The sequence below is a fragment of the Thamnophis elegans genome, chromosome 4, assembly GCF_009769535.1.
Source record: "Thamnophis elegans isolate rThaEle1 chromosome 4, rThaEle1.pri, whole genome shotgun sequence".
Taxonomy (NCBI): Eukaryota; Metazoa; Chordata; class Lepidosauria; order Squamata; family Colubridae; genus Thamnophis; species Thamnophis elegans.
In genome coordinates this window covers 45,911,575-46,199,932 of record NC_045544.1, presented here as the reverse complement: position 1 = coordinate 46,199,932, position 288,358 = coordinate 45,911,575, and the positions used below count along the sequence as shown (strand labels likewise).

Genomic DNA, 288,358 nt, shown 5'->3' with positions numbered 1-288,358 from the left:
GTAACTTTTCCTTCACTTCCCCATAAGCCAAGATAGTTCCTCCACGTTTGCCTTTATTTCAATGTATTGGAAATAAATTTATCTTAAGGTTTCAACCCCAGCCCCCCTTCCCCGCCCACCCCCAACTTTCTCTTTTTAATACAAATTAAGCACTGCCTACCCCACATAAAGGCCATAGTAATTCAATTGTATTTCATTCGTTGTGAAGTCTGGCTCAAGATGGGAAGTTTAGGCCAACTTGCCAACATATCTGTGTAGTGAGGAGTAAGGAGAAATCTTCAAAGCACTAAGAACACCCCCCTCCCTTGATTTCAAAGTATAAGTGACTCAGGAAAAGGATATAATGTTTGTCATGGGGATTAGACCCCTGCTGGTTCTGTTACATGTGAGCACATTAAACATTGCCAGAATGCAGCAGAAACACTTCTGCATCTCTGCAGCTGAACTGAATTCCAACTATCAATAGCATGTGCCTGTACACGGGTGTGAGAGCACACACACACACACACACACACACACACACACACACACACACACTGACCCTAATAAGAACAAATTTAACAAACTTTGTGGATGTATCTGTTACAATGAGAATGTCATCACAATTTCTCATGAGATTTGGGAGTATTTGATGGGTGCTCAAAATTTCATAAAGCAAAGGAGAAATGTCTTGACTTGACTTCCACGTCAAAACCCAGCAGAACAAAATCTAGCTTTCAGCATAGGAACAGTTGAAGAATCTCAGTCACTGCATAGAAAGGGCTACTTTTTAAGAGTCCCCACATAAATAAGACATGAAGCCTTCAATCTTCATTCTTTAATCCCACAGTATTCATTGGGGTTTAGTCTTGGAGAAAACAGAGAAACATAGAATTTTAATGTTATTCTGACCATGTGTGCAAAAACGTGGTTGCAAATCTAGATGCATTTATTAGAGGATAAATACGATTGTACTTAATAGGACTTCTGAATTTGCACATTTAGCATAGTACTGCTCGTGTTTCTCTCTGTGTGCATACATGCATGCATACTACACATTGTCGTGGCAATGCTTGTGTTTTTTTTTTCCTCCAATCTCATTTGCAGCATAATCCTTGAATATTAACTTATTAACTGGTGTGTGTTAGAGACATTTCAGAGACAACATGGACCAAAGTTAACAATTCTGTGTTAAAGAGAAAAAGTGAGTGTATTTCAAAAAGAGTAAGTGGGTGACATTAATGCAGTGTTATCAGGACTTTCTGCAATAATAGCAATTTTATAGTTCACAAAATGTAATAGATTGTACCACCACATCATAGCAACTTTCTCCTGTGTGCTACAGTTGTAATATAATATCACCACCAAATAATTTGTTATATTATAGTGTTTTGTTTCCATTTAGTTGAGCCTGCCAACAGTTCCGCTCTTCTGAAAACCTATTGTTCATACTCCCACTCCCTTATTTGGTGCCATCCAGATACGTTGGACCACAACTCCCGTAACACTTGAGCATGCTAACTGGGGTTACTGGCAGTTGGAATTTAGCACATTTGGAAGGCATTTGGTTGGGAGAACCTGGCCTGAGATCTAATTAAAGAGAAATGGGAGGAGGAGAAAATGCTACCCTTTAGTAACTGCAGCTTTAAAAACTTAATTAAAAAAGGCAAGGGGGAGGGGAGAAAGAAAGAAAAGGAAAGAAAGAAAGAGAAAGAAAGAAAAAGAAAAAGAAAGAAAGCACTGTCCACCTCTTAAGGTGCTGAAAAGCAAAGCCAGCGCTCAGTTCCTTTTCTCTCTCTTGGTGGCATTTGAAAGTGTAAAGTTTTGAATACCAATTGCTTGAACTGGACATATGTGAATCTCTTCTAATCCTACTAATCCTGTCCCTGAGTGTTTCTTTGTACTGGAGGCAACACACATAGATCTAAGTTAAAGTGGCCATAATCTTGGAAATGTGGAAAAATGTCCCAGGGTGAGAGCCGGGAGCCGCAATGGCTGCTTAACAGAGGGGACCTCTTGGAAAAAGTATTGTCTGGGAGGGGTGAGGGGAGGGCAGGAGGGAATAAGATGACATGAAGCAGCAGCTCTCACCTTTTCTGAGCTGCTGGGAGAAAAGCAAACCCACCCAGCAGGAAAGCTCCCTTGCAAACAACCATTGCACACTTGACCAAACCCACAGAACGGAGACAAAATTCTGGACGCTGGGAAACTCACTCACTGGCTGCTTTCAACTGTGTGAGCCCAGCAGGCCAGGCGCTAATGTGCTGCTTTCATTATCTGGGGGAGGGGGGCGCCCCTCCCACTCACAAGCTCTGTTTCTGAATGGCAACAACTTGGTGGATAGAATTTGCCTCAATCCTCTTTTTCTCATACACATCCAGAGAAGGGATAATTTCCACAATGGGTTTTATCCACAGGCTAAATCTGGGTTTAAAACACCACCTGCCACCATTGGAGAGTTGTTACCATGTGCTGTGTTCAAATAGGCTATGTTATCATTTAAACATGTTCACACAACATGTTAAGAAAGAGGCTGAGTTTCCTTAACACCCTGTTTGAGTATGTTTTGTAAATCCAGCCAGTTTTGCCTCAGGGAGCCAGAAGACTCAGAATTTTAGCTGCCTTTTTGTTGGCTGATTCTGCTGTGCCCGTGGAATGCCACCGTGGAAAACTCAAGGCCTCTGCTTTCTCATTTGGCCCAATGGCTGTGGGGAGGAGCTGAGGGCAGGAGCTATTGGAGCTTATGGCCCATCTCCAAGACAAAATATCTACATTTCTACTCATCCTTATAGTTAAATGCCATTTTTCAGCAATAAGTCCTTTTCACAAGGTCAATTGATTGATTGTGTGCCATCAAGTTGATATCAGCTCTTAGCAACAGTGTACAGAGATTTGTTTCAGGATGATCTGTCTCTAACCTGGCCCTTCAGGTTTTTCAATTGTGCTTCTATTGCAACTATGATGAAGTTCACCCACCTTGCTGCTGTTTGTCCTCTTCTCTTTCTTTCCACCTTTCCCAGCATTATGAACTCCTCAAGGGAGAGAAACCTTACCAGAACTTACCTAAAGAATAACAAACTGAGCCAGGTGATATGTACTTCAAGTAAGAATTATTTTCTCTTCTTGGCAGTTTCCATCATTTGTTTAACTAGATTACTTTATTATGTTCTTTTCACTCTTCTTCTAAGTTAGAATGAACTTCTAAGTTCATTCTTAACTTCTTTGATTTCATTCCACTGTTCCTCTAAATGAGATCTAGAATTTCAAATAATTTGCTATTTCTGCTTGGAAAAGGGTGGGTGTAAGTTGAAGATCTTATCATGGAAACCAACTAATGTTGTTCTTCTACTTTAGTTTGACTTGGAATTTGGGCCTGAACAGATTATGAACTATTTGGCCCTTGTTTATCTGTTTGCTGTTTCAACTGAAGTCTACCATTGGCTTGGGCAAAAATATAGCCAATTTGATTTACAGTGTATGTGCTGCTGCATCTGGTGATGTCCAGATCATTTGGAAGATGAAAAGGGACCAATATCTTCATCCTCAACCTTCATTCCACTTTACTGGGCAAGCATGCAATGAATGCCACTTTATTATGTAGTTGGAGAAATTAAAATCTGCATAGTAGTTGAGTAAGACATGGGGGGGGGGGAACCAGGAAACATCAAGATTAAAATCTAGTTGATAATAGATAATCAACTTTTAGAGATGCATCTGAATCCTTACAAATTCTTACTTTCAATCCTCCTGAGTTTATGGAACTTATATTTTAGTTTAGATGACATAATTATAATATTATACATTTATTTAATAATAGTTTATTTAATTTATATATCACCTGACTCTCAATGAAGAGTCAGTTAAACAAAACATGTCTTGGATCATATCTTCATCTTTGTCTGGAACACCACCTAATTACATACCATTGAGATCCAGTGTATATCCTTGGCTTCTTTGCAAATACATGTTGATAATGTCAAGGTGAGTTAATCCAAAAATAACATAAAGTAGATGAAATATATTTCAGGAAAAATGAGTTGCTTTTAATTAAGCAAAGAATGACCCCCAATAAATCAAAAAGCAGGGTAGTGATATGGTTTCTTTATTACTGCTTTGTTTATTTTGATGTGTTAAAACTGAAAGAATCATCAGGTTGCAGAATCTAATGAACTCCAAGATCAAAAAATATCTTGCTAATTATTAAGTTAATGAGGGCAAGTTCATAGACACAATTAAGTTAGACATTATCCATTTCAAAGTATCTCAAAATGAAACATAAACTTGACTTTATTGCTGCAATGGTTTCTTAACATATTATAAAAAGGTGCCCCATATATAACATCTAATGCTAATAATATGGAAATGAACTCACAAATCAATCTTCTACAACTTACAAGGCTTCCTCTTTTAATCTTGTATATATCAGTGTGACATCATGGTATTAATGCTTCCTTAATTGGCGGATATACAGGTAAAAACCTTTAATGTAGCAAAGCCACTTTGCTCTTCAAGCTTAAGAAGAATCAATAATGAGTTGGGGAACTGATAGACATGAGGCTCAAACAAGGTAGACAATGGTGCAGTAATTAAGATGCTGGACTGAGATCAAGGAGACCCAAGTTGAAGTTCATCTGCATCCTTGGCAAGTTGCTATCACTCACCTTATAGTTTCCAAAACTCTGTTATAGAAAGCTGGATTGTTATTAAATGGCATAAGTGAGACAGAAAGCAGAGGCTGTTTCATGGTTGAAGTCTATATTCTTGCAGCTCAGATGTGGTAACTTTGTTTCGATTAAATCCACAAGGAAATCCTTTGTATGACGAAAAGTAGGTGGAGAGGGCAAGAGCAAAGTCAGGATATCTAAGAAATATTCCTTTTCCAGAGTTTCCTGTTATCTTGAAAAACCTGTACGTTGATCAAATGCCCTAGGCAAAATGAACAACAGAAAAGGCAAACTTACTTCTTCCCTTGCACCAATCCACCCATATTAATGTTAATTAATAGCTAGTGAAATTTATTGATGAACCTAAGGTGGTTGCATCATTAACTGTCAAGATCTGCATCCTCCATATATTTCTCTGGCCCTCTCTACAATAGGAACCTGTGGCCTACTCCAGCTGCCCTATTGTCTAATACTTTCATTAAGGAGCAAGGCAACCTACTTGAATTGAAACATCATTGAATACGGGACAGAAATTCCATTGGCTGCTCTTGTGGATGGCTTATGTTAGTATTTATTTATTGAACATTTATAGGCCGCCCTTTTCCCTGAGGGGACTCAGGGCGGCTTACAACAATGAGGGAAGGGAGTGCAAGACAGGAGTGTTAATCCAGGGGTCCTCAAACTTTTAAACAGGGGGCTGATTCACGGTCCCTCAGATTGTTGGAGGGCTGGACCCGCTGGGAGGACGTGGCTAGGTGGTCATGTGACTGGGTGGGCATGGCCAATTTAGCAGTCCATTTTGCCATTGTCCTTGCTGTACTTGCCCCTCTCCTACTCCACCACTGGCCCTGGGTCACATGGCTGTGAAAAACATCCTGAAAGGCTATTTTTAAAGCATTTGTAAAGTGCTTTTAAAGACTTAAAACATTACTTTGCAAGCTGGCAGCTGATTTTCAAGCCAGCAGCACCCTCTCCCCTATTCACCCACTGGCCCTGGATCATGTGGCTGCACTGGTAAGATCATCCCACAGTCAGCTGGCCCTCCCCCACACCCTTCGGCCTTACCTTCGGCAGCAGTGGTGTGATCAGAAGTGCCGCTCAACCAGTGAAATAACTAACCAGAAGTGCAGCTGGAGTGGATGCTCACTGGAAGATAAGTCCAACGGTGAGGAGTGGGGCAAGGGGCAGGGCTGAATCCCACAACTCCATGGGCCAAATACTTTGCATTGGCGGGCCATATCCGGAATGGGCCATAGTTTGAGGATTAATGTGTTAAGCCCCGGAAGGAGGAAATGCAGCTTTCCTGGTCTTATTAGATCTCTCCAATGTATAGCCATAGATAAAGTAGTTTCACAAAAGCAGTAGATTTGTTGGAAAGAAATACGATCTCTACAAAATTAGAATTCACTGACTTAGAACTGAATTAATCCCACCAGCCTCTCTGAAGAATTGAAGTTTTGTATTTGTATTTTGTATTTTAACTTTGTTTTTTTTAATAAAATAAAAATGGAATTAAAAAAACACACCATAATACTGGGACAGTTTATGGAAGCCACCTTTGAAGAGCAGCTTCAATTTGGAGCAGAATACAGCAACCTAAATGTTGTAGGTTAAAGTCACCATTGCTGTGACCCATGTAACTGGTATTGCATTCGTTTGCTGTTATCTACAAGCCAGTCCTCAAGTAGAATCTGAGTTGCCTATGTGATCCACTCAGCCAGGGATGGTTCAGATCCCTGTCTTGGGATGTTAAAAGGAAATTAAATGGCAGCTTTGTCTCTATGGAATCAAAGAGGGTGCTCTATTCTGATTCTGATTCAGATGGCTCCCACACTTTTAGCATTTAGGAAGGCAGTGATTTTCCATTAAGTGTTTGGGGCTTCAGTTGTTACCCTTGCAAGGCTGCTTGGAATTATGGTTTAATTGTTTTTTTTTAATGATTTTTAGCTGTATTTTTTATATGAGCCATTCAATGCTTGCTGAATTGAGGCAGGATACAAACCATGTGAGCACATTAATATAAATAAATAACATCTTTAAAATGTCTTTTTTTTCAGAGAAGCTGATAGAGAAATAGCAGAGATGTTTTATTAATTGAAACTTGCTTCCTTTGCTACTAATTAGCCTTCGTTATTATTTATTTAGGTGCTGAGTTTGTGTTTAGTGCTTTACAAGACAAATAAAAGACACCTGCCTTGAAATCATTTTAAAAAACAAACAAACTTATTTTAGTGCTTTTATTGCTTTACACTAAAGCCCCATCTTAATAAGGGTTGAAGTCAGAACTGAAATGTTATCACAGAATTATAAAGCTTTGGGTTTAGAGACAAATATACAGGGCAGAATGAAAAGGAAGGAATCCATGGCTGTGCTTATCCTTAAGTGATTTATATAAAGAACAAGCTGATTGGCAGGAATTACCACTGCAAAGCAGGGCAAATATGAAATTAAAAATTAAATAATAATAATACCATCCTATTAGAAAGACAGGATAAACCAAACAACACAAGATTTTTATATATTGTCTAAGTAGAGATCACATCTGTGGCACATGGAATTCCTTGTAGAATCATTGAAGGTGCCTTAGGGAATAAAAAAAAAATCTTAATGCCAAGGTCTTATCAAGTCCCAATCAACATAATCTACTCACGTTTAACTGCTTTATGACTGGCATCATTACATTTTATACTTGCCCTGGACATTATTTCTCCCAAGTGCATTATCTGCCATTGGCTTAAATGTGTTCAAATTAATAGAGCGTGTTGGGGTGTGTGTGTGTGTGTGTGTGTGTGTGTGTGTGTGTATGTATGTATGTATGTATGTATGTATGTATGTATGTATGTATTTATGGACTTAAACTGCTGCACATTTGAATTAAAGAGCCACAGAAAATCAAAAAGGGGGAAATGGCATCAAGTAGTTGCTTTGCAGCCACAATTCTAGTTTGCTGCTATCCCAAAGATCATCATCTAGGGAGCCTGAGTTCTTAGAGCACAGACACAGCTAAAGAACAGGACATCCTATAATGAAATCATCCTACATTGCAGCCTCACCCAGAAGTTTTCTTCTATCTGGGCTTTCCTTTCTCCTTTCTCCTTTCTCCTCTCCTCCCCCTTCTGTTCCCTTCCCTTTCCCTGTCCCTCCCCTCCCCTTTTTCTTAACCCCCTTTTTTCTTCACCCTATGGGTCATGTGTCCATTTTATCTTTATAATAAACCTGTGAATTAGATTAAGAACCAAAGAAACTGGTTCAAAGCTATCAATGGCTTTGCATGGCCAAATGTAATTTTTCAGTTCATTTCCCCAAGCCCAGTTCCAACAAGCTACACTGGCAGACCCCATTGGCACTGACTGAAGATACTAACAAGCTGCATTAACCTGGATATCATCCTGGGTTGGAGGCTTTAGTGACACCTCTTCAATAAAGGTGATCAAGCAGTTGTAGAATTTCCCACATGAGCAGAGCTGTATGCATAGAACTCTGAAACAGAAATCACACATTTTAAGGTCCCCACATTTTAAGATGATGTATTGTGCATTAGGGCTTTCCATGCTCTAAAAATCATTCAGAAAATATACTGTACCTTGGATCTTATCATATTTCTATGCTATGCCTTACAGCAGTATACAAATCTTTTCAATCTCACTCAGAAGCCTAGAAAATATAGTGCCTGCTTTCATGAATAACCGAGAGATCCTATACTCACATAAAGTCTGCTCGTGTCTTCCAAATCATTTCTGAAGCATGCACACCTCTATTAAATCTAAGTCAAATAAATCTACAACTCTCAGGGAGATATAAACTGGTTCTACTCTCAAAGTAAATCACAAATTACATGGTTCCTGTGATGATTATCTGTATGTGTATGCATATGTGTATGAATTTGTAAATAATTTAGAATGAATGAGCTGGAAGGGATCTTGGAGGTCTTCTAGTCCAGCCCCTTGTTCATGCAAGATAATCTATACAGTTTCAGATAAGTGGCTGACTAGACTCTTCTTAAACTGGTGGAGAGCCCACAATATGAAGGCAAGCTCTTCCACTGGTTAATTGTCCTCAATGCTAGTAAATTTCTCCTTCATTCCAGGTTGCTTCTCTCTTTGATTAGTTGCCAATCTGTGTTTCTTGTCCTGCCCTCTGGTGCTTTGGAGAATAATTTGACCCCCCTCTTCTTTGTGGCAGCCCCTCAAGTACTAGAATACTAGGTTTAGGTTTATTGGATTTATATGCCACCCTTCTCCCAAGGACTCAGGGCGGCGTACAACATAAAATAAAACACATATTACAAAAATTAAAAGGGACATTAAATAAAGTATCCAAAAAAAAACCAATTGACATTTACAATAAAAATTTAAAAATTGAATTAAAATTAACAACCAAATTAATCCTATATTTTATTCTATTCAGGCCATGCCAGCTTGCTGAAAAAGCCAACTTTTTAGGGCACGTTGGAAGGACCGGAGGTCGGGGATTATGTGAAGCTCCGGGGGCAGCTCATTCCAGAGGAATACTGCTATCATGTCACTCCTAATTCTTCTTTTCTTTAGGCTGGTCATACCCAGTTCCTGCAACTGTTCTTCATATTGTCTTTGTCTCCAAGCCCTTAATCATCTTAGTTGACCTTCTTTGCACTTCCCACCCACCAAAGTCTCAACATCTTTTTTGAAATGTAGTGACCAAAACTGGATGTAGTATTCCAGGTGTGGTCTTACTAAAGGCAAAGGTTCCTCTTGCACATATGTGCTAGTTGTTCCCAACTCTAGGGGGTGGTGCTCAACTCTGTTTCAAAGCCGAATAGCCAGGACTGTCCAAAAATGTCTCCGTGGTCATGTGGCTGATATGACTAAATGCTGAAGGCACATGGAATGCTGTTACCTTCCCATCAAAAGTGGTTCCTATTTTTTCTACTTGCATTTTTTACATGCTTTCGAACTGCTAGGTTGGCAGAAGCTGGGACAAGTAACAGGAGCTCACTCCGTTAGGTAGCACTAGGGATTCGAACCGCCGAACTGCCGACCTTTCTGATCAGCAAGCTCAGTGTCTTAGCCACTGAGCCACCCCATCCCCATTAAGTAAGTGGTCTTACTAAAATAAATTACTAAAATACTTACATAAAATGATACTAATACTTCATGTGATCTTGATTCTATGCCTCTGTTTGTACAACACAAGATTGTATTAGCTTTTTTGACTGCTGCTGTACACTGCTGGTATATGTGTATGTGTATGTGTATGTGTATATGTATATGATCTATATGTATATGTATAGTTAGTATTTTACAGCATTTACAACAAGCAATAATAATGCATTATCAATGTTTATTAAATATCATCATGGCCCTTTAGAAATAAACTGTCTAATTTACGTATATTAATAACTTACTTTTCCATCAAATTCAACAAGGACCACCTATTCTGGGCTAATTATCACCCGTATATTTATTTGTTTGAAAAGACTTTCAAGGCTTGCTTCCCGCAATCCTTTCATTAAAAGTTAAATTTAGCATTCAGGTATTGCCACGTCCTTAGTACAGAAAATCAAATACACACCACTGAATAAGTAATTTTGTTTCTGTACGCAAACTAATTTCATGCTATTAGTAGCAAGTGCCACTAAGGATTAGCAATCTACGAACAGCAAATAAAATTAATTACTCCTTAGAAGCTGACTTTCAACACTGCTAGTCTAACTTGCCAAGCTTTATGATCAGTAGCTTTGAAAAAAAAAAGTTTTTCATTCAGGCAAAGAAAAAATAGTGGTCATCATCTTCTTCCATGCATCAATTAGATGCACTATTGTCAGGTACTTACTCAAAGGATTTACTAAATAAACAAAGGTATCAAATTATTGGGAGTGTTATCATTAATTTCAGAATAACTTGCAGTGCAATCCTGATTGTATCACACTGAATCTGTGTACTTCAACTGGTAAAATTTAAAAAATATGTGTTTGTATTTCCTCATGTGTGCAAATATGTGTGAGAGAGAGGAGAGGGAGAAGGAGGGAGGGAGGGAGAGAGAGAGAGAGAGATTGTTTAATGAATAGTTGGGGGCAAGAGAATGTTTATTTATTTGTTTGCTCAACTTAGAAGCCAGTCTAACCACAGACTCCAGGATTGTAGTTAATGGGAACCACTGTCCCAATGCCAAGACAAGGTTTTATGTTAACAGTTTTATCAGTTAGTTAAATTAAGAATATGTCTATAGATTTTGAGGAGGGAGGAAACTGACAAATGATTTCAGAATATTTACATAACGCATGACACAACAATAAATATATTCCATTCCTACTCACACTGTGAAGAATTATACCAATTTCTCACTATAACATTCAGTCCATGTGAATGTGAATCCTTTCAAAACTATATCACTCAGTGGTACTGGCAAAGCAGGAAAGGAAAGGATGTAGTGAAAGACAAATCTTCAACTGATATCTTGAATCTTCAGTGATGGTTGACAAATATCCAAGTATAAAAACAAAGACCACTCTTTTGAAGACAGCAAAGTCCATATTCCGGACAGAGAAGACTAATGGTTTGAAAGAGGGGTAAAAGAAGTCATATATATTAAAACTGAACACCTCTCCTCAATAGAGGAGGGATGGATATGAAAACATGTATCTCCTGTCTATAGCACAGTCCTTTTAGCAGTCCCAAGGTGGTTCCACAGCCATTTGCACTCTGATTTGGGTGACCCAGATAAATCCCAAGAAGCCTCAATGACTCTCAGAGAGAGTGCTAATGATCAGATGATTGCCAGGAATATAAATCCTTCCATTCCTCACCATTCAGTCAGAACTGAAGATGCTTCATGGATGAGAAGTCTTCAAGATTAAAAAAAAACACAGAAAGTCCAGTTGTTTTTTGAAAAAGCATCTTTGGGAAAACCAGAGAATCTCCATAGTCACAGGAAGAAATCTTCCTCCCCCAATTCACTGTTCTCCAGATGCTTTGAGCTACAATTCTCCTCAGATATAGCCAGCAATGCTATTGACAAAATTTAATAAAAATGTGTAGTTGTAAATAGGTGAGTGGGTAGGTTAGGAATAGAACAACTGAGGAAATGCATCTAATCTCAGTTGAGTTTGAATTACAGTGTTTTCTCGAAAATATGACCTACCTAGAAAACAAGTAGTGGGTTCTTAACTGGTTTACTACCAGTTCGCTGCCTGCACAATTGAACGAAAACTAGTCAGAAAAAAAGGAAAACCGCTGAGGAGCAGCAATCCAAGCTGCTGGGCTTTAGAAGCTGGAATAAAGGTAAATATAACCCTTTATATTTACGGGTGGGGCCATTTAAAAAAAAAGAGAACCAGTTCGCTCTCTGTTTGAAGGCAGCACTACTAGTTCAGGAGAACCGATGCAAACCAGTAGAAACCCACCTCTCCCCTAGCCCAATTTTCATGCCTGTGTCTAACATAAGCCCTAGCCCCAAAATAAACCCTAGTTAAGCCCCACCCACCATCAGGTTGTATGAGATGGGTGAGGCCCAGGCATGAAAATCAAGCTAGAGTGAAGGTGGGGGGTGGAACTGCCTTGTTCATCCTGCACCCGCTGACCTTATGACCGCCACAGTCAGGCCTCCCACTACCCAATACCTGTCGTGCTGCTGCCCAACTTCTTCTGCAGCCACTTGTGGCCAGATGCCACATGGCGCATCAAGCCAGTGCCACCACTCATGGCAGGACACCACATGGCTCATCATGCCGGTGCTGCCGCTCATGGCAGAACGCTGTGAGGCTCATCATGCCAGTACTCATGCATGCAATCAGCACACCTTAATACACAGGCTCCTGCCGCAAGCAGCAGCACCGGCCTAAGAAGCCTCACAGCATCTCACCACCAGCGGCTGCAGAGGTTGAGCAGTGGTGCAACAGGTGTCAGGGCATGGGAGGCATGGCTGTGGTGGTCCTAAGGTAAGCAGGTAAGATATCCCCTGAAAATAAGGCCTGGTGCTTATTTTGGGACTGAAAAAAAAATAAGACCGGGTCTTATTTTCTGGGAAACATGTATTTAGTCCATCAAATTTGCAAAGGAAAAGATTTGATATGGTAAGAAGATATTCTGAATCTTGTCAGATGGTCTGGAACTGCTATTTTGGATTTACAGTAGCAGATATAGATCTTTGCAGTGTTGGCTCCTTATAAGCTGCCATTTGTGTGCTTCCACTTTTGTTGATACACACATCACTGGTGAGCTAAATTGCTACTATTTTATATATGTTCTTCCATGACCCCACAAAGCTGTATAATATTTTGAGAAGTGGTAGGTGATAGCTTCTTAAACAGTCAGGGAAGGAAAGGCTTTGATGTGCTCATGTAAAACAGCTGCTGAGGCCGCATGTGGCCCACCTGGATCTAGGCCCATGATGGCGAAGCTATGACACATGTGCCCAAAATGGCACCCGAAGCCATGTCGCCCGGCACGTGGGGCCTTGCCTGTTTGTTTTCTAGGTTTCTAGCATACATGCACATGTGACAATGAGCTGTCCTTTGCGCGTGTGGCAATGCCTAAAACCAATGTGTGCATATGCAACTCAGCTCCATCAGAGAACCATCCAAAGAAAAAGATGCTTCTAGTAATGGATGGAATCCCAGTGCACCACCTCTTCTCCTTGCTTATGTGAGTTGCTTCTTTACAATATCACATGCTATAAAGCATTTTTGAGATTAAACCAAGTCACACTGCAGGTAACTAATGCTATATCTTCCTATGGAACAAATAATGATAATGATAGATGCTGTCATAATACTTCATCACATTTAAGGAGGAAGTTGAAGAGAAATAAGACAAAGATAGGATCTTAGATTCTTTGAGCTTGGTGGTTTTTTCTTGCAGATGTTTCATTACCAAACTAGGTAACATCATCAGTGCAGTCATGATGTTACCTAGTTTAGTATAAAACATCTGCAAGAAAACCACCAAATTCAGAGAGAACTCAAGGACCCCACAGTGTTGTAACTCTGAGCTTCAAATATTCTCTTCTAAAGATAGCTTTATTAGTTTCCTAACTTGAGCCAATTTGTTTTAACTCTTTTTATACCATTCTATGTAGGTTAGGAATGTTTATTCTATATATCTGAAAAAAATAGGACAGCAAGATGAAGTGTAGATTCGCCAAACTTTGACAGCCCAGAAATATATTATAAGAAAACACAAAATTTTTATTTGCATTTATTAAGAAGCACTGTTAATTCCTGACTGTCAATTCAAAATGTGTCCTTTTTTTAAGGACAGAAAATGACCCATATTCACATGTATTGAAAAACAACACAGGAGTTAACATGAGATACTTACTATTTGACTGTAATCTGTGAGTGTACTCCAGTAACAAAAGTCACATTAGCAATTACTGTCTGTAAAAGTTCATGTGCTTCATTCTTAAAACCCTGTAATGAATCTTGTGGTCCTAACCAGCCATGCTGTTTATGCATCATTAAACTTCCACTTCTGTCACCAAATTACATTTCCCATCTATGTTCATAATTAGCACTTGAGAAACTTCTGTTATTCAGGGACTTTGTTCAGTCCTGTGGAAGCCTGACTTTTAAAACTTTTAGAAAATATCTGGAGTCTCTTCTGTTTTCATCGGACACAATTTTTTGCTTTTCATCAAGCTAAAGTTCTTACAAATGCCAAAAATCTAGGTCCAAAAGCGAATGAAAAATCCTGTTGTGGTTTTTACAGGACAAGCTTATGTGCTAGAGATATTACATCATAACTCTTGTTGTTGTTTCCAGAATTTTTGGATCCGACCTTGCTCATCCGAAAAATGGAATTTTATTTAAACACCAATAAAATCAAGTGATTATTTTCCACTGAATTATAATGATCACAAATGACAATTGTCACTGAGTTCCCAGGTTGCCTAAAGTGAAAAGTGCAGATTCCTATTTTGTTAGAGTAACTTGATTTCCTAAGTATGTATTAGATACTGTAAACATGCCTACTGATCAGCTAACTAATTCACAAATGCAACATATACATATAATGTTCTGATGGATTTTTTTTAATTTTAGAAATCTTCATTCTCCCACACTGATAAATGGAAAATGAAGTAGTGTATATTGGCCTATGACCTAAACGATAGTTATAGGAAACAGTGAAATCTACAGAAGGTATTTCATGGCCATGTATTTATCAAAAGTTGTAAATCAAATATATTCTCATATTGAATCTTGCAGTTACCCTTGTTTACAGTGAATGAATGTTGAGCAAAAAGCAACAGTGGATGACATGATTTAAGGAATTGATTGCTTACTTGTAAATGTAAGCCTTGATCCCCCATAGTTGATTACATTGATCAATAAATGTTATTGACATAAACAACATTTACTGATTTAACAAATAATACATATGTTTTATAAATGGCTGCCAACCCAACTAATATTAATGAAAAGCATTCCATTAGGAAATAGCAATAATAGCAATAGCAGTAGACTTATATACCGCTTCATAGGGCTTTCAGCCCTCTCTAAGCGGTTTACAGAGAGTCAGCATATTGCCCCCAACAATCCGGGTCCTCATTTTACCCACCTCGGAAGGATGGAAGGCTGAGTTAACCCTGAGCCGGTGAGATTTGAACCGCTGAACTGCTGATCTAGCAGTAGCCTGCAGTGCTGCATTTAACCACTGCGCCACCTCAGGAAAATGTCTGCAGTTTAAGGCTGCTCACTTCTATGTACATTTTCTTGAGAGTAAGTCCAACTGAACACAGACTTTACTTCTATGTGTACATAGAATTACTGTATATGATACTATTTCACATTATGATTTTAGGTTTGAAAATTCATCTAAAATGTGACCTTTCTCTTTCACTTCTTTTCTCTTCTCATTTAAATGGTTTGAAAATATAGACAATAGGCTTTATTATTCCTTAAGAGTTCATATATTTTAGGCATCAGAAAACCAACTAAAACTAGAATTAACATTCTAGACCAAAGGGCACAAAAATTAACAGGACATATAGTAGTAGATGGTTCCTCATTCACATTACAGTTTACAGGTTTGTACAGAAACCTATCAGACATGATCACACTTCAGTTGTATTTCACATATCAATCAAATTCATAGAGAGATTTTTGTGTTACCCCTGCTGATTTCACAATAAGAAATAAAGTGCTTAATTGTACCTGGACCATATGATTTCATTGAGAAACGCGTGTGTATGTTTGTGTGTGTGTGTGTGTGTGTGTGTGTGTGTGTGTGTGTACATATTTAGAGGGAGGAATAGTGTGTGCATGTATATACATATATTTTGTGTGTTTTTGTGTGTGTGTGTGTGTGTGTGTGTGTGTGTGTGTGTGTTTGAATACAAAATCTACACTGGACAGACAGCATGTTATACATTGCCATCCAAAACTTTATATCATATCAAACTTCATGCTTAGCATTATTCAATAAGGCATAAGTTATTCTGTGCTTCCGTTGTTCAATGTTCACATAATCTACTGCATTTGATTCCAAAATCTCCTCCTCTTTTTTTGTATCTCATAGAATCAGCAACTGATTTTCTCTAAAAGTTTTTTAAAAAACACACCACCTCTGTTCGCCTCCATGTTTCCCTCACAGGAAATTTAAAACAGCTGGTGTAAAACTGCATCTCTCAGGCTAGTTTTAGGTTTAAACTGGATTCAACAGCGAGATTTAGCGCCGAGGGCAGGGCGGTCGGTTCGGCTTCCTTCCCAGTTCTCCTCCACCTGGCCTCAGGCGCATATTACCCGCAGGTAAGCGGAGAGGAGAGGCGTCCCAGGAGCGGCACCGCAGATGGGAAACGCAAGTCCCTTTCCAGCCAAGTTCCCTCGCTTGCTTCTGAGGACAACGCTGGAAGCCCTGAGAGGAGAGTCTTGGTCGGTATCGGCCCCCGTAGGCCAGGCAGGCCACCGACCAACGGGTTATAAGGATGCTGCGAGAGAGCGCCTTTGGCCCCGTTTTCTTCCCGGAAGTCGAAAGGCCAGATTTAAGAGGCTCGCCCCAACTTTTAAAAGGAGGAGAGGAAGAGGAAGAGGAGGAGGAGGAGGCAGGAGAGGAGGGGGAGGAAAAGGAAGAGGAAAAAGTAGTATTAGGTTCCTACCGTCCCTGTCCTAATGTCCCTTTTTATTCGTATCCTTTTCATGTATTCAAAACCTTGTTTATACTTTTATCTATTGTCTTATATAAATATGCTGGACAAATAAATAAAATTAAAATTAAATAAATGAAGAAGAGGAAAAAGAAGCGATCCTGCCTACTAGTAAAGGCAAGCCGCTTCAGGACGATTCCCGCCGAGTGGGAGGGCGCTCTCTACTACAGACGTCCCTTCCCACAGGATCCAGACCAAGCGCGCCTGTCTTGGTAAACAGCGGGGAAGGCTGCTCGCCGAGCGGGCGGGAGGACTGTGTGTGTGTGTGTGTGTGTGCTCTCTCTCTCTCTCTCTCTCTCTCTCCCTCCCTCCCTCCCTCCCTCCCCCTCCCTCCCTCCCTCCCTCCCTCCCTCCCTCACACAAACACACAGACCTACCTACCTACCTACCTACTATGGGCAACCTTTGGAGCGAGAAACCCACCGCAAGGATGAGCTGCGCAGAAAGAGCCAAACGCTCCCTTTAGGGCAGGAATTGGAGCCACACAGTCTGCGGTGGGAGCACTTTCTCCGGGGCAGGTTGTGGAACTCTGCTTTCGGACGGCTTCATTGGTGGGACCCGTGACAAAAGCAATGACAATAGTACTTACACTTATATACCGCTTCACGGTGCTTTTGCAGCCTAAGCGATTTTACAGAGTCAGCATATTGCCCCCAACAATTTGGGTCCTCATTTTACCCACCTCGGAAGGATGGAAGGCGGAGTCAACCTTGAGCCTGGTGAGATTCGAACTGCCAAATTGCTGGCAGCCGGCAGTCAGCAGGAGTAGCCCGCAGTACTTCATTCTAAAATGAATCCCACTTGCTTCCCCCCCCCCTTTTCATTGAAAAGACGCGAAGCATTTGTCCCGCACAGTTTGGCGACACTGGAAACGCGGGCGGAAAGTAAGGCGCCGAAGGCGTCGCGCCAAGCAACTGACGATCGGGGAGGATGCGTGTGACGAATTGCTGGCTTTCTGCAGGAGAAAAAAGGGCGCAGAGGAGAGATCCCGGGCATTTGTTTTTCCCTTAGGATCGGCTGACATGCCTTTGCAGTCCGGGGACCGACAAGGGGGGCAATCCCATTGAGATCGATAGGTCCTTCTGACGCAACAAGGCTTCCCCTTTCACTCTCTCCTGTTTCTTACTCTTTCCTGGTCCCGAAAAGGTAATAAAGAAATTGTCCTTAAGCGAGGTGAGGCAACAGCGCCAAATAGCATACATGCCCCCCCCCCCCCACTCTGGCCTACTGATTTCTTTTCGGGCGATCTGTTGAGGTTTGTTTGAGGGAGGGCTGCTGCAAAACGATCTACCGCCTGGAGGGTCAGAGGTTTAAAGTCCACTCATTTGGATTTTGGGTTAAGGAAATTATTTTGACCTCAGCCTAACTCCTGATTTTTTTTTGATAGGGTCCGAGAGGTTCCTTCAGATCAACTTGACCATATTTAACACACACACACACACATACACACACACACTAACAAAGCCTTTACCTACCGATTTCTGCAGTAGTGCCAATTCTAGGCTTAAGCCTTAGGGGTGTGGTAGCTAGTTTTCGGGGTAAAGTAGGTTTACGTGGAAACCCACGTTAGCTTTCACTCAGCAGTTGCTTATTTAGCAGGCAGTGGCACAGAGCCTCTCAGTCATGGGAGGATGAGAGGGAAAACACATAACACTCCCCCCACTTTCCACAAGGAGAATGGAAGGCTGGTCCCATCAGAGGATGACCAGAGCCTGGGATAGGTCTTCAAGCTGCTCCTTTGGATCTTCTGGTATGAAATATAGACAACCCTCTTCTTCTTCTTCTTCTTCTTCTTCTTCTTCTTCTTCTTCTTCTTCTTCTTCTTCTTCTTCTTCTTCTTCCACTTCTACTACTACTACTACTACTACTACTACTACTACTACTACTACCAACAACAAACAACAACAAAACCCTGGTGCTTCATAGGTTTAGACTGGCAGAATACAGAGCTACAATCTGGGTACCTTTAATGAGAATATACATCTGCTCACTCAGTTCTCCCTCTCCCTCCCTCCCTCCCTCCCTCCCTCTCTCTTGCTTTAATCAAAAGTCCTTCTTCATTACTGAAGTAAAGCACTCTCCAACCAGCCACAAAACAATGCCAGCATCCAATTTGCTGTCCTCACTGTCAATCTTGATCCTGCCTTTATTGCCTCTGTTTCAAGCCACAGCCAAATGGCATGCCCTAATTTGTGAACATGCCAAGCATTATAAGCACATTAACTAGTTGGAGGTTGGTGGGGTTTTTTTTTCCTGGCTTCACTGCACTTCTTTCAGCAACTATTCATCTGGGTGACACAGCAGGGGAAATTTGTCTATCTTTTTTAGGCTATTTGTTCCCCTTGAGAAATGCCACCTTGGGCTTTAAAGTAATAAGAAGTTAAAGTAATAAGAAATAAAGAAGGGAGAAAAATCAGAGCAGCGATAGGTCCAAACAGAAGGGAGAAAGAACCTCCTAACTGTGCAACCAGCCAGTCCTAGAGTCTGAAATGGAACACCTTTTGAGAAATCACTCTTTTCCCTTCATAGAAAGTAAATGAAACTGACAAAAATAGGGAAAGTGGCAAATAAGCAACAGGGACAGTTATCTCTGGATAGTTCAATGGGGGAAAGGTTGGATAGCTGTATCTTAAGGTAAAATTACATCAGAATACTATTACAGTGGTGGAAAACACCCTCTCTTTTTCACCAAATAAAAATTGTGAAACCTTCCCTTTTTAGAAATCCAGAAAAAAGTTGGTACCACAAAAAGGGAGGAGGCAGATATGTAAGAAAGAAACTCGGGAAACCAAGTTAAATGGAGAGAAATGGCAAATTATAATTGTGCCAATTAAATGAAGAAGACAATTAAGTGGAGTGTAGAAATAGAGGAAGAGGGGAAGACATGGGTGCTTTGCACAGTGCAATCCTAAACCCAGGCCGGCCAAAGAGGGTCTATCAAAACCCAGAAGCCCACCTGCTCCCATTGCTTTAGCCTGCCATTTTTAATTTATTCATAGTGAGAGCATAGGGGATTTTTGGCTTTGGAATGCAAACAGGGAAAAAGAGAACATTTTCATCAGTACCTACTATGGTAAATCTCTTCCAAGATTTTGAATCTATCTTGAATTCTGGTAGGTCATTTTGGGTTGGTTGGTTTTGGTGTAAATGGATGGGTTGCTGGAGAGGAGAATGTGCACATATCACAAAGGGAAGACAACATTGCTACAATGTAGTCCAGTCTCACTACTTTCTTCATTGACTTATTGGAACACTAATAGTTGCTCAGGCTGAAGCCGGAGCTCAGGGGCTCATCCTGAAGACTTAATCCCAAATTTTTCCACTAAAATAGCTAGAAGAGGAAGAGACGGTTACCTGTCTCTCTCCCCGCCCCCAACTTCCCCTCCCAGCCTGATTTTTTTTTTAGCGAGGTCGCTAGAAAGAGCCTGATTTCTCTAGCCAGAAGAAAAAAGAAAGAAAGAAAAGCAATTGTTCCGTTGGGCAATGGGGCCAAGCCTTCCATCTGGGATAAATTATCCCCTGCCGTTTCCTTCTTCCAGCGGTCCAAGTCCTGAACCAAATGAAGGACCGACTTTATTCCTTTCATTTTAAACTAAGGGAGGGGGGAATCTTTCGGTTTAAGTTAAGGCAAACTCGGGGGCACGAAAACTGCTGGTCACGCACGCCTAGGGGCTGTCGAACACCTTTCAGGTAAAGAGAGAGGAAGCAGGGGTGGGGAATTAAGAACCCCCAAAAGCCGCTTGCCTAGAAATTGACTCCAAGCCAGGTATCTTCTGGCCTTGGGGAACGGCGGTGGTCTGCAAAACGCCGAATCCCCTGCATGTTCGGCCGTTGAACCAACTCGCTCCAGATCCAGCTTCTTCCAAACCCTCAGGATCGCCCTTGTCGACGGGACCAGCGCTCCAGCTCTTCCCTCCCCTCCCCCTCCCTTTGTGACTATCCTAAATAGCAAGCTCTTTTGACTCCGAGTAAGATCTAGGCGCGGTTCCCCCCCTCTCTCCCCTCCCTCTCCCTCCCTCTCTGTCTCTCTCTCTCCCTCCCTCCCCCTCTCTGTCTCTCTCTGCCCTACTACCAGCACCAATCTCTTGATTTGCAATTCGCAGGTAGAGAGGGTTCGCTATTCCCCAAATCGAACTAACTTCTCCGATCTTGTTTACAATCTGATAAAATATTTCCACCATCCTTCCCCCCACCCCAAAAAATGACTTTTAGTTGTGCTGCTGGGACAATTCCCCTGATGTCCCAGTGTAACTGGGTTGTCCGGGAAATGGAAGGGTTGCTAAGAAGTTGTGTGGTCAGAGAACCTAATCGAAGTCTGGCCTGTTTAAGGGAATTCTAGGACCGCGGGCTAGAGACAATGGCCAAGCAGCCCCTTCGTATTGTTGGCACCAAACCCACAGCATGGAGCTGATCGGAAGTCCAGCTCGAATAGAGGGTGAGCCTGTGTGTATTTTGCTGTTTTCGGAAAGTAACATTCATTAGCACCTGATTCCTGGCTTCAGCAACCGTGCAACCACTAGGAGACACCTAATGTCTCAGTGCGCAAGTCTGTTCAACGTGCTGCGCTCTAAACTAAGGGGTATCTTTCCTGCGCTCTTCCTTTCCCTCATTTCACCCCAAATTCGTGAGTTCCCAGGATCCCAGACATAAGAATGCAGCTGAAATGAAGTCCAGACAGAAGTGCTCGAGAAAGATCTTTGCAAGTGCTTGGCAAATATATCCGGGCTGGGTGCTAAGTTTCCACTCCTAAAAATATCTGCAAGATAATAGAATATCTGAGACCCTCCTTTTCTCAAGCAAAGCTCTACTACAGAGCCGTCACCTTCACTGCTCCTGACCCATCCGACTCGGATGAAGAATCCTGACGTTCATAGATAGACCGCTTCTAGCCTGATTGCCGAGTTAAAGTATTAGTTTAGCCAATATAAATTAACTGAATGGCCTGCCTTTCACTACGTGCACCATCTGGGAAAACCTCCTTGGGGTTAACACCTCGCAAGTTCAGCCTGCTAACTCCTTAACTGGTCTAGTTAAGCAGTTTTGTGTGATCACGACCTGAGAGCAGAGCCTCAGACTGAGTCACCCCGCTACTCTCTGTGTTGCCTTGCTTCTCCCCAGCGGTTGCGTGGAGACATTGCTGAGATAAAGCCTAAAAGTCTTGCATTACTCCCATGACTCTACCTTCAATCTGTGATTCTGCGCATCCTCCTTGGATAGCAATGCATCATCAAAAACATTGACTGTGTTCATAGAACCTGCTAAAACAGGGCATTTGATTAGATTTCTCTCTCCCTCCCACCAATATACTATGGCTTTAACTTGATGGTCAGATTTATCACAAGCTAGGATTTAACCTAACTTGTTACCTAATTCGAATTCACCCAGAGGGTGTTTTTTTCCCCAAATAAACCTACCTAGGACTAAATTGAAAGATTAACCGAGTTTATTCGGAAGGAGTTTTAGTGCTCCAGTTCAACTTTACATCTTATTTAGTGGAAAGTCAAAGTCGGACGGTTAAACAAGGGGTTCGGTAGGCACTTCCCGATAGTAGACCAAGAGTTTGGATGTAAACAACTTGGATTAACTTTCGAGGAAAAACGTTTAGAACCGGGATGACTATTTTGTGTTTTTAAACTGCAGTATCAAGTTTTAGGCAAAAGAGAGGTGAAATCGCTAAGGGGGTAAAATATTTAACGAAGTGAGAGTCCGTCTCCCCCCCCCCCCCGCTTGATCAAGGCGCTCATGCATCTGTATATACATAATCTTGTCCAGAGAGAATTCCCTTTTTATATAATTGATTAGCATTTCACCCAATGGAAGACACCATTTTGCCACCGGCCATTTAGGAAACAAGCGAGGGGGAGGACGCTGAAACATTTGCTTTCTGATTGTTTTTCTCACGCTTGTTCACTGATCCGAAAACCTATTTATTTGGAAACGAATCGGACCTCAGTCAGCAGCGTGTTACTACTGAGTCATTAAGGCGTGCACACCTCGACTCACGGAACTGCGCAGTCCTGAACGCGTCGCTCCAAACAGTAACACGAGATCAAATGATTAGAATAGAATAGAATTCTTTATTGGCCAAGTGTGATTGGACACACAAGGAATTTGTCTTTGGTGCATATACTCTCAGTGTGACATAAAAGAAAAGATACATCCGTCGCGAATCATAAGGTAGAACACTTAATGATAGTCATAGGGTACAAACTTACTTCCAAATAAGTGAGCCTGCGAAAGTGGCCGAAGTCATTCTGCCGGAATCCACCGATCGCGCTAGCTTTAAGTATGGAACTGTCAAGGTTTCGCTTAACATCCTAACTAGAAAGAACGGGGTTTATCCGCTCCGTTTCAGAGACCGAGTTTTTTTTTTAAAAAAGGACAGAGCGTAGATCAAGAAAGATGCAAAGAAATTCCCACATAGAAAATTTCCGACGGAATGGGAGGAAACTGGCTACTTTAAAAAAGTATTCCACCCAGAAACGCTTTTTAAAAAAAGGAAACCAACTTCGGGAAATGCAGCTGCATTTCTTCCCACACGGCCAGTTCACGCCTTTATTTATCGCTTCCCGATACGCAAGGGAGGGGCACGCGTAGCATATGGTTAAAAAGAGGCTTTGGAAAAAGCTGGTTAAATTTAGCGGTAGAACATGGGAGACGGATGGGGGGAAAGAAAAATTATGCGAAAAAAGAGTTATTCAAGAAAAACGGCCTACCTATATCAGAATATTGTCAACCCAAACAACCCTGTTATTATTATTTTTATTTTTTAAAACCTGCTACAATCTGCTACAAATAATTGCTCTGAAGCCTGCCTGCCTTGGAAAAATCCCTGGAGGCAACTTCGTTCGGTTCAGCGGGAAAGCGCTTGGGCTACTCCGACCGGAGCGAATCGAGACAAGGGCTTCAATCCCTAAGAATTTTCAAGGCTACTTAGTGAGATAAAAGAGGGGCGTGGGGGGGGGTGGACCAGTCCCTCATCATTGATAGCAGCAACCGTTTACCTTTCAGCAAATCTAGCTGGGGTTTGGGAGGTGAAAACGGACTCCACGAAATTTCTCAGGATCATTCTGGGATGCCCAAGGCCTGGAGGGGAATTTTGCCAACCCAAGTCTCTGCTCGCCAGTCCTAAGCAGCGGGTCTTCTACAACTCGGCAGTGTTTTCTCCGAAGCGAAGTTGCCGAGGACAGCAAACCCAATGGAAGCCTCCAGCAGCTTCGGCCAGTGGCCAGACCAGCAGAATTGTCCGAATAGAGCTGGCGGGGTTGAGCTTGGCGAAGCTGAACCCCGTTCCTTTGGGCGGGGGACGCGACGCCTTTCTGCCCAGGGAGGCTTCGGCCTTCCGGATTCCCTTTCCGAAACCCAGACGGTCCAGTTAGCCCGAGGGGTGGACATCAAAGCATCTCCCGGCGGCGTCGGGGAAGCAAGACAGCGGGTAAAGCTTTGACTGTCAATCTGGGGCGGGGCTTCGGCGAGTCCCCGCGGGGCAGGCGGCGGAAGGGACCCGGGCGGCCCCACAATGTCCGCGAATGGGGGTCCTAGATAAATCAGAGGAGCACCGCCCCAAAGAACGACGCGTCATCGCAAGGAGCCCCTCCGCCAGAGGAGGACTCCTTTTGTCTCCAGACCGCTCGCAACCCTATAAAAGCCCCTCGCCTTCGGTGGCGAGCTTAGATCAAGCCCAGGCGCGTCCGGCCGTCGGTCGGGTCTCCCGGAGAGGGAGAGGGAGAGGGAGGGCTGCAGCATCCTCGGCCGACCGGCTCCCTTTTCGGACTCCTCTTTCCTGGGCAGAGGTGCGAAGTGCACTGCGGCGGCTGCCTTGGGTGGCTCTCCTTCTCCGAGCAGGGAAGCCTCTCCCGTCCCGCCTGCCTCCTCCCCAGCCCAGACCATGAATTCTGACTCCAGCTCCGTCTCCAGCCGAGCTTCCTCTCCGGACATGGAAGAGGTGTACCTGAGGGACCACCACCACCACCACCACCACCACCACCACTCGGTGTCTTCCACCCAGAACGAAGTGGGGCAGAAGGGCTCGGGCGAAAGCCTCTCCCGAAGCGGCGCCAAAGGCTCGGCGGGCGAGAGCAGCAAGTACAAGATCAAGAAGCAGCTCTCGGAGCAGGACCTCCAGCAGCTGCGGCTGAAGATCAACGGGCGGGAGCGGAAGCGCATGCACGACCTCAACCTGGCCATGGACGGGCTCCGCGAGGTGATGCCCTACGCCCACGGGCCGTCGGTGCGGAAGCTCTCCAAGATCGCCACGCTCCTCCTGGCCCGCAACTATATCCTGATGCTCACCAGCTCGCTGGAAGAGATGAAGAGGCTGGTGGGAGAGATTTACGGCGGCCACCACGCGGCCTTCCACTGCGGGACTGTGGCTCACGCCGCCGGCCACCCGGCCCACGCCGCCGGCGCCGTCCACCCCATCCTGGGCGCCGCCCTGGCGCCTCCCAGCAGCGCTTCCCTGCCCGGGCTCGGCGCGCTCCGGCCGCCCCATTCCTTGCTCAAGACGCCGCCCGCCCCGCCCGCCCTTCAGCTCACCGGAGGAGGCGGCGGCGGCGGCGGCGGGGGCTTCCAGCACTGGGCCGGCCTGCCTTGTCCCTGCAGCATCTGCCAGGTGCCCCCGCCCCCGCATCTGGCCTCCCTGCCCACCCCCACGGCCGGCCTGGCTCGCCTCTCCACGGAAGCCAAGGACTTGCTGAAGTGAGCGGCCGGCAGGCGGAACTGGGCAGGTCCGGCGCCCAAGACCAGCCGATTGGGAGGGGTGAGCGGAATCCGAGAAGCTCATCCTCCGTCCCCCGGGGGTGGTGGTGGGGAATCTCGTGTGCATGCCTCGTCGTCTCCTCTTTCCCCAAACCGCCTCCGTCCTCTTCTCGCCCCGCTTTCCCGCCTTCCTCCCTGTCGGCCTGGTCCCCAGCAAGTCCGTTCGCGCGGCAAAGCGGGCTGGCATCCAGCCTACAAGGGTAGAGGGGGAGCCCAACAAGACTTTGCAAAGGTAACAGTTGGACTAGATGGGTGTGTATGTGTGCGAAATTCGCCTTTCTTTGCCCGGGAGGTTAGCCTACCGACCAGTTTGGGTTGGGACGAGCACAGGCGGGGGGGGGGGGGGGGGAGAGGAACCAGCCTGAAGCCGCCCGTGAAGAATAGCGGGGAATTGAGAAACTTAATTGCTTCCTCAGCCTTTCGGACTTGAACTTGTTCCCAGCTGTAAAACTCGCGACGCCCGCCTTTTGCGGCGCTCTTCTCCACGCTTTTGGGTGGCCGAGGTTTTTCAAGTTTTTCCTCTGGATGTGAATTCCTTTCCTACGTCTGGCTGGGGTGGTGGGTTGTGGGAGGCACAGGTCTTATCCGCGCAAAGGTTTTAAACCACTACAAACTTTCCCGGGAGTCAGTCAACCGCGGAGCAGCTTACTTGGGAGACTCACTTCGGAGGAAGCGGGTCGGTTGCCGGCAGTTGGCCCACCGGAGCTCTACAGGTTGCAGCGTCAGAGGGGCGGCGGGGGAGGGAAAGTTTAATTCCAAGCAAGTAGCCAAAGCTCAGCCTGTTCGTTGCACCTGTTTCAACGGAGAGAAATCCTAAGCGAGCTGTTCGGCTCTGCTGTTGATTGACATTCACGGTCAATTTAATCGCTTTGAAGATTCCTAGAGTTTCTGGGCAGCAAACACGCCGACCTGAGAAAAAATTGGGGGTTAGAAGCAGCTTTGAAAAAATAAGAAGCGGGCGAATATTCTTTCCCCGGCAAAACATTTAACCGAGGGTTTTTTTTTGGGGGGGGGGTATTTAAATTTTAGGTGTCTTTGATTCTCCTTCGTTGCCCCTGATGTACCACCATCCCCTTTCGAGGTAGTTCTGGAGTTCACTCTCTTTTGTGACTGGTTTGATCTGAACGAAGGATTTTGCAACTCGGCCGACGACGGTAGCAACCGGTTTGGGGCCGAACCTGGTTACCTGCATGCTGCGATGGGTCGAAACTCTGAACTCCCTTAAATGTCCCCCTCATCTGGGCCGCTCGTTCCTAGGGAACGCCTCTCGCTGTCCCAAATCTCCGTTGTTGTGCTACGCCGGGTAATTTTTTTCTTGGAACAAGGAAAGTGAATGGAAAACTAGAAGAAGAAGAAGAAGAAGAAAACCTTCCTGAATTCGGAGGGGGGAAAACCACGCGCCAGAACGGCTCCCCCCTCTACACCCCCACCCCCACCCCCATTCCTTTTCACCCTCTGCATGCAAGCTCGGATTAGAAACTCTTTGGTTGCCCTTGATTTCCGTTTCTCCTTCTGGGCGCTTGCTTGAAACTGTTTTGTTAGGGTCTCACAGACAATGACGGTCTCTTTATTTTTTATATATTCTTGAGAACTATCGATATATTTATTATTACCGAACCAGTGTTTCTGGATGAAATTTCAAATTAAAACATTAAAAAAGCAAAGAAACGCAGGTGTTAAAGTTTTGAGTATATTTTCCTCCTCTTCTCCCCCTCTTTTTCCTGACCTGAAATAACTTGTAGGGAGGGGTGGGACGAGGGAAGGGGTGGGATGAAGTTGATATGATTGGTATGAGAACCCGTGAAACACAAGGGTGGGGGGAAGAGGGCTAAACTTGCAAAGGGTGGACTAGTTTCAAGTGTTCTAAAATAAGTCCTCTTGCTTCTAAGGAAATATGGGAAAGATTTGATTATCTAACCTATTGGTTGGGTTCAATGTGGGTGAAGAAAGTTGAGATTCCAAAAGCGCTTATTTTAAAGCAGAAAGTTACATTTTATCTTTAAAAAGACGCACCAATGTTTCAATCTTTAAAATCATCAAATCTTTTTCTTTAAAAAAAAGATACCCAACAGAATATATTTGCAAATTATTTCAACTGAATCCGGGAACCCGAAAATTTCAGGTTTAGAAATGAGCAATAAAATTACTAACTACCCCACACACATGCATTATTATTATTTGAAAGTCTTTCCTTTTGAAAACCCGAATTAAATTCCTAACACCCATAAAATGACTTCAGCGCCTCTGCACAATGGTCAGACCTGCTTAAAAACAAATCCAAACAAACGCTCGTGAGCAAAGGGAAGGCAATAAATCTCTGGCTGTCCAATCCCTCCCCCCCCCCAAAAAAAAGGCTGTGGCAAAAAGCAATGGGTACGAAATAGTGTATTCGGAACCTCGCTCAATGTAAATCTTGAATCGTTTTATTGGTATTGTAATATTAACTTAAATACTTAAACCCATTTCAGTGTTCCTGGTCTTTACACTACTAATATCTCCAAAACAAGTAAAATAAAAAAAATTAAAAACCCCAAAGCTACATTCTGCGAGGTTGTTCTAATTTAAATTTAGCTTTTAGAAGATTCTCTGAAATATTCCTCCCACCCACCCATCCCGATCACTTCCCCTTTCCCCAGGAATAGTCACCCTTTTCAATACTGTGTTGGTGGTGGTGGTTGTTGACGTCTACAGCTCTCGATTAGGAAGGATTGAAAACGAAAATCCTGGGGATGGAAATCAGTTGAATGGGTTCCTGTCAACCGAAACCGAATGTTGTGCTTGAGCCTCTTTCTGCAGCCCCCAAAGTCTGCTGTCATTCTGCAGAGAACTTCGCTCCCCCTACAAACACTCCAAAAACCCTCCCCACCTCCACGTTTTGCTAAGGAGGCTTATTCTAAATCCCTACTTGCTTCTGTTGTTTGCCCGTGGAAATACAGCAAAGCAAAACGAGGAACTGCTAATCCTTAGAAATGGTGTACACTCAATTGTGTAAACTCATTTCAGAAGCTTATATTCTGGGATAATTCTTGAGGGTTTCCCACCCACCCACCGCCGCTGCCGCCGCCCAAAAGAAAAGTAAGAGTTTGCGCCGACAAACGTAGAATTTGGTTAAATTGATATTACAAAGATACCGTTGTAGGTTTTTCAAGGCCAAGCTGGAATTACTGAAACTACAAGAAAAGAAAAGATAAAGGGGGTGGGGTTGTTTATTAGATTGGGGCATTGCGATCAGCTGTTCGTTGCTTGTTTGTCAGTCATCCAAGCGCCCCGGTTCTACCCGAAGAGGTGGGCTTTCTCAGAGAGGAGTCTGTAGTATGTAATAGGGAGAGCGAAACCAATTGGGTCCTTGCTTTTTCCAAGCGCTTCCCAGGATAAAAATGGTAAAAGGTACAGTGTTGACATGACAAAAAAAAAAGAGAAACGTTGACTTCCCCAAATCTCCACTGGAAAGATTGAAACAGGGATGCCTTTTGATGTTCAAACTCTCCCATTTGCAGTAAAATGAAACTAAGCAATTCGTTTGGACCGTGGGTTGCACTAGAGAAAAAATATCATTTTCTTTCTTCTTCATCTCTTCTTATCACTCCTTTCAAAAAGAAAAAAAAGGTGTCAGAAGGAGAAAAGAGAGAAAACTGAATCATACCACATACGTGGTTGATATACATGTCCTTGTGTATTTATGGAGAAAAAAAACCTCATTGGTTTTCTTTGGGATTTATTTCAGCAGCTTCCTGTTTAGAATCAGCTAATTTGATGGTTATGCTTCAATGATGGTTTGCCTTTTGTTTATCTACAAACTGCCCTGTGATTCCCCACTCGCTCCCTTCGAAAGGCTGGCCACAAATACCAGATAAATAAATGCGTTTGGAATGGCTTTCACTTCCTTGGCCACTGCAAGGGAGGGGGGGGGGATAGCTAACTTTTACCCGCTCCCGACAGCGCCTCCTTCCTTCCTGCAGACAGAACGGTGGGTGGGGGCGCACCGAGGAGGTCCTGATCCAAACCACTTAATGCCTATCAGTCAATCAATCCATTTATGTACACAGGACCTTTGTGCGTGAATCAAAAGGAAGGGGGGAGAGGGAGGTGTGGTGTGTGAGAGAGAGGGGGGAGGGAAGGAGAGAGATAGTTTAATGGGTAGTTGCGGGGGGGGGGGAAGGAGAGTATTTATTTGTTTGCTTAGACTTAGAAGCCAGCCTAACCACAGACTCCAGGATTGTAGTTAATGGGAACCACTGTCCCAATATCAAGACAAAGTTTTTTACATTACATTTATTGGTTGGTTGGTTAGTTAGTTAAATTAACAGTATGTCTACATTTTGAGGAGAGAAGAGACTGACAAATGATTTCAGAATATCTCCATATTGCACGAGACGACAAAGAGAGAGGGAGGGAGGGAGAGAGAGAATGAATTTCCGAGAAGGTGAAGGAAGGACAGAGAAATCGGGTTTGGAAAGTTTTCCCTTCCCCCTTCCTTTCTGCCGCCTCTCCAAAATGTAATCCCCAAACATTTCGGTTCCTCCACAGCCGCTTCCCGGCTGCGATCTTCGAGAGGTGTCTCTTCTCCCGGAGCATGAAAGTTATTTTGCCCAAGGAGATTTATTCTCAGACTCTAACGCTGCAGTCTAGTTGCACCGCAGTAAACGCCGCGCAGGAATAAGAAGCGAAAACATTTACAGTGAAACAGGAGAAGGCGAAGATGATGGACAAGCTTCGGTCCATCCGGGACCGGATGTGCAAGGATTTGCATCTTCAGCAACTAACCCGGACTTCGGAGGAGACACACGTCGGGCTGCAATTCTCAATTGTCCTCCCAGTACACAACACCGGAAAAATAACTGTGTTAGTTTGGAAGGAAGGGGAGGAGGAAAGACACGCCTCCCCCACTCCACCCCCAGTTTCAGGGTCAAGCACCCATTTCCCGACGACCATTACACAGCTCAGAACCGGGGCCCGAAAGGGAGAAAGGGGGGGAGTCGCCCCGAGGGTTGTTGTGGACGGCAAACGCAACAAGTGACGCCAAGCCAAAATGTGATACCAAATCATGCACCAATGAATTAGTTGGATCGCTTGTCCAACTAATAAGAGCAGTAAATAATGCCTTTCCAAGCACGGGTGTTGTTGTTTTTTTAGGTTGGGGAGGGGTGTCTGAAAGGCATCCGGCTTGCATGGATGGATCGTTCCGAAAAAGGTGAGTTTCGCGACTTCAGTCCTCCAAGAGTACGTCCCTCCAACCCTGATCCTTGACGTCCGAACCCGCCAGCAAACCGCGCTTGCTATTTGTCTGGCCTGACTACCGATAGGAATCCTCTCGCCGGCTTATCGATCCCTACTTCCAACCATGGTCGTGGTGTAAAAGAGGGAGCCACGCGGATCCGTGAGGAATGGGACAGTGTGTGTGTGTGTGTGTGTGTGTGTGTGTGTGGTGTGTGTGTGTTTGTGTGTTTGTCAGCACCACAGTCGGGGCCCCTTTCACCCCCCTCCTTACCTGGGCTTCTTTGCAGAAAGAGCCGGGTGCTATATTTTAGCCAAGATCCCCGCGCCCCTGAACCAGCACCCCAGTCTTATCCGCCTTTGCTTTCCAGGGGCTGGGAGCCACTTCGGTCTACTGATTAAAGCAGAGGTCTTCAAACTTGGCAACTTTAAGACTTCAACTCCCAGAATTCTCCAGCCAGGTCTGCTGGCTGGAGAATTCTGGGAGTTGAAGTCCACAAGTCTTAAAGTTGCCAAATTTGGGGACCCTGGATTAAGGCATCAGAAACCGGGAGAATTGTGAGTTACCTAGTCCTACCTCGGCCATGAAAGCCAGTTGGGTTACTTTAGGCCAACCACCCGCTCTCACTCTAACTCACCTCACAGGGTTGTTGTAAGGAAAAATAGGAGGAGGAAAAAAGAACGTTAGGCATGTTCGCCAGCTCTTTCCCCTCTGTTTCCTTTCGGAAAAACTGGACTCCGACACTCCCCTGATGCGAGGAGGTGAACGCGATCTTTCCAGCGAATTGTTGTTCAGTTCTAGCATATTTACGACGCCCAAATTCACTGAACCAGCAGGAGGGTTCAGCAGACACGAGCCGGGGGCCCTTAAGTAAGCAGGCCGCCACCGCCACCCCCAACTGTCTGAAGAAGAGCATAGACATGAGGCAAAGAGCATCCTCCCCGAGCGCCAGGATACTATGCAACCGCCACTAACCTATTTCAGGGTGGAAGGGGTACCCTAATACTGCCCGCCCAGCGCTGTAAAATAGGCCATATTTCTATTGGCGAGGTCGACTGAGCTCCAGAGAGAAAGTCTACGGGGATTCTCAATCACCCAGGTCCTGGTTGTCCCAAAGGTGTTTTTTCAAGAGGCAACTGGACTTTTCTTTGAAGACTCTTCTTTCTGCAGAGAGAAAGCCTTTTCTGCGTTACTTAACCCTGCCCCCTCCCTCCCTCCCTCCTTCCCCCTCCCTCCCCTCTCCTCTCTCAATTCACCCGAGAATCTGGTAAGTCAGCGGGCTTTGCAGGGGGTCTGTTTCCAAACACTAACATGATCGGACGTTCACAAACTTGGGGCCAAACCTATTGGATAAAGCCTGAACTCTTTTTCCAGGCTGAAGGTACTGTAGATTCAGTCCAGCCAGTCTCTCTCTACACCTGAGGACTTCCTGCACTTTACTTTTCAGAGAGGACTAGAGTCGCTTTGCCATTGTCTTCCCTTACGATCTTTTCTGCCGTTTTTTTTTCCTGTCAAGTCGAGATGTCTTGGTGGTCCGAGTTCTAGCAGCCAGGTCTGCTTAGCTTTTTCAGGGTGGCTGCCTCCTCTTGGTAAATAGGCATGGAAGAGCCTTGCCTTCTTCCTTCCTTTTGTCAGAAAGGATCCCCACCCCCCAGCAGTTCAAATCCAGGCAAGTCCTTAGTTACGTCCACAACTGAGCCCAACATGTGTGTTGCTAAGTAAGACAAGTGATGAGTGAGCTTTGCCCCATTTTTACAACTTTTCTTGCCGCTTTTGTTAAGTGAATCAAGGCAGTTGTGAAGTTAGTAACATGGTTGTTAACTGATTCTGGTTCCCCCATTGTCCGAAGGCTACCAAAGGGGATCACGTGACACACACACACACACACACACACACACACCAGGACACTGCAGCCATCATAAATACGAACCAGTTGCCAAGCATCCGAATGCAAACCACATGACCATGGGGACGCTGCAATGGTCGTAAGTGTGAAAAATGGTCTTGAGTCACTTTTTTTTCCAGTGCCGTTGTAACGGCCACTAAACGAAATGTTGTAAATGAAGGACTACCTGCGCTGCTAAGTCCCACTGTACCAGGGATTATTCAGAGATGGTGCCCTTTGCCTTGGCTGGGTGGGATTCTGAGTCACACTACAGCCACTAATCCCCCTCCCTGCCATCCCATCCCGTTGGACGGGGGAGGGCAGAGCCAACCTGAGGGGAGGGGAAAAGGTCTTTGCATCTTGTACGCACCTTTATCTTTATATCGCTCAAATCCTGCCCGACCTTTAATAGAATTTCAACCCACGCCTTCGAACAATAGGCACTTTTGCCCCCTGCGGGGGATTTTGCCACAAGGGACTTTCTCCTAACCACTTCAAACATTTCTCAACCAACGGTGTAGGCGACCTACTATAACCCGCCTCCCGTACCGATATCGTTCAATAAGGGAGTCTACGCTGCCTTCGGGGCCAGACCTGTACGGCGAGGGTCTTCTGCTTCTACCAGCCCCACTCGACCCCAGGCGTCTCTTTTGTGAATCACTCCTCTCTTCGAAGAACTCTCGGAGGCGAGCCACCCCTCCCTCCGCTTCCAAGGAACCAGGATCTCCTCTGCTTTGCATTGGCTTGTATTTTGAAGAACCCTGCCCCGCCCCCCCATACCGCGAAGTTTCTCCTAGCCCGCTGGGCCGAGCTTCCCTCCGCAGAGCCTTCTGCATTGGAAGACTGTCAACTGCTGGAGGTGCGCGTCTCGGAGCCCCGAGTCGTTCCTGAGGCACCGACGCGTCGCGGGTGGTGACCAGGTTTTTTTCTGTAGGCTTCCCCGATGGGGTCAAGGGCGTGGAACGAGTTCAGAGAATCTAGTTCCGAGTTGGCCCTTGAAAGAAAGAAAGAAAGAAAGAAGGAAGGAAGGAAGGAAGGAAGGAAGGAAGGAAGGAAGGAAGGAAGGAAGGAAGGAAGGAAAGAAAGACTCCCACCCAATTGATTTCTCTTTTCAGCGAATTCCCACCCTGATCTATGAGGAGAAACCGTAGGGCAAAAATAAAAGCATCCCGGTTTAAGACAAGACATCTGTATGGGCGCTAGAGTGGGCTCTTTGTTTTAAAGCATCCCATTTTCTCCAAAGCAAAGCACAAATTATTAGGTGCTCTCCTTAAAACCAGCCACCTCCAGTGAATTATGAGAGGGTCAAACACGTCTCAATCTTTCATTTCATCTCTCAGTAATTTTCGAATTTCTCTATTTGACAGCCTCTGCCAAGTTAAAATGCTTAGTGAATATTCTGGAATTCTACAATATACATCAATTCATTAACTAAAGGGACTTGGTTCTCACAATTAAGATTTAAAATAATCACGTTTAGCCTGGTATGCAAGAGTCATCACTTGTTTACTTGCTATTATGAGGGGTTTACAATCACAGCCCAAGAGCAATTTGATTACTACTCCCGTCATCCTCAGCAACCCCCTTTTTTCCTGCCTTGCCCCCAAATTTTGATTCTGGTTTTTTGAGCTGTGCTTAGCCTACTTTCTGGAAAGAGTTTGTATTTGTTCTCTAACTGGATTCTAAGTCAGGTGAGCAAAGATTTTAGCTTTTTTGCCCCAGAGTTTTAATTTTGTTTTGTTTTATGCTATTTTGTTCATTTTAACTTTGTTTGTGTGTTACAAGAACACAAAAACAAGCAAGTTGTTTGGTTTTTACATACAGCACTCTCAGTGCTCTATGCATAAAAACACCTGGTATATACATTGATAAACAATCAAAATATCATTGTCTGAAAGCCTCCATTATTCAGAAAAATAATTGTGAATTATTTATCTGTTCCTGACAGGCAAGAAAATAAAAAAAGGAAGGGGAGGTCACTGACACTGTATTTATTTTATTGCATTTATATCCTGTACTTAACCTAGGAATTCAACGCAAGCTACATGCAAAGGAGGGAGAGCTAAACAGTGTGACTGGCCCAATGTCACCTGAGCATTGTGGACAAAGGTGATTTAAATCTATGTCTCCCAAGTGCTCAGACACAACGCTACACCATCTGTTTTTTGTTTGTTTGTTTCTTTCTTTCTTTCCTGGTATAACTAACTAACTTAGTTAGGTCTGGCTAACTTAGTTTAGCTCTGGTCTGTCAGATTAGTTAGATCTGTCACCCTAGAAGATTATGGAATTAGAACAAATGCTAATTCCCTATGGAATTAAAATATTCACGCTGTGGATGAATTTCAACATAAAACTGTACCAAATGAGCCACAAGTCTATGGCACAGTTATTTGAATGCTCGGGAGCATCAATGTGTTTGCAGATGGTACCTGCTTGTCTCCTGCCCCACTTGGCATTTTGCTCTTTAAAAGAGTCTTTTAATTTAAAACGGGGAGTTGGAAGCTGCCATGTAGAAAAGGAGAGAGCAGACCCCAGTTTGACATAGATGTCCCCCGATACAGAATCTCTGTAAATTTTCTAGAAAACAAAAAGGATGACAAACCGTTGCCCAGCGTTACACAAGGAAGTGTTGCCTATCAGCCTACAAAGAATAAGGAATGGCAGGGTGGATGAAAACATTTGTGGGAGAGCTAGAAAGGATGTTGGAGATGAATTCATCAGTATTGACTGACCACAACTATCCTGACAACCATTCGGTGAATAAAATGTTCTTCCCATGCTGATAGCATCCACAGTGTGCTCTTAGCAAACATGCCAATTGGCCAAAAACATTTGCCTGGTCCTGGACAAAAGATTTCTATTATATGGTTGATTATTTGGATTTTTGCTTTTAATGGACACGCTTTTATATGTTTGGATGTGCTTGTAGAAAATTTGGAGGGGAGGGTGATGATAGAGGGGAATATTGTATTTCCCTATTATAAATAAAGTAGATCAGCAGGAAGTAATCAGATCGTTTTAGTGTCTGAATTGGTCTTCATCAATTTAATTGGAGTCAATAGGATTCTGAAAATCAGAAGGCATAGTAATTATCATACAAATATTGTTACATAGTACCACTGCAACTTACCTGGGTATAAGTTTAAATTATGTAAATTATTCCCTGATTATCTAGAGCAGAGTTTCTCAACCTTGACAAAAGTGATTATAGACTTCAACTCCAAGAATTCCCTTCTGAGAGTTGAAGTCCTCACATCATCAAGGTGCAACATCTGAGAATCACTGATCTAAAGCTAGGTTTAAGTCTAGCCACCTCCAAATACACTACTTCTGTATCTCCAGTGACTTTTATAGTGGAAAGATTGAAAGTCATCCTCCCTCAATTACCTTCCAGAGTGATCTAATCCAGCACGTGACTCTGGATCCAATAGGATTAATCATCCAAGGTCAGTGTTGGGCAACTGTCCATCTGTGTGTGAGCTACAGATGACTTTGGGGCTCTTCTTTTGTGGCCTTTGAACTCTCTCGTGTTCATGCCACTGACATCCACTTGGAAAAGTTTTTCATAGGCAGAATTTATCTGTCTGTCTGTCCATCCATCCATCCATCCATCCATCCATCCATCTATCTATCTATCCATCCATCCATCCACATATATATTCATACCCACTGCCTGTCTGTCTATTCATCCATCCACATATTCATACATACTTTATCATCTATCTGTCTGTCTGTCTGTCTGTCTGTCTGCCTGCCTGCCTATCCATCTAGCTCCATCTATCCATCCATCCACATTTATATTCTCTCTCTCTCTCTCTCTCTCTCTCTCTCTCACACACACACACACACACACACACACACACACACACACACACACACACATCTGCCTCTCATGGGGAAACTAGTTGAAACCATAGTCTCTTCAGTGGTGACTCCCATCTCTGCACTATCTCCATCAGCCCTTACTTTCCCCATGGTCCAAAAGTCTTCGTAACTTATTGGATGCTTAGGAAGTTGGCGTACATTTTTTCAGTGGAAGAGAAGGAAAAGTCCTTAAATGAAGCTGCAGAACTGATACAGAATATGGATAGTCTGATCCATGTTCACTCAGAAAAGTAAGCTACCGTTAAGTGTAATTTCCTCTTACATGCACATGCATTAAAGTGCATTTTTTATTTTTATTTGCATATTTGATTTATACTTTGCTTCAATTTCTCATGCTGGTCTTTAATTATGGCTCTCGCTTTTCTGTTTACCCAGCATACTGACATCAACTTCCACCCAGTTTGTTTGGACTCTACACATAACAAAAGTATTTGACTTGAGCAACAATTAGAGGCTTCCCCACTTAGAAATAATAATACATCTCACGCGGCCCAGGATAAATGCCTTCTAAATTGGCCAGACTGAACACAGGAACACCACAAGACTGGGGGAGTCAAGCACTGTGCCTAGTTCCTTGCTCCAAAGCTGGTTATAAAGAATCCTTCTGATCAGGACATAAATCTTTCCTCCCCTGCCACTAGCCTAGTCTTTCCAAAGGAGTTGAAAAATGTTCCCGAGTCCTCAAAGGACACACCTGTTATCTGAAACAGTTTTAACCAGCTTGTTAAGCCAGCTTTGACACATCAAAGAGCCCAGACAATGGACACAGGCTTTAACAATAGCTTTGCCTCCAGCAAAAGCCGCCATCAAAGCCAGGCTTGTGCCATTGGTATTATGGCCTCCAATTGAAAATAAATTTTACTTGAATAAGTACCTCCGCCTGATCAGAGGCTCTGCCGCCACCGAAACAAAAGCAGTTGGGGATAAGTTATTGACTTCACTGACAGCCTGAATGGACTTCATTATGCCAGCCCACTCTTGGTAAATGTGTCAGGTCTTAAACTGAATTAGGTGGCAGGTGCAGGAACCATTTTGCTGCCCCCCTTGAGACAGCAGAGGGCCGGTCATCACCTGATTCTACAGACAAATGTTTAGATTTCACTCCCTCCTCCCTTTCTCTCCCCCCCTCCGACCCACCCAACGGCATCACCATAAGTGAAAGCATATTTAAATCATAAGGCTTCCCTGTTTCACTCTCCCATCTTGCCTGTCATTGGCCTGTAATGTTCCCACCGGCAAGGCGCACAAACCCTCTGGGCCACACAATGTGTTTTCTCCTGCCTTGAGCCTAGATGACAAGGGGAGTTGTGGGTTTGTCTCTGTTTTGGGTCACTTGAAGCTGTCATTTTCCAGACTTGATGCCCCACTTCTGTCTGAGGCAATGGGAGTCCCTTCAGGAAGTGAAAATGGTCCCCTTGTGATTCTTTTTCCAAGCCATATGGACACAGGACACTCACATTCAACCAAGTATTCAAAGACCACAAACCTGCAGAGGTCTGTAAAAAGAACAAAGGACCCATTTTCGGTATGTCTTTAGGTAGGTAGGTAGGTAGGTAGGTAGGTAGGTAGGTAGGTAGACTGACTGACTGACTGACTGACTGACTGACTGACTGACTGAATGAATGAATGAATGAATGAATGAATGAATGAATGAATGAATGAATGAATGAATTCTTTATTGCCCAAGTGTGGTTGGACACACAAGGAATTTGTCTTTGGTGCATGTGCTCTCAGTGTACATAAAAAGACAAGATACGTTCATCACTTTGCTTATGCCTTCTGATATCATATTTTCTCCCGTTCCTCCATTTGAGAAAGTTTGCAAAAATTAAGTCCTTTCCCAATATGTGAAAAAGTGGGCCTTGAAGTTGCTAAAAAATAAACACTTCTAAAACTCTGTTGATACCAGTGTTAGAAATCAACAAACTGCCTACTGAATTCAGTGGGGCTGCAAAGATTCTCACTGGCTAGGTATTACCCATCATTTGAAACTGGTGAATTGGTTCTAGACAATCCTACTGCTTCAGAATAACTCTTTAATCATTCCAATTCATAAGATTTGTTTGTCTGTTGTGTTGGAGGTCCTTCTCCACAATGAGATGTGTGGTCCCATTGCACAAGGGCAACCACCAATCCCTTCAAGCAAAACACGCATGACTTTTTAGTTCACTCATTACAGTAGCAGCATACAGGAAAAAACCCTCACAAGAGGAAATGTGTGCAGGAATGGCATGGAGTACTTCCAGAAGGGAAAGAGTTACTTGAAATAGAAAACCATTCTATTTAAAGGAATTTAAATAGAATTTATGTTTATAAAAGGAGAGGAATTCAGGTGAGGCAATTGCATACCCCCTCATTTCTATTAAGGGATAATTACATAATCAGGACAGGGAGCTAAATAGAAATAATTGGGGGGGGGAGGAAGGAGAGAGAGAAAGAGAGAGGGGGGAGGGGAGGGAAAGGGAAGGGAAGGAAGGTAGGTAGGTAGTTCTGAGCCTGAAGATCCCACCTGTAGTCATGTGCAGAACTAAGGAAAAAACCTGCATTACTTCTCAGCTACCTTTTGCCTGCATATTTTATTTGCCAGCAGTCTCCTTAACAGTCTGCCAGGACCTACAAAAATAATGCAAGATCAGCTGAACTTCAGACACTTTGGATGCCAGCTCTCATTACTTAATCATAAGACACAGGATTATTAAGACTCGAAAGCAAAGAGAGTGAATTTTTCTGGTGAGAGAGTGGGAGGAAGGGAGAGATGGCATATGTCATTGGCGATGTGCCTTCTTTAAGCTAATGAGCAAGAAAGATACCCTTCCTGCCAAACATGAGATATGCCCTTTATGGAACAAAAATTGCTTGGATGACACTCGTTGTCATTTTAAGTGTCCATTTTCTTAGGATAATAGCTCACGCAGTAACACAAACTTTTCATATTCTTTTATTTTCATCAAGATTCCAAAATAGAAGCATGAGCTAGGCTATTTGTTTTGTTTTTTTTAACAAATAAGCCTTCACATTCTACAAATAATATCAGATAATTTTCTCCATCTAGTCTACTCAAGTAACCTAGAGTTCAAAATGGGCTTGCATTATCAGGGAGTAAGGAAAATATCTTGTTTCTTTAAAAAGGTGGACTTCAAGATGACCTCAGGGTTGGTTCTGTCTTTGAAACATGACAACAATCTAGCCAAACTGCAGTAAATTTACCTCCTCTTGCTTTCAAGAGCAAAGTGAAGCATATGCTTAAATTCTCCTACTTCAGGCAATGGGACTTAAAATATTTACTCTACTTAAAAATTCATCATTAATGCTAGGGCTGTACTCAAATATCTATTAGTCAATGAATAATAGCAGTATGCTGATTAATCAAGCAATAAAATCTATATGAAACTGCATATTATAAAAAAACACTTTTAAGGAAAATAAGGTCTAATTAACTTGCTTTTAGACCTTATGGTGTTATAAGGCACCAACTGAGAAGAAAGGAAGGCCGGCTGCTCACAATTTTTGGAAACCATTGTATTTACAATAATTAACCATTGCATTTTTCTTCAAACTTTTTTAAAAAAAGACAAAAGCATCTTGTTGCAGTGCTATGAAACCTGATCCACAGACTACATACATTATTTTAACCCATCTCAAATTGTTTTAGTCTCTTAATCTTAATACAGAGGACTCTTTATTCAGTATGATCTATTCTGGTTGTTTAATTTTATTCTATTACACTGAATGTCACAGATATGGTTTACAAGTAAGGGCATTTTGAATTTATTACCTTACTAATTTATTTAAATCAATGTTGCACTCCTAAAAGAAAAATTTGGATTTATCTCTACCAGTAGTAGTATATTTCATTAGTGCCCAAGAAATGGCTCCCACAGACAGTTTTGTAGTAGAAGAAATGTAATGATAAGGTTCCACAAAGAGACAAATCAAGTTATGGTAGAATGTAAAATAAGAGGAGGAAGAGGGATTTTAAGAGTGTTATGTAAATATAGAACCGGGTTTTGCTCGAACGCCATCCTGAAAATACATCAGTTTGAATAAAATATGAAAACACAACGGAAAGAGGAGAAAGGAGAGGGAAAGAAGAAAGGGTAAAGGAGAGGAAGGAGGGAGGGGTAGCAAGGGTAGGAGAGAGGGTAGGAAGGGAAGGAAGAGGGTAGGAGTAGGGGAGAGGAAAGGGAAGAAGAAGAAAGGAGAGGAGGAAAGAAGATAGTAAAGAAGAAGGGAGGAGAGGAGAAAGAGAGAGGGAAGCAGTAGGGTTGTTGTAATAGATGGATGTATGTGATGGCAGGTAAGCAATCTCAAATATATTATTATATCTTTAGGGGAAGAATAGAATTATAAATGTTAAAGGATAATGTATAACACTAATAATATCTATGAGAAATGTATGTGAAATGTATGTATGTATGAGTTAAGAAAAATTTAAAAAAATTTAAAAAGTTATGGTAGAATCAAATAATTACAAACAAATTAATTGGGGGATTTTATTTGTACCATACAGCACATAATCCATAATTCCACACTAGCTGTGGTCAAGCATGTGGTGATTTCCACCAGTTTTGCAAGGGACATGTCTCCTTGGTAGAGATGGCTCTGGGCAAGGCTGAAATAAAATCAGATCAGTGAGAGAGAGGAAGCCACCTCAAAAAATTAATCATTTTGTTTAACTTCAAGAAGAGGGACAGGAAGGTAGAAATTGCTTTACATTCAAAGGCTATAAGCAAACAAGGAGAACATAGTTTATTCAGGTACACTGAAAGAGAAAGAAATAAACTCCAGCCACTTTCCACTTCCTATAAGGGAAGTGTGTGTGTGTGTATGTGGGGAGGGGGATTTGACACTCCGCTTGTTTATCAATACTGGCCTTTACATGCTTACAAATAAAACTTAAGATACTTGCATATCTCTCTAAATAAATAGGGGGGGAATCAGAAAGAAGTTTTTATGGGTTGGGTGATCGTGTCCTGAAAAACCAAGCCTGCCCCTCCCTCAATACCCCTGCTAAATTCAGACCCATGGGGAAGACTTTGCTTTGCGGGGGGGGGGATCAGAGAATGCAAGAGCTGGAACACAACTATAAATGCTGGCAACTATCTTGGGCAGATGCATTGCAGCCACATGGCAGGAAGAATAATGGCTAGAAATCTGTTAACTCCATGGGCCAGTAAGGAAAAGGTTAATGTTTAATCCTTGGGTCTAACATATGGAGTTTGATTTCTTGTATTCTGAAACGGGCCTCTCTTCCCACATAAGATTTCTTTCTTGAGTGAAATAAAGCATATTTGCCAGGTGTCTCAAATCCTTGGCACTTTTGTTGATGGTTACATCAGTAAATGCAGATTTGAGTTTTTGGAAGAACGAAGATGAAAATTGTGCCTGACCTGAAGCCTGACAGAAAAATACTCAGGTTGCTGCCAGTGAAGTATTTGCTGTATTACTCTCTATTTTTTTTCCAGATTCAAGACTCTTCAAAATCTGAGGAAGAAAGAAAGACATTTTGTTTGCCAAAACCAGATGTCAAAAGCCATGAAAAATGTGAGGTGTTTGGTTGTTTAGAAATATCACTATGTTAGCAGTGAGGTATCTGTGCAGAATTACCCTTTCTGATTTATGCTGGGTTAACAAAAAAAATAATCTTAACAACGATGGATGTATAGATATTGATTGATTTTGTTATAAAATAACAAAACATGTTAACATGTGAAAACAACTGCTTTGTTACCTTATTAGCATTTGAGATTTTCTCTGGCTCAGAGTTTATTTTTTCATGGTGGAAGAGAAAGTTTCAATTCATCATCCCATTCCATGCGGATGTCATTCACAAAGATCTACTGTAGAACTAAGTATCTTCATTCTAAAAGAAGAGCAAAGGGTCCTGTAATGCGCACTCTCTCTCTTCCTCCCTCCCTCCCTCCCTCCCTCCCTCCCTCCCTCTCTCTCTCTCCTCTCCCCAGGCACAGATGTATGCAACCTTCAAAAACAATGTGAGTTTATTCTTTAAGGCTATCTGTGCACTGCTGTGTGTCTGTCAACATAGGCAAAATCATTTCTTACACTGCTATTGCTTGCTGGATATGTTCTTTCGCCACCCCCACCTCACAAACTTGAGCAGATGGTGTTTCATAGTTGGTCACAAATGGCTGTCAGTGCGTTTGTCTGTCTGCCAGTAACCTGTAGTTTGGGGACTCCCTTGGAGAGTGTACCAGCGCTGAGTCTGCTGATAGCAGCCATCCAAGGAAATGATCCATCCTTTCTTGTCAGGCACAAAATTAGCCATCTCAGTTTCAAACTGTTGGCGAGGGGGATATGAAAGAAATGAGGATACTGCCAAACGAGCTGATGGGGTTTTTTGAGCTCTCGTTGTGTGACTTTAACACAGATTGCATTAAAAACAGCTATTAGAACGGCAATGTTGAAATGGATGTAAAGGCATTCTCTCTCCCGATCCCTGATTCCAAGCTAAACTCAATCTGAATTTGGAATTAGGATTTTGTCCTACAACTATTCCCACAATTTGCCACATGATACATCCTTGCCTATCCAGCCTTTTTCCTTACCTTTTTCTCTGTGCAGCTTAGCCTACATATACTTAGCTCGTGTTAACCTTTAGTGACATTGCTCAGCAGAAGGGGAAAGGGATCTTGAGCCAAGAAACATCCCATCGCTCCCATCATTTTCACTTTTGGCTTCAGATCTACAACTAGAAGGCAACCTGCCAACCTTGCCGTCCTCAGCAACTGAGACTGAGACCTTTTATCAGCACTTGCAAGAAGAAGAAATGGAGCGGAACAAACAAATGCAGATCAGCAGCCTTCTAATCATGCAAGAAGGTAAACCAACCAATCCTCAGATACTTATTCTGCACTCAACCCTGCTGAACAGAACCAGCTTTATTTTTAAGCAAACAGGCCCAGTATTGCACTGTAAATAATTTTGCAGGCATAGTAGCTGCGATATTGAATGTAGAATCTATCGTTTTACATTTCTTGCTTCGCTTTGCCAATATAATATGCCACATATTCCAAGACAGGTTGAACATACTTAAGCCCATTTCAAAACAGCACAGTGCAATTATGCACACCTTGTCATAGGTCCTATTGAATCCCATTGGCTTATTTTGATATACATGATCTTCAGGGGTCTATTTAACTCTGTGTTGAATTGTGGCCAATATGTGCAATTTTTCTTCCAATTTATCCATCTGTACACCCACATTGAACAGTGTTTATTTTACCATTTCTTTTTTTAAAAATCTTATGTGAGAATAAAACTATGAAAATTACCTGGATAGAAAAATATGCACAATCCATGTTTTTCATTTCTCTCTTTAATGCACCGGTATAAGCATTCTCACAGTCAGTGCATGCTGGACCTTCCTAGAACTGTCTGAACTCTGGCATTTCGGTTGTCTGCAGTTTATCAGTCTAGGTCTGGCCCATGAGCAATGCACAGCTGGAGCATGCTCCAAATTAATCAAAGAAATTTAAATAGATTTCATTGCAACCATTAGTACATATATTAAAGGTTACAAACTGGCTATACTGGGTTTTTGGGTCATCACCACTACTTTGCTGTCTTATGCAGTGTAATGTACTTTTCTGAAGTTCCTTCTAATTCTAATTATTAGAAATCATTATTATAAAATATTGCAACTGAATCATATTATTCCATGTTGGAGATCTTGTTCTACTACAAGTGCTGGATTATGTCTTCCATCACTCCAAGCAGCATAATTGTTACAGCCTAATAAAGCTGGAGGGACCAAGGTAGGAAAAGCCATTCTCCGGTCCTATAAAATTATTGTCCCTTTGTTTTGATTTTAAAATCCTGAGTTTACTCAACTTCTATTAGATAGATTTTGTGTAATAATCATAGATTCTCAGGAAGCCACAATGAGCGAGTTGAAAGGAACAAATTCATCAAGGGAACTGAACATTTTCAAGTCCCTGAAAGATTGTGTATTGCTTAAATAAAAGAAATCATATTTTAATGAATTGTAACAGAAAGCAATCTCTTTTTTATGCCTCTTAGTCCTCTAAAGAACATTGTTGCTACATTGCACTGATTCCTTAAAATGGAAGTTGTAAATATGACACAAAATAAATTGTAGACTCAAACTAATGCGAGTTCCATAGTTAACCCACTCAACTTCATCATGAGATGAAACTGAATGAAAAAGGTTTAAATGACAAGATCTATTGGAAGAGGATTTAATGAGTCTTTCATTGTGTCTTTCTCCTTGATATATCGGTGAAAATCAATAAGGACTTGAACCTTACGGAGGCTAAAATTTGAGTAGCAATCACTATTGATTCCTATTAAACAAGTGCTTGTATATTTATTAAAATGTTAACAACAAATTAATAATAAACAGTACATAAAAACCTAAAGAAACCCCACTAATTAAAAACAAATCCCTTGGATTATATTCCTACAAAATTATTTTATTAATGGAAGTAATTACTGTTTCCATTATTACAATTTTGGAAACTTTTCATTGGACATATTACCTGATTCTTCTTATCCTCCCTTGCTGGTTCAGGTTAAGGTTCACACCCATTTTAGAATTACCGTATGAAATCAAGTATTTTTTATGTAATGCTTCAAAGCAAAATGAAACATTTAACATTTTTTTGGGACTAAAGATTTTTCCTTGGGTTTTTCCATGTCACTCCAAACTTCACCATCAGATTTTTGCTTATTTTGTTCCTGAAAATATTGAAACATGTTGCAAGAGCTATTGTGGAAAATTATTTTGTAGGTTTGTTTTTCATTACATTCTGGCAGCTGCTACACAGGAGATGACATTGAATCATTTATGGTTCTCCTCAAATTTTTATATTCCTCCAGCTTAAAGCTCTAGCTCTTGCAGTTTTCTCAGATCCTTATTTATATTAATATAGTTGTCTTGTTCTCTCCAGGGCTTTGCCTAGTGAGAAGTTCTAAGGATCATAATCTAGGAAACATCTAGTCAGCTTGGTTCTTTTCCTGTGAATTGCTAGTCAGATTCTTGATTTTCCTCTAGGGAAGAGATTGCTGGTTCTAGCTGAGTGCAGAATTTATAATCTCTAGCAGTAGGCTGACTCCCTCCTCCCTCTACCCCGGGGGTGGTTCTGGCAGGCACTACTTCCTGTTCACTCACGTGTGCACATGCTTGATGCGTGCTGTGCACGCATGCACAGTGCAATGAAAATTGTTCTGCGCATGTGCAGAACTCAAAAACAAGATGGCGGCACCTATAGTGCCACCTGGAGAACCAGTTCAGGGGCCTGGCAGGCCTGGGTTGCTGCCAGTTCCAGCGACCCAGGCCACCAAACCACTACCAGTTTGGCCGAACCAGGCCTAACCGGTAGGAACCCACCACTGCTCTACCCCACTGGCCCATGTATCACTGCAGTCTGGGAATGAGGCTGGTTGAGTAAAGCTTGGCCAACTGGAGATGGAGGAGAATAGCCAAGTAAGTTGACTGTTGCTTAATTTAATTATCATCCCTCTGCTTAATAGGCAAAACGTCTGCTTTCATCTCTTCACCACTTTCTGCTGTTACTTAAAGGACATAGAGTCACATGTAGTCTTCATAGACTTTCCATATAGCTCATAGACTGTTCAAGCTGCTTTGTTGCTAAATTTCTCATGTTTCTGATAAATTGGAAGGCATCTGATGGATCTTTCCTGAGATCCTCTTCACCAGATATGCTGTGCCAAGCAGAGGTTTTGTGGGATGGGTAAAACATAAGTCCTTTTCAATCAAAAAATAGAATTACACTGGCTGATTTCTTCCCAGAGCCTTACTAAAATGAATAGCACAAATTTTTAAAAACCTGTTCAGGCAAGCTCTATCTTTTGCTAACCATATCCTCTGCTGATACATTTCAAATCCATTACACGGCCCCTACATGACTACAATTATACATGCATAGGATTCCCTCCATAGGGATAGAAATCCCGGTCCATCTGTGTTTCCATACTTAGATACTCAGATAAGCACTTTCAGATGGATCCCAAATATAACAGAATTTGTGATTGGCATCTCCAGAGCGGCCCAAAACTTGTTTTTCTTCTTTAAAAGAAACACCACATCACTATAGCTAAAGGTCCTCCGAGAGCAATAAAGTGAGCTTTGTTTGATCCAATTCATATCTTCTTAATGCGTGGCTGGAGCGTTAATTAGTAGAACCTTTAATCTCAGTAAAACACTGGCTCAAGTAAGGAAAAAAAGACTCATAAAAACACTTGATTCTAAACTGATTATGTCTTAAGGATCAAGCAACATGTAACTAGTTCAGACCAAATTTGAATTCTTACTTCAGGCACTTTTGGCTTTTTTATTGATTTCCTTAGTCACATTTCTGTATCATCCATCACCAAAATGGTTTCTGGACCGCTCCCACTTCACACCACTAAAGAAAACTAGAACAAAAGAATATATTAATAAAACAAAAATGAATAAACAGTATCTGAATTTTAAAAATTCCCCCAGTGAAATCAAAAGACCAACCACAAAAAACAAACAAAAATTAATGGCAGAAAAGGTAAGTGTTAAAACTTTGACAGGGCAGACAAGGAGAGGGACTGATTTTAGATAACTTGGTGGTCCCAAAATCTTTTCGGCTTTGGATATTAGTATGACTATTTTGGGTATGAACCAGAAAATGGTCTGAAAATCAGTGAAGATGACAGAGCACTAATTTCTTTGTCCCAAAGGTGCTTTTTCAAGAGCAACCTCACTTTCTGATTTTCCTTTGAAGACATTTTGCTTCTCAAGAAGCTTCTTTAGCTCTAACTGGATGGTGGGGATGGTCAGAGCTGAAGAAGCTTCTTGGATGAGAAGCAAAACATCTTCAAAGAAAAAACAGAAAGTTGCCTCTTGAAAAAGCACCTTTGGGACAACCATGACCTGGTTGGGTGAGAATCTCTATATACATTTAAATCTTTCCTTATTTACCAAATTTATAGGCCACCCAACTCAAAGCAATTTTTGGAAGCATATGTGATAAAAACAATCCACAGAATGCCAAAATTAAAAAGACAATAACCCAAAGTAGTATGGAAGAGAATAACTGTAACTAAACTAAGGAATACCTGTATGTGTGACAATAACTCAAAGCATTCCAGTCAATAGGACTGGTTGGTTTAAAAAAAATGACCTTGTCAATTTGTAATCCGCAATTAAGATATCATTCTGAAAAGACTGAATATGAAATGAATCAAGAGACAGACTTCTCATCTGGTGGGAGGCTTCCCTTTAACTCTTCAGAGGAAAGTATCAAATGGTATACAGTTGGTTAGGAACTCAGAGAGGATGATTGCTTTACAACAGTTCAGATGAACCCGAATGCAATCAAGTGGATGAATTTGGATTCCTCTTTCTCAGAAGATTTGGGGAGAATCTATGGCTAGAAAATGAGTTCTGTGGGAGTTCCTTGCTGCCTGATAGGAGAGATGATACCAGAGATTAGTTAACCGTATGGGCTGAGTCCCAGGGGAGGTCTGTGAAATGAATCAGATTAAACAAAATTGATAATGTGAATACTTAATCAAACAGACAAAGGTAGTCTGCACAGCTAATTAGGGGCAAATAGAGCGTCCCTCTTGTACCTCATTTAACTGACAAATTGTGCAGACAGTATTAATGGGAGTCTGTTTAGCAAAGAGAAGCCTGTACAGTTGACAGCTTGGCAAAATGTGGTTTCTGTAACACCACATGATGCTTATGGAAATTAGCCTGGTGCAGCTGAGCTCCTCGTAGTTAAGGTCTGACCAAACTATAGGTCAAATAGACCTTTTGGTTTTCTTTCTTTCTTTCTTTCTTTCTTTCTTTCTTTCTTTCTTTCTTTCTTTCTTTCTTTCTTTCTTTCTTTCTTTCTCTCTCTCTCCCTCCCTCCCTCCCTCCCTCCCTCCCCCCTCCCCCCTCTCTCTCTTCTGAATATTTATTCAGTTTCTGAAGAAATCTTCCACATCTAGTGAGCTTACTCTACATACTCTCTGTGGCGTGTTTTCCAAATTGCGGAAGGCTGCCAATTCAGTTCTTCCTTTCTTCAGTATACTTTTTCTATGCATCTGAATTTGATGGAATCTGAGGTAGCTTATTTTAAGCTCAAACCCATTCTCAGCTCCAGATCTTGTGTTGATTTCCATGATACAGAAATTTTGAGGCCTAGAGGCCCCATGTGCCTAATCTCCTTGAGTGACATTCTTTCTTTCAACGTACCTGTCTACCTGTCGTTGCAGCAGTTACAAGGTGACTTAGTGTTATTGCTTCGTTGCATAGTCCAGCATATTTTTCAGCATGAGGAAAGTGCAGCATGGGGAAACTGTCACAAATTCTGGGTGAATAGGTGCATTAGGTCATCCGTTATCTCCCTAAGTTAGCTTTTGAAAAAGAAATCCATATGATGCAGGCAGGATCTGAATGTCACTCCCTGTTAATTTAGATGTCCTGGGAATTATAAAGCAGGTCATTTAATGATTATCCCAGAACAAAAGAGCATTTACTGTAGATCAGTCATAGACAATATATATTTTGCAGAGGTTTTAAGAGTTCAGACCTCATCCATTCAGATCTGAAGAGCACCAACTTGCTTATCTTTAATTTAATTTAAATTGGTACCAAAGACTTGATCGAGAAATCAAGATATTATTTTTCATAACTTTTCTTAAAATTTTACACTGTTCTAGTGGAAGGACTCTGACACAACTTCTCAGAGAGCAGCAATGCACGTGACCTATTTAACAGATGGATCAGTCTCATTGTGATATGTTTCCATATCTCTGTTGGGATCCTGGGATCCAAGAAAAGAAGCACTAACAGGAAACATGAAGCCTTTTAAGTTTGCAAGAAAAAGAATTCAAGAGAAGGAATTCATAGGGGGTAGAGGGAATCTAGGATTTAAACAAGTCAAGGTAAATGACCTTCCCATTTTATATTATTGGTTAAAACAATTTCAATATCTTTCGGGTCCAATTCAGACATTCATTTCCTTCTTACAATCTACAAGCAGCATATGTTCTAAATAAAATCACTCTTATTATAAGTAGAGTAGGCATGGTTGATGCTCAGCTTTGTGGAGATCAGTTACAATCAGGGATGAGCCCAAGAAGGGGATAAAGTAGCAGCACCTTGTTATTCAATTTATTATTGTACTTTCAGTTGAGAGATGCTTATAAGTTGTTCTCAGGTCCTGCCCTAATGCAGCCAGCAGTAGATATGATATATCTTCATTCGGGGAAGAAGGAATCATTAGTTAATATGCCTTATTTGACAAAAAAATGTCTTGAGCAGGCCCTAATCAAGATTTACACAGTCTAAAAACGAAAATGTGAAGTACAGGTAGTCCACAACCTATGACCACAACTGAGCCTCAAATTTCTGTTGTTAAGCAAGACATTTGTTAAGTGAGTTTTGCCCCATTTTTTAACCTTTTTTGTCACAGTTGTTAAGCAAATCACCGCAGTTGTTAAATTAGTAACATGATTGTTAAGTGAATCTGCCCTTCCCCATTGACTCTGCTTGACAGAAGGTCAGAAAAGGGGATCCCATGATCCCAGAACACTGCAACCATCATAAATTATGAGTCAATTGCCAAATGTCTGAATTTTGATCACATAACCAAGGGGATGCTGCATTAATCGTAAGTGTGAAAAACGGTCATAAGTCTCTTTTTTCAGTGCCATTGTAACTTTGAACAGTCAATAAGTGAGCCATTGTAAGTCAAAGTCTACCTGTACTGAGTCTACTGGCCTTCAACTCATGCATTTTCTTTAGACTTCAAATAATTCATTTTGTTGGTTGGGCAATCTTAGAAAAGTACAGGGAGTGGAAGAGAGCAGAATCTGACTATATTGATCAATACTGGAACGCTTGCCTCAGTTTCCCAATATCAGTCAGCATTTTCTGACTGACTAGCCTTTCCTGAGGGGACGTGGTGGTTCAGTGGCTACTGAGCTTGTCGATCAGAAAGGTCAGCAGTTCAGCGGTTCGAATCCCTAGTGCCTCGTAATGGAGTGAGCGCCCGTTACTAGTCCCAGCTTCTGCCAACCTAGCAGTTTGAAAGCATGTAAAAATGCAACTACCTTTGATGAGAAGCAGGGGTGGATTCCTACCAGTTCAGCTCGGTTCGGCTGAACCGGTAGTGGCATGCCAGCCTGCGTCGCAGAACCGGCAGCGACCCAGGCTGGCCATGCCTCCGAACTGATTCCCCGGTCACCACAGTCTCCGCCCCATCTTGTTTTTTAGTTCTGCACATGTGCAGAACAATTTCTATTGAACTATGCATGCACGTGCAGTGTGCACCCAGCATGCCCATAAGTGAACTGTCAATAACACTGGCTAGAACCCACCCCTGGTGGGAAGATAACAGTGTTCTGTGTGCCTTTGGCATTTAGTTATGCCGGCCACATGACCATGGAGACGTCTTCGGACAGCACTGGCTCTTCGGCTTTTAAATGGAGACCGCCCCCTAGAGTTAGGAACGACTAGCACATATGTGCGAGGGGAACCTTTATCTTTTAGCCTTTCCTGATTCGTTTCGTTCTGGTGTTTTGGGGAGGGGACAGAGGAAACAAAACAAAAATCCCAAGCATTTCATAAATTTGTCTCTAATTGAAACTGAACAATGTCTGGAGACAGTTTCAACAGAGCTGTTTGAGATAATTGATAAAGCTTCCATTTTATTGTTGAGGATCATTTTCTGTTGGAAGCTGCACAGTTGATTGCCCTGAAAGTCTCTAAGATTTCCTTGTGGAAATCTAACGAAACCTGGAAATTGCAAGAGTAAATTAGCCAGCCTCCCAAAGCAGAAGTGACAGCTCAAGTGGACGGGTGGAAGAGACTGCTGCACACTCACACCAATTGACCAGACTGATCATATGGACTAATCACAACAGATCCGGTGAAATAATGGACAGCAGATGTTGTTGCTTTGTAGACGGTCTCCCTTTGGGGATCAGCTACTAAAGGAAAGCAAAAGCATGATTGTGTCATATATTTTAATAAAACAGGGTTATCCAGCACTGTGGTGGAAAGGGCCTGCCTTGCATTCTCAATTTATTTCATTGTGATTTCTACTTCCTCTGTCAAGTGAGCTCTGAAGACAAGTCTAATAAGCAATAAAAATAAACAAGCATTACCTTTCAGAGTGCTACTGAAGTGTGTTAATTTTGATAGATAATTCATTGCCTCATTGGGTACAAATATGCTAAGTGAAAATGAATTATAACTTTTTAAAAACCTCTTGAAGAACTGGGTTGTTTTATTCATGCAGGCTGTTTCATCCCTAGTGACTACACAATGTCACACCCAGTCACCAGTGAATCTAGATAAACCTTTTCTTTATTATTGTCATATTGAGATAGTAATACCTGGGTGACACCAGAAGATGCAATAAATCACTGTGCAGTACTGTCTTCAATATAGAACAGCTGCACCTGATTTCCCCTTCCAGTGATGGGTTTTCAGAGGTAAACAATGGGTTTTCTTTAACTTTCTAAATCAGATTACATACAGTTCAACACCTTTTTGCACATAGCCAGCAAATGTTGAAATCTATGGGGCATACCTTAACTTCAGTTTTTGAAAGGACCATGCATGGTCCTTTTGCCAAATGTAGTCATCATACAAAGAGAGAATAGGAATAGAAATAGAAATGGCACAACAGGGAAGTATTAGAAAGTTCAGTCAGAAGAATCCACATCATTTCTCTATCTATTACAATGGATACTATGGAAGTCCATGGGAGAAATATTTTGATTAACTTGATATTTACCGATTAGCACAGAGACTATATTCTAATACACACAGATAGATTCTTTTCATGGAAACTCCTTTCATAACACTTCTTATAGACATAATGCTATGCTGTAGTATACTGCTTGGGATACGGTGGCTCAATGGTTAAGCTGAGCTTGTTGATCAGAAAGGTTGGCAGATCGGTGGCTCGAATCCCTAGCGCCGCATAACGGCGTGAGCTCCCGTTACTTGTCCCAGCTTCTGCCAACCTAGCAGTTCAAAAGCATGTAAAAATGCAAGTAGAAAAATAGGAACCACCTTTGGTGGGAAGGTAACATCATTCCATGCACCTTCAGCATTTAGTCATGCCGGCCACATAACCATGGAGATGTCTTCAGACAGCTCTTGCTCTACAGCTTTGAAACGGAGATGAGCACTGCCCCCTAGAGTTGGGAACTACTAGCACATATGCACAAGGGTAACCTTTAACATTAGACCTGGTGCATAATGTAGCATTGGGATTGGCAAGCATTTGGGGATCCAAGCTCATATACTGGCACCGAAAATAAAGTAACAGAAATGCAATAATTTGAGGAAGTATAGTCATCCTTTGGGGATCTAACTAGCATTAAGACTAAACCTCTTAGAGGGATCTGGACACTGGGAAATTCTTGGGGGAGATGCCAATCAGCTCAAAAGTGATTAGATGGTGCTTGGAGAATTATTGTTATTTAAACATCTACAATGTCATTATTGGATTATACTGGTAATTATAGTGTATTTGCACAAATCAGGCTATCTCTCTAATAGACCATAACTGAAATATTGAAGGCAGAACCAATAATATCTAGGGATAACCGGTGCCTTATGACCTCTTTGTATTGTAGTTGTAACACGTTGCACTACCACTACCTCCACTTTTCATTAAGATGGGTACCTGAGCTGTAGTCATGCAGTGGTTAGAGTGCAGTACTGCAGGCTACTTCTGCTGACTGCCAGCTGACTGCAATTTGGCAGTTCAATTCTCACCAGGCTCAAGGTTGACTCAGCCTTCCATCCTTCTGAGTGGGTAAAATGAGGACCCAGATTGTTATGGGAAATATGCTGACTCTGTAAACCACTTAGAGAGGGCTGTAAAGCACTGTGAAATGGTATATAAGTCTAAATGCTTTTGCTACCTGAAATAGTCATGAGAATGATGGAAGTACTTATTCTAAACTCTACTGTCATGATACAATGGTTAGAGCAAAATAGGATAATTGGGGATGGGAGAGAGGTCAGTTTTTTTTTAATAGCAATAGCAGTGGACTTATATACCGCTTCATAGGCCTTTCAGGCCTCTCTAAGCGGTTTACAGAGAGTCAGCATATTGCCCCCAACAATCTGGGTCCTCATTTTACCCACCTCGGAAGGATGGAAGGCTGAGTCAACCCTGAGCCGGTGAGATTTGAACCGCTGACCTGCTGATCTAGCAGTAGCCTGCAGTGCTGCATTTAACCACTGCGCCACCTTGGCTTAACATACATACAGTTAACATACATACAGTAGACACTGGAAGGGTTTATATACTGAGTTCTTTGCAGTTGCCCTTGCCAAGTCTTGTCTAATTACAAGTCCTATCATTCATTGCCATCATGATCATTGACATAATCCAACACATTTGGAGGGACCAGAAATCTGGGATACTTCATTAATAATTTGGACTTTGAAAAACACCTCATTTCTCCCCTTTGAAGTTTTACCTGCAGATTTTAGATGTATAAGTGCAACAACAGTCTTTATAGAATACTCACACGCATACAAACATGCCCACATATGCACCAGAGATACACTTACTTACTTACACTTGCTATTTTAAATCAAAGCCTTTACAAAGCCAAGATTTTAGAACTGTTAGCGACACTTAGTTGGCAAGCAAATATAATTTCCCCACTTAATGCTATTTGTGTTGTTTCTGCTAAACAGTTCTTGAAATGATCTTTCCTCTCATTCATTCTTATGTCTTGTCTTGAAAACATATGGTGTTAAAAATAAAACATTGGGGATTGTTGCTTCATTATCTGTTCTCATCCTGAATTGGTTCATATTTTCTACAATAAATCAAAAACATGAAATTTAAAGAGATAGATAGAAGAGAGAGAGATGATAGATAGATAGATAGATGATAGAAAGATAGGAGAGAGAGAGATGTAGATAGAGATGATAGATGGATGGATAGATAGATGATAGATAATAAATAAAGAGATGTAGATAGAGAAATCAAAAACATGAAATTTAAAGAGATAGATAGATAGATAGATAGATAGATAGATAGATAGATAGATAGATAGATAGATAGATGATAGATAGATAGATAGATACTGTAGATGTACATAGATTTTTGAAAGTTATTTTATGGAGTATGCAAAAATGTGGATGAGGATTTGGCAGCTCTTAATAGTGACAGAATTCCACTTCCTTAAACCGTATTTCTTGACTCTTAGCCTTTGGCCAAGCCGTTATCAATTCTATGGCATTGCTCCATCTGTCTTTATTCCTGCAACTCTGAAGTCCAAAAAGAAAATTATTTTCACATTAGCAACTCATTAAAGGGCCCCAAATCAGTAGGTCCAATCACTGCTGGAGCCAAAGGCATTGGTTTTTTACACATCTAAATGCCTGTTTGTGGGCATTGTTAGAATAGCCAGTCCTGGCCTGGGGGACCTTCTGTCATGCACATGGTTAAGTGGGAAGGGTGGAGCTGTGTCATAGTCATCCATCACTATCCATCAGTGTCATCACCACCTGCAGAGATTCTGGGACATATAGCTAGTCAGTCAATCTGTCAGCTTCACTGTCCTGGCTCTTTGTCAGAGAGGAAAGAGAGGAAGCATGCACATGTATTCTGTGCACAAACATGAACACAGGTATTTGAGATGTAGATCTACCAGCAAAATTCTAATCCAAGATTCTGCCTTATGAGTCATTTCTTTGTCTGTCTTATTTTTGTTCTAATGTCCCTTCAAAATTCCTGTAACTGAATATCAGACTAGTGTATAAATAATCATAAATAAAAGGATTAGTATTATATATAACCATAGATTGTTTGATAAGCCATAACAGAATGAGTATAACCATGATTTGTAACTATGGTCACACATCCATTTTTTGTAACCTTGGCTTGTGCAGCCAAGCCATGTGTAGGCATGGTTCATTAAATAAGTGATAGCAAGATTCCCATAGCACAGTGGTGGGGAACGATGGGCCTTTTATGACTTATGGATTCTACTCCCAGAATTCCCGAGTCAGCCATGCTGGTTAGGAATTCTGGGTGTTGAAGTTCACAAGTCATAAAGGGGCCATGGCTCTACCATATCACCTAAACTTCATGTCTTAGTGAAATGGATGCATTCAGCTGCTGTGTTAATAACAGCATCTATTTTCTACAGGGAAAACCATGAAAAATCTTACAATACTTTACAGTCACGTGCATTCATTACAGTAGCTATTGCCTTTCTTGAAGAATAGCTTAGTTTGTTTCTTTGAAAAAGAATATGTTAAATTTTTAGAAAGGTTCAAGTGCCTTGGTTATTTTTATGGTAAAATGTGTGCCAACTTATTTAGCTATTATGTGGGAAACGGCTTTCCGTTCCTTATTGTGTGAAAAAAGCAAGGAACAGTTATCATATTCTAAGTCACATTCAGAAGAGTTTAAAGCAGAATTATGAAAATACATTCTTATGTGACAGAATAAGATTTTTACCTTGGAAAGGATCCTAGACTGGTGTGACATAGTGATATTGTGCTTCTAAATGCAATAGTTAGAATACGTCTAGTGAGAAGGAAAGTTTAAGATCTTACATACAAAATAATGGCTAGAGAAATGTTTCCCCTCATAAAATAGCTGCCATGATTTCCAGAGTGTTTTATCAAGGTGTAAAAAGTTGTGGTGATTAATCATAGAATTAATCATAGAATAAAAGGCAAATTCCTTGCTGTGAAGCATGAGGAAGGAGATTGAAATATTGAGTATGGTAATTCCATTATATCATGCCATGTGTTTCCTCCTCCTCCTCTAGATAGTTGCCAAAAATACAAGAAACGTTGGTTTTAAATACTCGAAGACTGAGGTAACTTCAACAGAACTTTATTGCAGGAACACAACATTGGAACAAGACACGAACGGAGGACAGGCCCGCCTGACAGCTATTTATACTTGACAGCTGTCAGGCGGGGAACCAATAAACGGCGCGCAATTCTCCCGCCAGCCGGCAGCTACGTCAGAGCTAATCAGCGACTTCAGGCTCTAGCCGCAGCTGCCGGCTGCATCGGGAGGACGTAACACTCCTTTCTCCCAGATTGTGAATGCGTAATCATCTAGGTATAGAGGTCTTCTGTGCACGAGCTGGGAACACCTAGGCAGAGGAGTGTCCGTCGTCATCGGAGGAGGAGGTCTGTTGTTGTGACGCAGCAGCGATGGAGGCCCGGCCCGCAGACAAGCACGAATGTTCAAAGGTGGGTGTCTGTCCGGGGTGGCAACGGCGGGTGCGTGACGGAGTGGAGCGGGGAAAACGGTTTGAGGCTGATGGGCCACGTTTGACTGCGGCGGGGCAGGCTGAGCGGCCGTCGGGCAGGCAGGCCCAGGCTGTGGTGGTGATGATGATGGAGTGGCCGGCTGGGGCGGCTCCACGGGTGTTGCATGGCGGCGCAGCTGATTTATATGGTGCCGCCATAGTCTTCTGTCGTCGAGCTGGACACTGTAAGAGCAGGGCCCAGTTAGTTCTTGTATGACCCCCGGCAGCCACCTAGGGTCTCCAGAGTAATTTTGCGCAAAGACCCCCTCACCCACCAGGAAAGACCTAGGGGGAGTGGGGAGGGGGAAGGCGGCGGGGGCAAAAGAGGGGTGCAGGCGTCAGCCCATGGTGTGGAGGCGTCAGCCCATGAAGATTTCGGAGGGAATTTACTGGAGACCTGGCAGGGGGTGGTGAGTTGGGCCAGGAGGTACGTCCGGAGGCGGGCTGGCCAGGGCAGGTGGGAGAGACAGGCAAGGCCCTCTTTGGCCGAGCGCATGGTGTGCTCCGCCATGCCATTACCCGCATGGTGGTAAGGTGCCACCAGGGCATGGCAAATGCCCAGGCTGGAGAGATACGAGTGGAAGGGGGCAGAGGTGAATTGAGGACCGTTGTCAGAGACGACGACGTCCGGGATGCCATGGGTCGTAAAAAGGGCATCTATAATTTGGATGGTGGCACCGGACATGGTGGACTGCATGGGGACGATCTCGACCCATTTAGAAAGCATGTCCACCACGAGGAGGAAGGTGCGGCCGGCAATGGGGCCGAAAAAGTCGAGGTGGAGGCAGCTCCATGGTGCAGAGGGGATGTACCAGTCCCAGGGTGGGGCGGAGGGTGGGGCCGAATGGACGGCCTGGCAGGTGGGCACCGCTGTATCCAGGCAGCAATGTCGGCATCCATGGAGGGCCACCAGACATAGCTGCAGCCAAGAGCTTTCATCCGCACTATGCCAGGGTGGACCTCATGGAGGCGGTGGAGCACTTGCTGGCGGAGGGCCGCAGGGACAACTACCCTGGAAACCCCAGAGTAGGCAGTCCTGCAGAATGGACAGTTCATCCCAGCGGCGAAAGAAAGGCAGGAACCCGGCCAGGCGAGTGTCTGCCGACCAGCCCTGGTGGACAGCATCCAGGACTCTATGGAGGAGGGGGTCAGCACAAGAGGCTTGGGCGATGTCGGACGCAGAAAGGGGGAGAGCGAGCTTGTCCATCAGCGCGACAACAGAAATCGCAGGGGCAGGGTCCAAAACAGGAACTGGGAGCAGGCAGCAGCTAAGGGCATCTGCGTGGCCCATCTGTTTGCCGGGGCGGTAGAGGAGAGAGTAGAAATAGGAGGCAAGGAACTCTGACCATCGGCTCATACAGGGCCAGAGGATCAGAGGGGTGGGTTGGTCCCCGGACAGAATGCCCAGAAGGGGCTTGTGATCGGTCAGAAGGGCGGCCGTAAAGGTAGGGATGGAAGCGTTTTACCCCCGCAATGGCTGCTAGGTCCTCCTTGTCCAGCTGGCTGTAATTGTGCTCTGCCTTGGACAAGGTGCGGGAGTAAAAGGCAATTGGGGCTTCTGAGCCATCAGGATACGAGTGGCTCAGGACAGCTCTGACACCGAAAGGGGAGGTGTCACAGGCGAGGAGGAGTGGGAGGCGCTCGTCATATTGGACGAGCATGGGGGCAGCTGTTAAGAGGGATTTGGTAGCTGCGAGTGCATGCGCCTCGTGGTCTGTCCAAATCCAAGGGGCGGAGGAATCCAGTAGGCGGTGAAGAGGCTCCACAATGGAAGCCTTATGGGGAATGAAGATGGCATAGAAGTTAAGGACCCCCAGAAACACCCGTAGCTCCACCTTGGAGGAGGGGGTGGGGGCGGAGACAATGGCTTCAATTTTGGTGGGAGTAGGGTGGATTCCTCTGGAATCTATGAGGTAACCTAAGAATTCTACAGAGGGGACACCCAGCTGACATTTAAAGCGCTTTAAGTGGAGACCAGTGTCTCTAAAGCGTGTCAGCACCGCCCGCAGAGTTTTGACGAGTCCTGATTGATCGGTGGCAGCAATCAGGACATCGTCAAAATAAGGGGCAACCCCCAGGATGCCATGGAGCAACCGCTCCATCAAGCCCTGGAAGATGCCAGGAGCCACACTGATGCCAAATTGCAGCCAGTGGCATTTAAAGGCACCACGGTGTGTCACTATGGTCTGGGCCACAGCAGTGGCCTCGTTCACGGGTACCTTCTGGTAAGCTTGGGCTAGGTCTAACTTTGCAAAGAGTTTGCCCTGGCCCAAGGAGTGCAACACGTGTTGCACGACCGGTACGGAATAGGGGTGAGCTTGCAGGGCCTTGTTGATGATTGTATTGTAGTCCGCGCAGATCCTCAGGGATCGGTCAGACTTCAAAGGCAATACTATAGGGGTTTCCCAAGGGGATTGATCCACGGGCTCTAAAATGCCCTGTGCGATCAACTTATCGAGCTCTGCATCCACCCGAGCCTGGAGGGCAAAGGGAACCTGTCGTGCCTTAAGGCAGATGGGCGCCACCATAGGGTACAGATTTAAGGAGATAGGGGTGCCCTTGTAGCGACCCAAGGCATCAGAAAAGACATCAGAAAATTTGAAGAGAAGGGAATCAAGGGAGGAGGCGAGGCGTAGGGAGTTAATGCCAGCAATAGAGAGGCCAAAGCCTCAGAACCAGTCGAGCCCTAGAAGGGAAGCGAGGGGGTTGTGGACCACCAAGAGGGGCAAGGGACCCTTAAACTTCCCATGTTGGACAGGGAAGGTGCCACAACCCAGGATGGGGATAGGGTTCCCCTGGTAGTCCCTCAAGTGACAGGTGGCGGGGGACAGCTGGCTAGGCTGAAGACACGGCATCAAGGCCTTGAGAGTGTCCCAGGACATGATCGAGCGGGCTGAGCCAGTGTCCAGTTCCATCATGCATGGGCAGCCGGTGAGTAAGACGCGGAGATGCATCTTATCCCGGCCCCCTAAAGAAGAGGCAGCAGAGTCGGGCAGCCACTCAGGACATGGAGTTTCCGGGTCAGAGACGGCGTAGCACCCCAGGCGGGTGGCTGAAGAGACCAAAGCAGGTAGGCAGCCAGCAGCAGGATGATGATGATGAGGAGGAAGCCTCGAGGCACGAGAGTCTCCAGGAACCCAGCTGCAGACGGCCGCAATGTGGCCCTTCTTCCCGCACTTGCGACATAGGGCCGAATGGAAGTGGCAAGAGGCTCTCGAGTGGCGGCCGCCACAGCTGAGGCATGCACCGCCATCCCGAATGGCCAGAGTCTTGAGGTGGTCAACTGAGGAATCGAAGTCAGCACAGAAATCGTCGGACGCCACCTGGCAGTGGACAGCGGAGTGCGGCAGTGATGGCAGAGTGGACGCAGGGAACCTCCGAACATACGGAGTGGAGTGGCCATCTCGTAGGCACGGGCTTTGTCCACTGTGATCTTCATGGACAGCTCGGTGCAGAACAGGATACGGCAATGAAGGTTGATGTCGAAGACGCCATAGATGAACTGCTCCAGGAGGGCGTCTTCCAAATCCACATAATTTACAGTGGATTGCGGCAGCCCTCAAAGCAGCCACATACTGGCTGATGGATTGGCCCTTGAGCTGGATACACTGCCTGAAGAACTGCCGGCGGACGTAGCAGGACGGAGTAGGCTCATAGTGAAGCTTGAGCCTGGCCATCAAAATGTCAAGGGGCATGGTATGCACCGGCGTCGGTGCTGAAAGAGCCCTGGCGGTGGCAAACATTTCAGGGCTGCAGTAGTGGAAGAAGGTGCCCCTTTTCCTTCCCTCAGGCAAGTCCGTCAAGTCGTGGGCTTGAAGGAAAACCTCAAAGCACTCAAGGAACGCGTCCCACAATTCCGCCTCAGGGCAGAACGCGGCGAAGACAGAAGCTGGAGCCATGGCAGAGACATAGATGGGGTCTGTGTCGCTCATCCTCATTGCCAGTTTTAAATAATCGAAGACTGAGGTAACTTCAACAGAACTTTATTGCAGGAACACCACATTAGAACAAGACACGAATGGAGGACAGGCCCGCCTGACAGCTATTTATACTTGACAGCTATCAGGCGGGGAACCAATCAATGGCACACAATTCTCCCGCCGGCCGGCAGCCGCATCAGAGCCAATCATCGACTTCAGGCTCTAGCCGCGGCTGCCGGCTGCATCAGGAGGACGTAACAATTGGCTATTTCTAAACATTCAAAACCCGGAATAAATCATTGCAAACAATACAATGTAATTAGGGAAAAGTATGAAAGTAATATAAAATCGAGTTTCCCAGTGCAAAGCTAACACTTAAAATCAAACCAAAGTGAACTTTAAATATATGCTATATTCTATAAACACATACTATATGTTGTCTATGATGTTAGTGGTTACCCTATTTTAAATAAGATTCTGCATGGTGGAGAGATTGGTTAGAAATGATTAAAGTATCCTCCCTCTAAGGAAAGGCTAAACATTTTGGATTGTTTTAAGATAACTTACTTAAAATGTTGGAGATTTGGGGAAATTGATAGTTTCTCCTCCTCCTCCTCAATGGATTAGAGCAAGGGTCCTCAAACCTTTTAAACAGGGGGCCAATTCACGGTCTCTCAGACTGTTGGGGGGGAGGACTAGGTGGGGGTGTGTGGCTAGGTGGTCATGTGACAGGGTGAGTGTGGCTAGGTGGTCATGTGACCGGGGGGCATGGCCAATTTAGCAGTCCATTAAACAATACACACAAATGAAACTTATTTGTTATGCTCCTGGGGGTGGAAAGCAGGTTAGTGAAGGGATGTGGCTGCCTTGAGGGGGGGGGGAGGTCCATCTCTCTCTCTCTCTCTCTCTCTCTCTCTCTCTCTCTCTCTCTCTCTCTCCCTCCCTCCCTCCCTCCCTCCCTCCCTCCCTCCCTCCCTCTGGAGGCTGGGGAGGCCAAAAACAGGTCCATTTTTGGCCTCATCACCCTTTCTGCCACCCAAAAACAGGCTCGTCTTTGGCCTCCTGATGCCTTCACACATACCATTTTTGGCTTCCTCAGCCTCCAGAAACGCTCTGCCATCCAAAAATAGGCCCATTTTTTGGCTCCTCGGCCTCCAGAAGGTGAGTGGGGGCCGGTGAGTAGGTATGGCGATGTGAATGGGGCAGCCTTGTGGTCCCTCACAGATTGGATTAATGGCTTCAGCAGGCCGTATCTGGCCCCTGGGTCATAGTTTGAGAACCCCTGGATTAGAGCATTTTTCTCAATCCTGGGATTTTTAGATGTGTTAGATTTTATTTCCCATTCCCCTGCTGATATTGGCTATTTGATAATCAGGCTGAGGAAAAAATTCAAGATCACCTAGTGAAGCTCATAACTGCGGGAACAGCTAAATTTCCCCAATCTTAGACCTACATTCTAACCACTACATTTCACTGGCTTTCCTTGTGAAAGATGGCTTAGATATCCATACACCCATTAAGCACAGGTAAACCTGGCCATCAAGCCTTTGCCAGGCAAGGAAACCATTTCTCTTCTCACAGAATTGTGTCAAAATTGGCAAACAGCACAAAGCAACTTTAACTCCCCAAAAGTACCAGGAATAAACTGCACAAATTCCAAAATGTTGGGCAGGTTTTCCCTCTGGGAACTAATGCACACCTTCCATAGCTTTTCAATTAACAATTTGATTTGTCAACACAAAAGAGGTTCTCCCAGGAAATGTGCGTTTACAATTGACCTTCTTCCTCCAGGGCCATTTAGCATTCAGAAAATACATCTGACTGTGCTTATGGTCCATGGAGATCCACAAGGTGCTTGCAGCTGGTACAGATACCTCATTAGAAATTCATTTTTTTCCTGTCATAATAACAAAGTGCAGAGCAGCGTTGGTAATCTAGTTTCGTATGGGAAAATGCACAAAAGGGGACAGCTGAAAGAAGCTGTGCCTTTCTCCTGTATTTTTTTCCCCTTTAGTCTGTTAGAATCATCTTCAAAAGAAGCAGCTTCGTTCCACCCCTTTACCCCCCACCCCAACTTTTCAGAGGCTGAATTTTATTGAATTGCATTATATATACCTACTGCACCAAAACTGGCTTCTGCGGAGCCAACTTATCCATTCGCTCCTGGTTTGTTTGCTTCCTATTCGAGAGGTGAGAACCGAGACTCTGGAAGTTGTGGGACTGATGTGTTGTTCTTATTGGATTATAACAATGTCAAACGGTTTTACTAGCAAACTGAATGACTGAGTAACTGTCAAAATGTATGTGGACCAATTTAGCTCTCCATTTCACAGTTGGAAGGGAAGGTGGGAGAGAATAGCTGCCAGTTCACGCCTCTCCTGCAGGGATGTTTAATCAAATGCGTCATGTTTAAAATGTAAAGACAGAGGAAATGGCTCTGTCAAACCCTTCTTTTGAGGTGGATTGCCATGGCTCATCATGCAAAACAGATCCTATTTATTCCAGTCTTGAACCATCTGAACTTGGGGTCGTCATTTACAAATCTCAGTCATAACTTTGAATATATATCTGTCTCTCAAATATTGGTTTTCTTTTTAAAACAGACTTACTGCAGCTCAGATTGAGCTAAAAAAAAGGGTGCAGCATGATAAAGATAAAACTGATCTTAAATCAAACAAGAAATGTAAGAGCAGAAGAAGGTGCTGATTATATGAATAATTGCTTAGGCATCCACTGTTGATAAAATACCAGGGATCTCATATATTAGATCCTACCAAATCCATGGAAGGAAAGAACAGTTATAAAACCCTTGAGAATGCATAAAATGATCGTTTCAGCATTGACCCGTGCAGTCCAGAAATACATACAACTATATAGGCCAACATTGCAAGACTTAAAAAGACTTAATTTTTCCACGCTGTATAAATCACCCTCTTGAACTCTACAAGATTTAATGCCCTAATTATGGCTATGATTCTGACATAGGAAATGAAAATACCTTGAGAGTCCCTCTGCATTTGTGGGCCTGGAAAAATACTTTTAAAAAAAGCAATGATTTTATAATACATAGACCAAGGCTGGATAACCTATAGACTGTATGTGGCCAAACCATTTTTGGTCCAGGTTTTTGGCTTTTGGTGGTTGGGGTTGGAGTTGGGAGGGAAGTGAAGGTCATTCTTTCTTTATTGAATAATTTATACCCTGTTCGTATTCAGCAGACTCTGAGCAGCTCACATAACAATAATTCTTCATTATCAATTTAAAAATCAGAATGTGAATTAGGTGCAAGAATTGAATTAAAATAGAAACAAATTAATAATTTATTAAGATTAAATTTTTAAAAACGGATAAACAGCTGACTGAAATAAGAAGAATGAAACAGGGACCTTATGTTTTACTGAAGCTACTTTTCAAAAGACCTCTTAACTCATTGCCCATTTTTGAAGAAGTTTAAGGGAAGGCTGGTTGCAAGTAACTTTTTTCAATGCTGTTGTAGCTTCAAAATGTGCTAAATGAATGGTTCTAAGTCAAGGACTATCTATGAGCATATAACTGGAGAGTTAATCAAAATAAGACGTGCTGCCCTTTGCCCATCTCCATCATCTTCTGATGCATTGGAGTTGAATTTTCTAAAGATCACAGAAGTTCTACATAAACATCAAAGGCTTTCTGTTAGAGAATTAAGTCACAATGTAGAGCATCTATGAGAAGGACCAGTGATGGCATATGGACATCACTGTCTTTTGACATGATTCCACTCAGATTAGGGAGTGACCTTCTGAATAGGGCTTCAGTTCGTTGCACATTAGTTACATTAAAATCAACATGAAAAGTTAATCTTGATTTTAATCCTAATGTATTGGGAATTGTAATGGGAATTAAGATTGCAGGATCGTAGTGTCTTCCCTCACTGTGAGTTGATGCCTAATCCACCCATCTTTGAGTGCAGAAAAATGTATCAACCTGAACATTATCAATTCCTATCCTTTCTTATTCATTCTGCTTCAAATCTCTGCATTTGCCTAAATAAATCAAATAGATACTATCCATGTTTCAGTTGTACTTTCATGGTATCAGTATAAGGAAAAGAACATTATTTTAACATGGTTATAGTTAACAGCATAAGGCTGTCCCGTTAATGGACTACCAATGAGAGGAAAGTAATACCTTGCACTTTGTTTGAGATGGGTGGCTATATACATTTGATAAATAAATAAATATCATGAAGACTCATTAGCATAAAATACTTCCCAAAACAAAAATGGATGCCAGGGTATGTTTATGTGAATAATTTGATGATGGTGAGGAAAAGCCCACAGAGTTCAAGAAATCCAAATCCAAACTAACACATCCCTGACTGATGGTTGTTTAATTTCTGCTTTGACATATCCTGCAAAAGAAAGCTTACCACATCTTCAATTTTGTGGTTTAATGGGCAGAATTGGTCTTTTGGGGAAAGCAGTTTTTCCTAAGGTAACCTATGACTTGAGACCATCAACAAAAACAGACAATAAATCTTGGGCCCTTGCATGACTCTTCAGAAACTTAAAAAGTATTATCTTGTCCTCTGTTAATCTTCTCTTCCTAAAATTAAATATTTCTATTTCCTTCAATTTCTCCTTCAATGATTTAGGCATTTTCATCCCACAGTGCAAAACCACCTTATTCCTACTTAAACATGTTGAAAATTGAGTCAGAGTAAGACATAAATAAGCCTTTGAGCTGTGTCAAGTCAGCAAACATTACTCAATGCATAGCAGAAAATGATGGGCAGAGGTTATCTTTTTGATGGACAGGATATAGGTAGAGAACAATGTCACACATTCCTTCCTGATGATCAGTGGTCTCTATTCATATTGGAGCAAGCTGTTCATGCAGTTTGGTTTCCAGTTCCATGATAATCCTGGTTGTCCTTTAGTGAACTTGTTCTTGGTTTCAGATGACACAATGCAATGAAATACATTCCAGCTATGGAGGCTAATCCGATTTTTGACTTTTTTTTTCTCCACATGTACAGCTTATCTACTGATGTTGCCACAATCAAGTAATGAATGCAAATCACACAAGAGGCTGGGAAATCTTTGAAATTATATTCGACTAGATATTCCATTTTTAAATACTGGAAATGGCTATTCAATACAAAGAGATTGCAGTCAGTGTCCACATTTTGAGCATGAGCCGCAACAGTTACTATAGAACTTAGTTCTGAATAAAAACACAGAAAGATGTCATTGATCTATTTAGCCAAATATTGATTATACCTCTTACCAATGTTCCAGTGCTTCAAGGACTCTCCACCTCTCAATTCTATCTAGATGTCCCAAGAATTAAACATGCCACTTTCTGCATTCAAAGCTAATACATTAACTCTGGGTTGTGCTCACCTTAGGTAAGTATCATCTTATGGGAAGCTGGCAGGGAAGATTGCAACTGGTGAACATGTGTCCACAGTTCCCTGCAAAGTTGTAATTTTGAGCTGGGCACCCAAATGCCTGAATCATGATCACATGACCATGGAGGTACTGTCATGGCTCGAATTTTGGAGATTTCTTAAGCTCAGCCATAACTTTGAACAGGTTCTGGATTAATGGATGTAAGATGAGTACTACTTGTAATTAGAAAACCACTTGAAGTTATGAGCAACTGCCATTGCAACTGAGGCAGCCTATAAATTTGAGTGAACTTATCAATCAATTAATCAACAAATGTTCTGAAATCCAAAACTCTCTCCCCACCTTTTTTAATTGTAGCAAATAATTTAATTCATAATTAAATTATCTATATCTGTAGTGTAACTATTTATAATCTAGTTATTGATAACTTAACTATCAAGCTAACTTTATTCTTTACATGAAAAGGGAGAGATATTTATTTCTGGCAGAATAAAATTATTGTGTTTGATTGTCATTCTCTGATGGAAGAAGCAGAGTTTCTTTGTTTTGGGGAATACAGTAATCAGAAAATCAGCCAAAGATTTTTGAGATGTAAAAATTTGGAAGCATTATCTGTGGAATGCCTGCCATTATACTCATGTTACAAGGAAAAATAATAAAAATAAGGAATATTTATATTTAATATTTTTAGTATTGTGTATTAAGTTTTTTATTATTGTTTGCCACCCAAAATTACTGGTGTGAGATAGGTGACATACAAACTGAACAAACAAAGAAACCCACTTTGTAGGGATAAAGACTATTTTACAAAACTGAGGAGAAAGGTGTTTTAATAATTCAACCAATTTATCTTATTCACCTTAGTTTTCAGCAGCAATTCCAAGTTTTGATCAGTGTATTTTGATGCTTTCAAAGATATTCGGCTCACTTTGTAATTGCATCTCATTACAGCAGATCAATGGATATAGAAAACAGCTCTTCTAACACTGATAACAAGATTGTCTTATTTAATTTAATAGAGTACTGCTAGGAAAAAGAGAATGGAAATTTTCCCCTTCCTTAAGTTTGTAGCTAAAGAAATATGTAAAGGAATGAAAGCATTAGTGACCTGGAGGAAAGAAGAGAGATGCCACATAAGAAACTATCAGAGAAGAGGAGCTGGAGCACAGTCACAGAAAGAAACTGCGAAAGGACAGCCCCCCCCCCCCCAATTGATCCACCAGTTAAAAGCAGCAGGAGGACATTTGTACTTTCAGGCTTGCAAAATTGATGTCTGCTCTCCCAGGTAAACCAAATAGGAAACAGGACTAAATGAATTATGGTAATTCTATTTCATTGTAAAGATACAGTAATAGAATCTTGCATATCTGAAAGTAAATGTCTGTGGGGATTCTCAAGTCATCCTGGTCATGGTTGTCTCAAAGGTGCTTTTTCAAAAGGCAACTGGACTTTTTTGTTTTTCCCTTGAAGACATTTCGCTTCTCATTCAATGCTGCTTCTTGGATGAGAAGCGAAACATCTTCAAGGAAAAACAAAGAAAGTCCAGTTGTGTTTTGAAAAAACCCCTTTGAGACAAGTCTGAAAGTTTACATACATACAATAGCAGAATTGGAAAGGACCTTGGAGGTCTTCTAGTCCAACCCCCTGCCTAGGCAGGAAACCCTATACCGTTTCAGACAAATGGCTATCCAACATTTTCTTAAAGACTTCCACCCTTGGGGCATTCACAACTTCTGGAGGCAAGTCGTTCCACTGATTAGTTGTCCTAACTGTCAGGAAATTTCTCCTCAGTTCTAAGTTGATTCCTTGATTAGTTTCCACCCATTGCTTCTTGTTCTACACTCAGGTGCCCTGGAGAATACTTTGACTCCCTCTTCTTTGTGGCAACCCCTGGGATATTCGAAGACTGCTATCATGTCTCCCCAGTCCCTCTTTTCATTAAACTTAACATACCCATTTCCTGCAACCATTCTTCATATGTTTTAGTCTCCAATCCCCTAATCATCTTTGTTGCTCTTCTCTGTATTCTTTCTAGAGTCTCCACATCTTTTCTACATCGTGGCAACCAAACCTGAATGCAGTATTGCAAGTGTGGCCTTACCAAGGCATTATAAAGTGGTATTAACAGTTCATGTAATCTTGATTCTATCCCTCTGTTTATGTAGCCCAAACTGTATTGGCTTTTTTGGCAGCTGCTGCACACTGCTGGCTCATATTTAAATGGTTGTCCACTAGGATTCCAAGATCCCTCTCACAGTTACCACTATTGAGCAAGGTACCACCTTTACTGTACCCCTGCATTTCATTTTTCTTGCCTAAATGTAGAACCTTACTCTTTTCACCATTGAATTTCATTTTATTAGATAGCATCCAATGTTCAAGTTTGTCAAGTTCCCCTGTGTGCTGCTTGGGGAATCCAAACATGGGTTAACTTTGTCCATTAGCCTAGAGACTGAGTTATGCAAATTGGTGACCACGCCTCCTCTGACTGGTAGGGTCAGTTTTTTTTACTCAGTCCAGCCAGACGAGATGTATACCAATTTTCTCTCCACTCTTCTGAGATAAAGTTGCCTTTGTTTGGATTTTTCGAGTGATGTGTGTAAGTGTTTATTATTGCATGTAAGGAGAGGCTGTCTGCTGGTTTTCCTAACCGTTTTGATTCGTGGCAGGCATTGCTGGCTCTTACAGCCACTGCCTTTGGGCTTGGAACTAGCCTGGATCACTTGGGAGGCTTGGCGCTGGGCTTAGCGCCCGTTCTGCCTTATGTGCTTGCCGTTTGGGCTCCGTGATGAGGTTTTTCGCCGATGGCTTGTTACTGCACCTGAAGCCTTTTCCAGCCGCATCGGAGGACCGGGAATTCCTGCCGTTCGCAGCGTGGTTGCTCCGGAGGTACCAGCCACATTCGCCCGCTGTTTGCGGCGCAGTCTGTCTGGCTGCGTCATTGCTGGGAGTGACAGGATCGCTCCAGCGCTGCCGCCGGCATCTCTTCCTGCGGGGGAGTCTCGGACCGGCTTGCCATCTAACGGCCGGTTTGAATATTGGCGCCTGAATTGCGCCCGCCATTTTGGGGCCGTTTCCGACGCATGCGTCCTAGGCCTTTGGGTTGGGGCGTTGGTCTCTTAGCGCCGGGAAGGCTGCTGAGTCATCGCCCCTCCCATTTCCCTCACTTCGAGCTTGTTCGCCTGGTGAGAGGATCGCGCTGCCGCTGCCTTTGTTGACCACGAGGCTGCAGTTCTTACAGTAAACCGGGGCCTTTTTGTATTATTTGAGTCTTTTCACTTCTTAAAGTTACAATGGCCGATCAATCCACCTCAGGGGGTACTGTAGAGTCCTCTACTGAGGCCCAGCATTCTGCCCCAGCGGGGATTAGTTCGAGGCCTGGCAGGGCCGCATCTAGAGCCACTAGCCAGAGGCCCAGGGAGGCATCCGGGGCTCCGGATAAAGGTCATAAAAAGAAAGATAAATCAAAGAACGTTTCTAAGGCTTCTGGGGAAGGTAGAGTTTCTCCTTCCACGCTAGTTTCTCAATGTATTTCACCAGCCCCTATTCCACAACCTGCAGGACACCAGGCCTGGTCTCCTGATCGCCCATTACCCGTTATTTCGGAGGCTGGGGTGGGAGGGTTTGGGATCCAACTTCCCCCAGTTGTTCCTGAAGCCCAGGCTACCTCAGCTTACTTGATGCCACGCGCTGGGCCCTCTGCCACCTTTACTCCCACTGCTGCAAGCCTCAGGCCTATAGAAGGCTATGATCAGGGTTTTTCCCCCAGATCTTTACCAGATGATTTCTGCTGCTATTTCAAGGGGGGTGGATGCTGAATTGATCTGTAGAAACCAGCCCCCTGTGACTACCAGTGCCCCTAGTGGGCCTAGTCTTCAGGTCCCACAGGTGGATCTTCCCGACCTTGCAGCTGGGCCTTCTTCGCCTCTTCCTTCTACTTGCAGCGAGGATTCAGCATTAGTGGAGGAAGGAGAGTTGATTGATAGGGAGTTCTCTGATGATGAGGGTTTGATCTTTGATCAGCCTAACTCCTCGAGCTTATTTCGGCCCACGTTATTCAAGTCATTGTTGTATAAAGCTAAGGCCGCTACCCATATGGGAGACATGGCTTCTAAGGATGGTTCTGCAGTAGGCCTTGATTCCACTGAGCGACTTTTCGCTGAGCCGGTCTCACTGCAGGAGGTGATTCCTTCTTCAAAACTTTTTATGGATCTTATTCAAAAACAATGGGATCAACCGACTGCGGTTACCCCACCAAGCAATGGGGACAGAAAACTGTACACTTCCACTCCTGATTTAGACAGTATTTTGCAGTTCCCGACTGTGGATCCATCAGTAGCGGCTCTGGCCTCCCCGGCTCTCATTCCCTCTGAGATTTCTGAGGGTCTGAAAGCGGAGGATCACAAGGTCGAGACTGTCATTCGTAAGACTCACCAGGCTGCAGCATGGGCCTTGCGCGCTGCGACAGCAGCATCGTTCTTTAATAGAACTTCAGTCCTTTGGCTCAAGCAATTACAGGAAAGGCTAGCCCCTGATGAGGTGCGTCTTCACCAAGATGTCACCAAGATTATGGCTGCCCTGGAATTCTCAGCGGATGCCACTCTTAATGCGGCCAAGTTCGCTTCCCGAGCTGTAGTGTCCAATGTAGCATCCAGGCGCCTGCTGTGGCTTCGCCATTGGCAGGCAGATGTTAAGTCTAAATGGCGCTTAGCTTCCACACCCTTCAAGGGCGGGGCATTGTTTGGGGCTGTTCTTGATCCCATACTCATTGAGACCAGGGACAAACGCAAGGTTCTCCCTTCCACTGGGGGGGCGCAACAACAGGAGGCAGCAGCCGTATGGCAGACGCCAGCCCTTTCGAGGTGGCTACTCAGGATATTCAGCAGCTCCCTTTGTTCCCCACTACAATAGACCGTTCCACCAGACTCAGGATCACGGCCAGGACCGTGCGGGGTCCAGAGATAGGGGGCACCAACAGCATCAGGCGCAATCCCATAATAGGCGGTCCTTTCGTGGATCTGGTAACCGGTCCTTTCGGAGGTACCGGTGACTCCCAAGGCGAGGTACCAGTGGGCGGACGCCTACTGGATTTCGCTCATCAGTGGGAGGAGACCACGTCCGACGCCTGGGCCCTTCAGGTGGTGAGATTGGGCCTCACACTGGAATTTCTCTCCATCCCCCCGAGGCGATTCATCAGGTGCCCAGTTCCCAGATGCTCTGTGAAATGGCCCCTCATGGAGGCCGAAATACATCATCTCTTATCCATCAATGCCATAGAACAGGTTCCCAGAGGGCAGGAAGGCCTAGGGTTTTACTCAATATTATTTCTGGTACCCAAGAACTCAGGGGGATGGCGGGCCATTCTAGATCTGAAAAGACTCAATTGGTACATCAAGTACCAAAGGTTCAAAATGCAGTCCTTAAAGAGCATCTTGGCAGCCATCCGCCAGGGCGATTTGATGACATCAGTCGACATCAAGGAAGCGTACCTCCATGTGCCCATTCACCCGGCACATCGCAAGTTTCTGCGCTTCCAGTTTGCAGACCGGCATTTCCAGTACAGAGCCTTGCCCTTCGGTCTCTCCTCGGCCCCGCGCACCTTTACCAAGCTCCTGGCGGTGGTAGCGGCCTCGCTTCGCTCGGTTCCCATGAGAGTGAATTGTTACTTAGACGACATCTTGGTCCTGTCGCCGTCCTGGGAACAGGCCCTTTGGGATCTTCAAGTAACGATGGACTCCCTGCAGAGGCACAGTTTCATCCTGAACCTTCCCAAGAGTCATCTGCAGCCGACTACATCGCTGCTTCACTTAGGGACCATTATCAATTCTACCATGTGCGAGGTCTTTCTCTCCTTGGAGAGACGTCAGAGCATTCAACGACTAGCGTCCCAGGTGTCAGCTCAGCGGCTTGTGCCCCTGGCCCTACTCTCCCAGCTGTTAGGGAAGATGATTTCATGCATCGACATCATTCCATGGGCCAGATTTGACGCACGACCTCTGCAATTGATCCTGCTCCCTTATCAAAGGTCTCACAGCAGTCATTCACAGCTCAAAGTTCGACTGCCGTCCAAGCCTCTCAGATCCCTTCGGTGGTGGACATCCTCCAAGCTCTTCAAGGGCTGCCTATTCAAGGAGCCGGATCGTATCCAGGTTACGATGGATGCCAGCCTCTTCGGATGGGGCGGCCATGCCTTGAACCGGGTGGCACAGGGCCGTTGGTCAAGTCGAGAGCTGAACAACAGCATCAATTGGCTAGAGCTCCGGGCCATCCGTCTGTCCCTACGGGAGTTCCAGGACATTGTGAGTCACAACCACATACTGATCCTAATGGACAATGTGGCCGCCAAAGCGCATGTCAACCGCCAAGGGGGCACGCACTCCAGGGCTCTCATGTTGGAGGCGGAGAGGTTGCATCATTGGGCGGAGTCCAGACTGTTGTCGCTCCGGGCGGAGCACATCTCGGGTGACTCCAACGTCCAGGCAGATTGGTTGAGCAGAGCCACAGTGGATCATGCGGAGTGGCAACTCCATCTCGATCTCTTCCAGCAACTCTCTCGCCGGTTTGGCAATCCAGTAGTGGACTTGTTCGCACAACCTCGCAACGCTCATCTGCCTCGCTTTTACTCCAGATATGTAACTCCTGGGGCGGAGAGGGTGGATGCCCTGCACAGCCCGTGGCCGGCCGGCCTTCTCTACGCCTTCCCGCCGCTGCCAGTGATTCCGGCAGTTATACAGAAGATACTGATGGAGCAGGCGGAAGTCCTCCTGGTGGCTCCGATGTGGTCTCGGTGCCCCTGGTATGCCGACCTGGTGCACCTGTCGATCTCACGCCCGTGGAGAATTCCAGACGAACAGATCCAGCTCTACCAGGGGGCTCTCATACATCCAAACCCCCAGTTGTTGCAGTTAGCCGTGTGGCACGTGAGCGGGCTCTGCTGATTGAGCTTCATTACTCCAATGAGGTCATCGCCACAATTCAAGCAGCTCGTTGCCCCTCCACCACTTGGATTTACGAGGCTACTTGGCAGGCCTTTTGCAGATGGTGCCGCCGGGCGGGGGCAGACCCCCTCCAGGATTTGGTGCCCCGAGTTTTGGATTTTCTGCAATCGGGTCTCAACAAAGGTTTGGCACCCAATATGCTTCGCAGGCAGGTCACGGCTCTTGCCACGGTGATTGGGGGTGGTCAGGAACGTTCATTGTCTCAACATTCACAAGTCAAGGCTTTCCTGAAGGGGGCGGCCAACATCCGGCCTCCGACCATGCACCACTACCCTACATGGGATTTGACCTTAGTGCTCAGGGCGCTTATGGACTCTCCATTCGAACCTATTACTTCCATCAGTGTCCGACTATTGACTCTTAAGATCGTGTTTTTGGTAGCTATTACATCAGCTAGGCAGGTTTCCAAATTGGCGGCGTTGTCAGTTCAGGCGGACCTCTGTATTTTCCACCCCAACAGAGTCATTCTCCGTTTGGACCCTGCCTTTCTACCGAAAATCAACACGTTATTTCACAGGGCTCAGGAACTTGTCCTCCCGGACTTTTGCCCCAATCCTTCTCATCTGCAGGAGCGCCAATGGCATCACCTGGATGTGCGCAGGGTTCTTCGTCGCTACGTGAAACGCACGGCGTCCTTCAGGCGATCGGAAGCATTTTTTGTGTCCTTTCAGCTATCATCGATGGGGCAGAAGGTTTCTTCCCATACGATAGGTCGCTGGTTGAAGGCGTGCATCGCTCTTGCTTATGACAGTCAATCTCGGCAGGTACCCAGGCGCATCACTCCCCATTCTACCAGGAGTGTGGCTACCACGACAGGCTGGGCCACACAAGCTTCAGTGGAAGAAATCTGCAGGGCGGCGACCTGGTCTACGCCTTCACCGTTCATCCGACACTACAAAGTTGACGTGTATGCCTTGGCTGAGGCCTCCTTTGGGCGGCGTGTGCTGCAACAGGTGCTCCCCCCTGCGGGGGACCCTGGCCAGCCTAGCTCCCGCCCTGGACCTTAATTGCTTTGGCATGTCCCATGCTTGGATTCCCCAAGCAGCACACAGGAGAACGACCGTTGACTTACCTGAACGGTCCTTCTATGTGTGCTGCGAGGGGAATCCAAACCCGCCCGCAGCTTCAGCTGGCCAGGGCCATTGTGACTTTCACCTGATTGACTCTGATATCTGACTTGACTATGACTGTTTGTGACTGGTTGTATCTTTTGGTTGTTGCCATGTTTGTATACCTGTTGGGCTACGGCCTCTATTGTTATTGTTATACATCATTAAATGGCTGACTTCGTACAAAACTGACCCTACCAGTCAGAGGAGGCGTGGTCACCAATTTGCATAACTCAGTCTCTAGGCTAATCGACAAAGTTAATCCATGCTTGGATTCCCCTCGCAGCACACATAGAAGGACCGTTCAGGTAAGTCAACGGTCGATCCTTCTGTATCTTAAGCCTGTCTTCTGGAGTGTTAGCTATTCCTGTCAGCGTGGTGTCATCTGCAAGTTTGATGAGTTCCCCATTTATTCCCTCATCCAAATCATTGATGAAGATGTTGAAGAGTACTGGGCTGAAACAGAACCTTGGGTACTCCACTGCATACTTCCCTCCATGTAGATGCAGTTCCATTGAGGACTACACGTTGAGTGTGTTTGGTCAGCCAGTTATGAATCCATCTGGTGGTGATGCTGTCTATCCCACATTTTTCTACTTTATCTAGTAGTAGGTTATGGTCTACTTTATCAAATGCCTTACTGAAGTCCAAGTAAATTATATCGATGGCATTCCTCTGGTCCACTAATTTTGTCACTTTGTCAAAGAATGCAATAAGATTAGTCTGGCATGATCTGTTTTATCAAACCCATATTGGCTTTTGGCTATTACTTTGTTTACTTCTAGGTGTTCGCTAATTTGTTGCTTGATTATCTTTTCCAGAATATTTCCTGGTATTGAGGTCTGTAGTTTCCTGGATCTATTTTTTCCCTTTTTTGAAGATGGGAACCACATCAGCTCTTTTCCAGTCCCTGGCAGTTCCCTGATGCTCCAGGATCTCTGAAAGATATAGTTCAGTGGTTCTGAGATCTCATCTGCTAGTTCCTTCAGAACCCTGCGGTGTAATCCATCCGGTCCTGGTGATTTGAACTCATCTAGGGTAGACAGGGTAAACTTACCATTTTCTTCCCTATTTCAACTTATGTTCCTAATCTGATTTTTGTGGTGATGTTTTTGATAGGTTGGACTGTTTTTTTCCCTTTGTGTAAAGACAGATGCAAAAAATGAGTGAAATAGTTCTGCTTTCTCCCTGTTGCTTGTCACCTTCTTGCCACTTTCTCCCAGCAATGGACCAATTGTTTCCTTAACTTTTTTCTTGTTTTTAACATGTTGGAAGAACCTTTTTTTCTTTACATTTAAAGAAGTTTAAATTTCCCACCTGCCATTTTAACTGCCTAATCCATTAGGTCCTTTCTCAGTTTCTTTCTCTGTTAAGTGATTGTGGGCTTCGCTAATAGTTTCCTAGCCAGCATTTCATCTTCTCCTTTCTCAAGATCACTAATTCATTTCATTAGTGTTTAAAGTTTACCAATCAGTCTTTCTCTCCTCCTGCAATGTCTTCCTGAGACCAGGTCCAGCAGCAGATATAATTTTTCAGTAATATCTATGAAGCAAAAGAAACAAAGCTTAACAAAAATATTGACAAGGCATTTTGACTTGAACAAGGCAGGAGCTGGCTGATGTACAGATATGATTCAGGCACGGATTGTGAATTCATTTCATTTTTACAATCTACTCAATCTCCCTGCCTGACCTGACTCATCTAGTTACCGCCATAATGGTGACTTTGCACAAGCTGACTGTGATGGGGGATTTCAACAATTGTTCTGAGCCTTCATCATTTACAGCTGGCCCGATTAAATATTTGGCCCTAGACATGTTTTTTTTTCTTACAAGTCATTTGGAGAAGTCACACTCAGCATTACTTTTTGAATCCTTGTTCAACCTATTTAATAAAGATTTCCAGAGCAAATTAGCCAACTACATAACAGTAGTGCAAATGCTTCTGTGGTGGAAATATTCTCTAATATGTTTACAGAAAGCGAGATGAGTTCTGTAGCTTCTTAGAGGATTATTATCTTCTCCAGTGAGCCTAGGAGTTAGAATAGAAATGCTATCACCTTAGTGAATGACTTCTACTCAGAATTAGTCAGGAGAAATATATTCTTCAGGGTTTTGATTGACTTCTTGTCAACCATGGGATTTTTATGGGGAACTTGAGGCCTCAGAACATAATATTGCAGTATTTTCAGTCTTATATGCCTCCTTTCCACAAACTGAAGGGTGGGGGTGGACAGAAATATATTAAAAGTTTTTTGTGTGTGGTCACACTTGTTGCCACTTGAGCTCTGGGGGGTTTTGTCCTCCTTTTTTTTACTTCCCACACCCACTCCCCTGCCAATTGCAAATGTTTTTTTGAAGAACAGACCTTCATATTCATTAAATGTGTGAAATGGTAGAAGCAAAGTGTGAAATGGTAATAGTCTGTTTGTGGCTGATTAATAGAAATTTCTCCTAACAAATATCCAGATCCTTCTGGGGGTCATTGGAATGGAACAGCTGTAAAGTCAGCAGGAGAAGTTTAGATCTTTCCCAATGACAGTCCTGCCAGCTTCAGAATATGTGGGTGCACTCCTGTACACTTTTCAGGAGGGTAGATGATGAGTGGTAATTGATGTGTCAAGTTAACATGATGATTAGTTTCTAAAAGCCTTATGTTGTTAAGGAAAGCTATGATCAAAAATTAATAATTGGACCGCTCTCTCTAAAAGTTCTGTGCTTTATTGCTCAACAGTGTGTGTCAATGTCACTGGAAAAAGTAAAAGATAAAAAACTCTCATGTAGGGTAGGGAAGCATCACTGTCAAGTTATTTTTCTTCCAAATACAACTATGCAAACATACAGACTAAGATGATCTTGGATGTAATCCACAAAAAGTTTATGCCAGAAGAAATGAATTGATCTTTACTTTGCCCATTAGATTAATAGTTAATGGATTAATTCTTTCTCATATGTTTAACTAAAGGTAAAGGTTCCCTTCACACATATGTGCTAGTTATTTCTGACTCTAGGAAGTGTTGCTTATCTCTGTTTCAAAGCTGAAGAGCCAGCACTGTCCAAAGATGACTCTCTGATCATGTGGCCGGCATGATTAAACGCTGAGGGTGCACAAAACACTGTTACCTTCCCACCAAAGGTGGTTCCTATTTTCTACTTGCATTTTTACATGCTTTCGAACTGCTAAGTTGGCAGAAGCTGGGAAAGTATTGGGCGCTCACTCCGTTATGTGGTGCTAGCAACACAAACCACCGAACTGCCAACCTTTCTGATCGACAAGCTCAGCGTCTTAGCCTCTGAGCCACCACGTCCCTCACCTTTAACTAATATCCCTAAAAAACACTGTCTTTCAGAGAGGAATGAAGTAAGGAGTTTTGTTTTGTTGGAAGTGGATAATGTATTTTTGGATCCCCATTTAAAATATTGGGGTTGGGCTTTTTACTCTAGGAAAAAACGTATCGGTTTATCACTATAACACTTTGCAAATGATACCAAGGCAACTTCAAAGCATGCCTTCAAATAGCCATAAGGATTAGGATTAGAATAATAGTGACCAAGCAGTAAGAGACTGGGACAAATGGTATAAGTCATTCACATGCTGGACAACAATAGTAAATGTGTGACAATGATGTATACCAGAAAACAAGGATAACTCTCTCTTGCTATTGTTGGCCAACATTGGGGTAGCCACAACCCAATTTCAGGGTGATGGAACAATTATCCAGGAAGATCGGCAGATCATATTTTCATACAACATACACCACTCACAGTTCCAAGGATAACTTTCTTGCATCACATAATTTTGAAGGGTGTGAAATCGACATGATTAATAATTATAGTTATTAGCCCGTGCACCAGCTGCTCATGGATGGTTTATTCCTTGATTTATGGTGCAGTAAATGCCCGTATCTCCATCTGAGGCAGAACCAAGAGGGTATATAGCTATGGGCACAGTGATCTGTTCCATTGCCAGGAAGTTTGCTTTTTTTTAAAAAAAGAAGAAAAAGTGGACGAAGAACTCATCCTTGTTCAGTCTGGAGGACATTTTCTTTTCATGCCTGTTTTAAACCTGTCCCCTTAGTGTCTAAGCCTTTGAAGTTTGGATTGCAAACACAAGGGACTCTAGTTTTCCCACCCTCTTATGCCTTTTTTCTGTTGCCAGGCTGCAAACAATCACTATACATATTACAGAAGAAACAACGAAGAGTGACAATAGAAGGAGAAAAAAAACACTAATCATTGAGGTGCCAGAAGTGAAACTCTTTGTATCCACAGGGAATTTGTTCCCCCCATTTCTCCCCCCTCCCCTCTGCTTGTCTAACAACACATATATTATATTTACATGGTTGGTGACAAAAGGCAGTAATTTACTGCCCTGTCTAAACATGTTTACTAGAAATAAATCCAATGAATTACAGAACAACTTCAGGACTTTAGACCTTAAGACAGCTCAAAGTGTCTTATTCATATGGTAGATGATTGAAACTTTCGTCATTTAATGTAGAGACCTTTCCTAATGTATAAAATATAATATTTGGCAGGAGTTGGAATAGCCTTATCTAAATCAGATGCATCCTGCATCATCCTTCCCTAATACCCAAAGATTTGATCACTTATTACACATGTATGGATTTGTTTCATTAAATGCGCCTTGCTCAAAGTTATCTGATTATATAATTCTGCATCTGGAGGGCATCTCTCGCTGTGGAGTGCTATGCTATTCTTTTAAAATAAAAATGTGAAAATAAGAATGTCTCTCACAGCCAGTTTACTGAAGTGGTTAAGATACCAGACTCTGAATTCTAGTCCCACCTTAGGAACAAGCCAGCTGGGTGGTTTTGGGCTGGTCATTCTCTCTGCAGTTTCCAGGAATCAACTTTGATTTGAAGGCACAAAAAAACCCCAACAACACTACTGAATCTATCTTTTGAGAATGAATATGCTGAAGCCCTTCGCTATGATTCATTAATAATAATAAAATAACAACAACAACAACAGAGTTGGAAGGTACCTTGAAGGACTCCTAGTCCAACCCGCTGCTCAGGCAGAAAACCCTACACCACTCCAGACAAATGGATATCCAACATATTCTTAAAAACTTCCAGTGTTGGAGCATTCACAACTTCTGCAGGCAAGTTGTTCCATTGATTAATTGTTCTAACTGTCAGGAAATTTCTTTCTAGTTCTAAGTTACTTCTCTCCTTGATTAGTTTCCACCCATTGCTTCTTGTCCTACCCTCAGGTCAGGGATTGGTTCCAGCAGGCACTACTGCTGGTTCACTCATATGTGCGCCATGTGCGCATGGATGCTTTGCGCATGCATGCACAGGGTGATAAAAAATGTTCTGCGCATATGCAGAAGCAAAAAAAAAAGCTGGTGATGCCTACAGCGCCACCCAAAAAACTGGTTTGGAGGTGTGGCAGTGACCCAGGCCGCCAAACCACTACCGGTTTGGCTGAACTGGTAGGAACCTACCACTGCCTCAGGTGGAGAATAGTTTGACTCCCTCTTCTTTGTGGCAGCCCCTGAGATATTGGAACATTGCTATCATATTTCCCCTAGTCCTTCTTTTCATTAAACTAGACATAACCAGTTCCTGCAACCGTTCTTCATATGTTTTAGCCTCTAGTCCCCGAATCATCTTTGTTGCTCTTCTCTGCACTCTTTCTAGAGTCTCCACATCTTTTATGATTTTCATAAAAAGTTTGTTGGTTATGAAGCTGCGATAAAAGCAACAGACATTTCCTAATGTCAGAGTCTAGAGTGGACAATTTCAGTTCAAAGACATTAAACCATACCCTTGTAAAGAATCAACATGTGTGCCCTCTGATTCTAGAGAAAATCTTGTCATAAACTGCAAACATTGACAATAAATCTTCCTTTTTTAGTATTGTTTACTGTAACTGGAAAGGAGAAAGAGTCTAGAGTGAGCAAGTAACCCTTTTGTTGAATTGGATTGGAGTGATAATATTTGTAGTTGTAAAATTTTTATCTGTTCTGTCATTGCTAGTCTTCTATATCTTAAAAATATGGAAGATATTAGTTTTATATTTTTGTTTGATTTGGATTTATTTATATATGCATATAATTATTTTATATTAATTATAATTAAACAAATTATAAAATAAATTATTTTAAATTAATTATAATTAAATAAATTATACATCGAGAAGCCTTATAAATTCAGGAAGGAAGAAAAGAAAGGAAGAAATAGAGGGAGGGAGGGAGGGAAAGAGAAAGGAAGAGAGGAAGTGTCAGCCTCTGCTTTGCTGCTGCTTCGGCTGCCATTGTAATGGGGGGGGGGCATGGTATTTGGGAGGGGAATCATGATGTGCTGGAGGAAGATTCTAGACGCTGACCTGACCATCTCACTGTGCATGTGGAGGAAGGGAGTTTTCCGCCAAGGTTAACTGTCATTCCATCCTGGCATGTATTACTGAAACTGCTTTGGTCGCGCTGATCGATGATCTCTGGCGAGCCAGGGATAGGGGTCACCCCTCTATCCTTGTGCTCCTTGACCTCTCAGCAGCCTTCGATAGCATCGACCATCGTATCCTTCTGCGACGGTTGCGAGAGGTGGGAGTGGGAGGCACCGTCCTCTGGTGGTTCTCCTCCTACCTCTCGGGCAGGTCGCAGTCGGTGTTGGTCGGAGGGCAGAGGTCGACCCCAAGGCCCCTCAACTATGGGGTGCCGCAGGGCTCGGTCCTGTCCCCCCTCCTATTTAACATCTCCATGAAGCCGCTGGGTGAGATCATACGCCGGCACGGGATTAAGTACCACCAATACGCGGACGATACGCAGCTGTATCTGTCCGCCCCGTGCCAACTCAGCGAAGCAGTAGAAGTGATGTGCCAGTGCCTGGAGGCTGTTAGGGTCTGGATGGGAGCAAATAAGTTGGCACTCAATCCAGACAAGACCAAGTGGCTTCTGATGTTCCCTCCCAAAGATTGGCCAACTATTCCATCTCTCAGGCTGGGGGTGTGAAATTATATGCCCCTCAGAGAGGGTCCGCAATTTGGGAGTCCTCCTGGATCCCCAGCTGACTTTAGAACACCATTTGTCGGCTGTGACCAGGGGGACCTTTGCCCAGGTTCACCTGGTGCACCAATTGCGACCCTACCTGGATCAGGAGGCCCTTCAGACAGTCACTCACGCCCTTGTGACCTCAAGACTGGACTACTGTAACACGCTCTACATGGGGCTGCCCTTGAAGAGTGTTCAAAGACTTCAGTTAGTCCAGAATGCAGCCGTGCGAGCGATTGTGGGTGCACCCAGGTACACCCACGTCACACCTATCCACGAGCTGCACTGGCTATCCATTAGTCTCCGGACCCACTTCAAGGTGCTGGTCGTTACCTATAAATCTCTACATGGCATCGGACCTGGGTACCTGAGAGACTGCCTCCTGCCGATTATCTCCCAGAGACCGATTAGATCTCACAGGTTAGGTCTCCTCCGGATTCCATCTGCCAGCCAATGCCGGCTGGCGACTCCCCGGGGGAGAGCCTTCTCTGTTGAAGCTCCAGCCCTCTGGAATGACCTCCCCGTGGAGATCCGGACCCTTACTACCCTCCCGGCCTTCCGCAAAGCCACCAAGTCCTGGCTGCTCCAGCAGGCCGGGGGGCTTGTGAAACATCCAGCCCCACGGAAATTGTGAATGTTGTGTCTTTTTTAAAGTGTTGTCTTTGTCTATTTATCCCCCTTCCCTTGTCTGTTGTGAGCCGCCCGGAGTCCTCCGGGAATGGGCGGCATACAAGACAAATAAAATGAAAATGAAATGAATTGTGATGTCTTTTGAAATTATCTCCCACCTGACAGTTGGGTGCATTATAATTGGACTATGGACTGGGGTGCCAAGGGGAGGGGATTGAATTATACATGATATTCTTTGCTTTCGCGCATAATTAACCAGTTTCAGCTTAGCTTTGCTACTGTTCGTTTATAATTAGTAAAAGTACACTTGATTTCAAACAGATGGAGTTGAGTGGTTTCTTTCCTGATTATTAAATGAAGTCGCATCTGACAATAAGCTGAATCTCAATCGCACCCATCCTGGAGCGAACAACTTCCGAGGGGGGTGCCCTCACAAGAAGAAAAGAAAATGTCTTTGCATGAAAGCGACCAGGAGGAAGAAGTGGGGGCAGCGGCGGGACCATCTGTAACAGAAAGACTGGCCGAACTGAGAGTGGAAAAACCTGCCATCCATCCCAGATGGACTTGGGGTGTGGGACAGAAAGAGGAACCCGAGGAATTACAAGCTGGAGTCACGAGAAGGAGGCCAAAGAAAAAACCAGCGGCTGACTGGAGTGGCACTGGAGAAGAAGACTACAAAATCTCCCACGCCATGAGGCTCCTCGAAGAGGCATGGAGTGAACGTCAAATTCAAGAGAGCGCTGTGGAAAGGGAGCCAACAGAGGAGCTGGAGAAAAGGTACTCAATGCATAGCTTAAGGGAAACTGGAGGGGCCGAAGGGGGATGTGCACAAGAAAACCCAGAACCAGCCTCCCCCCCTGCGGCTAGAGACATTCCAAGAGCAGGGGGGCCCAGGCGACACCGGATGGCTAAGGTCCCACCCTTAAGCATAAAATATGATGGAGACCCCAGAGGCCTCGCATTGTTTATTATTCAGGTCTGGAATTATATGGAAATATATGGGCCTGATTTAGAGACAGATGAAACTAAAGTGAGAATGGTGTTAATGGCCTTGGAGAAGAAAGCAGCCGACTGGATGGTCGGGCTACATAAATGCAATTCCCCTCTCCTGAGGAATTTTGATGAATTTATGGCAGTCATGAGAAGAAGGTTCGATGACCCTTTGACCGATCGTTGCGCTAGGCTGAAATTTACGGCCCTTAAACAGGGAAAGAAAACTGTGCCTGACTATGTGCAGGAATTTCAGGAATTGTCAGCCTATATGAGGGGTGGTCGGAAGAGGCCTTGTTGGATCAATTCACTGACGGCTTGGATAAAGATGTTTACCAGCAATGCATAAACAGACGCCTTCCCCGTCGTTTAGAAACTTGGTATGAAAATGCAGCAGACGTGGAATTGGATTTAGTCAGACTGCATTGCATGAGAGAGGGAGAAGTTGAGAAATCCCCCCCCCAGCACCTCCTAAACCCCCCTGCCCAAGGAGTGAAGGCAGGGGAAGTTTTGCGGGCAAAGCCAAACCCTTCGCTTGTTTCCGCTGTGGAAAGGAGGGGCATCATGCTATGAATTGCCGCATCAAACTGACTCAACCCGCTCCACCCCGCTGGAGGGAGGGGAAACCGGAGAAGATGCCAAGCAAGAGGAGGGAGGCTGCCTTCGCTGCTGAGAATGTTTCTCGATGCTTCGAGCCAGAGGAGGAGGGAGACGGAAGCCCCAGCTCGTCTGACAAATCTGATGATGAGAATTCTCAGTGCTGGGTAAGTTCCCGATCTGGCCCTATGCTTATCCCAATTGAGCTTAGAGTGCCCTCTTCTGGCGCAACAGAGAAACTTTTAGCTCTATTAGATTCTGGGTGTTCCCGTTGCATGATAAGCCCTGAGATGGTGGAGAAACTGGGCTTAAAATTAAAGACTTTAAAAGTCCCTATTGCTTTTTGCCAAATTGATGGTTCTATTGCGGGAGGCGGCCCTGCTCATTTTTCCACTGAACCCATCGAGATGTGGATGGGTACCCACCAGGAATTAATAACTTTTATTGTGGCGCCTGGGATGGACCAGCCCCTTATCTTGGGACTCCCCTGGCTCCGTAGATGGAACCCACAGATTAACTGGAGAGAGGGTTGGTTACGAATTCGAACAACCACACCCCTTGAGGGGAAAGTTGAAACTCCAGGCTCTGAGACTACTACCCCCACACTGGCAGCCAGGGGGCAGGTGAGAATTGAGGGGGAGGACAGAATTCCAAAGGAATATTGGGACCTCAAGGATGTTTTTAGTGAGAAATCTTCTGATAAATTGCCCCCTCACAGACCCACAGATTGCACCATTGATATTTTACCTGGAGTAAAGCTTCCAAAGCCCCAAATATATTCAATGTCCCCTAGAGAGATGGAGAAAATGAGGAAATTCATTCATAAAAACTTGGAAAGGGGTTTCATTGAGCCAGCAAGACCCAAGGTAGCAGCGCCAGTATTGTTCAGAGAAAAGAAAGATGGCTTCCTCAGATTATGTGTGAACTTCAAGAACTTGAACTGCATCTCAGCTCAGAACCTGTACCCATTACCACTGATGAAGGACATGCTGGCCCAACTGGGGAAGGGCCGTATTTTCACTAAGTTGGACATAAGAGAAGTGTACTATAGAGTCAGAATTAAAGAGGAGGACGAATGGAAAACTGCTTTCAACTGCCCCCTTGGTTGTTTCCAATTTCGAGTAATCCCGTTTGACCTGCAGGGGGCACCAGTAGTTTTCATGCAGCTGATTAATGAGGTTTTACATGACCATCTTTACAAAGGAGTTATTGTCTATTTAGATAATATCCTTATTTACACGGAAACATGTGAAGAACACGTGAGGCTTGTTCGCACAGAGCTAAAAATCTCCGGGCGGCTGAACTCTACGCCAAATTATCCAAGTGCGAATTCCATCAGGAGAAGGTTGATTACCTGGGCTATCGCATCTCCCACAGGGGTATTGAAATGGACCCCGCTAAGATCAAGGCAGTCACCTTGATCTTAGCGGGGTCACTGAGTGGGAGGCCCCTCGTATACTTAAGCAATTGCAGAAGTTTATGGGCTTTGCTAATTTCTATCGTCAATTTATTCCCTTCTTTGCTAAGATAGCTCTCCCAATAACTAACCTCCTTAAGTCTAAGGGAGGGGCCAAACCCAAACCTAGCAAGCCGCTGGATTGGACTATGGACTGTCAAGCTGCTTTCGAGAAGTTAAAGCACCTTTTTGCAGAGGAACCAGTTCTCAAACACCTGGACATGGACGAACCTTTTGTAGTCCAAGCTGACGCCAGTGACGTGGCTGTGGGAGCTGTACTACTTCAAGCTAATAGCCAAGGTAAATTACAACCCTGCGCTTACACCTCTCGCAAGCTAACAGAGACAGAGACACATTGGGCCATTTGGGAGAAAGAAGCTTTTGCTGTTCGCTGGGCTCTGTCCACGTGGCACCATTTTCTGGAGGGCACCAAACACCCTTTCGAGGTGTGGACTGACCATAAAAACCTGGAAGCTTTGAGAACGCCCAGGAAACTTTCTCCTAAGCAGATGCGCTGGGCTCAGCATTTCAATAGATTCAATTTTACCTTGAAATACATTCCAGGGGGTAAAAATTTTATGGCTGATGCTTTGTCCAGACTCCCTCAGTACAACTGTTCTAAGATCAGCGTGGTCCAACCTGTCATTCCCGCGAAGAGCCTTGCTGCTCCTGTTGTTATTAGATGTCAAGCAACATCTAAGGTGGAGGTCACTCAGGACTTTCTTTCTAACCTAAAAAAGGCCTTTACTGGAGATGACTGGTTCCAACAGCACATGGATGAATGCACTATGAAGGATGAATTGCCCTGGATTGGGGCGAAATTATATGTTCCTGTGTCCATTAGACCTATTGTTCTCCAACGGGTTCATGACTCCCGGATGGCTGGGCACTTTGGATTCGTCAAGACTCTACACCTCATCAAGTGGCAATTTTGGTGGCCCTCTTTGAAAAAGGACATTGAGACATATGTTGCCAGTTGTCCCATTTTTGCTGCCGCTAAACGCCCTCCGGGAAAGCCGCAGGGATTGCTCCAGGCAGTAGCTCGCCCAGTGGCCCCTTGGAAGGAGATCTCTATGGATTTCATTGTCGAACTTCCTGAGAGTCAGGGACACACTCTTTCATCCCTTGCTCCAAGATCCCTTCTGCTAAATCTCTCGCTAAGATGTTCATCTCTCATGTTTATCGCTTGCATGGGATGCCTGACCACATCATTTTGGACAGGGGTGTTTAGTTCACCTCCCTCTTCTGGAAAGAGTTTCTGAAGCAGATTGGCTCCGCCCAGGGGCTAAGCTCCTCCCACCACCCTTAGACTAATGGGGCTTGTGAAAGGACTAATTCTGTGCTAGAACAATATTTACGTTGTTTCATCAACTACCAGATTCAGCTTAGCTTTGCTACTGTTCGTTTATAATTAGTAAAAGTACACTTGATTTCAAACAGATGGGAGTTGAGTGGTTTCTTTCCTGATTATTAAATGAAGTCGCATCCGACAGGAAGGGCCTTTGGGTAGGATTTCTCCTAGAATCATTGAGTGGTATCAAATCATTTTCAGTTCCTAGCAATTACCCAAGTAGATTTTCCCCCCATGACAATCTCTCAGTATCCTGATCTTCCAGGTAGGTGCGCTTTTTAAATCATCACTATTAGATTTTTTACTCTTTACTATTTTTTACTATTTAGTATTTTTTACTATTAGACTATTTACCTGTAAGTGCTACTATTAAGTGAAAAGGATAGTGATGGCTGAAAGCACCTTCTCATCATGGCATAAACCAGTTTGGTCACTGTCTCGATAAATTCTTTTGTGGTACCACCTGGGAAGCATTTTATTTCTAGGACTCCAGATTGAATTTTTGAATGAACCAAATTTTAGATCTGCAATAATGTTATGCTGACTACCCAACCATGAATTTGCACTGCTGTAAATTAACTGTTTAATGTTTTTTGTTGTTTGTAAGCGTCTCATTAAATATTAATGCTTGAATGACACGTGTTCAAAATATGACATTGACAGACTACTTTTTGCATGAAAATGTATTAATCAACAAGAAACATGTATGATTATTTACACCGACATCTTCTATACATTTGAGAAATGCTGCAGGCTTAGATTAGTACTGCTCATCAGCAAAGATATATTTCCTGATCTATATTGTTTGGTTTTATCCTATCTCCTCTTTTTTTGTTCCTAACACTAAAACTGATTCAAATTTTAATTATTCCAAGACAAAAATAGATCACACAACACATTTCCCCCTCCCATCTCATATTTTCATAGGCAGATTCAGAATGCTTTTGTAAATGTTCGCATAATGAGCTTTTTGCCAATAATGAGAGAAAATCTGTCAGAGAAGTTGCCAGCATGTACCAAACAGATGGTATCATACTTATGTATTTAAAAAGAATTCTAATAAATTAATAAATTTAAAGAAATTGGGTAGATCTACCCCAAATTCTTCATTGAAATGGGCACATGGTGTGGTAAATTTGATGTTTCTGTTGGTCCCCTGTTGACAGATTATAGTTCAATATTTAGCTCTTCATATTGGCCAGATTGGCAAAATTAGTAATACAAACACACTCAGCACCTCGAGTAAACATTGGGCTAGTCAGAAAATATGCTCTCCAGGCAGTAATGCAGGCTTCTAGATAAACCCACAAGAAAAATAGGCATTTGCTGTAGACATAACAATTATGCATTCTTTCAGATCTGGTTTGGATAAAACTGGATTACCACTAGACAGCAGCCAAGAGGTATAGAAAACATTAACTCTTTGCTTTCATTCACTGGTTATCCAGTGGTTGTTCCAGCACATATCTAGTGATGCTTATATACTGTATCTAAAACATTCCATGGGAAATATAGAGGCGGATGTACAAATGCTAGAATTAACAATAGCAATAAAACTTATTTACTTTATAAGTAAAAGTGCTTTATAGCCCTCTCTAAGCAGTTTATAGAGTCAGCCTATTGGCCCCAACAATCTGGGCCCTCATTGTATCGATCTCGGAAGGATGGAAGGCTGAGTCAACCTTCAGCCGGTCAGGATCAAATTCCTGGCAGTGAGCAGTGAGTTAGCCTACAATACTGCACTCTAATCATTGTGCCATCAATTAGAATGTGGGCTGCTTTAAAAAGTAAATTTGTGTCTATTTTTAAACATGTCATGGAATTAATTAAAAATAAAACAAGGCAGAAAACTATTTTTCCAACCTCCCCTCTCTCTTGGTGCTTTTTTTCCTTATATAACCATCCTCAATGGATAGGCATATGCTAATAGTATTCTTTTCTTCTAATGCTCTTTTGTATGATATATTCTGCTGTGCTGCAAGCTTATTGTCATTAGGTGACATGATGTATGCAAGGCCCAAATTATGCATAGATTAATATAGTAGTGTATATAATCAAGATTAAACCAAAATGTATTCCCTGGAACATCAGTTCAGGCTCCAGGGAATAATGGATCTGAATACTGTACTGTATATATAGTGAGACTGTTTGTAAACAGATTCTGGATTTAGTCTTGCTCATCCATTATACAAACCAGAGCACTCATAGGAGAGGGAGACTCTCTCAATAGCAGCCTGACACTTTTAAAAATAGAATGGGGAAGATACATAAGGAAGTTGGTAGATTTATGTTGAGATAGGGAAGAAGAAATATGAAAGAAAATGTGTGGTAGCCCCAATAAGGGTAAGATAAAGTTGCAGTTTGGTGCAAGACTCCTGTTCAATCCCTTTCTGATTTCTGAGTCTAGGAGGCTAGAACACTTCCAACCTTGATCCCAAGTTGGTGTTGCTAAATCACCAAATCAATTTATGATACAATAGTGGTCATTCATGAGATTGTGGTGAGAAAAGAGTTGGATGTTGCATCAGTTAACAAGACCTGGATGTAAAGTTCTATAGTTAGCCCTTGGAGAAGCTATCCAGAAATTATTAGGAAGTAACTTTGGAGAGGGCATCCAGATGTTATTAGGATAATAACAGATGCAGAAGAAGCATGCATTAAACCAAGTGGCAGCAAAGTATTAAAAAGTATTAAAAAGATACTGGCTCCTCCAAACTTCCTGGGGTATCAGTGGAGCAGAATGGAAAACATACACATATTTGCAAGATTTTGTTACTCTAGTCTATTTCAATCAAGCTATCCTTTCAAGTCAGTTTCTCAATCCATCTACTTTAAAAGCCTGAAAGTTCTTAAGGTTTCACCAACCACAACTTTCATGTGATAGTGAAAGTGATGATGCACTTCTGAGAAAGATTTCTGAGATCAATTCTGTGATCTGGAGGTCCACTCCGGAGTCAGGATGTCAATCCCTGTATGTTTTGTTGCTGAAAAAACAGACTGGAGGGCCAGTTCATGTATCAACCACTCTGGAAAAACACTCATCTTGGGACTGATAGATGGGATGGATGGATGGATGGATGGATGGGTGGGTAGGTAGGTAGGTAGGTAGGTAGGTAGGTAGGTAGGTAGATAGATAGATAGATAGATAGATAGATAGATAGATAGATAGATAGATAGATAGATAGATAGATAGATAGATAGATAGATAACCATGCTTCCCTGAAAATAAGACAGGGCTTTATCTTCATTTTACCCACAAAATAAGCACTTGGCCTTATTTTTGGGGAGGACTTATTTTGAGGTGCAGGAGGCAGCGAGTGTAGTTACCTCATGGCTGATGCTGTGTTGCAATATTTTCGGAGAGAGCTTATTATCCGGGGAGGTCTTATTTTCGGGGAAACAGGATGGATGGATGGATGGCAGGCAGGTAGACAGGCAGGCAGATTTGACTTCTCAGTGTGGCCTACAGACGTAACATTTGCTGTGGTCATTTTTTTAAAATACCGACTAGGATCAACCTTTAAAGTTTAATCCAAATCGCCTAACTGCATCCTTCACTAACTTACAACCACACAGTAATTTTTAATGGTGTGCAAAGATGTCTTCATATTGGGATAGAAAAACACAAGCCTCTTTCACAAAGCAATAAAACCAAGGCGAAATTGGAAAAGAGGCAATGATGAACTTCTTTCATACTGTTATAAGAGAGAAAAATAATTGGATCTGTCCCGATTCAGTAGTAACCAGGAGTCAAATTTAATGAAAGGGTGCTGAGATGTTATTAGGTTACAAATCTCTCTAGATATTTAAGAGTAGCTCCACTGAGATCAGTAGGATTTAAATCAGTGTTAAACTAGCTATTTCCTCAGCTTTTTTTTAAAAAAAATCAATTCTTATTCAATTTGGTGGAAAAAGGGAATAAAATTTCAATTAAATATTTATGGCTGGACATTCAGGCATACACATTATTTATGTGACATACCATCTCTCAACCAATCCACCATCTTCCTGGCTCTCCCTCATTTGTGAAAAAGTAACATGGAAGATTTTTGTTCCTTAGAATATAACTGAAATGTAAGAAGCCAGGAGACTGATCACTTACTAGTGGACAAAACATTGGACAAGAACAGACCAAAACTCACAGTGATCACATCACTGAGGTGCAAAGGAAAATTTGACTTCAATGGAAATTCCCAATATTGGGAAATTTGAGTATTGGGGACATGGAAAAGAAAGGGGCATTGCCATAGTAATAATGGATGGATGGGAATGAGAGGGAAAAGGGGCGGGGAAGGATGGATGGATCCAGTGCATAGGAAAAGGCTGGTGCACTTTATATTTTAAAATTAGATTGTTCTGCTTTCTGAATTATATCCAGGATTGGCAGATTGGCTAGGATTGAGTAGGACACACACACACACACACACACACAGACACCCAAACATGCATGTGCGTTTATTACCAGACCCAATCAATCCAATGGATAATTCATTGCTGTTTATGGATTGTAATCTACAATACTGGTCCAAGGCAGATTGGTTTTAAAAAAAAAAAAAACCTTCTGTCTAATAGTCCACAATGTACTACACACCGGAGAAGGGGAGGGGTTAAGGGTTTGTTTATTCATCCAAATGACATTACTTTTTGCTTTTTTAAAATGTACCTTGGATTTTGGAACTAGTGGGGGATTCTATTGCTTTGCAAATGTTTGCAATTAATTATGCGTTTTCTATCTTTCTATCTGATCTGGTCCCATTCGAGCATTGGTTAATCAGGTCCCATGTTCTATTATCCCAAGAGAAAATAGTAGATTCTACAGGCCACAAGAAGAATAAGAGTATCAGAAGAATTCAGCACAGGATTCTGAGAGGTGTAAAATAGATCTCTCTCTCTCTCTCTCTCTCTCTCTCTCTCTCTCTCTCTCTCTCTGTGTGTGTGTGTGTGTGTGTGTGTAGATAAATACCAGGCATAAAATATAGCCATTATGACTTTCCACTTTGTTTAATTCCCTCTTATAAAGGTGGCAGGCTTCATTATACAGTCGCTTGACCCATCAAACCCCACAATTTATAAATTGATTGATAGGCCTGCTACAGGGCTTCCATAACTGAAGAAGAATCTACTCAAAGTTTATTTTACCTGCCATGGATTTCCAGGAAATGAAATATTTTAGAATATTGTTATATCCTACACCTTCAAATGGTAAATTACTAAAAGGTAACTTCATATAATTTTATCTTGCTTTGTCCTACTTTTTCCTAAACCCAAAAGGCCTTTACAATGTAATACGACAGTTGTTCCTTCAGAATTATCAGGGGCGTCAAACCCAGCCTGGATGCGTCATGCACAGGCCATGCCCACTCAGCTCCGCGAAGGGGGAAAACATTGCAAAATGTCATGTGACAGCAACCTGGCAACCATGCTCCAGATCCCTGATCATTTTGATTACTTTCCTTCCAGTTTTTAAGATGCTGCAACTGGAACTCTGCAAAATATTCCAAGTATAGTTGCACCATAATTCTGTATGAGAACATTGTAACACTAAATGTTTTATTTTGTATTATTTCTTCAGTGTTCCCAACATGAAAAATATTAACTTCAGCAAGTTTATGTTTCTGATCTTGCCTTTAATATGCAGCTACCTTGAGGAATTGGTATCCTTGCTTCAACTGTATCCATCCTTTTGGTATAATAATTCTTGGAGTAAAAGATATCAATACTAATCTGAAATTTATATCGATCAAATCAATGATTCATAAATATTTATAGTTCAGCACATGCTGAAATTACAGTGATTACTTACATGTTCCCAATTAAATATACCTAGAATTACATTATTGCAACAGCAGTAATTATATCCAATCTTATTTATATTAACTTATTTGAGACTAAGCCTCATGGAATTCAGTAAGGTAGGATTCTCAGCCTAAATACACAGAGGATTGTGCTGTGACACAGAAGTTTGCTTTATCAAAGTCAGAGGGGCTTACTTGTTGCTAGGCTGGACTGGAAGAGTGCAGTCCTGTTACTGTTAGGAGTCAGGACATCATCAGCCAAGATTAATTATTTTGGATTGCCTCCTAAGTAAGGTGACCAGACATCCCGCTTTTGGCGGGACACACCTGCTTTCCAATGCATTTTCCCGCGTCCCGCCCGCTTTTTTAAAAAGCACGCTTTTTTTGGCGCTAGCAGCTCCCGCCCATCAGCTGCTAGCTTGCTGGGCTGGCTCATCGTTCTGTTCTCTATCCTACCTCCTACCTACAAATTTAAGCCAGCCCAGCCTGCCGCTCACAGATTGGATTGGCCTGGACTCCAGCCAATCAGTGAGCTGGCTGGGATGGAAAACGCGGCGTGCTTAAAGTTTTCCATCCCAACCAGCTCACTGATTGGCTGGAGTCCGCTTAGCATGCCGCATGAGTCCCCCGCCCATCCGTTGCCGCTCGCATGGGCGGGGTAGCGTAGCGAGTGAGCGAGCTTGCCTTTCCAGCTCCACTTCCGGACAAGCTGTGGGAAAACCTCTGCGAAAAGTGCCACCTGGGGCCGCCGCTTCTCCGAACTCAGAGTAAGTGACGGGCGGGGCGAGTGAGGGGGGGGTGGCGGGATCGCCACCCGCTGCACTGCAGCTGACTCACCCCGGGCCGGGCGGGCTGGGAGGCTCTGGGCATCCGGGCGGGAAGAGCACAGAGAAAGGCAGAGCGGCGCTCGACGCGACTCTGCTATTTCTGCTGGAGGAGTCCCTAGATAGGGAAGGCGGGTGGCGAGGCAGAGCAAGGGAGCGCAAATGGCGGATCCCGGGCTCATATGCAGAGGGAGCTCTCCAGGCACAGGAGCGCTGGAAAAGTGCTCCGCTCATGCACCCACCGGGACGGAGCACGCTCGCTCCAGCCCTGCCTGCCGGCACGACTTTGAAGTGTTGGCTTGCCGCTTGCCTTCCACTTCGGCCCGCGCGGAAGGCAATCCAGCCCTTTCAAAGTCATGCCGGCAGTTTAGAACTTGCCCGTCATTCAGCGAAACATATTTCGCTGAATGGCGGCCAAGGGGCACGCTAAAGTGCCGGCATGAGTTTGAAGGGCTGGCTTGCCGCTTGCCTTCCACGTCGGCCCATGCAGAAGGCAATCCAGCCCTTTCAAAGTCATGCCGGCAGTTTAGAACTTGCCCGTCATTCAGCGAAACATATTTCGCTGAATGGCGGCCAAGGGGCACGCTAAAGTGCCGGCATAAGTTTGAAGGGCTGGCTTGCCGCTTGCCTTCCACGTCGGCCCGCGCGGAAGGCAATCCAGCCCTTTCAAAGTCATGCCGGCAGTTTAGAACTTGCCCGTCATTCAGCGAAACATATTTCACTGAATGGTGGCCAAGGGGCACGCTAAAGTGCCGGCATAGGTTTGAAGGGCTGGCTTGCCGCTTGCCTTCCACGTCGGCCCATGCAGAAGGCAATCCAGCCCTTTCAAAGTCATGCCGGCAGTTTAGAACTTGCCCGTCATTCAGCGAAACATGACTTTGAAGTGCTGGCTTGCTTGCCGCGTTTCCCCGGAGCGCTCGGGCTCCTTCTCTGGGCAGAGTTGGAGCCTATCCTCCACCTCCTCCCAACGGAGGGGCGCCCTAAAAAAAAAAAAAAGGAGCCAAGCCGTTCCAAAGATTTGAAGGGAAGCAACCAGATCGCAGCGAGGAGAAGGAGGAGGAAGTAAATACAAGTATAATAAATACAAGTATTTATTATACTTGTATTTATTATACTGTGGATTTGGTCTGCATCAACCTGCCGCCTCCCCTCACCAGGCAAATCGCGGTGAAAACTCTGGGTGAGTCTCCGCGGAGAGCTTGGCGGGCAGCTGGCTGGACTTCTAAGAGGTGGGGGGGAGGAGCGGCAGCTCCTTGAAATGGAAAAAGGCTTGCTTCCCCCTCCCCAATGAGACGCCTTCCACGATAATAGGAGAGGAGAGCTAAGAGAACAGGGCGGGGGTTGGGAGAAGGCATGGGACCGGGCTCGGATTTGCCATTTGAGAGAGAGAGAGAGAGGAAGGGGGAGAACACGAGTGTGTGTATCCCTCCTTCCTTCAGCCCAACACTCTAGCCCGGCTTGGCTCCCGCTTCGTCTCTCCTTCCTCTTCGCTTCTCTGTTCGATTGTTGAAAGTGGGAGCCAAACCGGGTCATTCCTTCCAAGAGGCAAGTTTCCGTTCTCTTAGCTACGTTCTGCCTTGTGATTGCTGTCTCCAGGCTCTCCTCTCCTATTATCATGGAAGGTGTCTCATTTGGGGGAGGGGGGGCAGGCCTTTCTCCATTCAACAGATCCAATATACAGAGTTTTATTTTTTGGCCCTAAAAATATTGTCACTGAGGATGACAGAAATTTCTTCATCATTGCTATTGGCCTCAAGTAGCAAATAATTAAACATGGTTTTTAGTGTACTTAGTTAGCTATCTGCTTTTTAACATTACATGGTATCAGTTTCAAGAATGCATGCAATCCTGAAAATTTGTAACAAACTTGTTGAAGGGCCTATGAAATATTTTCTAGTTTAGTGTAGAATAAGTATTCTTAATAAAAGAAAAAGTCATTTTTATTTAATCAATTGCATTCCTGTTTATAATGGCATTAATTAACTAAACTGGAAATAAATCTATGTTTTGCTAGAGTTTTAAAATTAAAAAACCTTACATTTTGTTGCTATTATTTTAATCAGAGTTTTGCCAAGTGAAATTATATAATGGTTCCTCATGTCTCTGTAATTTTCTAAATCTCATCCAGAAGTACCACAGAATCTGGCATTTTCAGCAGAATGATGCTGATGCTAATAAAACATCCTGATTTTTGGTGAAAGGATGGAAAGAGGAAGGAAGGAGGAAGAGAGATCTAAAGAGCAGAAAGACAGAAGGCAGATAGGCAAGAGGAAGGAAGGAAGGAGAAAGAATGGAAAGGAAGGAAGGCTAGAAGGAAGAAGAGGGAGGGAGGGAGGGAGGGAGGGAGGGAAGGAAGGTGAAAGGAGGAAGGAAGGAAGGGTACTTCCACTTGTAGGCCTGGGACTGAATGCAGGAGGAGTCTCTCCATAGGATCAGCTGCTCCTCTGATCATGGTCTATGAAAATGTTACTGCCTGCCTGATGCAAATTTAGACAGATGGTGCTTTGGGCTGCCCCTCAAATCCCCCCTTTACTCCTCCCCCTGTAGAATTCAGCCCCCTGAGTTTTGCCTTTGAGGGGCATGTGTGGTTATGGCGGATGGCAGAGTCAGCTGGAGGTTGAGAGGGGATTGGGGCTTTTGTCCGCCTGTGGAGTTCTCCCCATGGACAGGATGGGATGTTGGCATGAAAGGGATCCGGGCACAATCTCACCTGTTCCAAGTAAAGTTGCCTTTTGCAATTGGCTACCGGTAATCCTCGACTTACGACCAGGATTGATCCCCCAATTTCTGTTGCTAAGGGAGACGTTTGTTAAATGATTTTTGCCTCATTTTGCGACCTTTTATTGCCACGTTAAGTGAATCATGGTGGTTGTTAAGTCAGGAACATGGCTGTTTAGTGACCAAAATTACAATGGCATTGAAAAAAGTGACTGATGACCATTTTTCACACTTAGCGACCATTTTCACACTTAGCGACCGTTGTGGCATCCTCATGGTTACGCGATCAAAATGTTGATGTTTGGCAACAGATTCGTATTTCTGATGATAGTTTGAAATGGTGACAGTATAAATTATTGCTGGTATAATACTTAACAATGGTTTTTAAGGATTTCTTTTATTTATAGAATACCTTTTTTATTATTTTGGGGGGATTTTTACTTTTAAATTGTTTATAAAATGTATTTACTACAAGAAATGTTCCTTTTTGCAAATGTGATCTTTGCAAATCTTTGTGATGCAATATGTTCAGACCAGGTTTATGTGTCTCAAAGTGGCTGCTATTCTATGGGCAGGCCAGGTTGGTGCAAGGCAGCTTTGCCAGATTTGGTGTGTTTCACCCTCATTGAATTTTATATCGTATAAAGAATGGAAGGAGGAAGGAAGAGAAAAAAGGAGGAAGGGAGTGAGTGAGGAAAGAAGAGGATGGAAGGAGGGAGGAAGGAAGGAAGAGAGGGAAAGAGCAGAAGACAGATAAGGTGAAGGTAGATCAGCAAGAGGAATGAAGGAAGAAGTGAGGAGTCTCGAGGAGGGGAAAAACATTTAGTGACCAAAGTTACAATGGCATTGAAAAAAGTGACTGATGACCATTTTTCACACTTAGCGACCGTTGCGACCATTTTTCACACTTAGCGACCGTTGCGACCATTTTTCACACTTAGCGACCATTGCAGCATCCTCATGGTCACGTGATCAAAATTTGGTTTGGCAACAGATTCGTATTTATGCTGGTTTCAGTGTCCTGGGGTGACCTTTTGACAAAAAAATTTTTTTTTATAAACCCCCCCCCCCCCCCCCCCCCCCGGTCAAGGGTGTCCCTCTTTTCCAATCTGAAAATCTGGTCACCTTACTCCTAAGGCTACTTGGAAGATTCCTACATATGTTAAGTTTTCAGCCTGCCTTCTGACATCTCAACATTAGGCATGACTAATATATTTCAGGACTGGATTTTACAGAGTGTTACGATAATCTGCGGTCAACAACACCATAATGTTGTGTCTATCACAGCAAAAACAGAGTATTAATGGAGCCATTAATCACCATCAAAACTGTATTAAGAGTGAAGGTAGCCAAAAAAAGCTTAACTGACAGCAAGTGGCCATAAACCTGTCCAAAAACTAATTTGATTACCATCATACCAGCATCTGTGCCTCTTATGAGGGTTCATTTTTTGATGAAATTAAGTAGACAAGCCATTCATGCGTATAATAGACATCTAAATCATGGTAAACATGTTCCTGGCAACAGAAGTAGTTAAAGAAAGTGTGAAACTGTTTGGTAGGGTGTGTTTTGTACACATCAAACTGAAGGCATTTTCTCCTTCCTTGCTTCCTCCTACGACAGTTGATTTCCAATAGTTAAAGCTGTATTATGCTCAACCACATTGATGCCAAATATTGCAAGTGAGAAGATTTTTTTTCTGCAGACAAGACTGAAAAGCAAGGGAGTATGACAAGTTACAAGATATGTATTAACAATTTGCTCTTTACCAGTTCTAAATCCACATAAGCAGTCTGTTTTCTTGAAAAGCAGTGGGATCAATTAGGTGCTGGAAGACTATCATATGTGGGCTGCAAGAATCCAAATGATTGCCAGGCAGAAGTAAAATGTTTGAGTGTTGGGTACCCCCCTATGCTATCTATTACTCACAGGGCATTTTCCAGCAGAATATGGTAGCCGTAGAGAGGTAGTGCAGGGGTGATAAGATATAGTTTTCCAGATGTTGAATTCCTACCATCTCTAGCCACTGTGGACAATAGGGATGGATAATTGAAATTGCAATCAAGTAACATCTGGAAGGAAAGGCCTTGGCCAATCTATCATATGGAATGCTGCGGACTGTTTATGAATAGGGTAGTTAGATGATTATATGCTTACTGATAGGCCTCTAGAATAAAGGCTAGGGTTTCCACCAAATTCACTGAATTCCCATTATTGCCAATCTGTTGCACAATAATTCTATCAGATCTATCAATGGCTATATTATGTAGCAATGTAACAATAAAACTTCTGGTTTGGAGCACTGGAATGCTTTGGAGTAGTTGCCTCATTCTTTTTACATAAGTGATCTGAAACGGTTTTGTATCTGCTCCTATCTTAGATTAACCTTTCTTGGCCTGGGGCCGCACCATCTCTAATTTTAGCCATGCTAGTTTGGAATTAGGTTTGCAGAGATTCAGATGTGATGGGAGGTGGAGTCATGAGATGTTTATCTGCTCAAGTCTTTTTTTTAAAAAAAAAATGCACCTCATGTTTTTGCCTTGCAAATTTTTGCAAGGATCATTTTATTGATTATTATGATTTATTTTTTTAACTGAGGAACTCAAAATGGTATACATGGTGTTCCTTCTTCCTATTTTTCCTATAGCAATTTGACATTCAGTTGGGTTGGGCTGATTGACCCAAGCTGCCCCAGGAGTTTCATGGCTAAGAAGGGAGTAGAGCCTGCAAGACTCATTGCAAAACTAAAATCAAAATCTATATAAACACTTTCCTTGTTTATAATTGCCCAACAAAATTAGAAGCAAGTTGGAATAATTTCTACAAATCAGAACTTCTGCAGATCTCTCTAAATGTGGCCCCATAAACTCTATTTTTTTAAAAAAAGTATATGTTTTAAAAAATAATTGGAAATTTTTGTGAACTGCAGCTTCTAAATATGAACGTCACTACTAAACAGGAGTTTCAATGAAACTTTATTTGATTCCTGTGACCTTGGTTTGAATCTTTAATAGCCAAGTGGAAATCATATTCAACTATATTCAACTACATACATACAGTACATGCATACAAGCATGCATACATAGATACATATCCCGGAAGAAGATAACCACTATTTTTATATAAGTCCCAAAAAGATTGACAGAAACACCTTCATGTTAATCAAATAGAGGACTGGGAAATATCTACAGACCCCTTACATCCTGGACATAAATTGTTTCAACTTCTACCCTCAAAGCATTGCTATAGGGCACTACACACCAGAACAACCAGACACAAGGACAGTTTTTTCCCAAATGCCATCACTCTGCTTAACAACGAATTCCCACAACACGCAATAATTTACTAAGAATGTATTACTATTATTCTTATCTTCCTTCCTAGTATCTATCTCTCCTCACTTATGACTATAACCATGTTGCTTGTTTCTTTCACTTTATATTGTTTTTATTTGTTTCCTCAATTTGATAGCTTATTAGTAACCTTGACTATCACTAAGAGTTGCATCTTTTTATTCTTGATGAATATATTTTATTCTCCTTATGTACACTGAGAGCACATGCACCAAAGACAAATTCCTTTTGTGTCCAATCACACTCAGCCAATAATATCTTCATGTTATCACCAGGAGTCAAAATTCATTTAAGATAGTGGCCCACAAGAGACCAGGGACCGGTTCCATGTTTTGGGCATCAGAGACCGGGTTCGTGGGGAGAGGTTTTTCTGTGGACCAGAGGGAGTGTGGTTTCGTGTGCTGCCCATGGATGTGGCTTCACTTGTTCTCGTTGCTTAGTTTCTGGCATGGCGCAGACAGGTGCCAATCCACGGACCAGAAGTTGGGGACCCCTGATTTAAGAAAAACATACTTCATTTAGCTCTTTATTTAATTCTTTAGAGAATTTCACTCATTTTCTATCCATAGAAACTAAACAACATATGAGAGACACATAAATCTACAAACAACACATCTTTCAAGACAGCTTGAGTAACATTTATCTCTGTTACTTTTTATGAATCACAGCAATGTTAACAGTGAACATCTTGCATTTGCTGTAAGCAGTGCCTAAAGCCATGGGAAACTGCCTGCCACTCAAAAGCTGATGTCGTGTCAGCCTCTCCGTCTTACCTGAGTCTGCAGATGGGTTTTTCCCCAGGTGGGTTTAGGCACACGCTCCTCATTAATCATTGCTTAAGTTTCTCTCTGGGGGAAGACCCCAGGTTAGACATCATTTGGAAACAAATTGGGTGAAAAATAGCTCTGACAATAAGGAGCCTTCTCAGAAATCCCTTGTGAAAACAACAGCGGTGTGAAAACAGTCTCTTCCAGGCCTCTAAATGATCTGTCAGTTAGTGGATGACATTATAATCCACTTTTATGCTACGGATAGGAATAAGCCTGCTTTAGCTTTCCTTTAGATTTCTGCATTGATTTTAAAGCTTTAGTAGCAATTTAAAAAATGAAAATCAGAAACAAAAGCACTTAATGGTCCTAACAGAATTCACCACAAGATATTTTTAGGCCATACAGTTTAGAACTATCTATGGCATGTTTTTAAGCCAAAGAAATTGAAAGGATACTGAAGAAGGAATAGCAATATTATTGTGGATGATGATGATTGAAAGTTTAAAGTTTAATAACATTTATATGCCGCCCAATCCCGTAGGACTCCAGGCGGCTAACAATACAAATAAATCAAAAAGAAGAGAAGGAAAGAAAAGATAGATTTAAAAAACACACCATGCACTCCGTTCCAAGTGGGGCTGGACCATATTTTGGGGTCAACAGCCCCAGGCCTGCCAGAACAGCCAGGTTTTAGTGGCTTTACGGAAGGCCGAGAGAGTGGGAAGGGTTGGATCTCTGTGGGTAGATCATTCCACAGGGCCGGGGCAGCTACAGAAAAAGACCTTCCCCGAGTAGTCACCAACTGGCATTGCCTGGTCGACGGTACCCGAAGGAGGCCCAATCTGTGAGATCTTATAGGTTGTTGGGAGGTATGTGGCAGGAGGTGGTCCCATAGGTATCCAGGTCCTAAGCCATGTAGGGCTTTAAAGGTAACGACCAGCACCTTGAAGCGCGTTTGGAGACCGATGGGAAGCCAGTGCAGCTTGCGGAGGATAGGTGTAACATGGGTGTACCTAGGTACACCTAATATCGCTCACGCGGCAGCATTCTGGACCAATTGTAGTCTCCGAACACTCTTCAGGGGCAGCCCCAAGTAAAGCGCATTACAGTAATCAAGCCTAGAGGTGACGAGAGCATGAGTGACCATTGGAAGTGCCTCCCGGTCCAGGTAGGGCCACAACTGGTGCACCAGGCGAACCTGGGCAAAAGCCCCCCTGGTCATAGCCGACAGATGGTATTCTAATGTCAGCTGAGGATCCAGGAGGACACCCAAGTTGCGGACCCTCTCTGAGGGGCGAAGGGTTTCGCCCCCCAGGCTAAGAGATGGAATATCTGGTCCGTTCTTGGGGGGCAACATCAATAGCCACTTGGTCTTGTCTGGATTGAGTGCCAGCTTGTTTACTCCCATCCAGACCCTAACATCCTCCAGGGACTGGCACATCACTTCTACCACTTCGCTGAGTTGGCACGGGGCGGACAGATACAACTTGGTATCGTCCGCATAGTGATGATATTTGATCCCGTGCTGACGAATGATCTCACCCAGCGGCTTCATGTAGATGTTAAATAGGACAGGGGACAGGACCGAGCCCTGAGGCACCCCACATTTTAGGGGCCTAGGGGTCGACCTCTGTCCTCCAACCAACACCGACTGCAACCTATCTGAAAGGTAAGAGGACAACCACCGTAACACGGTGCCTCCCACTCCCACCTCTCCCAGTTGTCGCAGAAGGATACCATGGTCGATGGTATCGAAGGCCGCTGAGAGGTCAAGAAGCACCAGGATAGAGGAATGTCCTCTATCCCTGGCCCGCCAGAGATCATTGGTCAACGCGACCAAAGCAGTTTCAGTGGCGTAACCAGGCCTGAAACCCGACTGAAAGAGATCTAGATAATCAGCTTCATCCAAGGTCCATTGGAGCTGAAAGGCCACCACCTTCTCAACAACCTTCCCTACAAAAGGGAGGTTGGAGACTGGACGGTAGTTGTTAAGAAAAGCTGGATCCAGAGAAGGCTTCTTAAGGAGGGGTCTTACCACCGCGTCTTTAGGGGCAGCGGGAAAGATCCCTCCTGTAGAGAGGTATTAACAATCCTCTGGAGCCAGCCTCGTGACCTCCCTGCTGGTCGAAACCAGCCAGGAGGGACATGGGTCCAGTAAACAGGTGGAGGTTCTTACAGCTCCCATGGCCTTGTCCACTTCCTCAGGAGTAGCAAGCTGGAACTCGCTCCAAGAATTCTGATCAAGGCCCACTCTCGGCATCTCTGCAGGTACTGTCCAAGTGGAGTCCAGGTCCGTCCGAATCTGAGCGACTTTGTCCAATAGAAACTGAACAAATTCCTCGGCTCTTCCCTGCAATGGTTCACCCGCACCCCTCCCTTTCAGGAGGGTGCGGGTTATCCTAAACAGGGCAGCCGGGCCTGATTCTGAGGACGCAATGAGAGCGGAGAAATGCGTACATTTAGCCGCCCGAATCGCCACTAGTCCTAATAAAAGCTCTTAATTGTGTTCAGTCAGATTCGGATTTACTGGCCCTCCAGCGTCGCTCTAGGCATCTCTTTTGGCACTTCATCTCCCGGAGTTCCTCGGTAAACCAAGGGGCTCTCCTGGATCCACTGCCGCGGAGAGGCCGCAAAGGCGCAATCCGATCAAGAGCCCCAGCCGCCGCTCTGTTCCAAGCAGCGACCAAGGACTCCGTCGGACTGTGGGCAAGGGAGTCAGGTATCTCCCCAAGCTCCGTCTGAAATCTCAAAGGATCCATCATGTGCCTGGGACGGAACCATTTAATTGGTTCCACCTCCCTGCAGTGGGGGAGTAGTTTCAAAAAATCAAGCCTCAGTAGGAAGTGATCTGACCATGACAAGGGCAAGGTCTTTATGCCCTTCAATTCCAGATCACATCTCCACTGCCCCGAGAGAAACACAAGGTCAAGATTGTGTCCCGCTGTATGAGTCAGACCTTGAATTACCTGGGTCAAGTCCATGGCTGTCATGGAAGCCATGAACTCCTGCGCCCCATCGGAGCGTTCGCCGAGAGATGGCAGGTTAAAGTCCCCCAGTACTATAAGTCGGGAACTCAACCGCCAAACCGGCTACTGACTCGAGGAGCGAAGGCAGGGCTGTTGTAACGCAGCTGGGAGGTAGGTACGTTAACAACAAGGCCACTTGACCCCCAAGGTCCAGCTTCACCAGCAGGGACTCACACCCAATAGTCTCCGGAGCAGGGATCCCACGAGGTGCTAATGATTTCCGGATGACAACTGCCACTCCCCCACCCCTTTTCTGGTGTCATTTCATTTTTCATTTCATTTCCTTTATTTGTATGCCGCCCTTTTCCCTGGGGGGACTCAGGGCGGCTCACAATTCAAAAAGGGAGGGGGGGAAAGACAAACAGTATTCCAATATGGAAACAATACAACATATTAAAAGAGAGCACAACAGTCACACAATTCGGGTGGGGTTGGAATCTTAACCCCAGGCCAGCCGGGACAGCCAGATCTTCAAAGCGGCACGGAAGGATTGGAGGGTGGTGTCGTGGTTGGTGCAGCACCTGAAACCCTTCTGGGCACATTTCTGAGAGGGGGACTCCTCCCTCATGGCCCAGCCAGGTCTCAGTAATATATGCCAGGTCTGCCCCCTCATCTAATATTAAGTCCTGGATGAGGGGAGCTTTCTGAATCACAGACCTGGCATTTAGCAGCAGCAACCTGAGGCCAGGGCCCTGGCATCTCTTGCCACCTGGTCTTTGGGTTGAGTTTTCGGGGCCGGAATGAGGGATCACTGTAACATAGCGAGCCCTCCTTCCCCGGTAATGGCCCGCCCTGAAACTCCCATCGTACCTGCCTCTCCCAACCATGACCGGGATGCTCCGTCCCGTCCCCGTAGACCCCCCTCTCCTACCACGTCCCCCGTTCTTCCCAGCAGGCCATTCGTATCATACACTCTGGGACGAGAGGCGGGACCAGGCCCCCATCCACTTCTGCTTCTGCACTCAATGGAGGAGGCTCCAGGCCGCACTCTCAATCCCCTCATATATACCAACCAGACATTCTCCGCACACATGCCCCACTAATAATAAAATATTAAAATATACAATAATACAGAATAAAAAAATTAAAAATTTAAGTTTAAAAACACGTGGGAACATTCTCTCAACCATCCATACCTACAGTCACTTCTTCACTCAGCAACAAGATTGGCACCGTTCTGGAACCACCAAGCGGTTGAGCGCAGTTTTTAAATAAATAAAGTTAGTAATAATGTAAGAGAGGAAAGTCTTTGCGCTCAGAAACTTCTCCTCTGTGGGGTCCAGTAGAAAATACAAAGCTCTAAAGTTTGAAGTGGATGGGGGGTTGACACTGGTCGGAGGGGAGGGGGACAAGCTAGCAATAGCAATAGCAACAGCAGTTAGACTTATATACCGCTTCATAGGGCTTTCAGCCCTCTCTAAGCGGTTTACAGAGTCAGCATATCGCCCCCACAGTCTGGGTCCTCATTTCACCCACCTTGGAAGGATGGAAGGCTGAGTCAACCTTGAGCCGGTGAGATTAGAACCACTGAACTTCAGATAACAGTCAGCTGAAGTGGCCTGCAATACTGCACCCTAACCACTGCGCCACCTCGGCCTCTTCCTACCCACGTCCTCTTCGTCCTCCGTTTTCTCTTTCTGTGGAGATTGTAAACACAGGGTGGCATGCAGAACTCTCAGCAAAGGCGGAGGTCTGAGGACTCCATGGCCGAACAGCAGCAGCCGGAATAGCGAGGGGGGGAGCCCTCATGTCCGCGTTGTTAATTAAGGATCGGATGAGAAAGCAGAGGGAAGTAGGTGAGGGGGGGAGGGGTCGTGCCAGAACCCAATTTATGGCGATGGAAAGGCGACAGACGGTTGATCTCACATGTCCAGTTCTCTCCAAAATGGTGGTCTTCGGGGTGGAGGCAAGAGTGGGAAAGGTCGAGGTGAAAGACAGTCAAGGGGCAGCGCCATCTGGAAAAGGCACGCCTGGGAATAATCACGGATGGCAGCAGCAATAACAGCGGAAGCCGGCAAGGCCGGCCACCAAAAGCCGGAATCCCAACAGCCAGACTGTAGTAATGGTGGTCAGAGTCAGAGTCAGAAAGGCCGTGATGGAAGGGGGGGGTGCGCTTGGGTTAGCAGCAGCGACGGCAAGAAGGCCAGTCGCACAAACCCATAGCACAGCACTGTTGGACTCACCAACCCCCCAAGGCGGCAGCAGGGCTCAACGGCATCTTGCCAACGAGAAAGGAGGCCGTAGCGATCAGAGATCAGAAAGATTATCCTTTTTCACTCTGCACTTCTGTCTTCCATGGAATACATATACGTAAAGCCTATTCACTTCAGTGAATTATTTTAAAGCATATTTTAAATACATCCATTGAATGAACCCAGTACATTTCTGCAGCATTTGGCTCAAGTACATTTTAGAAAAGCTTGTTAAATACTCCACTAGCAACCTAACAGGGTAATGCTTTTTAGCAAGTGCATTTGGTGCTGCAAAGTACTTCACTTTGTTGGGTTCTAGCTATGCTTAAATTTTAAATGTTTAGAATTATCTCCATTATGCTTTAATATGACTTACTCCCAGATCATTTTACAGCAAATTTCTGCTGCTATCTGCAGGAACTAAATGGATCTCTAACTGGAACTAATCACTACAATAGTCCAATATTTTAAGCAGTGGAGTTGCCAGAGAAACAACAAACAGTGGAATCTCAGATTGTTTCGTTTCATATTCAGCAGTAGCCAAAATATCTTAATTGAGAGATGAGAGTTGGATCAATTTGCTTCCAAGAGCACATAGGCTGTTTCCTTTTCCAAGGCTTGTAGATCCTTATTTAAATTTAGTTCACCTTGTTCTTGGTTTTTTTGTTATTTTAGTTTTAGCCTAATGCAATGCATCCACCAGTCATAGTGCTTTGTAAACCAGACTGTGGGTTAATCATTTGTGTGAATCATACCACTCTGATCATGCACTGAATTGAAAAGAAAAAAAAATACTTGGCACAATGTAACTCAGCCGATGAATTATTTTGCTGCTAGGACTACATATGAGTTATTTATTCATTCAGATTTTTTAATGTATTCTGATTTCACAATAATAACATCCTCAAAAAAATGTATACATACAGTATATATATATACAGGAAAAATCTTTATTAGCCCAATTAGTCTAGTAAAACTGTTTTAAGTGATTACTTAATTTTGTGCATTTGAAATCTTAAGATTAGTTCATTACAATGTGCTGTAGATGTGGCTTCCTTGAAAATATTTCGGAGGCAATGGATGGAGAATGTTGCAGCTGCTTTGCTTATCATACATACTACTCCACTACTGAAAACGGTGTCGACTAACCATTGAGTGAACAAATAAACCATTTTCAAAGTCTGGCTGTTGACTTATACCTAGAGGTCTTCCACAGCTCAGGAACAGTTTACCCAAAGAATCGTTTCCTTCCATAGAAAGTTACCTGCAATTGTGCTGAAGATGCATCTAACTACAGTCTGAAGTTGTTTTCATCTCCAGATTAGTTGTCCAGGCATTATTTCAAGCTGACTTCATTATGATATTTGTTATTGCACATATTTGCAACACAGTAGGTCAGTAAGGCTTTATTCGGGAATAGGGAAAGCCTATGCAGGGTCTCAATATTCTGTCTCAATATTCCCACCTGTCCAGTAGTCAATCATCCAATTGTTATTATTTCAAAAGTGTAAACTAAGCTGCATGGCTAACTATATATTAATCATCTGACATATAGGGAGCAAAAAATCCAGATCCACCAAATGACAGCAAAGAGGTGCAGAAGGCTCTCTTTGCTGCCACCTAGTGGTTTCCCCCACTTTTGCAACTCAGATATGGGGCGCCTACATACTATATATTCATGATGGCGAACCTATGGCACACGTACCACAGATGGCACACAGAGTCCCCTCTATGGGCACATGAGCCATCAGCACAGTGCATGCATGAGCTCCTCCAGCCAGCCAGCTGGTTTTTTGGTCTCTGCCTTGCATGCTGGGGGACACATGCACAGGATGCACATGCGGGGGGGGTGCACATGCATGCGGGGGGGGCTGGGGGTGCATATGGGGAGCACACATTGCATTATGGGTGCATGTGCACTTTCGGCACTCGGCAACGAAAAGGTTAGCAATCACTGCGATATAGAATTTATGACTGAGCCAGAAAAATTAGGCAAAGGCCAAGGCCAATTTAAAAACTGATTCAAGGAAGATAAGTATATCATCCCAAAGTCCTTATCTACCCAAGGTCTCCTGTGCATCTGTATCATCTTCTGTGTTATTCTTCCATTTTTCTTTCTCAGTGATATTATTTTCAGGTCTAAACTAAATATTCCTAAAAGCTGTTATACAAAGGATTTCTGCAGCATTTATTGTTGACTAAAGACGGGGGCCATACTTGCCTTACTGATTGATAATCAGTTCTAAAACAACAGTTTACTGTGTAGGTATTGCTACTTCAAAATGTATGTGTACTTCTCTTGATATCTCTGATGGAGATAGTCAGATACCCTGGATGCAGAAAGCCTACTTGTCATGCTGAATTAGGGAGACGACGAGGAGGCTGTGTAAAAGTCACTGAGTAAGGGGATTTATCACTTTATTTGACAATCTGCTATTAACTAAACTGGGCATGACACTTCTGGGACCAGGAACCATCAGTTTGACATCAGCTGGTAGAACACAAACCCTTTTCATGACAACATGTATCACCCACCTCATTTAGAAACAAGAACTGAATTTTAAATCTAAGACTCAAATAGAGTGCTGTTGAGGGAAGGTGACTAAAGTTGGTAGGACTGAGAATTTTCTTTTGCAGATGAGGATGGGAAAATGACCTCCCTGGATTGCATAGCAAGGGAATGCATTGGCTGTACAGCTCTGTATGTCTGGTCATTAGGCTTCCTAATGAAGAGAAACAGTTTGCTTAAACTTAATAGACAGCTTCATATTATTTAAATAAGGACAGCAAATGTGTTCCAGTCCTAGACGACATAAAATTAACTCCTTCACAACATTATTAAGAGTGCCCAGAATATGAATATATATATATATATATATATATATATATATATATATATATATATATATATATATATATATATATATATATATATAATTTTTGCTATATTTTCCCCTATTTTTGCAATATATGTCATAGGGGAAGTCTGACTTTTGGCCAGTGAGAATTATTTTGTTTTTTATTAAAGCCATTGCTGAAATGGAGGTAAAAGATATGCATCGGCAGGATTCCCCTGCACTTTTAAACATTTTGAACAGGTATGCATAGGATTCTGATGTGTCATTTGATTTCAAAGCATTCTCAGCGCAGAAATTTAAGTACCCAGAATTGCATGGAACCCACAGTCTCCTTTCACTGCATCCAGTTGATTTTCATTTGCTGAAATTTAAAGTTTCCTTTTTCCTTTTTAAAATCTCTTCATGAAGAAGAGCATGGGAGTTTCAACCACATGGGACTGGGGAGAGTATTTAAGGCTTTCCTTTCTGCATAAGGTGCTTTTGACTAGCATCAACCTTTGCACATATAAAACTTCATGTAAACTGTCCCAAAGGTGTTTTTTTTCAAGAGGCAGCTGGACTTTCTGTTTTTTCTTTGAAGACGTTTTGCTTTTCACCCACGAAGCTTCAGAACTGAAGAAGCTTCTTGGATGAGAAGTGAAACGTCTTCAAAGAAAAACCAGAAAGTCCAGCTGCCTCTTGAAAAATGCACTTTTGGGACAACCATGACTTGGATAACTGAGAATCTCCATAGACATTCATATAAACTGAGCTCAACTCCTGATGTATTTATGGGCACATACATGTAGTTTTCTTAACAACAGTAGAGAAGTGACTTGCATTGCTTTCTTTCAAGATAAGCCATCTAACCTACAGCCTGGATTTCCTTGATAGTTTTACTTACTTTACTTTCTACTAGGCATAATTCTTTGTCGTTTCAGACTCTGAACAAAGTTATCCAAGACTTGCTGAGATGCTCCTGCATATTTACATCTACGAAAAGAAAACACAGGAGGAAACTGCATGTTATGTAGTCAATAACGCAATTTAGACATTTTGTGCTGTTGTTTTATAGCTGTCCCAAAGATGCTTTTTCAGAAGGCAACAACTTTCTTTGTTTTTGCTTGAAGATATTTTCCTTCTTATCCAAGAGGTTTCTTCAGTTCAGAAGAAACTGAACTGAAGAAGCTTTTCAGATGAGAAGTGAAACATCTTTAAGCAAAAACAAAGAAAGTTTAGATGGCTTTTGAAAGAGCACCTATGGGACAACCATGACTTGGATGACTGAGAATCTTCATAGACAATCCAACGTCCCACTCCTTTGCACCCATAATTCAAAACTGAATAAATGTTATCCTAATTAATTTTCTTTATGATACAGCGTCAATCCACTTGTTTTTCATCGGGTTTTTAGCCTTTGTTTATTGAAATGAAGTAATTTGGTAGGATAGACTTAATAGCTGAGGCTTAATCTCCTCCTGACTTATCTGGATATAAGTGCATTGAGCACAATGGGATATACTTTCAATATATATGGGTATGGGATTGTGTTGATCAGAATTTACTTAAGCACTCCTCAAACTCCCTTGCTCTTTGAACAGAGCAGAATTTCTAGCTAATGTAGGCAAGAGGTAGAAGTAGTAGAAGATGATATCCAAACACACCCACAAATCATCAAGTTGGGGAAGGAGAAATAGAAACATTAATGGCTGCTACTATCTAAAAGCAAAATAGTACATTAGATATAATTAAATCAAGTTAAATTTTATGCTCAAAACATTTCTTATATGTGTCAATATTTTGCAGAAATTCTGCACTGAGAACATTGAGTGACAAGCCTGGAGAGTTGCCATTACCATCTCCATTACTCATTCAGAAGTATCACTTTTCTTGCAATGTTGTCAGGCAAGACAAATAGGGAAGGCATGCTGCTTCTAGAATGTTCAGATTCTTCCAAGGGGAAAACACTTTTGCATCTATGTTTTAACATAGCAAGGAAGAACATGGAATAAACCAGAAAAACCGAGGGGAGTGGGGGAGGGAGGAAAAGAAAAGGGAGGGAGGGAAGACAGAGCTCCTTTGTATCTGCATCCAATATGGTTACCTTTGATTCTTCATTCTCCACAGTCAAGGGCTCCCCATGGGTTCTCATCTGTTACCCAGCCGCAGCCGTACCTGCCTGGCTGTGTGAAAGTGGCTTGCTGTCAGCTATGGATGAGGCTAACAGATCACATCTATCTCCCAGGCACTCTGTGAGCTCACAGAGGGCTCCAAAGATCAAAAGTACAAAAGCAGGACTGTATAGCAGGAGGGGGGAGGCCTATTTCTGTATTGTCCATCGCCCATTGTATGGACGCTGGAGGTCAAATCCATCCAGCATTCCTGCTTTGAGCAGATAGGTTCGTGTGTGAGACAAAGTGAAAGAAGGTCAATAGGAGCAGGGGCCAGGAGAAGCAATATTTTGCAGCTTCTGATTTTGGGAAATGACTCTGATGAGCAGCCGCTCACAACCACAATGGAACACAAATAAGACATAGGTCTGTGAGGTACCTTTTTTGAGATCAGTGTCCATACAAGATGAATTTTATTCTGGTAAGAACAATACAGGTTTGGGCTACATATGAAGAACAAAGTGATGTAAAGAAATAAAATGAAACGCTTAATGGCTAACCATGGATACCAGGATAATTTAAAACAACCAACGTAATTAAAATGTGATAATTGTGCTAGCTGTAAAGAAAAAGTACACAGCCCTTTCAAAACTAGCAAAAGAAAAATGGTGGGTGGATCGACATCTAGTGGTTTATGAAAAACTTAGAAGAAATTATCTGAGAAATGCAAACTGTGGTATGCATACTTGATAGCCAGTATGTGTCAGCTAAAACCAGAATTCAAGTTGGTTTGTGATTGCTATTTTTTTAAACAAGATCCTTTTTTCATTTTTAGTACTTGAGTTGAGACATGAGTTCCCTAATTAACTGCACTTTGTTGCTTTTTGCAGGTTCAAAGAATAATCTATGGAAAATGACCCGGTTATTTGGACTAAATAAATTATGGGGGTTTTAATCATGGTGTAATGAGGTAATTTTCCTTTGAATAATATTCACTGAATTCAACAAAGGTTGCCTGATGTATTGTATATTGGTTTTTTAATGTTTCAATTACTTTCTGCAATTTTTTGTGAAGGTCATTGTAGGCAATTTGCTCACACACATACCCTAAACTATGTGCCACATTCAATAGATTTTAATGTGACTTCTATGTTTGGAGTGTCCTTGTTTTCCCTCGTGTTGCCTAGAAATGTCCAAAATTCATCATCAAATGCTTTTCCAATACTTATTGTGCCTCCTTCAAAGTTTTCTTTATTTTTAAAGAAAATGATTTGCCTGAGTATTGTTCCTTCCTCATTCCTCCCATATCTCCAGGTTCCCTTTCCTTTTCTTCCACACAGCTTTCACCTTGTGAAAATAGTTCACTAGGAAAAAAAAAAAAGATTTGCTGTCCCATTCGTTCCGCACTGCCCCATAAAAAGCAAATATTTTCAGGTTGACTGAAAGTTTAACTTTGCTATTTTTTTAAAATTTTAAAGAAAATCCAGCGTGACTGGGCACATGTTGCTACCCATGCCTGTTAACAAATTACTTGGGTTTTTACCCTAAATTAACTGCTGCAGAAATTTCCCCGTGCATGATTTCATTGTAGGAGGATTTCACAGATGAATACCGTATATACTCGAGTATAGGCCGACCCGAATATAAGCCGAGGCACCTAATTTTACCACAAAAAACTGGAAAAGTTATTGACTCGAGTATAAGCCTAGGGTGGGAAATGCAGCAGCTACCGGTAAATTTCAAAAATAAAAATAGATACCAATAATGTTTTTGAATATTTATTTCAAAGAAAAACAGTAAACTAGCGGTGTATTCAATGAAATACTTCACTCACCTCATGATGCTGATGTCCCGCTGTGATGATGATGTCCCGTGCAGCCGCGGGAGCGATGTCCCGCCTCCTATGACACACGGCACAGTGATTCCTATCATTGGATCACTGTACCAGAGGAGGTGGGACATCGCTATGTGGCTGCTTGCCATAACAAGGAGGAGGTGCGACATCGTTGCAGAGCGGCAGGAGGGGGAGGAAGGGGAATCGTAAGACAGCCCTGCATTACATTAGAACGTGAGGAGGGGGGATGGTGCGGTGCGCGCTGCGCGGCAAACTGACACAGAGGGAGGGGAAACTCACAGGGGCACTGGGCCATTCACGAGTGTCACCCAGCGGCATGGCCCCGCCCCTTTTTCTCCTCCATTTCGGGCAAATTTTTCACTGACTCGAGTATAAGCCGAGGCGGCTTTTTTCAGCCCAAAAAGTGGGCTGAAAAACTAGGCTTATACTCGAGTATATACAGTAATCAAATGTTGTTAAACTTTGCAAAGGAGACTTTCATTAACTTGGACCAGATTACCTCAATCTGTAATTTGGTAAAGCATGTACCAGAACTGTGCCCTGCATTTTTGTGTATACAGTGAGAGATATAACAAAAACTAGCAAGCGTCCCACCCAAAAACAATTATGCTCCCTGGAAAACATCCTCTCTATTCTGCATGACTTTGTAGGTTTCCTTTGTTATTCAGTGTCCTGCTTTGTAGAGATCTGTCTATTTTGCCAAGAGAATAACCTAAAAGTGACTATCCTATGATATCTTGCTGTACAAGTCATGGTCCCCAGTGGTGGAATCCTGATGGTTTAACAACTGGTTCGGTGATCGTGCACTCCACACGCACCCACACCTGACAAGCAGTTTTAACAAAACACCTTCCACATTACTTCTGGGGAGTAACACGGCAATCTGCTCTGCTGTGCAAATGAGCTGGGAGGATAGAGGTAAGTAAAGTGCAGGGGTGGGCAGGTGGGCCAACCTGATCATTGGAGAGAAAGGACGTTGGTCTTACCTGAACGTCTATTTTCTGATGGGAGGAGGGAATGGTCACACGTGGGTTTTATCACAGCCTGATTGGTCCAAGGCTGAGAGGAAATCTATAAATACCGGTGCCTGTCCATTGCTGGCCCAGATTCTCGAACATGAACGGTACAACTGAAAAACAAGAAACAACACAACAAACCCCGGGAAACACCCCCCGGGCCCTCCCCTTGGCCCCAACAGACAGAACTCAGGGCGGGTTGTGACCATTCCCTCCTCCCATCAGAAAATAGACGTTCAGGTAAGACCAACGTCCTTTTTCCAGAATGGGAGGAGGGAATGGTCACACGTGGGACATACCCAAGCTAAAGTCCCAGGGAGGGAGAACAGGAACTCTAGGGCCCAAGGGGAGCCTCAGCCGCCACCCCCTGTAGGACCCTATGACCGAAAGATGCGTCCGCCGACGCGAAAGCATCCAGACGATAATGCCGGATGAACGAGGTTGGAGTGGCCCAGGTAGCCGCCCGGCAGATGTCTTCAAACGGGGCCCTCATGGCCCACGCTGCCGAGGTCGCCGCGCTCCTTGTAGAGTGCGCCGTGACGCCTGATGGAACCGGCCGCCCTGAGGCCACTTAGGCCTCCGAGATGGCCTGACGCAGCCAACGGCCGATGGTAGCCGAGGACACCCTCAAACCCAGAGCTCCAGGTAGGAAGGAGACGAACAAGGCCTCAGACTTGCGGAAATCCTTGGTCCGCCGGAGGTAGATCCGCAGGGCACGGCGGACATCCAGACGATGCCAAAGACACTCCCTGTCAGTGGACGGACTCGGGCAGAAGTCGGGCAGGACGATCTCCTGAGCCCTGTGAAAGGGGGTATTTACTTTGGGGACGACTGCCGGGTCAAGGCGAAGGACCACTCTGTCCTGGTGAAAATGACAGAGGTCGTCCTTACAAGACAGGGCGCCCAGCTCGGATATACGCCGGGCGGAAGTGATGGCCACCAGGAAGACCACCTTCAGTGATAAGAAGCGCAAGTGCACCGAGTGGAGAGGTTCAAACGGAGCTCCCGTTAAGGCCTTGAGGACAAGCGGAAGATCCCACGTGGGGAATCTATGAACGGGGGGAGGCCTGAGATTAGCCGCCCCCTTGAGGAACAGCTTGACCAGAGGAGACTGGGAAAGGGAAGAAGACCCCGCCCCCCCCAAGACCGAGGACAGAGCCGCCACTTGGCGTCGCAAGGTGTTTTGCGAGAGCCCATCCTCCAGGCCCTTCTGAAGGAAATCCAAGACGTTGGGAATGGTGGCTCTGTTGGGAGAGATGCCCTTGGGGGAGCACCAGCGGGCGAACGCCGCCCAGGTGGAGTTATAAATGCAGGTCGTCGAGGGGCGACGTGCCACCTCGATGGTGCGAATGACCCCGGAAGATAGATGAGCCCCCCCTAGAAGCCGCCGTTCAAGAGCCAAACGGTCAGCTGAAGCCACTGAGGCTCTGGGTGAATCAGGGCCCCCTGCCGTAAGACCACCTCCCCTTGCGGGATCCTCCACGGGGAAGTCACCGACAGCTGAACCAGGTCTGCAAACCAGGGCCTCCTGGGCCAAAACGGGGCCACCAGAATGACCAAGGCCCCTTCCGTCACCACCTTCCTGACGGTCCCCGGGATGAGTGGAATGGGGGGAAAGGCATAGAGAAGGCCCGGGGGCCACCGGCTCCTGAGGGCATCCGTGCCCTCCACCGAGCTGGATTGGAAACGGGTGAAGAAACGCGGGAGTTGTGTGTTCTCGGGAGACGCAAACAGGTCCACCCGGGGGGACCCGAACCGACGACAGATCTCCCGGAACAGCGACGGGTGGAGTTGCCACTCGCCGTTGTCCAGAGTTGCTCGACTGAGCCAGTCCGCCTGGACGTTGGAGAGTCCCGAGATGTGCTCTGCCACCAGAGACTGTAAGTGTTTCTCCGCCCACGACCCCAATCGCAGAGCCTCCAGCCAGAGGGCTCTCGAGTGGGTCCCGCCCTGACGATTGATGTGCGCCTTGGTGGCCACATTGTCCGTCAGGAGGAGAACGTGGCTCCCTTCCACCGAGGAGCGAAAGTGACTCAGGGCCAGACGTGCGGCCTTCAGTTCCAGCCAATTGATGTTGTGACGGAGGTCCGAGGCCGTCCATCTGCCCTGAGCCATCCGAGAGCCCACCAGGGCCCCCCACCCGAACAGACTCGCGTCCGTGGTGACGATCACCCTGCTCGGCTCCCAGAACAGACACCCCCGCTGGATGGCCGGGGAGAGCCACCACACCAGGGATGCACGGACCCCCGCCGAGATGCGGAGAGTCCGAAGGGAATTGCTCATTCGTCCCCTCTGATAGGGGATAAGCTCCCATTGAAGGGGCCGAAGATGGAGTCTGGCCCACGGGACAATCCCTATGCAAGAGACCATCTTGCCTAATAACTGCGACAGAGAGAGGATGGAAACAGAGCACTTTGTGCGAACGCTCTCCGCCAGCCGACGAAGGCTGACCTGCCTCTCCTGAGACAGACGCACCTCCCCCAACTTGGAATCTATGACTGTCCCCAGATGCAGAATGCGAGTGGAGGGAGTGAGATGGCTCTTTTCGAAGTTTACCGAGAACCCCAGGGCCTGGAGGCTTCGAATGGTAATCCGAAGATCTGAAACGGCCTGAGACAGGGAGCCCGCCTGAAGCAAGACATCGTCTAAATAACATTGGAGGCGGACCGGGACCGATCTCAGATGGGCCGCCAGAGCAGCCAGGACCTTTGTGAAGGTCCTCGGGGCCGAGGCCAGGCCGAAGGGAAGAGCCCTGTACTGGTAATGGTGGGGCCCGTGGGAGAACCTCAAGAACCGGCGATGAGCGGGCAGGATGGGAATGTGAAGATAGGCCTCCGTGAGATCCACGGAGGCCAGGAAATCGCCTTTCCTGATGCCCTGAAGGATGGACTTGAGCGATGACATTTTGAACCGCCTGTAGACCAGAAACCTGTTCAGGCGCTTGAGGTCTAGAATTGCTCTCCAACCCCCCGTGCTCTTCGGGACCACGAAGAGATTTGAGTAGTGGCCCCGGCCCCGTTCCCCTGCGGGAACCGCCTCCACCGCTTGGATTTCGAGGAGGTGGGCGATCGCCTGACTCATCAGGCGGCGGCACTCTCGACTCCGGGATGGAGGGAACGACCGAAAGAGATTTGGAGGAGTGGAGAGAAATTCTAACCTGAACCCGTAACGAACCGTGGCTCGGACCCAGGCATCCAACGTGATGTCGTCCCACCGGTCCGCATAAAGAGCGAGGCGGCCGCCGATGGGATGACTCGGGTTCGAGTCACTTCCCCCTGCGGAAGAAAAGGAGAAAACAAATAGAAACCTATCAAACTACTCTACAGCTTGGACCAGGCTGAGAGAGAATCTGGGCCAGCAATGGACAGGCACCGGTATTTATAGATTTCCTCTCAGCCTTGGACCAATCAGGCTGTGATAAAACCCACGTGTGACCATTCCCTCCTCCCATTCTGGAAAACGGTTTGCTCCCCAGCTGATTGTTGGACCCACCAGTTCACCCAAACCGGTCCGAACCGGCTGAATCCCACCCCTGATGGTCTCTCTTCCCAGGCTGTTATAGTTTCATTCCATCGATGGAGCTTCTGGAAAAAAGCCTAAAATACCAACTGCACTCTTTGCCTTGGGAGACATGAAGAGTTCCTTTTTATGAATACTTACATGGCCTGTCGAAAAGCATAGAATGTCCTTCATCTCTATAGCCATTAACTTGCAAAACAATAACTTCTATTTTTTTTTCATGTTTACGCCTGGTGCCATTCCTCCATGAAAGTCTTGAATGTTGAACTGGTCATGCATGGGATTGCCCCTTTCTGTGAACCCCCCTTTTAGTGTCTCCATCATGCCATTTAATTTTCAAAAGCAAGAAATATTGTAGAGTTGTAAATCTCTTGCATTTCTTTAACCAGGCCATAATCTATCCCATTTTATATGTTCTAGCTTTCAAAAGTGATTTAAGAACAGGGTCAGGCAGACTTCTACACATTTCCTGGCAGGTGGTCAGACAAGAAAATCTGAGTCAATTCAAGGTGGGCTCTGTTTGTTTATCAGTGAGTGTAGTTATTATGGTATTTTTAAAAAAATCCCTGCTTAGGTTTTTGTAATAAACTTCCCTTATCACATATTGCCAATCTTACGGGGAAACTTTCATTTGTCATCATGAATTGCATTCAGTATAAGAGAGAAAAGGTAAATATTGTAAAACAAAGATACTTTCATTTTATTTTCACAACCATGTACTCATTTTGAACTGAAAACACTGCTGTCAAATATTATAAACCATCTACTCACATTGATTTGCATATGTGAACTAAATACTTCTAGACTATCATGACTTGACAATGGAAATGTGAGGCAAGCTTTAATAGAATAATGATATGTACATAATTGATGGTTAAATTGTAGTTTCACTAGGTTGGGAAATAGTTTCTTTACTTTCTGATTTGGAGATGAATTATCTCAAATTACCTCGCAAATTAAGAAAGGGCAGAGTAACAATATAGGTAAAGGTAAAGGTTCCCCTCGCACATATATGCTAGTTATTCCCCACTCTAGAGGGCAGTGCTCATCTCCGTTTGTTTCAAAGCTGAAGAGCCAGCACAGTCCAAAGACGTCTCCGTGGTCATGTGTGTATGACCAGAAGCCAAAGGTGCATGGAGCACTGTTACCTTCCCACCAAAGATGGTTCCTATTTTTCTACTTGCATTTTTACGTGCTTTCAAACTGCTAGCTTGGCAGTAACAATAGGAAGTAATGAACTCAGACAAGGCATTCAAGTTTTAAAAGTTTGCAAGTACATTTCATGCACACATAAACCCATGGTTCATATTTTCAAAGGAAAAAAAATTAGCTAGCAGGCCTGCTCCCTACTTCGTGGACCAGCACATAATGCATTTTAATTTAGAGATTAAAAAATATGGGAGAAACGAGATTGAACTTTAAAATAAATAAAGAGATACAAAGGTAGAGGGGAATTAAGCACTGGGGAAATAGTAGGTCTCGAATGGTTAAAAATCTGACTATTAAAATGATGGGCTTTAAAAATTGAGCTATACACAGCAATTAAAATCTGAAAATCCTCCCACTGGCACTAATATGACTTTTTAAAATGTGATGATTTTTTAAAGAAGTTAGTTGGAAGTGTACTCTCCCTAAATAAAAAAGGCTGACATCTAGACAGAGGAGTAGTGCTTGAGTCAGAAACTACGAAGATAGATAAGGAGTTTGCATCCTACTAGCAGCTTTCCCCAGCTGTCTTGACTATACTGTACATTTACAGGTAGTCCTCAACTTTCGACCACAATCGAGACCAAAATGTATGTTGTTAAGTGAGAAAGTCCCCCTCCATTTTATGACTTTTCTTGCCACCTTTGTTAAATGAATCACTGCACTTGTTAAATTAGTAACACAGTTATTAAGTGAATCTGGCTTCCCCGTTGACTTTGCTTGTCAGAAGGTTGCAAAAATTGATCACATGACTCCAGGACACTGCAACTGTCGTAAATATGAATCAGTTGTCAAGTATCTGAATGTAAATCATGTGACCATGGGGATGGGGCAATGGTTATAAGTGTGAAAAATTGTTATGTCGCTTTTTTCAGTGTTGTTGTAACTTAGAATGGTCACTAAATAAACTGTTGTAAGTCGAGGACTACCTCTACTGTTAAGCAATGCCTTGAATAAACATTTAAAACTTAGAACTGAGGAGAAATTTCCTGACAATTAGAACAATTAATCAGTGGAACAGCTTGCCTCCAGAAGTTCTGAATGCCCCAACACTGGAAGCCTTTAAGAAGATGTTGGATAGCCATTTGTCTGAAACGGTATAGGGTTTCCTGCCTAGGCAGGGGGTTGGACTAGAAGACCTCAAAGATCCCTTCCAACTTTGCTATTGTATTGTATATTTATCCTTTTGTTAAGTGTAAATGTCATTTGTAGAAAGTACTTTTAGGACAGAAGGGAAAGAATAAGAAAAAAAGAGAGGTAACACTTTCTTGTCATAGAGATCTCTTTGGTGCTCTCTTTGTCTTTGTTATTTTGCTTTATTATTTATTATTTGATTTAGTTATGGATTCATGGAAAATGTATGTGTGGCAATATCTTCAAATCATTTCTAGAGAAAGGCTTTGGGTGTTCTCTGGCCTTCCAGAAAGCCCTCATCAAAGAAGCAATTTCAAAGTCTTGGTGCAAGAGGAATCCCCAGAGATGGGAGAAGAGGCAGTAGCCATAGGAGGTAGATATTGTTCTTTTCTGCTGGGTTGTCTTTTCCTCCCCCACCTCTCTCAATGAGAATGCCATGTTGCAAGTATGGTTTTTTTTTTCAACCCAACTAGGTTTAGCATGTGTTTTGGAGGCCTATTGTCAAGTCCTTTTTTCATTTATCAACTCTCCTTTCCTCTCCTCAGAGTTAACTAATAAAATGCTGGTGCAACATTCATTATCCATTCATTGTTATGATTTCATAAGACAATATTTTGTTTGCTTTTTCTTGTTCATTTCTTCTTATTAAATACTAGACTGCTGATAGTTGCTCATTCCCCTTCTATAACTATGCAGATCACCAATATGATCGCCAATGTCCAATGATGGATATGGAAGAAGAAGGAGGAGGAGGAGGAGGAGGAGGAGGAGGAGGAGGAGGAGGAGGAGGAGGAGGAGGAGGAGGAGGAGGAGGAAATTAATTAGAATTAAGTTCTACGACCTGGTCGTTTAACGAAGAGCAGAGAGGAGCTCTGTTTGAAGCATCCTGATCTGAAGCACTATCTCTGAACTATTTTGAGAAGGAACACAGCAATCTTGCTATATGTGCGGTGACATTTAAAACATTATTTATGCAAGCATAAGCTATAAATTTTCCAGGATGCACATTTCTGTCTAATCACAAGATAACTTCAGTGGCATAATCAATGTGACTGAATAAGAATTCTTGTTGGATTCACTAATGACGGTATCAATATTGCTTCTAAATATTTGCCATCAAGTCACTTCAAATGCTTAAAATTAGATTGATTCCTATGTGACCATTACCAAAATAGTTGGCAGATTCAAGAAGGGGAGGAAAAGAGGGGGACTCTTGTCTTACTTTGCTTTAAAACCACTGTTGTCCGCCTACATATATTTACTTTTCCTGGCCTACGGCTGAACCATGAAAATTAAAAAACAAACTGCTATTCAGCGAGTCATGTCAAAGGTGACCGTTGTGCCAGAAGGTTGACTGTGGGGACAAACATTCACCCTGATCAGAAGTCTTCTTCTGCAGTGATGATGTCTCCACAGTTACATACCTGTCTGCAGAAACCTTTAGTTTATCTTGTCTATGTGGGAAGTCCTAGACGATGCCATTAATCTGAGAGATGAGAGGGTTGCTCCTTTGACACCTAAACAAAGGCTAGGACTCTGTAAGAAAAAAAAAACCAAAGCTCCACGCTGAACAGAGTCCTTTTGAACTGCATGATGTTCACAGACCGTCTGCCAAAACAGTCATTATCTTCACATATGAGTGTTGTGCTGTAATGAAAGATGACTCAAGAATGATCCAAGGAATTGATCAAACTCACACTGAATGATAGAATATATGTTTGTTCATACCCTCATATATGGGCTAAATTTAATGGACAAGGATACTTAATCACTTTAAATACATTAAAACCAATTCTTTCATTTTAGCTTTATTTCAGGCAATATTCTTTCCAGGGAGATAAAGATATGGAATGGTTGCCATTTTGTTTTCTTCAGAAAGCCTTACTCCAAGATCTATTTGGGGGTTTTGAAAATTCAGATCGTCTTCCACCATTAAATAATTGCCTTTTATCACTCCTTGGGGGCTGCCAGAGAACAGAGAAGTGAATATTTCCAGAAAATGAACATTTTGACAAAGATAGTGAATCACTCACACAAGATATGACACATGAAAGTCACACGTACACAACAAAAAAGGAATGAATTGATGATATTTATCTCAAGATAAATATTAAATTCCCGAATAACTAAAAATGTTTTTTTTCTCTTGAGCATGCTTCAATTTTTTTCTTCAATTTCTTTGAAAAAAAATTCAAAATCCAAATGAGGAAAAAAAAGCAAAATATTTTTCAAGAAAGCCTCCGAGTTACATTTGGCATCTACTATCTTCTCTTATTGCTACCAATAACCACAACAATTAGCAATATTCAATAACCAAGGCTTCATTTTAACTTGAAAATGAAGGGCTTTGTAGTACATTGGCTATCCCAACTCCTCCTTATGTTGCAAAGACTGCATTGTTCTGGACATGCTCATGGACCAGACCAAACAGGAGAGGATGAAATTCTCTGTGGCAGTACTGTCACCCAAAGCTCTGTTAGAACAACATCTCCCCATATTGTTCCTCTTTTCACTATCTTCAGACAACATTTCTCCTTGTGTCTTTTTCCTTCCAAATGGAACTGCCAATACATTTGTCATCCTTTTGATTTGAATGCTACAGGAGATAATTGCCAAATCTGTTTGCTTTATTGCTCAAATTTGTTTCTCTTATTGGTGAATAATTGACCATGAGGTCTTGAATTAGAATATCTGAAAGACTCAACCACATACACCCAAGAATTTTGTTGATCTGGGTGCATGAATCATCACAACAGGAGCACAAAATATCAACCAGAAATTAGTACTTTCTTCATTATACATAGAGGAATCGAACCTTAAAGAAGGAATGCAAGAACCATTAAATAAAAAACAACCCATCATGCTATTGATATTGATGTATTCTGAATTCAGTCGGAACATGGAATCTCAGATCTGCCATGAAGCTTACAATGTGACTTGGAGCAAATAACCATCGCCAAAAGTATGGTAATTTATAACGTTGTTGTTAAGTAGCTAAAATGCTATACTAAAATCTCAAGGGAAATAGCATAAAACAAATAAACTATATGGAGGAAGTAAATAACCCCCTAGCAATATGCTCTAAGTAATGCCATTAAATTATATAAATTGGAATAAAGATGGAGTCCAACTTCTATAGTACTCAAACTGTATCAGATCAAAAGTACATGTAGTCTTCAGAGTACAATCATTCATTCAGCACCTCTTCAAAATTACCATGTTACTGAACAAATGATACTTACAATCGGTCTCCACAGTTCTGACAGTCACAGCATTCCTGTAATTACACGATTGTGATTTCTAATATTCCCTGCCGGCTTCCCACAAGCAAAGTCAATGGGGAAGCCAGCAGGAAGCTGTGATCAGGTAAGGTCCTCACTTAACAACCTGGATAGCCCTCAGGTTACAAAAACAACTAGGATTGCCAGAATTGCCATTGTTAAGCAATGCAATCACATGATATCACACTTTATAATTGCATCTCTTAGCAACAGAAATTGCTAACCAGAGACTACCTGTAAATTGATTTAACCGCCTTTTTTTTTTAGTTATCCATTCTCTCAGTGAAAAAAAAATGCAAGCAATATGCTGTAATTTATCTATTGTTATAAAGCCCTATGCTTATTTCCCTTGGTATGTCTTCTAAAAAGACTGCAGAGGATTAGAAGCTGTGGCTTTTAGTTACTAAGATATTTGTTCTACTCATTACAGGAAGGATTGACGCATTTTAGGCATGCTGAGTTTCATCAACTTGCTTGTCTTTAGCTCAGGGAACACAGATAACTTCCAGGAGATCTATCATATGATTACAGCCATCCAATGAGAACCTGCAGAAAGGGAAGTAGTTGCCAAAAGAGCAGATGTGTCCAAAGTCTGTACCCGTTAAATTTGTGACCTACTAAAATCACTCAGAGATTTATATCGCTAATTACTGACTTTGTTTCTGATTTAATCACCCTTTGCTTCACCTTTCAAAAAATATGAGCAAGGAGGACTTAATTTCTCATTATGAAGGCTTTAATCTTAAAGATAAAAGAAATACATGTGACATCAGAACTGGAGGGGAGGGAGAATTTTTAAATGAATAATTGGAAATTTGAATGAAAGCTTCCACCGATTATTTGAAATGGTTCATGGAGGTCAAAACGTAGATTTTTTAAAAATACATTTGAACACTAAAAATATGAGCTTTTGAAGATAAAAGGATGCTGATTTTCTCTAGGAGAAGAGCTTGGCAGATAATATTTGCATCCAAGTCCCTTCCCACCAGCCCTTCTACTTGAAATAAGTGGTCCTGCAGCTATCCCATCCTCAAACCATGAAGGATCATGTGAATTATGCACTTGCTCCTTGGTTTGTACCCCAAGACAATCTAACAGCTGATGTAGATGCCAAAATACTAGCATTCTGTGGTAACTTCAGAAAGATCCCAGCAGTACTCAAGGAGCTTCTTTCTGTTTTAAGTAAAGTTTCCAGTTAGTTTTCAGGGGCCGCCCCTTGTGGAGCATCTTACGGTAGTATGTTTGGAAAGTGACAAGGGTTGTGGGAGTGTTCCATGCCTTCCACTCCAGGACCGCTTCTAATTGAGCAAAGATTCCTTCTGCTGTTGAAGAAGAGCAGGATAAAACAAAAGAAAAATGGCTGATCTTTATTTTAATTTATTTTATTTATTTATAAACTTCCTCATTTGCCTTTTCTTAATTAAAAACAATACTAACCCATTAGTTGCATCATTGATAAAACATGAAATCTGAAATAAATTTCCAAATTGTCTTTCAGGGACGTTGATTTTCTCCTTCCGCTCTTCATCTGTCCCTTACCACAGAAGAAGACTAGTGGGATAATGTTTGCCCATTTCTATCCTCATCTCCTGAGATGGCCCTAGCAAGCTGGAGTCCCTGTGGCATTTATTTAAATACTAAATGGTACTTCCTGAGGAAATATGTTGCCAATATCCATAAAATATGTTCTTCGTTGGAACATCTAAAGAAATGTTTGTGACAAGCATATGGCTGAATATTTATACATAGCTGAACACAGGTGGGCTTCAAAAATTTTAGCAAAGGGTTCTCTGCCCGGTTGCTGTTTGGGCATAGCCATGATGGGCGTGGCCTAGTCATCCTCCTGCACCACAGGGGGGGGGCATTTTTGCCCTTCCTAAGCTCCAGAGGCTTTCTTTGAGCCTCAGGGAGGGGGGAAACAGCTCTGGAGACCCTCTGGAAGACCTGTTTTTGCCCTCCCCGAGGCTCTGCCTGAGGGTACTTGGGAGACCGCCTCCTGCCGATTATCTCCTCGAGACCGATTAGATCTCATAGATTAGGCCTCCTCCGAGTGCCATCTGCCAGCCAGTGCTGGCTGGCTACTACGCGGAGGAGAGCCTTTTCAGTGGCAGCTCCGACCCTCTGGAACGATCTCCCCGTGGAGATTCGTACCCTCACCACCCTTCAGACCTTCCGCGCAGCCCTCAAGAACTGGCTATCCCGCCAGGCCTGGGGGTAAAGAGCCAAGGTGGCGCAGTGGTTAAATGCAGCACCGCAGGCTACTGCTAGATCAGCAGTTCAGCGGTTCAAATCTCACCGGCTCAGGGTTGACTCAGCCTTCCATCCTTCCGAGGTGGGTAAAATGAGGACCCAGATTGTTGGGGGCAATATGCTGACTCTCTGTAAACCGCTTAGAGAGGGCTGAAAGCCCTATGAAGCGGTATATAAGTCTACTGCTATTGCTATTGCTATTTGATCCGCCCCCACCCGAATGTTGAATGAATGTTGTTTACTTTTTAATTATGTGTTATGTTATATGTTACTGTCTGTATCCCCCCCCCCCCTATAAGTTGTTAGCCGCCCTGAGTCCCCTCAGGGAAAAGGGCGGCCTATAAATAAACTTATTCAATTCAATTCAATTCAATTCTGCATGCACTCTGCATTTACCTGCATCCAAAACAGGCCGTGTGGGGATTCCGAGGAGGGGAGGGGTGGGGAGGCAGGGCCAGTCAAGAGTGGGATTTAGGGGTTCTCTGAACTTCACAGAATCTTAGCTAGAGGTTCTCCCAAACCCCTGCAAACCCCTAGCAGCCACCCCTGGCTGAATACCATTTTAGTAAGCCAATTTCATCAGAAATTTTAACATGCACTGTTAATTCATTCCTGTAAATGCATTCCTCTCCACTATACCACAAATCAGAATATATACTGTATATATATGTGTGTGTGTGTGTGTGTATCTATATCTATATCTATCTATATCTATCTATCTATCTACCTACCTACCTACCTACATCTATCTATCTATCTATCTATCTATCTATCTATCTATCTATCTATCTATCTATCTATCTATCATCTACCTACCTACCTACCTACCTACCTACCTACCTACCATCAGAATCTTATTTAAGTGAAAAGTTGTTTTAAATTATGCTTGAAAACATTTTAGAATAAATATTTGTAATTAAATGCCATTAGTGTATTTTAAAAAAATTATGTGTTACAGATTATATTGATTCCCCCCCCCACACACACTAATTTGTCAACAATAGTCCAAAGACAATATCTACATCAGCACTTTTCAGAATCTGTAATTTCCCCAAGGAAACTTGTTGTCACGGCCTTCTTTCTGTATGAAAGGAATGTTGCTTCATTTCAGATCTAAGGTTTCCGGCAAGGCAGACAATGATCTTTCTGAAGCTTTGCCTTGTTTCTTTTTTTTATAAACTCACAAACATGGTTAGACATAGCTTTCCTTTCAGCCAATTAAGCTGTTTTAAAGCAAACTGGTCAAACAGTGACATCATAGTGGGGGGCCATGAAATCAACTGGATGATATAGAAGGCAAACGCTTAAAGAGTGACTTTTGCCATTGTTGTCCCTGTCTGAAGCTTTTCTCTATGGCCAATGCTGCCTGAGTGACCCCATACAATCGGGGCAATTCAAACCCACTGACCTTAATAGATGCCATTAAGAAGGGAACTGCAGAATAAGATTTCATGGTTGGTTGCTAAACGTACTGTCTCCTTCCACATCTTGATGTTGACAATCTTTAAACAGTATACCTTCCCGTCACCATCGTCGCTGCTTTTAAATACTTACATAAAGCTAGAAGTATTGTAAAAGGCTCGTCTGTGTATCTCTCTTAACAATCATTTGGCTACTTGAATAACACTGACCTTACATTATCCTGCAAATAACACAATACCACATCACGGCGGTGGCCTTTTATTGGATGACAGTGAACAATCACAAGTCATGATTTTCAGTCTACTAGTGCAGATTATGAACTCCTTCCCTGGCTGTATTTCATATGACATCCATTGTCTTCTCCAGCTGCCGGATATAAAATTGGTGATTTTCAGCATCTGTCTAATGACCATGTAGTTTCCCATGTGCAAAGAATAGGCAAATTCAAAACATTCTGTTAATAATTGGGGACACTGGGGAAAATGTTCTCTTTGCCATTTCTTAATGAGGACATCAAAATCTGTATTCTACCCACAAGCAAATGCAAAATAGAATCTTGGGAAAACTAAGGATCTGGCAATTGTTCTGTCATCACAGAAAGATACAGCATATATATATATATATATATATATATATATATATATATATATATATATATATATATATATATATATATATATATATATATATATATATATATATATATATATATATATATATACTCTCTCTCTCTCTCTCTCCCTCCCTCCCTCTCCTCTCCCCTCCTCTCTCTCTCTCTCATAAGAGCTTAAGAATGCAGTCATGTTAACATACCTGTGTTGTTTACTGTATGAATTGTAGTAGAAAAATATTCTTCTATTCTACCTAACATTGCAATATTCTTCCAAACTGAATGACAAGGGGTTTCAAAACCTAAATTCTGAATTATTTTGCAAACCATGTATAGTTTCGATAAACAAATAGCACCTTCTTTTCTCTTTTTTGCAAAGTAGCTGTCAGAAGACATTTCAAAGAAGTCCCCCCTCAAGTTATGTTCAATCTCCCTGCCCAAGTATTAAAATCTTGAGAGGATGTGCTTGCTTGTTTCCACTCTTGGAACTTACATTTTCATGTGTTTATTAATCACATTTATATGACCATACTTCTCATAAAAAAGCAACTCTGGACAGCGTACGATAATCAATAAAGCAACAAATGTATAAAAACAATGGCTATAAAAGTATTTTAAAAAAAAAACCACTGGAAGAATTTTAAATATGCAAACCACATGGAACCATCAAAAAACATGTCTGGTTGTCTTGGGCCACAAGTATGGTACCATAACCAGGGCTTAAGTGACTTCCAGAATGATAACAAAAAAGGTGTTTCATGCTCCACAGGGAGGACATCACACAGAGAATACCCACCTTCTAGGCCCACCAAATGTAAGTCCCTGGCAGATGTTTCCCACAACATGGGTTTTCTGCCAGATCTAATGGGATGAGCTGAGATATATTCAGGGAGAGGCAGATATGCCATGGATTTGTATGCCCGTATTTTGCTTGAACTGAGGAGAGGGGAGGAGAACTAAAAACCACATTCTCCTTCTGGTACATATTGGTGGACTGATCTGGAGATGAGATTGGGGTTCATAAAACCAAGGCTGAAGCCACATATGGCTCTTGAATTGCCCAGAAGGTGTGTCAGAAAGATAGTACCTGATTGTGATGCCTTAATTATTTTTCCCAATCCAAACGTTCAAGGTTTTTTAAGGAAAGAAAACATCTAAGTATATGTTTAGCTATAATTCTGCTTGGCAGACTTAAATGTGACTTAGCTTTACCAATGGGCTTCTAATATAATAGAATCAATCTATTAAAAAGATGCCAGATTGACTTTCTAAAGCTACCCTCACCCGGAAAGTTACCTTAGAACAATGGCATAATTTTGAGTAGGACTATTTCAAATAATTGCTGCTTAAGACGAATGAAAGGATGCAAATTCTTCACACACAACATGGTGTAGAAAGGTTAACATTTCAACACTAGCAAAGGACCAGGAACTTCTACGCACTGGAGGCAAGGACCTCTTAAGAGGCACGTGGCAGTGACTGCCTCAGACAAGCTGGAAGGGAACAGCATTCACAACTTCTCAGGATTCATGTGTTGCTACACAACTGTCACACAACCTGTCTTGGTCCTGCAGAATTAGCATGCTGCATTGTGGTAGGATACGCTATTTCTCAGCTGACATTGAAATACGATTTAGTTGTAAGCCCATCTGTTTGTGTACTGGGGAAAGGGTGGGGTAGCATCTTCATCTCTGGTGAGGACCCCAAGGCAACCCTGATTTCATGCAACTCAGCTGCTGCTTCCTGAAGGGGTTGCCTCACCCTGTAGTTTGGGAGAGAGGTCTACAAGTCGCTGATACATTTCAGTAATAATTTTGAAGGATATCAAAAATGGTAGGATACAGACAGTTTTGCCTTCTGACTATCAAGTAGGTCTGTCAGATTTCCATAGCATTTCAAAAACCTGTTTTCCAACAGGAATGACTGTACACAAAACTACACAGGAAACACTGTCTCTTGCTGCCTTTAATACACCAGCAATGCCTATAATCTTCAGCTGTCAAGGGATTGGATGCGGCAGCTTCTGGTCACTTTGCTAAGCTTTGTTTTCCTATATTTGTTACCGTTTTCTGGCTGCTTGCTCCCGTTCCTGTGTGGACGCATGTTAAACATGATGACTTGCTGTATAGAAGCCATGTGTTGTCATAATATAACATCATTAAACAAAGTGTTTAGAGCACTTTTTAGCTGAGCCAGAACATGAACAACAAAACCTGCCAATTACACTGTCATTTTTTGGTAGTTGTTAAGGTTCCGAATGTCTCCAACTTTCTGTGGCAGGCCATATTGAGCATGTCAGAGTGAACATCTGAGAGAACGATTTGCTAGGCAATGGGCTTTTCTCTCTCCCCCTCCACTCTTTTTTTTTAATATCAGAGAAGAAAGAGTTCTTTATAATAATTTGGCTCAAATGTCTACACACATTGCTCCAGCGTCTGTAGCAGCATGTGTTTCTAGGATTGTTCTGGAAGAGAAAATGCAGAAACAGCAGGGAGCAGAAGATAAACAGGCAATTCGTGACTCATTAAAACCAGCATTGGTAGCCAACATTGTGGAGTGTGTGAAGGCCCCAGATCCAGCTCGCCTATAAACTTTTCTTTACCAGCTGGACTTAGCATCTGTCAGAGATTGGAAGGAGAGATAATCTGGTACAAATGATTTCAGTGTGTCACATTTATTAACCTGCCACCTTACATAACATTGCCACTGATTGGGAACTCAGGGAACTGTTTGAACAATGACACAGCTTGTTGTTGAAATGTTATGACTTTGCTGCTAAAGATGCCTTTCTCTTCTTTCTTTTCTTTTAAAATTGCAACAAAGACAATTGAAACATCACAATGGTGCTGACTTGAAACATAGCAGTACTAAGAAACATATGTGCCAAAGGATTCTTCCAAGCTGATTTGTTAAATCTCCTGGTTTTTTGTTTTTTTTACTTTGGGTCAAAGAAAATTCTCAAAGTGATGTTTCACTACTTGGGAGAAAAGACTGTGAATAGATCCAAAAGCACACAGAGCATTGGGAACAAATTCTCTCCCAACATTCCTTTTCTTTATGTTTAATGCAACTAAGCCATACTCTAAAAGCTGGGGCTGCAATCCTACACAAACTCACTTGGAAGGCATACTAAATGTCATTTAGAGTTATTTCTGAGCACACCCTGCAATCTTTGAAGCTGCAAAAATGGCTACCAGAAATTTGCAGCCATGCTTTGCAAACTATTTTTGCAACAGAACTGGAGGTTACAATTGCAGTAGAGCATTTCAAATAAATTCACAAATTTCTCTTTTTTAAATTTTATTTTCATTACTTTATCGAAATATAAAATACAGAGGTACAAAGAAAAATGAAAATAATTTTGCCAGATTCAAACCAGGTCGATCCCTGGGACCAGAGGTTTAGTCTTACGAGCTGTTTGACCCCTGCTGGAGCCTGTCCTCTGGAAACTCATTCCTGGTAAAGAGAAGTTCCCTGAAGATGGGTCCAGCACAAATCCGAAAGCTTGGAAGACTAAACCTCTGGTCCCAGTGACCAACCCAGATTGGATCCTGCAACATTATCCTGGTACACCTATATTTCCCTTCATTCACGAAAGTAATTTCTCCACAAAGAGAATGGAAAGAACATAAAACTAAAGCGAGGTAGAGGATCTGAATGTGGGGGGAAAGTGAAACTGGTATAGCCATTAATTCAGGCAATGAGAAGCAAATATTTTCAACAGTATTGATGGTGCTGAGTGTGAGTGGCCACCTCTGTTTTAAAGTGAGGCTGTTCATCTTTAACATTACACAGTTGCCAAGAAATAAGATATAAAAACTTTGGAGAAAGCAATAATGTCTGATTTGTTTGTGCCTAACAATTGTTAGTTGTACTAAGAATGGCCCTGAAGGAGGACAAAATGGAAAAATATATTTAGTACCATTCATAAACTTTTGAGAAGTCCTCCCTGTTTCTTCATTGAAACATAGACACAAACTATACATATGAACATTATAAAGTACATTACATACTTTCTCACATCATTATTGTAGTCATCAAATCAACTTTCCTTTTTTAAAAAGGGTAAATCCTATGTTAAATTAATCCTGGAAACTGAAATGACACTTCATCTTAAAGGGCTGTTTGGACATCATGCACTTATATTTGCAGACTTTATTTATTTTATAGGTTTTGTAGTTGAACTTAGCTTTGGGGACCGATTGTTAAGGTGTGAAACGAACAATTATATAAACAACTGATGTTGTCACCTAAACATACACTTTTTAGAGGTTGCTGAATGGAGCAAATTTGCAAAGCAAAGCAAATTTGTCTCTGTTCCAGATCAGTTGCCAGCAATTTCAAATTAATGGGGATGTTTATTCTTTATTACAAAGTCTGCACATATTAACTTATAAAATATGGATAAGCTGCTTTCCTGAAGCAAAATATGCAGGCTTGCCATTTAAAAATAAAGAAAAACTGCAAAGACTTTGGGAAGTGGGGGGCAAAGGGGGGAAAGACAGGCAAAAGAATACCTCACGTTTCATAATGGTTAGCCTATTATTTGTAGTTTTGAAAGTTTATTGGTCCCCGGTCTAATCTTTTCTGAGTATAAAAACATTAACATATGGTTTAACACAGCACAGGGCTGGAAAGTCCATATCCCAAATGCGCATTGCATGCAGGGTGACATTCACACTAAATATCATCCCACAGGGTCTGTACTCCATTTTACCTGGGATTGGAGAGCCATGAAATCTCTGGAAAAGTTGTTCATGAGTCTGAACCAAATGGTGCGCAGTGTACCGAGATAGTAACAGTGTATGCTTCTGCCAAAGGTTGCGGCTCAAATGTCTCTCTAAGTAACATTAAAAATCTGCTGCTTCATGCCTATGAATTTCGATATTTATAGTGTTCAATAAAATGGTCCACTGTCAGAGAGAGATGCGCCACTGTGCACTCTCTGAGCAGATGGGCTGCAATATGGCACATTTACATGGACCAGCTGTGGAGTGCAGAAATGAATGCTGGTCATAGGCAAGGTACAGGCGCCACATCTGGAATGCTAACAGACTGGCCTCAGTACCCACTGTAAAGTTTCCTATAGCAGGATGCGTTCTGATTTAAAACCGCTCACCAGTGTACCTTAAAGTGCATCAAGAGTCCTCATTAACACGAGAGACTACAGCCAGGTTTAGGGCCTGGAAATTCTCTGCTGGGCATCTGTTAGGACACAAGAATGGCACTCTGTAGCCTATTGGAGAACACTCTAGGGAGAAATTCTTTCCTGGATCGGATTCTGCTACGTTCCAAATTTATCTCTTCTTTTCCTTTCTCCCAGATTGGATGAGAGTTTAGCTGAAGTGGAAAATAGCAAATGTTCTCACAGCATGGTGTGTGTGTGTGTGTGTGTTTGTGTGCACACGTGCACATGTTTGCATGCACACATTTCTATCCAGGTAACATTTAACATGCCTGACCTGTATTTTCCCCCTTTAAAAAAAAGATGGTTACTACCCAATATTCTTTGCACCACTGTGTATATCACAATTCAGCTTTCCCAGCAGTCAGTAATGTTGCATCACCCCCTAGAAGTATTCTTCTGTGTACTTCATTTCATTTGTAATTTCTTCATTGATTTTGCATTTAAATACTGCATCCAGTTTTGGTCACCATGATGTAAAAAAAATGTTGAGACTCTAGAAAGAGTGCAGAGAACAGCAACAAAGATGATTAGGGGACTGGAGACTAAATCATATGAGGAACGGTTGCAGGAACTGGGTATGTCCAGTTTAATGAAAAGAAGGACTAGAGGAGACATGATAGCAGTGTTCCAATATCTCTTGAGTTGCCACAAAGAAGAGGGAGACAAGCAGAGGTGGTATTCAGCAGCTTCTGACCAGTTCTGGAGAACTGGTAGCGGACATTTTAAGTAGTTTTAAGTAGTACCACCTAAGACTGGCCCCGTCCCTATCTATTCTGTCTCCCAAGTCCCAGCTAATCGGGAGGAAATGGGAATTTTGCACTAATCTTCCCTTGGAGTGGGGAGGGAATGGATTTTACAGTATCCTTCCCCTACCATGCCTACCAAGCCACGCCCACCAAGCCATGCCACGCCCACCAAGCCACACCCACAGAACCGATAGTAAATAAATTTGAATCCCACCACTGCCCCACACCCATCCACCAATCCTTTCCCAATGGCTTTGTCCCACTCGGGCCTTTGAGACAAAGAGGTGTGATTTAAAGAGACAGGCAAGGAAGGGGGAAGAAAGAGAAAGAGAGAAAGGGGAGGGTGGAAAAGAGAGAGAAAAAGATAGATAAGAAGGGGGAAGAGAGAAGGAGGGAGGGAAAGAAAGAGTGGAAAAGAGACAGAGCGGGGGAGGGAGGGAAAGAGAGAGAAAGAGAAGAAGGGGGGAAGAGAGAAGACATCTCAGCTGATATCAATCCAACTTGGAAAATCAATTTTCTTTTCAAATACGAACAAAATAGCCCCACCCTGACCATTTAAACATGGCTTGTGGGACAAAACAAAAGTTCTCAAAATAGTTGAGAGTTAGACAAGTTCTATAGAAACAAATGTTCCTTTTGGGAGCCCTCTGACAGGCCTTTCCAGGGGAAGTTAATTGAAAGGAATTCCATTCAATTACCTACAGGGCAAGCTGTTTGACAGGCAGTCAGAGCTAAAATCTTAGTTAACGGAAATGCACTGAATTTATTTCCATTTTTAAAAATAATCTTTCCCTTCTTTCAATGTAGATTGGGTAGCAAATGCCAGCAAATAGCTTGTAACAAACAGTCTGGGTGCTTGGCTATCCATTCACTGATGGAACTAGTAGAACATTACTCTTACAAAGATTGTAAGCCACCCAGAGTTATCTCTTGGTAAGATGGGCAGCCAATAAATTTTACAAATAAATAAGTTAGTCAAAGGGAAGAAGGGAAGATTTCTGTACATACTTTGTCTGAATGACAGAAGAGTAACATTCAGCAACTGCCAACAAGCAAACCTAACAATAGTAAATGCCTTGTGAACTGCATTATTGCATCAATGTGTATTATAAGCATGCACAACCACCAAAGCTCAACAAATCAACAAAAACTGGCTTAGAGTATTTGCATTTTAAATGCACCCTTAAGGTTCAGGATCAAAACCGCACAAGAGAATGCATGAGATGCATAAATACATGGTCAACAAACCAAACCAAACCAAAGCAACATAGATAATCTGCATTTTTCAGTGCATGTTCAATTGTAAGCTTGGATACCCTAAGAAAAATCCCATGGTAGAACTGAGCCCTGATTGCTCCTGAGATAGAAAACTACAACCTTCTTCTTTTGGATCTGGTATTCTTCAAGTAAGCCTCTTCAGGATGGTAGCCTGTGGATTCAAGCTTGTTGAGGACATGAGGCAAGACATGACTATTAAGAGGGAGTTGTCAGATCTCTTGTTCTGAAGCATCAAGATGGCTACCACCACTGCCCATTTTGATGCTACTGTGCAAACACTGTAGTATGGTAGCAGAGCAAGCAGAAATGACTACATCCTACATTAAATCAAGTTGTTAATTGGCACGTTTGTTCATTCTCATGCATCTGGGTCATGTTTTTTTAAAACTGTATTATTGAGTATTGCAATAAGGGGGGGGCAATCTATTCTCCACAGGATTTCCCTGCAGGGACAGTTTTGATCTCATAGGTCATTGCTCCCATTCTCCTATTGTTGGAGATTGCATGCTCTCCGCTTATCTTCAAATCTATTTGACTACAGTAGCAAACGGCAAGCATAGATAAGGGAAAGGGACTTCCCAGGCTGTTCTGTTCCTAATTAAATGAGTCTCTGGGTTAAGGGACTAAGAGATCCTCTCTTATCCCTTTCCCTTCTTCAACATAGTTTATTGATTTATTATATCAATTTATATACCACTTATCTCAATACATGATTGTGGATGGCTCACAATATTAAAACAATACAAATATACAAATAAAACCAAATGTAAAACACCACAGCCAGAAAATCGTAAAAAGTCCTCATCAGAGCCAGGAAATTTGCTAATGGCCAGTGCTTTAGACTCAAGTCTAAAAAAACCAGCTGGGTTGGGGCCAACTTATCTCTGGAGGAATGATGTTCTGGAACACGGCTCCCTCAGCCAACACTCCTTAGTCAATGGTACCTGCAGGGTGCCCCTCAAGCAAGATCTGATACAATAGGTAGAAACAACTGGGAAGAGACTTTCCCATACATAATCTAGCCTGAGTCATGTCAGCACCTTAAACTGTACCTGGGAGCAAACCGGCAACCAATGCAACTTGCTGACCAGTGATGTCACATGTGCCAAATAATTGACACCATTAATGACCTATGATGCTGTATTTTGCATCCAATGAAGTTTCCAAATGTTCCTCAAAGGCAGCCCCATGTAGAGGATGTTGCTATACTTTGCCTGGAGGGAGGGCTTCCTATCCTCATATATTTCTACTCTTCAAACACAATAAATGTCTATTAACATTTATTGAGCTAAGCCCACAGGTTGTACTCATGACATTTTTGTTGTAATTCTTCCTGTAATGGGACATTTTTCTATTTACTTACTTGGTAGTCTTTCATGGAGGTAGCCCTCCATTTGTATTCAGGAATAGATCTTCTCAAAATGGCTCCTTCAACACCAATCCCTTTAAAATTGTTAAAAGGATATGAGCCAAAACTGTGGTTATCTGCATCAGTGTTCAATGCTCAAAGCCCTGAGAAGACTTTAACCAATGGATTCTTCTTCCTAGCTGGGATGTAGGTAAAGTAAGGTCCTGTTAATAGGAAACAGTCACAAGCCCTGCAGATCTTCGGGTTGTAAATTATATATATTGTAAAAGGAAAAATGTCCTTTTGGCCAGTTCTACATATTGTGGATGAGCCAGAAATAAATTAGCTCAGCTGCTGAAGACAGATAACAGCATGAGAACATCCAGGCGTGAAACTGTTTCTGGAGTGGTGCAAAGACCTCAGGTGGAAGTGCCTTTAGCCCCAGATAATAAATGTACATTTGTATTCTGCACTAGCTGAACCTGCAAACAGTTTTCAGGACCTTCTTCTCCTATGATGAGACATTTAACAGTGGTCTAGATTAGAGTTAAGGATGTCTCTACAGTAGTAAGGCCATTTCCTATGAAGTGAATATTATAAAACGTTATTGATATCTACTATCAATTGCACTTTTAAAAGTAGTGCCAAATTTCATGCCATATACCTGTTCCTTCAGGATAGCATAAGTCTATCCAACATTGTATTTATTGAAAGCTGCTTTCTGATTGACCTGGTGCTATCAGAAAGAAAAGATGAGCAGACTTGTGTCATTGACAGCATACTGATGGCTATTAAGCTCAGCGAGAGGTGTATAAATTGAGAATGGGGAATAAGACACGTCATTAAAGTCAGCAATGGCACAGCAGAAATCATGTTGTAATTTCTCACAAAGAGAATGTTCTTGTAGGAAATCCTAGAATTTCTGCAATACAATTTGGGCAGTGGTGGGTTTCACGTTTTGTTACCTCCGGTTTGCTGCATGCACCCGCCCACTCTGTGGATCCATGCAACCCTTCCACACATGTGCCTGGCCTCAAAAACATGCCTAAATAGGACAGTATAGAGCTGGGCCAGCTGGGATTTCTGCGAATGGTTCGGGGAAACCAGTCCAAATTGGCTGAATACCACCTCTGAATCTGGGGGGGGGGGAACCCCCACCAACAATAATTTTCCATGTGAGAATGGAAATATGGTAAAATTGGCAGCTGAGGTCTCTGAAGTTAAAAGACTGATTAGTTTGGAATCCCTGCAAGGGAGAAAACAATGGAGACCTAACATCCCACTCACCCCCACGCCATCCCCAAGTCCTTCATGTCCTTATCTGGTTGTTCTCAAGAGAGTGCAGTTGCTTCTCGTAAATAGCAAGTAGCAATAAACTTCTCTCATCAGCTCAAGGTGTTGCTCTAGCTCCTTGCATCTGACAGGAAGGGAATATTAATACTACAGCTCCACTGCTATTTTAGTTTTGCTTAGGCTGTATTGTCAAAGGAGAATGATACTGAAAACCTTCCAAGTGCCAACAAATGGGAAAATCAATTTTTTAAAAAACATACAACAGATATCGGAATTGTGTACCTGCATTACAAGACAGCATTAAGGTTGGATTTGATTTGAAATTAATTTAAGCCAAATGCAACTAACTTTTAATCATTTTTCCCTTCCTGAAAACTACAAAACCTTTAAACCTTCTCTCTGGATAGTCTTGGATTCTCCTCTTTCAGAAGTATAGCTCCCAGCATGTCACTCAAAATCAAAGAGTGGCCACAAAATGTAAAACACTGCACATCTATGCACAAGTTACATTGTTTCTTAGCTGACATGCTGTGTTCTGAAATTGATTTATTAATAGAATTCACAACCCATCTTTCTATGGATGGGTGATGTTCATAGCAACCAGAGATACTGTATGCTATTTAGTCCTTTTGTTTAACATACTTTATTTTCTTTTTTTCCCTTTCCTCTTCCTTTCTGGCCAACCGACAAATATCAAACTCCTGACAGCTACAGCTGTTTACATTCAGAAAACAAGATTCTGACAAACACTACACTAATTAGATTTATTAAAAGTTAAGGTGGAATTAGGGGGCCGAAATCTCAAAGGTTGACTACTTTCATTTTTAGAAGCTTATCTTAAAAAAACAACAGGGCTATTCAGTTACAGACAATGGAAGAATGTGCAGCAAAGGCACAGCAAAGGTGGTATTCTACCAGTTCGGACGGGTTTGCCCGAACCAATAGCAGAAGTCGCAGGTGGCTCCGCCCACTCAACCCGGCTCTACGGCATCCCATTTAGGCTCCTTTTTCGCCAAAAGCGCATGTGTAGAAGGCTGTGCACATGCACAGAGGTGGACATGTGCTCATTTGCAAACTGGTAGGGAAGGTAAGTGAATACCACCTCTGCAGATGTTGTCATTGCAATTTTTTTCCAAACTGCTTTCCTTCCTCCCCCACACACTGAGAAGACCATAACCACAAAGTACATTGCGTGTTTGATGTTATTACTGCATCTTAATAATTCCAATGTTCTTCCATCCATCCTTCCCCTGCAGGGCAAAACCCTTATAGAATTATAAGCCATGTCATTTAAAAAAGATGTGTTTATATAATGTTCATATCCTTGTGCTATTCTAGTTGGACCTGGACTACTAGACTAATATAAGGAAGTACTTTACAGGGAACAGGGCTTAAACTACAGAACTTGTAGCCATGATGACCACTAATATAGAAGTTTTTAAAGGGAGCTGGCCCCATAAAGAATTAAGCCAGCAATGTCTCATAGGCTTGCTGGCTATTGGTTACCAATGGATGGATCATACAGTAGGTGGCATGTTTAAAATATCTGCTCCCATAGAATCACAGTGGCAAATGTGTTGTGAGGCTCCTGAATATGTTTATGAAGTTTCTGAATGGAGCTGGATGACCATTGTGTAGTACAGATTGTTATATGTCCCTTTGTGTGATCCAATAGAGCTTTTGCTTATGTTCCTATATAACCATGATGGCAAACCTATGGCATGCATGCCAGAGGTAGCACACAGAGCCCTTTCTGTGGGCATGTGTACCATCGCCAGCTGCTCTTCTAGATTCCATCATGTGCATGCCCAGCTGGTCCAGTGTGCATGTGCGCCAGCGTGCTAGTCTTCATGCAAAGACCAGCTGGCTGGCACACATGCGCACACCGGAAACCGGAACAGAATAGCTGGCCGGTGCGCATGCTCACCAGGCCAGCTGTCCAGCATGCATGTGTGCACCGGAACCTTGAAGAGCAGCTGGCCACCACACACATGCACACTGGCCAGCTTTTCTCTTCCAGGTTCTGGCACTCTGGTACATGCACACATGCGCACACACATGCATACTCCAGTTTTGGCACTCAGTTCTGAAAATGCCTCATATATAGCAGTGGTTAACCATCACTGCTATATACGGTAATATTCAAAGGAGCGAGCTCTAATATTACTTGAAAGTCATCATACACTGAACAAGCAAGCGATAAAAGATCAGGGAATGTCTATAACTGTTATAGTGGCCCTTAGCATTACCATTCCTGCCAGGGTTATGTTATCACTCACATATTTTAAATTAGATTTTTGTCTAGTGCCTAAGATTGAATACTTTTGAGGCTCTCGTGAGTTATTTCCGCATACAACTCAAACTGCTTCTGTGTAAAGAGAACTTAGATGTCAGTGTGGAAGTCTCCAAAAGACAAGCAGCATAGCCTCATGAATTCCTGCGGGTACTGGGATTTATCTTGGAAATATAAATAAACAGCAAATATGCTATGATAAAAAACACTCATGGGGGGGGGGAAAGGAGGGAGGCTAGCTGTCACGCTATTAAATTCTTGCTAATATCTATCAAGCTACCTTCTGACTGACTTGGGACAATTGGTAAAGCAGTGCAACTGTCAAGGATCAGTAATATGAGAAACAAGAGTGGGCAGGAGAGCATGGGAGATGGAGACATTTGCATCAAAGTTTGCCCTATAAAGACCCAAGCATTAAAATGCTATTTGGTAGCTTAGTAATAGGGAAGAATGGCAATGCCGTCTTCTCCATCTTTCAAAAGTCCAGCTCTTTTATGGATCTCCTTAAGAGCCGCTCAGTAGGATGTGTCAATATTGCTCCCCATGGTAATCATATGGTTTGCCTACGCAGACACTGAATTGTTTTGTGGCTGTGAAATATTGTGTGTTACCCTGTGAGCAGTGGAGCCAGTGAATCTGGACGCCGTTGCCGAGAGTGACGGTTCCATTGTGCCTATGAATAGCGCAAAGGCAGAATCAAAACCTCAAGTGGACCCGACAGAAAGTCCTGACCTTTAAGAAAAAGGCTGATTGGTTATGGTATATAAGCCCTCTTCATCTTTCAACATCATCCATTACACCTTTCTTAGTAAACGCTAGTAATTTATGAAAGGGCATAGATATGTTTCCCATAGATTCTGTACACATTCATCAGGGAAACAAATCCATGTCTCATATAATATCTTACGTACAATGATGTTAAACGTTTTGCGCTCACATTCTTCCTTGCCTTAAGTTTAAGCATTTTAACACTGGCTATACTTTCACAATAGCATTCTAAAATAAATCAGCAAACTCTAAAGAAGATGACCATGATAAATAATTACTTCAGTGGAACATTTCTGCACCCCCAAAGCCAGCAAGCGAGAAATATCCAAAATGATCTCTCTAAGCACAGTAAAAAAACCAAAGCAAAATCAACAAAAAGTCAACAAAAAAATGCAAGTTGATTTTATATTATAAAGATAATTATTGTTCAAAAGAGGAAGAGTTTCACATAGAGGAAATCTATTTACAAATTATTTTGATATTCCATAATTGTAAACACTATACCGTATATACTCGAGTATAGGTCGATCCGAATATAAGCCGAGGCACCTAATTTTACCACAAAAAACTGGAAAAGTTATTGACTCGAGTATAAGCCTAGGGTGGGAAATGCAGCAGCTACCGGTAAATTTCAAAAATAAAAATAGATACCAATAATGTTTTTGAATATTTATTTCAAAGAAAAACAGTAAACTAGCTCTGTAAGTGGAAAAGAGGGTCAATAAAAACAATATGGTATCAACAATAACTTTAAAAGTACAAAAACCTTAGCTCATTCAGCAACCAAGCTAAAACACAAGAGTTAAAATCCTTCAAAACTCATAGGCTCATAATATACATTCTACCAGTGTCCTGCCTGTGCCCATTGAATATACAACCTGCCCTGTGTCCATTAATTACAGCCTGCCATTGTCCATTGAATAACATATACAGCCTGCCTGTGCCCATTAAATATACAGTAGCCATTGTAAAAATTTGCTCTGGATAACAAATTATTATCACACAATACCGGTGTATTCAATGAAATACTTCACTCACCTCATGATTAAGGTGACCAGATTTTCAGATTGGTAAAGAGGGACACCTTTGACCGGGGGGGGGGGAGGGAGCTGGCCGCGGCGGTTACTGCCAGCCCACGGCCTTGCTAGGGACGTCTGGTCACCTTAATTATACACATCCTCTCTCTCTCTATTCACTATGTCACGGCACACTAGTGTGCCACGGCACAGTGGTTGAAAAACACTGGTCTAAGAGTAAGGTGACCAGACGTCCCGCTTTTGGCGGGACACACCCGCTTTCCAACGCACTTTCCCGCGTCCCGCCCGCCTTTTTAAAAGGCACGCTTTTTTTGCGCTCGCAGCTCCCGCCCATCAGCTGCTAGCTTGCTGGGCTGGCTCATCGTTCTGTTCTCTATCCTACCAGATGAGCCAGCCCAGCAAGCTAGCAGCTGATGGGCGGGAGCTGCGAGCGCCAAAAAAAGCGTGCTTTTAGCCTTTTACCTACTACCTACAAATTTAAGCCAGCCCAGCCTCCCGCTCACTGATTGGATTGGCCTGGACTCCAGCCAATCAGTGAGCTGGCTGGGATGGGAAATTTTCAGCACGCTTGCGCGAGTTTCCATTTCCTTTCTACAAAAGACGAAAGAGGTTGCAGCTGCGCTGACTGGTGAGTAATCTAATTCTAATCGAATTTTCCGCTCGCCGCGGCAGGAGGAGAGGGTGGGGGCAGCTGCAGCCGCCCGCGGCCGGTTCAGGGGCTCCTGCCGCCCGGCAGAAGCCCCTGAACCGCGTGCGGGCGGCTGCCCCCTCCTCCTCCCTGTCCTCCTGCGGCCGCGAGGAGTAGTCCGTTCGTGCAGAAATTGATTGCCCGCCCCGGCTGAGTGAATTGGGATCGCCTGCGGCCGTGAGGAGTCCTCGCGGCCGCAGGCGATCCCAATTGAATTCACTCAGCCGGGGCGGGCAATTTCTGCACGAACGGAGTATTCCTCGTGGCCGCAGGCGATCCCAATTCACTCAGCCGGGGCGGGCAATTCGTGCAGAAATTGCCCGCCCTGGCTGAGTGAATTGGGATCGCCTGCGGCCGCGAGGAATACTCTGTTCGTGCAGGAGTCCTCGCGGCCGCAGGCGATCCCAATTGAATTCACTCTGTGCGGGCGGCTCGGCTGCCCCCTCCTCCTCCCTGTCCTCCTGCGGCCGCGAGGAGTAGTCCGTTCGTGCAGAAATTGCCCGCCCCGGCTGAGTGAATTGGGATCGCCTGCGGCCGCGAGGAATCCATTTGTGCAGGGGTCCTCGCGGCCGCAGGCGATCCCAATTAAATTCACTCTGTGCGGGCGGCAGGCGCTGCGCCCACGAGGAGCTGCCTCTTCGTGAATGGGATCGCCGCCTCCGAGAGCATGGGCGCAGCGGCTGCCGCCAGCACAGAACGTCGTGCGGGGGTCCCGCCACCCGGAAAGTTATGGAAAGTTATCTGCGGGCGGCGTCCGTTCGTGATAGGGATCGATCGCCGGGGCAGCCTCTCGCTTCCGGAACTTCCTCTCTCACTTCAAATCAATTTCTGCACGAACGGACTACTCCTCGCGGCCGCAGGAGGAGAGGGTGGGGGCAGCTGCAGCCGCCCGCGGCCGGTTCAGGGGCTCCTGCCGCCCGGCAGAAGCCCCTGAACCGCGGGCGGGCGGCTGCCCCCTCCTCCTCCCTGTTCTCCTGCGGCCGCGAGGAGTAGTCCGTTCGTGCAGAAATTGCCCGCCCCGGCTGAGTGAATTGGGATCGCCTGCGGCCGCGAGGAGTCCATTTGTGCAGGGGTCCTCGCGGCCGCAGGCGATCCCAATTAAATTCACTCTGTGCGGGCGGCAGGCGCTGCGCCCACGAGGAGCTGCCTCTTCGTGAATGGGATCGCCGCCTCCGAGAGCATGGGCGCAGCGGCTGCCGCCAGCACAGAACGTCGTGCGGGGGTCCCGCCGCCCGGAAAGTTATGGAAAGTTATCTGCGGGCGGCGTCCGTTCGTGATAGGGATGTTTCGCTGAATGGCGGCTGAGGGGCATGCTAAAGTGCCAGCATGAGTTTGAAGGGCTGGCTTGCCGCTTGCCTTCCACTTCGGCCCGCGCGGAAGGCAATCCAGCCCTTTCAAAGTCATGCCGGCAGTTTAGAACTCGCCCGCAATTCAGCGAAAGATGTTTCGCTGAATGGCAGCTGAGGGGCACGCTAAAGTGCCAGCATGAGTTTGAAGGGCTGGCTTGCCGCTTGCCTTCCACTTCGGCCCGCGCGGAAGGCAATCCAGCCCTTTCAAAGTCATGCCGGCAGTTTAGAACTCGCCCGCAATTCAGCGAAAGATGTTTCGCTGAATGGCAGCTGAGGGGCACGCTAAAGTGCCAGCATGAGTTTGAAGGGCTGGCTTGCCACTTGCCTTCCACTTCGGCCCGCGCGGAAGGCAATCCAGCCCTTTCAAAGTCATGCCGGCAGTTTAGAACTCGCCCGCAATTCAGCGAAAGATGTTTCGCTGAATGGCAGCTGAGGGGCACGCTAAAGTGCCAGCATGAGTTTGAAGGGCTGGCTTGCCGCTTGCCTTCCACTTCGGCCCGCGCGGAAGGCAATCCAGCCCTTTCAAAGTCATGCCGGCAGTTTAGAACTGGCCCGCAATTCAGCGAAAGATGTTTCGCTGAATGGCAGCTGAGGGGCACGCTAAAGTGCCAGCATGAGTTTGAAGGGCTGGCTTGCCACTTGCCTTCCACTTCGGCCCGCACGGAAGGCAATCCAGCCCTTTCAAAGTCATGCCGGCAGTTTAGAACTTGCCCGTCATTCAGCGAAACATGACTTTGAAGTGCTGGCTTGCTTGCCGCGTTTCCCCGGAGCGCTCGGACTCCTTCTCTGGGCAGAGTTGGAGCCTATCCTCCACCTCCTCCCAACGGAGGGGCGCCCTAAAAAAAAAAAAAAAGGAGCCAAGCCGTTCCAAAGATGTGAAGGGAAGCAACCAGATCGCAGCGAGGAGAAGGAGGAGGAAGTAAATACAAGTATAATAAATACAAGTATTTATTATACTTGTATTTATTATACTGTGGATTTGGTCTGCATCAACCTGCCGCCTCCCCTCACCAGGCAAATCGCGGTGAAAACTCTGGGTGAGTCTCCGCGGAGAGCTTGGCGGGCAGCTGGCTGGACTTCTAAGAGGTGGGGCTCCTTGAAATGGAAAAAGGCTTGCTTCCCCCTCCCCAATGAGACGCCTTCCACGATAATAGGAGAGGAGAGCTAAGAGAACAGGGCGGGGGTTGGGAGAAGGCATGGGGCCGGGCTCGGATTTGCCATTTGAGAGAGAGAGAGAGAGAGGAAGGGGGAGAACACGAGTGTGTGTATCCCTCCTTCCTTCAGCCCAACACTCTAGCCCGGCTTGGCTCCCGCTTCGTCTGTCCTGCCTCTTCGCTTCTCTGTTCGATTGTTGAAAGTGGGAGCCAAACCGGGTCATTCCTTCCAAGAGGCAAGTTTCCGTTCTCTTAGCTACGTTCTGCCTTGTGATTGCTGTCTCCAGGCTCTCCTCTCCTATTATCATGGAAGGTGTCTCATTTGGGGGAGGGGGGGCAGGCCTTTCTCCATTCAACAGATCCAATATACAGAGTTTTATTTTTTGGCCCTAAAAATATTGTCACTGAGGATGACAGAAATTTCTTCATCATTGCTATTGGCTTCAAGTAGCAAATAATTAAACATGGTTTTTAGTGTACTTAGTTAGCTATCTGCTTTTTAACATTACATGGTATCAGTTTCAAGAATGCATGCAATCCTGAAAATTTGTAACAAACTTGTTGAAGGGCCTATGAAATATTTTCTAGTTTAGTGTAGAATAAGTATTCTTAATAAAAGAAAAAGTCATTTTTATTTAATCAATTGCATTCCTGTTTATAATGGCATTAATTAACTAAACTGGAAATAAATCTATGTTTTGCTAGAGTTTTAAAATTAAAAAACCTTACATTTTGTTGCTATTATTTTAATCAGAGTTTTGCCAAGTGAAATTATATAATGGTTCCTCATGTCTCTGTAATTTTCTAAATCTCATCCAGAAGTACCACAGAATCTGGCATTTTCAGCAGAATGATGCTGATGCTAATAAAACATCCTGATTTTTGGTGAAAGGATGGAAAGAGGAAGGAAGGAGGAAGAGAGATCTAAAGAGCAGAAAGACAGAAGGCAGATAGGCAAGAGGAAGGAAGGAAGGAGAAAGAATGGAAAGGAAGGAAGGCTAGAAGGAAGAAAGAGGGAGGGAGGGAGGGAGGGAGGGAAGGAAGGTGAAAGGAGGAAGGAAGGAAGGGTACTTCCACTTGTAGGCCTGGGACTGAATGCAGGAGGAGTCTCTCCATAGGATCAGCTGCTCCTCTGATCATGGTCTATGAAAATGTTACTGCCTGCCTGATGCAAATTTAGACAGATGGTGCTTTGGGCTGCCCCTCAAATCCCCCCTTTACTCCTCCCCCTGTAGAATTCAGCCCCCTGAGTTTTGCCTTTGAGGGGCATGTGTGGTTATGGCGGATGGCAGAGTCAGCTGGAGGTTGAGAGGGGATTGGGGCTTTTGTCCGCCTGTGGAGTTCTCCCCATGGACAGGATGGGATGTTGGCATGAAAGGGATCCGGGCACAATCTCACCTGTTCCAAGTAAAGTTGCCTTTTGCAATTGGCTACCGGTAATCCTCGACTTACGACCAGGATTGATCCCCCAATTTCTGTTGCTAAGGGAGACGTTTGTTAAATGATTTTTGCCTCATTTTGCGACCTTTTATTGCCACGTTAAGTGAACCATGGTGGTTGTTAAGTCAGGAACATGGCTGTTTAGTGACCAAAATTACAATGGCATTGAAAAAAGTGACTGATGACCATTTTTCACACTTAGCGACCATTTTCACACTTAGCGACCGTTGTGGCATCCTCATGGTTACGCGATCAAAATGTTGATGTTTGGCAACAGATTCATATTTCTGATGATAGTTTGAAATGGTGACAGTATAAATTATTGCTGGTGTAATACTTAACAATGGTTTTTAAGGATTTCTTTTATTTATAGAATACCTTTTTTATTATTTTGGGGGGATTTTTACTTTTAAATTGTTTATAAAATGTATTTACTACAAGAAATGTTCCTTTTTGCAAATGTGATCTTTGCAAATCTTTGTGATGCAATATGTTCAGACCAGGTTTATGTGTCTCAAAGTGGCTGCTATTCTATGGGCAGGCCAGGTTGGTGCAAGGCAGCTTTGCCAGATTTGGTGTGTTTCACCCTCATTGAATTTTATATCGTATAAAGAATGGAAGGAGGAAGGAAGAGAAAAAAGGAGGAAGGGAGTGAGTGAGGAAAGAAGAGGATGGAAGGAGGGAGGAAGGAAGGAAGAGAGGGAAAGAGCAGAAGACAGATAAGGTGAAGGTAGATCAGCAAGAGGAATGAAGGAAGAAGTGAGGAGTCTCGAGGAGGGGGAAAACATTTAGTGACCAAAGTTACAATGGCATTGAAAAAAGTGACTGATGACCATTTTTCACACTTAGCGACCGTTGCGACCATTTTTCACACTTAGCGACCATTGCGACCATTTTTCACACTTAGCGACCGTTGCAGCATCCTCATGGTCACGTGATCAAAATTTTGTTTGGCAACAGATTCGTATTTATGCTGGTTTCAGTGTCCTGGGGTGACCTTTTGACAAAAAAAATTTTTTAATCAAGCCCCCCCCCCCCCCCCCCGGTCAAGGGTGTCCCTCTTTTCCAATCTGAAAATCTGGTCACCTTATCTAAGAGACAACATGCACTGCAACAGAAGGAGTGTTCCCATAAAGCTAAGGTTTTCAGGACCTACAATTTTACCATCCAAAACAAGAGTGTCAGCATCGGTGTGCACAGAGTATAAGGACATCCCAGCAGCTCTCCCATTCATTCCCCAAAGGATTCCCAATGACCCCATAAACCATTTTTACCATGTTCACACTCTTCCCTACCTATAAATACACACAGTGCTACAGTAATGCTAAGGGTCAGCAACTGTCACAAGGGCTTATAGACAAAACAGCTGAAAGAAAGGGGATCCGAGGTCAAGTCTGACTACCCCCAAAATGATGAATCAGCAGATTATCTGTTTGGGTCCCCCTTTTTCCTTTCCTCCCCTTAACCCTAGTTAGCCCCCATTCCTTTTTTTGTGTGTGTGTCTGTGTGTGTGCAGAGCATACTTATGGGTGACCTCATGTTGATGAGTCAGCAGTGTCTGGACTCTGCACACAGAAGGCTGCAGCCAGCAGATACAAGGGGGTAATTCAGTCCACCTCATCCCTTTGTAAAACACCCCCCACCCCCAGCCGCTCTGTGAAACACCCCCCACCCCCAGCCGCTCCTCAGCCCCACCCGTTCCCAGACACCTGATGAGTCAGCACTACTTGCCCAGATGGGGACAGCGCACCCAACGCTTAGGTAGTCCGAGAAGAAGCGGGGAAGGGCCCCACTTCTTCTTCTTTCCACCCCACCTCCGCAGAAGGAAAACTCAAAGCATCACGGCGATCCCGGGAAAAAGAGGCGAGCCGGGGAGCGGCGGCATTTCTCTCCCTCTCCCTCTCTTTGCCGCGACCTGCCGCCGGCGGGCAACAAGGACGGCCACCCACGCCGCAGATCCACGTCCAGCAGGGAGGAGGAGGAGGGAAACCCACCCACCTGTCAGCTACGGGAGAAAGGAAGTCGGCGAGCGGAGGAAAAGACGGGGGAAAAGGAAGCTCGGCGGGTGAAATGCGGTCCCCGCCAGGATCTCACCTCGCCCTCTTAGCCTCCCCACCCTTGACACACATGCACGCACACGCACCCTCCGCCTAGCCCGCCAGAACATTCCCGGGTGGGAACAGCCGGGGGTGGGGGGAAGAGAGAGAGAGAGAGACGCGATCGCGTTCCCGGCAGTCCAGAGCAGGAGGCGCTTTTTTCCAAAAATAAACACAGTGGATCATCTATCTCAGTGTTTCTCCACCTTGGAGACTTGAAAGTGTGTGGACTTCAACTCCCAGAATTCTGGGAGTTGAAGTCCACATATTTTCAAGTCTTCAAGGTGGAGAAACACTGATCTATCTAATTAATATAATTAGTTATAATTAGTTGGGAGGGAAAAGCGCTTGGTGCAAAGAAGGAGTTTCTTTCAACCAGCGGAACCCCCTGGCGCAATCGGGCTGCGATTGGCGGCCGTCCTTGCTACAATCCGCGCCGCTCGCCTCATCAATGGGGTAAAGTCCTTACGTCCAGCTCTCATGCGGGCGTAAGGAAAGTCCTCTCTTTCCCCCTCATCAGAACACAAGCCCGGGAAGCGAGTGGAAGTTCTCTGCGCGACTGAAACGGAAGCCACGGCAGGAGAGTGAGGCTGCTGCCAGCCATTTCACCTCACGCAGAGAACTTCCACTGGGTCCCGAAATGGAGGAGAAAAAGGGGCGCCCCTTTTTCTCCTCCATTTGGGCAAATTTTTCACTGACTCGAGTATAAGCCGAGGCAGCTGTTTTCAGCCCAAAAAGTGGGCTGAAAAACTCGGCCTATACTCGAGTATATACGGTATATATGATTTGGAAGGCCTGTGCTAATTCATAACACTGTAACAGTTATGGAGAGCAAGAGAAAGAAACTGTGGATCACTTAATTTGCCCTTTGCTTCTTCTCTTGCCTTACCATACTTGTGTCCTAGAATATGAGGAAATCTTGCAAGAATTGAACAGATCAGTTGTTTCTAATTTACAAGTTAGGTGATGTAAGTTTCAGCTACTTTGATTATTTTACACAAATGATTCCAATACACATTAAGCACCGGCTGCATCTAAGCAAGGAAAGACTTTAACAGGATGACTTTAATAATGATTTAGTGTGTTATGATACATTATTTTTTTAAAAATAGAAGAGATGAGATTAGCAGTTATGATGGTGACACCTCTCTACTCTGCAAACAATTCTCTAGAAGGTCATCCCAAATCTGCTAAAAGCTGCAAAAGAGCTTAAGAAAGAATGATTTCCTGAAAGATTGAATTGTCAAATGATCTGTCAAAAAATGGAAACTAACAAAATCCTGTCAACACTCTGTGGAGTTTCTATGAACAGGAGCAATGGCTTGTGGTTTTATAATGTAGGAAAAACTAAAAGTATAAAAGTATACCAAATGAATTATAAAAGCCAGTCTGATATAGTAGTTCAAGTGGTGTACCAGGACAAGGAGAACTAAGTTGAGATCCAGCTTTAGTTCTGGAAACTTTCTGAATTATTTTGGACCAGTCATTCCTCTTTGCCCAATTTACATAACAAGATTGTTGCCGGGATAAAATAGAGATACATTATTGTATAAGTAAGATATCTTGAGCTCCTAAAGTAAAGGCAGGATACAATTCTAACAAATATATTTTCCTTTGTAATTAGTCCTCCATATGTAGCAAGATAATGCTATTAATCAAATAATGATGCTTAGCTTGAGGAGTCTATATGAAGACAGCTTAAGCAAAACAATTTCTTTAATCAAAATTGCAATATTCAATCATAGAAAATAGATTGAGTTTGTATCAAATTCAAATTATGCTGAATTTCAAAAGTATTGTTTACATCTTATATAGACCTTGCTGTATAAATAAAAAGTGATATCTTCAGTATTTCCTTAAATTTTATTTTAAAGTGTGGCTTTGTTATCCCTTATGTACAAGAGAATCTTCTGCATATGTTAATTACCTTGATTTCTGGAATGTTTGAATCTGAAAGCTTAAGAAAATTCACCATCTGGTGAATTTATACAGTAGTATTTTCTCACCTAAACCTAAATTTACATTATCCTGGATGTTGCCCTTACCAAGTCCCACCAGTTAATCCTTGATTACAGCAACAGAAAATTTGCATTCTTGCTGTATGGTAGGCAGATTTTAAAAACCCAACTCAATTAGCATTCTGAAGAATAGTTCCAAGTTTCTGTTCCATTAAAGTCAGTGAAATTGATGCCCTGCATGTCTTTATTTCAGAAATAAAGCTGAACAATTAAAGCCCATGTCTCTTTGCTCAGCTTTTGATTCCCCACAAAGCTTTCCCACTTGCCGCCTTTGGATGTAATGTTAACAAAGTCAGTTGCCATCAAGGGCCGTAATAACAGGCATGGCAAAATTCCTTGTTTTTGCTCAATCAGTCTGTGTTCAAACTATCCAGTTGATTTATTTGTCCAGGGTGACCCTTATTCATCCCTTAATTATCCTTGTAGAATGTTCCAAGAGTCTGCTGACATTAGGAGAAAGACAATTGCTGATGTTCTGGGAAGCAACTGTTGACCTGATGGCCAAAATAATGGTTACAGGTCGAAGGTTGGTCTCATTTTGGAATGCATTCTCTATTCTTATAATGGGAGATACCTTTTGAGGTGCTACTTCAACATAGTTAACCAGTCAATCAGGTCCTAAATATATTACTCCAGGTACCCTAAATGAAGAGTTACCACAGGAAGAAAAGGTCATCTCACCAGTTTGAACTAATATAACTTTTTGTTGTACTTTTATTTTTTAGTAAACTCATGGATTTATATCTACTGTTGCCTCTTTTTCGCATTAGGTCTAATGTGATCTCACATATTAGAGAAGGTTCAGGAAACTAATAGAAGATACTAACAGATAGTCTTTACCCTACTAACCTGCTGAAGCTCCTCTGAGGTAAAATCCATTGGCTCAGAATATGGTCTTTGGTTTAAAAGTGCAATTAGGAACTAAGATCTCTTTTCCTAAAATTTCAGAATATAAGTGCTTGAATCTCAACTCAAGCCATAGGAACAAACTGAGTATCCTACCTAATTACCAGCAAGGCTGCTAACTGGTGTCATCTGTATTTGGGCTTCAAGATCTCATCTCATGCCTTGTGTTGCAGTACCTTTGTTTCTTAATGTGGCTCAGTCTTAACATTGGGCTCCATTCACAAACAAGGTCTTGTCTCAAACTTTAATTTGTCCTGGAGCAATTACTAAATGATCTGGATATGGGGGCATCTCTTTGAACCTTTGCTGTGATCAGGTCATTTCATGGTTTATGTGAGATCTGTGGAATTCCAGTAAGCACTTGAGAGCAAAGTGGTTGTTGTTAGTTGTGAAGTCATGTCCGACCCATCACGACCCCATGGACAATGTTCCTCCAGGCCTTCCTGTCCTCTACCATCCCCTGGAGTCCATTTAAGCTCATGCTTACTGCTTTAGTGACTCCAGCCAGCCACCTCATTCTCTCATATTGTATTCTCATATTGTAGAAAACCCCATGGACAGTACCAAAAGCAAAGTGGTAGGAAATTCTATTGAGAGCCTGGTGAATAGCTGGCAACAGAAGACAATCCAGATATGATTGCTTCTAAGAGATGTTTCATTGTATGCAAGTCTTGGTTGGCTCTCTCTCTCTCCCTCTCTCCCTCTCTCTCTCTCTTTGGAATTTTTTTTATTATTATTTTTTCCTTCTACAACACTTTACAGTCATTATATCAACATTATTATGTCATCCTACCTGTACATGTAAATATTATTTCATTTCTATGTCTCTCTCTCTCTCCCTCTCTCCGTATGTATGTATGTATGTATGTATGTATGTCTTTGGTTATTCGGGTTTTCTCCCGCGTAAAATTGGAGGTGTCTTGGCGACGTTTTGACGAAGTCTCATTCGTCATCTTCAGGCTTCTTGCTTCCAGGAGCAATGTGAGATCTTGGCTGTTTCTTCCTTTTAACTGCCAGTGGGGGTTTGAGCTGATTGGGTGGGAGCTTGGCTGTGTTCTGATTGGGTGGGGGTATGTTCTGATTGGTTGGGGGTTTGTGTTTCATGTAAGGATAGGAGGGGTTTAAAGTGGCTAATGGTGCAGTTGCAGTCTGGCTTCTGGTCCTTGGTCGTGTCTCATCATCAGTGTGGGTTTTTGTCTGCTTTTTGGGGATGTTTGATGGTGACAAGCTCCCACCCAATCAGCTCAACCCCCCCCTGGCAGTTAAAAGGAAGAAACAGCCAAGATCTCACATTGCTCCTGGAAGCAAGAAGCCTGAAGATGACAAATGAGACTTCGTTGAAACGTTGCCAAGACACCTCCAATTTTACGCAGAAGAAAATCCGAATAACCAAAGACCTACATACTAACACCCGCGAAAACCTCAGAAAACACACACACACACACACACACACACACACACACACACACACACACACACATATATATATATATATATATATATATATATATATATATATATATGTTATATTTATGCTGATAAATGCTGATAAATAAATAAAGGGAGAATGTAACAAAAAAGGCAACAGTAAAAAATATTGGGTTTCTGTCTGGATGGTCTCTTGTGACGATAAAGGGAGACTAGTATAGATCTATTTCAAGCTATTTAGCTCTCATCAGCTAGCCATACCCAAGTTTGGGAATCGAACCTGTGCTCCATTGCCTCCCAGGCAGGGAGTTAACCATTTGAGCTACAGAGAACGACTCCTTATCAGCCAGCCAGGGTGGGAGGTATATACTTAAAGTCACAACCCCTGGTATGCCCAAGTATGGGAGGAAGGTCACACTTCCACTCTCTGTCATTAGGCTCGTCACATTCTGTCTGGATGGTCTCTTGTGTAAAGGATTGTAAAATCCTTGGATTCTCCAAGGTAGGTTGTTTTCTTGCAGATGTTTCATTAGCCAACTAGGTAAAGTCTGCAAGAAAACAACCAAGTTCAGAGGGCACCAACTGACTCCACAATTAAACCCCGAGATACAAATATTGTCCTGTATTGGTAGCAAGAATTATTTACAGAGTAATAATATTGTTAGATAATAATTGTACAACAATACTACTGTGGATATTAATTGTCAGCATTGACTTTTTAAATGTGTGTTATTTATTGTAGATATTTTATTTATGACTGCCGTACCACAGATTTGTACTGTTTTTATTTTTAAAATATATTTTATTCATTTTTCACATTCCATTTGCAATCACTTATATACAGGGTATTTACTATAAGAAAAGAAAAAAAAAAGGAGATAAAACGAACAAAAAAAGGATTGTATTGGAACTATATGATGATTTAAAGTCTAAAGTTAATCAAATGAAGGCGAACACGTTTGCAGCCGTGTCTGCCCTGTCAGATTATTCTGCTGAAATAGAGAACAAATTGGAAAGTTTGGAGAAGGCTAATTTTAATTTGACTACCAATATTCAAATTTTACAACAAAAAATTAGAGACACTGAACAACAGCTTATGATGATAAATTTTAATAGGAAGGCATTTGCAATAAGAGTCAGAGGATTCCGTGAAAAGGAGCAAGAGAATCTGAAACAGACCTTTGCTGAAGCCTTCAGCCATGCGGTGGGAAGCCCGGGACTTAATTTTGATTGGCAGATTCGGAAAATCTATCGCCAGAACTCATTGATAGCGGAACAGCGACAGCTCCCGAGGGACATAATTATACATTTCTCTACAAAAGAATCTAGAAACGCGATTGTGCAAAAGTTTCATAACAACAGTCTCCGAGTTGATGACCAGGACCTGATTGTCTTCAAAGATATACCTTTCCAGATGTTGAAAGCAAGAAGGGACTACACCTTTTTAACTAAAGAGCTTAGGAGCCAACAGATTCGATACAGATGGGAGGCCCCTGCCGGCATCACGGTTACATTTGAGAATCAAAGATTTCGTCTTAACTCTGTTTCGGAGGCTCAAGATTTCTACTGTAGGACTTTGAAGGCGGGACTTCCTGACTCACTTGGAAGAGAGGAGAGACAAGCGGAAGGAGAAGGCAAGCGGCAGGCCATGTGGCTGCAAGATGGAGGGGGTAGCCTTTCCTCCCTCGGAGAAGCAGAAAAACGGAGATCGAGAATTTAGACATTTCAAAATATTCGCCAAAGTTAAGGACTGAATGGGGGTTTGAGACCTCTCTCCGGTAGAAAAAGCGGACTAATTCTTATCAGAAGGGAAAGCTGGGTGAAACTACTTTGAGCTAGATTTTAAATTAACGTTAGCATAAATTTGATAGTGGAAAACATTAGACAAGCAAGGGATGAGGGTAAAATATATGTGGAATGATTTACGTTGTTTAAAGCTTATTAGAACAGAAAGCCGGTTGGGATTATCTTAAGATAGGTGTAAAAAGAATGCGGAATGATTTATGTTGTGTAAACCTTGTTAGAAGGGACTATTTTAAAACAGAAGGTTAACTGACTCTTGCTGAAAGTATTATTTGAATATGTGGAATGATCCATGCTATTTAACTTTTATTAGAAGGGAAAGTTGGTTGAAATTGCTTTGAGTTAGATTTTAAACAAATGTTAGCATAAATTTGATAGTGGTAAATATCAGACAAGTAAGGGATGAGGGTAAAATGCATGTGGAATGAACTACGTTATTTAAATCCTATTAGAAGAGAAAGTCGGTTGGAATTATCTTAAGATAGAAGTTGATTTCTGTGTAAAGTAATATTTGATCTACGCTGCTTAACTTTACTAAGAAGGGGAAGCTTGGCTAGATTATTTTGAATTACTGTTTGAAAAGGAGGTTAAGAAAGATCATTTACGCTGTTTAAATTTTACTAGAAGGGAAAGCTTGATTACTCTTCTGCAAAGTAATTTGAATAAGTGGCATGAACCACGTTGCTTAAATTTTATCGGAAGGGATCATAAGGTTTAGGAAGAGGAACGGGAGAGTCTACAGAAGGTTGGGGTAAATAGCAAAGAAGTAAGAGACGAGAATAAAATATAGATAGAATGATTTATACTATTTAAGCATAGATAAAGATGGGGGGCTGAGATCAACACAAAGAGTGGTTTCTTTTTTTTTTCTTTTTTTCTTTTCTCTTTTCTTTTCTCTCTTCTTTTTTTTCTGTTTTTCTTTCTTTTGACATATTACTTTTATTTTTTTAATCCATATGTATACAAGATATTTTAGACAGAAGGTAGTGCCAGGTGTGGGCCCTGGGAAGTCGGGAGGATTAGGGATGGGGATTTGTGGGGGGGGGGTGTTAACATAGTCTTAATAAGAACAAGAATGTATTTATATACGGTGGTTCTTTTTTTAGGTTTAGGTTTAGGTTTTAGGTTTTATTTGCATTTGTAGGCCGCCCTTTTCCCTGAGGGGACTCAGGGCGGCTCACAGAAAACCAGGGAAGGGGGAAATACAACATTGAGACAACAACACATAATAAAATAATGGGCAACATGCATACAACATTCGGGCGGGGTAGGAATCCTTATCCCCAGGCCTGACGGGCGAGCCAGTTCTTCAAGGCTGTGCGGAAGGCTTGGACGGTGGAGAGGGTACGAATCTCTACGGGGAGCTCGTTCCAAAGGGTCGGGGCCACTGCTGAGAAGGCCCTCCTCCTTGTGGTTGCCAGCCGACACTGGCTGGCCGATGGAATGCGGAGGAGGCCTAATCTATGGGATCTTATAGGTCGTAGGGAGGTAATTGGCAGAAGGCGGTCTCTCAAGTATCCAGATCCACTGCCATGTAGGGCTTTATGGGTGATCAATAGCACCTTGAAGCGCATCCGGAGATCGACAGGTAGCCAGCGCAGCTCGCGGAGGATAGGTGTAATGCGGGTGAATCGGGGTGCACCCGCAATCACTCGCGCGGCTGCGTTCTGTACTAGCTGAAGTCGCCGGATGCTCCTCAGGGGCAGCCCCATGTAGAGCACATTGCAGTATTCCAGCCTAGAGGTCACAAGGGCCCGAGTGACTGTTGTGAGGGCCTCCCGATTCAGGTAGGGTCGCAACTGGCGCACCAGGCGTACCTGGGCGAATGCCCCCCTGGTCACAGCCGCTATATGATGGTCGAATGACAGCTGTGGATCCAGGAGGACTCCCAAGTTGCGGACCCTCTCTGAGGGGTGTAAAATTTGACCCCCCAGCCTGAGTGTTGGATTATTGGCCAAATCTTTGGGAGGAAAACACAACAGCCACTCGGTCTTTTCTGGGTTGAGCACAAGCTTGTTAATCCTCATCCAGTCCATGACGGCTTCAAGCCCCCGGTCCATCACGTCAACCGCTTCATTGATTTGGCACGGGGCGGACAGATACAATTGAGTATCGTCCGCATATTGATGGTATCTGATCCCGTGCCTACGGATGATCTCTCCCAGCGGTTTCATGTAGATGTTAAATAGTAGGGGGGATAAGACCGAACCCTGCGGCACCCCATATTTTAGGGGCCTTGGGGACGATCTCTGCCCTCCCACTAACACCGACTGCGACCTGTCCGAGAGGTAGGAGGAGAACCACAGTAACACGGTGCCTCCCACTCCCACCTCCCGCAGTCGTCGCAGAAGGATACCATGGTCGATGGTATCGAAAGCCGCTGAGAGGTCAAGGAGGACCAGGATGGAGGGATGTCCTTCATCTCTGGCTCTCCAAAGATCATCCATCAATGCGACCAAAGCGGTTTCTGTGCTGTAACCGGGTCTGAAGCCTGACTGGAAGGGGTCTAGATAGTCTGCTTCCTCCAAGGACCGTTGGAGCTGGAAGGCCACCACCTTCTCAACAACCTTCCCCAGAAAGGGGAGGTTGGAGACCGGGCGATAGTTGTTAAGGACAGCTGGATTTTCTTTTTTTTTTTCCCCTTGGTTCATTTTACTTTTATCAGATCAAACAACACTCGAATAAAGGCATACACCAAGGAGGGAGGTAGAGGGAAAGAAGAGGGAGGAGTAAGGAAGGAGTAAGGGGAATGTAAGGAGGGTGTGTGGGGAGTAAGGGGAGAAGGAAGGTTTGAGGGGAAAGGGAAGTAGGAGGGGAGTGTTAGAGGGAGAAAGGAAAGTTGGAGGGGGTAGATGGGGTGTATGGAGGATGGAAGGGTTAGGTGGGGTTGTGAATGATGAGTTGTGTTTACTGTTTTTATTTTTAGTTGTGCCGAGAATGGTTACATTTTATCTTATATTGTGAATGTTTTAATTGTGATTCAGTAAGCTACCATGAGTCCAATTTGCATTCAAAACAAATAAAAGAATAACTCAAACAACAAATAAATAAAAAGAAATTACAGCAGAATTATATGATAAAGTTGACAGTCTGCAAAAATGCTTACAATACAAGCAGGAGCACAAATACAACTCATTATTTTACTTCAACCTAAATTAGGTTTATATTTTTAGCACTGTGGTTTCAGTGATTAATATAAAATCCAAATATATCATCTGAAAAATCTCTACTAATCTTCATAGGACAGAACTGATATTTCATATTAGCAAAATGTTTTAGCAAAGATATGGGTATCTCTGATAGAACTATTTTTTTTCTTCCTTCTTCTCCCCTGCACCCCTAAATTTCTGCAGAGCAGATTTAGAAAGGAAAGCTACAAAATGGAAAAGTCATGGACAATGTATAATGAAACTCAGACCGCTCTTAAGGCATTTGATAGCCCTAAGGAAGTTTCCTTATTAGACAGTCTTGCTGGTCCCTAAAAATGCAGTAATAGAGCAAATGGCAGTACTAGCTAGCCTAGGCTGATCTTGAAAAGTTAGTCAAAGTCACAGATGATTAATACCTCTCCTGGAAACCACCAAGAAATCCTACAGGTGTAGTTAGTATGGGGAAAACATTTTGGAAGAAGACAATAGCCAACTGTTTCTTTATTATTGTCAAGAAATCTACTTGGGTCCATAATTGCTTCATCTTTGGCAATAGCACATACCTACAAATCAATGACAAAGTTAGGGATACCTGTGAGATGCAACTATATATTAACATATTGTGACATATTAGCTGGCTTGAGATGTTTTCCCAAGTCTTACTTCCTGAAACTCCACCTTTACCTGAGATTCATTGATGAGATGGATGTTAAGAATCTCTTATCAACTTTTCTCAACAACTTCCATCCTACTATTAGCTTTGACCTGTTTACAGAACAAGTCTACTTCCTTGATATCACAGTGAAACTACACAATGGGTCTATGGGTCGCCATGCATACCAACTTGTTATCAGCTTCCATCCAGAACATACCATCAAATCTATTGCGTATATCCTACACTATAACCACATCTATTCCGACTCACTTGATAGTGGTGTTCAACTGATGGAATTAAACCAGACATTCAGGATGCTGAACTATCTACCCAACAAAATCAATAGACAAATCAATAGTGGCAGATTGAAAACATGCATTAAAAGACAGACCACAAAAACAGAACCAAAAAAACATTACTGGCTATAACCTACAGCTCACAGCTCAAGCCATTCCAAGACATTATTAATAAGCCACAACCCATACTTGACAAGGACAGTGCATTTTGAGACACTGCAAGGTAGGCCCATACTTGCATGCAGACAACCTGAAATAGTTTCACAATAAGAAAAACAAAGAAAAAAACCAGATGTCTACTTTGTCCCCACATTTATATTGAAGGTGCCATCACATGCCATAACAACTTTATGGACAATATTAGAGCCTTCTTCACATAGCCTTCTGTAAAGTGAAATATGGCATCATTTGTTAGAAGTCCCCCCGCCTCTGGATTCTACATAGAATGAATAGACCACATTAATTGATTAGTGGACACAAGTTTGACCTCAGGACTCAAAATGAGGACAAAGTAACTTGAGAGCATTAAAACTTTTGAGTATACTTCATTACAGTCCTCAGAATAGCTGTCTTGGAAAAAAGGAACTTCACCAGCACAAGAGATTATTGAATCCATATACAGTACATTAAAGGGCTTCATATTATCTCTGAAAGTTTGAACAAATGCAATGGTTTTTTTTAGCACATTACAGTTGTTAATTGATTAATTCTTTGTAAATCAAAGTTATTAAAAACTCTTTTATTGTTAAGAATGTTTTTGAGATGTGTTCCTTTTTCAGATTTGTTCTTTATTTTTCCCAAGAAAATGTGGTCCCCATATTTGTAAATGAAAAGCAGTATAGATACTTTGGAGTTGTGTTTTTGTTTTCAAACTCAAACATTGTTGGGCAAGAAAAATTCAGAACTAGCACTTGGAAATAAATTTTAACCATCCAGATTAACAGTAATTTCAAAGAAACATTCAAAGAAGGTCTTGAACACGCCCCCCTATAAAATCCACAGAGTTCCAGAGTTGCTTTTGTCCCAATACAAAAGTCTTCACTATGGAAATTCTCTGCCTTATTTGGGAGTCTGCTTTAGTAGGGTAAATGATAGCTCGGAGACCTGAGCTGATATTCAGAAAAAACAATAATAATAACTTACACTCTGAGTTTAATGTGGAGAGATTGGTAAGAGGAAAGATTAAAGTTATAAGGAGAAAACGTCTAGATGTAGGGCATGAATATGAGCCCCATCCTTTGAATTTGTCAAAACGTTTGGCATTCAAGAAAAGGTGTAAACAGAAATTAGGAAGTCCCTGCTTCATCTTTCATCACAAAGAAACTAGCTTTCAGCAAATTACTAGGATATGTGCAATATAAAACACACTTTAAAGGTATTCAATGCATAGCAAAATTTCTCAATAAAAATTCCTTCCCTGTTTTATTTAGCACCAACAGACTGTTTGCTTGGATTCTGATGGTCAGAGCAAATGTGTCGAAATGTTCATTGTTCTTATGTTCTCAATAATGTGTGAATTATTGGGCTCACATTGTATTTCTTTCAAAGCACCCCAAAAAGCCAAGAATGTCCTTAAATGGCCATGGTTTATTTACTTTGTCTGATGTTATTGATCTGATTTTAGTAAATACATCAAATCTTTTTAAAGGCAAGCTGAACTAAGTTTTGAATGAATAATAATAAAAAAAATTCCCAAGCACCCTTGTCGGAGGGATGGAAAATTTATGACTGCAAAGGGCAATGTTCTATCAAAGAGTTTGGCCAAGGCCAATCCACCTACTGGGTGATTCGAGGACCCAGCAAGATGAAAGCAAAGTAAGTCCACTTCTTCCCATCACAACAAAAAGGTTGATGAAGAATATACTTGATGTCCTGCTGTCCCCAGTTACCTGGGAGTCCGGAGCCTGCCGTTTGAATAATGTTTCCCTGTACAATAGAAATGACAGCAGAAGTGTGGAGAGACTGATGGGACTTCCTACAGGCTCAGCTTTTATAGTTCAAACTCATTCTTTACCACCAGAATAGAACAGATAATAAATGTGTAAATAAATAGTTAGCAATCTTTAGATACAGCAGAGTAACTAGTCTCTTTCTTGTTTTTTTGAAAACTACTCTTGGAAACTATAGCAACTTCCCCCAAAGCTTTATCTTTTAATTTTTGAGTTTGGTTATAACGAACTGTATAATATGCTCTTTGTGGTCGATTATGAATAATGCAATATTAAACTTCTTAATGAATTAATAAGCAGATCTTACATTTAAATAACAAGCCTTGATCTGTGTATGAAGATTGCTAAGGCACCTACCAATTTCATATATGTGTAGAAAGCCTGACCAATGGGATCTGTGTGCACATAGGAATGCAGATATGCAGAGAGCTGCCACAGAATGTCAACATTAGCAGCAGCTTCCTTCCTGCATTGACACTGTAGAACAGGAAATACCCACAGCTGAAATGAAATCAACTCATGCATCTCAAATCAATGAACATCTACATCTCAATTCCTCAGAGCTTGGAATTATAAACAAGACAATTAAATACGTTTCCTAATTTAAAATATACAGCAGCTTGATCATATGGTCCAACAAAGATTAGTGTTGAATGTTCAGAAGTCTACACTTGACAACTCTGGATTTAGTCATACCAATGCAGTAACAAAATTTCAAGGAACTTCAAATGCATATTATTAATTACATAAAGTGGCATGTTCTGAGCTTCGATACTCTCCAAACTCACATACTGTATATGAAGTAAATAATGCCTGAAGAGATGTAGCAATGGTTTACAGCTTTCTCTTCATATTGCTAATTTGATCATGATACATGTTATTTAGCTACTTTTATAACCTGTTGGCACTTATAAATATAAGCATGCTTTGACCATTGTATTCCCATGCAACTAAACAGTTGCAATAAAGTTCCTTCATAGATTCCAAGCAATTCAAGGTGACATGTGTAAAGAAAAGCATAGATCAAGACATCTCAAGATTCTACATATCTGACCTGTTATATTGCTTGTTTCTTTGTTTGTTTGTTTATGTTTTTTATGCCACCCAACGCCTTTACAAGGGGACTCTGAGTGCCTTACAGGAAAAAAAATAGGGCTTACAAGAAAAAATAATAATTAAAGATTAAAAATATTAAGAACTACATTAAAACTGAACTAAGAGAACTAAAAGCTGGATGGGATGCGGATGAGGTCTTCTCCTATATACCTCCTAACTGACCTTATCTTGAAAAAGTGAAAAATGGTCAGGTTGGCGAGTATTTGGATGGGAGTCCACAGGAAATCCCGGAAGTTGAAAAACCCATCCTGGAAGAGAAGACTATGGCAAACCAGGCCTATGTTGCTACAACAAAAGCAACATGGAGAGTTTTTCTCAGATAACTAAGAGTTGAGCTCAATTTGAAAAAGACAGTATATTTGGCACTGCCATATATTTCAAATCTATCCACCTTCTTCTGTATAGTATGGGTTTCTTCATCAAGTGTGCCTTTGAAGGAATACTAATCTTTCTTTAGGTATTAAGCCTATGTCCAATTCAATACAAAAATCAGACTCAGAATGGGAATTTTTTGGCATGATTTTCAATTAACAGCTTTTCCCAATTTTTTATTCCTGTCCTCTCCCATCTCACTCCTTGTCCCTTCTTTATTGTTAGCATTCCAACCTATCAGTTTGTTAAAACAATTTTTGTTTCTTCATATATTTACTGTATATCATCCAAAAACCATGTATTGTTTATAATATATATTTATTTATCAGCACAAATAAAACACACACACACACACACATATATATATACATACATACATACACACACACACACACACATACACACACTATATTCTTATATATTTCTATTCTATTTATTAAATTTATAGGCCACCCAATCCCGAAGCACTCCGGGCGGCTTACAGAAAATAAAATTTTAAGAGAAAAGTTAAAAAACAAACAGCAGAAAAGCAGATTAAAAGAAAACACATCATGCACCCAGTCTAATCGGGGCTGGACCTCGGTCAAGAGGTCAACAGCCCCAGGCCTGCCGGAATAGCCAGGTTTTGATAGCTTTTCGGAAGGCCATGAGAGTGGGCAGGGTCCGGATCTCTGGGGGTAGTTCATTCCAGAGGGCCGGAGCGGCAACAGAGAAGGCCCTCCTCCGAGGTGCCGCCAGCCGACATTGTCTAGCTGATGGCACCTGGAGAAGGCCCACCCTGTGCGATCTTATCGGTTGTAGGGAGGTGTGCGGCAGAAGACGGTCTCGTAGATATCCGGGTCCTAGGCCATGTAGGGCTATATTGTCTTTTTCCCCAATCTATCTATTGTTGGATTGTTGCACCATTGTTAGGTGGGTGGGTATTAATATATTAGGCAGTGTCATTGAATACATTAGGAACAGGCAGGCGGGATGGCCTAAATCAAGACCAAATGAATACTGGGAATGCAGTAGAAATGGCTCCATGTCCCATCTCTTATCTATAAACAAATTGATAAAACATTGTCATTTGAGACCTGGTGCCAGCAAGAGTTATCAGAAATAACCATTAAGGGTTATCAGAAATTTGTCTGATTGCCAATCTTCTAGCATTTTCGGATGCTGTCTAGGAAGTTCACAGTTTCCACTTGAAACTATAGATGTCCATGTGTTGTGAAACTAAGAGATGTTCATTTTGTCTTCTAACTTATAGTTGGTGCTCATGGAAGTGCGGTCTTGTCTGTCTGTCTTATATAATGGCTATTACAATCCTTACACCTTATGTCCGTGATGGCGAACCTATGGCACGCATGCCAGAAGTGGCATGCAGAGGTTTTAAGTACGAGGCGAGGCGTGAGGCAATTTTCATCCAAGTATGGCGTCACGCCAGGGATCCCATGGAGCAGGCGCTCCATGAGTCCCTGGAAGAGACCGGGGGCGACGCTGATGCCAAACTGGAGGCGTGTACAGCGGAATGCCCCCCGGTGTGTTACGATTGTCTGGGCGGTGGTGGTGGCGTCGTCCACAGGCAGTTGCTGATACGCTTGGGCCAGGTCCAATTTTGCGAAAATCTTGCCCTGGCCCAAGGAATGCAGCACATGCTGGATGATGGGGACGAGGTAGGTATGGGCCTGTAGGGCCTTATTGACAGTGGCCTTGTAGTCGGCACAGACCCTCAGGGAGCCGTCCGACTTAAGGGGAAGTACAATAGGGGTCTCCCAGGGGGCGTGGTCCACGGGCTCGAGGATGCCCTGGGAGATGAGCTTGTCTAGCTCAGTGTCAACCTTAGCCCACAGCGCCAATGGCACTCTGCAGGCTTTGAGGCGAATGGGGGCTACCAGGGGGTCAAGGTTTAAGGAGATTGGAGTGCCTTTGTAGCAACCCAGGGCCTCGCTAAATACATCAGCGAAGTCTGACAGTAGCAGGTCAATGTTGGAAGCCAGCCGGAGGGAGTTAATGCCAGCAATGGACAACCCGAAGGCCCGGAACCAGTCAAGCCCCAGGAGAGCGGTCAAGGAGTTCCTGACCACTATGAGGGGCAAGGGACCGTGGAACCGCCCATACTGGACCGGCAGCGTGAGGCACCCCAGGACAGGAATAGGAGACCCCTGGTAGTCCCGAAGGAGGCAAGGGGCAAAAGACAGTCTTTTCCGTGTGAAGCGGGGGAAAAGTCGTTTGAGGGTGTCCCAGGAAACAATGGTTCTCGAGGAGCCGGTGTCGAGCTCCATCTGGCAAGGGCGGCTGGCTAGCAAGATGCAGAGATGCATCTTACCCCGGCCGCCGGACGTGGTAGAAGTGGCATCCATCAGCCATTCAGGAGCAAACCCCTCAGGCTCAGAAACGGCGTAGCAGCGGGAAGCAGAAGACGGCATGGAGGCCGGACGGCGGACGGCTGGAGCCCTGGAGGCCCGAGGAGCCGAAACAGGAGAGCGGCAGATGGCAGCTATGTGGCCCTTTTGCCGCATTGGCGGCAGAGCGCGGCTCGGAAACGGCAGGAGGAATTCTGGTGGCGGCCACCGCAGCTGAGACAGGCCCCGGCATCCTTGAAGGAGAGAGAGCGCAGACGGTTGATGGAGGCATCGAAGTCGGACCGAGGCTCTTCGTGGGACACCTGGCACTGGAAGGACAAAGGAGGAAGAGAGGCTGTGACAGAGGGCGGGAACCGGCAAAGATCCGGCGTGGACTGGCTGGCCATTTCGTACGCCCGGGCCTCATCCATGGCGATTTTCATGGACAACTCAGTTAATGAGAGGATGTGCCGGTGGAGGTTCAGGTCGAGGAGACCGTAAATGAATTGCTCCAGGAGAGCGTCGTCCAAGTCCAGAAATTCGCAGTCCATGGCGGCGGTGCGAAGGGCCACCACATATTGAGCGATGGAATGGCCCTCCCGCTAGATGCAATGATGGAAGTGCTGTCGTCTAGCGTAGCGAGAGGGAGCCGGCTCATAATGGATTTTGAGGCGGGAGAGGAGAACGTCAAATGGAACTGCGTGCGATGGTGAAGGAGCAGAGAGGGCGCGGGCAGTGGCAAACATCTCCGCCCCACAGTAATGAAGGAACACTCCCTTCTTGCGCCGCTCAGGCAGGTCGGTCAGCCCGTGGGCTTGGAGGAAAATTTCAAAGAGCTCCATGAAGGAATCCCAGCTCTCCACCACAGGCCGGAAAGAAGCGAAGGAAGAAGCAGCAGCAAGGGCCGGAATATGTACAGGTTCGGTGTTGCTCATCCTCGTCGCCAGGTTTTAAGTACGAGGCGAGGCGTGAGGCAATTTTCAGAACTTTATTTCAACAGGTTTAACAGGCAACTTGTTCAGGATTCACGCGCGGGACAGCGCCGCCTGACAGCTATTTATATGGATAGCTGTCAGGCGGCCAGCCAATGGGAGAGGTGCAATTCTCCTGCCGGCGGCCAACTGCGCCTGGACCAATCAGGTCGCGGCGGGGCTTGGCCGCCAGCTGTGTCAGGAGGACGCAACAAGAGCCCTCTTGGATGGCACGTGAGCTGTCACCCCAGTTCAGCTCCCTGCATATGTGAGTGTCCCTCCCACCAGCCAGCTGATCTTTGGGTCTCTGCCACATGTGCGGTGATGGGGCATGTGGGGGTGGGCCTCACCCACACGTGTGTGGAGGGGTGGCACATAGGGGACCACACACACATTGCATTTTGGGGGTTCGGGCATGCATGCTTTTCAGTCCAGAAAAGATTAGCCATCACTGCCTCATGTTGTAAATAGCTCCTGTTTTTTCTTCTGGATCTTTTGGCTTAAGTACAATAAGATGTTTTGGAGGGATTTAGTTTGTTTGTGTACTATGGTTGTAATAGTCTGTTAGCTATTGTATTTCTGAGATGCTGTTAGAAGATGTTATATGGTGGTCTGTTTCCTTTTTCTTTTTTCTTTTTTTAAATGTTCTGGGTTGCTGAAGTGCTTTTCTATTTGTCTAAATCAGGGGTAGTCAACCTTTTTATACCTACCGCCCACTTTTGCATTAATGTTAGTAGTAAAATTTTCTAACCGCCCACCAGTTCCACAGTAATGGTGATTTATAAAGTAGGGAAGTAACTTTATAAAATTTATAAAGCAGAGTTACAGCAAACCCCTACCGCCCACCATGAAAGCTGGAACGCCCATTAGTGGGCGGTAGGGACCAGGTCGACTACCTCTAAATAATGGTCTAAATAATGGTCTAAATAATGTTCTTACACAGCTTCTCTTGTGGGACTTTGGATTGTTATTTTGGTAATGGAGTACATGGTTCGTGTGGGTTGTTTTTTAATGGACTGGCATAAATCATCCCTCAACAAACATGTAAAAAGAAATATTTACACACTATTGAAAAGAACTAATAAAAAAAACTAAGAAAGACCAAAAAATATCCTCCCCAATAGCCAACATCCAGAAAAGCAAGGATTAATACCAGGTAAACAATTAAGCAGAAAACAATACTCTAATCAAAGAACTACCAAGAAGAAAACCATCCACCCATCAATAGCGGCAAGGCAAGCTACTGTATATAACAGGGAGCAAAGCTCACGCCCATTTGCACTTATGATTTTATCTAATTGGATAATGTAACATCTGCAACCAAACAACCAAGCTCGGAGCACCCAGGGCTCCATATAAAACAACTTATCTAGCCATGTTGAGTCTGTAAAGCTTTTGCTATTGTGTAATTATTGGAGGAAGGGCTTTGCAAAGGACAGAGCTTTATCAATCCATATTCACTCATCACCTATTCATTGTTTGATCACAGGCAGTTCTTAGATAACCCATTCCCATTGCATTTGGTGTAACATGTATTTCTCTTTGATTGTGTCCCAAAGGTGCTTTTTTTTCAAGAGACATCTGGACTTTCTGTTTTTTCTTTGAAGACATTTCACTTCTCATCCAACCTTTGGGACAACTATGACCTGGATGATTGAGAATCTCCATAAACTCTTTGATTGTGATGCTTTCATTTCCATGTAATAAAGTAGGCAGAAACTTGCCATCAAGCACAGCTCTTTTGACTTATTTTGACCAACATTGATTTCTTGCAACAGACCACATTGTGCTTTCCATCAGTATTGGTATATCCTAAAATTTCTTCACCTTAAATGAACATTCTGCCAAGGTATAAAGATTCACCTTTAATTTTTCATTGTGATGTATGAAAAATCTTCAGCTTAATTTCCCCATCAATTGCAACAAGTATGATTTTAATATATTATTTTTCAGAGCCATACTCATTATTGCATCATTCAGTGCTAAAAATTTCTCAAACAACACCACCACCACATCTAATCATGCACGCATTTACATTCCCATCTGGCGTATATCTAATGTCACCTCAATCATTCCTTCCAGATTTATTTAAGGTTTCGATTTACATGAATCAAGTATGGATACATCTCACCTCCTTTTATCATATTTAAACTTTTAACTCCACATGAATGTAAAACATTCCAAAATTCAAGCCCATCCACTTTATTAGGTGCTTTCTCCAAATAAACAAACAGGCAGTAAACTTTGTCTATTCATACATATTTTAGTGATTTGCTGAAGAGATCTGGATCTAGTCTGCACATCCCTTGCCTAGTGTAAAGTCACTTCCCAAATTGTGTTCATCATCACCTCTTTTACCCTTCCAATTATAGTTCCTCCAAACATTTTGACAAATATACTTAACAAATTGCCCTATAGTTTTTCTAATCACTCTTATCTTTTTCTTTGTACAATGAAACAGTATGAATTCTTTTAACTGATATTTTCCCCCTTGGTCATTAATATTATAACATTTGTTTCAATTCCACTCTTTTGAAATATTCTAGAATTCCCATACCAATCTCTAAAAAATAATCCTAACACTAAGGTATAGGTAAAGGTTCCTCCCTTACATATGTGCTAGTCGTTCCCAATTCTAGGGGGTGGTGCTCATCTTCATTTCAAAGCTGAAGAGCCAGCACTGTCCGAAGACGTCTCTGTGGTCATGTGGCCAGCATAACTAAATGCCAAAGGCATGTTACCTTCACACCAAGGTGATCCTTATTTTTCTACTTGCATTTTTACAACCTAGCTTTCAAACTGCTAGGTTGGCAGGAACTGGGACAAGTAATGGGAGCTCACTCCGTTATGTGGCGCTAGGGATTCGAACTGCTGAACTGGCAACCTTTCTAATTGACAAGCTCAGTATCTTAGCCACTGAGCCACCATGTCCCTAATTCTAACACTGCCTCATCTCAATTACATCCTAAGATTTTTCTTTATTTTCAGTGTATTAACTAGGGGTTCATTTCACTTTTCTCTTTCACTTGTGTTACACTAATGGAGTGAGAAGAGGGGCTCGAATAAGTACAGTGCACATTTGCTATTCAATCGATTTAAAATGTCCCAGGATGCAGTTGAAGTACAAAGTTGGTGAGCATATTGAAAGCCCCATTAAGACTTTGCTTTTTTCTGGTTTTCTAGATGAAAACAAAACATGGAAAGAACTCTCTTTACTCCATTTTCTTCAGCAGTAAATTCATTCCATCCTTTTTGTGTCTCACAGCTTCCCTCTCTAAAAAACCACCCTCTTATTGGGCCACACAACTTCTGCTCAGCTGCACAACCAAGATACTAGTCCACAGCCTTACAGGTAGTCCTCAACCTACAATAGTTTGTTTAGTGACCGTTCAAAGTTACAAGGGCACTGAAAAAAACTGACTTATGACCGTTTTCCACCCATATGAGCATTGCAGCATCCCCATGGTCACATAATCAAAATTAAGATGCTTGGCCAACAGATTCATATTTGCAGTGTTCTGGAGTCACATGAGCAGCTTTTGTGAGATTCTGACAAGCAAAATCAATGGGGAAGCCAGCTTCACTTAACAACTATGTTGCCGACTTAACAACCACAATGATTCTCTTAACAACCATGGCAGGCAAACTCATTTAACCAATGTCTCCCTTAGCAAAAGAAATTTCAGGCTCAGTTGTGGTTGTAAGTCGAGGACTACCCTATATTTACTCCCAGTGTCTGGAGAAAGAATAGCTTGAAGCTTGGAGGCTGCTTGTTGAATATTCTTTGAAAGTTGGGCCTATCATGTTCCTGCTTGGAAGCCCCAGCCGTCAGGGATGACATGCTCCATCTTCCCTATTAGACCCCCTGGCAGGCCTGGACAAATGGAACGGCAGGCTCCCAGCCAAGCGCATGCATTTGCAAACTGCCGTCAGTCAGTTCCCAAAGCCAGAGGCTGGATGCCCCAAAGAAAAAAAGAGATGCAAACTGCTGGCTTCGTTTGTTTCACTCCCTGCTGTGGGAATGACACTTCTCAGAAACATCTAGTGGGACTGGCCTCTCCCCCTTGGCCAGCAAGGAGCTGGCAAGATGCTGCTGCTGCTGCTGCTGCTTCATATTTCAATCAAAGGCTGCTGGAGTCACTCTGGAACTCAACATGGGAGTGGCTCAGTAGTGGGTTCCGGATCCCAGTGCAACCGGTATGGTACAATAGTGCCCAGCATCCCCCACATGCAGCACATAGCACGGGCGCACACGCATGCAGCACACGCATGCGTCCTTACCTCCGCAACACTCCAGCTGCTCGGCGGAGCATCACGCAGGAGCCATACACTCCGTGCATGTATGCAGAAGCGCCAAAGAGCTCAAATACAGGTAAGGAGCTCGGGCAGTGGGTGGGTGGGCGGGCCCTCTGGAGCACCAAACCGGAACGGTTCCCAGTGCTCCTGGCAGGCACCGGTACGCCCGTACTGGGAAGTAATGCCTGCAACCCACCACTGGAGTGGCTAAGACAAAACTCTTCTGCCAGGTCTTCTAGACAAACCATTTGCTTGTGGCTGTGTTATTTGTTCTCCATTTCTCCCCAATTATTTTATAGGAGTTGCAAGGCTAAAATATTTTTGAATTTCAGTTAGGTACCACTTTTCCAAAACACCCAACATTTTTGTTTGGAAAGGAATACAGATGGTCCTCGACTTGCAACACTTCATTTAGTGACCGTTCGAAGTTACAATAGCACTGAAAAAAAGTTACTTATTACCATTTCCCACAGTTATGACCGTTGCAGGCTCACCGTGATCACGTGGTTTACATTTGGATGCTTGACAACTGACTCACAGTGACGATGGTCGCAGGGTCCTGGAGTTATGTGATCCCGTTTTCACGACCTTCTGACAAGCAAAAGTCAATGGGGAAACCAGATTCACTTAACAACCATGTTACTAATTTAAGAACTGAAGTTTCACTTATCTGTGGTAAGAAAGGTCATAAAATGGGGTAAAACTCAGTTAACCAATTTCTCACTTAGCATCATAAATTTTGGACTCAATTGTGATCGTAAGTTGAGGATTACTTGTACAGAAAACATTTGGTGTTAAATACCTGATGTTGCCTTTATTAGTCAGGTTCCTTCTCAGGCTTCCGTTTTGCTCCCTAAATAATAATTCAAAGGATCAAAAATAAATTGTGGGTGCACGTGCTCCTTTTCTCCTATGCTTCCTTTTACTTGTGCATCTTTTCACAGCTGAAGAAGCTTCCTGGATGAGAAGCAAAATATCATCAAAGAAAAACCAGAAAGTCCATTCACCTCTTGAAAAAGCACCTTTGGGACCACCCTGACCTGAATGACTGGGAATCTCCACAGACATTTAGCAACTTTTTAATACTTTCTTATTTTCCTTGATTCCCAGATGGCTACGATGTTAGAGTCCATTAATCATTTTTTTTCTCAATGCATAGTTTGAGTTTGGTTATGATTTTAATGGCAACCTCATTAATTTGGAATGGCAAATAATGGTTAGTACTAAATAGGAAAAGGAGAATAATGGAAGGGCACTATTTTAAATCTTCTAAACCAAATTGATCCAGGAAACCTCAATTTCATCAGTAGAACCAACTATTCTTTCCATATCCCCATCTTAATTAATGTTCATGAACTTGTATTAAACATTGGTCACAGTATAATACACATTCAACATACTCTGGTTTCTTTTCAGATCATATACATCTTTTGTACATTCACTAATTGCATTTCTCACAAGTAATCAAGCATATTAATGGCATTGAGACAGTGTGTCCATATATCAGTTTGTGAATTTTTATTTTGTTCATGCAAAAGCAATAGCAATAGCACTTAGCCTTATATACCACTTTACAGTGCTTTACAGCCCCCTCTAAGCAGTTTACAGAGTCAGCCTATTGACTCCCCAACAATCTGGGTCCTCCTTTTACCAACTTCAGAAGGATGGAAGACTGAGTCAACCTTGACCTTGGTGAGATTTGAATTGCCAAATTGCAGGCAGCTGGCAGTCAGCAGAAGTAGCCTGCAGTACTGCAGTCTAACCATTGCGCCATCACGGCAATCCACCCTACAATTTAAATGCTGTTTATCAAGACAATTTTTTCTCCCTTCCAATCATCTACAACTGTGACTTAACCTACTGGAGATTTAACTGATGAATTTCTAAATGTATTCATTTTGATCCCTTTGACTCTGTCTTGACTTCCTGGATGATTACCTGCAGTTTTCTTGGCAAGGTTTTCCAGAAGCAGTTTACCATTGCCTCCTTCCTGGGGCTGAGAAAAAATGACTGGTCAAGGTCACCCAGCTGGCTTTGAGCCTAAGACAAAATTAGGACAAGATCTTCCAATTTCTAGGATGGTGCTACTACACCAAACTGATTCTCGAATTTATAATACATTGTTTGAAACTAAAATAGTGGCAAAATCTTCAAAATGATCTCAGTATTATTATCTGGAATATTTGATTCCTATAAGAGGACTGCTGTTTTGTTGCATCCACATTTTGCAGTGCACTACCAGAAGTCGGGTGCAATGCTGGTTTATTATATATGACTAGACTGACCATGATAAGCAACACATACAATCATAGCAGACATACATGCCAGAATGTATATGCACAAGGCACATATTCACACATGTTTAGTGCAGCCTAGACAAATGTCAAAGGTATCTCAGCCCAGAGAAGGAAAAGGGTAACATTTCAGAAGGGTTTTGACGTTTATTTGACCATGAGTTTCAAGACCATCCCACAGGCTTACTTGGAGATGCCAAGAACTAAATCTAGAACCTTTTCCAACAAAGGATGCACTATATTGCAATGCTGTGGAGTGCATGGGTGTGCACAGCCAGCGATCAAATCTGTCAATTTTTTTTTTAATGGATAGATATTTTATCAACACTAGTAAAAAAAAAAAGCCACTAATAACTAACAGAAATGTACTGTAGGTTTTTATATGTTGGCCAGATGATATGCAAAGTTTATATGTGGTTAAAATGCATAACTGTTAATTACTGCACTAGAATGTATTCAACAAGTTATAATTGGGGATTTGTAATTAATTTCCAGAATATAAGGAGCATATTTTCATTGGCTTGGGACATCTGATATTAGATACAAAGCTTTGGTCCATATCTATTTGTAGCAAGTTCAGAGAATTGCACAATGCCACAATAGCTGTGAGCAAAAAAAAAATATGATTGTGTTAATCTTCAGTAAAGAAGGAGGATGGTTGTAGTCAAGGGCTAATAAATGTGCTCTAAAAGTGAGAGTAATCCTCACGGTCAGACTGAATTCCAACAAGAGCAACTTGAGAAATGGAAGGATTCTCAGGATTCAAAGAAAGTTTTAATTTACAACTTATTTCATCTCATCTTGGTTCAGTCTTTCATTCTGGGCAGTTGTGCAGATATATTTGTTAACTGGTTCTATGAGGAAAAAATTATAAATGTATTTAGAAATATTTCTAATGTTTCTGCCTTAATTCCCCAGAACAAAACTCACCCACCCCCCAAAAATGGTATCATCTTCTGATCAACCCGTATTCTTTAGCACCAAATTATTTTAAGTGGAATGTACCCTTTGGCAAAGCTGAGTCTCAATCAAGGTACTATTAGAAACAATAAAATTGTGTCACATTCTGCAACCAAATAAGTACCTTCAGAGAAATACATCATACAGTATGTATCCATTCAGTTTTCTTGGCAAGTAGGTGACTTTTGGAAGTAGGTCGCCATTACCCGCTTAGTGCTGAAAGAGAGCACTGATCCAAGGCCATCCAACTGACTTCATGTTTAAGGTTTACAATTTTGTAAACCTTGTGCCTTTAACTACAAACCAAACTGGAATTCTTATGGTGTGTAGTTATATATGTTTGTGCATACTTATGTATATGTGTGTACACACACACATATTTTAGAAGAGGACAATTTAAAAAACACTGCAGCAATATTTATGAAATATCTTGCCTTGGAAACGAAGTAAGTATGACCCAGAGTAAGTTTGTCATTTCCAAAACTGTATGGCTGTGCTTCAGGATCAGATTTATGATCTCTACCCACTGCTAGTTATATTTCATTTTCCATTTCAGGTATTTAATGAAGCCTAAAAGTTACACAAAGATGTATGAGGAGCAAGCTGTCTTATCTTGAAAAGAATTGATTTGCGCTGAGCAGCTGTTTCCAAAAGCGAAGACAGGAAAAAATAAACTTTGGAGAGAACAACGAGGAAGAAGATTCAAGGCCATGCATCATCTCTGGAAGGGTGGTTTCATCCTCCATTTTGTAATTCCAGGTCAATTGTTCCTTGTCTTCATTTGCATAGGATTGAATGGTGCTTTAGTTACTAACAGTACAGGCAAAAGAAACGTTTATGTGAATACTACTCAGCAACAGGACTCCAGAATTGCATTACTATGCTTCCCTGAAAATAAGACAGGGTCTTATTTTCTTTTGACCCTCAAAAGAAGCACTTGGCCTTATTTTTGGGGAGGTCTAATTATTTTTGAGGTGCAGGAGGTGGCGAGCATGGTCACCTCATGGTCAACCTCACGGCTGCTGCTCTATTGCAATATTTTGGGGAGGGCTTATTTTTGGGGAAGGGATTACTTTAGCCCATGCGCTCAAAAGCCTGATTGGGCTTATTATCCAGGGAAGTCTTATTTTTAGGGAAACGGGGTAGTATTGGTCTTCTCTGTCATCATTAGATTATTGATATCAATCCTACATGACAACCTTTTCAAGGTAAAACCAACTGCACATCCAGACTTTGCTGGAAGAAGCTGAGCCCCTCTAATACCTACTCGATTTCTCAGAATGCCCCTAGACTCAACTAATGTTCAAAAGTATTCCCTGCTTATTTATGAATTGCTTGATCTCATGGCAGTGGATAACAATACATCAGGGAAGCAAAGAACAAAGGACTGGTCATTCCCCTTCATTGTATTACAGAATACAGAAGTTATGTTACAGTTCTTGCATTTATTGAGCTAGGAGAAAAATTCAATAAGGAGCACAGATGCAAATGCAGATTTTTATGAGCAATAACATTTACCAGGAAGAAACATTTATAGTTTCCTTTAATTTATAGCTTTTAAATGCAAAGATATAATGCAAATAAGTTTTCTCTTCTCCACTGCTCAGCTCATGAATAAGGCTGAAAGGAGCTTGGACACAGAGAGAGAGCCAGGAAGAGGAGACTGACAATGAATGAAGCTTGCTTTCGCTTCCCCTCCTCCCCGTCTGTAACTTAACTTGTCACCAGCTACCATGGGATCACTCACCGCTCAGCATGAAAATTGAGTGCATCGCTATCTTTCATGATAGCCTCATCCTCCCATCTCAGGCTTTGAAATGAGAGTGCGGGTTAGCCTCTTGTATAACCAAAATGGATGGAATGTGAGACAGGCTTTCTGGACTTGGCCACCAGAAGGCCGGATGTTTACTTTGCAGGTGAAGCTTTGTCTCTAATTAAACAACTGTTGACCTGTCTATAATTGCCTAAATATTTGTGCCAAGCTGTCTGCCTTTGCTATCAGAACAGTATCCTAACATGCTGGCTTAATATCAGCTTTCATTGCAGTTCAACAGCAGAGGTTTCATTGTCTGTGTATTCTGTTCTAAGTATCAGTTCGGTATTCTCTGCTAAGTAGTGCAGCAAGAAAAGCAAGAACATCTAAGTAAATGCAAAGAACTTTATACTCTCTGCACAAAAGATTGTAAGTCTTTTATATCTACTGTATATCCCAAAATTAGCATAATTTAAAACAGGGTTGTCAAATTGGATTTCTTTGAGGGCCAGATCAGCATTGTAGTTCTCCTCTGCATGCCAGCCAGGGTGGGGTGAGGGGGGAGATGGGACGGACGCTTCCTGCAGTAACCTGCCAACCAAAACTGAGTGTAGGGGGTCATGTGCACCCCCCATGCCCCATTTTGGCCAGCCTAGTGCTGCAGGAAACCATCCCAGCCAAAAATGGGGTATGGGGATGCCTCGCACACCACCACATCCTGTGCTCCATTTTGGCTGCCAAAATGCTGTTTCCAGGCCAGCCCTTGTTAAATGAGACAATTGTTAAGCGGATTTTGTTCCATTTTACGACCTGCCTTGGTTATCAAATGAATCACTTTAGTTGTTAAGTTAGTAACATGGGTGATAAGTGAATCTAGCTTCCCTGCTGATTTTACTGGTTGGAAGGTCACCAAATGTGATGACATGACCCCAGGGCACCTGAACTACAACATGCTGCCCTAAGTATAAGTCAGTTGTCAAGCATCTGAATGTTGATCCCATGGCCATGAGGATGCTGAAATGGTCTTAAGTGTGAAAAGTCACTTTTTTCAGTGCCATTGTAACTTTGAACAGTCAGTAAATGAGTTGTTGTAAGTCAAGGATTACCTGTAGGTTGAAGTTAAAGGAGATCCAGGTTGAATATTTTAAAAAATATCCTGATGACAAGAGCTGTTGAGCTGTGCACCAAAAACAAAGGTGGACTACCATTTGCTAATCATTTGTAACTGCTATGACTGTTATTTTGAGATGAAAATATTATCCAGTTTGTTTTGTCTAAAAGAAAGTTTTGAATGGTCAGCATGGAACAGAATCTTTTATTTCTTACACCCCAATTTTTTATACCAATTAAAAGATTCTTATACCTACATGGGCTCTAAGACTCTTTTAATTGTCACACAAATGACAAGTACACCCTATTTGTTTTAGTACCGGAACATGCATATTGTAAAAGAAAAATAGAAAAAGTATATATTATATTTATTTGAATATGTTTACATATAATCCAACCCTTTGAAAATTCATATTATCACTTAATATATATAAAAGTCCCTGATCAACCCTCATAGTACTATTATTTCCAGCTCATTTTATATATATAGACACTAATTGCTATGAGTAGTCTTTCTGAAATCATTCAGTTTGGATTTAAGAACTAACATTTTAATAAAATAACAGCATCTTCAGCTTTCTCTCTTATTTCATACTGCAGAAAGAACTGTTAACAATAAATTTATTGTATGTTTCATTAAGAAATAAAAAAACATATTTATCTAATAAAATAATTTAACTTTTGAAGTTAGAAATCTATTATCAAATCAGTAAAAATCAAGTATATGACTTGTTCAATATATAGAAGAGTACCAAATCAAGATTTACATGATAGCTGTATAAAAACATGAGACAGAAATGCAGGGAGGATAGTTATTTAGTTGTCAGTATAGTTTAATAATCAATGCAACAAAAGTGTTTATACACAAATATGTTTTATACACTAATACAATTAATGAGACAGCATTTAAATGATACAATTTTTTCGTAATTAAAAAAAATCACATAAATTCAGAAAACATTATTTGTGCTATAGTGGTGATACAGAAACAAAGAAAGATAAAGGGAGAAATTGCTTTTGAAATTACTAATTACAAATTACAAGTCTATTACACTTAAATTAAATCAGCTTGCGAACTTTGTTATAGCATAGTTGATTAAATTTAATTTTCAGAACTCGGAATAGATATAATGTTTAACTTGACATGGATAAAAATAAGCAGTAAGAAAATATTTGATAAAGTATTGCTAATGTTCCCATCCCACAAAATAAAAAAAATGAGAGTGATCATCTTGAGGTCTTACAGGTGTGTGCAGTTGTATATTTCAGCACCCCTGTAAATTCTTTTTCCCAATCAACTTTTTTGTTGAGCAATGTAGTTGATCTTCCAGTCAAAAACTATTTCACTCTCAGTGTTATTTTCATGTTACTGCTAGCAAAATGAGAAAATACAGGGATAATATTCTTCAAACACCTAAGGCTTTAAGAATCTGTGTTTCAAGATTCTAAATTCAAATGCCTTAGGATGATAAACCATTCCTTGCAAAGTAGACATCAAAGGAAATTTTTAGACCATCTTTCCATTGTGCAAAGTGTGCTACGCACCCTTATACAATACAATAGCAGAGTTAGAAGGGACCTTGGAGGTCTTCTAGTCCAAACCCCTGCCTAGGCAGGAAACCCTATACTATTTCAGACAAATGGCTATCCAACATCTTCATAAAGACTTACAGTGTTGGGGCATTCACAACTTCTGGAGGCAAGCTGTTCCATTGATTAATTGTTTTAACTGTCAGGAAATTTCTCCTCAGTTCTAAGTTGCTTCTCTCCTTGATTAATTTCCACCAATTGCTTCTTGTTCTTGGACAGGTGAGCAATTGGTCAGCTGATTCTAAAGTCTTTTTTCAAGAAAGATTCTCTTAGGTAACAGTTACATTTGCCTTTCTCAGGATAGCAAGAACTAACTACTGAAACAATGAATTATCTCTGATTGGAATAAAAAAAGTATTATAAAATTTATAATGGATACTAGTTCACTAGGGTCCATCACATGACTACAGTAAAGATCATTTTCCTGCCAGTCATTTCATCCAGCAAACACTTTAATTATTTTGCTCTTTGTGAGGCTTAGTTCTAGAATCTGCACACTATCTCCCAGTCACATACTATTTTGTTTACATTAATTATTATTCCTTCACAGAAAACCACCCTGCCCAGGCCCCATCAACAGAGAAATATTGCAGAGCAGATGAATTAAGCTAATAGTTATCTAACTTACTATAGGGAAATTTCAGTAACACAGCAGTTTGAGAAAGTTTCTCTCTTACTGGTGAAATAATTTTTCTGAAAGTTCCTATTCCTATTCCAATTTTTTTAGTTCCTATTCCTAGTTTTCATTTACTTAATTAGATTTCTGCCTCACCTTAACTATTTCATAGCACTCAGGGCAGGATTGCCATAGTGAGAAGAACACTGACGTTTCAAACAAAAAAAAATTAAAATATTAAATTGTTGTTGTTTAAAATCAAATCTGAAAGGACCCTACTGAGCCCTAACCCTACTAAAGTTTCAGGGAAAGCCCAGGACAAAGAGATGGTTTTCCAGCTGTTTGCTCAAAATCCAAAGTGAAGAGGTTGCCTGAGGTCCATTGGTAGTTTATTAAAAAGGTCTGGTCCTATTAGGGAATATACTAGTCTATTTGAAGTCAGTTTCCCACTCCATCTATCTTTGAAGACTGAAAGTTCTTAAGCTTTCACAAACCACAACTTTAATGTGATGGTGAATGTAATGATGCACTTCTGAGAAAGATTTCTGAGATTACTTATGTGATCTGGAGGTCCACTCCAGAGCCAGGATGTCAATCCCTGTATGTTTTGTTGCTGAACAAACAGACCAGAAATTCTGTTCATGTACCAACCACTCTGGAAGGACAGACTTATCATTGGAATTCCTAGACTTAGTATTGGGTGACATCAATTTTCCTACTTTGGGGTAGAGTTTGACAAAGCTCATGGCCTTCATGACGGGCATGGGCCCGTCTCAAACAATCTCACCCCAACCCACACAGATGAATACACAAAGTCTCATTTTTGTTTTGAGCAGTTATTGAATGATCTAAGATATAGGAAGTTACTGTAAATCATTTGCTATGATCAGATCATTTTCTGGACTAGGAAAATAATAATTTCACTCATAGTGGGGAACTTTGTTTATGCTCAATTATTCTTCCTATTCAGACCCTCACAGCCAGACCAGGCAGAGACAGAAAAGTTATTCAGTGCTTGAAGGCTGGTAGTTTCCCTACAGCAGGGGTGTCAAACTCAAGGCCTGTGGGCCAAATCCGGCCCACGGAGTGCTTAAATCTGGCCTGTGGAGCCAGCATGGAATTAGCAAAGAACTGGTTTGTGGTGACTCTGGCAGCCAAAACGGGGTGTGGGGAGGCCATGCACGGCCCCTGAGCCCTGTTTTTAGCCTGGACAGCCTCCTATAGCACTCTGCTGGCTGAAACGGGCACGGGGTGGAGGGGGGGCTTTTGCCAGGCAGGGTGCTGTAGAAGGTGTCCATCCCATCTCCCCCTATCCCCTTCCCCCCCAGCTGGTCCACAGAAAACTACAATGTTGATCTGACCCTCGAAAAAATACAGTTTCGCACCCCTGTGATACAACATGGGGACCAAATATAGACCCAAATGTTTTAATTACAAGTACTCCTTGACTTAAGACCACAATTGAGCCCAACATTTCCATTGCTAAGGAAGGCCATTGTTAAGAAAGTCATATCTGATTTTACAACTCTTGCTATTGTTAAGTGATGCATTTCAGTTAAATGAATCACACATTTATTAAGTAAATTCAGATTGCCCCTTTGATGCTGCAATCATGGAAATTGTCTGCCAGTTGCCAAGTACCCGAAGTTTGATCACATGATTGTGGGAATACTGCAATGGTCGTAAGTGTGAGAACTGGTTATAAGTCACTTTTTTCAGTGCCAATGTAACTTTGAATGTTCATTAAACAAATAAGTTGACGACTATCTTTATGCCATCAAGTAAAAACTCCATTTTATTTACTGATCCTTCTACATAGAAAGGAATGGTTTTCATTAGGTTATTTAGGTAAACATTTTACATTGAACAGATTCTTTTATCAATAGAGTCTACCAACTGGATAAATGAAGGAATGACAACTCTCTTTATTGAATTGATGAAGATCCTATTCTCTTCAGGGAAGTCAATCTGGTTCTTACCAAATTTGTTAAAATAGATATATTTTTCAGAACCAGTTACCATTTTAAAAATCCCCAAAAGCCCTGACCAAGAGACAAAGCTCTAATATGAAAAAAGTTTTTTTTTTTAAAAAAAAATGGATGAGATGGAAGTTTTGCCCTTAGGCAGTGGTGTAATCCTCTGAAGTCTGCTACAGGTTCGGTGAGTTTGCTACCAAGCACACACATGCACACCTGAGGCATGACCACACAGCGCTAAAAGAACATTTTGAAGCCTTCCAAGTCTGCAAAGGTAAGTAGAACAGGGGAAAGAGGGAATCCACTGTGCCACACGATTCAGATGAACTAGAAAGCAGGAAATCTGACGATTCTAACTAATACAAATCACACATTTTTTACTACCGGTTCGGGCGAACCAGTCCAAACTGGTAGCATTTCACCCCTGCTGCAAAGGCAAGTAGAACAGCGAGGGGGGGAATCTGCTGTGCCACACAATTTAGATTGGCTAGAAAGCAGGAAATCCAACGATTCTAGCTAATATAAATCATGTGTCACAGCTGATCATCGCCCAGCTGATCATCAGAAATACCAGTTTGCCAAAACCAGCAGTATTTTACCCCTGCCTTTAGGGAACCCTCCAAGTCCTCACAGCAGCTTATGACTCCACTGAACACAAACCAAAATACCCCGTTTTAGCCCCAGTTCCCTGATCTCCCCCCACCTTCCCCATACATGGTGGACGTTTTCATGGGAATTAAAGTCCAGTTACTTAACTTTGAACAGAATGTTGATTTTCGGATTGCTTGCTTTGGATATCATATTACCAAAACTTGCTGCATTCTAAAGCTAACCAAGTTACCTACTTTGCTACTCTCAGAAATACCTTCAGAGTCACTCATAAATAAATAAATTTCATGGAAATGAAAGTTGCATAAGGTTCTGCTATAAATCAATTAATTTCTACCATGTCACAAACTTCTTGTTCAAATCCTATTATCTTTTTTAAAAAGTATGCACACTCCAAAATAATACAGTTCATCAGTGAAAAATAAATAAACCACAACTTATTTGGCTAGCAAAATGTCCTTTTAGAAAAATGTCCTCTAGAATAAAATTCTGTAATACAGACACAATAACCCAAAACATTTTGATTATTCCTGGTTACCTATGCCTAGCATAAATTGCATTGATAAATTCTGAAGTAAATTCTGAATAAAACAATACCATAATCTATAAATTATTGTATTGTATCATGGATTGTTATGTTAATGTATCATGGTGTCAAAAATCATGGAAAAATTACCAGTATAAAAAGAAGAAAAGAAAAAAGATGAAAAAAATCCATTCAGATATGTCTTTTGAGTTATACATTTACATAGTTTGTTTCATTACTACTAGTTAAAATGCACAAGTACTTTTCTTTTCTTGTGTAATTTCCAGCTGGTCATTCTGCAAAGTGTAATCAATTCTACAGATTTGGGGGATTTTGAAATTATCATTATTAGCATTAAGAAAACACTTCTGATTTCCCTCATTATTTAACTTTTCCTGCTGATACACTATGCTGGTAGTTTTAGGTTAGTTCCTGTATTACACTGACTCCAAGTGGACTTACAAAGGAAGTACAGTTTTGTATAAAGCAGCTGGGATTGTTAAATAAACCATCTTCTGCCTAGTGTCCACCAGAAGCACAAAACTTCAATTCTCTTAGGCATTTGCTCATTTTTCCTTTATAATGTCATTCTTGCTTCACTCTGTGATAAAACCCTTGCATTCTTGGTCCGTGGGAATCTATTGACTCCATGCCAAATCATATCCTCAGGAGAATCAAACAAGTTGTTTCAGCTATAGTGGCGATTTCCTATTTCTACTTTATTGGTATTCTACAATTGTACATCTAATAATTGTCAGTCACTTCCTCTTCCTTGTCCCCCTTTCCTGTGTGAAATGGAAAGCATTTTTTAATTTCCTTCACATCATGGTTCATCCCAAGCTGGTCCAGTCTTATTTTCTGCTTTATCACCGAGTGCTTCATTGGTGGTGGTGGGGTGTGTGTGTGTGTGACATATGCTCAAAGGAATAACCATGATAAAAACACAAATAGGAGGTATCAGCAAGCTTAAGGCAACTACAATATTTGCCCAAAGAAAAACTCTCTTTAGAATAAAATTCCCTACAAGAGAACCAAAAGAACACTTGGAGAACTGTGCATGTTCACTCTAACATGCTAAACCTCTATTTGGAGACAAATAAATGGAAAATATGTGAAAAAGATTGTAATGAATATCCTAAAAATTTCATGGCTAGAACTCTAAATAGGAGTCTACTTTCTCCCTCCTTACTTCTTTTCCTTCCTTCCTTCTGCTATCTATGCCCACATTTTATTATTTAATAAAGTGTTTATTATAAATAACATGTTTATAGTAAATCTTAAAATTTACTTTGCTTTGTTTCAATGGTTTCTGGGAATTAAGAAATCAATTGAGATATACTTATGATGTGAATATAGTTTTTAAATATTATAATTTAACACAGACAGTTGTTTATGATGTCAGCTTTATTCTGACTAAACTGTTCTGGGGAATTTCCTTAGGCATGGAGCAAATGTAAAATATAAACAAACAAGAACTTGGGCAATGCCCTTTTGTTCAAACACGTCCACACCCTGTACCAGGAAAAAGCCATTGGCATTGTGAGAATACCACACAGCTACTCAGGACTGATTTGACTGTTCCCTGATAAGATAAGTAAATATTCTCTACTTATACCTCTCTTCATTGGTATTATGAATAGGGACCATATAATGTGCCAACATGGAATTGCACTAAAGAATCTTTTACCTGACTGCCTGCCTAAATATGCCTTTCCTTTCTCCTTACACTACCGAATGGATAGTAAGAATCACTTTCTTGCAAAAGTCTTTTGAAGGCTACATGAAAGTAGACTGAGGTCTACATGAATTCCAAGGGTCTCCAACTGTGTCTTCTCCTGCTCCATGGCTTCTAATGAGCAGCAACATCTCAAAATCTGATTTGCAATTTCGAAAAGGAAAGTTTCCATTCTGTAATATGTGGGCAGTCTGCTGGTGCACATGAAAACCTAATACCTGCTCTTTTCTTATGGAATTGGGGTCTCTAAACATTTTTTGCTCTATTTTTGGACACAAAACTTTGTGTGACTATTTCACTGAATTTCTCCAAAGAGAAGAGAAATTCACATTTTTCCTTTCTTCATCCACTTACAATGGCAGTAGCAACATTACACCATAGTCATTTAGCAGTGCCTCAGTCTCAAATAACTATCAGAGCACTGTGGCACTCTAAAGTGGAGTGAGATAGGAAATAAGAGCTTCCAAGAAAATAAGATTATAAATACCTTTAAATGGTGAGAAGTTGGCACTTCCATACTGTCCTGAATGGTTAGATCTCTTATCCATTAGATTGATGTAAGTAAACACTGGTGACAAATATTAATTATCTATTTCTTCGCACTGTTAGGTTTTGTCACCATGGAGTGAAAACAACTGACTTCAATGCCTGGAAACAGAGACAACAGAGGCAAGATAGAGATTAGCAATGTGACAGAAAGCACGTGGTAAGGTGGGATGAAGTGGAGGTAGGGGTGGCAGGCAAAGAGATGTACTTGCAAGAATCGTATCAGCCTTTCAAGGTAGTCCAGACAAGAAGTACCTATCATGAGTTTAACAATAACTTTGTTGTAAAATTCTTTTTTTTCTTATGCCCCTTTAATCCTTTTATACAGAGTGAAGTTGAGGCAAACAAATACTGGGCAGATGCCCTTCCTGACACCCCTGTAGAGTTCACAGCAGATATTTCCTCTTTGTGCTTTGATAGAAAGACACCTGCTGCTGCCTAGGATTGAACTTTCAATTCTTAACCTTCTGAGTGGGATCTTCACCTCCAGCCTACCATGCTACTCAGTAAGATTACAGCAATCTAACATCTGAAAGTAAATTTCCCCTCACATTTATCAAAAACCTAAGAAGAGTCTCTTCTGAGACATTTGCCACACCCCCATTGCTTCTTGGGACTAGGTTGCCTCTTATCTGACTAGTGCCTAACCTGCAGCTCCTCTTCCTCCCCCTCGTCTCCAAAAGCATTTTCACAAGTCTCACGTTTGATCCCATATAGAATCAGCTGCAAAATAACCCAATTTAAGAAATTCCTTTCTGGATTTTACCCCATTCTGGTCTGACCAGGATGATGATTTGGTGTTCTATCTGACCCGTCCTTACTGTGACCTGATTGGTGCTTCCCTTGCTTCTTTTATCTTTTACCAGCAATTGCTTTTCTTTGCATGGGCAGTTTCCCACTGATAGATCCTTTCTATGAGTTCCATTCCATTATGTCCTGGTCATATCTAACACCTTCTTGTCGGACATATCCAATGGTGGACAAATAACAAAGAAGGAAAGAAAACACCATGGTTTTACCATTCTTCCCTAACTTGGGTTAGAAAGTGTAATTGGCAGAACCTCTGACAAAAAAAGGGAGGAAGGGAAGGTCCAATGTTTCGCAACTCAGAACTTTTAAAGAAGATTCAGGCATTTGCCAAGGAACTTGTATTAAAATAATTCCCAGTCTTTCATGTTCCACCATTAAAAAAAATGTTTAGCATTTCATCGGTTTAGCATCTGAAGAACAAATATAGGTTTGAGGTCAGCCTTCCCAAGTAAGTCAGATGGGAAATACAACCAGATACTCCAATTCTTGCCATGATATCTTCTTAAGAGTTACTTGGACATACAGTACATCTAATCTGTTTTATCCAAAAGCTATTCAGAAATCTTTGTTGAGCGATTATAAAGCAATTCTCCAAATTTGCATAAATAAAAGGTGGCAATGGCAATATCAATATACAGAACATGATTAGGATTCTTCCTTTAGTTTGACTTATACACTATTCATCAATTCTTGTGCTGCTCCCTATCCTGCCAAGAGACAAAACTAGCAAACGTGTTGTCCTTATTTATGGTGCACTGGACATGTTCAAAACAAAGTTTGGAGGATTCCTTTTGTTTCCTGCCCCTCCCATTGACCTACTTGCTGTTGGGGAAATTCTCACCCTCTTTTCTTACTGTAGATGAGGTGGAGACAGGACCGGATTTTCCTATAGGCTAACTAGGCTTCAACCTAGGGCCTCAAGATCAAGAGGGGCCTACATTCAAATTGTTAGCAAAATTAAAATTACACTATTCTAAAAACACTGAACACTAAAACACTGAACCAAAAATAAGGAGAAATTCTACGCATATGACTAATAAACAAACATAAAAATGTATTGGTTAAGATCGTTCCAGCGCCGCAGCAGTTGGGGAGCCCGCCCACGTTCCCAGCACCGGCGGTCGGGCGAGAGGCGCGGCCACTCCCAGTAGCCGCCCCGTTGATGCGGAGCCCACCAGCGGCCAGACAGGTGAGGGCGAGGGGGCCGAGCCAGGCAGCTGAGCGCAGCAAGGGAGGCGGCTGGCCTTGCTGCCTTTGCCGCAGAGCAGAGCCGCCCTCCGTCGGGAGGCCAGCTATATATATTGATATATATCACAGTAATGATGTATTTTATTGTCTCTCATGTAATTTACAAACTTAAAAATGGGAGGTGAAAGGGCCTCATAAGTGGAGTAGCCTAGGGCCTCTTTTCATCTAAATCCGGCCCTGGGTGGAGAGGACAAGAGTTTTGTAAGACAGCCAGACTAGCAGGTGATATTAACTGAGGTCTCCTTTGGGGCACTGCCCAGTGGGAAGAAGAAAGTGGACATGCCCGAATGGACTGTAGAAACTAATATATACCAGGCTGAACTTATTCTCCATGAGGCCGTATGACTATGCTTACTACAGAAAATTTGGTAACATGAATCAGACTGTATATATGGCAAAACATGTGTTGAACAAGGGGGAACATCTATAAAGGGTGAAGTTGGCAAGATAAAAAGTGCCTCAGATCAAACAAGACCATTATGCAGATAAGATGAAGTTCCCCACCATATTCCAGCACAAAGAAAGAGCAACAAGAGACCTAAAATTTAATCTTGGGGAAATGGGAAAGAGAAGGAAATTAGGTAAGTAGATGTAGATAAGTAGGTAATTGGTATAGTATACACTGAATTCTTAAAGGTTTTGCTTCTAGCCAGTAACTAAAAAGTTATAAACTAAATTGTACCTACCTGAGGTCTGCTAAATACAGAACTGTAGCATCTGTACTACCAAACATGTTTGAAAACTGATTCAGGTATTGGCAGACAATCAGATGAAATCTGATGGGAGGTTACTAAGTGATTTTGTGTCACAGCTAAGAGACAAATGAGGAAATGCTTGTGGTGTGTTTAGGGTCACTTGCAATGTATAAGATTAATTCATTATTTAATTAATTAATGTAAGATATTAACTGATAGTGTAACATGCATATATGACCTCACAGCATTTAGGTATTTAGAGTAGTATGCAGTGCATGTAGTACTGTTACCAAAGTGTTTACACTTTGCCACTGAAAATTTTCAAAGCACAAAAAACCAAAACACAGATTTAAATTTAATCTTACTAAATTCCTTTGTTGCACTAGAGGAGACCTTGGGTGTTTTATACAATATATCATCAGAGCTTTTATTCTGCCATTAGAATAAGTATCTGTTTTACTGTTAAAACCACCAAGAAAATACATTAGGTTTAACACTTTTGGTTATACTTTCACTATGAGGTAAACGTTTCCTGTGCTGTGGTAAATTTGTAAAAATGCAATGTATTTATTTCATAATCTATTTAATATGCATGACTAAATTTGTGAAAACTATGCATTAGCATTCTTAATACAGAACTAAATATTGTATGTAAATATTACAATTGTCTCCATATAAAGTATATTCCCACTGCTATTATCTTATCATCCTTCCTGCCATTACCACTTGCTTATTATAGCATATTGTAATGTTTATTTTCGAAGGATGCCTATGCAACCAATATAAACCCCACAGGTGAGGTAAAACATAAAAAATAAAGGAATCCCTACAGATTTTTCTCCGCTAGTCATTGCCGACCATAATGGAAATGCTCATCTCCATTTCAAGGTCATTGAGCCAGCACTATCCGAAGACATTTCTGCAATCATGTGCTCAGCATCACATCACAGAGTGCTCTTACCTTCCCACCAAAGTGATACCTATTTATCTACTGTACTTGCATTTGTATGCTTTTGAGCTGCTTGTTTGGCAGGAACTAGGGCAGGAACAGGATCTCGCCCTGTCACATGGAGCTTGGGTCTCGAACCCGGGCTGCTGGCCTTCCAGCCAAGAAGCCCAGCATTTTAATCACTGAGCCACCACACTGACCAATATAGGCCCCCTAGGCATTCCTTTAAACAAAGAGAATTCTTGCAAAAGGTTATTAATGGTCAGGTTATTAAAGGCCAACTTCCTTTTTTTGTTGTTGTTAAAGTATCATATAGTAAAGTAGAACATTGGGAGTGCTGAACTCCAAGGGAAGGTATGTTGTGTAAAGTGCTACTATTCCTGAGCATTTAGCAGCTGCCCTTTGCTTTGCCCTAGTATGCATACACTGCATATACATTATATTGCCAAAAATATTCGCTCACCCATCCAAATAATCACAATCAGTTGTTCCAATCACTTCCACGGGCACAGGTGTATAAAATCAAGTACCTAGGCATGCAGACTGTTTTTACAAACATTTGTGAAAGAATGGGTCGCTCTCAGGAGCTCAGTGAATTCCAGCGTGGAACTGTGACAGGATGCCACCTGTGCAACAAATCCAGTCGTGAAATTTCCTCACTCCTAAATATTCCACAGTTAACTGTCAACTGTATTATAAGAATGTGGAAGTGTTTGGGAACAACAGCAACTCAGCCACGAAGTGGTAGGCCACGTAAACCCGTCCAACATCAGTGTGTGACCTCACAAATGCGCTTCTGGAAGAATGGTCAAAAATTCCCAGAAACACACTCCTAAACCTAATGGACAGCCTTCCCAGAAGAGTTGAAGCTGTTATAGCTGCAAAGGGTGGACCAACGTCATATTGAACCCTATGGATTAGGAATGGAATGCCACTTACAGTAAGTTCATAGGCGAGTAAAGGCAGGTGAGCGAATACTTTTGGCAATATAGTGTATTTATTTACTTATATTGATGTGCCACCCAATTCACCAAATGTGATTCTGGCAGTGTTTATCAAAATAGGCATGGCCAACTGTTTCTGTGTGTTCTTTGTGGGCACTGGCACTTGCAGACTGATCTAGTTTCAAAATGATGGGTGTGAACAGATGAAATAAGTTCTGCCCTTTTTATATCCAAGTGATAACAGTTTTTTTTTAAAGTTGGGTTTTAATAACCTGGCTTCCTCTACAATTTCAATACCACTAACCTCTCCCAACTGTGACTGTCTCTGTTAGGGCAGGGGTCTCCAACACCCGGACCGTGACCAATACTCCACACGCACTTGCTACTTGCACGAAATCATCCTCTCTCCTCCATCCATCCAACCACTACCACCAATCCACAAAGCCAGAAAGGTTGGGGACTATTGTGTGAGGGGTGTCAAACTGTTGGCCTGCTGGCCAGATGTATCACGCGCAGGCCATGCCCACCCCAAGGCAAAAAAACATTGCAATATGTCACATGACATCACGTTTGACACCCATATTAGGGGATGTATAAGAGCAGCCATTTTGCTCATTACTGCCCCCCGCCCATCCTCACTGACTTTAGTCAGACTTCCTCTCAAATAATATGCACGGAATCCATCATTGTAGCTAATATATAAGGTTGGCATGGTGTCAGCTTTGAATCAAGATACTATATACTGTTAAGATTTTCTTTTAAAGAAATTCTTGGGATTCACATTCTTCCTCCCAAAATTAGATTACCTCCACTTCTTTTGAAATTCCAGAAGTCCTTCAAGACTAGGTTATGTCATTAGGCCTGGGTCTTCCTGAGATCAAGAGAAATGCTTAGATGATTCCACTGCTGAGTTGACTATTCCTTTCTCTTTTTTTCTAAGCTGAGTATATTTTGCTTTTATAATATTTATCTTTTTTATATTTATTTCTTAAGTGAAGTATATATTTTTATAATAGTTATCTTTTTATAATATTTATCTTTCCCAAGCCGAGTATATTTTGTTTTTATAATATTTATCTTTTAACATTGATTCTTATATTTTTACATTGATCACTTTGTGTGTGTTGTTTTATCGTATTTCTGGTCCCAAAACCACTTTTTGTGAGATGGGTAGTCATACTAAATTGCTTAATAATAAATAAATAAAATTTTAGTGTGGTTAAAACACTTCTTAGACTCTGGACACCTGCAAAATTAGCTCTTCACTTTAGATATCCCTTGTTAAGTGATCGATATCTAGGATCTATCACCAGACACTTTGTAGCTATTGATAGGAAAATCAGCCTTTTTTGCTGAAACAATTTCTGAATGTTATTTCCTGAAGTGCTTAGGAGATCCAGTTTGATTTAGTTAACAAGACATGTCTCTTTTATTTGTATGGACTTTTAATACTAAAGTTCAAGACACCTATTTCAGAATTGTTCACTGCATTTTTTAAATAACTTTCACTGATACTTTAGCTCAGCAATGAATTCCAACCTTTAAAATGCCCAGCCAATATAAGAATTGCTGAAAGAGAATACAAGTTTAGGGGGAGGTGCTCAACATTTAGTTTTTTGAAAATCATACATGGATCCCTTCTTTACCTTTGTTGATTCAAGTACCTTTATCCCAAGAGAAGTAACTTTTGGTATTGGAAAACCAGCAGGTGACAATACAGTATTCTAATAAGATGGGAGATATTGTACAAAGGATTTGACATCATTATTGCAGTAATTGTAATGTAAAATTGAGCCTTACATACATGGTATTAAAAGAATCAGCAAATATAACAACATCAGCTAATTGGGCACCATGTCTTTTAAGACTCTTTTAAGACTCTGCGGTATCTAGAAAAGCAGCAGCAAAAGGACATCTCTTTTAAGACTCTGCGGTATCTAGAAAAGCAGCAGCAAAAGTGGTTTTTTTCAATTAAAACTAATTTCCAGAACAGTCTGAATGAAATATTAGTATTTTTCCCCTTTGTTGTTAAACTGTATCAAATATAGATAATAGACTACATTGGTGCTAAAATCTTGTTCCATATCTACTTCCCACATCCATCCCAAAATAGAGAAAATTCTTGACATATGAAACACAATTGGACAAGAATTTCTGTTGCAAAGGCAGGTGGTGGTTAATGTTATTACCTTTTTGCCACAGTTGTTGGGCAGTTGTTTAGTGAATCAAGGGGTTGTTAAGTGAATACAGCTTCCCCCATTGACTTTGCTTGTCAGAAGCTGGGGGGGGGGGGTTGTTGCAAATGGCAATAACCCTAGTTATTGTGCCACAACTGTCCTAAATACAAGCCAATTGTCAAGGACCTGAATTTTGATCATATGACCACGGAATACTGTGAGAGCTGTTTTATGCCACTTTTTACAATGCCTTTGTTTGTCACTTCTAACAACCATTAAATGAATGGTTGTAAATCTAGAGTTATCTATATTAGCAGAACGGCCTGGCCTTCTTTTATGATTGTGTCCATTTAATTGTGTCCATTTATCAATCTCATAATCCCCACCAATAAAACAATCTGTAGCAGTTTCTACAGAATGTTTTCTTTCAAGATGTGTTACTTTCAGGCACTGCAATTCAAACCCCACATCTTAGACAGAAATTTATCTTATCATATTCTGGCAAATTGCACAACACACTGCTGGGAGGAACATTCTGTAGTACTTTATGAAAACAGACCTCAAACAAATCCCTTTCGATGCGACTTGCCTTCTCAGGAAGCAGAACTGAACAATACAGTACAGTAATGCATAGGAACACTTCAGAGTATGGCAGGACTCCTATATTCACTTAGAAAAGCACTGTAGCATGGCAGAATAAGAGTTTTAGTGACCTACTCTTATTTTTTATAAATTTGGGGAAATGGATGATGAAACTGTGCAAAAACCACCATCTCACCCACTCACCCCCGTGATAAAAACCGGATCTCCTTTAAATCAACTTGATTCCAGGCGACAGCAGGGATCCATCTCTGCAATTTTCGTCACAGGAAGACAAATATGGTTTGCTGCTTTTTTAAAAAAATATCCTCCCATTGTCCCGTTTTCCGTCTACTTATTATCTCCGGCGCAAAAATTAGGATGCTACATTCGAACTGCAAAAATCCGGATGAGTTGGAGTTTTATATTTCCCTTTGCTGCCATCGCAGCTGCCTTGCGGATTTTTTGCAACCCCAGATATGGTAACGAAAATGGGGAAATGGGGGGGGGGGACGACACACGGAACAACGACCCCGGGGCCCGGTGTGGATAAAGGCTTTTCTCCAAAGAAAAGCGTGCCCTTGAAAGATAGTTAAAATAAGAAAACTCAAAGCATGCAACACCTAGGCCCAACTTACAAAGCTTTACCGCTGAGAACCCACACAGAAAAGGTAGTTTATAGCCCTTTTATTCCCCGACCAATAAATACAAGTCAACCTTCCACCCGCCCGCCCCTCCCTTTTCCCTCTAGTAGGTTCCAATTAGCGGGCATACTCTGGCAAAAAGTCTAGCAATTGCCCCACCCCTTCTTGGAAGGCGCCAGCTAGGTGGAGCTCGTCGAGGCTGGGGAAGCGGCTCCAGGCCGCGGTTCTGATTGCGGAAGCGTGGGAGGCCAACTCCCTTCGTAGCGGGACGTGCAGGAAAATGAGGCTCGTGTGGCCCTGGCTCGTCCTGGCGCTTTTAGATTGGAGCCATTGCAGCGGGTTTAACACCCGGGAACCGCAGACGGAAGGTAAAGCGGAGATCAAGAGTTACACCAGGAGGTGAAAGCGGGCAGGGTTGGCGCCTGCGCTTCGTTTCTTACAAAGGGAAAAGGTGGGGGGGGGGGGGAATCTTAGCCAAATATAGCCTGGGTGGCCTTCGGGAGAGACGAAAGGGGTGGGGGGAATATCCAGAAGAAGCCTACATCTTGGTTGAACCCATTCTGGTTCTTCTTTCCCGTCATTCGCTCTTTTTTCTGTCTTATTTCCACACACCTCGTCCTTCGAGGGAAAATACAGCGCTATCAAGAGTCCCTGGGTGTGTTGGGCGGGGGGATCTAAAATGTAATCTCTATTTGGGATTCTGGATCTAATCGCGTTCAGAATAACAACCTCAACCAAAAGAGGCTGCATCCCACTGTTAGTCACCCCCTTTTAGTTTTCTAGGGGCGAGGTCTGTTCTCCAGTTCTTAAATAAAGGTGCTTCCGGTTTTCCCACGGAGTTTGCTTTAGCTTTTGTTTATTTTCCTTTACTTCTTCCTGCAGTAAGGGACCAGCATTTCGGGATGGTTTCCTCCCAGTTTTCCTCTTGGTTTTTTTTTAACCCCTAAAACATGATCAAACACATGGGTAAATTCCATTTTCTTTTTGGCTCCTGTTTATTATTTATTTGCAAATGTTAATCAAAAAGCCGAAACTGAGAGGCTTACAAAAACATAGAGTACAATCAAGTATATATAAATATTAAATTATTTAAAAAAACATAGGTATGTCATCATTATTAATATCCACATAGATCTTCCAGACTTCAAAAACGAGCTTAAATAAACCAGGTTTTCCTAACACACACAGTGGCTGTTAACACATATAGGAGACGGTAAATAAACCATAGTGGGGCATTGTTTTATTTATGCCAGGTTGAATTATCTGAACATATCCTGATGTTAGGTTGACATCAGCCTTGTCATTTCTCAGAACTGTACTAAGTGAAGATGAATCATAGTTCACCAAAACCATATATTTGTCATGGTTGATCTTGATTCAATTTTTAAAAAGCTAAGAGACTTTTGTTGTGGTTAATACTTAAATGGAAGGCTACAGGATATCCCAAGGCTGTAGATTACACAGGAAAAATTTAAAAAAAAAATAGAATAAAACAAGAGCAAATCATTTCCATAGTGTTGTGAAGAAAACAACACGGACATGTCTAAAAGTCATCATGAGTTGTGCTCAGCTTTACGACATCTTTTTACTAGGTTCAACTTTGAGCAGGAATAAAAGTTGATTGATCAGGAGTAGACAAAGTGATCCTCATATGTTCACAATCTTGGCATCCACCTATATTTCTTCAATGCCTGGTCCTGCTATTGTTATAAGGTGCTTTTATTTGATGTTGTTAAGTAAAGGTGAAGTTAGCCAGATATTCAAATGATCCCATGTAAAATTATTCTTACAGGGAAAAAAAATGATGCTTATTACATCAAAGTGGAACTATAGTGGAAAGTACTTTCAGTAATTGTCATGGGTTTTGTTGTTGTTGTTGTTTAGCAATGGCAACTTTGGTGGAGAGCAAATTCTTCATTTTCTTAGAGCACTTGTGAGAAGCCTTAGATGCAAAATAGAATTGTCACTAAAAAGTGACATAAGTAAAATAGAGCCATTTTTCCAACTTAGTGGCCTGATGGCTGGGTCAGTGGCAGTTCAGAACCAGTTCAAGACAAAATACTAGGCAGCTGGGGAAGGCTGCAAGAAATGCTCCTTTAGGTTTTAGATTTTTTTTTCACCAAATAAGATGCATAGGAAAAACCTTTTATATTTTTTTCAACTTGTTACTGTTCATTTGTTCTTTTTAAAAACATTTGAAAGAGACTCCTTTTATTAAGATATTCCTGAGTGAAGCATTTTGCCAATTTATTTATCCCACTTTTAGTATTTTTACAAATAATTCAAGGTGATGAACCTATTTATCACACCTCCCTCCATCCTCTTTTCCCCAGAACAACAACCCTGCCAGGTGGGTTAGTCTGAGAGAGTCTGGCTCACAGTCACCCAGCTGGCTTTCATGGCTAAGGTGGGATTTAGCCTTTTCTCTGTCACCATACTATAGCAGTGTTAGTGGGTTTTTTCTTCAAATAAGGAAATAAACAGTAAAAGTCATTTCTCTGTGCAGGGTAGCTGTTTATTATTTGCCAGCAAGCAGCTTCTTGTTGCTATAAATAAGATGTTTCTGGAGTTAAATAAGTTTCCAGTAATTCCTGCTTTCCTTTTCATGAGATTGCCATTCTGAGTGCAGCCACAGGAATGAGAATTAAGCTTAAGTGGCGGGCTTGTAGTTATGAAAGTCCCAGCATAAATCTTGTCACTCAATGCAAACACAGAAAGTTGGGGACAGCCTCCCTAGCCTGCTATGTGTTTGATGACACTCTGAAAATGGAGGCAAGATGACTTTGTGTTAGTGCATTTGTCTGCAACTGTGCATTTCAGTAGACATTTCACTGTCTACTGTAGAACTAAGTGCATTTCAGTAGGATACTTGTCTTCATAGAAATAAATGGTTTAAGGGAATTTCATTTACAGATACCTGGATTGTATTGCTGTCTATTGTATTTTATACAGACAAGCTCTGGACAGCTTGTCATCCCTGAATGACAAAACAGGTAATCCTTGATGTACGACTTCATTTGTAACCAAAATTTCTATGGCTAAGCAAGACAGTTGTTAAGTGAGGTTTGACCGTTTTATGACTTTTCTTGCCACAGTTGTTAAGTGCATCACTGCAGCGGTTAAGTTAATAACACAGTTCTTTAAGTGAATCTGGTTTCCCCATTGACTTTGCTTGTCAGAAGGTTGTAAAAGGTTGACCATGGGACACTGCAACATCATAAATATATACCAATTGTTCAGCATCCAAATTTGGACCACGGGAATACTGCAATGGTCATAAGTCAACAAAGAAAGTCATAAGTCACTTTTTTCTATGCCGTTGTAAGTTTGAACAGTCACTAAATGAATGTTTGTATGTCGAGCATTACCTGTGATTCAGTTACATTCATCAAATTGAAGAATTTAAAAAGGGAGGGCTAGTGGTAAGTGACTATGATAGGTGGCCTACAAGTTAACTAACTAGCACAGGTCATCTGCGCCCTGGATATAATGGTGGTCGCCCAAAGGAGGTAATCTTATATTATACAAGCAGGCTCTTTAATCATGATAATAATGCCTGATCTTATTGCCCAGAGAAGACATGCTTAGCAAACAATGCGCAGCTCTCCTCTTTTTGCTTCTTCTGCTTCAAAGCAAGATAGATGGCTGTTGATATCTTTCAACATCTCAGCAGCACAGCAGCCAAACAAAACTCCAGTTTGAACTTTTGAAGAAGTTGAAGATAGTTGCAGAAATGTAGAGTAGTAACTGCTGGCCTCAGCAATTTCAAGGAGTGCAGTCCTCACCATGGTGAGCATAATTACTGAAACCTGCCTTCAGAACAATCAACAAGTTTTTTAAGTGGCATTACCCACCCATCCCTCCCCAAATGGCATTTCATTTTGACTTTATCAAATGATCTTCTGCATCTAGGAGGCCTATGTTCAATGCACAATTGAAGGCCGAGACTGTAAGAGTGAAATACATCTTGTTCATTGCAGATTTTGCAGGCTAGGATACAAAATGAGCTTCTCCATAAAAGTTAGTTAATATTGTCTGGTCCAGGATATACCACATGAAACTTTCTTGCTATACATTTTTTCCCCCCAATTTGTTTTACACTAAGGTTTCTGCCCAGGCTACTTGGTAGTAGAAGAGACAGACTTAAAACACTCAGCTATCAGATTGGAATTCTAATGAAATGCTTTCTACACATATATATTCTTATAAATTTTAACAGTTCTGTGGGAGTCATTATAATATACAGGTATTAACTAACAAGGTGTGTAGGCCCTTCTGCTGAAAATGAGATCACTCCCCAACTTCCAGTAATATGTACCATGACCAATAATTCAGACATGTTGATGCTATTTTGAATAATGTGGAGCAGAAGGGAAAATAGAAGGTTGCAACATCAAAATGAATTAAATGTTAAAATGATCATTTTAATCAAGAACATCTTTGCTTGAACATAGAGCTCTGGCATTGATAGACATATTTCTCATAAATGGATCAGAATACCAGTACCTTTTTTAATGTCAGTTCTGGAAATCTCTTAAAAAGGGAGTCATCTTGATATTTTATCAAGGTTGACTCAGTCTTCCATCCTTCTGAAGTAGGTAAAATGAGACCCTGATTGTTGGGGGCAATATATCCTAACTTTGTAAACCGCTTAGAAAGGGCTGTAAAATCACTATGAAGCGGTATATAAATCTAAGTGCTATTGCTATTATGAAATATAATATTTTCAATGCACAAATCTCACTTAGGTCTAATCCCCCCCCTTTGTCTCAAGAATGAGGAAACTATAGTCTGTTATTAAATGACAGTTCTTAGCAACTTTGGTTAGCATTGCTAACAGTGAGGAGCACTAATGTTGTAGTTCGGCAGTACCTCTCCTGAAAACAACAAGCAGAAAGAAGATCTCTTGTTTACAACGATGCAAAATAAACTATTTCATAGCACATCCCCCAAAACTGTTTTGCAGAGTTAGGATCTTTTAATTGTATTTTACCTTATGCATGCTTAAGATAGAATACAAGTTAGCATTTTCAAAATACTTTTCAGTGGGAGAAGCTCAATCTTGTCAGTTTTCTCCTCGATCCATTTGTGAAGATGTTTGCTAAACAAAAAGTAGTGTGTACTGTGTGTTGAACAAAGAAACATGGAGAGTGGCAACTTCATTGCACAACATGAGTAAAAACATAACTTGTGGATTCCAATACAAGAGGAAGTTTCTCTTTAGCATCAAACAGAAATTTGGAGAGTTCCTTTCTTAGTTCCCAACCAGTGAGCTCGGTGGCCACTTGAGATGGCCATGTTCCCTTCATGCTGCAGAGTTGTGTTAATTGGAGAACTGAATTTGGAATTCAGAATCATGTATCTTCCAATTAGATGGGAAGCTGCAGTAATAAATACAGTTTATTTTTATAGTACTTCTGCAATACAACTAACTTTTGACAACTTATTTATAACTGTTTTTTGTATCATCCCACTTTGAAACAGATGAAGTAAATGCACTGTATTTCTATTTAAGTTAAGTAAATAATGGATACCAAGCCATGTAGAGCGCTAAAGTTGAAAATCAATTCCTTGAATTGACTATGGAAGATTATTAGTCAATAGTGCCGCAAGTTCCGCATAAGTGTATTAGGTGAACCAACTCCTCTCATTAATAGCCAAAGCATGCATTTTGAACCAACTGAAGCTACCAAGCCACCTTCAAAGGCAATTTCATTTAGAGCATATTGCAATAGTCTAACTTTGGGGCAACAAGCATGTGTCAGTAAGTTTTGCAAGGGCATCCCAGTTCCTCAAAATTGTTCCTTCAAAGCAAAAGCAACCCTCATCTGGAGATCAGGATGATGCTCGTTCAATCTGTGTATGTTTGGATCCATACAATCCCTCCCAAGCCTCAAGAATCTGGGTCATGACCACTACAGTATGTTTGGTGTGGTCTGGCCTGAAATGGTGACATATAGTTGAGCATTATTAGCTGGTGATGGTGTTTCACTAAAGTAATAAATAACCTCTTGCAGTTACCTATTTATGAGAGAGCTTTATCACTGAAAGAGCCATGAGCTTGACATTTCTTTCCCAACATGCTCATGTTGACTGATACTGTTATGTTGTGTTCTGACCTAGGCTTCCCCAAAAAGCACGAAGCAGATTCCTGGTCTCAGCAAAACCCCTTTTATTAAACAAATGTGAATGCCGGCAAAGGCCTAATAAACAGTCTTTCAAAGGTGAATTTATGGCCACAGACCTTATCTTGCTTGGAAAGCTGCCTTGTAAATGTTTTCCAAACACCGTGCAGTGCAAGGAAAGACTTGGTCTCTGAGGTTCACGGACAGATCTTCACACTCCTGAAACGAATGAACGAACAAACAAATTGTTTCCTGCAAAAGCCCATTCCCCTTTCCATCCTCTTTTATTTCCTAAGGGAGGGGCCATTCACTGTCCACCTGTGGCTTTACTCCCAAGTCGACCTTGATTTCTGAGTTGTTCTTTTCTTCTGGCAGCTCTGCGCATGCGCACATTGGGAACAGGCTCCAGCTATTCCTCTGCCTCATTGCTCTCTAGCTGAGAACTACAAGACAGCCTTGGCCCCATCTCTGCCTCTGATGCAGAGCCCTCGTCCAAGTCTTCCTCAGCCTCCAGGACTGGCCCATGTTCCTCCCCAATCTCCTCACTGTCCGACTCTGCTGCCAGCTCCTCTGGCGGGTCACAACAGCCAGGGTCAGCTGTATCAAACACTGGTGACATATCCAGGCCCCAGCAGAGATCATTAATCAGGGTCCTGCATGTTTCTGTCCTACATTTGGGCCTAATTCCTGCCTGAAGGGGGTTTAGACCATCTGTTTCTTCTAGGAGGAATCTCAAAATTTTGCCCAGTAAAAGAAGATAGATACTGACAGCATCTTTATAACCGTTTTAAAACTTCTCTAAAATCTCTCTTTTTTTAATTTTTAGTTCCTCCTCCAAAAAATGTTACGGTAAAATCATATAATGAAAAAATCTCTGCATACTGGGATTATGAAAGCCCATCCTTAGAACCTCTATTTACGGTGGGGATCAAGTGCTATAGGTAAGACTATTTTGATTTAGAACTCTGTGTTTGGTTTTATAATGCTTTCCTCAATTTTTGTCACTGATTTTGTTGCCCAGTAAATCAGCAGAACCAACAGTCACAGATTTTCTTGTTACTTTTTAAAAATAGTTTGACTATAAACTGACTTTTTTTTTCCTTTCCATTTTCGTTAGCACTGGTGCTAGCAAGAACGTTGATACTTGCATAAACATAAAGCAACACTATTGTGATCTTACCAACAAAACTGATAATTGTGACACTTTCTGGGTTGGAGTGAAAGCGCTTTCTGGACAATACCAATCAAAATATATTGAACAAAAATTTGATATTCTCAGGGAGGGTAAGTGATCATTCATATATAAAGCTTAGATCAAAAGCATTTATCACTTTTTAGAAGTTAAATATTAAAAAAAATGTTTTTGTTGTCTCTATACTTTATGATGTAGGGTAGCAACTGGTTTTTCACATCAGATTTGAAGATTGCGGGAACATATTACAAATTATAATAGCCTTTGTCAACATGGTACCTTCCAGTCATGTTGGTGGAATAGCAAAGCTCATTCTCAGATTTCCAATCAAGATGATGCCAGAATGATGAAGCATGGGTCTTGATACCACAGCACGATTTCTGTCCTTATGTGAGAGATAAAACATGATGCACAGTTCATCGCATGTCTCTTCCCAGTAGATGCCTATGTTCTGAAGGCTCTAGATAGGAGACTTCCATCCCTAATTGGCAGGAGCATCTGGGGCTAAGAGTTTGCTAGCACTGACATGCACCTTCAGTCCATCTTCCCCGTTCTCGTCAACATTATGGTTTGTCATACAATCAGCCAGATAGATGGCATTTGGTATTTTTGTCCACCTATCAAATCCTTCCCTGTGATAAGACTATGTTTAGAACATAGAATTCTAATAGGGCTGGAAGGAACTTCAGAAGTGTTTAAGTCTAATCCCTTGCTCAAGGCAGGACACCTTATATCAGCTCGGTCAAATGGTTGTCTAGTTGATTTCTGAAAACCTCCAGTATTGGAGCACCCACAACTCCAGGAGACAATCTAGGATAAATTTTCTGACAGTGAGAACAATCTTATCAGTGGAATACATTGATTAATTGTTCTCACTATCAGAAAATTTCTCCTAGATTGGATCTCTCTTTTACAAGCTTCTCCCATTACTTCTTGTCCCTCCCTTTAGTGCTTTGGAGAATAAATCAAGTTAGTTCCCTCTTCTCTATGATAGCCCGACATGTAATGGAAGACTGTTATCATGTTTCATGTAAATCATAGGCTAGGCAGCCATAGTAATAGGCACCTTGGGTGCAATACCAAAGCAACTGGAGTACCACTTGAATACCATCAGTATTGACAAAGTCACCTAAATCAATTGCAAAAGGCAGCTTTACTTGAAAAAGTTTATATCCTGTGACAATGCTTTAACACCATCAAATCTCCAAGCTGAGCTTTCTTTTGCAATTGATTTATGGTTATTTTATCAATATTGCTAGCATTCAAATTGTACTCCAGTTGCTTTGGTATTGCACCCAAGGTGCCTATTACTATTACTTTCTTTTTTCAAAGTTGTTCTTTCACGCATTCTTTATGTTTTGTGATAACTTGCTCTTGAGCAGTCAGAATAAAGTCTTTTTAATGTTCCAGTTGTAAGCCATTGTCATGGTTTGTTTTTTGTTTTTTTTGATTATTCCCTATATTGCTCACCTGCAGCATCTGGATCACTTCCTAAAGGGAGCACCCAAAGACATCTTCTGACAGCCTCAGATGGACTGTGAATTACAGGTGGTAGCATCCTTAAACCAGGGCAAGATCTTTCTGTGGATTTGACCTTGACAGTTAAGAATTCTATTTAGGCCCAAACTAATACAGTGGGGCAAAAAAGTATTTAGTCAGCCACCAATTGTGCAAGTTCTCCCACTGAAAAAGATGAGAGAGGCATGTAATTGACATCGTAGGTAGACCTCAACTATGAGAGACAAAATGAGAAAACAAATCCAGACAATCACATTGTCTGATTTGGAAAGAATTCCAAAGAATTCCAAATCAGACAATGTGATTGTCTGGAATTGTTTTTTCATTTTGTCTCTCATAGTTGAGGTCTACTACGATGTCAATTACAGGCCTCTCTCATCTTTTTCAGTGGGAGAACTTGCATAATTGATGGCTGACTAAATACTTGTTTGCCCCACTGTATGTCAGCATATTGCCTACATCTTCACTTTCCTCTTTCAGTAAGAAATAGTGGCTATGTGGCTCCTTTAAGGCTCAATAGAAAATAATATTTGTAGCTCAGAATTGACATGTGGGGTTCTTGGTGCAGGGGTGAAATTCAGTGTTTTTTACTACTGGTTCTGTGAGCGTGGCTTGGTGGGTCTGGTGTGGCTTGGTGGGTGTGGCAGGGGCAGGGTACTGCAAAATCTCCATTCCCACCCTGCAAGTGCCACCTCTGGGCCAGCCAGGTGTGGCATTTGCCAGTTCTCTGAACTACTCAAAATTTCCGCTACTGGTTCTCCAGAACCTGTCAGAACTTGCTGGATTTTACTCCTGTCTTGGTGCCATCATGATGCCACCTAGTTTGGTAATGAAATGTTTGCAAGAAAACAGCCAAGCTCAAAGAGCACCAAGAACCACGGTCCTTTAAATTTGGCTAGTTCTCTTCTCCTGGCTCTTTCTTGCTTTGTTACTTTTCTCCAAGATGTGGTACAGACAGCAACACCACGGGATTAACTGGAATGGGTCAGAAGCATGTTACCCCAAAAATGTTCTTGCATTCTCCACGTTTTATAAGACAGACGGGATTTTGAGTTTGGACATATTCATCAGTTTGTAAAAGTGGTTTCTTGATTACATTTCCTACCTATTGTTCCAAGAAAGTGACTTATACCATTGCATTCTATTTCTATATAAATAAGCATTTATTTAGAATGTTGGGTTGTGTTGTCAAAATTTGATACTAATAGAAAATTTTGCAATTCCTTCAGGCCAAATAGGACCTCCGAAGTTCAATCTTTCCATTGATAATGGGGATATAGTAGTCAATATTGAACCACCTTTATTTCCATATGGTAACCTGATTGAAGAGTTCACCTACAAATTGTTCTTTTGGAAACATGGAAACCGAGAAAAGGTATATTTTAAGTCTCAAATTTTTCTTCATAATATTTGTGTCTTTGATTCTGTATTCAAAAAAGTTGTTAAACCTTGTGAACTTAGTGGTGGCTGCCTCTGTGACATTGGTGGTAGCAGAGTAGAGAATGAATGGTAGTGAGGCGGTAAGTCACCAATAATCTCTACTTTGGCAGAATGCCTCCTGCCAGGGTCAATTTATCAGCCCTTCAAGGTAGACCACACTAGGAAACCAAAATCATGCAGTTCAATGTTATTTTTATGATAAAGATATAGTAACAGAATCTTGCAAGACTGAATGTGATTCTTATGAAATTCAAAACTCACAGGAAGTTTAGAAACAACATTCCAGAAAACTCTGAACTAGTTCTACAAACCATGTCCTCTTTAGGAGTAGTTTGGTAGTTTTTTGGAAGTAAATGTTTTGAGCTGGCATGGTGCAGAGTATTCTAGACTAAAACGAGATTCAAAAAGTTTGAAGAAAGAATTGGTTTCTTTGCAGATAGGGACTGTATATTTCTGTTTATTATGTTTACATTTCTTAAAGAAAGTTCTAACTGCAATATATTTCACTTTTTATAGCGAGAACACTTTTTCACAGATGACTGCTATTTTGAGGAATGCAATATATCTCTATCTGTTTCTTTGGATACCTCTTACTGTATTTCCACTCAAGTCTTTTCATTATCACTAACAAAGGTTGGTGAAGAGTCAGAAGAAAAATGCATCTCACCAACTCCCAAGTCCTACCTAGGTAAAGATTTAAAATCTTCAGTAAATAGATAATTGTACAAAAAAATCTGTCCTGAAGCTCAGCACATTTCTATCAGCATCTCATTTTTACATGTCTGTGGGAAAAGGATTTCTCTCAGTGTATTGCAAAGTATTATTTATTGAAAAATCCAGAGAGGCAGAAGAGAGCAAAAAAGCAGAAGTCATATTTTCCTTACCTTTCCCTCCCCTCTCCTTGCCTTCCCTCTCCTCTCATTTTTTTTCTTTCTTTTTTTTTCTTATAAATTCAAATTGGTAATATAGAGAGAAAAGAACCGTTATTTTAAGGTGCTCAATTTAATATATCTCATTTTAAAATGTTGAAATTTGCATATAATGGATGTCTAGGTTGAACCTTGAATTATGCATCATCCAACTGGATTGTAGCATATTTCTTTTTCCCATTTTTTGTTCATCAAAATCCCATTAAAAAAGAGAGGAAGATTATTTACATTTTAACTCTTGACAAATAATGCAAATTCTACCCTTTCCAAATTGTTAGTTTTCTCAGGGTTAAAGTAATATCTTTTTATGAAAAAATGAATACGGTTATATAATTTGTAATACTAACTTGAAGTTGCAATTAATGAATACCATTTTAGTGGTTCCAAATGTAGGCAATTCTGTTCATAAATCTGGGATTTTTTAAAAAAAAGAAATATGTCTATAATTTTTCTAAGCCAATTGGACCAACAGCTTCAGAGAATTTTAGGCTGGAGAAAATTATGCATGGCAAGTAAATTCTATCTTATAAAAACAACTGTATTACAGGAATTAGTGTCATTGAAAACTCTTGAAGGATAAATTAACATGTTGAAATAGTATGGATTTATTGGTATAGTCAAAGCAGGAATTATTACCAAAGTGCGTCTGTAATTGATGCTGCTGTAATTGATGCAGGTAGTCCTCGAGTTACAAATGTAATGGAGCCTGCCTATTTGAGTCATAACCCTAGGATTTGTGGGAGTGAATCTCGTACCTTGAACAGGATCACTCCCTCCTTTTGCCCACGCATTCACTAATCAAATGTGAGGCTTGTTAAATGCATATGAGGACCCACTGAAATACCTCATACTCCCCACAGTTGCTTTCCCACCACCACCACCACCCAACCTGCTGCGCCAGGTCACTTACCGTGTGAAGATCTAACAAGCAGTCTTCTCTCCAGCCTCTCAGCCACATGCACCCCTCTGCAATTCCTTTTAGACCTCCAGAGCCCTTGCCTGGCAATTTGCAGGCTGAAATGGATATCCAGATGGGCACATCTGCCCCTCTGACACCCCAGGCCTCCGGAGGCCTCATCCAGCATGCTGAGAGTCCAAATGGAACTTCGGAGGGGTGGATCTACCTCTCCAATGCTCCACTCGGGCTTCTGGAGGCCTCGCCAGCATGTTGCAGATCATTCCCTCTGAAGCTTCATTTCAGCTTGCAACCTGCTGGGGGAGGCCTGAATGGAGTGTCCTCCCCCCTCCTGACACTCCATATTGGCCTGCAATCTGCCAGGTAAGGGTTCCAAAGGCCCGAATAGAACATCGGAGGGCGGGATCTGCCCTCTGAAGCTCTAGGCTGGCAATGTGCTGGACAAATGTTGCAGAGCCTCTGTAGTTGGTCGTAAGGGTAAACTAATGCCATGGTGCTGCAAGATTTGTAGTTTCGGGACTTGTTCGTAAACACTAGGGGGTGCTTATTGCATAACTTCGAATGTTCGCTAAGGGAATCATTATAACCTGGGTATTACCTACAGCATGTTTGCCTCAAAATAAGACCCAACTGGAAAATAAACCCTAGCATGATTTTTCCGGATGCTCATAATACAAGCCCTGCCCCCAAAATAAACCCTGGTTAAGATTGGCAGCCAGTTGGATACATATTAGTACCATACTTCCCTGAAAATAAGACCTAACTGGAAAATAAGCCCTAATGCATCTTTTGGAGCAAAAATTAATATCAGACCTGGTTTTATTTTTAGGGAAACACAGCATTTACAAAGTTTCTAATGTTCATTAAGCAATGTAGAGATTCAGAAACAACTAATTCCTGCCAACTAATTAAAATCAGTAAATAAGAAAAAAGATACGTTGGGAGTCCTGAATGTGTTTTATAGGACTTGTCAATTCTATTCTGAGCTGTCTTTTTTTAAGTAGCATTATTAAGCAAAATATTTATACTTGTATACATTTGTACACGGTTTAACTAACATACAAGCACTAATGCAAGGGTTAAGGCCAAGTGAAATATTTATGATACTATTTATGCTGTGGTATGTACTTGTTCTGCTTTTCTGAGTGTTTCTGTCATGTTTGCTTTCCATGAAGATTTTTCTCTCATGAGCTCTGTGCTGGAAACTATTTATATCTCTATACTTGTACTATTGGCCAAAGCTGGAGCACCCCTAGTTGTATAAAATATTATCGTAGAAGTGTTTCAAATTGTTTCTGTTCTCCAACCCTAACTTAAGCTGGAGAGAAAGGTAAGCTATGATGTCAAGCTAGCTAGGTACCTCAGTATAAAATGATTTTATAATTGGACCCATCTAAATACACTGCATTATGCTTTTTTGAACAGTGATTTTAGGGAGTTGCATGAGTTCATTATGCTTTCTGAAAGAAGGACTAGTTAAGTGCTGACTATATATCTATTATATATAAGTGCTACTGTATATCACTATATATAACTATATATCTTTTGTCTCTTTGAGGTATATAGAAAATGTACATCATATGGTGGTAGTATGTATTCAGCATTAATTTTATACAATAACAGTGTCTTTTTTAATTTTGTAGGCTTTACACTATTGATAAGTTTTGGAACTGTTGCCCTGGTTATTTTGGTAATCATTCTTATTGTAGTCCTTATAAAATTTCAGGAGAGAAAAATTACACTTCCGAAATCTCTGGTAAGATACTCCAATATTTTTATTCCTTCTGAGCTACTAACATTATGTTTATTGCAAGGTTGCTTTTACATAATCTTGCAAATCTGAAAGTACCCCACCTATCCCTCCCTTTTACTCTCCCAAAAACTAGGGAGGGTCTCTTGAGAGATGCTGTTTCCACTGTTTTTCCTTTAGACTGAATTTTCATTTATCCCATCATTGTCTACCTGCAGCTCTTCCTCTCCCAAAGTCATTCCCACAGACCATAACAATGGGTTTGTGAGTTTGACGTTTCTCTCATTAGAAGTGCTCTCTAGTAAGGCTTACACTGCTACAATGAGGCTTGGCTTTGCAGAGAAAAATATCAAAGGCACCTCACTACCCCTTGAGCCCATAGAAGGCTAGTACCAATCTCAATATTTGCTTAGCAAATAAACATTGTAATTATGATCTGAAAATTAGTAAAAAGGTGAAGTCCTAAAGAGAAGTTATCCCTTGTTTAGCCAAATTATTTGTCCTTAAGGTGTAAACTAAAAACCAGTATTTTGGATGCTTAAGGACACCATTCATTTGGTCTTGTGATAATAGCTTGTAGTAGTTTCAACACAATAATTGGGCAACTGCCAAGTAATTCTGGCAATCTAAGTTTTGTGGGGATTGTTTTCCATTAACTTCCTTAATGCTCCTGAGAGATTTCTCAGGAAATGGTGTAACAATCCGACAGTATGTTTTTATATTCAAATATAAGACAAAATCAAACAAAAGGCAAGGAATATTTATTGGGCAATGTTAATTACAGAATATTGTTACATACTAGTTGCAACCAATCCAGCGACTAGTATGATCTGTATTCAGGAGCAGAAGAATCTCTCTTAAGTATTATTCATGCAGAAATACCCTCAAGCAAAGCAACCAATGTCAATAATAATAGCACCGCATGGGTAATATATATATATATTCCCATCAATCTTGTGGTGTGACTTTCACTGCAGTTCTTTATATTTACTTTCTTACTAAGTTCATTTAACAGTTGAATGATGATGATTGGTTGAACAATCAGCTAATTGTTTAGACAAGATTTTTATTTTTATCCACCTATTGAATTCTTCCCTAGTATATGGGATATGGTGTTAAAGATATATTATTGCTACTTTGTTTTCATGTGGAAAGTTTATATTTGGATGATTTATGATTGGATGAATGCAATATCAGCACTGTCAATTGCTGGTCTTCCAAGATCTTTCCTCTTAGTTTTACATCAATTTCCATTAAAACTGAAAACCAAGTCACTTGTGAATCATGGACTACAGATGTTTTGGTCACATTCATTCCCCAGATTTATGAATTTTAGAACCCACAAATAATAGTGCATCATGAAATAAAATGTTTAACTTTAGAATGCACATAGTATTATAAAGATATTTCCTCTAAATTCACTACTCAGTAGGTGAGGAAAAAATTCCCCATATTTCTGTGATCTGGGCTTTGGATTTATTATGTGCTATCAAGTTGTTGATTATCTATACCTAACTTGGTCTATCACTAATTAACTAATTAATTAATTAACTGATTGCATATCACATTTATATGGTACCACAATGACACAGAGGCTCTCAGTGTGTTAACTGATTATGTCAAAATAATAGATACCACTTAAACTACAGAGTCACATATGTTAACTTGGTCTGTGTTCCCCTTTGCTCAGTATTCATTCAGTAGACTTTCAGTGTAAGGCCTATGATGCATGAAGAGTGCCACAGGACGTATAGGTTGCCCTTGATTTATAATCACAATAGAGACTTTTGCAACCTTTCCCCACCGCCCCCCAGTCGTTAAGTAAGACCATGAATTGCAACCTCTTGCTGGCTTCTCCCATTGACTTTGCTCATCAGAAGCCATTTAGGAAGGTCGCAAATGGCAATCACATGAATGTAGGACATAGCAACTCTTGCACGTGTGAACTGATTGTCAAGCACTTGGATTGCGATCATGTGACTGCAGAGACATAAGTAGTTGAACCAACCACAAGTCAGAGCTGTTGCAACTTTAAAAGATACCTAAAGGAACGTTCCAAAACCAAGGACCAATTGTACAGGGGGGGAGGGAATTTGTTCAATCTCAACTAGAAAAAAACATAGATCAGGATCGCTCTGTCCTAGTTTCACCTGCTAGATTTGAGATGGTGTAGCCATCTGCTATAATTTCTATTTCATCCCTTATTGCAGTTCTTTTTAAAAAAATGGAATGCATGACTGACTTGATGTTGTTGTTACATTTTTTAAAGGCAACTGTGGTAAGAAACCAAGTAGGTAATGCTGAATGTAAGTCAGAATGCAGATATGACATTATAACATCAACATCCTACAAGCCAATGGAACCATGTGAAGATGTAAAAACAGCAGAGAAATTCGATGTCATTGAGAATGCAAAAATCATTGATCCGAATTATAGCAAAGACCTAGATATCGATGGTTCCCAAGGAATGCAGAAAGGAGAAAGGAGCACCCAAGAAGATATGGTTATAGAAATCTCTGAAAATGAACAGATTCACGAAGACGGTATCACAGATTATTCTAAATCAATCACTGGGCAAGACACATGTCCTGATCTTCAAAAACTGGATCTTCCCAGAGCAGATGTCCTAAACCCAAAACCCACTATCCTAAGGTGCTCACTCAAACCATCTGGGTATGACAAACCACACTGGGCTGACTGAAGGTCTAGAGATGAATTTTGATGACCCTCCAAATATTGGGAAAGCCATTTTTACTATGAAAGAGCATTATTGGAAACTTCATCAGAAGCATCATCACTATGCTTATGAGCACTTTAATCCTTGCATTAGAGAGAGGGTATTCATATAGCTTGATGGTATCCAACCTGAGATGAGAACTTGTAGCTGCCAAAGAACTGAACTAAAGTTACACTCCTACAGATACTTGGTGCAAAAAATAAGTCTTACTGTATTCATTCCATTTTGAATTGATATTCGTAAGATTCTAATAGAATAATTTCATGATGTGCCAAGATGCTGCATTGAAATCCTTTTGTTAAGAAGCTGTTATTTTCTAAATATGTTAGAATATAAACCCTATATTTCTTTGCTAGTGGCCTTGATGATTGTGTGCTGGTGGGCTAGAATGAAGAGCACTATTCTGCCTTTTCTCAGAGCAGTGAGTTTTATCCTGCCAAAAGTATGGTGATGTTTAAAGATAGGGGGATTAACTGACAAGAGGATTCTGTCCATACTGGTCAGTGGAAGAGACTGGGGGAGTATTACAAGTGTAGTTTTTTATATGTAGTAGAGGCAGTTTGTGAAGTTGCCTTTTTTCTGATGGAAAAGAAATCCCAAAAGACCAACTTTTAAAGAAATACTAGAGAAGTATTAGAAAAGGGCTCAGTGGCTAAGACACTGAGCTTGTTGAGCAGAAAGTTCAGCAGTTCAAATCCCTAGCGCCGCATAACGGAGTGAGCTCCCTTACTTGTCCCAGCTTCTGCCAGTTACTTGTCCCAGCTTCTAGCAGTTCGAAAACATGTAAAAATGCAAGAAGAAAAATTGGGATCACCTTTGGTGGGAAGGTAACAGCGTTCCATGTGCCTTTGGAGTTTAGTCATGCTGGCTACATGACCACAGAGAAGTCTTCAGACAGCGCTGGCTCTTTGGCTTTGAAATTGAGATGAACACCCCCCCCTAAGGTTGGGAATGAGTATCACATGTGTGAAGGGAACCTTTACCTTCACCTTAGAAAAGTATAGGTTTCAGCTAAGACAGGGGTGTCAAACCCAAAGCCTGTGGGCTGGATCTGGCCTGCAGGGTGCTTAGATCTGGCCTATGGTGCCGCCATGGAAACAGCAAAGGACCAGCCCATGGTGCATCTGCCAGCGAAAACAGAACCCAGGAAGGCCACACGCAGCAGAGTGCTGCAGGAGGCTCTTCCCTCCCCCAGGCCACCAGATGTGCCTCTGAGACAACTGGCGTCAAGCTGGCCATGCCCACCCTGACCCCCTGAGTTCAAATAACCCTAATGCGACCCTCAATGAAATAGAGCTTGATACCCCTGAGCACAGAGAACTTGGAAGGACCATAGTAAGTAGATGGAGCTATATTGTAGCCAAGGACTTCCATTTTTCATAAAATAGCATACTGGTTTCTGCATGTATTAGATTTGTACCCTTCTATCTATATATCTGACTCATTAACTGTATGAACAAATGTTATCTTTGCAGATATGGTAAATACTTGCACTATTTATGTCGAATACTTGGGCCACATGTTTAATGCCTACATTTACAGTATCTATTTTGCCACGTGATTATTAATCTTCACTCTGCGTTGGAAAGTGTTGCACAAGTAGCTTACAGCTGTGACGAATGCAATGGTGTGCCAGCATTGAGGATCCTGTTTGATATTTAGACCATAAATTAAGAGAGATACAATCATCTTCCAAAACCTGATACCTCCAAGAAGTGCAATTCCCAGAATCCTTAGGAAGCATAAAAAATCCAAGACTTGTATTCTCAATAGAATTGAAAGTTCTAGATTAGTGAATAGACTAATTCATTGTGCTTTACAAACAAAGGTTTAAATGTCATCCTTCTTAACTATAACTAGTTAGGTAACACTAAAAGTTATTTGAAGGATAGTGAATTGTAATGGTTAAGTGTTGTGGCCCAGCAGGAGCCGTTGGAGCTGCCACCAGACTCCAACAGCGAGGGGCCCTATGAGTCGGCTCTGGAGGATGTGGAGGACCCTGGACAGGGTGCTGACTCCGAGCAGGGCACAGAGAGGCTGGTTTGCCTCCAGGAGGTGCCTGAGCCTTGGACCAGTGGGGAGGAGACATGGAAGTGTGATCCGGACGTCATGCATTGGAGCAGTGGGGAGGAGCCAAGGGAGTTGTTCCTGAATGCCCGGCAATGAAGAGCTAAAAGGCAAAAGGAGCAGTTACAGGAGATAATTGCACTCAGCTGGTGGTAATTAGGCTCCTCTCAAGACTATAAAAGGAATGATTGTGCACACGCCCCTTTGCAGGAGTCAACATATTCACTAAAGTTGGAGAGCTTTCATGGCTAGCTTGGCAGGCTGGATTGCTGCCAAGGCTTGACTTCTGGATTGCTGCCAAAGTCCTGTCTGTTAATAAATCCTTGAAGTATCTTTGTCTCGGCGTGCTTTGAAGTAGGACAAGGCAGTTCAGAACAGGTAAGATATTGGATTACAACCACAGAGACCCAGGTTCAAGTCTGATCACAGGCACACAAGTTCACTAGGTGAGTGGGCCAGTTATTCTCTCTTAGTCCAGTGTTCCCCCACAGTTACACTGCCTTGATTTTGTGAAGAAAAGATATAAATCAGTAATACTTAGATTTAAACCCCAATAGATGTTAAATGTTGAGCTGACTATCATTTTATTATAGGATAGCTTTCCTTGACAATATGTATCTTGCAGCAGCTATATTAAACACTGCGAGGGGAGGGGGACAAGTAGTCATAACTTAACAACTGGCCAGTTTAGCAGTCGTTCGGAAGTTACAATGGTGCTGGAAAGATAACTTTAGAACCAGTCTTCCCTCTTAACGACCATTGCAGCATCCCTGTGGTCACAAGTTCAAGATTTTTCAAAACCGGTAGACGTTTATGACTGTGCCTGCAGTTATGTGATCATCATTTGCACACTTCACACGTGACTTCCAACAAGCAGAATCAATGGAGATGCTGGCAGTAAAATCATAAGTCTCAATCCACACAATGACTTGTTTAACAACTGCAGGTGTTTCACTTAATGAAGTCGCAAGGGCCACAAGATATAAGAGCCATAGTGACGCAGTGGTTAGAGTGCAGTACTGCTGGATACTTCTGCTGTCTGCTGACTGCCTGAAATTTGGCAGTTCAATTCTCACCAGGCACAAGGTTGACTCAGCCATCCATCCTTCCGAAGTCAGTACAATGAGGACCCAGATTGTTGGGGAGAATATGCTGCCCCTATAAACTGCTTAAAAAGGGCTGTGAAGCACTGTGAAGCAGTATATAAGTTTAAGTTATTGCTATCTCACTTAATGACCACACGACTTTGCAACTGATTTGCCAGTTCCAGTCATTAAGCAAACACTTGAGTGTATGGTGTGATTGCTGATGTGTGTACCTACGTTTTTAATTCCTATTATCATTGTAACTTGTTTTTTAATGGATTCACGTGCGGACTGTATGGGTGAGTGGCTGTGTATGTTTGAGTGGACTGGGAATACAGCCAGGTGCCTCCTCCACTGAGTACTATTGCAGAAGTGGTAGGGGGCACTGGTCTACCTCCCGTCCTAGAATGATTGATATAAATGGCCTGCCAGGGAGAGCAGAGGCTGCGGGAGGGGAAACGGGGGGTGCGGGGGTGGGTCGGAGCATTATGGTCATGACGGGGAGGGGCAGGTATGGCGGGAACTTTAGGGCTAGCCATTACCGGGGAAGGAGGGTTCGCTACATCACAGCGATCCCTCCTTCCGGCCCTACTAGTTCCACTCCAGGACCAGATGGCGAGAGTTGTCAGGGCCCTGGTCTCAGGCTGTTGCTGCTAAATGCCAGGTCTCTGGTTCACAAAGCTCCCCTTGTCCGGGACCTAATATTAGATGAGGGGGCAGACCTGGCATGTATTACTGAAACCTGGCTGGGCCCGGAGGGAGGTGTCCCCCTCACTGAAATGTGCCCAGAAGGGTTTCAGGTGCTTCATCAGCCGCGACCCCAGAGAAGGGGTGGGGGAGTGGCTATCATCATCCGAGGGTCGTTAGTTCCTCGTAGGATCCCTGCTCCGGAGCTTGACGGGTGTGAGTCTGTTGGTGAAGTTGGACCTTGAGGGTCAAGTGGGCTTGTTGCTAACGTACCTTCCTCCCAACAGCGTTGCAACAGCCCTCCCCTCGCTCCTTGAGTCAGTAGCCGAGCTGGCGGTAGAGTTCCCCAGGCTTATGGTGCTGGGGGATTTCAACCTGCCTTCGCTCGGTGGACACTCTGATGGGGCGCAGGAGTTCATGGCTTCCATGACAGCCATGGACTTGACCCAAGTAATCCAGGGTCCGACTCACTCAGCGGGGCACACACTTGACCTCGTATTCCTCTCGGAGCAGTGGAGACGTGATCTAGATTTGAGGGGCATTAAGATCTTTACCTTGTCATGGTCTGATCACTTCCTACTGAGGCTTGACTTTCGGAGACCAATCCCCCACTGTAGGGAGGAGGAACCAATTAGGTGGTTCCGCCCCAGACGCCTGATGGACCCTATGGGATTTCAGACAGCGCTTGGAGAAATACCTGACACTCTCGTCCACAATCCGGTGGAGTCCTTAGTCACTGCATGGAATACAGTGGCGGCGGGGGCCCTAAACCGGATTGCGCCTTTACGGCCTCTCCGAGGTAGTGGATCCAGGAGAGCTCCTTGGTTCACCAAGGAACTCTGGGAGATGAAGCGGCAAAAGAGACGCCTAGAGCGCCGCTGGAGGGCCAGTAACTCCGAGTCAGATCAAGCACTGATGAGAGCCTTTATCAGGACCTATCTTGTGGCAATACGGGCGGCAAAATGTGTGCATTTTTCCGCTCTTATTGCATCCGCTGAATCGCGCCCAGCCGCCTTGTTTAGAATAGCCGGCTCCCTCTTGAAAGAGGGATGCGGATGACTCTTTACAGGGTAGAGCTGAGGAATTTGTTCAGTTTCTAACAGATAAAGTCGCTCAGATTCGGACGGATCTGGACTCCAATTGCACGGTACCAGCCGAGGTACTGGGGGAAGGTCTTGAGCGGATTTTATGGAGCGAGTTTCAACTTGTCGCTCCTGAGGAAGTGGACAAGGCCATGGGAGCGGTGAGTGCCTCCACTTGTATACTGGACCCATGCCCCTCCTGTCTGGTTTCGACCAGCAGGGAGGTGACACGTGGCTGGCTCCAGACACCTCTCTTAACACCTCTCTTCGGGAGGGATCCTTCCCGCACCTCCTAAAGGATGCGGTGGTGAGACCCCTCCTGAAGAAACCTTCTCTGGACCCAGCCATTTTGAGTAACTATTGTCCAGTCTCCAACCTTCCCTTCGTAGGGAAGCTTGTTGAGAAAGTGGTGGCCTTTCAACTCCGACGGACCTTGGATGAAACTGATTATCTGGATTCCTTTCAGTCGGGTTTCAGGCCTGGCTACAGCACGGAAACTGCTTTGGTCGCGCTGATCGATGATCTCTGGCAAGCCAGAGATAGGAGTCACTCCTCTATCCTTGTGCTTCTTGACCTCTCAGTGGCCTTCGATACCATCGACCATGGTATCCTTCTGCGACGATTGCGAGAGGTGGGAGTGGGAGGCACCGTTCATGGGTGGTTCTCCTACCTCTCGGACAGGTTGCAGTCGGTGTTGGTTGGAGGGCAGAGATCGACCCCTAGGCCCCTCAATTATGGGGTGCCGTAGGGTTCGGTCCTGTCCCCCCTCCTATTTAACATCTACATGAAGCTGCTGGGTGAGATCATACGACAGCACGGGATTAAACACCACCAATACGCAGACGATACGCATCTGTATCTTTCTGCCCCGTGCCAACTCAGTGAAGTGGTAGAAGTGATGTGCCAGTGCTTGGAGGCTGTTAGGGTCTGGATGGGAATGAATAAGCTTGCACTCAATCCCGACAAGACCGAGTGGCTATTGATGCTTCCTCCCAAAGATGGTCCAGCTATTCCATCTCTTAGCCTGGGGGGTTAAATTATACACCCCTCAGAGAGGGTTTGCAATTTGGGAGCCCTCCTGGATCCGCAGCAGATGTTAGAACATCACTTGTTGGCTGTGACCAGGGGGGCCTTCGCCCAGGTTCGCTTGGTGCACCAATTGTGACCCTAACTGGACCGGGAGGCCCTTCAGATGGTCACTCACGCCCTCGTCACCTCAAGACTGGATTACTGTAACGCGCTCTACATGGGGCTGCCCTTGAAGAGTGTTCGAAGACTCCAGTTAGTCCAAAACGCAGCCGCGTGAGCGATAGTGGGTGTACCTAGGTACACCCACGTCACACCTATCCTCCGCGAGCTGCACTGGCTTCCCATTGGTCTCCGGACACACTTCAAAGTGCTAGTTGTTACTTTTAAAGCCCTACATGGTATTGGACCTGGCTACTTGAGAGACCGCCTCCTGCCAATTACCTCCCTGAGGCCTATAAGATCGCACAGACTAGGCCTCCTCTGGATTCCATCTGCTGGTCAATGTCGGCTGGCGACTCCCCGGGGGAGGGCCTTCTCTGTTGCTGCTCCGGCCCTATGGAACGATCTCCCCGTGGAGATCCGGACCCTTACTACCCTTCCGGCCTTCCGCAAAGCAACCAAGACCTGGCTGTTCCAGCAGGCCTGGGGCTGTTGATCTTGTCCAGCCCCATCCTAAGTTGTGAATGTTGTGGATCTTTTAATGTTGCCTTGTTTTTGTATATCCTTCCCTTTCCCTTTTTTACTTGTAAGCCGCCCTGAGTCTCTTTGAGAGTGGGCGGCATACAAATTAAATAAATAAAATAAATAAAAAATAATACTACCTGTAAAGTTATCTGTATCTCCACTCTTATCTTTTTATTTGTTAGCAAAAACCATTAATTAGCAGGTAAGGCACATTTTATACTTATAAGGTTCTATTTATAGATTTTCTTGTCTCCTATTCTCCTTGAATACCTTCTTGACCTTAGGATTGGCTGCTAATGCCTCAATTCAAGTACACAGTCACACTATTGTGTATTTGGTGTGATCCAATACAGTTTAACTTTCCTCTTTGGTTAGGTAATAGAGACAACCTAGTTTCCTTTACAGTTGGAAAGACTAAGACAAAAATTCAGTAAACACATTATCTCTTAAACGACAGCTACACAAATCAAGAACACAACTTTTGAAAATGTGTCCTTACAGTTTACAAGATATTGCAAGCAATAGCTTAAGAATAAAAGTATCTCCCAATTACATTGTCATTTAGTTGACTGGGAGGGTAGCTTTTTAAAATTTGATACACAAAAGAGATGCTTGCTTTGAGGGAAAGATTCAGATCTCATGACAGCAACACACCAGATGCTTCAGCCTCATAAATTAGGAAAAGATTATGCATAGCCAGCTGCACCATATAAATGCCCAGTTTTTTTATACCACACTATGACTCTTTGTATTTGTCATATGGTCTAGCATCTGGTCAGCCTAGTCCACCACCTATATATCTGCTGGAGTCAGACATATATTTATTTTGGTGTTAATTATGTTCAGAGTTTCTTCTTATATTGGATTATTGTTTTGGTCTTGATGGTGAGTAGAAAACACACTAACCAGAATAGTCAAGAAAATGGGGAAAGAAACAAGCCAACCATAAATTGATACTAGGAGAAAATACTGAACTAGGCAAAGGTAGATTACTCTGATGAGTTTGGGGTTTTATACCTAATTACGCAAGTTTACAATTTGTGGTGGTTTTGTTTTGTGGGAAAATGTTTATATATGTTTTTTTGGGGGGTGACTAAGATTTCTAAACACTGTAGAACAAATTTCTAATCTACAGAATTAAGCATTTTGTCTCCCTGTAGATGCATTGCAGTCTGACTTTATGGAGTTCAAAATCTGTTTATAAGTATTAAAAAGAAGGTAAACACACTGTGATTTTTCAGAATGGCTGCAAAGTGTCTATTTGTATTCTGTTTCCTGTTTGTAGAGAGACATTCAACATAGGAAGGAACTATTTACTCTGAATTAGCTTTGTGTGCCTTTAATAACATCACACAGATCAGGATGTTTGATTAACATTCGTAGCAAATTCCTTAATTGACTGAAGTTAATTAAGAAGCCATCCCAGTGACTAAATAAAATAGTAAGTTTGAGAAAACCTCTCAGACAATACCTTGAATATTCCAAAGCTTGTTTTCAACACACATAAAAATGTTTCACAGAGCACATTTATCCAGTCCTAGTTTAAACTGCTACTTTTCAAACTTTCATTTTGGGTCAACTAGTTCTTTTCTCTCATATGTTTAACCAGGTTATGGCACTGTTTGTAGCAAAAGTAATAAAATCTTCAATTTTTGTTTCACTTATAGTCTTGATTACAATTATTTTCTATCTTTTCAATAATTTTATTAGCTGTGCAGTTTGGGACATAAAAAATAGAGCTCATTTTCTAAAACAACATTTTATTATCCCAAATTCATATTTAAAACTTACTTTCAAAGATTTAAAAAGAATGAAAACAGTTCTGGTGTGTTTTCAATTTTCTCCCATACTTTAATAACACAAACTTAGAAACACCAGTGTATATGATCATTCAAGAGTTAGGAAAACAAGACTTTACAGGACTAGAAAATTAATTATTGATGCTGAATATTTTGGTCACAAGTTCCAATTTGATTTCAAACTAAGATTTTTAGTATAAATTAAAGTACATATATCCAATCAAATGAATGCATATACTGTGTTTCAAGATTGGAATATGTCTACATTTTTTAAAATCAAAAGAGCCTCTTTATTACATAAAATACTTACATCAAATACAGAAAACTATTTCCGATTCTTATAGTCTGAGAACAGGGCTTCAGATCCAAATTTCATGAATAAGATGAATTGTTTTGGATATACAATTCCTTTTAAATACAATGTTGAATTTCTGTAAATATGTAATTATGATAAAAAATGCATATGTGTAAGCAGGTATATAGCAAGACTTTGCTTTTATGTAATTCATTTCAGATTGTTTTATGTTTTCAGTGTATTTGGCTCATCTAAATAAATATTTTTAAATTAATTAGGAAGTCCCTTAATATTGCAGCATTCTTTCACATTTTATACAGCATTTTATTTTGTTTTAATATATCGTTAAGTGTTTAAATGTCTTAATATCTTAAAAACCAATGCTTAAGAATACTACTTAATTTTGAATTGCTAAGAAAGAAGTTTTCTTCAAACTGCAATACAACAATATCAGGAGAGAGTTTTGGGGATCATGAATCTAGACAGAAGTTTAGTAAGAGCTTGGAGCATGCAAGTTACAAATCATATAAATTTCAGAAATATTGTCAGTAGATGGCACTCTTGGTTTATATTCAGCAAACGTAAAAGGCATTATCTGGACAGTACAATAGGTGATTCCAAGGTACTGGGAGTCTGCTTTTCATATGCAACGTTGTACATTTTTCTAATGAGACATTACACTTTTTCTTTCAGCAAATCTGATACAAAATGAAGCCCTTTCATGGTACATAGGTGACTGATTGATAACAAAACATGTATTTATCACATTTATAAACTGTTGTAATCCCAAAGGATTCTTGGTGAATTGCAAAGATAAAACTAGATAGAACAATCAAAATCCAGTGGAAAATGCATCAACAAAAACCAATCTATAACTCCAGCCAAGGTAGCATCAAGGCCCACAACACGCTCTGTCTCGAGTTTCTTCTGGAAAACAGTCAGAACAGTAGCCAACCTCACATCCACTGGGAGACCACTCCAAAGGATTGGTGTTGCCACCAAAACAGTGTCTCCTAGCCTTGGCTCCTTTCATCTCCCTAAAGTGGGGAATTGCTAGCAGTTTCTTTCAGCCAGATCAGCCAGATTGCAATGTATCAGTTCTTCAAGATAGGCCTGGTGCAGGAGTGGGTTTCAAAAATTGTTCGAACCTACTCTGTAGGCATGGCCTCCTTTGTGGGAGTGACTTGCCACCCATGTGACTGGATGGGAGTGGCTTGCCACCCATGTGACTGGATGGGAGTGGCTTGCCACCCATGTGACCAGATGGGAGTGGCCTGCCGCCCATGTGACCTGGTGGGAGTGGCCAAGACAATGTTATTACTAGATATTACTAATTACTAGATATTATTAATATTACTAGATCAGTAGCCGGGTTGGCAGTTGAGTTCCCCAGACTAATAGTGCTGGGGGACTTCAACTTGTCGTCACTGGGCGAATGCTCTGATGGAGCGCAGGGGTTCATGGCTTCCATGACAACCATGGACTTGACCCAGGTAATTCAGGGTCCGACTCATAGAGCTGGACACACACTTGACCTTGTGTTTCTCTCGGGGCAGTGGAGACGTGATCTTGAACTAAGGGGGATAGAGACCTTGCCCTTGTCATGGTCAGATCACTTCCTGTTAAGGCTTGACTTTCGGAAGCTACTCCCCCTCTGCAGGGAGGTAGAGGCGATTAAATGGTTCCACCCCAGGGGCCTGATGGACCCACTGGGATTTCAGATGCAGCTTGGGGAGATACCTGACTCTCTTGCCCACACTCCGACAGACGCCTTGGTCGCCAGCTGGAATGGAAAGGCAACTGAGGCTCTGGATCGGATTGCGCCTTTGTGGCCTCTCCGCAGCAGTGGATCCAGGAGGGCACCTTGGTTTACCGAGGAACTCCGGGAGATGAAGCGCGAAAAGAGACACCTAGCGCGACGTTGGAGGGCTAGCAACTCCGAATCCGACCGAACACTACTAAGAGCCTTTATTAGGACTTATTTAGTGGTGATACGGGCGGCAAAATGTGCACATTTTTCCGCTCTTATTGCGTCCGCAGAATCTCGCCCAGCCGCCCTGTTTAGGATAACCCGCTCCCTCTTGAAAGGGGAGGATGCGGGGGAACCCTTACAGGGACGGGCTGAGGAGTTTGTTCAGTTTCTGTCGGACAAAATCACTCAGATTCGGACAGACCTAGACTCCAGTTGGACAGTACCAATTGAGGTGCCAAGGGAAGGTTTGTTTAGATTTCCTGGAACGAGTTCCAGCTTGTCACCCCTGAGGAAGTGGACAAGGCCATGGGAGCAATGAGTGCCTCCACCTGTTTGCTGGACCCGTGCCCCTCTTGGCTGGTCTCGACCAGCAGGGAGGTAACACGAGGCTGGCTCCAGAGGATTACTAACTCATCTTTGCAGGAGGGATCTTTCCCGCAATCCTTGAAGGAAGCGGTGGTAAGACCCCTCCTTAAAAAGCCTTCTCTGGACCCAGCTATTCTCAACAACTATCATCCAGTCTCCAACCTCCCTTTTTTAGGGAAGGTTGTTGAGAAGGTGGTGGCCCTACAACTCCGACGGACCTTGGATGAAGCAGATTATCTAGATCCCTTTCAGTCTGGATTCAGGCCTGGATACTCCACCGAAATCGCTTTGGTCGCACTGATTGATGATCTCTGGTGGGCCAGGGATGGAGGACACTCCTCTATCCTTGCGCTCCTTGACCTCTCAGCATCCTTCGATACCATCAACCATGGTATCCTTCTGCGACGGCTGGAAGAGGTGGGAGTGGGTGGCACCATTTTACGGTGGTTCTTCTCTTACCTCTCCGACAGGTCGGTGTTGGTTGGAGGACAAAGGTCGACCCCTAGGCCTCTTAAATATGGGGTGCCGCAGGGCTCGGTCTTGTCCCCCCTCCTATTTAACATCTACATGAAGCCACTGAGTGAGATCATTTGTTGGCACGGGATCAAATACCATCAATATGCGGATGATACCCAGTTGTATTTCTCCACCCCGTGCCAACTCAGTGTAGCGGTGGAAGTGATGTGCCAGTGCCTGGAAGCTGTCAGGGTCTGGATGGGGGTGAACAAACTCGCACTCAATCCTGACAAGACTGAGTGGCTATGGATGTTGCCTCCCAAAAACAGTCCAATTAGTCCATCCTTATGCCTGGGTGGTGAAAATCTACTCCCCTCAGAGAGGGTCCGCAACTTGGGAGTCCTCCTGGACCCGCAGCTGATTTTAGAACATCACCTGTCGGCTGTGACCAGGGGGGCCTTTGCCCAGGTTCGCCTGGTGCACCAGTTGCGGCCCTATTTGGGTTGGGAGGTACTTCACATGGTCACTCACACTCTCGTCACCTCAAGGCTTGACTACTGTAATACGCTCTACATGGGGCTGCCCCTGAAAAGTGTTCGGAGACTACATCTAGTCCAGAATGCAGCCGCGCGAGCGATATTGGGTGTACCAAGGTACACCCACATTACACCTATCCTCCGTGAGCTGACTGGCTCCCTATTGGTCTCCGAGCACAATTCAAGGTGCTGGTCATTACCTTTAAAGCCCTATATGGCCTAGGACCCGGATATCTGCGAGACCATCTTCTGCCACATACCTCCCAATGACTGATAAGATCGCACAGGGTGGGCCTTCTCCAGGTGCCGTCAGCCAGACAATGTCGGCTGGCAACCACCCGGAGGAGGGCCTTCTTTGTAGCCGCTCCGACCCTATGGAATGAACTGCCCCCAGAGATCCGGACCCTACCCACTCTCATGGCCTTCCGAAAGGCTATTAAGACCTGGCTATTCCGATTGAGGTCCAGCCCCGATTAGACTGGGTGTATGTTGTGGCTTTTTAATCTATGTTTCTTTGTTTTTAACTTTTCTATTTTTTAAATGTATTTGTTGTAAGCTGCCCGGAGTCCTTCGGGATTGGGCGGCCTATAAATTAATTAAATCTAATCTAATTATTAATGCGTAGATAACTGCGGGACATTACACACACACACACACACACACACACACACACACACACAAACTATGACAGTGCCAGGAAAACACCAAAAAATAAGAATCCCCCCCACCACCAAAAAAGACTGCCAATGAAACCAGTTTTTTTTTCCTAAGCCTAAGGACAGGAAAGACAAAGTCACTGGAATAAAAACCATCAAGGCAATGTGGAAAATTATAAGGACAGCCACTCACAGAACCATCAACCACCTCAGAATTACCTAAACAATGAGGATGAAACACACTAAATCTGGCAAAGCTGCCTTGCACCAACCTGGCCTGCCCATAGAAAAGCAGCCACTTTGAGACACATAAGCCTAGTCTTAACACTTAAAAGCAACATATTGCATCACAAAGAAAACATTTGCAAAAAGGAATAACATTTCTTGTAGTAAATATATTTTATAAACAATTAAAAAATAAAATTTCCCAAAAAATAATTTAAAAAAAGATATTCTATAAATAAAAGAAATCCTTAAAAACCATTGTTAAGTATTACACCAGCAATAATTTACACTGCAACAATTTTAAGTTATTGTACCAGCCATAGTATACTGTAACCATTAGTCCAATCCACCAGCAATAATTTATACTGTAACCATTTCAAACTATTTCACACAAAATAATTTAAAATGAAACCATTAAAAATATTCTACACTCAATACTTTTAAGTAAAACTATTTTAAAAAATTCAATGCACAATACATTTCAAAGTATTGAGTATAGAATTTTTTTTAATGGTTTATTTTAATTTATTTGGGATAGAATCTTTTTTTAAATAGTCTAAGACAATTTTAAAAAAATCCACACACAATAAATTGAAGTAAACCATTTTAAAATATTCTACACTCAATACTTTTAAGTAAAACTATTTTAAAAAATTATGTGCATTAAATAAAATATTATTTTAAAATACATTTTAAAAAAGAAAAAAACAGGGTCACTTACCAGCAGGCAGAATCAGCAGCACTCCGATGCGATGGATGGATCCTCGTCGTGATGGATGGAAGCAACAGGGAGCAGGCAGGCAGCAGGAACAGATAAGACTGGACCCTCAGACAAGGCTAGGGTCACTAAGCAGGTCGCCTGGCAGGCTTAGCCAGCCAGGCGAGGCTGGAGAGGGGGGCTTCCCTTGCGAAAGGTAGGCCACCTTTGCCACCAGACTGCAGTTTTCACGAGGGAAGGCCTGGAGGCCTTCCCTTGTAAAAGCTAGGCCACTGCCCCCCGCCTTCGGCCGCGTAGCGTACGCGAGCCTGCAGCAAGGGAGGCCTTCCCTTGCAAAAGCTAGGCTGCCGCCCCCCCCACCTTCGGCCGCTACCGCCCCCCACCTGGCTTTGGCCGTGTGGCGTGTGGCAGCCCATAGCTTTTGCGAGGGAAGGCCTTCCCTCGCGAAAGCTGGGCCGCTGCCACCCACCCGAAGCCTCCCGAGTCCTGCTGCCGGGGCTTAGTTGCTTACCTGAGGGGGAAGCATCAAGTTCCTGGAAGGTGAATGCCAAAGGGAATTTTCAAATGGAGGTCAAACGTGAAGCTTTTAAACGTTTTGCTTCTCCTCCAGCCCGCTCACTGATTGGCTAAGCTGGGCTTAGTGTGGACGGGCGTGAGAGCGAGCGAGTGAGTGAGCTGTGGACGGGCGAGGGAGCGAGGGAGCGAGCTGCGACACGCTGGCAAAAGGGCGCTTTGCAGTGACAGGGGCCAGGACCGGTACTGGCGTTCCTGGAAGTTAATTACTTCTGGGTTCACTGGCCAACCGGTACGCGCGACCCGGGGCGACCCGGGAGGAACCCACCCCTGGCCTGGTGAAGAAACACACTATCAAGGACCACTGGAACTCTTACTTTGCTTTGTAGAAACAGCCTGCCGTACAAGGGTTTTGAGATTATAGTAATAGTAATTATGTTTTGCTACAATTCAAGAAAGTGATTATCACTGCCCTGACTTAGTTTTGCCATTTTCCAGATACTTAAAAAACAACAACAAAACCTCCTAAAGAATGGTTGGTCAAGACTCGTGGAATACTAATGGAGCTATCTGCAAGAACATAGTTGCAATAGCATCTATCGTCTTGAGGTAGAACTTCCAATTCCACTGGCTTTGCCTTGTGCCCCATCCGATGTTGTAGAGCAGGGATGTCAAACTTGATTTCATTGAGGGCTGTATCAGGGTTGTGTTTCACAGGGGGGAGGGGGGAGAAGAGGGGGCATGACCAGCTCGACGTCATTCATGTGCCACTTTGCTAGTAGTTTGTTTTGCTAGCACTCTGCCAATGAAAACTGAGCTTGAGAGGAGCATGCAACCCTCCCGGGCTCTGCTTTCGGCTGCAGCAGCCTCCTACTGCCTTCTATTGGCGAAAACAGAGCTCAGGAGGGCCGATGTTCCATTTTCACTGGCAGAGGCACTATGTCAGGTGCTGCTTCATTTAATAATCAGGAAAGAAACCACTCAACTCCATTACTTAGAATTAAGTGTACTTTTACTAATTACAAACGATAAGTAGCAATGCAAAGCTGAGTCTGGGTAAATTGGCGCGAAAGCAATGAATATCATGTATAATGCAATCCCCTCCCCTTGGCACCCCATTCCATAGTCCAATAATAATTCACCCAACTGTTAGGTGGGAGATATCTTCAAAAAACATCATCAGGCTGGAATGCTGGACAGTTAGCCTTGGCGGGAAACTCCCTTTCTCCCCATGCGCAGAGAGATGGTCAGGACAGCTTCTAGAACACTCCTCCAGCACATAATGATTCCCCTCCCAAATACCATGCCCCCCTCCCCGTTTCAATGGCAGCGAAGCAGCAGCGAAGCAGAGGCTGACACACTACGGGCCAGTGTTTCTACGGCGGCCCCATAGCCCAGTTCAAGAACCCCGTGGTTCAGACACAGCCCACAGGCCTTGAGTTTGACACCCCTGTTGTAGAGTACAGTTCTCATCCTTAGATACAATGTCCATGGCCGGATAGGAATGAATCTAATAAACCTCTAGAGTAATAACAGGTTGAAGAAAGCAGATAGGAATGAAATAACTTTAGATTAGCTTCAAGAAAAAAGAAACCCAATACTTAAAAACCTTGGCAACATAAGGAACTGATGAGAAGTTGAAACACCAAAGTGGGCAATGTCCCAACTGTTTAAATAGCTTTAGCAGGGAAGCAGGAATCATGATTTATACTATCCAGCTGATTGTTAGGTAGTGTTAAATATGTGAAGGAATCCAAGGGCCACTTACAGAATAGCTAAGGGCGGCATCCAGGATGTAGATTGCCTTCCTACTGACACATACAGTATGATACTAAGCAATCGGGGAGGGGGGAATCACCTGAAACTTCTAGGCATGTCTAAAGGGTAAAGTGAAGGCTTATTTATGCATCAAAAATGATTCCCAGCAATAAATAATAGATGTATTCATTATCTAATTATTAACATGCCCAAATAAGAGGAGTTTCTTACAAAACAATGGTAGAACTGAAGTTGCATAGTTGAACATTTCCCCACTAGGTTCATGTCCATGTTTCCTACCTAATTATTTGCCCAATATGTGTGTGAAAACTGGTAAATTAAAAGATACTGATCATCCCAAAATTGTCTTAATGAGTCTCATAGCTACAAGCTGCTTTGATGTTGCATCTCACTATTCCAAATCGTACATTTTCACCCTATGGACCCCAAAGTTGCACTGAATCTTCAGTACCTAGAAGCTCTCTGTCCCATATAACTTTTTTGTGATAGGAAAGTATATTTCTGTAGCAAAGAAACAATATTTTGCACCATGCAAATTTCAAAAATATATTTGAAATATATCCCCAAGAAAAATCTTCTAATTCTTTACAAAGTACTTCATTGTCAAGTAAACTTAGGTTACTTTAATGCTTTCTACTTGAGACTGTCCTTGAACCAGAGTTGGTCCAGAATGATCCAAACAATGATAGGTGCAGGGGTGGGTACCTGCCAGCATTACTACTGATTCGACGCCTGAAAAATTCATGATCAATATGACTATAAAATGATTAATAGGATTATTCTTTTGTATACACATATAGTAAGGAAAGAAGATGGTGCAGTGGTTAGAATATAGTTTTGCAGGCTGACTCACTGTTCACTGCCAGCTGTTCGATGCTGACCAGCTCAAGGTTGACTCTGCCTTCCATCCTTCCGAGGTTGGTAAAATGAGAACCTATATTGTTGGGGGCAATATGCTGATTTTGTAAACTTCTTAGAAAGTGCTGTAAAGCACCATGAAGCACTATATAAGTCTAAGTGTTATTGCTATAAAAGGGCAGGAGTCCCCCCCCCTTACTATTCCTGTAAATGTTTGCTAGGTCTATAGGATCAGAAAACCAGTGCATGTAATGTTGAATCTTATCAATAGAGTTTGGTCAGAACAATTGGAAAGGATGATGTTTTGCCTGTGAAAATCTCTATGGACTCAACTATCACAAGTTAGACAACAAGACAAATGTATTTACTCACTGCATATTGCAAATATCCAATTTTATTTGTTGAAATAATTTTTTCAGCACTGCTGCTAAAAATGAAAATATAAAATTCTTCCACTCTTTTGTAACTGATGCTGGGTTATTTTTACACTAGGAGTAGGAAAGTGATCTACCCACTTTATGGAGGATATATATATTATATAGGAGTGAAAGTCTCAGTTATGTAACCGCTTTGAATAGAAAGATTCCTGAAACTTTATCATGGTTGCTATTCTCCATCAGAATTGACTGAATAGAAAATATATTTTCATAGTTGTAAACATGATATTTAAAAGATACCAATACATCTTGTTTCTTTGTTAAACTTATACCCTGCTGCCATCTATACTGACTCTTGGAGGGATTCTTTTTAACTTTAATAGAATATATAGTAATTTTAAAGAGACAATTTTTTTTGCTTTGAGACTGATAGTTTAATTCTGCTGTATTTGTGTATGTTTGAATTACTCTCTGGATTCTTTCCAAGCAAATATAATTGTTTTTAAAAATGCTTTGCCTATCTGGCTGAGATTTTTTTTAAAAAAAATCTTTTCATATAATTTCCTTCCAAATTCTTGCATGGTTTCCCTTCAGTCCATCTGGCAATATGTGATGCTATTTAGACTAAATCTGAGAATATTATTTACATTTCTAATTTAGAGGGCTTCCAGCAACATTTGTGTGCCTTGGTCTCCTAAATGCATTTTTTAATTTATGCATTTTGGGCGGAGAGAAAATTATTTCCAGCTCAACAATAGAAAGATAGGAAAAAGGGAATTATTTTAATTAAGAGGGTTACAAATTCATAGGAGCCTTCAGTTAGAGTAATAAAACAAAAATTATCATATTAACCATTTGATTTTTTTTCAAAAACACAATTATTAGATATAATAAAACATAAGTTATTGCATCCACATTTATTTCTTAAATGTGGCTTATTCAGACAGGGCATATTTTTAAAAAGTCCAACTAACGGAGAAACAAGATTAGCTTTTTTAAGTAGCCATAATTTTATAACTAGAACAGCTGTTTGAAAGGGAAATCAGATAGCCACTATTTCTGATGCATAATCATAAGAAAGTTGGATAACTAAAGTGAAATAACAATCTTAAGCACAGTTCTGGTTTTGAGATGGAGTGTCTGTTTCTAATACAACTGTTTAGCACAGTCTGGTAATATTATGTTTTTTTTAAAGAATAATTTTTGATTGTGTTCATCAATTGTGTTCACATTTTTCAAAGAATTTTAATTTAGAGGAAGGAACAGTGGTGGGATTCAAAAATTTTTACTACTGATTCTGTGGGCGTGGCTTGGTGGGCATGGCTTGGTGAGCGTGGCAGGGGAAGGATACTGTAAAATCTATTCCTACCTCATTCTAGGGGATGGTTACTGTGAAAACCCCATTCCCTCCAGATCAGCTGGGACTCGGGAGGGAGAGAATAGATGGGGGCGGGGCCAGTCAGAGGTGGTATTTACCGGTTCTCCAAACTACTCAAAATTTCCACTACCGGTTCTCCACAACTGGTAAGAACCTGCTGAATACCACCTCTGGGAAGGAACCAGTATCTCTTATAACAAGTATACACATATCAAGTTGAATTGAAATATACATAAAATAGATATAAAAATAAAATTCAATTATAATCATAACCAAGTCTTTTTTTTATTGTATGGATAATCACATAGACAGTATCTAAGGACAAAGGTTATTTTGTTTTTACACTAATTGATATAAGTAGATATAGTTCATACCTTTTTTAATGAAAATTATCAGTACTTTTGATCAGTGACGTCATCAAAGTAAACAAACCCACATGCTAATTACGTCACCAGATCATGCCCCCTAAGCGGAAGTGATGTGCACAGCCCCCACCCTCCGGATGTGACGTGCATTCCCCTCCTCCCCGGCTGGGGTGTGCATAATTAACCCCACTTGGTGCAGGTTTCACAAGATCATAACCCTAGCCGAATATGTGTAATGGCCTAAGCCCATCATGATGAGTAGCCCTAACAGATAAGTTGTTGTGCAATATCCTAACCCTATTTTTTCAGATAAGACGTGTTGAAACTTACCCCATCAAGAAAGATGCCAAGACTCTGTGTACAATGATTAGTTTAACCCTAGATTAATTCTATGGACATTCAAGGGTAGTGGGAATGGGGTTGTGAAATAAAATTTTTTTTTTATTTGTAATCAATCTCCTAAGGGCTGCATTTAAACCCACTTTTTTCCCTAGAAGGAATTTATTTCTAGGCAATGTTGGTTTTAATTTTTGTTGAGACATGGGGTCTGCATTTAACCATTTTTTCTCTAAAAGGTATTTATTTCTAGGTAGATTGAAGCCCGCCAACAGGAAAAGACAAGGAATATTAACAGGAATTAAAATGTTCACACTAGGCAACCCCGCCAGGTTGCATGCAGTGGATAAGCCTGTTCATTCATGCCTGGGATATGCCCTGACATGCCTTACTCGCCCACCCACCCCACTCCTCTGTGATTCCGGGCATGCGCAAGAGACATGTGTGGGACATGCCCGGACATGTCTTACCCGCCCCACCCACCCCTTCCCCTGTGATTCTGCGCATGCACAAGGCGCACTTGTCATTACAAGAGCTGGTTAGTTTGCCTTAATTTCAGCAGTCTCTTGAAGATGGCAACCTCTGATTCCAAAGATGTTTTTAAAACAACAGCAAAAGCCAGCATCGAATGCTCTGACACAAGACCCCTGCCACCAGAATGCAACAAACCCTGTTGCAAGGGGTATGATAAAGAAAGTTTTTTATTCAGACCTGTTTTGCATGGCTGTAGCATGGAGTGTTGTAATTTTAACGATGATGTGCAGAGTACTTACCAGACAGTATGTGAAACAGCGAATGATGCTTCATTATCGCCCTGCAATGGTAAGTAAATATGTTTTTTTATTTATGATGTTGTAAATGACACTGGAGTGAATAATTCACTAACAAGATGCGCTTTATATTTTGCAGACTCCAAAATAATAACTCCTAGACAGCAAACTCTTCAAGACACCCCGATTTTATATTCCAGTGCTATTTGCTGCGGTCATAAAGCTTCTGCAGAGTTTTATGATCTAGACTATAACTGGGGTTCTGAGCTATCCCAGAGACCACGCTATCTAAACAGTGAGTTAAAGAGTTGCAGTCTGTGTAAAGACTGGTTTGCTTGCGGCTGCGGACGTGATTTGTGGAATACAGACTCAACGAATTGTAAAATAGCATGTTATGCACCTCTATATTCTGCTTCTGATAGTGATGATGAGGGATATTTTTCTGATGGAGGGGGCATAACCCTCTGAACTCTGTATAGCCAATAAAAGATTGTGTTAATGTCAATGCTTGCCCCATTTGTCAGTGTTCTTTCAATTTAATGAAGCATGAAAAGGTTCTAAGCCATATTTATTATACTCCAGGATATGTAGGGAGTTATGGAGGGGTAAATACCCTTTTCCAGGAAGCTAGAAAACATGATAAAAACCTGACCATTAAGCAAGTCAAGATGTGGCTATCAGGGCAAGATGCTTATACGCTTCATAAGCCTGCAAGAATTAATTTTCATAGAAATAAAACAGTAGTGTCCGGCTTAGATCATCAATGGCAGGCCAACCTCATAGATGTCTCCAAAATTTCTAAAGAAAACCATGGAAAAAAATACATCTTAGCAGTTATCGATGTGTTATCTAAATATGCCTGGGCCTCCCCTTTATCTGATAAATCAGGGAGGGAAGTTACATCCGCCTTCCAGAATATCTTTAAAACAGGACGTGCACCCCGAAAAATACAGACAGATGCAGGTAAAGAGTTCTTGAATACAGCGCTGAAGAAACTTTTAGCCCGTTATGGCATTCATCATTTTGTTACACATAGTGAAACTAAAGCAGCAGTTATAGAGAGGTTTAATAGAACCCTAAAAAACAAACTCTGAAGATATTTCACAGCTAGAAATACCCATCGGTATGTGGACATTTTGGCAGACATTCTTCAGGGGTACAATAGCACTTACCATCGTAGCATTGGGACTGCTCCTAAAACCGTAAATTTGTCTAACGAAAGGGATGTGTGGCTGAGACTTTATGGGGTAAGTTTAAAAAGTAAAAGAAAGGAAAAATGTCTTAAGGCGGGGGATCATGTCAGGGTATCTAGACTGAAGGGTAAATTCGAAAAGGGGTATCAGCAAACCTATACGGATGAGATATTCATTGTCAAAGAACTGGGGACAAGGGGGCAAAGAGTGGTGTATAGATTAAATGATTACTCGGGTGACCCGGTAGAGGGGGCTTTTTACTTTGAGGAGCTCCAAAAAGTTCCAGCTGACCAACAGCGTATATACAGAATAGAGAAAATTATCCAAAAAAGAGGACGGGGGAGACACAGAGAGTTTCTAGTCAAATGGAATGGCTGGCCAGAGAAGTTCAACAGTTGGGTTAAGGCTACTGAAGTACAACATCTTTGAAATGTCAGATTTTTACATCACCCTCCCCAGCAATGCATCAGCAGCAATTTTCCCCCAAAACAAAAATTCTAATTTTACTATTCAATTAGCGAGATCGTTGGATCTTTCAGGACCGTGGGAAGTAGGTCTAGCAGAGATATAATATCCACATAGCTGGCACACATTAACATCTCCTGGATATTTTGAAATTGCTAATGAGAGAAAGAAATGGCATTTTTCTTTGAGAAGCGGGTACTATAATAGCATCCGACAACTGTTAGAAAATATGAACAAACTTATATCAAATTAGAAAATATGAACAAACTTATATCAAATGCCAAGGATGGACCTAAGACAACCCTACATTATGATTCAGTGGGTCGGAAAATTAATCTTAAAGGAGATGAACCACATACCATTCTAGTTAGCGGTGAACTTGGACATCTGTTAGGTATGTTCCCTGGATTCAACACCTTATATGTTTACACAGACATTGTAGAGCTCCAGATAGTAGGTGACTTCTATGTGTCGTTACTATGCTGTGTACCTGTGCAGGGGCAAGACAATGATTTCATAACTATGACCTATGACCGTCCACATTATGTGCCAGTCAGCAAACATCACATCGATACCGTTACTATAGAAATCAAAACCGACCAGGACAAAAATGTGCATTTTTATCATGGGAAGGTGATTGTCAAGCTTCATTTTAGGCCTCGGAAAAGTGAAGGATGGTTGTAAACAAGGAGCACGGGAGACCTCAAGACTATGTGGCTTACTACAGGGCACAAGCTGGGGGCAGCCTTCCGGGCTTCCGAGGAGCCCCCATTATGTACGGGACCGGTTTAGGAGGGTTGTTCCGTGGACTTTTTCGAAAAGCAATGCCTTTTTTCAGGCGAGGATTAGAAATCATAAAACCGCATGTGAAATCTGCTGCCAAAAACATCGCCAGAGATGTTGCGGGACATCTTGTATCCCGGGTTGTTGAGAACGGGCAGGATGGATCAGGGCTGGCCATAGCCAGGAAGAATTACGTATCGGGCCCGCCTATTCCGTTTAAAAAGAGAAGACTTGTGAAAAAGCCCCGTCATACCAAGAGGAGACATGTGCAGAAGAGGAAACCCTGTGACAAGGAAGACATATTCTAATACATTATGTCATTTATTCATTCTGCTTCAGAGGAATGTGTCAAATCTGAACTGGATCTTTTTCAACTGGCGCCTACACAGACCAGTATTGAAAACAGTACCTATATCGAGATCCCCCCTTTATCAGCGCTAACGCCCAACGGACCTCTGGAATTTTTCATCACGGGGCATGGTGAGCATTACACGAATTTAAACAACACCCTCCTGTATGTGAGTTGCAAGATTGTAAAAGCGGATGGGTCGGATATTGATGACGGGGCAAGGGTGGCCCTGGTCAACTACCCCACAGCATCTCTCTTTAACCAGCTGGATGTTACCTTGGGAGATCGACTCATTACCCAGAGCCATCATTGCTATTCGTATAGGGCCGTAATTGAACTGATTCTCAACTTTGGTGGTGATGCATTGGGCACCCAATTTACTTCTGGGGGATTTTACAAAGATGACTCAGATCTCATGGAGAGTACTCTACTGACAGCAGCTGGGAACTCTGGTTTCAAAGCGAGAGCGAGACACACAAGCGGTAGTCAAAAATGGGACCTGCTTGGACCTCTGCATAGCGATCTGTTTTTTCAAGACAGACTGCTAATTAATGGCATAGATGTGAAAGTCAAACTCACAAGAAGCAGAAATGAATTTTGCGTGATGAAGGATGGCAATGAGAATTACAAAGTGCAACTCCTGGCAGCTTCTCTCTTTGTAAAATGTGTGAAAATAGCCCCGGGAGTGTGCCTTGGCCATGCAGAAACTTTGCTAACCGCCAATGCCAAATACCCCATTGATCGACTGGGGATGAAGGTTTACAGCATCTTGTGTGTAATCAGGAAAATCTATTTCTGGGTCAACTGCCTAAACAATTGGTGATTGGGTTTGTGGACAATGCCGCTTTTAGTGGGGATTATGAAAGAAATCCATTCAATTTTCAACACTGCAATGTCAATTTCTGCGCCCTGCATTGTGATGGCGAACAGATCCCCGCAAAGCCTCTTCATCCCAATTATGAGCATGGACTTTTTGTGAGAGAGTACATGCAGATGGTGCAAGCAACAGACAAAGGCATGAAAGACAGACCGTTGTTAATCAGCCGGGAAGAGTTTAATCGAGGGTATACTTTGTATTGTTTTGACTTGAGTCCTGAACAGGGATGCTCTGAGCACTATTCATTGATCAGGAACGGCAACCTCAGAGCCGAAATAAGATTTGCACAGCCCCTCCCCAACACCGTTAACATGATACTCTATGCAATCTTTGAAAACCTTATTGAAATAAGTCACACACAGAATGTACTTTTTGATTATATGTGAGTATGGACACACAGCAGCTCCTCCACTTGGCCTTTCTAGGTGTCTACCCTTGTGACCTGTTACCCCAGAGACAGATCACCAAAAGACCTTTTGGATTAATCGTAAATACCCATCCTCACGCTCTTCCTGGGGAGCACTGGCTGGCCCTCTACTTTCCATCTCCAGGATATGGTGAATTTTTTGATTCTTATGGAAGACCTCCGGATAGCCATGACTTTCCCAACACCATAGTGATGTTTTTGGAGCAGCAAGCTGAGAAGTACACATTTCACCAACACCAATTGCAACACCCCAGTGCTGTGACCTGCGGACAACACTGTGCATTTTTTCTGCTGAACCGTACTAAAGGAGTAACCTATGAAAATATTTTAAAGATGTACTCCAATGTAGATATTAAAAATGATCAAATGGTAAAGCTGTTTGTAAAAACTATAAAGGTGGGGAGGGGGCTTGGACCCTGTAACCGTCACCAGTGCATGCAGGCATGCATGCCTTACTGTAAAATAAAGAAAAAGACTTAAATGTTTAATGTTCACTGTGTTTTTATTCATTTTAAAAATTGAGCCAGTCACCAAACCTGAGCTGACTTCTAGGTTTTATTGTCCAAGGGCTAGTGGGTGTGCCTGTAAACATAGTCTTCTGAGCCCCAAAAGGTGCTGTCATAACAGAGTCGGGGCTAGCAGCAGTTTCATCCTTAACAACCAGAGTATCTTTCAACTTTTCTATTTGCTCTTTAACAGCAGTAGACCCCAATACAGAAGTTGGAACATTCACTTCAGCCATAGCATTCATAAAATCATCCCATCCTTTAGGTTTCCGCTTCTCAGTAGGGGCTCGGTGTTGCGAGGCGCCTTTCACCAAGTCTAAAATATTAGTACCAGGAATAGGTATACCTTTGTATAAAAAGGTACCCCGATCATCCCAGGTTGAGACGTCCTGGTGTTGTTTCATTTTGTTCAGCAAAAGTTCTGCATTTTTCCTATAACGAGTGCTCACACCACTTAGGATATCATCCATAGCGGTGGTCTGTGGAGTTGTTTGTGGCGGCTGTTCTGGTAATGTTGGAAGTGGTTGAGGCTCCCCCGGTGGATAAATGAGATTCAGTTTGTCCTTTTCAGACTCATTTTGCCTGGTCAGTCTTAGATACCTCTGCAGTACAGAATTGTAGAGCTTAATCTTGTCATCCTCACTCAAATCATGCCTCTGAAGGATGTTGCACATCTCATCATCCAACCGATTAGTGGCTGTAGTCCCCATAGTAGGTGTCCTGCCCTGTAGCTGCTCCATCTGATGACGCGACACCAGATACATTTTCTCTGCATGGTCCATGGTTTACCCTGCTAACAGGCTAGTCAACAGAGGAATAGCAGCCCCTAGCAAGGGACCTATAAAACCGCCTGACTGAAGTATGATCTGTTTCTTCTTTTTGAGTGAAACCTTTCTATCACTCAGCTTTTTAATGACACCCTTCTTACTCTTTAGAGACCGGAATTGTGAAGGTTTCAGAGGAAGATTTCCTTTTAGGGTGTTCAGTGCTATTTCTGCTATTGACCCCACCAGGTCATTACTAGCATTGCATAAAATGGCTTTTCTCTGTCTTGGTCCGGACTTTACTAAGATTTTTAAAAGCCCCTAATTTCTACGTAACCTCTCTGACATCTTAAATGAACTAGTGCTAAGATAACAGAGCTACAACTTTTTACTCTTCTTTTTCATTGTGTAAACAGTAGGCCAATCAGGGGGGAAGAGCCCCGTTCTTAGCCTATAGGATTCTGGAGTGGTGGCTGACAAATCTACTAATAGGTACCCATATGGTTTGTGAGTGGCATCTTGGAATACTTCTAAAAAATACTTTGTGTTAGTGGGATACATCTGCCTGGCCAGTGTGACAATTTGCATTTGATCATGGGGGCTTCTGAATAAAACCAAATATTTGGAATTCAGAGCTATTGTCCTCATTTTCTTACCTTGAAAAAACAGGTTTTGTAGTATGAGAATAATGCTCAGGTTTCTGTGATGAACGTACTGTGTAAAAGCCTTCTCTATTTGGTCACTGTCACCGACAGATGCCATGAGATTATCTATCACAGCTAGAGTAATTTGATTTGGCAGGAACAAAACATCATCTTCAAAAGAAGACGGAAGACCTTCCATAAACTTAATATAAGGGAATTTATTAAGCAGTTCTTTGTACAGAGGTTGCCAACAGCTATAAAACCATAGAATATTTTGAGGACTTTGAGACAATACCCCATCACCATGTTCTAACATTTGTTTGATAAAAAAAGATTTACCAGAATTGGACGGCCCACTTATAATACAGGAAAAAGGGTGTACAAATTGTGCAATGTTTTCCATAATCCTTAATAACCGTATGGCAGTGTAGAGTAATCCTCACTCTTTAATAACCTTTTATTATACACAACTTTTAAAGTTTTTCGGAGGACCCTCGTTTCTAGGGTCCACTGTTTCTTAACCCTGACAATTCCCAACTGTTCTACACTGATCTCCTTTTTTCTCTTTGCATCAGGCAGACAATAATCATCTACCAAATCTTTCAAACTGTCAAAGTTAACTTTACTGCTATTACCACAATTTAGCGTGATACCCTTCACTTTTACCACTGCTTCACCGTTGGATAAAGCATAAGCATATGTTTTGGGGCCGGCCGCAACAAACTCTGTTATCGTAGTGTTTGGTGGAATTTCACTTGTCAGTTGTCCTAAATAATCACCCAAAGGGGATGTCCACGCCCCCTCTCTACTTACAAAGATGACTGAATCGGTGTCATGGTACAGACACCTATCGCCCAGCCCCTCCAGTAGTCTGTATAATTCTAGCCGTACATAAGCGGTCGTAAAGCTGGCAATGAATACATTAGTGCATGAGGATTTGGTGGGTTGGTTCTTGGCTGTTTTCCACGTCACGACCACTGTCTCTGTATCCACAAACTCACATGAAGAAACATCATAATAGGGCACAAAAAGATATTTGAATAATTCCTCAGGGTTTGTCACCACTGATGTGGTCAGGTGATTGGTGCTCTGGCCAAACTTGCCCCACAATGAATTTAAAAAGAGTTTGGTAATCTGTCTTTTGGCAGGATTTACTTCAATGTGGTCACGTCGTAAATGGACCCCTTCCATCTTTTCGTAATCCTGAATATATTGCTCTTTATCCTGATCTGTTTTGCACCATTCAGGGTAACCACTGGCCTCCTGTTTCTGTCTGAGATGCATGTTCATATATCCTGAAAATAGCTCATTTGAAGTTCTTTCAAAATGCCAGATCTCTTATATTTCAACAATTCTGTAACCTTTTTCTAAGGCTACATTCAATTCAACAGTACACCATGTTCCGGTCAGAGCTCTTTCCTCATCACTGTGTTTACAGGGGGAGGTTTGCAGTTTTTCTGTGCAGGTTGCGCACAAACTAAACATTAATTTGCCCCCTGATTTGTGAGGTAGGACTGGGAAATAGAGATTCCTTGGCGGGTACACTTTGACTTTGACTAGCCCAAAATATTGCTTTATGTCCCCAAAGTTTTGATAGATGATTTGAGGGTGCCCAATTGGATACTCCTTGGTCTTATTCACAAAAGGGTACAAACTGGTGAAATCGTAGTATAAGATTTGTTCACCACGTTTTGGTTTGTAGTACAGTCATGTAGCATTTGTTCTACCGCCAAAAAAAGCATCTCGAGGATTCAAAGGAGCTGGGAGCTTATTCTCAACTAGAAACTGCTTCAAAGAGGTGTCATCCTCCACCATTGCACGCCACTCATGTTCCCAGATGCAGCACACAGCATAACCCTGTGACCTGAGGTATTCTTCTTTAATCCTAGTACGGCTGTGCAGGCTACCATATGTTGAATCAAGTAATTTGTTGAAGTCTTTTTCAGAGTAGCAGACAGGGCACCCATGAAAAAAACACCCGTGAAATTCAAAAGCTGTGGGGGTCCCATTTATGACCGCAAAACCATCCAAAAAATATTTGCCCACTTTCTTTTCACCACCCTTCAGAGCATGTTGAATATTGAGCTTCTCAGTGTGCTCTATATACAACAACCATTGAATTGCTGGAGCCGAATACCTTTTCTGTGTATTGTGATAATTGTCCAAAGGATCTAAAGCAATGGTATTGCTTTTCAAATACATGAACAGGTACTGCGCCATGCAGACAGATGCCAATGTGATATATTGGAAGGGGTCAATGCATTGAATCTCCTCAACAATATCCAACCCAACCCCACTGTGGTACTCACGCTCAGTCATTTTCATCACCTGATCCCTAAATCGAATACAGGCCTCTCTTAATATATCTACATCCTGTCTGCAATAGTAAGCCAGAGCCTTCTTTAGTTTAAACACAGTACCTCTATTAGCAGTGTGCCATTTCAGGAATTCTTCTCTTTCCCCGGGCATCATAGTTTCTGGGCTGTAATACTTGGTTTCAGGGAGTGGTCCCACGTAGTCTTGATTGGCCATTGTATTGAACAAGTGAGGGAAATATCCTTTGCATCCTTGAAACCCCATAGCTTTAGGTAATTTGGATAATTTAAGTGGTAAAAATGAGAGGCTGTCAATAAATTGAATCTTATAGTCTGGAAGGGTAATACACAGTAGTTTCCCCCCCTGACTTATAAGTTGAACCCTAACCTTTTCAGGGATCAGCTGCCTCAGTACAAGGTATCCATCATAACCTTTGGAGTTGTGTGCAATAAAAGTACATCCTTTAAACTTATGATTTATAAATTTCTTTATAAACTGTTCCAGGCATCTAACACCATAACAATCCCACCTCACAACATCTTTATCGTCCTCATCCTTCAACATATCCCTGGCACATGTATAATTAGGTATGTGGGTGCCTGTTTCTTGGCAGCATTCAAAATCATAAATAATGTATCTTTCGCCAATTCATGGTTGGTCCAACGATTTTAGAAAGCATAAATGACCTTCCAAGCTTTCAACCTTCTCAGAGCACTGCCCACATTTGACTTCCTTGCAATTTTTTTTTTCTTTTTAAATATATTTTATTCAATTTTCACATTCCATTTGCAATCATTTATATACAGGGTATTTACTATAAGAAAAGAAAAAAAAGAAAAAGGGAATAAAACGAACAAGTAAAAAGGAAACACAACTCATCATTCACAACCCCACCTAACCCTTCCATCCTCCATACACCCCATCTACCCCCTCCAACTTTCCTTTCTCCCTCTAACACTCCCCTCCTACTTCCCTTTCCCCTCAAACCTTCCTTCTCCCCTTACTCCCCGGACACCCTCCTTACATTCCCCTTACTCCTTCCTTACTCCTCCCTCTTCTTTCCCTCTACCTCCCTCCTTGGTGTATGCCTTTATTCGAGTGTTGTTTGATCTGATAAAAGTAAAATGAACCAAGGGAAAAAAAAAAAAAAAGGAAAAAAAAAAAAAAAAATAACCACCGTATATAAATACATTCTTGTTCTTATTAAGACTATGTTAACACCCCCCACCCCACCCCCCACAATCCCCATCCCTAATCCTCCCGACTTCCCAGGGCCCACACCTGGCACTACCTTCTGTCTAAAATATCTTGTATACATATGGATTAAAAAATAAAAGTAATATATCAAAAGAAAAAAAAAGCAGAGAAAAAAAAGGAGAAAATAAAAGAGAAAAGAGAAAAAAGAAAAAAAAGAAACCACTCTTTGCGTTGATCTCAGCCCCCCATCTTTATCTATGCTTAAATAGTATAAATCATTCTATCTATATTTTATTCTCGTCTCTTACTTCTTTGCTATTTACCCCAACCTTCTGTAGATTCTCCCGTTCCTCTTCCTAAACCTCATGATCCCTTCCAATAAAATTTAATCAACGTGGTTCATGCCATATATTCAAATATAACTTTACAGACAAGTAATCAAACTTTCCCTTCTAGTAAAATTTAAACAGCGTAAATGATCTTTCTTTACCCCCTTTTCAAACAGTAATTCAAAATAATCTAACCAAACTTCCCCTTCTTAGTAAAGTTAAGCAGCGTAGATCAGATATTACTTTACACAGGAATCAATTTCTATCTTAAGATAATTCCAACTGACTTCCTCTTCTAATAGGATTTAAATAACTTAGTTCATTCCACATGCATTTTACCCTCAACCCTCACTTGTCTGATATTTACCACTATCAAATTTATACTAGCATTTGTTTAAAATATAACTCAGAGCGATTTAAGTAGCATGGATCATTCCACATATTCAAATAATACTTTCAGCAAGAGTCAGTTAACCTTCTATTTTAAGGTAGTCCCTTCTAACAAAGTTTAAACAACATAAATCATTCCGCATTCTTTTTACACTTATCTTGAGATAATCCCAAGCGGCTTTCTGTTCTAATAAGCTTTAAACAACGTAAATTTTACCCTCATCCCTTGCTTGTCTGATGTTTACCACAAATAACGTAGTTCATTCCACATGCATTTTACCCTCATCCCTTACTTGTCTGATATTTACCACTATCAAATTTATACTAGCATTTATTTAAAATGTAACTCAGAGCGATTTCAACCAACTTTCCCTTCAAATAAAAGTTAAATAGCATGGATCATATTCAAATAATACTTTCAGCAAGAGTCAGTTAACCTTCTATTTTAAAATAGTCCCATCTAACAAAGTTTAAACAACATAAATCATTCCGCATTCTTTTTACATTTATCTTAAGATAATCCCAACTGGCTTTCTGTTCTAATAAGCTTTAAACAACGTAAATTTTACCCTCATCCCTTGCTTGCCTGATGTTTACCACTATCAAATTTATGCTAACGTTAATTTAGAATCCAGCTCAAAGTAGTTTCACCCAGCTTTCCCTTCTGATAAAAATTAGTCCGCTTTTTCTACCGGAGAGAGGTCTCAAACCCCCATTCAGTCCTCAACTTTAGCAAGCATTTTGAAGTGTCTAAATTCTCGATCTCCGTTTTTCTGCTTCTCCGAGGGAGGAGGGGCTACCCCCTCCATCTTGCAGCCACATGGCCAGCCGCTTGCCTTCTCCTTCCGCTTGTCTCTCCTCTCTTCCAAGCGCGTCAGGAAGTCCCGCCTTCAGAATCCTACAATAGAAATCTTGAGCCTCCGAAACAGAGTTAAGACGAAATCTTTGATTCTCAAATGTAACCGTGATACCGGCAGGGGCCTCCCATCTGTATCGAATCTGTTGACTCCTAAGCTCCTTAGTTAAAAAGGTGTAGTCCCTTCTTGCCTTCAGCATCTGAAAAGGAATATCTTTGAAAACAATCAGGTCCTGGCCGTCAACTCGGAAACTGTTATTATGAAACTTTTGCACAATCGCATTTCTAGATTATTTTGTAGAGAAATGTATAATTATGTCCCTCGGGAGCTGTCGCTGTTCCGCTATCAATGAGTTCTGGCGATAGATTTTCCGAATCTGCCAATCAAAGTTAAGTCCCGGGCTTCCCAGCACATGGCTGAAGGCTTCAGCAAAGGTCTGTTTCAAATTCTCTTGCTCCTTTTCACGGAATCCTCTGACTCTTATTGCAAATGCCTTCCTATTAAAATTTATCATCATAAGCTGTTCTTCGTTATCTCTAATTTTTTGTTGTAAAATTTGAATATTGGTAGTCAAATTAAAATTAGCCTTCTCCAGACTTTCCAATTTGTTCTCTATTTCAGCAGAGTAATCTGACAGGGCAGACACGGCTGCAAACGTATTCGCCTTCATTTGATTAACTTTAGATTTTAGATCATCATAAAGTTCCAATACAAATTCCTTAATTTCTTGCTTAAAGGCATTAAACATTTTAAAGAGATATTCCTGTGTTAAAAATTCTCCAGTAGAGGGCGTAGGAGACAAAGGCTGTGTTTCCAGAAAAAATTCTTTAAATTCTTTAGACACATTTGTAGCAAGACGCTTCTTTGATCTGGGTGCCATAATAAATAAACAAGTAAGCAGCGCTTCGCTCCCCTCTATTTCCAAAGAAGAAGAGTTTATTTTGTTAAGGAGCGGTCTGCAGGAAGATAAACCCGGCTAAGTACATCCAGTAATCATCCACGGAGAGAAATCGCCATTTTGAGGTCTATTTAGACAAAGAAGTCTCTAAGACGAATGGTGCTGGTATTTAAGATAGTAATAAAAGCATAAATCTCACAGGGGTGGTACCCTCCCGTATCAATTCTAGCTTGAAAAAACTTTGTTTTGTCCTGGGGGGGGCTAGCCTGTCTGGGGCTGCCAAAAAAAAAAAAAGGCAGCTGAGAAGAAATGGCTGGAGATAAAAGCTCCGCTTCGGCTGGATCTAATCTCTTTCCACAGCCAAAAAAAGAAAAAGGCTGTGGCTTACGAATAGACCCTAGCCTACGGAGCTATCCTCCCTGCCCCTTTCTTAGCCAAAAAGGGGTGCTATCTATGATCTTATTTAGATATACAAACCAGATCTCTGAGGAGCTCGGTGGAGCCCTCCTCGGCAACAGGCCACGCCCCCAGGAAGTCCGACTTCCTTGCAATTTTTGTGGGGGGTAAAGACATAAAGCCCACACGTTTCACAATATTCTTTAGTCTTACACTCAACTTTTCCCTCCTTAGCGAGTTGTGTGTGTCTTTCAGCACATTCCTTAGACCGACAAGGAGCTTTGCACCTACAGCACAGCACCTTCTCCAACTCAACCTGCTGACATTCTTGCTTTAGGCACGCTCTGCAAATATATTGACACCCATGACTAAATTTGTGGTGGTAAGCAGTGTGGCAGAATTTACAGAAATAGCGTTCGCCCAGAAAGCCCTTGATATTTTTGATGCCATAGTAATGCTTGTCGTGTAATAATATAAATACTATTTTTTCTTGCTGCGGGTGACCTGTAACAAAAAAACGCCACCCATCCTGCATGTAAAACAAGATCTTTATAGTGACCCGTAAATGTTTTTCAAAGATGTGTACCTGAGAAAAGTCAATCCTGTTTCCTGTGGAAATACCCAGTCTGCTGTGAAGTTCCCTGGCCCTGGTAATAATTTCTTGCTTTCTACCATCAGAACCAATCAGACAGAGCAAACAGCTGGCAAAACAGAAATTCACCTTCCACATTGAAATCTATTAGATGCTGTCTTTTTTTCTCCAGTACTCTGGTGAGCAGCAAAGTATTTAACTTCCTAAGCCCACCTCCCTCCTTGTTCTTCACTACGGTAACCACTAATTGCAAATTACCCCCCCCCCCCACAATATCTCAGCCTTACTTTGAAGCAGATTTTCAACACTGGTCAGAAAATCATCAGCATTTAAATCATTCATACACCTCCTATGAGAAAAGAGAGGATGGTTTAACCCCTCTGCATCCAACCGTAGTTGAACAAAATCATTTGGGCCGATGTTCATGGCTACATTATTCAAAAGAATCTGTAATACATTATGAATGGCCTCTATAGCAACTACAAAAGATCGGATTTGGTCAAGATTAACAAATCTGTATCGCTGATAGTATTCCACAGCTCTAAAATTCCGGATAGGATTTTCCCATGCCTGCACCATATCCAGATAAACATTGTTCACATTTTGAGAGTTTACAGAGCTAGGAGCTTGTAGCTGGGACATAGAATGGCGTGTATCTTCTTCTGGTTGAGAGACAATCATAGAATCACAACTAACACTGTCTGCTGGGGATTCATGAAGTCCGGCGCCATGCATTTTTGCTTTTTTGCAGGACGGCTCTGATTAAACAAACAAAGAAACAAAAAAGTTATCACCAACATTCCAAATAAACACACACACACACACACAAACACACACACACACACATTTAGTTTCTAAAAAATAATACTAATAGCGTTATAGTTGGATAAAATGCTAGATATTATACCTCCTAACGGCCTTCGTGCTGTGTGGCTTGTGGAAGGCTGAGGGGTCATATTATGCGGGGACCTCTGGGGTTCGGCAGGAATAGTGAGATCCACGAATGCCTGATCGTCCACCCATTCTGGAGGAAAAGAAATCCCCCCCAATAGTCAGAATTGTTGCAGAATGTTTATAAGAATCTAAATATATGAAAGTATGAAAGATAAATACCTTCATATGCCCTCAAACATTCTGAGTCTGTCAATTCATTCTAATGAAAAAACCAAACAAACAGTCAAACAAACAAGCAAGAAAGCAAGAATGTTATAAACACTTTTTTACATCTAACAAGGGGTCAGTGCACCAAAAAAAAATTAGACATAAATCTACTTACAATTGTAACACCCATCAAACATTCTGAATCTGTCAATTCATTCTAGTGAAAGAAAAAATTCAATCAAACAAATAAGCAAGCACTCTATAAAAACCATTTTACATCTAAGTGTTTCAAAATTAGGCATAAAATTATTTACAATAGTAGATTCCATTCTGAATAGGGGTCTTCTTAGCAGTTCAAATTGCTCCAGAGGTATGGCTATGCCAGAAACCAGTAAACATGACTAGACATGTATAGTCTCCTGCTTTTATACACGTTAGTGACGTCACAAATTAATCACATCAGAAAAGGGGAGTTCTTCACACCTTTTGCAAAAACTGTCCGCCCTGCCTACCCGGAAGATGCATTTGAATAGAAGCTAATGTAGCAAATTAATCGCATCAGAGTTGATGAGTTCTTCACACCTTTTGCAAACACTGACCAGCCCCCCCCCCAACCAGCATAGGAAATCCCGAATGAATAATATCACATGAGCTTTAATTAAATAGTATCTCTGTGTTTAACAGTGACAAGTTTAAACAGAAGAATCAGCAAAAGAAAAAACATAATACACCTTTCATATGTTTTGTAAAGCACATTTTATTATAAATTTCATAGCTTTAACAGTTTCTTGTAATTAATTTCTGTTACATTCTGGCATATGATCCTCTTCAGAGCCAATGGCAATTCAGCTTCAATCTTTGACATTAATGACAGCGGTTTATAACTCTTCTCGATACACTGTATGAATGTCTTGAGATCGTCAAGTGTATCCCGGGTGAAATATAATTTATTCACTTTGTCAGCAATACTGATGATGACCCAGAAAACATGTGGCATAGAAAGCCGAATACATAAGCTGTTAATAAGTTCTGTTTCATTGTTTCCATCCACATCATCTTCTGATTTTAAACATCCCATTAAACAATAATGTATTATTTTAATAACACACGCTTTCAGAACTTGCGGCATGCTGACATTTTGAGGCTCCACCGTTTCTAAAACAGGAAATAAGGTAGAATTAGATTGGGGTGTTTCAACTAATCAAAATACTGTTTTCTTAATTTTTATATTGACTTACCATTTGATATTTTGCAGAATCTGCAATAACAAAGCTTTATATTCTCTTCAATGAAGCCAGGTCTTTTTCTTATTCTACACCCATGCTTGGGAGGTTTGGGGGTCAAATTTATATCAAACAAATCCCCTTCTGAGGTTGACATACAGGGTTTGTTGCGTTCTGGTGGCAGGAGTCTTGTGTCAGAGCATTCGATGCTGGCTTTTGCTGTTGTTTTAAAAACATCTTTGGAATCAGAGGTTGCCATCTTCAAGAGACTGCTGAAATTAAGGCAAACTAACCAGCTCTTGTAATGACAAGTGCGCCTTGCGCATGCGCAGAATCACAGGGGAGGGGGTGGGTGGGGCGGGTAAGACATGTCCGGGCATGTCCCACACATGTCTCTTGCGCATGCCCGGAATCACAGAGGAGTGGGGTGGGTGGGCGAGTAAGGCATGTCAGGGCATATCCCAGGCATGAATGAACAGGCTTATCCACTGCATGCAACCAGGCGGGGTTGCCTATTGTGAACATTTTAATTCCTGTTAATATTCCTTGTCTTTTCCTGTTGGCGGGCTTCAATCTACCTAGAAATAAATACCTTTTAGAGAAAAAATGGTTAAATGCAGACCCCATGTCTCAACAAAAATTAAAACCAATATTGCCTAGAAATAAATTCCTTCTAGGGAAAAAAGTGGGTTTAAATGCAGCCCTTAGGAGATTGATTACAAATAAAAAACATTTTTTTATTTCACAACCCCACTCCCACCACCCTTGAATGTCCATAGAATTAATCTAGGGTTAAACTAATCATGTACACAGAGTCTTGGCATCTTTCTTGATGGGGTAAGTTTCAACATGTCTTAGCTGAAAAATAGGGTTAGGATATTGCCCAAGAACTTATCTGTTAGGGCTACTCATCATGATGGGCTTAGGCCATTACACATATCCGGCTAGGGTTATGATCTTGTGAAACCTGCACCACGTGGGGTTAATTATGCACACCCCAGCAGGGGAGGAGGGGTATGCACGTCACATCCGGATGGTGGGGGCTGTGAACGTCACTTCCACTTAGGGGGCATGATCTGGTGACGTAATCAGCACGTGGGTTTGTTTACTTTGATGATGTCACTGATCAAAAGTACTGATAATTTTCATTTTAAAAAGGTATGAACTATATCTACTGATATATTCTGTCCAATAGCTCTCATAACAAAGAATTCATATAACAAGGTGCTTTTCTGTATAAACTTACTCCAATCCATAACAGTCAACTGCACATTATTCTTTAGGAATCCAATCTGGAATGGAAACACAGTGTGAAAGTCTGAGATTAGGTCGCCATGTTTTTTTTATTGAAACCCCCTCATATTCATGATCCATGAGATGGGCAGCTAAATAAATATGATGAGTACATGAAGGGTACAGAGAAAGGTTAGATGGATAAGTTTAATACCATGAAAAAGATATCCTAAAGGTATCATCATATGGAGATCCAGGGACACTTGCCAACTTCAGAACAGTCTGAAGAACTTTCAGTCTTATTTGTAGTGAACCTCAGGTTTCTCTAACATTTTTAGCCCTTAGCTAGCAGAGTTAAAAGATTTGGATCAATAAAGATCAAGAGCAAAAGAGGTTGAGTCCATACATCTTACTATGCTATCACGCGACTAGTTTGGCTTCAGTTTAGAATGTGTGTGAATCTGACTTTAGCACTGATACCTCAATCTTAACATCTTAGTGTGAGTCAATTATCAATTAGGCCATAAACCATTGTTTAGCCCACCGTGTAAACTTAGAATCAGTTTCACATTTTCAAATATCCACTTAAGTGTGAGGCGGTTCTGAAGATGAATTAAATCAGCAGTGCCAATTTTGAAATGATCAGCTGGAAGCCAGAATAAATGCACAAAATTTTATCTACAGACACTTGCAGATCAATCACATAGGATTGCCAAGTATTCTAATATAATAATCCAATTTTTATTTGCCAGCTTGCTAGCCTTTTGCTTCCCAAAACACCATGGCGATTAGCAAGCTTTATGTTTTAGTGCAATGGGTGAATCCAGCCTTCAAATGCAAACAACAAAGTTCTATACTCATTTTTCACTGATACACCACTTGCTGTGTACCAATACATTGGCAGATGATAATAAGCAACTGACACACCCCAAAGGATGAGAACCATCGATGTGATGCCTCAACTTGTACAAAATCAGTCAGTACAAGAAGCCAATGTTGCTAGCCTTGCGGCTATTGATGTCATGTGATTAGCATGACATCAATAGATGTCAAACCCTATACGTTCCTAATAAGAAATACAGAGACTTTTTCTATAGGATTGCGGCAGTTCTGTATACAATTTCCTGGAAACAAATTGAGCTCAGTGGAGTTTTATGATTCTGTATAATCTTATTGCAGAAATGTGATTCAATCTCATGGCTGATTGTCATTGTTGAGTAAATCAATTCAATATTCATGAAATGAATATAAAATAATTATTTATTTTTAGATGATAATTGTCACAGCAAACAACATTAAGTTGTATCCTCTTCTATCCAAACCCCAGGAAGAAATGCCTTGATTCTAAAGCTGTGCTAGCTGGTTTGGAGCATTTTAAGTAAATAAAAGTTATTGTGCCCTTTAAATAGTGTATGCCTTTTCATTCAACTGAAATGTTTTTCTTCAATTAATCCAAATAGTTAATCAAGTAAAATACCGTAGGATACACTTCCTGTAACAGGAAACAAAAATTGGCATAATCCTTCTGGCAGAAATGCTGGTGTTCAGTAGTACTGTACCTTGTCACTAAAATTATAGACTTCCACAAGATTTTGCATCAGTGCCAAGAACTGTGGCTTTGTGTTCCATGTGCATTCTCCTACAAAGATGAGGGGGGACCCTTTCTCTGTGGTTTCTGTAAAGCTGTGACACTTCATAGCTTTCCAATCCCCACACACATAGCAATTTATAAACAGGCAGATTTCACAACGCTACGGTAAATACCGTAAGACTTAACCAAAAGCAATCAATCAATGAGACAACTTTCTGGAAGAAAATTCTGTGTAAAATTGTATTGCCCTTAGAGAAAAGTGGGGGGGGGAGAGAAAAGATGAAACAAGAGCTTAGTTTTGACGAGATTTTCCAGCCCTTTTCTTAGCCCTGCTATTAGATACCCCCCCCCCAAATATTTAAACCCCAGCCAGGCCCTACGTGGGGATAGCATTCCGGCGGAGGGCGTTTTAACCCCGATCTACCCCGATCCCACCTCGCTTCAAGCTTAAGCAGGCGTGGCTTCTGAGTGCTTGGATTCGAGAACCGGGCGCGAGAGCGCAACTTGTAAGCAACTAGCCCGAGCCCTCGAAAGCACGCGAGGCACGAAGTCCACGACAGGGTCGCTGCGCGTCGCTCCCTCTCCCGGGGGACTCGGCCAGGCAAGAGTCGCTAAGCGGGTCACCCCTGGGAACCCGGGAAGTTCTCCGCTTGGCTGGTTGGGGCCGCCGCTTGCTGTCGCTTTCTGTGTCCGACCCAATTGAGGAGAAGGTGGCGGAGACGAGCATCATGCAACGCACAGGCTGTGTCCCTTCTCAATGAGTGACCCCGCGGCGTCAGCTCTCTGGCTCCTCCTGCTCCGGCTGATCTTCCCCGCGCCTCCTTCAGAGGCGGCAGGTAGGTTACGGGCGGGGGTCGCCGGGGGCAGCTTCCTCGCCGCTTTGGGCTTAAACCCGAAGCGTTGAGCCGCTTCTGCTCCTGGCACGTTTTGCTGAGAGCGACGGATGCATTGATAGATGAAGATGATCATTAATGTTTTGGTTTTTTTTTTAATAAAGGCGTCTAGCAGCAATAATGGGCCATAGTTAGCTCTTGGAATCTATTTTAAATCCATTATCTGCAATATTAGAAAAGGGATGCATCTGAATACTTGCAGAGTGGATAAATCATTGGTGGTGGTGGGTGGCAACCGAGCTCACTTTTTAAAGTGGCGCTCTGTTTATACAAAAACTGTGCAAGTAGGCTTAAATAGGCTTACGGAAAATGTGCAAGGTTTGTACAAGGTAGCAGAACCCGATCAGACAGGTATTCAGCTTAGAAGGGGCTGGGCTGTTTTCCAATGTGAGCTTTCAAATTGTCTATGGTGATTCTTCAAGATTTCTGGCATTGTTGGACAGCTCACTCTTTGGGGGAAAGAGTCCTGCTGTTGCTTTGAAGTTACTTCTAGGAATGGGTGCCTCCTCTGCCCTGCAGTTTTCATAGATCTAAGTACCAGCTATTGCAGGGGGGGGGGGAGGCAGGGGACGATTAGATGGTTACACTAAGACCCAGACCCAAATCTTTATTCAGCAACGAAGCTTCCTGGCAGATTTTGAACAAATTGTTCTAGAGAGGGTGAAAAATCCACATATACTATTTTGATTTTCTTGGAAAAAATGTGACATACCAGTGCAATTGGGTTGGAAATGCTTTTTTAGAAGAATTGTAAAGATAACTCCATATTACAATGGGCTTACATAAAAAGAACATTGGCAAAGTTACAGGGTATCATTAAAAAGATAAATATACTAGGGTTAAAATAAAATGCATATAATTCTATGTGAAGTACTGAGTTCTCACAGACATTTGATCAAGGTCATAATAAACCTAATGGCTTAACTTTAATATTGGTTAAATTTAATCATTAACCTCAATTATGAATCCAGCTGGTTTGGTTATTTTATGGTTTACTGTTTCATGCAAATTCAAAATGTAGTTATTTCTATAACCAGATTAACACAACTATTGATTATTTGCACAGACACAGTACAAATAAACACAGACTTTGTATTTATTTGTACTGTTTATCTTAAAAAGCTTTATAAGCAGAAATGTACAAAAATGGAAAACTTATTTAAAAACAACAACAAACTTAACAAAAAGGGTAAACCACCTATAGATATATATCCTAAAATACTGTATCAAAATATATTTAACTTATCTAAATTAAAGAAAATAAATTATGACTGTTTAGTGTTACAAATTGTTTCAAAATCTGTGTCAAAGGAAAATATCATGTCATTTTTACTAGTACAATAGATAAAATTGTCTTTTTAAAGACAAATAAATTACACATCTCTTGAATCTACTCCTTAATATCACTGATTGCTATGATACTATGATCAATTCTCTTATGTCTTTTTTGTAGTACTCGTGTTTTGGTCTGTGACCATAAATAAAGTGTTTGTGTGTATGTGTGTGTGTATGTGTGTGTGTATACACATACATACACACACAGACATACACACACACACACACTCCTTAATATCTGGAATAATGCTACCTTTCCAATTTCTCAAAATAGTTCTCTTAACAATACCCCAGACCTGATATAACCATAACTCCCCCAAAATAATCAGAACCCAATGTTTTAAAGTATAATTTAACATAACATTAACATCTTTAATTAAAAAATCTCCATAAAGGTATTTAAGTAATTAAAATATTATTCCCAATTTTGTCAGTAATTTACAAGACCAAATCATATCAGTCAAGTAACTTTCAAATTCAAATACTGACAGTCTTCCCTTGCCATTGCTAAGTGACACAGTTTTAAAGTGAATCATCATGTGACCATGCTCAATTTATGATATCAATCCCAGTTACAGTTGTGAATTGAATGAGTTATGGTCATTAAGCATGACTGCAACTGGTGATTTCCAACCGGCTTCCCCATTGACTTTGCTTGTTGAAAGCTGATTATAAAAGCCATTAATGGCAATCATGACCACGGGATGCTGTAACTATAGCAATAGCACTTAGACTTATATACTGCTTCACAGTGCTTTACAGCCCTCTCTAAGCGGTTTACAGAGTCAGCATGTTGCCTCCAACAATCTGGGTCCCCATTTTACCCATCTCAGAAGGATGGAAGGCTGAGTCAACCTTGAGCCTGGTGAGATTCAAACTGCCAAATTGCACTCAGCTGGCAGTCAGCAGAAGTATCCTGCAGTACTCCATTCTAACCACTGTCCCACTGTCATAAATGCATGCCAGTTGCCAAGCCCCCAATTGTGATCATGTGGCTGGATAGGTCTTAAATCTCCTCTTTCAGCACCATTGTAACTGTGAATGGTTGCTGGAGGAGCAACCAATAACCAAGGACTATAGGTGGTCCTTAGTTAATAACCTTAATAGGAACCCTCAACACCACTGTTAAGTGAAACAGTCATGAAGTGGGAAATCATGTGGCCACCAATGTGTTTTCCAGCCAGAAGAAATAAGTCTACTCAGTTTTATACTTTTCACGTGTTTGGTTGCTTCCTAATTACTCTTGGCAATGCTCAAGTGCCGCCTCATTTTGTACACATCAAAAGCAATGTGTTTGCACTGCAGCCCAAGGCTGGGAGCCATAGCTGTGCTACTCAAAAAACTTACTCTCATGTGACTGAAGGATGCTGCAAAGGTGGTAAATTGGCCATATAGGTTTTTTTTTTCAGTTTAACTTCAAACGTTGGCTGAACAAGGGGTTGGTAAGTGAGGATTATCTGTTCCTGTAGAGTTTTTCCATAAAGTTAAATATTCAATGAGGCTCATCGTCAAAATCCAATTTGCAACCAAACAGGTCCATACAGGTCCATCTCTTTGCTGCCTCAGAAACAAAACACTTTTATACTGTATATCGACCCCAGAAATTGCCAGGAGCTTAATGGAAATAAATAAGAACTTTCCAAAAAATGCCCACAAAATGTGATACTCTATTAAATTTTCAACCATATATTATAGTTACAGTCAGTAAAATACAAACCCAATGATCATGTTTAACTTCAATCTATTGAAATTGTATCCTGCAATTAAACCAAACTATATACACTAGCATTAAAAATGGCAATAGGTATTATTTTTATGTTATTTCTTTGTATTCCACCTTTTTTATTTTTACAAATAACTCAAAGCGTCCCCACACACCCTCATCCTGTTTCCTCACAATAGCAACTTTAACCACTAGACAAAACTGTCTCTCTATTAAAATTTCAGGATTGCTTTTTGCATGTGAAAATACTATATGGCAGCAAAAAGCAACCTCTGTTTTTCAATGCCTAAGAAGGGATAAGGGACAACTTTCCTGCAACAACTTCTGTTCCACCCAAGAGTGTTCATTCCTTCTATTTTAATTCGCCCCCAATTTTTATGTGTGGATCATAATCTAATTGTTCATTTGCATCATTTTTTCCCCCCTAATAGCATCACATTGTCTTTTGCCCAGCCCACGGAATGTCCATTTTATCTCCAGAAACATGAAGAATATCCTGCATTGGTTACCACCAGAAGGAATAGCGGAGAACAAATTAAATTATAAAGTGAAGTATTTGATGTATGTTGGCTATTGGGTTTTACACTGTGTATATTGTAAAAATCAGCTATTTCCATGTGCAAATGCTTCATTCTGCTTCCATAAGAGACTGAAGACTATAAACGAGGGTCTTGTGGTCCTAAGGTTAATTTTCAAATTTCTACATCAGAGGTTAATTCAGTCCTCCACTGAGAAATATCTCTCCTGCAACTGGCTGCCTGGGAGAGTATTAAGAGGAGAAAGCACATAGCATAGAGCAGCCATGGCTAACCCATTATGCAATGCGCATGTGGAAACCCCCCCATGCTCCCCGGCCCCCCTCCCATTTCTGCCTTCCAGGTTGGCGCAAGAGGCCTTCCATGCCCAAAATAAGGTGCACGGGGTCACACATGCCCCTGTGCCCCATTTTGGGCCTGGAAATCATCTTGCACCAACCTGGAAGCCAAAACGGTGCATGGGGGGCACACACACACACCTGTGCCTCATTTTGGGCCTGGAAGGCCACCTGCACCAACCTGAAAGCCAAAAGGGGCTGCGGTGTGAGCCCCCAAAATGCAGGACGAGAGCTCCCCCGTGCATGTACCCCACCTCCCATGCATGCGCAGCGAGACTCAAAGACCAGCTGGCCGTCAGGAGGTGCACGCACATGCACGGTGGAGCTGGGCTGGGGCGATGGCGGCCGTGCCTACAGAAAGGGCTCTGTAAGCCACCTATGGCATGTGTGTCATAGGTTTGCCATCACAGGCATAGAGCTAATAGGTATTTCTACTCATTCCTATTTACTGCTTTCTGAAACTTTCAATAGAGTACAGGTAGTCCTTGACTTACATCATTTCATTCAGTGACTGGCAATTGGTGAGCATTTATGATGCTTGCAGCATCCTGGAGTCATCTGATCAACTTTTGTGTCTTTCTGATAAGTAAAGTCAGTGAGGAATCCAAATTCGCTTAATAACCATGTTACTAACTTGACAAATGCAATGATTCACTTAACAACTGTGCCAAGAAAAGTTGTAAAATGGGAAAAAGTCACTTAAGAAATGTTTCACTTAGCAACAGAAATTTTAGGCTCCATTGTAGTCATAACTCGAAAATTAACTGTATGCTAAGAAATTCATGAAAAAGTTGCCCACTTCTGAAGGATAACGCTAGATATTTGAAATAGTTCAGAGCCCTTGAAAAATTGGTTCTTCCATCTTATTTTTACTGCTTCATCAAAAAAAAACCATTGCTAGTATCTAATTAAGAAATGAATTATTTATTTAAAAGTCATAGTGTTCCACAAGAAGGAAACATAAGATAACTTTTTTTAATGTATGGGAAAATTATAGAGTAGTAATGTTCAGCCACACTTCAGTCTGGATTCTAAAAGTGCACTTTGCAACAGGTGTATCATGAATGTAGCAGCCATAGCATCTCCTTAAAGCAGCCCTGACTTTCCCCAGTCAGCCAGGGATCCCAGGGAAATATATAGGTGCTTTAAAGAGTTGCAGACATAGTCCACCCAAAACTCACCAGCAGGTAATTCTGGAAGTAGAAATCATTGTGCTATTTTTGACACAACTATTCCTGCCATGCCCCAATGCACTTTTTGAGAAGAGATTCCTTAAAGGTAGTTTCTGATGCCCCAAAACAGTCATTTAATATTTAAACAACAAAGAAATCTTTCAAAACTCTCTCTTTCTCACCTCCCCAGAGTTCAATCCCATTTAAGGATTAATTGTAGGAGTGCTAATTTTATTTCTTTTTCTTTTACCTTTTGATATTCAGATATGGCACAGATAAATGGATTAAGTATCCAGAATGTAAGAATATCAATCAGACCTGGTGTGACCTCTCACATGGAACGTACAATCACAAGGAACAATATCATGCCAGAGTGAAAGTCTCTCTAAACAGAAATTGTTCTGTCTGGGCAGAATCCCCCAGGTTCAATCCATTTACAGACAGTAAGGACAACTAATATATGTTCCTAACAATGTTGTGAGATGCTGAAGGACAGCCACTGGTGTTAGATATTTGTGATTTCAACCCATGTCAGTCACCACTGATTTCATGCAACGGATACATGTTGGAATATGCAAAATGTATGATTGGTGAAAGAGGAACTAGTCTAAACATAGCCTGGGGATTGTTCTATAGCAGGGATGTCAAGCTCAATTTCATTAAGGGCCATATCGGGGTTGTGTTTAACCTCGGGGGGCTGAGTGGATGTGGCTGGGTGGGCATGGCCAGCTTGATGTCACTCATGTTGGGAGCGCCTGTGGTGGCCCAGGCAGGGCTGGGAGAGATGGCCTCCTACAGCACTCTGCTAATGAAAACAGAGCTCAGGAGAACCAGTGCGACCCTCTGGGGCTCCATTTTCAGCTGCCATGGCCTCCTCCAGCATGCTGCCAGCCTTCACCAGGTTGTAAATCAGCACCCAGTCAGCCTGGGCCAGGCTGAGGCACTGTAGCCTGGTCCTTCACTGTTTCCAGGGTGATCCCACTGGTCAGATCTAAGTACCCCATAGGCCAGATCCGGCCCACAGGCCTTGAGTTTAACACCACTGTTCTATAGAAATAAATGAAAGCAAATGGTCTCTCTGAACAAAGACTGAATATGTTACAGTTAAGGTTCAGTTCTGGCTTTTGCTATATTAATTTTGTATGTGCATGGCAATTTCATTACATTCTTTGAAATACAAATTACATATTCCATTAATTGCTGAATGATCAAGAAAACTCCCATTGCTGCAGAAGAAAGTCTTCCTCAAAATGTAAACAGCAGCTTCGGATAGGAGTTTCCCCCCCTCCCATAACACCTAAGGGGAAGTCATGGAAGAATAGTTAAAGTACTTGTCCCTGGCTGCATTATTCCAAGGCTGTTGTAGAGTCTCTGAAGCTGCCGTTTATGAAATGGGATGCTGTTGTACTTTTGCTATTAGTTAAGGGTTGTATATCTGACTTGCTGAATGCCAGATCATTAAACAGAGAAAGCAGGTGATTCAAAACAGATTTTTTTAAAAATCTTCCTGGATAGAAGATATTAATTTGAGTCCGCTGCTATTGGGATCCAATGAAATTCTGGTTCTGATCTGTTTCTCCAAAGTTGTTGAAGTTGAAAAGAGAAACTCCATGGGAAACAGACAGAAATACACACTTCCATTCCCCCCCCCACAACAGAATGCCATCGTATTAATCAAAGTAATACAGAGATTAGAAATCTGAAAATCCTTGTTCAATATAACTTGTATCTCTGCCTTTTTTTTTTAACTTCTGTGACCTTTTGTGCTTGCATGCACCCATAACAATCCTTGCCTGTCATAGCAATGTTTCTTAACATGCATCCTAGAACAGAGAAAGGGCTAAACTAAAGTCTACCATGTTGTTTCAGAAACTTGTTTTTATTCTAGAATAGGTCTGTCAAATTGACGACCCGTGGGCTAGATGCATCACGCACAGGAAGTGAAGGGATTCAAACATTTTTGCTACTGGTTCTGTGGACGTGGCTTTGTGGGTGTGGCAGGGGAAGGATACTGCAAAATCCCCATTCCCTCCCCACCCCACTAACTTGCTTTCCAGTTTAGTCTCCTGTTCAGAGCAACAAAAAAAGATTGGCTAGAGCCAGCAGGGGCAGGCCAGCCTATTTGCAGGTTCTTCAAACTACTCAAAATTTCTGCTACCGGTTCTCCAGAACCTGACAGAACTGGCTGAATACCACCTCTGCGTACAGGCCATACTCACCCCAGCTCCACAAAGGCCAAAAATGTTGTGATGCATCATGATACGTCATGTGACGTGATCCAGTTTGACACCTGTGTTCTAGAATATACTTATGAATGAAGGCAAATATATGTGCCTCAGGATATTGTTGCAGGATCTCAATCACTGGGACCAGAGAGTTAGTTTTCTGAGCTTTCGGACTGGTGCTGGAGTCCATCCTGAGGGAACTCCATTCTGGTGAGAGAGAAGTTCCCTGAGGATGGATTCCTACACAGGTCCAAAAGTTACCAGATTAAATTTCTGGTTCCAGTGACTGACCTAGATTGGATCCTGCTAGAATATACTTGTGATCGAGGAAAACCAGTGTGCATGGGGTGACCTAGAATGATTAGAAATGCTAAGGCATTCAGGATCATGTATCTTATTGCTTCTGAATATAGAAATAGTGTTGCTTGTATACAGAACAAGTATTTTATTGATCAGACCGTGCTTATAGAAGTAAACTCATTGCTCTGAGCTTTGAAGGCATAATTCCTGATAGCCCCAGGTTCATAAAAGTGTTTTTTTACAGCTTCTAAAGATGTTTAGTATTGCAATATGTAGATTCAGTGAGAAGCCTGGACAAGTCTAGTAGCTTCACTTTTCTCTCTCTTTGATTAAAAAAATCCTCATACTTCATCAGGAACTGCTTTTGAATCACCCCGCAATTTCAAAGCCATATGATATGCATTCAAAGCCAAATTGATTATGAAAATCCGTATAAATGCCTTTTGACTCATGGAGAAACTTTCTCGGTTTTTCTTTTTTTTAGATCCAGCTCAATATACTGAATTTTCTAAATACATTCATATTAACGACACAATTGAATGGAAATTATTAAAACTTTTCTTATGTAAGTCAGACTACCCAACTTGTTCCTCTCTGGTTGCATTGGACTCTTAAGTTTCCTCATGAGTAGCCACAATGGTCGATTATGATTTGGAAGGATGATCAATTAGTGAAACAATCTGGAGAGGTACCAGTTGTAATAGGCAAGCATAAACTTTTGTTACTGAAAGGTTCAAGGTAAAAAATAAACCAGATAGACCAACAAGGAAATTCTGTCTCAGTTGGTTTTGTGTTCTTATTGAGAGGGTCCTTGGTGCTCTCTGAGCTTTATTGTTTTCTTAAAGACATTTCATTACCCAAACTAGGTAACAACATCACTGCTAGATAATATCATCATCATTAGCACCGGAGATGTTACCTAGTTTAGGTAATGAAATGTCTGCAAGAAAACAAGCAAGCTCAGAGAGCATCAAGGATCCCGCATTTCAACCCTGAGCTACAAATATTCTCCTTTATTGTGTTCTTATTATAAATAATGATATATATTTGCTTTTCAGCGGCTATCGATCCACCTGCATTTTCCCTCTCGTCTACCGAGAATTCTATTTCAGTCACCATGGTTCCCCCCGAGAAATGGAAGAGAAACCCCAGGGAGGAACCCATATATTTGCATGAAATATACTCGGGCCTACAATATAACGTGTCAGTATTCAACAAAAACATAAATAAAAGAGTAAGTTTGAAGGTAGAAATGGAAACTATTGCTTGGCAATTTGAATGGATTGTGCTACAGGCGAAATAGCAGTGATGTTCTCCTGGCTCGTGAAGATATAGACAGGTTTAGCTCAAATTCAGTGACTTTAAGATGAGTGGATGCCAACTCCACTGGGATTGAGAAACAGTGATGTAGATGGACAAAGATAAAATCCAAGCCTGTCTTTAGGGACAATAACTGTAGATGCAGCGAGAATGTAACTGTGCCTAATGTCTGGATTTGTAGATGTTCCCAGTTTAATTTTTCTTTTTTTATATGCACATCTATAGCAGGAAATCTGCAATCTAAAGCAGAAGCTTATATGTGAGGAGGAGACTGCTCCATGCTGGAGACTGTTCTTGTTTTCAAAATCTGTTTTCTTTCCCAAGCTCCCCCTCCTCCACCCCTGCTTGAGGAGTTGCCAATGTATATGAATTCCTGGAAAAGAAAGATGCACCTGGAACTTCAGGGCAGGTTGCCAGGTCAAATCAATGCTTATCCTCCATCTAATTACAGTAAATATGGCAAGTGTGGACTGAAAAAAGAAACAATTCAGGAAACAGGGCCAGAAGTAGAAATGAGAAGCGAAACTATGAAACAACTACAAAGCAGGACAAAGCCCCAAAGAGAAGTGATTGAAATATAATCTGGAACCACTGTACTTCCTGTGGCATCACTGATCATCTGCCTTGCTGACTACTACCTTAAATAAGCCCCCTCTCAAAAAAGAGGATAGAAAGATAGATGATAGATAGATAGATAGATAGATAGATAGATAGATAGATAGATAGATAGATGATAGATAGATAGATAGATAGATAGATAGATAGATAGATAGATAGATAGATAGATAGATAACAGATATAGAAACTGAACTGATATTTTTTGCCCTTCTAGTCAAGTGCTTTGAGACTTTGCCTGCTTGAAATAGTTTTCCCTGCCCAGTTTCTTCATTTTTCTTTGCCTGCCTCTCTCTCTCTCTCAAGCATGACGTGTGTAAGGAAGAGAGGAAGAGGACAGAAAAACATAGAGATGTACAGAGTGGATACTCCCATAGCACCAAGTCAAAACGGAATATTAGATGATGCTAGAAATGTGGTATATACTCAGTAATGGCATTGGTAAAGAAAGAATAGGTTAACACAGCGCATTAGGGAGGATGGAGATTTTTCCCCAGGATTAGCTGAGGAAATTTATGGTCAGCCAATGGTGATGTCATGAGGAGGTAACATGATGGAAACAGAATATAGTGGGGTTTTTTTTCAAACTTCTGTGGGGTTTGTAGTTGCTATAATATTTCATTACAGATTGATAACCAAATTTGTTTGCCTCCCAGGTACAGTATTTGCTTCCACTTCTACCTTTACTTTTGTGTATAAAAATAATTACATCATTGGAAATTGAACATTTTGCCACCAATTTCAGCAGCACAATTGAGGGCTTAGGGAGGCTGGACACAGATTTGCCCAACTCTCTGCTATATGAACACAGCCAGACCACAAGAGGGCACTATGAACATTTTAGAGTGTCCTCAACCTGATTATATGTGACCAACCATATCTCACAACAGTTGTATTGTAATTGATCCTATATCACTTTTTTTAAAAATCCCAAATGTGCCCTCAGAAGGTTGGAACTGTTAACCAGCTAATGACTCATTTGCAACTTTTGTTTGTGTGTGCCATATCTAACACAGCTTGCACATTCATAACAGGTTGTAAAAATAATACGTTTTTCATTTTTATAGCTATATCACAACATAGCATAAGTGCTATCACATCAAATCCGAAGTTAACTTATTATGCTCGAATTTAAAGTATCTGTTGCCTGCACAAAGCTCTGGCTCAAAATATTGTTGAAGACAAAACACTGCTTTTTAAAGCAGAAGAAACTCATTTCCCCACGTATAGTGAGGAAGTAACGTATGTGACATCTTATTGCATGATCTACTTGTTAATCAGTGCTTTTAGCTAAGCTTTTCAAATCCAAATATATGTCATGTTTTCTGCTTTCACCTGAGACTATAGAGTAGTTTTCAGAAAGGGCTTTTCATCTGTTTGTTGTTGTTGTTATTGTTGTTCAGTAGGTGAAGTCTTAATATAGTTAAGTTTAAAAAGTAAAAAGATTTTCCTTCCTTCCTTTAGTGGATGTTTTGCATTCAAAACAATCAATTGGAGGTGCAGCAGTTACAGCCAAATACGATATACTGTGTCACCGTACAAATATTTATTACTCCACTTCTGTTTAGTGAATTATCTGAAGAACACTGCATCCCTACCCTGAAAGGTAAGCAAAGGAGTACAAAATACACCAAACTTCTGTGTGTCATCAATACTGTGAATAGATGAAAGTTGTTGAAGAAGAATTCCACATAGGTTTCTAGTTCTCTTGAAAATTCTTCAGAAGATTCTTTTGGCTTTATAAGATATGTAACAATTCCTGTTACATCTGCCACAATGGGAAACCACCTCATTCAATTTACATACCATTTTGTTTTTTAGCTGTCAACATTTTTTATTGAATTATAATGTATTATAAAATACAAAATACAAAGTAAATAGAAGAGCAGTGGGAAGGTGGGACGAGGAAAGGAGAAGTGAGGAAAGATAAGAAAAAGAAAGAAAAAAAAGCACTGACTTCCGATCAGTTGTGGGATTTAAATAGTTTAACAACCGGTTCTCTGCCCTAATGACCAGCTGTGTAGGCATAGCTCGGTGGTCATGTGACTGGGTCAGCGTGGCTAACTCAACGTCACTCAGGTCGATGGGTGCTTTGCCTTAGCTGTTACATTGCAATAAGGGTTAACCAGAGAGGCAGTTTCTGTAGCAGGGCAATGAAGATTAGGCTAGAAACAACACCAAAATATTTCCTTCCTGTCTTCCTAACAGGATTAGCCCTGTAAAGTGGGAAAAAAACAAAATAAGATTTCTTCCAACAGCCGGTTCACCGAACTGCTTAGAATTAACAGCTGGTTCTCCCGAATAGGTGAGAACTGGTTGAATCCCACCATTGTTTCCGACTCTGTCTGTTATAGTAAAATAAGGTATTAACATCAAATCACAACTTTTTGCTTCTTCATAATAGTATGAACAAGCCATTTCTATAAAGATCTATCAGTCTAATCAGTAAAACGCAAAGTCAGTATTTCCTTGTTCTACACATCAAGCACGAAGTTCAGAAGTGGTCTCCTTGTGTTCTTTCCTTTAATCAAAGTAGTCAGTTAGACATTTCAGTCAACTCCATCAACTTCTGCAACCATTCATCCATAGTAGGAATCATTTTTCATGCATACAATAGTCTTGCTGTGGTCAACAAATATAATAACAAAATTCCCCTCAAAAATTCCAATCCTTTTTCCATTAAACACCCAAGAGAAAAAGTTCTGGTTTCATTTTGCTTTTGTTTTTTTGAAAGAGCAACCAAGATCTATCATAGTTGATCTTAGGTTTCCATTTGAGTCGCATGATGGATAGAAAAGACAAAAAAAAGAGAGAAAGAAAAATAAAACAAAAAAATACATTACCCAAATCCTTTTTTGAGATGGCAATGGAATATAAACTACATGATATTTGGAGAGAAAGGCACAAAACAAGAAAGCAATATACCTTTTATTTGAACCCCCACCAGTCCCTATCAAGAATTGACATGGCTTGGATCTCATCTGGTCTATGTAATCAATTAGATGAAATTGAAATAGAAGCAAATGAGTGGGCAGATCATAATCCAATAAAATTAAGATGGAAAGGTCAAAGAAGAAGAAAAAGATGGATGATGAATTCAAATACTGTAAATGAAATAGAATACACTCAAATGCTGGAGAAAAAATTAAAACTATTCTTTAGAATAAATAAAAAAGAAGACACCTCAATTCAAAATCTCTGGGACACTATGAAAGCATACACAAAAGGCCTTATGATTGCCTACATGGTGAGAAAAACTAGAAAACAAAAAGAGCAACAAGAATGTATGCAAAAAGAACTTATGGAAGCCGAAGATGAACTACAGAAAGACCCAAAGAATAAAATTAAAAAAGAAAAAAGAGATGATTAAAACATAAGATCAACTTAATAACTCAAAAGGAATTAGCACAGAAAATTAAAGTGGCCAGACAAAATTACTTTGAACAAGCCAACAAACCTGGACGATGGCTGACATACAGATTGAAGAATGAAAGAGAAAAAAGGATGATATATCAATTAAAAGATGATAAGGGAAGAATTCAATACAAAGCAAAAGAAAAGAAGCATATTATTCATAAATACTTCGCAAAACTATATGTGCAAGATAGTATGGAGGAAATCAAAATAAAACATTATTTAAACACAGAAAAGATAACACCAATCTCAAAAGAACAAAGGGAGGCGATAAACAGGCCAATAACATTAGCCAAAGTGGAATTAGTCCTGAAAACCAAAAAAATAATAAAACCCCAGGACCAGACGGAATACCGGTGGAGCTATACAAATATAATAAAATAATATTGGAAGAGCTAGGAGTGGAAATGTTTAACAAAGTTTTAGGAAAAGCCAAGATACCTGAATCATGAAGCAATAATAACACTAATACCAAAAGAAAAAACCAACCTACAAGAAATTCAAAACTACAGGCCAATTTCATTACTAAACTCCAATTATAAAATATTTGCAGCAATTATGGCAGGAAGAATTAAACAGGTTTTAAATGAACGAACACACCTGGACCAAAACGGATTTTTACCTCGCAGACACATTAAAAATAATACGAGAGTCATTCTAGACATAATAGAGTATTACGAGGCACATCCAGAAAAACAAATGGTGCTGGTTTTCCTTGATGCACAAAAAGCATTTGACAATGTAATCTGGAAATTTATAACAACATATTGGACGAGATGAAATTCGTAGAAAAAATTATAAAAATGATAGAAGGATTTTATAACACTCGGACAGCCAAAGTTCTGATGAATGGAGATCTAACAGAGAAGATTGAAATAAAAAAGGAGTCAGACAGGGATGCCCCCTCTCCCCTTTGCTAAACAAATAATAACTTTGGAAATTTTATTAAATGAAATTCAGAAGAACCAGGGAATAAAAGGTTTAAGACTCAAAAATGAAGAATATAAGGCCCAAAGCCTAGGCCGATGACTTAGTATTTGTTCTAGAGGATCCATTAGAATCCAGACTGAAATTAATTCAAAAATTAGAAGAATATGGCGAAGTGGCAGGACTAAAGATCAATAAAGACAAAACAAATATTATAACTAAGAACATGACAAAAAAGCAAGAAGAGGAACTGGAAGTAGCAACCAGAATGCAAATAACTAAGAAAGTGAAATACTTGGGGATCTGGGTGGCGGCAAAAATTAAAGACGATAATTATAATAAATTAGTGATACAAATAAAGAAAGATTTAGAAAATTGGAAAAATATTCAGCTATCACTCATGGTACGTATAGCGACAATTTAATGAATATTTTACCATGAATCTTATTCCTGTTGCAAGCCGCACCTATTAATCTGGGTAAAAAATTCTTTCAAGAATTAAACAACATTACCACTAGGTTCATTTGGCAGGGACAAAAAGCGAGGATTAAACTAAAGTCAATGCAAAACAGCAAGGAGAGGGGAGGTTTAGCATTACCAAATTGGGATTTATACACGTCAGCAGTAACAATAACATGGGTGAAGGATTGGATAGAGCTAAAGAATAAAAGAATTTTGACCTTAGAAGGCCATGATCTGCAAGAAGGCTGGCTGGCATACATTCCTATGGGATGATAAAAATAAAACGCACAAATACTTTCAAATTCATTTAATTATAAGAGCGTTATTGCAAAAATGTCTCAAAATAAAAAAAAAATCCACTATGTGAAAATCCGAATTGGCTATCATCGACAGAAAGGACGACTCATTCAAATTTTATAGATTTGAACAAAATGCTAAGATACCGAGACTTAATTGATAGGGAAATTTAAAAACAATTGAATTGGCAGTACAGAACATGAAAGTTGACTGGCTAACACCTCCAAATCAAAACTAAATACAATACTAAATTATATGACATCGAAACAGAACCACACAAATTGGATAAAATTATTCAAAGCTCAGATAGAACGATGATAGGGAGAATATATAAATTTCTCCTGAAGTATAAAATGGAAGAGGAAATTGTGAAAGAACAAATGATAAAATGGGCGCAGAACCTTGGCTATAATATTGAATTAGACAAATGGGAAAAATTTTGGGAAACAAACTTAAAAATGACGCTATCAGTTGCATACAAGGAAAACCAGTACAAAATGTTTTACAGATGGCATCTGGCACCAACAAGGTTAGCTAAAATCTTAACAAATACCTCCCCAAAATGTTGGAAATGCGAATCAATACACGGAACATATTACCATTTATGGTGGACCTTTGAGGAGGCTAAAAATTTTTTGGAAAAGGATCAAAAATTGGCTGGAGGCAATAATGGGTTAAAATAGAATGGAAACCTGAAGTTTTTTTTTATTAGGAATAATGTCTGTGATAAGGTGACCAGATTTTCAGATTGGTAAAGAGGGACACCATTGACCAGGGGGGGAAGCTAGGCCACAGCAGTTACTGCCAGCCCGCGGGCTCGCTAGGGACATCTGGTCACCTTAATTATACATATCCTCTCTCTCTCTCTCTAGCCATCCATCTGTCTGTCTGTCTGTCTATCTGCCTGCCTATCTGTCTATCTAGTTATGGTATCCCTCTCCTTCTCCCTCTCTCCCTCTCCATCCATCTATCTGCCTGCCTACCTATCTCTCTCTCTTTCTCTCTATCCATCCATCTATCTGCCTGCGTATCTGTCTTTCTAGTTATGGTATCCCTCCCTCCCTCCCTCCCTCCCTCCCTCTCTCTCTCTCCGTCTGTCTATCTGCCAGCCTACCTATCTCTCTCTCTTTCTCTCTATCCATCCGTCTATCTGCCTGCTTATCTGTCTATCTAGTTATGGTATCTCTCTCTCTCTCCCTCTCCCTCTCTCCCTCTCTCCCTCTCTCCCTCTCCCTCTCTCATCTCATTATCATCTATCTCGTGTTTCTCCACCTTGAAGACTTGAAAGTATGTGGACTTCAACTCCCAGAATTCTGGGAGTTGAAGTCCACACACTTTCAAGTCTCCAAGGTGGAGAAACACTGATCTATCTAATTAATATAATTATTTCCCCCTCTCTTTTTCACGCTCTCTCTCCCGCACACACACGCAAATGCATAGGACAGCCCACCTCACACACAGGTAACTCTGGGCGGCTTACAACATTATGATGCACACCCAAAGCAAATAAAGTCAGGTGCCTGGGATCCCAACCCTCCTTTCACTTTCACTTGTCCCCCCCCAACCTTTCCAAAGCCAAGCTTCATCCGATTCTAACCAATCCCAGCGTCTCTCGCATCTCTCCTTTGCAAGCGTCACCCTGGCCCCTGAGCATGTGCAGAGGGCTGGGATGGGAGCTGGAGTCCGATGCCACTGGCAATCTGGGGCTGCTGTAAGCAGGCGTGGGGCTTCAGGGGAGGGGGGATGCGCAAAGCCCCCTCCTCTAATGCTTTGGCTCTTCTAAAGAAGGGGGTTGGGGGGGCTTGTGCAGACCCCCTCCCCCCAATTCCCGCATCTCCTTGTAGGAACCCCCAATCGCCAGGGGCATCTGACTCCAAATCCCATCGCAGCAGCCCCCAATGGCCAGTGTCTTAGGATTCCAAATCCCATCACAGGAATCCCCACCCAGCGGCCAAAAGCCTCTTTCTTGACAGCGCTTGACAGCATTGTTGGGGCCTGCAGGCAAAAGAAAGCACTTTAATCAGTGGGGTGAAGCGCTTTCTTTCACCTGCCTGAGCTCTGATGCGGGCGAAAGAAAGCACTTTTCTTTCACCCGCATCAGAGCTCAGGCGGGCGAAAGAAAGTACTTTAATCAGTGGGGTGTGTGCAGGGAGGAGAGGAGAGATTCCTCCCAGCACCCAACTGATTAAAGTGCTTTCTTTCGCCCATATCAGAGCTCGCCCGCCCGAAAAATTGGGACTTTTTAAAAACGCCATGGGACAAATTGTTAGAAATCATGACTGTCCCGCCAAAAGCAGGACATCTGGTCACCTGCGAAATACAAAAAAGAAATCCAGTATTTAATATTACATATAATTACAGTGGCAAGAATTGCCTTTGCCCAAAAATGGAAAAACAAACTAACTCCAAGCGAAGATGAAATAATAAGAAAGGTTGTGCTGAAATGGACAAACTAACTAAAGAAATCCAGGGGAAAGAAGAATTGGAATTTACCAGGTATGGGATAAATGGTATAGGTGGATGGAGGAAAGAAACAAGAATCAATGAAGGAATATAACAAAACTCAAAAATAATAGTTATGACTAAAATAAGAGGGTTCAGAAAGGTGAAATCCAAATGAAATACAATAGAAGAGGAAATAATATAAGGTGAGCGGTATCGATTGATAATTGCAGGAAGCTCCTGTTCATATTGTATTGTGTAAATGTGGTGTATGGCTAAGTTTTGTGTGTGTGTATTTTACATGTTTGTTAATAAAAAAAAGAAAAGACAACATTCCTATTACAATGTTCCACTGATATGGCCTCTGCCAGTTACTCTTACAAAAATAGACCTGTTTTACCACTCCTTTTCAGCTCTGCAATACTAAGTAGTTGCATTTTTGCTGGGATTCTGAAGAGCATAATTTTAAATCTTTTATTAGAAACAAGCAAGTCAGCCCTTTTTAGTCATTATTAATTGCCTATGTATTCCTAATAAATGCAGATAAATTAGGCGAAGAAAGAAACTGCTGGCAGGGAAATCAATAACTTACTCTGGATGAACAGCCTAAATATAGAACTTAAAAGAACATAACCCAGCTGTTACACAAGCAAGAAGTTATAAAAGAGGACTTATTTTAATGTTTGCAATATATTTTGAAAAATAATATATTTCATAAGCATGCTGGCTGATATGTGGGCACATGTTGAAGACAAAACTGTCAAAATTCTCTACAGAAGCCATTTTTCTGAATAACCCTCTAATCTAATTAGATTTTATACTAGAAATTAGAAAGAGTTCAAAATATGTTAAACTTCCAAATAGATATAAAATATTATGTATGTTTTCTAGCTAATATACAAGTAATCCTCGACTTATGACAATTGGGACCAGAACCAAACAAGGCAGTTTTTAAAGTCAGTTGCACCTGGTTTTACAATCTTTTTTTGACAAAATTATTAAGTGAATCACTGCAGTTTTTAAGTGAATCATGTGGTTGTTGAGAAAATCTGGCATCTTCCACGGACTTCACTTGTCAGAAACTGGCTGGGAAGATCACAAGTGGAAATTTGGTGCCCTGATATGCTACAATCATTATAAATATATGCTTCTCGGCCTTTTGGCTAAGATCAAGTGTAGTATATATGCCAGTTGCCAAATGACCAAATTTTGATCATGTGACTTGGGGATACTGTGATGGTTGTAAGTGCGAGGATTGTTTTTTTCAGTGTCACTGTAACTTCAAACAACTGCAAAATGAATGGCTTGTAAGTTGAAAACTAGCTGCAGAATGCATGTTTTTTCCATTTTCAAATAGGGCTGCCTATCTTGATGAAGTCAGCTCTCAATTTTAATGCTTTTGCCTGCTGGCCCTTTGAAATAATGGAAAACATCTAATCTATGTTTTCTCAGCAGATCCAGCTTTCAAGCAAACTGCAACAGTCATATTTGGATATACTTTACCAGGTCTGTTGTTAGTCCTGATTATTTTGGTGTCAAGCTGCTGTCTATATAGATACACTCATTTGGTGAAGCAAACGTATCCCAAAAACCTGGTAAGGATTCTTTGTCATTTTTGAAATATATAGTGCTGTAATTTTTTTCAGGCAATGTGCAATGAAGCCTAGTTTATAATGGTAAAAATGGCATTATTTGAAAAAGCTCTTTAGCTGCAATAATGGTGGACATTAGATACAGACAGTAAGTACAGAATTGCCGGTGTTGTAATTTCTCACATGTACTTAACAAAAGTGCACAATAATAAGAATTAGCAGCTGTATAGAAGTCAATTTTGCATTCCCCGCCCCTTGGGTAAATTTACACAAGATAGTTCAGCTGAAGAATTATCTCTTTTACAGGTACTGAAGAAGCAAACCACATTAGGAAGCAGTTGCTCAAAATTCCTTTGCCAGATAGAGATGATATTTTTGGTAGTAAGATGTCTCTTTTTCACCTGTACAACTATTTGGTAGAGTTCTAAGTGCTTTACATGACTAAGGAGGATCTCTACAAAGGACTTACAAAGTCTTCTGGAATCACTCAGTCAGAAAATAGAAAGGTGTTAATATACAAATGTACGTTTAAAGGAGAATGTGCATTTAACTATTTAAATGAAAATAAATTGTGGAAGAGGAAATTTAAGACTGTTATATAAATACAGAACCGGGAAGAACACCACCCGATAATACACCAGATTGAAGAGGAAAACATGTAAAGACAACAATGGAAAGAGGGAATGGAGAGAAGAGTAGAGGGAAAGATAGAAAGAGGAGAGGAGAAAGGAGAGGGAAAGAAAAAAGGGAAAAGGAGAGGAAGAAATGGAGGGGAAGGAAGAGTAGGAGAGAGGGTAGGAAAGGGCAGGAGTGGGGGAGAGGAAGGGAAGGAGAGAAGGGAAACGAGAGGAAGAAAGAAGAAAGTAGAGAAGGAGAGAAGGGAGGGAAGGAAGGAAGAAGAAGTAGGATTGTAAAATAAGATTGGTGTATGGGATGGTAGAAAAGCAATCTCAATTATATTGTTAATTGTAGGGGGAGAAAAATTGTTATAAATGTTAAAAGATAACACACATTATTAATAATAGTTATGAGATTGTATATTTGTGAATGTATGAATGAGAAATAAAAATTAAAAAAAATAAAAATAGAATCACTCAGTCAGCATTGTGCCAAATTAGTAACAAGCTTTACCCACAGTCATGGATGAATGGCATTAGAAGATGTCCCAAAGATGCTTTTCAAAAGGGCAACTTGATTTCCTTGGGCTTTTTTTCCTTGAAAACATTTGCTTCTCATCCAAGAATCTTTTCCAGTTCTAACTGTAATGGAAGGATTTTATATTCTTTGCAGTCATCTGATCGTTAGAACTCTCAAAGCCATTGAGTCTTTAATAAAAGCTATAGAATGAAATGATTTTTTAAAAAAGTTTTGGCTTTTTTCACTAAGTTTTACACTCATTTGATGTTTTACAAGTATTTAAAAATGTATATATCAACTATGTATGTATTTTGGATAACTGGATTTTAAATTTATTTTTAATACCTTTATTTGGCTTGCTAACTGTCCTAAGACTGATGCATAAACAATCTTTCAGTCCAAGTGTCTACAAATATATTGTATTACCTGTGTTCATTGCACTAAGACATAATTTTGTTTTCCTGTTTTTAACTTAGCAATATTGGTTAACCCTTTGTACAATGAACCATGATTAAAACAAATCATGGCTCAATGTAATGTATAAAGCCATCATGAGTAAGTAAGTCATGAGTGAAATTGTTTTCTTTATTAATTGCTCATCATGACACATACATGGCTGAACAGCAATCATACGTTATTGCTATAAAATGGTACTAGATAAATGAATTCTTAAGTACATGTCAAAGAAAGAAATGCAGGAAATATTAATTATAATAACTTGGTAGAAAGGAAAAATTATAGAGAAGAAACTAAGAAAATAATGAAGCAGAAATTCCAGAAAAAAGAAGATAAGAGATAAATGAGCAAGGAAGTGATAGATCAAAATCTTTTTCTAATTATTAGGGAAAGATGTGAAACTGTGGACAGGCAAGATCTCTCTTAGATACCAATCTTCCATTCCTTACTCAGCGTTGTAGGCCTTATAGTTATCAGAGAAATGTTATCAAGGAAATATTCATAGTTATGTCACAAGCATATTCTATCAGATTTACTCAATATTTTTACAGATAAGACCATTTTCTTTCTAAAGCTTTACCTTTTTTCCCCCTTCCAGATCTTGAAATACAGTCAAAGCTGTGGAAGAGATAATTTTGTTCCTTCTGAAAAAATAGTGGTTAACTTCATTACAGTTAATGTTGTAGAAGAACATAAATCCTTTCCCGAGAACTATCAGCAGAGAATTGGCAATGGCTACATCAATGCTGACACCGGTGCGGGAAACTGTGCCGAAGAGAAAGCTTCGAAAAAAGTTCTGGGGAACAATAATTTCTTAGAAAAGGACAACGTACTAAAAGATGAACAAAATAGAAGCGAAGCAAAACTGGCAGAGTTGGAATCGCCTCAGGCTTTAGGACAGACACACAATGTTGAAGCGGTGGCATATGAATTTGATGTGAGAACTGAACAGATGACTCCAGTTCAGGAGAAGGAACAAATATTTAGTTGTATTTGTGAACCAGATTGTGCACCACACAATTCACAAACAGAGTTGCCCATCTATGGAACAAAGCAAGACTATTGCCCCCAATTTGGCACCCAAGATCCAAATACCTCTTTCAGTCAACAGTTCAAAGAAGTCCTTCTGAATGAAAGGCAATCTGCTTCTTTACACTTATATGATGCTGAGGTCCCTCTGATAAATTTGATGGCGGATGAGCCCAACTGTGCCTTCTGTTCTGAGTGTGATGTTATAGCAGACATTTGTTTGGTGCCTGAACCAAAAGAGCTCATTTTGGATGAAAAAGAAGCTGTACTCAAAGAGCCACACACTTTACTATCTCTACTAACTCAAAAGACAGCTTCAAAACATCACCAGATTGGAACAAGGAGCAAGGAAAACCAGGAAACAGGGATGGAAGATGAACAGAAAAAAACAGTGGACTGGAATCCCTGGACTGGGAGGATGTATTTGTCCCCGTTACTTAATATAACAAAAGAAGATAAAATTGACCCCAAAAATTATGAGGAATCCCTTGAAGAAGCACTTCTATTCAGGCTTTATGAAAGCCACTGTTCTGAAGACTTATTAGGAAGATATGAGAATATGTATCTCCTCCAACTCAAAGAACATTGGGGACTACATATAGAAATGCAACCTTAATCTGTCTTTCATTTCACAATTTACTAACTCAGTCACATGACTATCAACAAAATCATGGGTTCAGCCCACAGTCAGCTCTAACCAAAGGATCTTCCAGTCAGTGGAGTCTTGCCTTATGCAATGATCTGATAATCAGGTTGACCTAAACCCCAAGAGCTTCTCCTAGACTTTTGTAGATAAGGAATATGGCATACTAGCTGAATATTGGTGATAAGTAAAGATGTTTTGGCTATCTTCATATCATTAGACTTCAGCAATTCAATACATCTAAAATGTTTTTTTAAGAAGACATACTTGAGCTTGCTTGAATTAAGACTGCCCATACAGAGCAAAAAAAATGGCTTGGTTTAGATGGTATGATAAGAAGAACTGGCTTTTGTAATGAAAACAGAAAAACTTAGAATATTAGAGGGATAATTCAGCATAGAGAACTAATAGCATTAAAGATTAATATAGGTAGTCACTGACTTACAACTCTTTGTTTAATGACAGTTCAAAGTTACAATGATCTCAGAAAAAGTGATTTACGATTCATCCTTGAAGTTACAACCATTGTGCCACCCCCATGGTCACATGATCCCTACATGGGTACACTTGGCAACTGGCTTGGGTTTACAATTGCAGCATCTTGCAGTTACAAGAATGAGATTTGTGACTTTCCCAGCCAGTTTCCGGCAAGCAAAGTCAATTGGGTAGATTGGATTCACTTAACAAGCACATGATTTACTTAACAACCATGGTGATTTGTTTAACAACCTAATGGTTGTAAAATTGGGTCTGGTTACATGATGTTCCTTTAACAACTGCATTGTTTGGACCTAAATTCCAGTCCCAATTGTGGTAATAACCATCCATACATGTTTTTACTGGCCTTTTTAAAGGTTTTAAGCTGTCAATGGGTCATGGTTAAGTTGGCCATATGATTTCACTATCTGAAGTGCCATGCTTCTGAATTCAAATAAAAGGATGCAACTGTAATCATGTCTTGCTTGATGGCTTCCCAGTAGGCTGGTCTTATCTTGTGGCAAAGTGCCCTACACTATAAGAGTTGATTGACATCTTTGGAATGTTGGGAGAACATTCTGAATACAGTCACAAATGTACTATTTACGGTGGACTTGACCAATCATAAAACAAACAGTTGTCACTACTCATTACAATCTCCCAAAATGCTCACTACTTTTTCTTATTAGCCCTTTCTTCTGATCTGATGGGGACACAACCAAATCAGATGGATGACAGCTTCTGATCCGTTTTTCTAGGAATACCTGTGAAATGTATTGTGGGATCTGAAAGCAATAAATATATGTATATATTTATGTTTGAAGATGGTGCTTGATTTTGCTACCTTCCCATTTATTTATTTTTAATTAAAAATATTTTAAAAATTGATATGGCATAGGAAGAAGTGTCCAAGTATCCCGTGGCACTTGTAGGCCCCATAGTGCAGATGTTATAACAGCAGTTCTTGTATATTCCCTTTTTTTCCTTAGGAGAGTGAGATTTCTCTAAACACAACTTAAACTCCCAAAGGAGAAGTAGATTTCCACTTGCTATAACCCTGGCAAATAAAAGTTTCATGCTATATCATAGGATCCTTATATGTAAATGAAAGAATTAATTATTTCACTGACTTATATATCTATCCCTTGTATTCTCATATTGAGAAGTTTTAGAAATATTTTTTCCTGGATAAATTAATGGATGCTTATACTATCAATATTAGTAGTTTTGATGACTGCTATTTTTAGAATAACAGACAATGATATCTACAGCAAACTTCAGTGTTGTCAAATAAGAAATTTGACACACTTCAGTGTTGTCAAATTAAAAAAAATCAGGAAAATGTATCCATTACATATTTTCATTCTAATACCTGACAAAATATGTAAGTCAAGTTATTGTTGTCACACACAATATCATAATTGGCCCCCTACAGATGTCTATGATCACAGATACTACACTTTGAATGTCAGCTGCTCAGAAGCAATCATCTTTAAAAAAAATGTTTGTCAAATTCTTGAATGGAACCTATGTAGAAAATGTAACCTTGAATCTGATCCAACAAGGTGGTTGTATAAGGTGACCAGACGTCCCGATTTTGGTGGGACAGTCACGATTTATAACAATTTGTCCCGTGTCCCGGGCATTTTAAAAAAGTCCTGATTTTCTGGCTTCATGTTGAAAGCCCAGTGGATTCACTTATGTTACTAATTTATCAGCTGCATCAAAATTTTGATGTTTGGCAACAGATTCGTATTTATGATGGTTTCAGTGTCCTGGGGTCATTTTAATTGCCTTTTGTGACCTTTTGACAAAGTCAAATGGGGAAACCAGATTCACTTATGTTACTAACTTATCAGCTGCAGTTATTCACTTAAGAACTGTGGCAAGAAAGGTGGTATAATGACCAAAGTTACAATGGCATTGAAAAAAGTGACTGGTGACCATTTTTCACACTTAGCAACCATTTTCACACTTAGTGACCATTGCAGCATCCTCATGGTCACGTGATCAAAATTTTGATATTTGGCAACAGTTACAATTTATATTTGTAAATTGTAGTTATGTTGAAATAAAAAAATATTACAATACTATTTTTGTGTTGTAGCAAAAATTTTGTTGCTCCGTATAACATTTTAAATCAATTCCCCCCCCCCCCGTCAAAGGTGTCCCTCTTTACCAATCTGAAAATCTGGTCACCTTATGGTTGTAGTCTTTCAGCTTTCAGGCAAAACCCTTAAACTCTGACTGGCCAAAATATGTAAAAGGACTATTTCAGCTAAGAGTATGTCTTCTTTTACCTTATGTTTCATAAGCCAACTGTTTAAGATCATAAATGCAAGTGAGTGTGGCATTTGCTGCCAATTTATATTCAGTAGTTTGTTTTGCCAGTTTTGGTGGGGTATCGCTTCCTCCTTGGTAGTTCCTTGATTAGGGTATTGTTTTCCTTCTGCCTGATTGTTTGTCTGGTACTAATCTCTGATTATCTGAATATGAGCTCTTGGAACGGCTGTCCCTCTTTGCTAGTTTCCAATAACCTAGCTTCCCACTCTAATGTTTCCCACCCAGCAAAGACCCACACTGTCTTTGCAAATAGAAGCTCAATAGGCCTTGAAGTTTTTGTGAGTAGCTAAAGGTGACCAACAAAAGCAAGATAGCAGAGAAGTTCAGAAAAAGAAATTAGAATTTTGTCCATCATGCCAAATGCATCTTGCATACATTTTAGTGCTGGAGCAAGCTTCAATTTTTCCATCAATGCAGCCTGAGTAAATCAGTGTTGATACCTGTAACATCCTAAAAGCAATCACTATCACTTCTATTAGTCTAATACATTTTAATCCCTATAAATTAATCAGGCTTGATATTTTCATCCAGCCTGAGGAATTGGCAGTGGTAAGCAATTCCCTATAGAAAATTACAGCTAAATCTATTTATTTTCTGAATAGTCAAGTACATGGATAGCATATATGAATACAAAAATATACTAGAATCTGAAGCTTGATTACAGAATGTTGGGAAATTACATATAATTACTTTTGTTACAACCAGATTGCTAAAAAAGAATTGTCTTTCCTCAAAGGTATCCTACTATCAGATAGGATGGGTATGCTCCAGGTCCCTTTTATTGAACATTGTTACCTGATGGCAACTTGACCATGTGCCTTTTCTGTAGCTACCCTTAGGTGTTGCCTCCCTCCTGAGATATTCTGGAATTCTGTGAAGACATGGCATTGAGCTAAGATGGGGCTGAGTCAGGGGATCAACAGTATGGTGATCTGGCATATGGTGGGAAGGGCATGATCACTTTTTATACCATTTTGTTTGATTGTGAGCTATCTAGTATCACTCCATGAATAGGCAGCTGTCTATGTTCATTAAATAAGTAATGCATACAAAAAGCTAACAGAATAGAATAGAGTTGGATGGAACCTTGTAGGTCATCTAGTCCAACCCCCATCCAAGCAGGAGACCCTGCATCATTTCTGACAGATGGCAGTCCAACCTCTTCTTGAAAGCTTCCAGTGATGAAGCTCCCACAACTTCTGAAGGCGAGCTATTCCATTGGTTGATTGTTCTCATTGTCAGAAAATATTTTCTTATTTCCAGGTTGAATCTCTCCCTGATCAGTTTCCATCCATTATTCCTTGTCTGGCCTTCAGGTGATTTGGAAAATAGGTTGACCCCCTCCTCTCTGTGACAGCCTCTCAAATATTGGAAGACTGCTATCATGTCTTTCCTGATCCTTCTCTTCACTAAACTAGCCATGCCCAGTTCCTGTAACCGTTCTTCATGTGTCCCCTAATCATCTTTGCTGCTAGCAAGAATCACAATTAGCACCATCCTAAATATATAAAACTTCAAACATGTATCTGGGAAATTTTCTTCACCAGTAAAAGATCAGCAAATAGAAATTAGGGTATGGGCTTATGAAACCTGGGAATGTCCAGGCCTCATCCTTCTACTGCCCTGTTCCTCCCTTTTTTCAATTTTTTTGTTGTTTTTTGTTCTTTTTCCACATTGCTGATGTTGGGTTGGGACCAAAGGATCGGTCAGATTTCAACTATTTAATCTAATCCCTGGGAAACAGCTGAGAAGAAACAAAAGCCAGTTTGTGTAGGAAGCAAAACAATGTTCTCTTCCTGTATCGCCAGATTGTTCTGGTCTCTTACTGTTGAGTTAAGAAAGGGAAGTGAATTTTTGAGTGTAATGCATCACCATTAGCTGCAATGCAGTACAAGGAAGTGTCCCTAGCATTACCCCCTTGCTGTATTAAATTGCTTTCCAAGTATTAAAAAGCATATGAGGTTTCCGTAAGTAAAGGCATCCCAGCAGAAATCTAAGGAATATTGTTTCATTAATTTAAGACATCATTGCTCAACCAAGACTTCCTAAAATACCAGCCAATCAATTATTGTTGGCTTGCTCATTTGCGCCTTGGGACTCATCTATCATTGGCACATGGATGCTGCCCATTTACTCACAAGCAAACAGACTGAAAAGGCTTTCTTGTCCCTAAGGTGCAAAATGCAGCAATACCAAAATATTATTGCCATGGTGATTTTGTTTTCAAGTGTTGCTTTTTCTATTGAGTAATTAAGCACTCCATCACATCCCAGTTTTTCATGCAGTAAACAATTCGCTGATGAAAACACAACCAAATATTTTATTTTAGGGAATGAGGCTTACTATGAGCACACCAGAGGCTTGACTTTATTTTGATGTTTCTGATTTTATTTATTTGTTTGTTTGATATTAATTATTCCATTTTTGTGATGCCTCTTTATCCCTAAAGAATATTTTCAGAGATCCCTCATTCACAAAAATGATAACTCTGTTAGTAATGCCCCAGGGAACTGAAATAAATAAATAAATACATAGATACATACATACGGCACATACATAGATACATGGCCAAAATTGTGGAAACTTTTTGGGAAAAGTGTATTTTCTAAAACTAGCTAATAACACCACTTTTCCGGGAGTAGTACCAGAAAATTATATATCAATGGAAAGATAATTTAATCAAGAATGTAATGCAATATTTTTTATGAAGGATTTACTATTAGCATAGCAATTATAAAGAAGAATAGCAATTATATAGAAGAAAAGTGAAACGAGATATACCAAAACAATCACCATAGAAAAAATGAGATATAAAAATGTATCACCATGTCAGTTAATACTTAGCTGGGTAACCTGTAGCATGAATTACGGCCTTACAACGTCGTCCCATGGAGTGAACCCAGTCTTTTAGTTCTGCAGCTGTTACAATGTGAAACTAAGATTGATTGATTGAATGATTGCTTCTATTAACTGGGTTTTATTGCTGGGTCACTTCTGACTAATAAGATTCTTTAGTTGGCTCCATAGATTTTCAATTGGGTTAAAGTCTGGGCAATTCCCAGGCGATTCCAGCAGTGGAATAAGATTATCTTGAAACTCCCCAAAAAAGTGGTGTTATTAACCATCAAACCTCAAAAATACACTTTCCCCAAAAGGTTTCCACAATTTTGGCCACTAGTGTAAGCCAGCATTCTTAACCTTGAAACTCTTGAAACTCACAGAACATTTTACAAGTTTCACAAAAATTCTCCACCTGTGAAAAAAAAATTTTTTAAAAAAAAACACCAGAAGTAATTTTAAACTATGTATGCATCGGTGACAACCTTTGCACACTCCTGCTTTGACACCACAGCTCTCCTTTGTTCCTGCAAGATTCCCTTCATCTCATGCATAGTCTATGAGTGAGACAGCTCATAGACTTGTCATTAACTGCACAACGGACAGCTTACAAGTAGGATTGTCATCCTTTTTCTAGCATTGCCCAAGGACAGCCTGAAGGTGTACTCTCATTATTCTGAAAACACAGTCAGGTAAACAATAGCAAGAGAGAATGTGTTTGGGAATCTTCTTCCTCTCAGTAATTAGCTAGATTTCACCCCTGACATTTTTCTCCCAACCTTTGCCCAGTCTTTTAGTGTATTATTTCCTGAGTTCTCTTCTGATTCCTCACCTTCCCCCACTCTTTTTCAACATGAAGACATCCAACCAAGGCAGAGGACAGTAGAAAAGAGACCTCCAATTTTTCATTAGACAAAAAAAGATGGAGATGTTTCTGCTTATTTGCTCATTTTCCAACATAGTTGTGGTAAGATTAGTAACAGACCAGACCAGTTTCCAATTTTCTACTGTGTAGAACCTACGGTAGATAATCGTAAAATCATCACAGGTTTTTCCTTCCTCCTCTCTTAAGCTATTCTTGCCCTGATATCTTTCCACTTGCTTCTTTATTTCACGTTATTTTAATTATGGAGATGCCAAAAATGGGGTGATAGAGGGGCAGAGCAACTAGTTTAGAGACAGACATGGTCCTGATGTCACATTCAACCTATTCCTGCTCCAATGAACGTGTAGGTGCATATTGGAGGCTCATACTTGATTTTTAAAAGCTGCAGGACAAGAATATTTTCCTTTTTACTTAAACGGTAGATGTCTTTAGACATTTTACTGATAGTGATGATACCTACTACTAAATACTGCATTCAACTGATTAATTTCTACTTGAATTTTAAATTGCAGGTCTCCTGGTCTCATTTCTGGATTTTTTTAAAAAAAGCCCTTCTTTTGCAACTCTGCTTTTTGTACAAGCTTGCCTGATTAAGAACTTTTGAGAACATGAAGGCTTGCAGTTAGTTCTGTACCACTTGTGGAAGTCCTAATAAAGATCTTGCCCAAACAATCAGACCAATTATAGTGGTTAAGATGTTAGACTAGGATCAGTGAAACCCAATAAAATCTCTCCTTCTATTAATATATCTCAGTCAATAATATATAAACACAGCCTAATCTACAGAGGTGTCGCTATGGGGGAAATGGAGATGAAAGTGCTATTTATGTCTGAGCTTCTGAAAGAAGGATTGGGTTAAACCAAAATAAAATACAGATTACAAGTTTTTACTTTGAAGATAAAATGGATTTCCAGTGATTTCCAATATCTGTCAGTCCTGATATTGGCAATACACTAGACAAGAATGTGTTCTATTGAAATAATACTTCCTGATAAAGATTTCATCAGTCTGGAATAATTTGGGAAGAAGAATGAACAGTTTTTTCCTGTCACACTTAAGATTTAAATGTGGCATGTTCTTCAACTGTTTTTGAAATAGTTTTAATTGTGCCCAGGAGCTGCTGTAAAAGCAGAACAGGTTTTAGGGTGGTGTCAACAGCCAATGTACAATTCTTTTTGATAAATATGCATTATATTGCATGTTCTTTTAGGAAAGCCACCATTTTTAAAGGCAAAAGCCAAATCTTATAAACACACTTCAAGGCTAACCTTTTTTTTCCTACATAAAAATAGACAACATTATTCATAATAACTCAGGTGTAGGCAGAATGTGTGGGTTACATGTTTTTGTTTTAAATTATTTTCAGTCTGCGATCACTGCAAAGGGTATAGTGTCATGGTGCAGGAGCAGAGATGGGTGAAGCTTACATCTTTGGCCTTTTTGTGTGTGTGAAATTTCAAATGAATTTACTCTATATTAAGGCTTACTTTGTTTTTTAAAAAATGCAGTCATCATAACATTAGTCAGTTTGCTTCTAGGTTTTCATATCATGTTCCTGGAATTCTGAAAATCAGTGGAATTCAGAAACCAGAAATAGTTTGGGTAAAAGGCATATAGACTAGGAGATCCATCCTTGCAGAAACCAAATGGAAATATGTTGATAAAGACAGTTTGAAGATGGTCTCACCAAAGGACCTCAGTAAACTATTGGGCAATAGTAAATAAATCTCCACCCTACTGAAATATAAAGATGGTTACTTGGTGTCCATCCAGTAGCCAAAGTGCAATTATTTTGTCCATCACTGATCAGATTGGATTGCATTTCCCATCATCCCTCACTATACCATCATATATGCTAGACTAATTAGGCATTCAACAACAGCTGAAGCGAGCTTTTGGGGTTATTCAGTCTTGAAATTTGCTTCAGAGCCCTATGAAGCGGTATATAAGTCTAACTGCTATTGCTATCCTGTTTCAATTGTTTAGCCAGACTCTAAAACCTCTTTGCCATAAAAGTACTATTGGAGAAAGGGAGACTACATCTAGAGAAGACATGAGTAGAGTACAGCAAGTACATTAGCATCTTGCCAAAAATATAAACAGCCAAATACGTCCATAAAGTTGGTAGCATTTTTTAATCAAAATTTTAATCCTCTTAACTTTGTCAAATGTTTTTAAAGTAAAAGTACCTTAAACATTTGCCTTTAATTTTATTTTATTTACCTTTTAATATTCCAATGATTTCAAAGGAAGAGATTAAAATTAATGAATTATCCTCATTTGGTGATAGAGCACAAGGTTTTTATCCATTTGGTTTGGTTCTAAAGAGCTCTGATACCAGGATTAGGAAAAATGATCTGATTCTATCTGCCTTGTGGCTATATCCACTACTGGAAAAGTCTTCAGGAGTCAACCTAGAGGCAAAATCCAGAGCCAGAATCTCGGAAGCAGTTCATGATTGTGTACGACCATGTTCTGGTAACTCCTGCAACACAGCTCGAACCAATCGTATCGGCTCTGCCATTCCATTGGACTATTTCAGTGATGTGGAGGGGGGGGAATCTGTTGCTTGGGTAACAGTCTAACCTCCATATTAATCTACCCAGGCCTCGTGTTCTGGAGAGGAGACTCCAGCTTTGCATACAGCATTGAAAGACACTTGTTCAGCAGGCTGAGACAAAGAGGCAGTCCCGGAACCAGTGAAATCAGGCGGGCTGGGCAGAGAACAGAATGTATCTGCCCTCAGTGTGGAAGGGATTGCCACTCCCGAATTGGCCTTTTTAGCCACACCAGATACTGTTTTTAGGACCACTTTCCAGAGCATGATACCATAGTCTTTTGAGACTGAAAGATGCCAATGTATGTATCCCCAGAAACATACTACCAGAAAAGGCAAAAATAGACCTATCAAAGCCTTCAAAGAGGGTCTCAATCTTGAAAACTTTGTGATCCTAGAACAAGAGTAGGAAACTTGGTGCCTTCCAAGCCTAGCATAAAGTTAATTGCATTTCATAGATCAATGCTATACGGTAAACGTAGATCAACAAGATTTGAGAAGTGGATATTTGAGAAGTGGAGAAGACGTTATGAGGATATTTCTCCACCTTTTGAAAATAAACATTTAATACCATTTAGAAATCCTTGCCTTCTAAACATATTAAACAAGCTTCCACCTAAAGTACCACTTGATATTTTGCAGCTACTCCTTGCCCAGCACATAAATAGCAATTTCTAGATGTGGGAGAAAATGTTTTCCCTAATTCAGGGTTTAACTGCTTCTTTCTTGCTAATAACGCATCACCTTCTGCAGTTAAATTGGCATCTCTATTTCAGTGAACATATTTCATGCTATTTCAGAGTTCTGCTTTAATTTAATGAAGTGCACTACCATATACAAATTCTCCCAGCCTAAAGTACTCATGCTAGGGTGTATAGACGATTTAAATTGTTCCTAACAGAGCTCAGGTTCTTGCTTCTGCATTTCAAAGGAAATGATAGTGTGGGATGTGCATGTTTTTCTTTAGCCAGAGGCACAATGTGTACTTTGAAGTTAAGGATCTGGCTCAGGTCCATTTGTGTTGAAACTCAACTTGGATGCTTATCCTTCATCTACTATATGCTAATGATGAGTGAAACACCTTAATATGAGGCAGAAGGAATGATCAGTGAAATTGGCTAGAATGTATCAACCCCAGAAAAATGAGCAAATGAGATAAGATCAGCTTTCTATACCATCTTGATATCCTGGGAGGGCAAGTAGGGTAGGGAATCTATCAATCTCTTTCTCCCTCCCTCCCTCCCTCCCTCCCTCCCTCCCTCCCGCTCTCTCTCTCTCTCACACACACACACATGCACACACACACACATTTTGTTCCTCAGACCAAAATGGCCTAAGGCAGGGGTCAGCAACTTTAAACACTCAAAGAGTCATTTGGACCCGTTTCCCACAGAAAAGAAAACACTAAGAGCCACAAAATCCTTCCCATGCCTGACTATTCCCTGAGCGGCCACAAAACTAGCATATATCGTTGAATTAAACATTCTGTTTTCTTCTGAAACTTTTCTTTTCTTGCATTTATCCCTGGTTGGCCTACCGGGGATCGAAAAGCTCAATAAATTGCATGTTAATAGGTGTCGCACATTGGTGGTTGTGATACATATTTTGAGCAACAGGGAGCTGCAGCAGAGGGATGAAAGAGCCACATGTGGCTCCAGAGCCACTGGTTGCTGACCCATGGCCTAAGGGCAGATCTCCCCTGGCTGACCTAAAGTCACTTATTGAAACCTGTGCTCAAATAGATTCCTGAAGATGAGAGTTCTAGATTTAATAACAGTGTGGTGCTACATTGGATCCCATGAAATTACATGTTCTTAAGTATGTTTTCTGAAATACGCACTCAGAAAACCCATTCTGTATATGGGCCAAGGCTGCAGTAAATTCTTAGAGCAAATTATTTTTAAGTGAAGTGGTTAAAAAGGGAGTCATGTATCTTCTGGATTGATCAACTAGGTTCTTCCATTTGAGTTTTCAAATATTCTATCCTGACACAACAATTTTATTTCTGCTTGCAAACCAAGAGAAAGGCTTTGGAACCAAACTTAGCTGAAGAGACAGCATAGTAGCAAGGAATTTATGTTTTTCTTTTGCTCGATTCATGGTACTGATTTTATTTTATCTTGTGATGGAAAAACAAATCTGGTTTCTCAAAATGGAGAGTATCTCCATATCATCTTTTGTTCCACTGATATCAGGGTTCTTGAGAGATTTATTTAGGGAATCAAACAAGCAGAGTCATTAACGCTGCTTTTTGTAAATTTAGCTTCTTCTCTAACTTCTGATCACAGCGATAATGCAGCAGATGGCTCTGTTGTGTTCGGTTTGATTTGATTACTTGTTAACTTCTCTGCATGTTCTCCAACAATGTACGTGAAAAGCAGCCTAGATCTGAGAGAGAAGAGGTTCAACCTTGCCTATAATCTATGTGATTCCTCCATCTGCTGGAGTATGAGGCCTTCAGGAGCCATCAAGAAGCCTGGATAAAATCCACCACCCAGAGCCACCTTATTGGGGGAGATGGGTGACTGGTTGTTATTTTTTAAGATTTTTTTATTTTTGTATTCTCTTACATACCATTTTAAGTATACATTCACATAATTGTAATTCCTCTTTACATTTATCATTCTTATACATTTATTATTTCATTTAATAAGTTATAATGTACATTTTGGGTTCCTTTATTTATCACCCCTTCCTTCTTTTCCCTTTCTTTTCTCCCTTCTCTACTTCCTTCCTTCCTCCTCTCCTTCCCCTTCTTTCTTCCCTTCCCTTTCTCCTACTCCTGCTCTTCCTCTTCCCCTTCTTACCCTCTCTCCTTCTGTTCCTCTACCTTCCATCCTCCTCTCCTTACCTCTTTCTCCTTTCTCCCATCTTCCTTTCGTTCTCTCTTCTTCTCTCCCTTTCTTTTTCTATTATTGTTGGTGTATATTTCAAAACTTAGTTTATGTTTCCTTGGGATGGTATTTCCACCAACCCAAATATAATTTAGTATCATTTCTTATTCTCTTACCTTCGCTAGTCTACCCCTGTTATATCTCATTCTTGAATAAATACTTATATATTTAATATTTTCTTTTCTGTTTTCCCCTTCCCCCCGCCTTTCCATTTAGTAGTACGACATCTGGGTACTTTATCTTCTCCCTACTTTCTTTTCTAGCTTGCTTTCTCTAGCCAATCATAAAATCTTCCCCATGTCTTGAAGTACTCCGATTCCTCTTTATCCTGTATTTTCATTGTCAACCTATTCATCTCTGCACAATCTAATATCTTTTTTTATTATCTCTTCATCTGTTGGTAGCTTATTTGATTTCCAATTTTTGGCAAATACAATTCTCGCTGCTGTAGTTACATGTATAATCAAATAAGTGTCCTCTTTCTTGAATTTCTCTGGGATAATACCTAGTAAAAATATCTCTGGTCTAAATTCTATTTCTTGTTGTAACATTTTCTTTAACCATACTCTTATTTTAGTCCAATATTTCCTTGCTTCTGCACATGTCCACCTCATATGATAGTATAAACCTGTTGCTTGTTGACATTTTCAACATTTCCCTGACATGCCTTTAAACATCTTTGCTAGTTTTCCCAGTGACATGTGCCATCTGTAATACATTTTGTATAAGTTTTCTTTGTAAGCTGTTGACATGGTTAATTTATAATTTCTTTCCCATAGTTGTTGCCACTTTTCTAGTTCAATCATATGGCCAAAATTCTTTGCCCAAGTTAACATTGTATCTTTAACTACTTCTTCTTCTAACATAGTTCTTAATAGGTAGCTATATAGCTCCTTGATTATTCTTTCTTCAGTTCAGATGGGTGATTGTTAAGGTAATGATTTAATAGGTGACCAGCTGCTGTAAGGTTGTAAACCAAGATGATGAAATGAGAATGAGTCAGCAGGATTACTGCCTCTTTAAGAAGCTGTCTATATAAGGGAGGCCATGTGAGGGTGTTTCTCTCCCCCCCCCCCCCGTGCTTCCATGTTATAGTTGAAGATTGATTGATTGCCTGGTTCTGCTGTGTGTGTGTGTGTGTTTGTGTGTATATATATGTATGTATGTATGTATGTATGTATGTATGTATGTATGTATGTATGTACGTACACACACACACACACACCTTGTTGATAAACCACTGTTTGAAAGACAAAACTTCTGTGTACTATATTTTGCTCCTGGGTTGTCTCAAAACAGTAGTCACACTGTGCATACTCTGACAGTGACATATAAGTTTAATTAATAAATAAAATGCTACTCTAACTTCTGAAGAATTTAGATGTACAGTAACTGAACCAAGTTACTTTATACAAACATGGATATTAATGTAACTTCAATCCATGTAGCTGAAAATACTAATTACTTGTATTAAGAAATTAGATTTGTCTGACTATATTAACTGTCTAAGCTGTAAGAAGAAAATGAATGGAAAAGCAATGTAGGCCAGATCAACTCTTATTCTTAACCTGCTGTTTCTTTTGTTTTTATTTGCTGTTTTTAACTCCCATACATAAGATACCTAGAATACCTCACTGATGGAAGTGGCACACCAGTTAATAAACAGGCTGATAACTTCAAAGCATGATTTTGCTGTCACAGCATTGCCACTTTTCAGCTTGCCACAACAATAGGGGTGAGGGAGAGCCACCTTTGGAATGCCAGTTACAGGTGGCATCAAGAAATTGGCCCGTTATTGAACCAAGGCCAGATGTTCAACAAAGACTTAGACAGTTTCCATAACAGTCCTTGGTCATCTAATTGGACAATGTGACCTGCACTAATAAGGGAAGGGAGATTCTATTCTTAATTATGTGAAACTGTGTGAATTAGTTAGAGTTGGTTTTGCTTTCAGTCTGTGCCAATATGGTGTACTCAATAAAGTTTTGCATCCAGAGATCAGAATGTCTTAACAGTGCTTGGTTGGTTGGTTGGGTTCGTCAGTTGGAAACTTGACACAAGCAACACCTCTATCTACTTTCTTTTCCAACCAGAAATGTCCTTGTCATTTGAACAAATTGTGATCTAGTGAGACAAATGTGAAAAAATACAAATGCTAGTCAAACGTTACAACTTCAACAGAATACAATGACCTTGTTTATACATAAATCAAATCTAATATTTTTAACCATGGCTTGTTAATCAAACCATTGTGGATTGCTTTGCGCACAAATCTAAACAAATGACATTAAACCTAAAATCAAACCTATTACTGCTAAACATTATATATTAACCAAACCAATGACTTATAGTTTTGAAACACTAAACTTGTTAGGGTGGAGGATTTTATGAGAACTGATTGTCATAAAATCCTACTTATGTTTTTCAAGATATGAAATGTTTATCAGCAGAATATGTGCGTACCTTTACAGAGAGAATCAGGAATGTAGGCTTTGAATAACAAAATTCCAGAAGCAATTGTACTACAGCTTTCTATCACTTTTAATAGATATGTACCTAGATTAGGTACCTGTTAATTGTAATAATTTCAGTATAAGTGAGAAAGTTAACGAACAGTGTAATGCAGCCCATGAAACTAATTAGTTTGTAAAAGTGTTTAATTTTGGCTAGATTATACACATGCACATACTTATAACTTTTTAGTCTGCTCATAGAGCATATATTAAAATTTGGATGTCTATACACTTCTGAAGACCAGTATGGACATACATAAATTAGTTAGATTGATTATATAATTGTCTCTCGGTACTTTCTCTCTTAGACCAAGGTCCTAGGCCTAGAGGTTATGCTTCAGCTTGATGATGGTCATTTCTCAATTCTGCTCCAGTTAAATGAACTGAAATTCACGAAACATATAATGAGCCCTGAAATGGTGGGATTCTAAAAAAAATTGTGAGCGTGGCTTGGTGGGCATGGCAGGGGAAGGATATTTAAAATCTCCATTCTCTCCCCACTCCAGGGAAAGGTTACTGCAAAATCCTCATTTCCTCCCAATCAGCTGGAACTCGGGCAGTCAGAGAATAGATGGGGGTAAGGCCAATCAGAGGTGGTATTTACTGGTTCTCCGAACTACTCAAAATTTCTGCTACCAGTTCTCCAGAACTGCTCAGAACCTGCTGAATACCACCTCTGCTACCCTCTATTTCTAATGTTTGCAGGAAGAACATACTGCCAAGTCAAGTGGACCCTCCATCTAAATCAAATGATAACTGAGCTATTGGCCTCAGATCACCTACACTGCTTTTATTCTGCCCTAACATCAGCTGAATCTCTTAATGCACTCTTGGAAAACTTTAAGCTACCCAAGAGCTCTACCAGCATCTAAATCTCAATAATAATAATATTAAGGCAACAATAGAATCACTCCAAGCCTGGCTTGACAAGGACTACAGTATATTAATGCCAAAAAAGCTCTTGCTACTACTTTCCAGGCTTATAGTATGTATCCAAAACTGCACCAACAGCTGCACTGGACTTTCTCCAGCAGAAGAGATACTACATATAATTGCTGGCATGCAAGAAAAAGGAAGTCATGAACAACAACTGGACACAACTCATTCAGGCAGTCAGATCCAATGCCTTGGTTTCATTCTGGCGTTATCATATCAAGCTTCCAGAGCAATTGTCGATCCATGGTGGACTGTTACATCTCCCCTGGGACCTGATACACATTCTTTTACATAGACACCTCTGTTGAGAAAGAATGGATGTCCTAGTCAAACTATAGAAAATCTGCCAATGTGGGCACCAGTGACAATGACTCTGGCTTCACTCTTTACCTGCATTAAGACTTTTGACTGAGTCCAAAGGAGTGGGGACTTGCAATCCATATATATTAAAAGGGGGGAAGGGTTAGGGTTAGGAATCCAAGATCCCACCCCCCGTTTGCATTCTAATACAGGTCATCCTGAAGGCACAGATAAAACCCCAAGTGGCCTCAAGAATTCTCAGGGAGAGTGCTAGTGACCAGATGACTGCAAAGAAGTATGATCCTTCCAAACTCCACCCCTCATCTTGTCAGAACTAATTCTTCCATTGCCCCAATCATCCATTCAGAACTGATTACATTTTTGGGATGAGCAGCAGTGGTGGGTTTCAAATTTTTTAGAACCTCTTCTGTAGGTGTGGCCTGCTTTGTGGGAGTGGTGTGCTGGCCATGTGACTGGGTGGGTGTGGCTTGCCAACCATGTGACTGGGTGGGAGTGGCCAACTTGTAAAACGTGGTGAATCTTACTTAACAACGCTCTTGCTTAGCAACCAAAATGTTGGCTCAGAAACTCTGGCATTTGAAGTGTGCAAGCCTTAAAGCTGTCAAGTTACAAGACCCTTGCACCTCTATCCCTTCAGAAAAAAAAACCCAGGGGTGTTCAAACTTGACAGCTTTAAGACTTGTGGATTTCAACTCACAGAACTCCTCCTCTCGCTCTTCATCTTGATGATGTGTAGATGGGCGTGGGGAGGGAGCTGGAACTGGTTCTAAATGGCACTGTAGATTTGTGGAACCTCTTCTATAGAAGAGGTTAGAACTGGCAGGAACCCACCCCTGATGCAAAGTGAAATGTCTTCTACTTCCTCCTTAAGTAAAAACAACAAGATCCAATTGCCTTTTGAAAAAGCACCTTTGAGACAAATATGACCTTTGTGACTGAGAATCTCCTCCCTGCAATACAATCTCACTTTATGACATCTACATAAACTTCAAAGCAGCATCCTACGCTAAACTGTGTGGGAAACTAGAAGCCTCCTCGACAGACTAATGTCTACTTAATTTACTATATTTAATATATGCTCCATCAAGGGACCTCACTAAAAGTAAAATGTAATCTCCAGGACCATCTCACTAGTGCCACTGAAACTGAAAGGAAATAAAGAAAGGCTGCATGTTGGTCCCTAATTGACTTCCTTTTCTTTTTCTTTTTACAACTTTATTGAATTTCCGAAAAGTACAAAACACAAGAACAAGGAAAAAATGGTTTAAATAAAAAAGAGAGGGCAGGAGAAATTTTCAGTTGGAGTTACCAGAAACAGCAACTTATTAAAATCTTGATCTTTAATCCTTTGCATTCTTATAGAGTTAAAATACTTTTCCCTCACAATCTTCCATATACTAACCCTACACACAAATTATGTTCCTATCCATCCTTTTAGATTCTTTTACACTCTCTTTAGAAAGACAGAGATAACAATATATGTAACACTATATTTCACTAGACTAAACATATTTTTATATCTTCTAGCTTTTCATGGTTTGGTATCAGGAGTGGGTTCCTGCCAGTTCTAACCTCTTCTATAGAAGAGGTTCCACAAATCTACAAATCAAATGTCAGAGTTTCTGAGCCAACATTTTGGTTGCGAAGCAAGAGCGTTGTTAAGTGAGTTTCACCACATTTTACAAGTTTGTCATGCCCACCCAGTCACATGACTTGCAAGCCATTCCCACCCGGTCACATGGCCGGCAAGCCACTCCCACAAAGCAGGCCACACCTACAGAAGAGGTTCTAAAAAAATTTGAAACCCACCAGTTTGGTATGCAGTAATGGTTAAGGCACCAGCACTTTTGAGTTCAAGTTCTGCCGTAGACACAAAGCCAGCTGAGTGGGTTTGGGCCTGTCACTTTTTTTTAGCCCTAAGAGGCCTTGGCAAACCATTTCAGAAAAATAAGAAAACCACATGGACTTCTCCAGGCAGTCTCTGAAAATCAGACACAATTGAATGGCAGGGGGAAAGGGTTTTTTAATATTTTTGTTAGGCTCCGATGTATCTTCTATGCTTTTTAACTGAGTGTATTCCACCTTTCTTATACAGATCCATAGCTGTAATAAAGGTTTATTTGATCTGATTATATGAGTTTGGGACTGGATCTCATTGGACTCCACTGGATCATGGACCTTGAGATCTAATGCTACATTCAGTAGATATTCAAATTTGTTTACCTTGCTTTTGTTTTGTAATGAAGCCAATTTATAATTCGGAGACAAAAAGTTAATTTTAACACTTAAAAGAAAAACTTACGAAGTTAAGAGATGACGTTCTTTTTGCCAAAACACAGAATAGCGTTTTCCTATACGCACCCAAGGGAACACTACTCATTAATTCTTGGAATCGAGCCATAGGAATTGGCTAACTGCAAAGCTGCATAATGTGTCTATAGATAATAACTTCAGAAATTCAATTCATAGGAGTGATGAAATACCTTGCTGTTGAAATGGAATGTTGAAGAAGATAAGACGACTTCCATAATTCATGAGGGCATGTCCTGAGTTTGAAAACCTCCAAATCAAAATCGTAGCTGGATCCAAAGATGACAATTTATTCTGTGTGGAAAAAAGGGGTCTTAATTGTTTTTGACTTGTGCAAGGAAGATATCCCTGCTCGTTCCTTCTCCAGTGGTGAATGCTTTTAGGCAGAAGGCTCAATGCAGCTTTCGTGTGATAGATTGCGGATGGGGAGATGAGGAAAAAGTACTGAGATCTCAAGGAAATTACAAATGAAATGTATCATTGTCTTTGATAAGCAGCAATCAATGCAACTCTGCAGATCATCTAAAATAACCAATATAGCTATAGGGTAGATGATTATATTCTTTTAACCTGTCAGGATTTTAAAAAATGAACTGGTGGAAACTGTATTCTGAATGAATAGACATAAGCAGATATAAGGGGAAAACAATTCAGATCAGCTCTGTTCACCATTTATAAAAATATTAGTCTTTGATCATCTGGAAAAACCACCAGTAACAGTAATGTCACGTTCCGGCATTCACATTAAAAATAAACAGAGTGTCAGTTTGTTTGATGAAGAACTTTATCTGTATTTAAGAAACTACGTGATAACCAGCACTAAATGACTATGATACAAAGGTAACCATATTCAAGTCAGTTATACATACATACATACATACATACATACATACATACATACGTGTGTGTGTGTGTGTGTGTGTGTGTTATATTTGTGCTAAGTAATATATATTTTGTGCTACAGTAAAAAAAAATATATATATTGGGTTCTGTCTGGATGGTCTCTTGTGACGAGCCGAAGGACAGAGAATGGAAGTAGTGATCTTCCTCCAATATTTGGGCATACTGGGGGTTGTAATATATATATATATATATCAGGGGTGGGTTTCGACCGGTTCGCACCGGTTCCTGCGTAACTTCTGGGAACGGCGAAGCCCCCCCCCCCCGCGCCCGCGCGCGCCCGCACACCCGCGCCCGCTCCTTACCCAGTTTTTACGAATTCTGCGCTTTCCACGCATGCACAGAACGCATACAGCGCCTGCGCGATCCTCCAGGAGCAGCTGGAGCATCACACAGATGCTAGTACGCACGCGTGTGCTGCATGCGTGCACGAGGACACCGCGTGCGTGCACGAGGACGCCGCCGGCCTCGTTCCAACCGATCCGGTTGGAACGGGGCGAGAAACCCACCCCTGATATATATATATATATATATATATATATATATATATATATATATATATATATATATATATATATATATATATATATAGGGTTTCTGTCGTGATGGACTCTTGTGATGATATACTGGCAAGTCCTTAGCTAGAGGATCACCCGAATCCATGCAAACCCGCAGCAGCCAAGCCCTGAGCAGTAGCATTCAAAAGCAAAGCAATCCATGTAAATCAGATAGGAACAGCTAAAGGGCCAGATTGGCCCAGGAACCATAAAATGCCCAGGTCCGTTTTGTGAGAAATAATCTACATGGAAGCTAGAATCAATAGGAACATTAACTGAGCTTAAAAGAGACCAGTTGCTGGGAACTTTATAAAGTAGTATGAAAACTAAAGTTGCTGATGATTTTGTTTCATTTTATTTTAGGCTCTAAGCCAGGGCTGTCAAACATCCGGACCGTTCGCCAGATGCCTCACACACTGGCCACGCCCATGCCCAGTTTAGCAAAGGAGGGGAAAGTCCTGATACATCATGCGACGCCGCTGTGGTGATATGAGTTTGACACCCCTGCTCTAAGCCTTTGATATTGAATTGCTTGCCTGAACATTCTGACCTTTGATCATATTTTTACACTTTAACTCTTCATGTTAACTCCTCTTACGATATCTCACATGGTACTGAGCTTCTCACAAATTGACTTTGGCACTGGTATCTTTCTGGGAGTGATATATTAGCTTTTGATGGCCCTCTGGATGTTCTCTCTCTTGCTCCCAGTATTTCTGAGAGACAGAATTTTAAAAAAAATGAGACTTCATATTACTAAATAAATAACCCCAACAGATGTCATTATGTAGTCCTACTTTACTATTAAATCAAAATTTTAAAATATTCATTATATTATTGTGTTGTTCAAGAGGCTAAACAAATATGTTTTATGAGTAATTATATCTTCATTGAACAGTCTGGATTTCTCCCATAAATTAAATTCATAATAAACATACTGTAATACAGTTGTACTTATTTCATTACATTCTACTAGCTATGCTGTCTTTGAATGCTATCTGAGCTTTTGATGGTATGTCCCATACAGGACATATTTTAAGAGTTTTTTCTGCATAATGTGATTTAGATATAGTTTTATTGTTGGGATCAATCATTTCTATTTACCAACAGAATAAGAAGGTCTACATATTGTACTCCTTTTCTGTTTAGTCTTGCACAAACCTTGGCAAAGAATATTAGGAGGAATAATAATAAACTTGTTTTTGGATAATATGCCTATTTTGCTTCAAAATCTTTTTAGGAATATCAACAGATTTTAATAAATTTAACGTAGCATGAAAAAGTAAAGTCTAATCT

At 41.7% G+C, this 288,358-nt stretch overlaps 2 protein-coding genes, 2 long non-coding RNA genes and 1 pseudogene across 5 annotated transcripts; 3 read left to right on the top strand and 2 right to left on the bottom strand.

Moving 5' to 3' along the window:
• The first annotated feature begins 24,651 nt into the window (after positions 1-24,651).
• On the top strand, positions 24,652-25,464 carry OLIG3 (oligodendrocyte transcription factor 3). Its single transcript, XM_032217170.1, has one exon. It carries the CDS (start codon positions 24,652-24,654, stop codon positions 25,462-25,464), a length of 813 nt encoding a protein of 270 aa, XP_032073061.1.
• A 73,672-nt stretch (positions 25,465-99,136) lies between these two features.
• LOC116508500 lies at positions 99,137-189,953 on the bottom strand. Of its 2 annotated transcripts, none has more exons than XR_004255347.1 (4): positions 189,897-189,953; positions 181,798-181,958; positions 108,678-108,766; positions 99,137-99,441 (listed from the first exon to the last, which is right to left on the bottom strand). It is a non-coding gene; the product is annotated as an uncharacterized LOC116508500 (long non-coding RNA). The 2 variants fall into 2 exon arrangements; XR_004255348.1 differs by having other exon boundaries at positions 189,466-189,946.
• A 121-nt stretch (positions 189,954-190,074) lies between these two features.
• IFNGR1 (interferon gamma receptor 1) lies at positions 190,075-206,864 on the top strand. The gene is made up of 7 exons (XM_032215710.1): positions 190,075-190,270; positions 196,854-196,968; positions 197,145-197,311; positions 199,967-200,112; positions 200,694-200,865; positions 203,666-203,778; positions 206,042-206,864. Exons 1-7 carry the CDS (start codon positions 190,183-190,185, stop codon positions 206,471-206,473), a joined length of 1,233 nt encoding a protein of 410 aa, XP_032071601.1. The 5' UTR covers positions 190,075-190,182; the 3' UTR covers positions 206,474-206,864.
• Positions 206,865-240,649: 33,785 nt separating this feature from the next.
• Positions 240,650-240,996, bottom strand: LOC116507387. Its single transcript, XR_004255198.1, has 3 exons — positions 240,941-240,996; positions 240,802-240,843; positions 240,650-240,678 (listed from the first exon to the last, which is right to left on the bottom strand). It is a non-coding gene; the product is annotated as an uncharacterized LOC116507387 (long non-coding RNA).
• Positions 240,997-263,815: 22,819 nt separating this feature from the next.
• Positions 263,816-263,994, top strand: LOC116508574 (annotated as a pseudogene).
• Positions 263,995-288,358: the final 24,364 nt, after the last annotated feature.

What these genes read in the sequence shown, in the direction of transcription:
- OLIG3 (XM_032217170.1), top strand. Translation starts at nt 24,652, where the DNA reads ATGAATTCTGACTCCAGCTCCGTCTCCAGCCGAGCTTCCTCTCCGGAC.
- IFNGR1 (XM_032215710.1), top strand. Translation starts at nt 190,183, where the DNA reads ATGAGGCTCGTGTGGCCCTGGCTCGTCCTGGCGCTTTTAGATTGGAGC. An exon ending in CCGGGAACCGCAGACGGAAG is followed by an intron (nt 190,271 to 196,853) that starts GTAAAGCGGAGA and finishes TTTAATTTTTAG; the next exon opens with TTCCTCCTCCAAAAAATGTT. An exon ending in GTGGGGATCAAGTGCTATAG is followed by an intron (nt 196,969 to 197,144) that starts GTAAGACTATTT and finishes CATTTTCGTTAG; the next exon opens with CACTGGTGCTAGCAAGAACG.